Source organism: Hypanus sabinus, chromosome 9 (genome assembly GCF_030144855.1).
Source record: "Hypanus sabinus isolate sHypSab1 chromosome 9, sHypSab1.hap1, whole genome shotgun sequence".
In the NCBI taxonomy this organism is placed as follows: Eukaryota; Metazoa; Chordata; class Chondrichthyes; order Myliobatiformes; family Dasyatidae; genus Hypanus; species Hypanus sabinus.
Window position 1 is genome coordinate 42,007,145 of NC_082714.1, and position 288,358 is coordinate 42,295,502.

Sequence of the window (288,358 nt, forward strand, 5' to 3'; positions counted from 1 at the left end):
AATACTCTGTTGGACATTGGTAGTGTGGAATTCTGCAAGTCCAATTCATTGGTTTATTGGCAAAAGGTGGGGGAGCTATGTGGCCTCGACTGTAGCAAGGAATAGACCTCAAGCCGCAGTTTTGCCTGTTTGCAGCTGCCCGGGGGAGGTGTCAGAATCGGACACTCCACCCAAGTGCCAGAGGCAGTATGGCATGGCGTCCATGCTGAGGTTGGTGCTCAGCAGAGGACAAGCTGTACTGTGTTCAGCTGCACACTGCAGCAACATTCATGAACTCAGGGACTTGGACAATTGATTTTTTTGCATACGACTGTATCTTACTGCGATCTTATATGTGCCTTGTGCTGTGAATGATTTTTGGTATTGTGTTTTGCACCCAGGCCCTGGCATCTGGCTGTATTCATAGATATTCATGTATGGGATGAATGACAATTAAGCTTGAACTTAAATCAGCAATTGAAATATTCTGATTTAATGTAAAAAAGCCTTCACATAATGAATAACACATTTTATTTACTCAATTATATTTCTCTTCACAACTTAACAAAATTAGTATTATAATTCTATTCAGATTATAATTCCAAAAATGCACGCAGAAGCAATCACAGATATACTGTCAATTGAGAAGATCTTACTATACATTCCACGCAATGATGCCACTCGGAAGAGAACAAAACAACCTTTCTCTCAAATCTGGTTCTGCTTAGATAGATCGATGGAATAATAATAAATTCATGCAGAGAAGTCAACATGTGCTGGTTTTATTAATGATTGCATGGTCTTGGCTGAAGGCATTAACCTAGATTAAGAAAAATAAGTTCTACAAGAGCAATACTTACACAGTTTTTACACAGAACCGTTTAGTCAAGCTGCAATTAATTTTGGATAATGTACTGCTTCATGCCACTTATTCTGTTTACACTTAGATTCTAGATCATACCATTGAAAGCACCTGCTAAATATCTATATTATGTCTACCACAAAGAGATCTTGCATTTTTAAAATCAGCCCCTCCCTATAGCCCTTGACTTAACGTAAGCAATTTCCCCAAATACATTCCGTCATACAATTAAAGATGTCAAGAAGGAAGTCAAGACTAAATGTGATCTGCATCATAAAATAAATTCTTATAGAAGATCTGTAGAACAGTTCTTTCTTTATTTTTGAATGAAAGGTAGGAAAGTGTTCGTGCGTCATTTTCAACTATATATTGTTTCTCTCTATAAATGCCATTTAATGGTTTTAGTTCTAATAGTAAGATTTGTAACTTGTAGTTTAGTAATTAATAAGAAAAGTCAACATTATATTATTTAATGTTTTACTTTTACTATTAACATTTTTCACATTCACATAACAGCAGGTCAAGAAAGTGCTCTTGTATTTAATGATTTCTGGCACCTTCAAAGATTGTAAAATAAATAGAAGGTTGATGAAATGCCTGCCTCAAAAAAGGAATGAAATTATATTCTCAAACAAAGTGACTCCATGCAGCTTAGCCAGAATCAGATTTAATTTTTAAAAATTTTTTAAAACTTGGTGATTTTTATAACTTTTATCTTTCTCCAGAAGAACCTGGAAGGCCACTTACAAATTTTTCATCCCTGGAAGTAGGATACCATTGGTACTTTTTACTTTTCATGCCTTGGTACAACTGAACAACTAGGTGATGTAACTCTGGGACGTTTGGTTGGGTATGAAATCAATTAAACTGCTTGGCTTCCAGAAAATGGCAGCAGATGAAGTAAACTTGCAAGCAGGCTAGAATGAGGAGAGAAACTGAGGAAACCAAATAACTGTACAACTAAAGTTAAAGAATGTGTTCATAATTTTCATTGACCTAAAACACAGGAGAATTAAATATATTATACATATTCTATCTGAAAAGCAATTTCAATTTATTTAGAAGATTAATTACTAAATACACTTTGCTCCTTATTGTAACTTCAGGTATAGGAGATAACCTATATTGAAGGAATGCTGTGGCATATTCAACAATTAATCTGCTGGTACTTTAAAATGATCTTTTTCTTTTCTGATGGCGTCCATTGTAGAAATTGCATCTTTTTGTCCAGCGTGGTCCTGAACACTCTTCTCCCTTTAAGGAAAATGTCACGGTTTACTGCATGTCCCTTAGCTTAATTGTCAATACTAACAATTTACCTAAATTTCAGCAAGAAGTCAGCCATGGAAAATGTGGCTTTTTGCAGAAGAGGAATTGTTTGTTGGGATGGTGATAGCCTGCAATAATGAAAAACTAAAGACAAGTGACGAATACATGTACAATTAGATTGCAAACTGTCAACTCTGTCTTCCGCACCCAGAATACTGATCAGTTGTTAACAAAAGCCTGCTACAATTCTCTATGCAAAAACAGAAACTAGCCACATATTGCACAATTATGGTAAAACCGGTCAGCTTTGCCCTGGGAGAGAGAGAGAGTAGTTGGTGGGGAAGAAGATAGAGGAAAGAAAGGCAGAAGCGAAGTGCAGAAGCAGAAGGGAGAGCACAGAAACAGGAAGGAGGAATGCAGGGACTTAACGAAAGTGGGCTAAGAGAAACAAAGTAAGATTGAGGTGAAAATAGGAATGGGAAATGTGATGGTATTGGGCTCACCGTCACAAAGCCCTAAATTCAAATGAAAATTTTAAGCCTTTTCCAATATCTATGTGTACCCTTACTAGATAGGGAAGTTATACTGAATAAACCTATTCTTCAGTAAGACTATCTTAATTCCCTGTCTAGTCTCTGCAACGGAGTATTTGAGTGGTGGGTTCCCCCTCCCCACCAAGGAGGAAATACTTCTAGCTAGCGAACTATTTCTTTGATGCTACATTTTTAAATTTAGACAATTTAAAATAATTTGTAAAACATATTCAAAACTCAGGGATTTTTGATTTATAAAAATTCCCAAATTACAAAAGATTTATAAAAAGTACAAAAGATTTCCAAACACAGCTAAAATTCTTATGAACTAAGGGAACATGTCAATGAGTTGTAGACAAATGAGTCACCCGATGCAGAACCTGAAGATAAGGAATGAATTCTAGTTCACCTTTCTGTTACCCCATCTTTCTGTCATTTTCCTTGTCATTTCTAACAATCCCCAAAGCTTTCTAACATTTATACTGTTTTGCTACTAGTTGACATTTACTTGCATGTAATGTTTTCAGATACTTTTGCTGGGGCAAAGTAATTCACACAGATGGTCTAAAAGTTTCTGAGGACAGAGATCCCAGGCACCCAAAATTAAGGTTGTGAGGGCTGACTCTGAGTACACAAATATCACAACTGTTGGTTAATTAAATATACCTGTGGCCTTGCTTGGTGTGCTAAATGACACCATCAATCTGTCTGTAAACTTCCTCGAACTAAATAAATTAGTCAGTGTTGTCAGGTTTGGTGCAGGCCAATTAACATAACCCCATTGACCTATGTTTGGCTGATGAAGAAGAGAAGATCTCCTGGTCACTTCACATTGCAAACCACCTCTGCTGAGGGCCTGAACTTTGCTGTGGGCCAGCAGTCTGAGCTCTGTAGACAGCGCTGTTTGTCTGCAAAGCTGTCCTTAGAACTTCTGACTGATTATTCTTGCAATTTACATTAAGAGCAGAAGACTGTTTTCTGTTTACAAGAAGAAGCAGAGCAAGGAATATTAGTTAGAAGTTTAACTTTGTCACAGACAACTCTGATCCTTTATAAAGGTCACGCTACTATGCCAGAAAGCTGAGGTTAGTAAAAACCTCTCGGACGCTGGAAAGTGAATGCTTATCACAGGAGGAGGCGAGAGGCAAGGAAGGGACAGGGTTAGGAGAAGCGTCAAGCGTCAAATGAAGAATGTACCTAGGCATGTGCATATTAAATTAACGTTGCAGAGCTTGATCTCCAATTGTCTTGGATCTCTTAACCTTTGGACCATGGACTTTGTCAATACTCAGTGATAGCTGATGTGCAAAGGACACCCCACATTAAAAATGTATCCCTTCGAGGAAACATGTCATCCTTGAAGCTGAGGGAGATCCTCTAACAATTCGTAGGCAAGCCAGGCAGCTTGCAATCTGTTGATTAAAATAATCCTGTAAGTCTTGGGGAGTTTGTTGCTTGGGGTTTGACTGAGTTTTTAAATAGTACATAGAGAGGGGAAAAAGTTAGCATTTCAGATTGAAGACTCATTTTCAGTCCTGACGACCAGAAATGCTAACTTTCTATAGGTACTCCCGAGTGCTTCTCGATTTCAAGCATCTGCCACTTGATTATTTTCCTGCAGCTTCTTATAACATCAATCCAAATACAACTGGTTTACTTGACCGTTCTTACTTGTTAGCTAATCCTCATCATCTCAATCTCATGAGTATGGCTACTCTCATACCATTTTATGAAATTTTTGTACCTACATTTAGTTACAATCACAAAAAACTTGCAGCACATTACAATTTTCTGACATATTGTTACCATATCCATAATAAGTGATTCTACTATTTTTCTTATCACTGATGTCAGGATAATTAGCTAGTTTCCCCTTTATCTATTCCCTTTCATTACATGAATAGTGAAATTAAATTTTGAATCTCTGTAGACAGTTCTAAAATTTGGGGAATTTTGCAAGTTCAAATTCAAAACTTTAACTACAGAGACAACTGAAATCTTCAAAGGTAGTCATGGGATCTAGACTTCCCTCGTGCTATTTCTTAATCAATATTAATTTCCCCAAGTTCTTAGAACTCATGAAACCATTGGTTTCCTGTTATTTTTACACTATTATTAAATAACGATCATTGGGGTGTTATTGAGATCTACTCATTTGAGGTGCATCTTCTACTTCAGCACTTCATACCTCTGTGATAATATTTAACAAAAAATTATTTATATTTATAGAACATCCATTCATTAAAACAAGCTTAATAATACATTATTAATAAAAAGACTGATTTTTCCTAACTTGGCAATAATTATATTCTGTGGAAAGGGATGCAAGGATATTTGAGATTCTTAAAGTGGATTTTGCCATACCTGACTCTCATGAATGGGTTATAACTAAATTCCTCTCCGACGGTGGAAGGGATGGTAGGATTTCCAAGGTTATAGTGTTCCTAAAATAGATTAAAGATCAAAGTTTAAAATGAAAATTTATGAAACACTGGGTACGAGTTTCCTTTGCATTATAGCTTAATACATAACATTTAACATATGACTACAGACCTAGGAGAAATCTGAAGTCTAGCCTCAGAGAATTGGTTCTGAAGATTCACAGAAGGCAAGGACAAAAGAAATAACCTTCAAACTACTTAATCCACACGTTTTCTTGACTTTTGTTTATTATCAGATGCAAATGGCACCAGGCCTGTCTTTAACTATTTTCCTCAAATTAGAAGAGTGCTAGAAGAGAAGGCTGTGGACTGACATGTTAGAACAGGAAAGGCCATCAACCATTTGAAATGGTTGTTAACTAGTGCTTTTTCTAGCAACAGATGGACAAGAAAAAAAAAATTAAGGTGTGTATGAAGTTATAACATTAACATTTTGTTTTTGAATGAAACTCACTTAATTAACCATATTGTAACAACATATCACTAACATGGCTGTTTTTTTTTTTAAATATTGTGATTTGATCCTCAATGATGCAGATTCAAGAAGTAGTGAGTCATGTAGATGTTTTGACTTGATCTGTTACTGTGAATCATTTGAACTTGCAGACATCACAGCCCCTGTTGTAATTAATGGACATCGCAGAAAGCCTATCCAAATATATATGTAGCATCGGGCTCAATACATGTCAGGTATTTGAACCTGTTAAGCCACCAGTGGACCAGCAAGTTCATAAGATGAAGCAAATTGCTCAACTATTGGAACTGGAATTGGAAGCAGCAATCCTACCAACACACACAAAATGCTGAAGGAACAGCAGGTCAGGCAGCATCAATGGCAATGAATAAACACCTGATGTTCTGGGCCAAGACCCTTCATCAGGCAATCCTACCTTAGCCCAAGCTAATTTTCGTTTGATCACTTCATTGTTTGGTTCAACATGTCGCGCAAATTTAAGATTGTTGATTGTATACTCGTGCCCACAGAATACCCTCTGAAAATAAAATAAAGTCACTTCAACACCTCAAGCAAAAACAACATTTCAAACACAGTCATCCAACTAATTAATGACAGCTACAGAAAGCCACGAGAAAGGAACTGGTATGTTATTGCACCCATTAATTGGAATTTTTTTTTAAACATTTGTGGCATCACCCCTTCCTTAGCAATATTCTTGACAATTATTGCAACTTTGAATTTGTTATGCTATGTTATGCGTGATAAGATACTTGAGGCCCACATCAGAGTCTCAGGCTGGTTCTTCACTTGTAGGATTGACGGGGCTTTGAGCATCAGACGAGATGTTAAAGGAAGGGCAGGCTGAATTTCTCAGTGAAACAAGGTCATATGGATAACCAGATGCCATCAAAGATCAACAGAAGGTGAGGTATCACACAGGCTAACATTTTCTTCCTCACTCCGCTTCTTCCTAAAATAAACATTAACTAGATCAGTTCCCATTTGTGAAACCCAACGAAATAGCATATAAAGCAATGATTCCACCTAAAGATTAAGAAGTGAATGATCTGAAACAACAAAAAAATGATGAGGTGCTAGATAAATACAGTTCTGTTTCTGAAAGTCCCACTTAAACATTTTCACTTTTGTGTAAAAGTAACAAAGTACCACATATTAAAGCAGTGCCACGTGAAGGCTAGCTCCAGATCCTCATGTGGCCTCCAGACTTGAATGTCCTGTTTTAAATGATGCTCAAGGTGCTGCATGTGGTGGAACAGAGCTTGAACACAAATATATGCACAAAGAATTGATGTCCACAGTCTTGCCATTGAAGAAAAATCGAGAAAGTAAGAGTCCAGTTTGGGGATGGGAGACGTGTGTTATTGTTGACAGATGATTAGGATGGGATAACCAGGATGGTGATGAGGTGCATCCAACAACAGAAATGATCTGAAGGAGGTGAAAATAAGATGAACAAAATAATCTGTTTGGAGAGATAATCTGAAAAGTTGGAGAGGATGGGTGTTGATCAGTGATGGCGATCAACCAGGATCACAGATGGTGGAGATTTTGTTTTAGGGAAAGAGGAAAAAGGGGCAGGGTGACAGGCAGGCAGAACATCAGCAACAACATTAGAGGTTGGAACATGGGAGTGAAGTGCATTTGATACTAACAAAGAAAGGACTTGCCTGGAAGCTTGAAGTTGCCGCCAATCCCTGGGCAACTACTCACCTAAAATCCAGTCATTGAGGCATCTTTCAGTTGAGACCCATTTCAAATGGCAAGGCCTTTGACACTCAAGAACTTAAGACCACACCATAACTTTCTGTAAGCCAACTCAGTTATTGTTTGCATTTGGCCATTTTGTTTTAGTACATTTGAAGAGAAATCCTTGCATAGTGCCTAACACAATCTGCAGCTGAATATTTGGGTCACAATTTCTTAAATTACAAGAAATGGTAATTTAGAAAGGGTCAAAATAAACTGTCTTGTTGCTTCTAATAGATGATTACAAGTGAAAAAGACAAGTTTTATTCCAACATTTGGATGTAAAAAAAATAAATTCTTTTTAACTCTCTATTTTAGAAACTGAATATTTTAAATATGCATCTTGCAACTGTAATGGCAAATAGTTTTATAAACTCACTTTCAATACTGAAACTTCTTGAAAGTTAGGGAATACACAACCTAACTTTGTTGCATTTTTCTGAAAACAGATCTTCAAACCAAAACTATAGAAATCTGAATGCAATATTTCATTCTCACAAAATTTAAAAGAAAATGAAGAAAACCTCATTTAGTGGAACTCAGAATTAGTGGCTAATTGAATAATACACCACTCACCGTCCGCACTTTGACAAGCCAAACTGTACAGTGTTTCTTACCTGGGGAGAAATATCTCCACTTCAGAAATGTCTCAATATTAACACTAACAAGGACACAAAGAGGGAATATGTGGAGAACATCTTAAGAAAAATATTTTGTAATTGACTTGTGGAGAATTGTCTAGATATCCAGTTTAGTTTCTCAAAGTTTAATTACTGATACTACATAAAGAATGAAAGTAAAACCGTATTAGAGAATATTGCGGAAGCAGTTCACTCAAGCAGAGAAGGCAAGACTGCAAAGGGTTAAAGAAAGGGAACAATGTACTAGAGGGAACAATGTAACGGAAGATGCGCAGGTCCAGATACCCGGAGTGCTCATGTACTGAGATGGAAATGAGGAGCTGGGCTGGAGGTTACAGGGGATGATCTGAAAGAGGTTATTTAAATCCGTCCTAGTTGTGATGAATGCAAGGTGAGAGTTTCATGCCCTCATCACAACTGAAGGGAGAACTGACAACTTTTTCCAGCTGGGAAATAACAGCCGTGGAAACTGCCTATGGGAACTAACAGTGATGCTGCATTTACGGAATATCTAATCCAGGCGGAATGCACAGCTGGGGTTACTTATGGAGGGGGTGCCAAAGCTTCGCAGGCTTGACACTGTCAATACTGAGCTGGAGAAGATCAAATCACAGGTGTCAGATACCTAGAAGTAGGAGTTCCACTGGGTAGGGGGAATAGTAAGTTATGTTGACCAAAGAACAGTCTTGCAGAACTCAGCATCTATCGAAACCCTCAAAAAGAGGCCTCATGGTGTGTGGCTGACATAAAGGAACTGAACTCCAGAGAGCAGCTCAGGTTCCCCACAGTAGATGGGGCAATGGTCAGAACATATGGGCACCAAGAGATAGAGAGTTTTAAAAAATTACGTGTTAATGGAAGTACTTTTTGCACAAATATAACAACAGAAAAAACAGATGGCACAAAACTATGAAAGATAAGTCTGAAATTAACTGTTAGTTTTAACTGACGGTTTCTCTGATGACTACACTTGAGGGAAGTGCACCCAGCTTCAGCGCCTGACCAACCGGGTCAAGGAGTTGGAGCTGAAATTGGATGTACTCGGATCATTCAGGAGGCTGAAGGTATAATAGATGAGACTTCTGAAGAGGTGGTCAAACCCAGAGTATGGACTGTTGGGTAGATGGGTGACCACTAGAAGTGGCAAGGGGATTAAGTAGTCAGTGCAGGGATCTGCTGTGGCCGTTCCCCTCGGCAGCAAGAATACCCCTTTGGATACTGTTGGGGGATATTACCCATCAGATCATGGGAACAGTGGCCTGGCTGGTGGAACTGTAGCCAGCTCTGGGGCTCAACAGGGAAGGATAAAGTCAGGACTCAATATTTAGAGGGACAGAAAGGAGATTCTGTGGCTGCAAAAGAGACACCAGGATGGAATGCTGCTTCCCAGGGCAGCTGCAGAATATTCTTAAGTGGGAGGGTGAATAGTCAGAGGTCATGGTGCATACTGGCACCACGACATAGACAGAAAAGAGGAAGGTGTCCAATGGAATGAGTATATAGTGTTAGGAAAGAGGCTGAAGAGAAAGACCTCAAGGTAGTAATCTCTGCATTACTCCCTGTGCCACATGCTAGTGCAGGTAGGAACAGGGTGATAGCACAGATGAATGAGTGGCTGAGGAGATGGTGCAGGGGACAGGGTTTCAAATTCTTGGATGACTGGAAGCGTTTCTGGGGAAGGGGTGACCTGTACAAGAGGGATGGGTTGCAGCTGAACTGGAGGGGAGCCAACATCCTGGCCAGGAGGTTTGCTGATGCTACGCGGGAGAGTTTAAACTAGTTTTGCAGGAGGCTGGGAACTGGAGCCCCAGGTCAGTAAGGGAAGGATCGGACCAGAAGGTAGAAGTCAGAGCAAGTATTGAAAGGCAAAATCAAAATAACAGGTACAGTATAAGAAATGGGTCGGATGGTTGGAAATGTGTATATTTTAATGCTATGAGAATTATGGGTATGGGTGATGAACTTACACCCTGGACCAGCACGTGAAACTACGATGTTGTGGCCATTACTGAAGCTTGGTTGACAGACAGACAGGAATGGGTGATTAATGTACCAGGTTTTGGAAGTTTTTGAAAAGATAGAGGAAGTGGTAAAGGGGTTGGGGGGGGGGGGGGGGGGAAGTTGCACTACTAATCAGGGACAACATCACAGCTGCACTCAGGGGAGACATAATGGAGGGTCAGACACCGAGTCCATTTGAATGTAACTCAGGAATAGGACGGGTGCAATCACACTGATGGGATTGTACGACAGACCTTCTAATAGCCACCGGGACACTGAGAAACAGAAATGTAATCAGATTAAGGAAATGTGTAAAAATAACAGGGTTGTTGTCATGGGGTATTTCAACTTGCCCATTTTAAACTGATACTTTCTTAGTGTAAGGGGTTTAAAATGGGGCAGAATTTGTTAAGCTTATTTAGGAAGTTTTCTTAAATCAATATGTGGATGGTCCAACGAGAGGAAGGGTTGTGCTGTTGAGTAATGAGCCTGGCCAGTTGACTGACATTTCAATAGGTGAACAGTGACCACAACTCCTTAGCTTCCAGGATAGCTATAGATGAGAATAGGTATGGTCCATGTGGCAGAGTTTTAAATTGGAGTCGGGCAAATTATGTGAGCATTAGGCAGGAACCAAGAAGAGTTAATTGGGAACACCTTTCCTCTGGCAAGTCCACACCAGATGTGTGGAGGGTGTTTACAGGTGCAGAGTACAGGAAAGGTATGTTGCTGTTAGAAGGACAGACAGGGATGGAAAGATAAGAGAACCTTGAATATCCAGAGAGGTGATGAATTTAGTCAAGTAGTGAAAGGAAAAGTATGTAAAGCTTCAGAAGTTACAATCGCACAAAGCACACAAGTATAAAGAATCCAGAAAAGAATTAAAGGAGGGAATTGGGGCCATGAACAGTCCTTGGCAGGCAGGATTAAGGTGAATCGCAAGGATTTCTACACATACGTCAAGGCTAAGAGGAAAGTGGGGATTATTATTTGAATACTTTGCTTCAGTACTTACCATGGAAAAGGATAAAAAGGATATGGAGGACCAGGAGATCAGTCCTGAGCGTATAAATACGCTAGGGCATTTAGAGGTCAAAGAGGAGGAAGCGCTAGGCCGCCTTAACACAATTAAGGTAGATAAGTCCCTAGGGCCTGATGCGATCTACCCCCCCCCCCCCCCGGTTATTAAATGAGGCAAGAGATGAGATTGCTGGGCCCTAGATTAGTATTTTTGTGCACTCTCTAGCCACTGGCTATGTCTCAAGAGGACTGTCGAGTGCCTAATGTACTATCTCTATTTAAGAAGGGATCAAGGGAAAATCCTGGAGACTATAGACTGATGAGTCTCATGTCAGTTGTCAGGAAATTGCTGAAAAGAATTCTTAGGGATAGGATGTATGAGCATTTGGAAACCCATGGTCTAATTAGGTAGAGCCAGCATGGCAGGTTGTGCCTTATCAACTCGGTTTTTCTTTTGACAAGGTGATGAGAAGGATTGATGAGGATGATGTCTACATGGATCTTGGTAAGATGTTTGACAAAGTCCCTCCTGAGGTCCACAACAAATTGGCTGTTTGGATTCAGAACTGTCTTGCACATAGAAAACAGAGTAGCGGTCAAAGGTATTTGCTGTTTGTGATGTATATAAATGACCTGGATGAAAATGTAGATGTGTGGGTTAATAAATTTGCGTATGGTACCAAGATAGTGTAGAAGACGGGCAAAGAATACAGCACGATACAAACCAGTTACAGATATAGGCAGAGAATTGGCAGATAGAGTTTAACACAGATAAATGCGAGGTGTTACACCTTGGTAGGACAGATACAAGGAGACAGTCCACTGTAAAGGACAAGATCCTTAACAGTGTTGCTGAGCAGAGAGATCTTCGGATCCAAGTTCATAGCTCCTTGAAAGTGGCTCCACAGGTCAATAAGGTAGTTAGGGTGGCTTATGGAATGCTTGCTCTTATTAGTTGAGGCATTCAGTTTAAAAGTCTGGAGGTTACATTGTACCTTTATAAAACTCTGGTTAGGCCACATCTGGAGTATTGTGTACAGTTCTGGTTGCCCCCACTATAGGAAGGATGTTGAGGCTTTGAAGAGGATGCATAAGAGGTTTATCAGGAAGCTGCCTGGCTTAGGAGGCACGTGCTATCATAAGAGGCTGGATAAACTTGGCTTGTTTTCTCTGGAGTGGCAGACTAAGGGGAGATCTGATAGAAAATCACAAGATTATGAGAGGTGGCGATAGAGTGGACAGCGAGTTCCTGTTTCTCAGGGTTGAAATGTCTAATACTGGAGGGCAGGCACTGAAGGCGAGAGCTGGTAGGTTCAAGGGGGATGTGAGTCGTGAATGACTGGTATGTTGGTAGAGGCAAATACATTAGAAGTTTTTAAAGAGATATTTGGTTAGGAACACAGATGTAAGGAAGATGGAGGGATATGTATAAGGTGTAGGCAGGAGGGATTAGTGCTTGGGTGGTTTTGATTTGCTTTTTAGCTTGTTCTGCACAACATTGTGGGCTGAATGGCCTGCCCTGTGCTGCACTGTCCTATGCTGAGGTAAACAAAGTGTCCAATATTAACATCTTAGTACTTCAGTTTTTGAAAATTGAACCACTCACAGTTTCGGGTGGCAAGTTTCCCAGAATGTCAATTAGAGCTCGATACATCTCCTCACCAGATCCTTCAAAGAATTTGCCACAGCCACCAACAAAGAGTGTGTCACCTGTGTGTAAAACCATAACAAACCTATGAATCTGCAGACTGAACAGTGGTCTTTAAGACAGACCTGCGAAAATCATCCTTGAAATGATGCAAAAGGACACACGAGAAACCAAGATAATCAATTAAGAAAATTCAACAGGGGACACAAAAAGTTAAAAGATTTAAATAGTGGGCAATAAAGTTTGCATCACAGTTCAACTTGCATTAAGATTCCTGTATTACTAAGGTTTAAATTAGTCAAGAATGATTTCAATACTGTGTTTGAACTCGTGTTTAAATTAGTGAATGTTGATAAAGGGAATAATTATTGCAATCATAGCTTAAATCTCCTTGCCCGTGTGTGATTTGACTTTGGAGCACATTTTCACTCTCTGTGAACGCCACAATGATGCTCAGTGGATGTCCATTGCAGTTTATAGCTACTCCACTGACAAATTAAATGCTCCAGTCATGGGTGTGCAGGAGACAGAAGTATAACTGAAGCAGTCTCTTCTGTAGAGTGAAGGACAAGCCTGGATAAGCAGTGAGGAAGCCAATAAACTGAAGCCAAATATCCTGTAATTCTTCAGAATGATTTTTGTTATTTAAAACTAGAGTTCCTGGGTGCAGTAAAATCAAAATAAAAGTCACTAAATAAAGGTCCTTTTAAGATACTCTAACCTGGAAACTTTTGTGTTACCCAACAGAATTTTATTTCAAATCAGATTACCAAATACAATCTGAAATTGTGTACACATGTAAAATACTTCCAACAATAATAGCTTCCTCCTCTATAGTACTCTGCAAAAGCCTTAGATTTTTTTTTAAATATAAGTTTTGTTTTGGATGTTTATTTTTTGCCTTCTGCGTTAGTGTGTCAGTAGAAAAGAGCAAACTTTAGATATACAAACACTCATTTTTCAAAAAATTAAACGTTTTCAAAGTTTTTTACTTTGTTGAAGAAAGTAACGTATTAAGCAATAGACCACTTTTCAAATAAAAACTTGATGACTTTGTAGGGATCTAGCCCAGTGCATGATTAAACTAAGAAACAAGACGCTAATGATCAACGCCATAATGAGTTGAATGAACTAAAGTGATTAACTAAAGCACAAATGCAGAAGGACAATCAAACTAAAAGGTGAGGGTGTGGTGGATATGACAGTTTAACCTTCAAATCATCAATTCTTACACCATGGCAAGGGTGATCATAGCAACAGGACACAACGTGGTCATCCTCCATCAGTAAGGCCTCTCCCAGAAGTAGTATCACGGTAGACAGCAATTTCAAGATGTGCTCTCTGAGCTCTTCTGCAGAAGCACAAAGAAATGGGCACGGTCGAGGACCACAAGCGCAGTGGTCATCCACAGAAACTGAGTGCAGCAGACGAGAGATACATCAAACTGATATCCCTCCTAACCCTGACCAAGTCCAGCACTGCTATCAGCTCTGAACTCAGAGACCAAGTACACCCCTCTACAGTCTGGAGAGGTCTTGTCAGAAATGGTCTTCATGGAAGAGTTGTTGCCAAAAAGCCATTCCTCTCAAGTGGAAACAAAGCCAAGGGACTCACCAACACACAAAAACACAAGGACTACAATGTTGAAGAATGGCAGCAAGTGCTCTGGACAGACAAGTCGAAATCTGAAATTTTTGTCTGCAGAAGAACTGGAGAGTGCTACATGGATGCGAGTCTGCAGCCAACAGTGAGGTTCCCTGCAGAGTTGGGGCTGCATTTCTGCAACTGGAGTTGCGATCTGGTCAGAATTAACGGAATCCTCAATGCTGAGAAGTACAAGCAGATTCTCATTCATCATGCAACGTTATCAGGGCGGTGGCTGATCGGTCCCAACTTCATCCTGCAGCAGGACAATAACCCCAAACGCACGGCAAGGTCATAAAGAATTACCTTCAGCGAAAAGAAGAACAAGGAGTTCTGCAACAGATGGCATAGCCTGCACAGTGTGCTGATCTCAACATCAAGGTGGTCTGAGATTACTTGGAGAGACAGAAGCAAGCCAGACAGCCAAAGCCTGATGAAGAAGTGTGGCAAATTCTCCAAGATGCTTAAAACAGCCTACCAGATGATTTGCCTATAAAACTGCACAACAGTGTAGCTAAGAGGATTGATGCAGAAACAGGCAAAGGGTGGTCACACCAAAAATCAAGTTGATTTAGTTTTTTTTTACTGTTTACTGCTTTTTGTAGTAATTCTTAATGTTTAGAAACTTTTCCTTTCATTATATTTGAAAGCATCTTTGATTTACAGAATTTCTTATATATGCGCCTAGACTTTCGCATAGCACTACTTAACAGAATTTTATTTCAACTCAGATCACTAAATACAATCTGGAACTGTGTACTTATGTAAAATAAACTCTCCCTGGGCTTCCAGCCAGGTGCGGGTATCAATTGTAACCAATATTTCGATGACAAACTCTGCCATCTTCATCAAGGATGATGCCGGGGCAAGTCTAGTCTTTACTGTAAGTGGCAACCCTCCTTCTACCACAAGTATCTTCTGCCTGTAAACATAATGTTGCTAATGCTGGAACATATCATTCACAGTTGATGCATCGTTACTGGAGGAGGTGGTGCTGAAGAGTACTACTGATTGAACACATTGAACTCTTAATTTTATACAAGTGATTCGGACTAGTAATAAATATCTCCAAAATCCTTGATACTCTGCAACTCATGTATTAAGTCTGCTTATAAATTTCAGAAAATACATTAGTAAGTCATGGAAATTCTGTCATACTGTGCTCAGAATGGGATGCTGAATAACATCTGGAGTCTCTTCAAGTTCAAGTTTACTGTCATTCAATAGTATACATATATACCGCCGAACGAAACCCCATTTCACCTTGTCATAGCCCTTGCACTTTACTACATGCTATTCAAGAAGGCATCACCTACCAACGTCCCCACTGACTATTCAAGCAGCAACTGTCCAGCAGGAGATACAGAAGTCTTAAGTCTCACACCACCAGGTTCAAGAACGATAAACTTGACTTTGATTTGTCTGATTGCAATTTCTCTGCAACTGTGTCACAATATTCTGCATTGTTTTATTTCTCATACCTCAAGGTGCATATGGCACAGTCTTCCTCTGAATGGCACCCAAAACAAAAAGTTTTTCACTGCATCACATGTGATAATAATAAACCAGTGCCAAGTGGGCTGCCCCCAGGAGAATGTGATCTACATATGGCCAAGCCAGTACTCAAATTACAACCAGGATAAGCAGCCAGTTTACAAGCATTGTGCTCAGTCTCCTCAGCCGTCACCGGCACTGCCCACCTCCACCCGCAGAACAATTACTGACACTCTTCCAAATCACTGCTGCTACCTGTGATTGCTACTTCTGACGACACCTCACTGCTGAAAGGCAACACAAATTAACCACCCTGATTGCTGTTTCTAATCCTCTTCTGGTAATCAATATAACCAGTACCTCAACAGTTCCAATCCTAGCCATGAACTTGCCAACCATCTCCAATCTCAAATTCAGATTCCCATTTCTAGCTGGCTCTCTTTCAGATTTACCCAAACTGATACTGAGGTCTTCCTGATTGCAATCTCACCACCTTATTATATATTGCTTCCATTTGGTCCATATAAATGTTGTCCCGGACACCACAGACAAGGTGTCCTTGAATTTACTAACCAGGGATTGAATTTACTCTTGGTGCTACAGCTCCCATCATCAGAACAATTCCAAGTCTGTGTGCCTCCTTTTGAAAAATTAAATGCTCCATTAATTTGGATTAGCAGTTTCGAATTTCACTACACCTTTTTTTTTTAAAAAAGACACAGTGGTAAACAATCAAACTGAAAAATGTTTTCACTCAGATTTAATCTAGCAGATACAAAAATCTTAATGTTATCAGGTCTGATGGAAAAACACTGATTTGAACATCAGATGTTGCTGGATTGGTAGTTATCAAAGACCCAAGGTCACAATCAGAATCAAGTTTATTATTACTGGCACGTGTCGAGACATTTGTTAACTTAACAGCAGCAGTTCAACGCAATACGTAATATAGAAGAAAATAAGTAAATCAATTACAGCATACATCTATCGAACAGACTAAAAATCATGCAAAAACAGAATATATTAAAGTGAAGCAGTGCTCATGGGTTCAATGTACATTTAGGAATCAGACAACAGGAGAAGAAGCTGTTCTACTGAATTGTTGAGTGTGAGCCTTCAGGCTTCTGTACTTCCTACCTGACGGTAACAGTGAAAAAAGGGCATGCACTGGGTACTGGAGGTCCTTAATAATGGATGCTGCCTTTCTGAGACACCACTCCATGAAGATGTCCTGGGTACTTTGTAGGCTAGTACCCAAGATGGAGCCGACTAAATTTATGACCCTCTGCAGCTTCTTTCGGTCCTGTGCAGTAGGTCCTGCATACCAGACAGTGATGCAACCTGTCAGAAGTGATCTACTGTCCAGTGTAGGTCAGAGTGAGTGGGTAGGATACTAAATCTCAGGTAGGTTTAAAGGATTCAATGGCACTATTCTGAGGAGGAGCATGGGAGTTATTTCCTACAGTAAGATGAGTAATGATGTGAATGGTGGCAGAGAGTTAGCAGTTGACTCAAGGAGACTCAATGTCTAAGGACATTCCCTTCCCCAGTGACGGTGGGGCTCCAGCATTTGTATGTCAAAGACTAGGTGTCCTTGTACATTAGTCATTGAAAGTAAATATGCAGGTACACCAGGCAGTGAAGAAAGCTAATGGCATGTTGGCCTTCGTAACAAGAGGGGGTTGAGTATAGGAGCAGAGAGGTCCTTTTGCAGTTGTACAGGGCCCTGGTGAGACCACACCTGGAGTACTGTGTTCAGTTTTGGTCTCCAAATTTGAGGAAGGACATTCTTGCTATTGAGGGAGTGCACAAGGTTAATTCCTGGAATGGCAGGACTGTCATATGTTGAAAGACTGGAGGGATGGGCTTGTATACACTGGAATTTAGAAGGATGAGAGGGGATCTAATTGAAAAATATAGGATTATTAAGGGATTGGACACACTAGAGGCAGGAAACTTGTTCCTGATGTTGGGGGGAGTCCAGGACCAGAGGCCACAGTTTAAGAATAAGGGGTAGGTAATTTAGAACTGAGTTGAGGAAAAACTTTTTCACCTAGAGAGTTGTGGATCTATGGAATGCTCTGCCCCAGAAGGCAATGGAGGCCAGTTCTCTGGATGCTTTCAAGAAAGAGCTAGATAGAGCTTTTAAAGATAGCGAAGTCAAGGGATATGGAGAGAAGGCAGGAACGGGGTACTGATTGTGTATGATTAGCCATGATCACATTGAATGGTGGTGCTAGCTCGAATGGCCTACTCCTGCACCTATTGTCTATTGCCTCTAAGACAGAGCAGAAGCAACTGCAATCTTTCAGCAAAGAGTGCCAAGCCGATGATCCATCTTGCTTCTTTCTGGGGAATCACTAGTCTTCAGTTCACTTCCCTCCATTACGAATGTGCTACAACTCTGAGGGGTCGAAGGGTACAGAGTCGCCCCCTCCTTTTTGAGAATCGCAAGATCGCTATTAATTCGGGTCTGGAACCCAGGAAATGAGAGAGAATCCACAAGGTTTGGAATGTGTCCTGGCCTCAGCGAAACAAAGCCACTGATAATGGCCATTGTCTCTTGGAGACGGAATTGTGTATTGAGTACTGTACTATTCATTGAAGCCCTCAGGGAATGACCAGAGTGGGCTGGTTGAGGGATTGTATCATCCCAACCTGATTGACATCTGAAACCCCGTAAGGATAAAAGAGGGTCTGGGGAACAACCCCTTTAGATGCACCAGGAGAAACGCTAGAAATCCCGTGACAAGCGTTTAATAGTGACAGCCGATGGGGGGCTCGTGTGCGTCCTTCCCTTGCCTGGGATTGGCGGCTCATCACGGAAGAACGGCTTAGCTAAAGGAGAGGCCACAAGTGAACGGCCACACCAACGAGACTCCGATGGATTGAAATCATAAAAGGAAAGCCAGCAAGTTTCTCAATATCTCTCTCTCTCCACAATCATTGCAAACCCAGCAGTCCCCAAAGGCTGCAGCCTGCATGAACTGAGTGATTTTTATATTTCCATCGGACAATACATTATCCCCTAGACAACGATAGAGTTTATTTCTTATTATTATTATACCCACACTTTTAGATTTAGCATTGACAACGTATATTATCAGTATATTTGCATTGATATTATTTTTGTGTATTTTTACCAATACTGTTAAAAATAGTACCATCAGACTTCAACGGACCTCTTTATCTTTGCTGGTAAGTGACCCAGTTACGGGGTTCGTAACACCTCAAAGAAAAAGCTGAAAGCACTGGATCCAATAAAGGTAATATAACTAGACATCAGATGTAGTATTGCAAAGATGCATCTGGATCTAGCTGTAATTTTAGATAAACTGGTATTTTACCTGAAGATCTAGAAAAGTAATAACGCATCTAGTCCACAAAAAGAATAGTTCCAATCCAGCTACCTCCCTGTCTGCTCTCAATTAACAATAAATTCATCAGTGATTTATTGGGTACTTTCTCTCCAACAACCTGCACACAATACTCAGACTGGATTCCACCAGGTCTGCTTGGCTCCAGATCTCAATACAGTTTTTGTTCAAAGAGCTGCTGATGAGAGAGTGACTTGTCTGTCCTTGATATCAAAGCAGCATTTGACACTGTTATGTCAAGGTATGCTGGTAAAATTGCAACCAAAGAATATCAAGATGCAAAGAAAATCACTCCAGTACCATGTGCAAAGGAAGCTGGTGGTGATAGATTACAACTCAGCATTCAACACCATCATCCCCTACTAATTAACAACCTGGTCTCTGTACTTCCCTCTGCAACTGGATCCTTGACTTCCTCAATGCAAGACCACTATCAGTGCAAGTCAATAATAACATTTCCTCATCACTGACAATCAACACGGGCAAACCTTAAGGATATGTGCTTAGTGCACAGCACTACTCCCTCTACAGTCATGACACCAACACAATCTACTAATCTGCCAAGGACAACACCATTGTTGGCAGAATTTCAGATGGTGAAGAGGTGGCATACAGGAGTGAGATAGATCAGCTAGTTGAATAGCAACAACACCCTTGCATTCAACATCAGCAAGAACAGGAATTGATTGTGGACTTCAGGAAGGGATGTGGAGAGAACACACACCAGGCCTCATTGAAGGGTCATCAGTGGAAAGGGCGAGTAGCTTCTAGTTCCTGGGCGTCAACATCTCCAACAAACTTCTTCAGTTGCACAGTGAAGAGTATCCCGGCTGCATGCATCACAGCCTGGTATGGAATCACCAATGCTCAAGAATGGAAAAGCCTACAAGAGGTAGATACAACACAGTCCATCACAGGAAAAGACATCCTCATCGTTGAGCAGATCTACAAGCAGCACTGCCACAAGAATGTAGCATCCATCATAAATATCCAGGTATGCTCTCTTGCTGCTGCCATTGGGAAGGTGGTACAGGAGTCCGAAGCCACACACCACTAGGTTCAGGAACAGTTACTACCTTTCACACATTAGGCTTCTGAACCAGCATGGTTCAGTTCACTCCCCTCAGCAATGAACTGATTCCACAACCTATGGACTCAACAACTACTGTTCTCGGTATTTTTTTGCATGTATAGCTTGTCTTGTGCACATTGGTTGTTTTGTCACTCTTTGTGTGCACCTTTTTGCTTGCATTTCTTTGTTTTACTGTGAATGCCTACAAGAAATCTCAGGGTAGTATATAGTGAGATCAACATACCTTGATAAAAAAAGTTACTTCGAACTTCAAGGTTCTAACCTGAGCTCAACACATTAAAGTAATGAAGAAAGCATACCAGCAGCTCTACTTCATTAGAAATTTGAGGAAATTTGGTATGTAACCAAATATTCACTAATATACCATGGAGCACATTCTGAGTAGTTGCATGGAGGCTGGGTTTTGAGATGCACACCATTGGGAGCATTTAACCAGTAGTAGGAGCTTATCCTCACTAATTTCCCTTCCCCCCCCCCCCCCCCCCACCCATGCTAAGGAACCACATAAATGAAACCTAGCAATACTTCTTAGTGTCACTAAAAGCAATTACTTGATTATTATCACATCGCACCTCTAATGGAAGTTTAATGTGAGCTAATTGGTTGTGTTTCCTATATTATGGCAGAACTATTTCTGTCAGTTGTAAAATGAGTTTTGATTTTGTGAAGATTTTATACAAATTAAAGTCTTTCTTTTTTTTTTAAATAAAAACTCAGCATGTACTACTCACTTCCAAATGTAAATCATTTTACATAAAAATCAAAGTAGTTCCATTAAGCATTCAGCTCAGACCAGAACTGTCTGTAGGTTGAAGGATAACGTAGTTACACTGGCAAGGGAGGTTCCAACTACACTCACCAGTGAATACAGCTGGTGCTTCAGTACTATTTTCTTTTGTCACATAGTAGCAGATATGTCCTGATGTATGACAGGGTGTAAAGAGGCATTCCACGTTCAAAGAGCCAACCTGAATGGTTAAGCACATTAAAAATCTTGCAGTTAGTTCAAATTTTAAACATGAATCACTGCATTGATTATTAAAAGAAGTGCTTGCATTCTCTTCAAAACAATATTGTTTTAATCACTCAATAATCAAACTATAGATGAACTTTTTAGAAAACAGGTTTAGCGCAGAGAAAATAAACTAAGGAAAGTAGAACTAGGGGAGATAGGATGCAAAATATGGCACGTAGGACAGTATATTTTTAAGCCCATGGGTACCGGTCACTTATTCACCATATCTGAAGAGCTTTTGGAAAGGCTGCTAGATGTGCCAACACCTGAACAGAGGAGGGTTGGGAGGGGGAAAACAAATAGAATTTACTGCAATCACATCTCCTGCTAATCAGATTGTCACCAAGCACTCTACAGGCCTGACCAGGTAAAGCTTGGAATTGTGCCCATTTATTAGCAGTCCCTCCAGCAAAATGAAGGATAATGGAAAAATTATTTTTTTTTTTTGAGAATGCGATTTAAAGATCATTTGAGTCCTCTTCATAACTACTACTGAATGTAATTCACAGAAGCAAATAAATTCCGTTATTACATTGTGATCCTGGCTGTGTAAAAAAAAAGCAACAGGATTAATCATTAGAGGTGCACGTGAATTTTCCTGCACCCCTTCATAGGTGTCAGTGTCTACCTGGAACTTTTTCTTATGCGATACTTTGCATGTGAGAGCTCCAATGCGGGCATCACCACCGTAGACGTGGAGGCCAGGTACTTTCTTTACCAGATCCACATTCCCTCCAGCATGGTCCCTGAAAACAAGATTATCATGAAAACCAGATGTCAATGGTAAAGGAAAATAATTTTGCCAACAGTGTAGAGTATAGTGGAAATGAGTTGAGACTGTTATAAAGGTGAGACAGCACTGGGCAAAGAGAAAGCTGACAGCTCATGAGGTTATCTCAACAATGCACCATCCTGGTGTTGGTTTACATTTACCTTCTACTGCTATCAAAAAATTCACATCCTTAGGTGGGAGACCATTGTGGATTCAGATACACAATTCTCTCTCTATTTCTTAGCAATTTAGTATCGTGTTGTGTGGCAATGCAACTGTGTGAAATCGCATTGATTCAGAACAGATCTTTTAGCTCTCCATGCACGGTGATGAGCTTCCGCTTAGCTTATCTACAAGTCCTTTGATTTTCTGTGTTTTATTGTCTGAATGTTTCTGTCCCGAATTACAACTTTGTTTTTTTCTTGCTTCTTACTAATCCAGCCTCCTTCCTATCTAGATCCAGAAGAGGAGTTGAAACAGGAAAAAGCAACGTTAGTCCAGATGATCAAATACAGGAACACCAAGACTCGTTAACAAACCAGTCCGAAGTTCACCACCGAAAGGACAAATGCTGCTTGACCCACTGAGCTCCTCTAGCAATTTGTTTTATGTTCCTGCATCTGCAGTCTCCCGTAGTCAATTTCAGTATCTTGTTCAACCCAGCTGAGCTTCAAGCTATACTATGACCAAATCATGTTACTACCACCCGAGCAACATTACTTTCTATCACTCTGTCCTCATTTCCATTGTTTATGGTACTTTAATCTCTCATGTTAGTATGGGGGATGTGGGAGAATACAAGAGCACAATGAGTATCAACATCAGGTATATTCTTCACTCCTGTGCAAAAATTTGCTTTAAAGAACTAGCTTACCAGTGGTGGTGCGTGGTGAGGACAGAGGTCAGTTTTACTCCATGTTTTTTAACTGCTTCAACTACCTAAACGAGGGAAGCAAAAACAAGATAAATCATGAGACCAAACCTTATTTGCAATGTTTGCAGCATTTGTTCCCAAAAATAAACTTCAGCGAGGTCTTCTCTAACGGGCAAAGCAAACTGAAACATTGCCCGTTAGACAAGACAGGCAGAAAGTAAGAGTATTAGTGGTTTTTACACATGGCTTTTTAAATTTACTTGAATATTTATCTTTCTTCAAATTGTTTTATTAGTTTTCTAGTACTTGTAAATATGTTTTGGTCAGCATGTTGTGTGAACGGTCTATATAGGGTGTACAGTACGCAGCTCACCATTTCCTGAAATGAATACACTTTATTTTACTCAGCATGGCCCTTCCAGATCTTCGAGCCATACCCCACCCCCCATTTAATTCTAGCTTAGTCACAGGCCAACTTGCAATAACAAATTAACCTACCAACTGGAATGCCTTTGGACTGTGGGAGGAAACCAGAGCACCCGGAGGAAACCCACAGACATGGGAAGAACGTACAACCTCTTTACAGGCAGTGGTGGGAATTGAACCTGGGTTGCTGGTACTGTAAAGTGTTATGCTAACCACTGCGCTTGATGGCTGCGTCTATCAAAGTATAATTGTATTTTCTGTACATGGACAATGAAAGAGTTTAAGTAGTTTGAAACTGATAGTTAGTCAGTCTTCAATAGTGTCCTGCAGGAACTCTCACCTTTCGCTACTTCTCACATCTTAATGCTTTTTATAGTTGAAACAATTCTGAACTGCAACTGCTGTGATAATGAAGGAATTACAACAGCCAATTTGTGCAAAGCAAAATCCCATAAACAATATGAAAAATGAGATGAATTAATGATCTGAAATCAATAGTTATATATCTAATAGGAACACTCCCTGAAACCAGGGTAGCCAAACATTTGATTATCATTTACAATGTTAACTATTGGCAAATCAGGTCAGAAGTGGGCCAGATCTGCAGCCAGTACATCAGTCCACATAACACACTAAACATACAGGCTAATTACTGTTTGTGTATAGAGACATCAGAGCACAGACACTTAACAGCAAGTCTTATATACATAAAATTAACTTAACCTAGAGAACAGAATGCATTGATCTCCATCTCCTGAATGTTCCGCAAGAAATTCAATTCCTGACATTTGTTCTACACCAGTGGTTCCCAACCTTTTCTATGCCCTACACCCCTAGGAAATGTTTGATTAATGTTCGCACCCCCTATAAAAATAATATCACATTTGAAGATGAAGTTGTCTAATTTCTAATTTTTGAACCACAAATTGAACCACATACAATACTACGGGCGAACAAGCTGAACTTAAAAAAATAAGCTTTTAACTCAGTGCATAAAATGCAAATATAAATTGAGAAATTAGATCCTAATTTATTCAGAAAAAATTGTAAACAGTAAAATCAGTCCCAATTGTGAACATAAAATTCAATGACTTCTTTGCTGCTGCTTCTCATTCATGATTTGGTCAAAACGTGGAACTTACTTGCTGACTGCGATCCGCAGGTCTGCCTGTGGATTCAGTCGATTCCTAGATTTTGTCTTGATTGACAAAAGAGGACTGAATCCAGATTCACACAAGTATGTTGTTGCAAATGGAATGAGGACACAGAGTGCTTTTCCACCAAGTCTTGGGAACATATCCAGTGCTGCACACCAAAACTCCTCCAAAGTCTTGCTTTCAAATTGCATTTCAAGAGCTCGATTTGTCTGCAAATCAATAAGATCTTCCTTCAGCTCTTCATCATCCGACATTTTCTCCAAATTGTGCGAATATGGATTCATGATCCATTCTTCTGAAATCTTCAGGTCTCCAGCAGTAAAATATCCATCAAACGATTCTGACAGCATTTCCAAATGAGCCACAATTTCTTCACACACAGTAGGAGTTACAGATCCAGCATCATCAACCATCTCTTCTAGTGAAGGAAAATTTGAAAGACTGCCTCTTTCCATCCTTCAACGCCAAAGACGCAACTTTTCTTTGAATGCATTCAACCTTTCACAAGCCTTCAATATTTTTATCCCTTTTCCTTGAAGAGAAACACTCAGGTCATTCATACGTGTGAAAAAATCAGCTAAGTAAACCAGCTTTTGGGCGAATTCCTGTGATTCCATTGCCCCAACCAGATCACATTCATGCTCCTCCAGAAAAACTTTGATTTCTTCCCGCAGCTCAAAGAAGCCGGTTAAAGCTTGTCCTTGTGACAACCAATGGACTTCCGTGTGGAAAAGCAAAACTGAATGCTCACTTCCCTTACAAAAGCACGTCTCCGATCCAGTTGATGATCTTCACACAAGTATCATGGACTTCCTTCAAATTTGGAGGCAATGCTTTTAATGCCAAAGCATGCCGATGAAGAAAACAATGGGCAACTTGCAAGTCTGGAATCTCCTTTTTCATCAATGCAGAAAAGCCAGATTTATTTCCAAACATTGCAGGTGCCCCGTCAGTGCACACAGAACCAATGACTTTGATATCTAAATCATGCTTGGAAAAGAAGTCTTTCACTAGCTGCATCACATCCTTTGCAATTGTGTTTGTTTTCAGGTCTTTACAAAACAGGAAATCTTCCTTCACAGCATCATCATTGATATACTTCACTAATGTGATGAGTTGGAGTGTGCTTGGGACAAAGGTTACTACCACTTCTCAAAGTACACTGGCAGCTAACTGAGTGATGATTCGTGACTCGTCACTCAAGGACACAAGCCACTCTTTGTCGCACCCCCTGAAATTCCATCTCGCAATTCCCTGGGGGTGCGGCCACCCCAGGTTGGGAATCCCTGCTCTACACAGAATCCAGGATCAGGATCAAATCCCTGGGGTTATGCAGCAACAGCATTGATAGATCACCCATTAATTTCCTTTAAATTTGGATCAATGATAGTGCAGTATCCAATTTTTGTAAGGGTAAGAATAGGATGATTTTGCAGTGTGGCTGAAGAATTTGTGCAGGGGTCAGGGTTCAAATTTGTGGATTATTGGGTTCTCTTCTGGGGAAGGTATGATGTACATATGGGATGGGTTACACCGGAATTTAGAGGTGGGAGAACAAATATCATTGTGGGCAGATCTGCTTGAGCTGCTTTAATGTGAGAAATATCAGGAACACGGGTGATGAACTTGCGAGCATGGATCTACTCATGGAACTACGATGTTGTGGCCATTGCAGAGACTTGGCTGTCACAACGGCAGGAATGGCTGCGGGATGTTCCAGAGCTTTGGTGTTTCAAAAGAAATAGGGAGGGAGTTAAGAGGTGAGGGGCGTGGAATTGCTGATCAGTGATAGTATCAGCTGCAGAAAGGGAGGACATCCTGGAGGGATTGTCCACTGAGTCAGTATGTGTGGAAGTCAGAAATAGGAAGGGAGCAATCACTCTATTGGGAGTATTTATAGACCCCTCTATAGCAACAGACACCAAGGAACAAATCGGGGGCAGATTTTGAAAAAAAAAACATGGTTGCTTGCAATAGTGACTTCAACTTCCCTAATAATGATTAGCACATCCTTAGTGCAAAACCTTTAAGTGGGTCCAAGAATGCCAGCGGGAGTTCAATCTGTAAAAGTGTGAACTGATACACTTTGGAAAGCAAAATAAATGCAGATACAGGGCTAATGGCAGGTTCCTTGGCAGTGTGGGGGGACAGAGGGATCTTAGGGTTCAAGTCCATAGATCTGTCAAAGCTGCCACACAAGTTAATTGGGTAGTTAAAAAGCCTATGGTGTATTGGTGTTCATTAGTCAGAAGAATGAGTTCAACTGCCATGAGATAATGTTGCAGCTCTATTTGTTTGACAACACTTTAAATATTGTGCTCAGTTCTGGTTACCTCATTATAGGAAGGATGTGGAAGCTTTAGAAAGGGTGCACAGGAGATTTACCAGGATATTTCCTGGATTAGGAAGTTGCCATTGCAACTGACCTTTATAACATCTCATTGACAGCTAACTGCTGCTTTACGGAGGTCATCTAAGTTTTACGCTGAGACCTACACTCATAGGGCAGAGAATTTAATCAACTTCTCATCCCGCCCATAGGATCAGCCAGAGGACTTGCTACTGAAATTCATAATTATGCCTTTACAATATTCCGCTCTCACTAGTAGCCCCTGAATGATCCCGGGAGGGGAGTAGAAGAGAAAAGAAAGAGAAGGGCTAAGGCTGACATCCTACCAACAGGCTTCCAGCATTTCACAGAGACGGTGTTTTGAAGTGTTTGGTATAGCGTACTAGGTAGAGAGTAGTAAATATCATAGATTAATACTGGGTTTGATCTTTGAATGTGCTTTTTCCTGAGCTGGCCAAAGGCTTTTGGTGCAGCTTGATGCCAATGGTCTCTTAGTGTAACTTAATGTCAATTCACCATTGCTTCTAGGGCTAATCAGAGTCTCTCTGTGGACCTTTATCATCAGGGGATGGTGATGTGGTACAGGAGCAAGTTTGTAAGACTTTTTTTTTTTAAAAGAGGTAGGTTTTATATATAGTTCACCTTCTTATACATTTCAGTGTAAGTGTTAATGCTTACTTGAGCTCAGCCTACGATCGTGCACTTAAAAAAAAATGTGATGTATATACCGCAGTCCGATGACAGAGACTGGAAAGATCTTGGTTCTGGATGGGTGGTGACACTGGGTGAACACTTCCCCACTTCACATGTAGATTTACTTTACTACAGGGGAAATCTTGCTGGAGTGAAGGTTAAATACCTCAACAGCATCATTACCAAATATGGAAATGATAATAAAACCAAACTGGTGGTTTTTAACCCATTTGCCTTCTGTGCCTTGACAGCAGACCCCAGACAACTTACTTTCTGGAGTAGCCATTCAAGTTTTCTATCAATTGACAGAAATACAATGCAAATTCACTGCACTTCTCATTTCTATACTTAACACAGATGTCATCTTAGCACATTTTAAATAATCATGCTATATGAACTGTTAAAATAAATTTGGGTTCAAACTCACAGCAGTGGGTACCTGGAAATCCCGTCTTTTCACAGTGGCCCAGCTCTACAGATAACAAACTGCAAGCATCAACCTTCAGTCTTTTTTTTCAACTGTATGTCCCACAGACAACTGATTGAGCTCATGGTTGAGAATCACTGACCTAACTGGTTAAAATATATATATATTTTTCCCACTTGCCTTATTTGGCTCCACTGGATCCACTATTGCTGCTTCCCTGGTTTCATTATCAATGACAAGATACATGTAGTTATCCGTCAGCGCTGGTAACAGCTCAATCTTCATCTTGGCCTTGAAGAGAAAGTCAGATTTTCTAACAGCCTCTCCAGAGTAAAAATAATATGAACCTGCAAATAAGTAAATAAACAAAGATTACACTGTACAAATTACTTCTGATTACAGGTGTTGCCCACTTTCCGAACGTTCGTTTTATCAAAGTCTTACATTAGTACCCGTTTTCGCTAACCGAAAGAGGATTTTCGCTTTTGCGAAAAAAGACGCCCGCTTTAAACTTGTGTTTACCCTGAGAAAGACTACCATGACCGTGAAGCCTTGTGCGGGCAGTTGTGTGTGCATGCGTGTATGTGCCGATTTTTTTTCTACAAATCGGTTTTGGCTCAATTTTCTGGATTCTGGTAAGTGAAACTACACTGTACATACATTATTTCTACTTTGCATAGCTGCGTATTTATCATATCATTCCTCCTTTTACCATACGTTAGTGTTATTTTAGATTTTGTGCGCTATTTAGTAGGTTAATTTTTGGGTCTGGGAACACTCAAAAATTTTTCCCATATAAATTAATGGTAATTGCTTCTTTGCTTTACGCCATTTCGGCTTACGAACTGTTTCATAGGAACGCTCTACCTTCGGATAGCGGGGGGAAACCTGCTTTATTTATTTATTGAGTTACAGTGTGGAACAGGCACTTTCGGTCCTTTGAGCCGTACCGCCCAGAAACCCCCAATCTAACCCTCGCCTGATCATGGCACAATGTACTATGACCAATTAACCTACCTACCAGCACACCTTTAGACTGTGGGGGGAATCCCATGCAGTCACAGGGAGAACGCTACACTGGCTTCTGCGGGAATTGAACCAGGACTGCTGGTACTGTAAAACACTGTGTTAATCATGTTGCCCACGCAGTAACCTTGGTCAATTAACAGCTAAAAGTTGTCAATGTATTATATTTTGTATGGGGGCCTCTATATGTGGAAAATAAATTGAATTAATCAGAATTAATATTTTCTCATGTGCTAATTCCCGGGCAAAATTTTCCATTCTCCCTGTCTGAAAGCTTAATTTTACCAGGGCAATTTTCCAAAAATACACACCTTTTAAAGTAGACCGAGTTTTAATGAAGGAAAGGTTCTTTCATTTCCTCACTTCAAACTTCAAGGAAGATTTCTCCCCTCTCCAGAATACTTTCAGAATCATTTTTAAACAAAAGGGTGAAAAATTATAGAATCTGGATAAGAATAAGTAATTCCTGTGAAAAGTCTAATACTAGGTTAGATAGGCAGCTTCCTTTTTTGGACATAATCTCTATGAATACAATAAAGCGGTAAGATAATAGGAGCAGAATTAGGCCATTTGGCCCATTGAGTTTGCTCTGCCAAATCATCATGGCTGATCCAATTTTCCTCTCAACCCCAATCTACTGCTTTCTCCCCGTATCCCTTCATTCCCTGACTAATCAATAATCTATCAAGCTCTGCCTTAAATATACATAAAGACTTGGCCTCCACAGCTGTCTGTGGCAAAGTATTCCCCAGATTTACCATTCTGGCTAAAGAAATTCATCCTCATCTCCGTTCTAAAAGCACGCCCCTCTATTCTGAAACTACGCCCTCTGGTCTTAAGACTCTCCCACCATAGGAAACATCCCCTCCACATCCACTCTGTCAAGGCCTTTCACCATTCGATAGGTTTCAATTAGGTCACCAGTCATTCTTCTAAATTCTAGTGAATACACACCCAGAGCCATCGAAAACTCTTTGTATGACAAGCCATTCAAGGCTGGAATATTTCCATAAACCTCCTTTGAACCATTTCCATTTTCAGGACTTCTTTTTTTAAAATAAGGGGCCAAACCTGCTCACAATAATCTAAGTGAGGCCTTACTAGTGCTTTATAATGTCTCAACATTAAATCCTTACTTTCATATTCTAGTCTTCTTGAAATTAATGCTAAAATTGCATTTGCCTTCCTCACCACAGACTCAACCTACAAATTAAGCTTTAGGGAATCCTGCACAATGACTCCCAAGTTCTTTTTTTTGTATTTTCTCTCCATTTAGAAAATACAGTTGTCCCTCCTTATCTGCGGGGGATTGGTTCCGCCCCCCCCCCCCGCGCGAATGCTCGAGTCTCTTATTTAACATGTCTCAGTGCGGTGGACGTTAGGACCCGGCGGCAGAGCTCTGAATCCGCAGTGTTTCTGTTCATGAAAATAATCACAATCTCGATTGAAAATAAAGTGGAAGTAATAAATTGATTGGAAAGAGATGAAACGCCAACGGGCACTGGAAAAGCATTAGGCTAGTCGGTCAACGATCGGAACAATTTTAGTGGAGCATGTGAAAGACCCTGCATGGATGAAAGCTACAATTATTACTAAGCAACACAGTGGTTTAATTATTGAAATACATACATTTCTTAAGTGTTTTATATGCATAGAAAGGTAAAATGTATACTATATACTAACACAAACGTTTGACTGACGCCAGATGTACCTGTTCGGACTTCAAATCCAACTTAAAGACGGACTCAAGAACGGAACTCGTTCATAACCCGGGGACTGCCTGTACTTCCAAGTCATTTCTAGATTACTTATAATACCTGATACAATGTAAATGCTATGTAAATAGTTGTTATACAGTATTGTTTAGGGAATAATGACAAGAAAAAAGTCTGTACATGCTCAAATAATGAGTGCTGGAGAGAGAACTTACGGGTTTTCCCGATCCGCGGTTGGTTGAATCTGCGCATACGGAACCCGCGGATAAGGAGGGCCAACAGCAGTCATCCCTTTCATTTCTTCTATACATGACCGTACACTTCCTGGCACTGTATTCCATCTGCTACTTTTTTGCTGATTCTCCTAATCTGCCTAGGTCCTTCTGGAGCCTATTTCCTCAAAACTATCTGCCCCTCCACCTATCTGCATATCATCTGCGAACTTTGCAACAAAGCCATCAATTCCATCACCAAGATCAGTGGCATATAATGTAAAAAGAGGTCCCAACACAGATCCTGTGGAACACCACTATTCACCTGCAGCCAACCAGAAAAGGCTCCCTTTATTTCCATTCTTTACCTTTTGCCAATCAGCCACTGCTTTATCTATGCTAGAATCTTTCCTGTAGTACCATGAGCAGCCTTACGTAAAGCATCTTTCTTCTGAAAATCCAAGTACACAACCTCAACCGATTCCCCTTTATTGACCCTGTTTGTTATTGCTTCAAAGAATTCTAACTAATTTCTCAGGCATGATTTTTCCTTGAGGACACCATGCTGATTACAGCCTATTTTATTGTGTGCCTCCAAGGACCCTGAGACCTCATCCTTATTAATCGACTCCAATGTCTTTCCAACCCGAGGTCAGACTAACTGGCTTATAATTTCCTTTCTTCTGCTTCTCTCCCTTCTTTGCAATTTTCCAATCTACCAGAACCATTCCAGAATCTAATGACTCTCAAAAGCTTCTCTCTAGTTTCCTGAAGGTGAAATCTCATGTGGATAGGGTGGTGAAGAAAGCTTTTGGTATGTTGGCCTTTATAAATCAGAGCATTGAGTATAGGAGTTGGGATGTAATGTTAAAATTGTACAAGACATTGATGAGGCCAAATTTGGAATACTGTATACAGTTCTGGTCATTGAATTATAGAAAAGATGTCAACAAAATAGAGAGAAAGTACAGAGGAGATTTACTAAAATGTTACCCGAGTTTCAGCACCTATGTTACAGAGAAAGGGTGAACAAGTTAGGTTTTTATTCTTTGGAGTATAGAAGGTTGAGGGGGGGACTTGATAGAGGTATTTAAAATTATGAGGGGGGATAGATAGAGTTGACGTTGATAGGCGTTTTCCATTGAGAGTAGGGGAGATTCAAACAAGAGGACACGAGTTGAGAGTTAAAGGGCAAAAGTTTAGGGGTAACACGAGGGGGAATTTCTTTACTCAGAGTGGTAGCTGTGTGGAACAAGCTTCCAGTAGAAGTGGTAGAGTTTGATATTGTCATATAAGTAAAAGTAAAATTATAAGTAAAATTGGATAGGTATATGAACAGGAAAGGAATGGAGGGTTATGGGCTGAGAGCAGGTCAGTGGGACTAAAAAAAGTGAGAGTAAGCGTTCGGCATGGACTAGAAGGGCCGAGATGACCTGTTTCTATGCTGTAATTGTTATATTGTTATAGTAATGATAACTTCATACAAAATGACCACTGACACCTGGAACTTCCACCATACTGTTAGTGTCTTCCACAGTGAAGCCTGACACAAAATACTTATTCAGCTTGTCCGGCATCTACTTGTCCCCTACTACAACCTCTCCAGCATTGTTTCCAGGGGCCCAATATCCACTCTTGCCTATCTTTTACACTTTATGTATCTGAAGAAACAGCTCTGTCCACCAAAGGAAGCAGGCTCTCCCAATGGCCATACATTTTAATATCACGTCCCATTCCCATTCTGATATGTCTATCCATGGCCTCCTCTACTGTCGAGATGAAGCCACATTCAGGTTGGAGGAACAACACCTTATATTCCGTCTGGGTAGCCTCCAACCTGATGGCATGAACATTGATTTATCTAACTTCCGTTAATGCCCCTCCTCCCCTTCTTATCCCATCCCTAATTTTTAATTTTAATTTTCTTTCTCTCTTTTCCTCTCACAATAACTCCATGCCTGTTTTCCATCTTCCTCTGGTGATCTCTTCCCCCTTTCTTTCTTCCATCCTATGATACTCCCCTTCTCCAACCTTATATCCCTTTTGCCAATTAACTTCCCAGCTCTAGGCTTCATCCCTCCCCCTCCTATCATTTTGGGTCTTCCCCTCCCACTTTCAATTCTCTTACTATCCCTTTTTCTTGTTAGTCCTGACGAAGGGTCTCGACCTGAAACGTCAACTGTACTTCCTATAGATGCTGCCTGGCCTGCTGCGTTCCACCAGCATTTTGTGTGTGTTACGCTGACTATGGTCTATTTTATCATGTGCCTCCAAGTCCCCTGAAACCACATCCTTAACAATCGACTCCAGCATCTTCCCAACCATTGAGATCAGACTAACTGGCCTATAATTTCCTTTCTTCTGTCTTCTTCCCCTTCCTGCAGAATGGAGAGATCATGGTCTTCTGGAATCATTCTAGAATCTAGTGATTCTTGAAAGATGATTACTAATGCCTCCATAATCTCTTTAGCCACTTCTTTCAGGACTCTGGGGTGTATGCCATCTGGTCCAGGTGACTTATCTTCCTTCAGACCTTTCAGTTTCTCAAGAACATTCTCGCTAGTAATGGTAACTTCACACACTTCATGACCCGACACCTGGAACTTCCACCATGCTGCTAGTGTCTTCCACCATTTCCTTGTCCCCCATTACACCCTCTCCAACATAGTTTTCCAGGGGCCCAATATCCACTCTTGCCTCTTTTACACTTTATGTATCTGAAGAAACTTTTGATATCCTCTTTAATATTGGATAGCGTACTTTTGTATTCCATCTTTACCTTCTTAATGATTTTTTTTTAGCTGCCTTCTGTTGGTATTTAAAAGCTTCCCAATCCTCTTACTTCTCACTGATTTTGCTTTATTATATGTTTTCTCTTTGGCTTTTACGCTGTCTTTGACTTCCCTTGTTAGCCATGGTTGTGTCCGCCTGCCTTTAGAATACTTCTTTCTCTATGGAATATATTTATCCTTCAGAAATTCCAGCCATTGCTTTTCTGCGGTCAGGCCTGCCAGTGTTCTTTTCCAATCAATCCCAGGCAACTCTTCTCTCATGCCTCTTTAATTTCCTTTCCATCACAGTCGTACTGATACATCTGACTTTAGCTTCTCCTTCTCTAATTTCAGTGTGAATTTGATAACATGATCACTTACTCCCAAGGGTTCTTGGGCCCTCTAATCAATTCCACTTTATTGCACAACACACAATCCAGAATAGCAGGCTCAACCATGAGCTGCTCTAAAGCTATCCCATAGGCATTCTAGATATTTCTCCTCTTGGAACCCCACACCAACCTGCTTTTCCCACTATCTGCATATTGAAATCCCCCATGATTACTGTAATATTGCCTTTTGGCATGCATTTTCTGTCTCCCTTTGTAACTTGTGGACTACATCTTTACTATATAATTCCCATCAGGGTCTTTTTACCATTGCATTTCCTTACCTCTAGCTACAAAGATTCAACACCTTCCAACCCGATGTCACCTCTTTCTAATAATTTCATTTTTTTTAAACCAAAAGAGCCACTCTGCATTCCTGCTTGTCCTTTTGATACAATGTGTATTCTTGGACATTCAGCTCCCAGCTATAATCTTCTTTCAACCTTGATTCAGTGATGCCGCCAACATCATAATTGCCAATCTGTAACTGCTACAATTTCATCAACCTTATTCTGTATAATGCAAGCATTCAAATATTTAGTCCTGTATTACAAAAGTCAATGAAAAAAGTAATAGATTGGGGATCTAGTAGACTACTGTACATTGCAACACAAAACCTGATTTATTTAGAAACAACATTTTAATGTTTAATAGTGCAGTTTTGTAATGGTATTGTTCACATAAAAAACATTGTGTTCTTTTATGATGTGGAGAGTCTGGTGATTTAAGCAGGTTTCCAGAAACTGGAAATTGACAAGCACTAGAACATTGGTTTATACCATTGGTTTGTTAAACCAGAAATATTGTTATGAACATTTTCAATGCTCCAGTTTCCCAAAACAACTTCTCTTCGTTTACACATTATTAGTTCATAACAAGTATTAAGTAAACACGAGAAATCTGCAGATGCTGGAAATCCAAAGCAACACAAACAAAATGCTGGTGATTAAGGATCCTCAGCCCGAAACGTCGACTCTTTTCCATAGACACTGCCTGGCCTACTGAGTTCCTTCAGAATTTTACGTGTGTTGCCTAGGTAATAAACCTCCCAATGCTACCCTACATTCAACCACCAGGACTTTTCAAAGAGTTGTTCAGATTCCGCCCCTCCCCCCGTTTATCCCCGTCTCCAATTCTAAAACACACATTGTTTCTCATGGGCATTTGAGTTAACAATGCTTTAATTGAGACAATTTCAGAAAATATTGTTGATTTAAGAAATTCCAGCATTTGAATGCGTCCTAGTGCACGTCTCACAGGCCTGAAAGACTGCACTCGTTACTTGTAAACATTCAATGCAGATAACGTCTACCCACCAACTCCGACGTCGCTGCCAATTGACAGACACAACAAACACTGAAGAGGTGACAACTATCAAAGTATGCCGCAGTCTTTTATCAAATTAAACAGCCAAAACGGCTTAATTAGAAAAAGTTTAAAAGTATTTCGCAGAGTACATAAAGATATCAATGTTTTAAACTAGTCTACGGATTAAAAATGCAAGGATTTTGGTGACAAAGCTTGAGGTAATAGAAATAGAAAATGCTTGCATAGTAACACCTGCGGTTGCAACTCTTAAGAGCTAAATCGCTTGGAATCCACATTAGCTGCAATGACAAATGCAGGTTGAAACGCAGTTTGGTTCATGTGGGAAGAAGCTGTGTCATACCCACAACGTGGGTATGGCGAATCCTACCGAGTCTCCAGGCAGCAGCTCCCAGCACAGAGGCAGTACTAATTCGGCGCAGTAAAACGACCATAATTGGGTTACATTACTGGAGAACTGAGAGAGCAGAGCGCCCACAAACAACTGAGTGGGCAGCCTTTAACCTCCAACCTTGAGCTGCTCGCCGATTGGGTGTTCGTAACCAATTGCAATCTTACCCCCGCAACTCGAGGGAGTGTAGTCGCTACAAATGTTACGATGCAAATTAAAAATATACGTATAGATATTTTTTAAAAATTAAAAAGGTGCAACGTGTTTACACACATTTGGGATTTTGGGGGAAATGCATACGATTGCAAAAGCGCTCAGGGTGCCGGCAGGAAATTAACCCCTCCGTGATCGGGGCCCCAGGCTCCGTGAGTCACTGCTGGCTTCCGCCATTCTCGAGCGACGGTAGGATGGCTTCTATGCACCTGAACCGCTTCTGGGAGTGGGGGAGGAAGATCGTCTGTGTGGGGAGGAATTACGCTGATCACGCCAGAGAGCTGAAGAATCCGGTGCCCTCTGGTGAGCCGCTGCTGTTTCTCAAACCGCCCAGCGCCTATGTGAGGGAGGGCTCGCCACTTCGTCTTCCCTACTATTGTCATAATCTTCACCACGAAGTTGAACTAGGGGTGGTGCTGGCCAAGAGGGGCAGAGACATCCCGCAAGCAGATGCCATGGACTACGTGGGGGGCTATGCTCTGTGCCTGGACATGACGGCCAGGGATGTCCAGGACGAGTGCAAGAGGAAGGGCCACCCCTGGACACGAGCCAAAGCCTTCGACTGTTCCTGTCCTGTCAGCGATTTCATTCCCAAGGAAAAAGTCCCGGATCCGCATCACCTGACACTCTGGCTAAAGGTTAATGGCCAACTGAGGCAGCAAGGGCACACGTCGCAGATGATATTCCCCATTCCCTTTCTCATTCATTACATCAGCGGGATTATTACGATGGAAGAGGGCGATCTGATTCTCACCGGCACACCTGCAGGAGTCTCTGCCGTGAAGGAACACGATGAATTGCAAGCTGGGATTGACGACCTCATTACCATGAAGTTCAACGTGGAAAGGCGTTAATTTTACATCGTACATTTACGTGAACGTGTCGTGACACTGCATTTTTTTGGTACAATATTACAGCGTGCAAAAGCGTCTGCTGCATACTGAATAAAATACAGTAGCAGCCCCATTGGCTGAACTCAAATTTTATGATCAACTGAATCAGCAATTGATCCAAATAATTGTAGTATTTGAAACTGTCCAAAACTAAAATAAATGGTCCAGTATCAGTATCTTAATGAATACTAATCTGGCATAACTCCACGTCTACCAGATTCGTTATTTACTAAATTTTGGCCTAGAAATTCTGTGCAGTGGGCGTTGTCATGTCGATCTTGGACGTTGCAGCAACAATTGCATGAATGTCCTGTCCAGTCTGAGTGCGGGCTTGTAGGGGTGAAAGAGCAGGCAGTTATGATTGAGGAGTGGAGTCAGTTTTAGAGCAAGGTCTTATTTTATAGGAGGCAATGGATTTGCTGATCTTGACTATCAGGTAAACTGCCAAGGTGCTGGTGTGTGCAAGATCAGAATCTCTAATAATGATTTTGTCTGATTAGAGAGTAGAAATGGATCAGAGATATTGGAATGGGAAGTGTGATCTGTAAGATTAAAGATGTGACAGTTGATTTATTTGGGTCTTAATCCAGAACAACATTGTAAAGCCCAATTGCCCTGGTAATTTTCAACTGTTGCTACTTCTGGGATAATGTTCTCACAATCTCTGAGGAACACCATATTTGACTCAATTATAGACAATAGGTGCATAAGTAGACCATTTGGCCCTTCAAGCCTGCCCTGCCATTTTGAGATCATGGCTGATCATCTACTATCAATACCCGGTTCCTGCCTTGTCCCCATATCCCTTGATTCCCCTATCCATAAGATACCTATCTAGCTCCTTCTTGAAAGCATCCAGAGAATTGGCCTCCACTACCTTCTGAGGCAGTGCATTCCAGACCCCCACAACTCTCTGGGAGACGAAGTTTTTCCTTAACTCTGTCCTAAATGACCTTCCCCTTATTCTCAAACCATGCCCATGGTACTGGACTCTCCCAGCAACTGGAACATATTTCCTGCCTCTATCTTGTCCAATCCCTTAATAATCTTATATGTTTCAATCAGATCCCCTCTCAATCTCCTTAATTCCAGCATGTACAAGCCCAGTATCTCTAACCTCTCTGCGTAAGACAGTCCAGACATCCCAGGAATTAACCTCGTGAATCTACGCTGCACTTCCTCTACAGCCAGGATGTCCTTCCTTAACCCTGGAGACCAAAACTGTACACAGTACTCCAGCTGTGGTCACACCAGGGCTCTGTACAAATGCAAGAGGATTTCCTTGCTCTTGTACTCAATTCCCTTTGTAATAAAGCACTATTGTAATAAGCAATTGATAGCACTATCTCCCACAATGCTTTAAAAGCACAAGGACTGACAGCAAAACATCACACAAATGACACAGATGTGTGTTAAGTGTGTAAGGGAAGTGCTTGGTGAAATTTCTAGATATCTGCCAGAAAAAAGAATCAAAAACATCATGATGGGGGGAATGATCAGTAATTTGTGTCCACACCTTCAGCCCACTAAAGGTGGAGGAAATAATAAAATACTTTATTTGCTGTAGGAAAAAAACTAGGTTTGTTAAAGGAGTTATATCAAACTTCTAAAATTCATTTTTATATTATGTGGTTTTGCAGGCAAGGCCCATGTTTACTGTCCCTACTTAATAGCCCTTGAGAATTCCGCCTCGGTTCTTCTAGTGAAGGTACTGTCACACTGTTGGAAAGGGAGTTCAGGATTTTGATCTAGTGATTAATAGAGAAATTCTGATTAATATTTTCAAGTGAAGATGACGAAGGGAAACATGCAGATGATGATGTTTCTATGCACCTGCTGTATCCATCCTTTTTGCTGGTAGAGCTTTCAGGTTTTCGAAAGTGCTGTCAGATTAACCCAGGCATTGTCTGAACAGTACACATTTCAAAGAAAGTGCAATAGTGGTGAAGGGAGTAAATGTTTGTCAATCAAGGTGCAGGAGTAGGCCATCTGGCCTGTCAAGTCTGTTTTGTTATTCAATAAAACCATGGCTGATCTTGCTGTGGACTCAGCGCCATCTCTCTGCCATTTCCCCATAATTCCACTACCATGCAAAAAATCTATCCGTATCTTAAATATATTAAATGAGATTGCCTCCACTACTTTCCTGGGCAGAGAATTTCGCAGGTTCACTGCTCTCTGGGAAAAGTGGTTCCTCTGCATTTCCATCCTAAATTTGACCGTTTTAACTATCTGGTGTAGAATGAATTCCATTTTATTACTAATTTGAGCTTAAAGTAAAGGCTTGGCTAAATTTTACCTCTTCATTTAAGAAATGTAGAGATTACAGCTGAATCAAAATCAGGATTAATATCACTGGCATACGTCATGAAATTTGTTAACTTAGCAGCAGCAATACAATGCAAAACATGATAATATAGGGAAAATAAGTAAATCAATTACAGCAAGCATATATATGTATATAAAGTGTTAAATTGAAAATAGTTCAAAAACAGTTATAATTAAAGAAGAGGTAGTGCTCATGGGTTCAATGTCCAATGACAGAGTGGAAGAAGCTGCTTCTGTATCATCAGCACATTTACAGATGGCATTTGAGCTATGCCTAGCCACACAGTCATGGGTATAGAGAGAGTAGAGCAGTGGGCTAAGCAAATTCCTGAGGAGCGCCAGTGTTGATTGTTGGCAAGGAGGAGATATTATTACCAATCCAGACAGATTGTGGTCTTCCACTTAGGAAGTTAAGGATGCAATTGCAGGGGGGGGTACAGAGGCCTGGGTCCTGTAGCTTTTTGATCAGGACAGTAGGAAAGATGATGTTAAACATTGAGCTGAAATTTCTACATTTCTTTGATATAGAGATAAAAACAGTTAAATAACGCCTTCACTGCTAAAAGTCTTAATGTTATTCTCCATGATATTTATAGCTAGTTCCATAAATTGGCCTTTGCTGAAAATATGTGAAACGATATGAGACCTAAATTTCCTAATACTGAATCTAGTGGTAATGATTGGAAAGAAAAATCAACATTGTAACAAAATATAAATTAATACAAACCACAGCATTATTCATTAATGAAAGTATTTTTTATTCTTTTTTAAATAATTTTAATTCCATCCAAAAATTAGACTATAGGTAGAACACATAAATTTAATTGCCATGTTTCATTCTGTAATAATTATATTTCATTCTGTACAATTTTATAATGGAAATTCCTATGCACATATGTCATACTACATTCTAAGATCAATGGTGGTATTGAAAACTTTACCAATAGGTTTTAGGATGAACTAAAATGTGATACTGAAACTGATTCCATTATAAATACAGGAATTTAAAATTAAATATCTAGCAGGAAATATGTGTGGCAAAAGACCTTTAATATACTTCAGAGCAAAATGCAATCTGCTCTGAAAAATTTCAAAGCTATTTGCAAAATAAATGTCTACATTGGAAATAACATTTACCTTTGTCACCCTTGTTGAGAAACTGCCAAGGATAATGAAACTTTAAAATAAACCATTAAATTGGGACTTAATAGAAGCTATCAGATGCCATCTTCATGCCATGCCACTCAGATACATTGGACGTCTGCACTATTTCTTGGAGAGTGACATTTAATGGGAGAAGCTGAGAAAACAGGTTTGCATTGGGCTAGATACCAATTGCTTTACAAAACCCATTATAATAGTGCAGAAGACAACCTTTTAGAAACAATTTTATGCTTCTTACCTTTAGAGTTATGGTAATCAAATTTTCCAAGGCAATTTTAAAGTTAGATTTCTATTGTTCTTTTAAGATATTTGAGACTGGTTTACATGAGTGAAAATAACATGGTAACAAGTGCACTTTTGAGAAGAACAGAATATTCAAATATTTGAAGTAAGTAGCAATACTAAGATATGTCTCAAAGAGTGTTCATAGCCATATTCATAGCACAATTAAAACAGAATGATAAACAGGAAAATATTGTAACAGAATTTCACTTACTGACTACTTCAAGATAAACTGCCAAATTCCATGTTGTAAATGTAAATCTTTTAAGATGTTGTGATTATTGTGACATCACAAGAATTATCACAAACATTTAAAAATAACTGTCATCAATATCTATATAGTGACTTCTAAAAGATCGGTTCCAATTCTGCAATATCTAATGAGAAATTTTGGGTTAATAGTGATAAAGTACAATCAGATGTTATGATATACATGTTGTTATACTGAATGAGTGTGAAAAGTACAGAGAAATTGGATGATTCAAGGAGGACCAACTAAGCTCCAAGGATTAACAGTAAACTTAATTTAACTCTTTAAACTACATTTTCTGTGGAAATGTGAACTTGAGAAAGTGTGACCATAGGTTTTAGTATTACATGTCATTCCCTTGCCTGTGAACTATTACATTTTTGAAATATAAAGTTTGATAACTTTCATCTAAATCAAATAAATAGTAAGTACTATACCTATTAATATATATAAACTAGCATCAGAATTTTTATTTAAGGTTTTGGAGACTATTCTTGCCAGGAGGCAAATATTTGAACTTCAGTTCATCTCCATAATAAACAGCCATTTAGGGAATTGATATGTTGGACAAAGTCAGACTTGCCTCTTCAGGATCGGCTATATTGCAGGAGAGCAAACTTGTTCTTATCCCATTTCTTGCATTGCCTGATGGAATCAACTACATGTAGAATGAGAGAAATAAGTTTTGTATTTTTATATTGATATGGAAAACTACATGAGAAAAAACTTTGCTGAAATTTGTGTTTTAATACACAACAAAATAAAGATAGGTTGCCAATTCTCAACAACATATTTAAAGTCCAGTAGTTTTTCAGCTCATTGTGCCAGAAAGGATAAAATATCAAAACTAAAGTTAATTCTATAAGATGCAGCATACATTGTTTGACAGTATAAAACTTCCATTGTGGTTACTTCAAACAATTAGAATGTGATAAAAGAAAATCACAGAAGCTGCAGATTTTATAGTTGTTCTATCTAAAGCCAAGGTGTTGGTGGGGATTTTTGAGCAGCAAAAGGCAACTTCAATACAAGGCAAAAGGCTTTGGGAAGAAGAGGATCTAGCCTGGAATGCAGGGACATACTGCAGAGGACCAATTCTATTTATATTAAAGAAATAACTGACATGATATACTCATACACTAATTTCAAAGATACTCCAAATTGTGACTTTTAAAAATTAAGTTGTATATAAAATATTGCTGTGATCACCCTCACAGACTTAAAAATCTCAATCCTTTTCAGAATTGATTACATAATCTGGTCATGGGGTTCTCTTAAGTTTCATACATCATTTTGGAAAATGAACTGTCATATTTTAGAGTTTTTGATTTTCTTTGCCAAAAAAAACTAACTTCAAAAATAGAGGATGAACTTCCAAACTAATTACAATATGGTCACAGATTCTTGTCACTTGCCAAACTGCTGCTGTAGAGCAACCTTTCTAGCTCTGCTACTGTATTTTTTATTGGTTTATTGGATAATTCTTGCCTTCTCCCACTGCATTTTTAAAAAGTAATTGCAAGGGTTCAAATGGGCTCTTACTTTTGCTGTTAAATGAAATATCTGAAGTAACAGAAGGCACAGGCCAATAGGCCCCTTGCATCTACTCCACCATTAAATTAAATCCTAGCTGATCCCATCTTCATATTCCTTGATTCCCTTAATCCAAAAAAAAAACTGACCTTATCTTAAATATATTCAAATACTGAAACTCCACAGCCCTCCTATAGAAAATTTCAGAATACTTGCTATTCTTTGGTTGAAGGTATTTCTTCTCATCTTTGTTTTGAGCTGTTACCAATATTAAAATCCTTCATGGCATATTTATTAATATCTATCTGCATTTTATGACTCTTATCTACTCTGTTGACAGAACTATTAGAGTGATTGGTGAATTTGGATATGCAACATCCTATTTCAGTAACATCCCTTAAGCATTCAGCAATACTGTATATCACATCAATCAAACTAATAACACATGATTACTGCTTTGCAAATTCATGTTGCTTCTCAGGTCAGTTCAAATTGTTTAATAATTTTGTTTTCTTTTATTGGTAATTTACTTGGGGGCTGACCAATTTATTTCACAGTGTAAGACGTAACATTGGCTTGCCAACAGATTAACATAGTACCACAACTTGCCTCATATTTGGAACAACCCAGTTTGATCTTCCTATTGCATATGTGTGGAGTTTACATGCTCTCCCTGTAACTGTGAAAGTTTTCTTGAAGTATTCCGGCTTCCTCTCACATTGCAAGTATGTGTAGGTTGGTGCCTAATGTGGTGTTGAATGGTAGAATCTGTATTTAGGGAGTTGATGGGAACATACGGAGAATAAAATAGAATTAGAGTAGGATTACTCTAAATGGATGCCTGATGATACTTGAGGGTCTGGATGATACTTGAGGGTCTGGGCACTAATGGTCTTTTTTCCTTGTTGCATGACTCTATAAGAGCAGACATGATTAGTTCTCTCTCTGGTTGGTAAAAAGTAATGACAGTGATCAATGATGAATCCTTAACATTTTACAGCTGATACAAATGAAGGTCATCAAAGATATGTCTGCAAAATTTTCTGTTGATATTAAGATAGGAATTCAAAGAGGACATAAGAAAAAAGCTGCAAATGCTAAAAATCAAAGCAATACACAGAATATGCTGGAGGAAGTCAGCAGGCCAGGTAGCATCTATGGAAAGGAGTCCTGATGAAGGGTCGGTCCGAAACATCAACTGTTTACTCTTTTCCATAGCTGCTGCTTGACCTGCTAAGTTCTTCCATTATTTTTGCGTATTAAATTCAGGGGACATAAAAGGCTCTAAGGGAATATAGATAGATGTGTGAGTGAACAAATGAGTGCAATAAGGGGAAAATGTGAATTAGTCCATCTTGGATGAATTTTTTACTACCCCACTTGTTAAAAAATATACAGTATTTTACTTGTTTTAAAATCTATTCAATATATGCAATTGATTTACTTGTTTATTTATTATTATTACTATTATTGTTATTTTGATTATTATTTTTTCTCTGCTAGATTATGTATTGCATTGAACTGCTGCTGCTAAGTTAACAAATTTCACGTCACATGCCAGTGATAATAAACCTGATTCTGATTTTGGGAGGAAAAATCAAGAAAAAATGTATTATCTAAATCACTCTGATATGTAGAGGGAACTGAATAAAAAGGTTATGCTTCAATTAAATTGGGTATTGTTGAGACCAAGCCCTTAAGTGCAGAAGAGAGTTTTGTTCTCCTTATTTAAGGAATGACATTGATATATTGGAAGCAGTTCAGATAATTACTAAATTAATACAGACAGTCCCTGGCTTATCTAGAACTTTTGTTCCTAAGAACAGTTTGTAGGTTGATTTCTCCTTAAGTCAGAAATATCTGCTTTGTACAGAAACTCATATTGTATTGCTCTATGCACACTTGCTATAATTCTTTCATTTAATTGAATAATCACTCCAATGATTATTATGAAACTAATAGAATTTATACTGTATCCAATCATTAGTGAATGTAAAGAAATGTTTTAGTTACTCTTTTTACTAGCTTGAAAACTTATTTTTAAAATGTATGGGAGAATTTGTATATAGTTGGATTTCTGCAAGCCAGTTACTTCACTGATAATCTGGAGAACCCATGAAATGAGGGGGTTGTTTTATAAGCAAGGGAGTTGATTGAAACAAATCCCGACAGGGTGATTGTGAAGATGATGTTTCCATTTGTGTGAGAATCTAGAACTAGGGAATCACCATTTAAAAAAAACAAGTAATTTAAGCAAAGTGAAAGGACACGAATGCAGAGCTGATTTTATTAAATGACAGAGCAGGCTCGAGGGGCCAAATGTTCTCCTGCTCCTAATCCATAAATTCACACATTTGTTTGTATAATCCCCTTTGCATCTTTGTGAAATACTGAAGTGACATATATTTCCAACCTAAAAGAATGGATTCTGAACTGAGAGAATTTAAAAGATCATTAATATAGCTACAGCAGCTTCCATTGTTACCCTTTTTTTAAACATTGGAATTATCCAAGAAAAGGAATTTTTCACCTCTATTTTCTGCAATGTTGCTAATTAAATGCTAATTGAACAATGAGAGTTTTTTTTACATATTTGACAGCGAGTATGTGGAACATGTTGCCAATGAAGTGGTAGACATAATTACATTTTTTAAAAGACATTGGAACAGGTGTATGAATAGGAAATGCTCTAAGGAATATGGACAAGATGTAGGTAAGACAAGCTTAGTAAGACATCTTGGTCAGCATGGGCGAGTTGGGCTGAAGAGTGTATTTCCCTACTGTATAATGCCGTGACTCTATGGTTTTAAATTTTTAATTGTCTCTGATATTCAGGTGAATTTAAAAACTACCAAAGGTAAGTTTTGAAAGACTTAATGTCATATAAATATTTAGAAATAATTAAGAACATTAAACAAATTATAATAATTGAAGAAAAATCTCCATTGCTTCCTAAATTGAGGATTGAAATCTTTGGGAGAAGGGTCTCAGATCCACCACTGATTCTGACAGATGCAAAATTGGAGAGGCAATTTCCCCAATGTAATATTCTGGAATTCCAGCAAGATTGGCCGAGTATTATACTCTACTGATAGTTTAAGATATCTGCTGGATTGGTTGAACCCAGCATTTCCCTCTGGAATTTTTGGCCAAGCCCAACAACATTAAGCCCAAAAGGATAAGAAGTAGACCCAGTAAATTGTAAATAGTCTTGGAGGGTGTTCATTCAAAAGTATATAGTTAGGATATAGTTAGAAAATTCAAACCTTTAAATAGATTTTACACCTCTCCAAAAGGAAGTTCCATTTTAATGATGTTTTTTGATCTTCTGTTAAACTGCGAAACTCCTCTGTCTATGAATCATAGCATAAAATATAGAAGATAAATCTCATATTTCAAAATCTTCAGCGAAAGAATAAAGTAAGTTTTCTCATGTTGGTCTACTAAGGAAGATGATTTAAACAGAATATCTCCAGTCATCCATTTACTTATCAATCTTTGTTGCTGCTCAAAACTTAAAAAGATTTTTAATTCACACAAACCTCTGCTAATTAAACATAAAACTTAAGTAAAGTGCAAAGAAAATGCCTCAGCTGCAAATAACAGCTGAATTAAGTCCTTTATACTATTCCTTAACAGCTTGTTTCCAAACCTTTGGAATCCACCTAAAGTCATCATACTCATCTTAACTGTTTCTTCTACCGACACTTAATGTTTTAGAAATTCTGATGGTACTTCTGATGACATAGCAGAATGAAATTCAAGTGTAAAGACCTTATATTGCTTCTTTTCAAATCTAATTATGATGCTGCCAGAAAAGAGTTCCACTAGTATATGTAGTATGACAACACATATTTGGCACCTTGGGCACGTCTTATGCAGAGGGTGTCAATTTCCATGCAATGGGTCCTTAGCATCTGGATCAAATTACTAACCTGGGTTCAGAGAATTTTCTGTTCTTAAGGATAAAACAGTTCTACATTCTAATGCTATTAATAAATGGGGGGGGGGGGGGGGGTGACAATGTAATGGTGCTTGATGCCAAGGCTATCAAAACTAGTGTTAGGGAGGAACTAAAAATGAACCACTTAAAACTCATCTTTAGGCACCATGTGTACAGGGGTGAAAGTAAGGCCAGTACAGGGTGGTAGGGTAAGAAATTGTCCAAAGCAATTAACATCAATAAGTTAAATCAGTAATAATAGTACTGAAATTAGGAAATTTAAGTTACCTTAATTGTTGCTTGTAGACATATAAGAATCCAAATGTACCACTTACAGGAATTATTTCAGACACACATAAGAATGACCAACAACAACTAACACCAGGAACAATGACACTAAGAATGAAAAGCTGATTTGAGTCTAATGCAGCTATTAATTTACTTTTTCCAGCATTCTAACAAACAAGTTGTTAGTTGCACAGCTGAACAAGCTAAAAGAATTAAAAAGCTCTACCGTTCTCCTTCAGTTACATTATTTAAGAGGGATGATGCACTACTTATAACTTAATTACTATATTATTTTTTTCTGGTAGTTAGTCAAACTACTATTTTTGCAGCTCTTCAAAATTTGAGGAAAATTTCATGCTCAGTTACTTCATGATTATTTCACAACTGAACTATACCAATGGATGAGGTAAGAAAACTCAAGAAGGAAATGGACAATTTAGTCTATGACTAGTAAGATGACTCTGGTTCTTAATTGTGAGGAATGCTACTCCTTCAGAGAAAACTATTACAGATAAGGCAACTTCTTGCATAAAATATCTCCCAACCCTCCAAGTAATTTTATTTTCCCTTTTCAGAGACAAATAGGAATGAAATGATGAGAGATCTTTGGAAATTCAAGAGCTTGGAGGAACTCAGTTGCTATGTATATTCAAAAGAGAGAATACACATCAAGATATTAAGAGAATTATGACATATGAGATAAGCATAAAACACTGAAATTATTTTCTATGAACCCATTGAATACCAAGTGAAAATGGCTGAAAGGCGTGCCCGTTTCATTTTTTTTAATGTTCTTGTATTTCATATTCTCTCCCACCTGCTGGGTGAATTAGTTTCTCTTGAATTCCCCACTGGATTTCACATCAACTTGCCTGTAAGATATGTTACAGGAAGCAGTTCATTTTTCCTCTGGCTTCTTAGGAGGCCATTAAGTGGATTGACAGTCTGGACATTTGAGTCTGAAGCTTTTCATGTTATATGACAGGAGAAGAGTGATGTTACTGAAAGAGCAATTAATTACATGAAGTTTTATATTAGATTCAATGTTAGCTGAGACATGAAGAAGATTCTCTTTCACTGAGCAATATCAATGTTTTGGGTAGATACTTTTCCATGTAGGTACTTCAAACAAAGACATTTGGTCAATGTCTTTCTCTTTTAAATTAATGCTTCAAACTAATAAACAATTTTCTGTTTAATTATACTAATTAAAGAAAATGGCAAAACATATCACAGGTATTGCTTTTATTTTCCTTGGCATGAATGATTAAAATTGAATAAAATGTCTCTCACATATGTAAAATAAAATACATTAACACAAAACGTAAAGGAAAATGATGGAAATTGACATTGGAACAAATAGGTTCAAATGTTATGATAAACAGGAAGGATTATTCAAAGACAGTAATGAAACTGACGACACTTAAACCAGTATGAGCTATAATTTCTACATAAAAAGCAAGCCTATAAGTCTACAAATCTAATGCACACAACAGCAAAGACTATAAACAGTATTTTAAATAGAACTTTACTATATTCTTTCCTTAATCTTCTGGAATTTTTAAAAATTAATTTTGTGTAACTAGATTTTTGTATGTTCTGCTACATTTTTCATAAAAGGGTGGTATAATCTCTTCATATTGTGCAACTGGATAGTCAAACAATCAGGAGGCTGATTAATTGGTACATTTTTCTTTACTTCTATAAACAAATTTACTGATAAATAAAACTTACATCTATGAAGTTCACTACCCAGATTCTGTAATCAGCTGATCAGCTTGAATCTCATGTTTCCCAGTTACATCTAAACAGTGCCACACTGATTATTTTGAGGATTTATTTTTAATAATTTTTCAAAGCATATTGTCGCAAAACACTACTGCACAGCAACAGGCCCTTTGACCCTTCTAGTTAGTGCCGAACTGTTAATCCGCCTATCGACCTGCACTCAGACCACAGCCCTGTTTACCCATCCCATCCATGCACCTATCCAAATTTCTCTGAGATGTTGAAATCAAATCCGCATCCACCACTTCTACTAGCAGTTCATTTCACACTCTCACCATTTTCTGAGTGAAGAAGCTCCCCCCCCCCCCATGTTCCCCTTAAACATCTCACCTTTCATCCTTAACTCGGACTTCTAGTCTCACTCAACCTAGGTGTAAAAAGCCTGCTGCATTTACCCTTTCAGGTAGGTAGGTGACCAAACCTGCACACAATACTCCAATTAGACTTTACACGTTTTATACAACATCAATATAACATCCCAATTCCTGTACTCAATACTTTGATTTATGAAACCCAATGTGCCAAAAGCTCTTCACAACTCTATCCACCTGTGATACCTATTTCAAGGAATTATGTACAAACTTCAAAGTAAATTTACTATCGAAATACATACATATCACCATATATAACCCTGAGATTCACTTTTTTGCAGGCATACTAAATAAATCCATAATAGAATTGTTGAAAGACCATACCAACTTGGGCATTCAACCAGTGTGCAAAAGGCAACAAACTGCAAATAGGAAAATAAAGAAATAAGAAATAAACATTGAAAACATGAGATGGAGAGTTATTGAAAGTGAGACAGTGGGCTGTGGGAACAGTTCAGTTATGGGGCAGGTGAAGGTGAGTGAAGTTACCCCTCTGGTTCAAGAGCCTGATGGTTGAGGGGTAATAACTGTTCCTGAACCTGGTGGTGTGAGTACTGAGGCTCCTGTACCTTCTTCCTGATGGCAGCAGCAAGAAGAGAGCATGACCTGGGTGGTAGGGGACCCTGATGTTAGATGCTACTTTCCTATGACAACAATCCGTATAGATCTGCTCAATGGTAGGGAGTACTTTACCTTTGATGGACTGGGCAGTATTCACTACTTTTTGTAGGATTTTCCATTCAAGTGCATTGGTGTTTCCATACTGGGCTTTAATGCAGCCAGTCAATATACTCTACCACACATCTATAAAATTTTGTCTAAAGTTCTAGATATCATAATGAATCTTTGCAAATTCCTAAGGAAGTAGAGGTGCTGCCGTACTTTCTTCTAATTGTACTTACGTGCTGGGCCCAGGACAGGTACTCCAAAAAGATAATACTGAGGAATTTAAAGTTGCTGATCCTCTCCACCTCTGACTATCTGATGAGGATTGGCTCATGGACTTTTGGTTTCCTCCTCCTGATGTCAATAATCAGCTCCATGGTCTTGCTGACAATGAGTATGAAACCTCACAGGCAGATTTTCAACCATTGATTTGGCCTACGATAGTGGTGTCATCAGCTAACTTGTATATGGCATTGGCGTTGTGTTTAGCCACACAGACAGAAGGGTAAAGTGAGTAGAGCAGGGACCTCAGCACACAGCCCTGTGGTGCACCTGTGCTGATGGAGATTGTGGAAGAGATGTTGCCAATCCAAATTGACTGGGGTCTACAGGTTAGGAAATTGAGGATCCAATTGCACAAGGAGGTATTGAGGCCAAGGTCTTGAAGCTTATTGATTAGCTTTGAAGAGATGATGGTATTGAATTTTGAGCTGTAGTCGATAAAGAGTATTCTGATATACGTATCTTTGCTGTCCAATGTTCCAGGCAGGTGTTGTCTCTCTACAACTACATCTCAAATAAATAAAGGCACGCACTTCGAGAAGTCAACTGGTATATTCGCTTTGCAGAGGGAGCAATAAATCTATGTGCACATGTAAGTTATCAGTCAATAATTGTGCTAAAAGAAATAGATCCATACATTCCTCCCCCTTTAGATTAATGTAACATAAAACTATATGTAACAAAACATTCAACTTCCCATTCATAGATCCATATTTCAAATAAACATACTGTACTTTCATGATAACAGTCCATAACTAACTTCACAATACTAAATGATTCAGTCTTTTGGGTGGTGCTCTGTTTCTTTCAAGATAGTACCTTTGGACCTAAGGAGTGGCATCAGGTTTGGCTGGTGTCTTGTCAAAGACACAAGGGGGTTGGTGGTCTGTCACTAGAGTCTGTAAAGGTAATGGTGGTACTTCCTTTATTCCCCATACTAGTCTAAGGTCTCTCGGTTGAATTGCATAATTGCATTCTGTGCTCGTTAATGATCTTGAAACAAATGCAACCAGGTATTCACATCCATATTTCATACAGTGTGACAAAATGGCACCAATGCCATAAGGGCCACAATGCCACAAGAGTGTTGATTGTAACAAACTTCCTGCTTGACTTCTCAATTTCCATAGGCAGATAGACTTGTGACAAGTAAATCTTTGAAAACCTCTCCATCTGCCAAATATGCAAAAATGTCTTCTACTCATGGCAGAGGATATTGCACAGTACACAGCACAGAGCTGATGCTCACTTTGAAGTCCCTGCATATGCAAACAGTTCCGGCCTTCCCCTTCTTGATCATGGGTCAATGGGTATGGTCAAATTGCTCCACTCAACTTTGGAGAGAATGCTAGATGCCCCCAAGCTCTTACGTTCCACTTTAGGACATAGTGCAGTCTCTTTTTCTGTGGTTCTGAAGTGTCCTTTGCTGCAGTCTCTAATGATATTGCAATGGTTAATGCCTGTTCTAAGATTTGGTCTCTTTCTGACAGTAGCCTCCTTTGAATGCTTTGGCTATGCATGCCACATACAAGCCTGTCCCTTAATGCATCAGGAAGTCCATCTCTAAAGTCATAGTATCAGGACAGTTTGTGCAGTTCTGCAATGTATTCAGAAATGCTTTCATCCTTTGACTGGTTCTGTTTGTGAAATCTAAATCTCTCAGCTATTACTCATGGTTTTGGGCACAAGTAATTTCGCAAAGTTGCAATAATTTTGTCGAACATCTTGTTTGCTGGCTTTTCAGGAGTTACTAAGATGCGTAGGAGTTACTAAGTTGTTCTAGCACCCATTAAGCTAAGAAATGCGGAGACTTTCTTTACCTCATCCACATCGCTAGCATTACAATACAGCTCAACCCTCTTGATATACAATTCCCAGTCCTCATTAGCACTATCAAATTCATCAACTTTCCAGACTAAGGCCATCGTCATGTTATTTTTACTTTAGCTTTGCTAGTTGTGCATCTCTCACTCTGTACTGCGCACTGTACACTATACTCATGCACCCTTTTCTAGCCTCCGCAACTGCCTTCTCCATATTGGCTCACTCTTCCCTCTCACTGTCTCTCTCCCTTCCTCCGAATTCTGTTGTCTTGTATCTGTCAGTGCAGTTGATGATATTCACTGACATTCAGGTCCGTACTCATCACCAATTTGTTGTGTCTGTACAACTAAATATCAAATAAATAAAGGCATGCATTTAGAGAAGTCAGCTGGTATATTCACTTTGCAGAGAGAGCAACAAATCAATGCACAGGCATAAGTTATTAGTCAATTATTAGTGCAAAGGGGTGTTATTGAACTAAAAATAAATAGATCCATACATTATACCAGGGTTGGGTGAAAAGCCAATGAGATGACATCTGCTATGGACCTGATACACAGGAGTTTCATCACCAACCTCTCAAAACACTTAATCACTTGATTTAAGTACTATTAGATGATTGTCCTTGAAGCAGGTGCCCTTTCTTCTTTGGCACCAGTATAAGTGAAGCCTGTTTGAAGGAGGCGAATATCCCACACTGCCGAATCAAGAGTTAAAGATCTCAGTGAAAACTGCAGCAAGTTCATCAGCACAGGTCTTTAGTACTTGGTCAGGTCTGGGCTGGATGCTTTTCAGGGGTTTACCCTCCTGAAGGCTGCTCGCATATCATCCTCGGAGATTGAAATAACAGGATCACTGGGGGTTGTGGGAGTTTGTGATGATTCCTCCAAGGTTTGACAGTCAAAGTGAGCATTTAAAGCATTGAAGTGAAGCCCTGTGCCACCTATGTCATATTATTTTAATAAGAGGTGATGGCATTCAAGTCTTGCCACAACTCTTGAGCATCCTTCATTGATTCAAATTTAGTTCAGAATTTAGAACATAAGACGAAGGAGCAGAATTAGGCCATTCAGTCCATCGAGTCTGCTCCGCCATTCCATCATGGCTGATCACTCAACCCCATAAAACTGCCTGATCATCTGGCTGATCAGGAAACTATCAACTTCCGCATTAAATATACACACAGTTGTGGCTTCCACTGCAGTCTGTGGCAGAGCATTCTACAGAGTCACCACTCTCTGGTTTAAAAAATTCTTCCTTACTTCTGTTCTAAAGGGTCACCCCTCAATTTTGAGGCTCTGCCCTCTAGTTCTGGATACCACCACCATAGGAAACATCCTCTCCACATCAATCCTATCTAGTCCTTTCAACATTCAGTAGGTTTCAATGAGATCCCCTTGCATTCTTCTAAATTCCAGTGAATACAGGTCCAAAGCTGCCAATTGCTCTTCATATGTTAACCCCATTTATTCCCAGAATCATCCTTGTGAACCTCCTCTGGACTCTCCCCAATGACAACATATTCCTTCTGAGATATGGGGCCTGAAATTGTTGATAATACTCCAAGTGCAGCCTGATTAGTGTCTTATAAAAGCTCAGCATTATCTCGCTTTTATATTCTATTCTTGAAATAAATGCCAATGTTGCATTTGTCTTTTTCACCACAGACTCAACCTGTGAATTAACCTTCCGGGAGTCTTGCACGAGGACTCCTAAGTCCTTTTTAAACACCTCTGTTGTTTGAACCTTCTCTCCATTTAGACAATAGTCCGCACTATTGTTCCTTTTACCAAAATGCATTACCATATATTTCCCAACACTGTATTTCAATGCCACTTTTTTGCCTATTCTTCCAATCTTGCTGCAATCGCATTGCTTCCTCAAGACTACCTACCTCCCCACCTATCTTCATATCATCCACAAACTTTGATCAAAGCCATCAATTCCATTATCTAAATCATTGACAAACAATATGAAGAGCAATGGTCCCAATACTGACCCCTGAGGAACAGCACTAGTCACCAATCAGAAAAGGCCCCTTTTATTTGCACTCACTGCCTCAGCCAATCTGCTATCCATGCCAGTATCTTTCTTGTAACACCATAGGACTTTATCTTGTTAAGTAGCCTCATGTGTGGCAGCTTATCAAACACCTTCTGAAAATCCAAGTAAATGACATCCACTGCCTCTCCTTTGTCCACCCTGTTCCACTTAGCCCATGAGATGGCTTTCCAGAGATTGTATTGGACCTCTTGTAACTTCCTTGGTCACCAGACTGGAATGCCGCTGATCCGGCCCTCGGGAGATTGCGGATCTTATCGTTCATCCAGAGCTTCTGGTTGGGGAAGATTCTGAATGACTTTGAGGGGACACACTTGTCTGCAACTGTTTTTATAAAGTCTGTGATGTATTCATTCAGATCTACAGATGATTCTTTGACCACGGCCCAGTCCACTGACTCAAAGCAATCCAGTAGCCACTCCTTTGCCTGCTGTGACCACCTCTTCATTGTCCTAATCTCTGGAGCTTTTCTCTTTAGCCTCTGCCTGTATGCAGGTAGAAGGACAGCCATGATCAGATTTCCCAGAATGTGATTTGGGCATGAAACAGTAGGCATTCCTCATCTTAGTATAGGTGGTTTAGTATGTTGGGATCTCTGATGCTGACGGTAACTGGGCAAAAATGCCTTCAAACAAACTTGGCTGAAATCCCCGACTATGATTTGAAATGTGTCGGGATGTATTGTTTCTTGTTTGGAGACGATATCATGCAGTATCTTAAGTACTTGATTAGAGTCAGCCACTGGTGATATGTAAAGACCGGTAAGGATCACAGATGATAACTCGCTAGGTAAACAGGATAGATGCCATTTGATCATTACATATTCAAAGTTGGGGGAATCTTGTTCAACAAAACTGCCACATTAAAACACCACCAAGAGTTTATCATGAAACACACACCTCCATCTATGCCTTTTTTGAATCAGCAGCTCTGTTGATCCTGTGAATCAAGAAGCTTTCCAGTCTGATAGCCATATCTGGCATGGTGGGAGAAAGCCATGTCTCAGTCAAACATAAAACACAACAGTCTCTCATTTCCTTCTGATACAGCAATCTTGCCCTCAGATCCTTAATTTTGTTCTCCAGAGACTGCTCATTTGCCAGCAAGTTGCTGGGTAGAGGGGTGGGTCTCATTTCTCTGTGTTTCAGCCTGCCTCGGAGACCTAACCCTCCTGCTTCTGGACATGCTGATGAACTTTGTCCGCTTCAAGGTGCCATACCTGTTTGAGAGTTAAGTCTGGCTAGTCCATCTGAAGATCATGAAATCTGCAGTTCATTAAGTCAATTCCAGAGATCCAATCAGCGTTGGGAGCAGAGCACTTCGAAGAGGATACTTGTTGGTCAGTGAAGCTTGTATGAAAGGATAACTTCGTGGGCATGAAAATTATGGGTATGGGTGATGAACTTAGACCACGGATCAATATGTCGAACTATGAAGTTATGGCCATTACAGAGTATTGGATGCCTCAGGGGCAGGAATGGCTGCTGAGTGTGCTGGGCTTTAGATGTTTCAAAAAGGACAGGGAGGGAGGCAAAAATGGTGGGGGAGTGGCACTGCTAATCAGGGATAGTATCATGGCTGCAGAAAAGGAGGAAGTCATGGAGGGAATGTGTACTGAGTCATTGTGGGTGGAAGTCAGAAACAGGACGGGGGCAATAACTCTGTCGAGTGTTCTTTATAAACTCCCACCCCAATAGTAACAGAGACATTGAGGAGCAGATAAGGAGGCAGATTCTGGAATGGTGTAATAATAATAGGATTGTTGTGATGGGTGATTCTAGTATCTCCTTAGAGCAAGGGTTTAGATGGGGTGGAGTTTGTTAGATGTGTTCAGGAAGGTTTCTTGATGCAATATGTAGATAAATCAACTAGAGGAGAGGCTGTACTTGATCTGGTATTGGGAAATGAACCTGGTCAAGTGTCAGATCTCTTGGTGGGAGAGCATTTTAGAGTAGTGATCACAGCTCTATCTCCTTTACCATGATGCTGGAGAGGGATAGGAACTGACAATTTGGGAAAACATTTAATTGGGATAGGGGGAAGTATGATGCGATTAGGCAGGTTGGGAACATAAATTGGAAGCAGATGTTCTCAGGGAAGTACACAACAGAAATGTGGCAAATGTTCAGGGAATATTTGCATGGTGTTCTGCATAGGTATGTTCCATTGAGGCATGGAAAGAATGGAAGGATAAAAAAAAATCCATGGTGTACAAATGATGTAGAAAATCTAGTTAAGAAAAAATTTTAAAAAGGTTCAAGAAACTAGGTACTGTTAAGAGCTCTAGAAAATTTCAAGGGCACCAGGAAAGAGCTCAAGAATGAAATTAAGAGAGCTGGAAGGGGCTGTGAGAAGGCCTTGGCGAGCAGGATTAAGGAAAACCCCAAGGCATTCTACAAATAGGTGAAAAGCAAGAGGATAGACAGTGTGAGAATAGGAGCAATCAGGAGCAAGAGTGAAAACATGTACATGGAGCCAGAGCAGGTAGTGGAAGTACTTCATGAATACTTTGCTTCAGTATTCACCAGTGCAAAGGACCTTTGCAATTATGGGGATGACTTATAGCGGACTGAAACGCTTCAGTGTATAGACGTTAAGAAAGAGGATATGCTGGAGGTTTTGAAAGATATCAAGTTAGATAAGTCACTGGGACTGGATAAGGTATACTGCAGGCTACTGTGGGAAGTGAGGGAGGAAATTGCTGAGCCTCTGGCGCTGATCTCTGATTCATCAATAGGGACAGAAGTACCAGAGGACTGAAACGTTGCAAACGTAGTTACCTTGTTCAAGAAAGGGAGTAGAGATTAATCTAAGAAATTATAAACAAGTGAGTCTTACTTCAGCCATGGGCAAGTTGTTGGAGAAGGTCCTGAGAAGTAGGGTTCATGAGCATTTGGAGAGACATAATCTGATTAGGGATAGTCAGCATGGCTTTGTAAAGGGCAGGTTGTGCCTTACGAACCTAATTGAATTCTTTGAGGATGTAACAAAACACATTGATGAAGTTAGAGCAGTAGATGCAGAGGAAGTAGAGGGGTGAGTTAGTAAGTTTGCTGATGACACAAAAGTTCGGGGTGTTGTCTGGTGGGTTGTCAGAGCTGGACTTGAATTGGATGCACAACCAGGCTGAAAAGTGACAGATGGGAGTCCAACCCAGATAAATGGTACTTTTGGTAAATTTGGTAAATTTTTGGTAAATTTTGGTAATTTAGATAAATTTTGGTAGGTCAAGTTTGAAGGCAGAATGTAATATTAATGGCAAGACCCTTGGCAGTGTGAAGGATCAGCGAGATCTTGGGGTCCGTGTCATTCAAAGCTGTTGCGTAGGTTGACAGTGTTGTTAAAAAGGTGTATGGTGTGTTGGCCTTCATCAAATGTCGGAGTGAATTCAAGCGACATGAGGTAATGTTGTAGCTATTTAAGACCTTAGTTAGACCCCACTTGGAATACTGTGTTCAATTCTGGTCACTTCACTACAGGAAGGATGCAGATACTATGAAGAGAGTGCAGAAGAGATTTACAAGGACGATGTCTGGATTGTAAAGTATGCCTTATGAAAATAGGTTGAGTGAACTTGGCCTTTTCTCCTTGGAGCGACAGAGGATGAGAGGTAACTTGATAGAGGTCTATAAGATGATGAGAGGCATTGATCGTGTGGATAGCCAGAGGCTTTTTCCCAGGGCTGAAATGGCTAACACAAGGGGGCACAGTTTCAAGGTGCTCGGAAGTAGTTACAAGGGGGATATCAGAGGTAAGTTTATCACACAGAGAGTGGTGGGTGCGTGGAATGCCCTGCGAGCGACAATGGTAGAGGCAGATACAATAGGGTCTTTTAAGAGATTCAGGTAGGTACATGGAGCTTAAAAAATAGAGGGCTATGTGATAGAGAAATTCTAGGCAGTTTCTAGAGTAGGTTACATGGTTGGCATATCATTGTGGGCTGAAGGGCCTGTAATGTGCTGTAGGTTTCTATGTTTCAATATAAAAGTACATTGCTTAAAGGGAAATTACATGCTGCAATTGCAGTGGTAGTACAGTCAGCTCTCCTTATCCACAGGTTCCGCATGCACGGATTCAACCAACCGCAGATCAGGAAAACCCGGAAGTTCTCTCTCCAGCACTTGTTGTTTGAGCATTGCTCGCCTCGTGTCTCGTTTGGTCGCTACTTTGTTTTTGTGAAAAAAAATGGCTCCTAAAAAGCAATTAAGTGGTCAAAATAATTCCTCAAAGGCTAAGAGAGAGCATAAAGTGCTATCTCTCGCTGAGAAAGATATCTTACATCTTTTGAAAAGTGGCATGCCGCTTGCCGATGTGGTTCTCAGCCCTCAACCTCCATAGATCCTGACTTTAGTATTAATGAGCCTCCTCCAAAGTGTCCTTATCCCCTAAACAATACAGTGTAATAACTACTTACATAGCATTTCCATTGCATTAGGTATTATAAGTACTGTAATCTAGAGATGATTAAAAGTGTCACTCGTTGTTGGAGCACTGTTTTCCTCACGTCTTGTTCGTTCGCTACTTGTGTTGTGAGCGAGAGGAAGGAGTTTAAGGCTAGTAAGGGATGGCTGGTTAGCTATGTAAAGTGCTACAGCCTCAAGAACTTAAAGATCATGGGAGAATTGGGATCGGCTGATGCTGAGGTGGCATCAGAGTTCCCAGAAGAGCTATGATGGTTGCGTCTGTACTGAACATGTACAGATTATTTTTTCTTGTCATTATTCCCTAAATACAGTATAATAACTACTTACATACTTAAATACAGTATAATAACTACTTACATAGCATTTACATTGTATCAGGCATTATAAGTAATCTAGAGATGATTTAAAGTATACGGGAGGATGTATGTAGGTTATATGCAAATACGCCATTTTATATAAGGGACTTGAGTATCCGCATTCTTTGGTATCCACGGGGGGGGGGATGCGGAACCAATCCCATGCGGATAAGGAAGGCCGACTGTAACTCAAAAGAGGTATATTTAGAAGTATTGTACATAGTCCATAAAATGTTGCCGTGGTTCACCGGTGGTATCTTACAAAGATGATGGATTATAGATCTGTTTTCCCAGATCTCACTGTTCTACCGCATTCCATAATTCCCTACTGCTTACTGTGCAAGTCCTACCTGATTGGTCCTCTCAAAGTGCAACACCTCACACATGTCTGCAATAAATTCCATATAACATTTTTCAGCCCATTTTTCCAGCTGGTCTAGATCCCACTGCAACCTTTGATAGTCTTCCTCACTATCCACTACATCCCCCAATCCTGGTATCAACTGTAAATTTGCTGATCCAGTTTACCATATTATCATCCAGATTGCTGACATATAGCAAAAGTCTAAGGAACATATACTGTATATAGCTAGTGTGCTTAAGACTTTTGCACAGAACTTTAGCAATTTTATGTATTGCAATTGTAAAGAGGGTTTCTTCTTTTTTGTTAACTAGCAGGAATGCTAATTTACTGATAACGAGAATGGTGTTCCTTTGTAAACCAAATGGGGATTAATGTTCTTTCTTCTGAGTCTGTAAGCTTTTGTTGACGGGCTTTTGGGCAGATCGGCACGAGGGGGTCGAGAGAGAGGACGCAATGCTCTAAGCTGGGCGAGGATCGGACCCCAAAGCGGGGTCCAAGGCCGGGAGATTCTCCGGGGGGGGGGGGGGGATGAAGCTAGATGTGCTTGGTTGACCACTCGGAGGGTCCTGAGCTGTTTGGAGAGTCCGAGGAGTTCGGAGGGTCCTGAGCTGCGAGTCGAGGAGTTCGGAGGGGATCGAATGGTGGCCAGAAGACTTCAGAAATTGAGCTCCAACGGATGTGCACGAAGTGGTTTGGACTTTGATAAGTTTGGCGCCTTTTCTTTAATTTTCTCTTCATATATACTGTATCGTTATTAATCACTTAGTTATAGTAACCTTTATAAATTGTACTCATTTAATCGCATATGGTGTACTGTCTGTTTTTGGGTGAGGCGGGGACCTCACACAGCATCCACACCAGCTGATTACCCAGTTTGGCGGGGCCGAAGGCTGCTCCCCCTAGACAAGAACGAGCTGAGCGAGCCTGAGGCGACCCAGGGGGTTACACAATGTATTGCTGCCACAAAAAAAAACAAATTTCATTACATATGTGAGTGATGATAAACCTGATTCTGATATGGGTCTCTATTGTGGATTGAGAGCGGGAAAGGGGCAGGGACAGGGGTGGGAGTGGGAAGCACCAAAGAGACATTCTGTAATGATCAATAAACCAATTGTTTGGAGTCAAATGACCTTGCCTAGTGTCTCAGGGCTGGGTGTGCCTGTACTTATGCCATCCCCTACCCCTGGCACTCCTTCTCTGCTACCTATCCCACACCCCTCCCATAGCGATCCACTGGTGCCACTCCTAACATCCTTTGCTTCTGCCAGATTTACAAACTCTCTCTCTGCTCCACTTTGACAAATACAGTACTATGCAAAAGTCTTAGGTACCCTATGTGTGCCTAAGACTTTTGCACAGTACAGTAGATAACAAACAACAATGGACACAGCAGTGATCACTGCAGTACACTACAAGTCACAGGCCTCCAGTCAGAGAAGCAACCATCTACTACCACTCCTTGCCTTCTCCCCAGCTTGTCTTCATCAACTTCTGTGATAACTTCCTCAAAAAACTCTTTAAGATTGGTTATACACGACCTACTATGCACAAAAACATGTTGACTATCCTTAATCAGTCCTTGTCTATCCAAATACTTATATATCCAATCCCTTTGAATAACTTCCAATAACTTACCCACTACTGATGTCAAACTCAACAACCTAAAATTTCCTAGCTTATTCCTAGAGCCTTTCTTAAACAACGGAACAATATTCGCTATCCTCCAATCCTCTGGCATCTCACCTGCGTCTAAAGACATTTTTAATATCTCTGCTAGGTCCCCTGCAATTTCTTCACTAGCTTCTCACAGGGTCCAAGGGAACACCCTGTCAAGCCCTGGTGATTTATTCACCCTAATTTACCTCAAGACAGCAAATATTTCCTCCTCTGTAATTTGTATATGTTCCATTAACTCACTGGTACTTTGCCTCACTTCTATAGAATCTGTGTCCATCTTCTGAGTAAATACAGATGCAAAAAATAATTTAAGGTCTTCCCCATCTCTTTCAGTTCCATGCATAAATGATCATTCTGATCTTTTGGAGGACCAATTTTGTCCCTTGCTCTGCCTACCCATTTGCTTTTAATATATCTGTGGACGCCCCTGGGAGTCTCCTTCATCTTGCCAGGTACAGCAATCTAGTGCATACTTTTAGCCCTTCTGATTTCCTTTTAAGTGTTCCTTTGTATTACTTATACTCCTCAAGTACCTCATTTACTTCTTCCTGCTTATACCTGCTATGCACTTCCTTTTTTTTTTCTGAAACAGGGCCTCAATATCTCTCAAAAACCAAGATTCCCTTAACTTGTTAACCTGCCTTTTATTCTGACATGAATATAAAAACTCACTTATGAATATAAAATTTCACTTTTGAAGGCTCCCATTTACCAAGTTTACTTTTGCCAGAAAGCAACCTGGCCTAATCCACTACTGTCAGATCCTTTCTGATACCATCAAAACTGGCCTTTCTCCAATTTAGAATCTCAGGTCCCTATCCTTCTCCATAATTATTTTGAAACTTATAGAATTTTGATCACTAGGTGCAAAGTATGCCCCTACATAAATTTCTGTTACCTGTCCTGTTTCATTCCCTAATAGATCTATTATTACACTCTATTTGGTTGGGACCTATATGTACTAAATAAGGAAACTTCCCTGAACACATTTGACAAACTACCTCATCCAATTCAAGTTTAATTGTCATTCAACCATACATGAATACATATGAATACAGCTAAATGAAACAGTGTTACTCCAGGGTCAAGGTGAAAATACAGTACCAACAGTTACACACAGCACAAAGCACACACAAGACAGCAAGCACAAATTGTATCAACCATTCAGTCCATTGAAATCTTCAGTTGACCACAACAGAGCTCGACTTCAGCTGAGCGAACATTGGGGTGGGGGCCAGCGCTGACTCCAACTCGGATGCTGTGCCACGCTACTCCTGGTGGAGTGCACAGCTTGGGCGCCTCTATCCCGGTGGCTGTAAAATTAGTGGCCCTGCAGCTTGAGGCAGAGTCGATTCAGTGCTCCCAAAATCTACAGTTGACCAGAACACAGCTCTTCTTCTGCCAAGCAAAACACTGGAAGGGCAGCACCGACTCAGTCCTGGATGCCACACCACTCCATCCCTGGTAGAGCACAATGGCTTCAAAACCCCTCTCCTGGCAGCTGCAAAAAAGCAACACTGTGGCTTGAGGCTGAATCCTCGTTACCACTGAGGCCATGAAGCTGCCCTGCTCTTAGCCAATAAATCAGCAAATCAAAATTGTGGCATACCAGATCAACAATGTCCAAAAGGGTCTTGCGATCACAAGAAAAGTGACCATGATGGCCACTCACTATTAGATTATAAGCCTCCATTGTCTCAGACAGAAGCACATTGCACATCTCCTTCATTTTCTCCTCCTGTGAGTAACTCACTGATGGTGTAGACCTACAGTACTTTAAGTTCTTGATATATAACAGGATCTTGCAATCATTAGAAATATGTTTAAATAGGGCAGTAGCACCTTTTATTGACCCAGTAGAAGCCACTGAGACTGAAAGCATTATCACCTTACTGGAAGTTGAATTGAATTGGTGTTGCCGTTTACTCAATTTTTTCCCATGGGGGGTGGGGGAGGTTGATGTTTATGTTGCCATTTGCGTGAATTTGTTTCACGTGGGGTGGGTTGATGTTTTTCTTTGAATTACTCCATGTTTTATTTTTGTTTTATGGCTATCTGGAGAAGACAAAACTCAAGAGTTGTATACCTCATACATACTTTGATAATAGATGAACCTAGTACAGCACAAGAACAGGCACTGTGGCCCACAATGTTGTGCTGAACCAGTTAAATTAGTAATCAAATGGCCAACTGTACTAATCTCTTTTGGCTACACAATGTCCACATCCATCTATTTTCTTCACATTCATGGGCTATATAATGAGTCTTAAGAGTCCCCAGTATATGTGCATCTACCACCCCCACAAGCAGTGCATTTAAGGCACCCACCACTCTCTATATAAAGAATATGCCCCTTATATATCCTTTAAAATGAGCCCTTCTGTCTTTAAAAGCAATTCCGTTGGTATTAGACATGTCAACCCTGGGAAAAGGATGCTGCTGCCTACTCTATCTATCCCTCTCATAATCTTATAAACCTTTGTCAGATCTACCCTCAGCCTCTGCCACTCTAGAGAAAACAATTTAAGTTTATCCAACCTTTCATTATAGTATATGCCCTCTAATCCAGGCAGCATCCAGGTGAATCTCTTCTGAACCCTCTCCAAAGCTTCATTATCCTTCCTATTTTGGGGTGACCAGAACTGTATGCAAAATTCCAGATGTGGCATAACTAGAGTTTTATGAAGCTGCAACATAACTTCCTGACCTTTGAACTCAATGCCTCGATGATAAAGGCAAGCATGCCATATACCTTCTTAACCTGTGCAACCATACTTTTGATGTTATATGAAAGATCCTTAAATGTTACAAGTTCATGCAATATTTTGGAACAAATGATAAACATTAAATTTAACTTTTAAATGAACCATGCATAAATATATAGCACTTAGAGTGATGAGAAAGCAAAGTAATCATTTAATTTAATATCAATGTACAATGAAAGAAAGCCGGTACGCTTTCTTAGCACTTACATTATATTTTCCACAGCATAGAAGTCAAATATAATAAAAGCTTATCATGTGTGTTGTGGAATAGAGCACGCCTGAATATACAGTAGCTATTACATTTATAGTTCTTATACTGCAACTTTAACCTAAAAATACAAAGTACTAAATACTTACAGTGTAGCCAAGAGTTTTTTCAGCTGTACTTCCCATTAAGTTACATGACGGAAGAGTGCCTGTGTGGTCGGACACATCCACCCAGAATTCAAAATTGGTAATGATACTTGAAGAGTTCATTGCGCCAAATGAACAAGAGGGATTTGTACATACGTTTGAACCAATATCGATCAAAACTCTGCACCTACCACTACAATAAACATAAAATTGATGTATTTAAAATTCTCATTGAATGTTTTTGGAACTTTGTACATCTTCAGATACTTACACTTTTTTAAAATCACTATTATCCTTGGCCACTTCTCGTTTCCCTTTCTTACCATAAATGAATTTTAATAGTATTTAAGAAAATGCAACAATGCATTATTAAGAGTTTACTCTTCTTCATACAGTTAGAGGTTAACTTATAAAGCATTGAATCACCAACATAAAAACAACTGAACATAGTAGCATACAAAGGAATAAAGGAATATACACTCAATGACTTTCATAGGTACACATGTACACCTGCTTATTAATGCAAATGTCTATCAGTCAATCATGTGGCAGCAATCATGTTTGCAGAAATGGTCCAGAGGATCAGCTGTTGTTAAGACTAAACATCAAAATGGGAAAAAATTGTGATCTAAGTGATTTTGACCATGGAATAATTGTTGGTGCCAAATGGGGTGTTTTAAGCATCTCAGAAACTGCTGATCTGAAATTTTCACATACAACAATCTCTAGAGTTTAGAAAATAGTGTGAGGAACAAAAAAAACCCAGTGAGCAGCAGTTCTGTTTGAGAACTTGTTAATGAGAGAGATCAGAGGAGAATGGTCATATTGATTCAAGCTGATAGGAGGGAAACAGTAATTCAAATAACCACAAGGTACAACACGGTGTGATGAAGAGACATTGAAGTAGATGGGCTACAGCAGCAGAAGACCATGAACATACATTCAGTGGCCACTTTATTAGGTACAGGAAGTATCCTTCTACCAAATTGGTTTGCATTGTTAAGCAACAGAAAGTACCTAATACAGTGGCTACTGAGTGTTTATTTAAATTGGAGAGTAAAGGAAACAGGGAAAAGAGTAAGGAGATAGCACTGAAATCACTGCCCTTTAGGTAGCTGTATGAACTAGGTGGGTCCCTTTGTAATTCACGTCAAATCTAATTTAAAAAAAAATTGTTGACAGGGTATAAATGTTATTATAAAATTCTGGCATCTATAGTTCACCTCTACCTGCCTTTGAGTCAATTGTGTGCTAATGCTTTGGTGAGTACATAATCACATATAAGGATAACTTATTCCCTAACCTGAAAGACAATAGTGAACCATAAGGTAACCTCAGTTAAATTTAATTTCTGAAGCATCCAAGTTCGTATACAAACTCTGGATTGATGCTCAAAAACTCTGATAATCCAATATTATACAACCTTACCTGAAATTCTATGATTTAAAAATGATTCTGTACAAGGATACATCCTGTAACATGAAAACGTGAACTGTGCCTGAAGCAAGCAAAGACTCAGAATCAAAGAGCTATAGCAAGATCTTCCAGAATGTTTTCTCTAGAAATCTACTGACAGAAACTATTACTCCCCACTATGTACAAAGCATATTATATACTTAGATTATTACAAAACCCAGAAAAATGTACCTCTAACTCTGATGAATAAATTTATAATTGAATAAAATTATCATACTTACCATCTGGATTTTATTATCTTTGAATTGTCAGAATCAACATTAAACATTGTAATGTAAGCATACATAATTCCGTAAACAGGTTCTGATTTTCCACCATGGTCTATAGCTTTATTTTTGAACTGCTGCACTGTGAACACATCCACAATAGAATTTACTGGAAAGATACAATGAAAATATGTAAAGTGTGTGTTGAGTAGTTTCAAAATGTAATAAATTATTCCCTGCTACATAAATGAAATATGTAAAAAGGAAAAATGTCAGCTGTCCACTTAATTTACTTCAAAGGTGAAATAAAAAGTTGTGATTTTTTCTGTTATGTACAACAAGAAATCTTTTGATAAAATAGGGAATTAATGATTTTGCTTTGATAAATGGATTTTGATAATCTGGTACAACCTCTAAATGGAATTAGGTCTGTCTCAAAAAGATTGGTGTTACTTATTGACAAAAAACTTCTAATATCTTAATAAGGAGTACATGTTAGAAGCTTTCACCTTGGTTGGCATCACCATCATAATAATTCACGTTCAAGTTTAATTGTCATTCAACCAACATGAATACCCAAGAATACACCCAAATGAAACAGTGTTACTCCAGGGTTAAGGTACAAAACATAGTATCAACAGTCACAAGGCACATACAAGATAGCAAGCACATATTAGATATCAGTAAAACACAGTCACATAAACAAACATAATCCAAGACCCTGAGTCCAGGAATGTTGCAGCAATCACCAGTCAAACACAAATTAGCTTGTTTTCTGCTGACCAAACCCTGGGGGACAGCACTGACTCCTGCTTGGATGCTGTGCCACACCGCCTCCAGTGGAGTGCACCAACTGTGACGTCACTTTCCTAGGAGGCTGTAAACAGGTAACACTGCGGTTCAAAAACTACTCCTCGCTATGAATGAGACCTCAGCTCCCTCACCATCTGATAATAAATCAGTGAATCGAACTTGCAGCATTCCACATTAACAATGTTCAGAAGGGTCTTGCAATCACAGGAACAGCGACTTAGATGATCTCTTGCTTTAGACTGCACTCAACCTTTGAGACTGCTGAACCACTAGCAATGATCTTTGCATCATCAATGGAGACAGGAGAGGTTCCGGAGGGTTAGAAGGTTGCAGATGTTGTTCCCTTATTCAAGAAAGGGAGTAGAGAATGCCCAAGAAATTATAGACCAGTGAGTCTTATTTCATTGGTTGGTAAGTTGATGGAAAAGATCCTGAGGTTCAGGATTTATGAACATTTGGAGAGGTATAATATGACAAGGAATAGCCAGCATGCTTTGTCAAAGGCAGGTTGTGCCTTATGAACTTGATTGAATTTTCTGAGGATGAGACAAACACTTTGATGAAGATAGAGCAGTAGATGTAGTGTATATGAATTTCAGCAAGGCATTTGATAAGGTACCCCATGCAAGGCTTATTAAGAAAGTAAGGAGGCATGGGATCCAAGGGGACCTTGCTTTGTGGATCTCGAATTGGCTTGGCCATAGAAGGCAAAGAGTGGTTGTAGATGGGTCATATTCTGCATGGAGGTCAGTGACCAGTGGAGTGCCTCAGGGATCTGTTCTGGGAACCCTACTCTTCGTGATTTTTATAAATGACCTGGATGAAGAAGTGGAGGGATGGGTTAGTAAATTTGCTGATGACGCAAAGGTTGGGGGTGTTGTGGATGATGTGGAGGGCTTTCAGAGGTTATAGCGGGACATCAAAAGAAATGGCAGATGGAGTTTAACCCAGATAAGCGTGAGGTGGTTCATTTTGGTAGGTCAAACATGATGGCAAAATATATTATTAATGGTAAGACTCTTGGTATTGTGGAGGATCAGTGGGATCTTGGGGTCTGAGTCCATAGGATACTCAAAGCTGCAGCGCAGGTTGACTCTGTAGTTAAGAAGGCATACGGTGCATTGGCCTTCATCAACCATGGGATTGAGTTTAAGAGCAGAGTGGTAATGTTACAGCTATATAGGACCCCGGTCAGACACCACTTGGTCTGGTCACCTCACTATAGGAAGGGTGTAGAAACTACAGAAAGGGTGCAGAGGAGATTTACAAGGATGTTGCCTGGATTGGGGAGCATGGGTTATGAGAAAAGGTTGAGTGAACTCAGCCTTTTCTCCTTGGATTGGCGGAGGATGACAGGTGACCTGATAGAAGTGTATGATGACAGGCATTGATCGTGTGGATAGTCAGAGGCTTGTTCCCAGGGTTGAAATGGCTAACATGAGAGGACACAGTTTTCAGGTGCTAGGAAGTAGGTACAGAGGAGATGTCGGGGTAAGTTTTTTACGCAGAGGGCGGTGAGTGCGTGGAATGGGCTGCCAGTGACGGTGATGGAGACGGATTCGATAGGGTCTTTTAACAGACTCCTGGATAGGTACATGGACCTTAGAAAAATAGAGAGCTATGGGTAACCCTAGGTAATTTCTAAAGTTCGGCACAGCATTGTGATGTAGGTTTTCTATGTTTCTATGTTTACCCAATCAGGTTGTAGCCTAGAGTTAAGTTTTCCAGTGGAATTGTGTCCTTCTTCAGAGGAACACTGCATAACTAATCTATGAGCTTACCAAAGTTTTATTAAGTCGTACCATAACCTCTTTACTATAGAAGTCAAGTATCCTGTTTAGCTTCTTTAACACCTTATTCATTTATGCCATTACATTCAAGCATCCTCAGATTTATAAACAAATTTCCGCTGTTCTTTAACAGTCTGATGTCTTACCATTCATTAAGTATGTCCTACCCTTTGCTTAGAGTTTGCCACCTACTGAAGCACCTCACATTTATCAGGATTAGGTTTTTTTCTGTCTTTGATCTGTCGATTTTATCATCGGGACAATATCATTCTTTTCCCGTAATATTACCCTCTTCACTATCACCAACACCAAAACTTTGTATCATCTGCAAACTTTCAAATTATACCTCTGTATTTTGTTATTATTTCTCATATTTCCTGACTACATAGGACATCAAATCTGTTCAACTGTTCAAATCAACCTCATTCCCCCCCCCACTTGTTTCCATGTAGACTATTCTCCTTTATCTGTCAATCAACTCCACCCTGATTCTTCCTTACCTACACTACCTACACTCAGTAATTTACGGAAACCAATTCAACTATCAACTAGCAATTCTTTAGGATATGAGAGGAAACTGGGCACTGAAGAGAAGCTCATGTAACCTCAGTAAGAACATGTAAACTCCACAGACAAACAGCATCAGAGTCCAAAATTGAAGCCAAGTTAATAGAGTTGTGAGATGGCTGTGCCACAGTGCTTCTCATTAAGAAGTCCCAAACATTTTATCAGATAAACTTTGAATCATCATTTACGTGTTTTCCATAATCATTTCTACTTGACTGTACAATATTAGAGGGCATATCATATTTTGTTTGATATACTATGACTTCAATGCTCTTCAAAGAAATAAATGCCGCATATAATAACAAATACTCTGGTGGCAAAGTTAAAATTTAGTTAAGATTGTTTAAAATTGTGAAGTTGATAAAAAAAATGCTCCTTAGAATATAAAAAATTTCTAATCTTGAAGTCTTAGTTAATACTTTAAATGAAGATTTTACTTTATATGTGGAAGAATTGATAAGCTATGTTTATTAGTTTGGTAAAACAAGTTATGTAACTTGTTTAATACATTTTTTTAGCCCACAAATAATGTAGTAGCTAAATTAAATTATACTTAAAATATAATACTCAGAGACTTACAGTTCATTAACTCATTAGTTTGTTCAGGATCTTCATTATCATTTCCTGCATAATCTTTGGCAAAATTGAACAAGAGATTGGCCTCCTTTGTGTCTTTACATTTCCAAAGCATAAAGACAAAATTCTGCATTAATACATATAATTATCTAATTATTCTTGATAAAGACTTTGATTATACAATAGTTGATAATTTAATCCAACCACAACACACATAGGCATAAACATAATCTTCTAATTTCTTGATGAAACAATGCAGAATGATGGTAGCTGATTGAATAAAAATTAAATTATTTTTAGATTAACTGGGAAAATGTACTTAAACAATTAAAATAACTGAAAGAAACTTAAAACAAACCAGCTAGAATTTCATTATCAGCCTCATTCAACTAGTATGGTCATGAAAAGTTCAGGATTCACATGCTGAGCTTCAGGAAGTACACCCTACAATTACATCCACACGTTCACTTCTCCAGCTACGTTCCACTAAAGGCAAACCAGATTACCACCCAGCTCCTTGAACAGACTTCTTCTGTTGTCACAAAAGTAGTGGTGTGCACTTAGTTGGCAAATATCTGCTTCCACTTCCTGATATAATTCAAAGGTACTACAGAAGCACTGTGACCCTCACCTATTTAGTTAATATGTTAAGGTGATCTGATTTAGTAGGTTCAACAACTTCTGAAAAGACCACCTGCCTGTGCTGCATTTTCTGATTTGTGAAGAAATCTGAAACATTATGCTGCAGATTCTCAGCTGGTCATTTTAGGCTGATGATCTTAAGAAAGGTCTTTGGCATAAAGCATTAACTCTTTTCTCTTTCCAGACATGTTTCAACTGCCAAGAATTTCTATTCTTATCTTTCAGTCTCAATAAATTCTGAATCCAAATGAATCCCTTTAAATGGCCTAATTCCTCCTGTGTATGATAAATTGTGTATGCTAGGGACATTGACACAGGGTAAAGCAGGTAGGAAATGAAGGTCTATGAGGACAGTTTCAACTGTGCAATGCAGATTTCAGATACTCAATTTTTTGGTTTTGACACTAAAGCTTTTAAAAAGATACTTACCAGGATTTGTTGTAATGATAGTTTTAGCAATCACTGTGGCAGTCATGCTGTTGCGAAAATTATCATAGTTGACTCGTACATCAGCTATGAAGAGTACTGTACAAGATAAAGAACATTTAACTTATGAAAAGTGTTAAGGCATTCTGCAGGATAAGGTAGATATACTTCAATCAAATTAGCATATATTGTACCTGTTTCCCAGGGCATCCATGTCTGTGCAAGCTGTATAGATTCATTATCCCAGCTGAGAGAATCGCAAATATAGTCATTTAGATATTGAACATGTAACTGAATGTTTATATTTGTGAAAGCTATGTTTTCTTTCATGTTCCAGAACTATTAAGCTTGATATTTTAAATATTGTGATTTGAAATATTATCCTAAATTCTCACAGTATTCTTAAGTTCAATAGGAATTGTACAAACATTCTCAATGTTGTATGGCAACAAAGTATCAAAAGTACAGAAATCTTGAAATAAAACTAAAAATACTGCAAAACAATCAGACATAAATACTCCACAGTAATAGTAAAATTGGACAGGGTGCTAATCAGGTATCAAATAGATACCATGTTCAGTTCTGCTTGGAGTAACGTGATTAATCATAGAGATTTTCAGTTGTAAGACATGCAGAGAGTAACTATGAGGTTCACTGCTAGTAGCAGAGAATACAAAGGATTAAATTTATAGGGAAGGATTTTTCAACCTCAAAGGGATGTTAAGAGAGGGTATTCACAGAACAAGGTACAGAACAAATAAGGTATTATATAACACTATGTAGTAGGACAGAAGTACAAAAGCACACATGAAAATTAAGAATTTTTAAGTACTTTCAGTAGTTGATAAATACTGAATGATTGTCAGCAGTAATAGTAGAGTATTCACCTCTGTGAGATTAATAGCCTGAAATGAAATAGATTTTATAACCCATTCTAATTATTGTTATGATTCAAGATTAGAAGCTTTCAAACTTATAAATTTACTGAAACATTTACATATATACTGACCAGTTCATTAAGAATGAAGGTACAGTTTCATCAAATAGTTTTACTTCACAACGTTGTCCTTTTCTTTTGTCAGCTGTGGTAAAAAGCTTCTGCTCCCCTACCTTAAACAAAAGAATTTTGCTAAATGTTAAACTGATATAATGTCATACACTCCAATATAAACATCAAGAAATTAATATCAAAATGATATTCTTTGAAGGTTCAATCTTACTTAAATTGAAGATCTCAACTTTAAATTGGATTTTATTTTAGCATATTTCCTGAGGCTTTGCTTAAAACCAAGATTAATCTATTATATCACAGTAATAAATACATTAATTATTGATATATAAATATGCTTTGACAAGCTCCTTAGTTCAGAGACAGTTGACAGGATGAGTTCTCGCTTTGCTACTTCTTCTGATTTATGAAGTGCAGCTACAGTATACATGGATACATAGAAAGAGTTACAATTGAAAAAGGAATATAACTAGACACTACAAAACACAGCTTAGTTAGAACTGGGAGAAACATTCAGATAACTGTGTAGCTTAAAATAATATCTGGATAAAAATGGAAGTTAATTGTAAACATAATTTGTCCTTGGTTGTCTGCACTAACTGTCCTACTTATAGGGTAATAATCTGCTGGAGAATCTTACGAGGTCGAGTATCTTCCTAATGGAAGAGGCAAGCAAGCTCCTTGAATACATGATGCCAATCATGAGAAATTTCTTGCTATAGTTGTGCACTTATTGTCCAACGTTAGGTTCTCATGGGGATCATGAAACACCACGCAAATACACCATATTATTACTGTAAATTTAGGGAATTATTATTTTCTTTGCTGATCATCGTTCAGTCAAACTCTTTTACTTGAGTAAGAGCATCAGTAGCCTTCCTAATGCTACAATGTGCAGCAAAATGAGATATATACGATCATCAATCACCACCATTTGAAATGATGTGGTGGCTGGCATGAGCAGAGATGGCATGAGAGTGACATTGATTTTTTACAGGTGGATTAGTTTGGTCATTGGAGCATGGCATAAATGGAAAACCTCCCTTGCAGATACATTGCTCTTCAGTGAATTGATAGTAAGAACACAGAATCCAGACCATTTTTCGTTTCTTCTATAACAGGGATTCCTAACCTGGGGTACATGGATTCCTTGGTTAATGATAGAGGTCAATGACATAAAAACTAAAATTGGACAGGGTGCTAATCAGGTATCAAATAGATACCATGTTCAATTCTGCTTGGAATGATGTGATTAATTATAGAAGTTTTCAGGTGTAAGACATGCAGAGAGTAACTATGAGGGTCACTGCTAGTATCAGAGGATACAAGCAGTGAAAACCCCTGTTATATATGATTTATGGCAATGTCGACTCTGTTCCAATGCTTCTCCAACAGGACCATCAAAGAATCACTCAAAGTAAAGAGATAATTATATGAAAATCAAAAACACAAGAGATTTTTCAGATGCCAGAAATCCTGAGCAACATACAAAGTGCTAAAGAACCTGAAAAAGTCAGTCAGCAACTATCGAGGGGAATAAACAGTCAATGTTTCAAGCCAAGATCCTTCATCAGGACTAATGAAAGGTCTTGGTCTGAAAATGACTGCTTTGTCCTCTCCAAGATGCTGCCTGTCTTTCTGAGTTTCTCTAACAGCTTATGGGTGCTGTTTTAGTTTGAAGATAGCATGTGCACTACAGTCAGGCACAATCTGCAGCAACTTCCTGTGTCCACAGGTGGCTCACAAACTATAGATATTGATGCACCATCAATAACTCACTCTGAGACGTAAGGCGAGATATCGGCTTTTATTGACTGGAAGAAGGAACAAACAGTGAGTGATCACCATACTACATCCTGGAGACTGAGAGGCCGGGTTCAGGCCTTGATCGCCTTTATACAGGGGTCTGTGGGAGGAGCCACAGGAGCAGTCAGCAGGGGGCGTGTCCAGACAGGTATATGTAGTTCACCACAGATACACACTGCAGTAGCTACTGTAATTATAGTTGAACACCATTTTAAACAGAACTGCTTCAGAAAATAGAGGACTACAAAAATCTGATTCTCATCGTGCTTTTAAAACCAGAAAAATAGGTTTTCAGCTTTAAATTCTCCAATAGTTTCCTATACGCATTTGTGTGTATAGTGCATGGAAGTGACAGATTGAACTTATGTATTTGTGTCATTAATGCATAAAACATGTAAATGTTGTTGCATAGTGGTCAAAAACAAGGTGCTATATGATTGAATTTTTAATCTAGGGTGCTACTAATGTAAACAGCATAAATTTTGTTAAGTTTCAAACCTATAAAAAAATCACCTAGAAGTTCATCCCTGGCTTGTGGCTAAATTCTCTGTCTATACCCATCAGCAAATAGTGTTCTTTCTATGAAATTTATACCACTGACATCAATGAAAGGGGAAGTACAACATTGCTATGAGTATAACCACATGATTTGTACTGTCAACTGGAGTGATGAATTCCAATGCAAAGTTTTCTTATAATAAATTTGTATGGAATGACACATTAGTGAACTTATTCTGCTGTACATCATAAGAAAAATATAGGCGTTTTGATTCAGTTACAAGAAACCCACCGATCTGACTGAAGCTAGAATATTGATAAGGCATCCATTTAGGCTTTGCCCATTATGGATGATATCTCCAAGAGAATAGTAATCCTGGTGGTTTTTCACAGGCAAATGCAACAAGGCAAGAAGCCTAGTTTCAATCTCTAGATCATGACATATCTTGACTGTTGAAAAGTTCTCACTGACCAGAAGTTTATAGCAACTAAATATGAAACACAAACAATGTTAATGTCATATATTTATCTATAGAGAAAAAAGAACTTCTAAGCATAAATTTCAAAATTATTCTGTAATAATACTGCATTGGGAAAAGTCAATTCTGTTTATTCTGATTAACTTACACAGGTTATAAATCGGTAAAACCCCATTGTTGAAAAATGATTAACTTTACATTCCAGCACTACTTTAATGGCCATTAAATGAACGTGAGACTATTGTATATTCAAAAGCACATGAAGTAAACTGTAGTCATGTATGTCGGAATGATGTTAATGTAATGCACAAAGACTTCAGATCCACTTATTTAACACACGTGCATAGAAGCATACAGTGAAATGACTTGTTAAGTTATTGCCTCACCAAATCATAATTCACTTCTGGCTAAGGCCCAAGACCTTGGTTAGTCGACTTGGGAATATACTTACAAGACTATTAAAGCTTAACTTATACATTGGCAGACTGGTCTTGTGAAGTAGAGCACTTGAGTGGGGGAAACTGGCAAATTAAGGATGACATGAAGTTGGGCAACAGCCAGGGGGCAAAGATAGCAGTAGTTCAGGAGCGGGGTGAATTAGTATGATAGCCAACATGAAGAACTAAGTGCGGAGTATAGGAAGCACCATGGAGAGATGGCAAAGTGAAATTAGGTCAATATTTTATATGGGAATGAAGTTCGAAGTTCAAAGTAAATTTATTATCAAAGTACATACATATCACCGTTTGCTACCCTGAGATTTCTTTTTCTTGCAGGCATTCACAGTAAGTACAAAGAAACACAACAGAATCAATGAAAAACTGCACACCAAGACGGACAAGCAACCAATATGCAAAAAACAACAAATTGTGCAAATTCAAAAAAAAAGCAAAATAGTAACAATAAATAAATAATAAATATTGAAAACATGAATTGTAGAGTCCTTGAAAGTGAGTCCATAGGTTGTGAAATCAGTTCAGTGTTGGGGTGAGTGAAATTATCTACTCTGGTTCAGGAGCCCAATGACCGATGGGTAATAACTGTTCCTGAGCCTTGTGGTGTGGGACCTAAGACTCCTGTACTTCCTTCCTGTTTGCAGCAGTGAGAAGAGAGCATGGACTGAATGGTGAGGGTCTGTGATGATGCATGTTGCTTTCCTATGACAGCATTCCTTGTAGAAGTGCTCAGTGGTAGGGAGGGATTTACTTCCCCACATATGATAGAATGCAGTATTTGTTGAGGGAAGGAATGAGGAAACTACCTGTAAGTCATGAAAGGGGAATGATAGATTTGGGGTTGGAGTGAGGACTCAGGGGTTGGTACAGAGCAGATGGATGGGGCAAAAGGTTTAGGTCAAGATTTTATTTACCACCAGAGCTCATGGATTTATACTATGAGCTTATGACCACATTGTTTTAGGAGCATCCAATATCATTCCTAATGATAGATTCCCCTATACTATATACGAATCATTGCTTGGATATTTTGGAAATGTGCCTGTGACTCAAGACACATGGCCCTGCCAAATTTCATGATTTGACCTGAAAGACTGTCACACATGCAACTTACTCAAGGTTAAGTCAATATTCAGTTGCATACAGCTGATAAGAAAGTGATATCAGTTGTAGTTTCTAGGGCCTTATCAGACTTGTTATTTCTTCTCACTTCACTTTCAGTCAGTATCTCACAATGTGTATTTCTTTAATTTCTGTAAGCTTCACATACACATCTATATCACAACTGATGGCACCTGCTCTCAGCATTATTTCAAATTTGAGTTACACCAAATTTGATGATCAACCCAAGTATAATTTGAACATAAATGGCTGTTGTGTGTTCTTCATCCTGAATGTTGGAGTCCTGGGAGACCCAGAGTGTCCCAGGGAACTATATCTGCGTGAAGTTCATCCAGCTCCTTGAAGACTATGTTAAGGATCTGGAGCAGCAGCTGGATGACCATCGGCTTGTACGGGAGAGTGAGGTGGCAATCGATGAGAATTACAGGGAAGTAGTTACCCCGAAGTTGCAGGAGGCAAGTAGCTGGGTGACTGCCTGGAAATGGAAATGTGAATAGGCAGTTAGCACAAAGCACCCCTGTGTCCATTCCCCTCAATAATAAGTGTACTGCTTTGGCTACTGTAGTGGGAGATGACCTTCCAGGGAAATGCCACAGAGCACTGAGCAGGGGTCCGTTCTGCAGAAGGGGAAGTGAGAGAAGAAGGAAGTGGTAATGTATTAGGGAAACAGACTGCAGCTTCTGTGGATGTGAATGAGACACACGGATGGTATGTTCCTTCCGAGTGCCAGGGTCAGGGACATCTCAGATTGTGTCCAGAACATTTGGAGAGGGAGGGAGAGCAGCCAGATGTCTTGGTACTTATTGGTACCAATGAAATAGTAAAGAAGAGGTCCTGAAAAGAGAATTTAGAGAGCTAGGTAGAAAGCTGAGAAGCAGGATCTCCGGGGTAGTAATTTCTGGATTGCTGCCTATGCCATGCGCCAGTGAGAGTAGAACAGGATGATCTGGCAAATCAATGTGTGGCTGAGAAGCTGGTTCAGGGGGCAGGGCTTCAGGTTCTTAGATCATTGAAATCTCTTCTGGGGAAGATATGACCTGTTCAAAAGTGACGGGTTGCACCTGAACCCAAGGGGAACTAATATTCTCATGGGCAGGCCTCTCAGAGCTGTTGGAGAGGATTTAAATTAACCTGGTGGACGGTGGGAACTAGAGTGAAGGGACTCATGATAGGATTGATGGTAGAAAAAAAGCAAAGATAGCTTGCAGTCAGACTGTAAGCAAAGGCAGGTAGATGATAGGACATAATTGCAGCCAGCAGGGTGAGTGAGTATCAGTGCATTAGGAAGGTAGTAGCAAAAAGGGTCGCAAAGACAGCACACAAAGTGTTATATCTCAATGTATGGAGTATAAGAAATAAGGTAGATGGTCTTGTTGACTGAATCGTGGTTGAAAGATGGCTGTAGTTGGGAGCTGAATGTCCAAGCTTACATGTTGTATCGGAGGGATAGGAAGGTAGGCGGGGTGGGGGGGGGGGGTGGGAGGAGGGGTGGTGTTGCTCTGCTGGTGAAGAATGACATCAAATCAGTAGAAAGATGTGACATAGGATTGGAATATGTTGAATCCTTGTTTAAGAAACTGCAAGAGTAAAAGGACCCTGATGGCAGTTATATACAGGTCTCCCAACAGTTGCTGGGATGTGGACCACAGATTTCAACAAGAAATAGAAAAGGAGTGCCAAAAGAGTAATGTTATGATAGTCATGGGAGGTTTCAATATACAGGTCGATTGGGAAAATCAGGTTGGAAATGGACCTCAGGAGAGTGAGTTGGTCGAATGCCTATGAGGTGGCTTTTTAGAGCAGTTTTTCATTGAGCCTGCTAGGAGATCCACTATACTGAATTGTGTGTTATGTAATGAACCAGAGGTGATTAGGGAGCTTAAGGTAAAAAGAACTCTTAGAGGGCAGTGATCACAATATGATTGAGTTCAAGTTGAAATTTGATAGGGAGAAAGTAACTTCTGACAGAGCAGTATTTCAGTACAGTAAAGGAAATTATAATGGTATGAGAAAGGAGTTGGCCAAAGTAGATTGGAAGGAGATGCCAGCAGGGATAACAGCAGAGCAGCAATGGTGTGATTTTCTGGGGAAAATGAGGAAGATGCAGGATAGATGTATTCCAAAAACAAAGAAATACTGAAATGGCAAAATAGTATAGCTGTGACTGACAAAGGAAGTCAAAGCTAATGTAAAAGCAAAAGAGAGGGCATACAACAAAGCAAAAATTAGTGGGAAGACAGAGGAGTGGGAAGCTTTTAAAACCCTATAGAGAACAACTAAAAGAATCGTTAGGAGGGAAAGATGAAATATGAAAGCAAGCTAGCAAACAATATGAAAAGTTTTTCAAGTATGTAAAAAATAAAAGAGATGAGAGTGGATATAGGAACACCAGAAAATGAGGCCAGAGAAATAATAATGGGGGACAAAGAGATGGCAGATGAACTTCACTGTGGAAGACACTAGCAGTGTGTCAGTTGTTGCAGGGTGTGAGGAAAGAGAAGTGCAGTTACTATTACAAGGGAGAAGGTGCTCAAAAAGCAGAAAAAAATGTAAGGTTACACAAGTCACCCAGACCAGATGAACTGCCCTAGGGTTCTGAAAGAGGTGGCAGTAGAGATTGTGAAGGTATTAGTAATGATCTTTCAAAAATCATTGGACTCTGGCATGGTGTCAGAGAACTGGAAAACTGCAAATGTCACACCACTCTTTAAAAAAGGAAGGCAGCAGAAAGGAAATTATAGACCAATTAGCCTGACCTCTGTGGTTGGGAAGATGTTGGAGTCAATTGTTAAGGATGAGGTTATGGAGTACTTGGAGGCACAGGACAAGATAGGCCAAGGTCAACATGCTTTCGTTAAGGGAAAATCCTGCCTGACAAATCTGTTATAATTCTTTGAGGAGATTATGTGTAGGATAGATAAAGGGGATGCAGTGGATGTTGAATATTTGGACTTTCAGAAGGCCTTTGGCAAAGTGCCACATATGAGGCTGCTTACAAATTTAAGAACCAATTTATTACAGGAGTTATGTGTCAACTTTTATTTTACTGCATCATTTTAAGCACCTGGATGGGTGGATGATGTCAATATAACAAGATGGGGACAGGTTTCTGGGACATTCAGCGGAGAAGGAACAGCGGACTGCGAGGTACCAGCGGGAGAGCGAGCTGGGTGGAGATAGTTGAAGAGTTCGCTGCAGTAGTGGATGAATCTAATCATTCTCCATGTCCAGAGGATTGTGATAATTAGCGGCACACAGTGCATATTGGATATGTGACTGTCACTTTACATGATCCATACTTGGATTTCTGGAGTATTCCTGTGGAGACCACTTTTTGTTAACCCATACATGGATTCAGGCGTGTTAGGTGGCTACCACTTGTGTTAAAGAATATTCATTCTATGACTGTCACCTTGTAATATCCCTAGGTGGATTTTAGAACATTACTCAATGTCTGGAATCTGCTGTGACTGCTATCTTGTTTTCCAAGCATGGATAGTCTGGAATTTTCTGTGATTACCGCCTCGTGTCATCTTAGTGTGGGTTTACAAGTTTCTTTCCCTCACCTGTTTCCGTGGATTTCTGTAATCATCTGGATTACCATTTCTAGGACTGTGTTTGAGTAAGGTTTGAGAAGGACTGTTCCCAAACCTGACACCGTTTGTGAGCTACAAAATGCAGAGCACTTTTAATTTTTGTTTAGGGGAGTAATTTGTTTAATTGTCTGTATTTTGGGTAGATACTGAATATAGTTGTTTAACATTAAAACTGAGTCCGTAGCCTATTGCTGCTGGCACATTAACACAGGAAGTTTACTGGCATGGTTAGAGCATTAACTGATTGGTAGGAGGCAGTGAATGGGAATAAAAGGATCCTTCTCTGGTTGGCTGCCAGTGAGTAGTGGTGGTCTGCAGGGGTCGGTGTTGAGACTGCTTCTTTTTATGCTGTATATCAATGATTTTGATGATGGAATAGATGGCTTTGTTGCCAAGTTTGCAGTTGATACAAAGATTGGTGGAGGGGTAGGTAGTGTTGAGGAATCAGACAGTTTGTAGAAGGACTTAGACAGATTAGGAGAATGGGCAAGAGAGTTGTAAATGAAATACAACATTGGAAAATGCATACAGTAGTCATGCACTTGGTAGAAGAAATAAATGTGCAGACTATTTTCTAAACAGGGAGAAAAATCCAAAAATCTGAGATGCAAAGGGACTTGTGAGTCTTTGTGCAGAACAACCTAAAAGTTAACTTGCAGGTAGAGTCGGTAATGAGGAAGGCAAATGTAATGTTAGCATTCATTTCAATAGGTTGAGAATACAAGAGCAGGGATGTGATGCTGAGGCTTTATAAGGTACTGGTGAGGCCTCACCTTGAGTATTGTGAACAGTTTTGGGCTCCTCATCTAAGAAAAGCATTAGAGAGTGTTCAGAGAAGGTTCACAAGGATGATTCCTGGAATGAAAGGGTTATCATATGAGGAATATTTGGTAGCTCTGGGTCTGTACTCACTGGAATTCAGAAGGATACGGGGGGGATTTCATTGAAACCTTCCAAATGTTGAAAGGCTTACATAGAGTAGATGTGGAAAGGATGTTTCCCAAGGTGGGAGAGTCTAGGACAAGAGGACACAGTCTCAAGGCAGGGGGGCATCCATTTAAATCAGAGAGTTGAGTGTACTTAAGGCAGAGCTTGATAGGTTCTTGATTGGACATTGTAACAAAGATTACAGGGAGAGGTTGAGAGTAGGGCTAAGGTGGAGAAAAAAGGATTAGCCATGATTGAATGGCAGAGTGGATTCGATGGGCCAAATGGCCTAATTCTGCATCTATGTCTTATGGTCTTGTAGTATTATGGAATGTACGTTGCTGGTCCAGTCAAACAGATTTTGCATCCCCTTCGGAAAATAATGATTGGCAATGCACTATACTGATTTCCGCTCATTTATTGTGGATATCAAAGTGGATCATCGTCCCAGCTTAAGCTTCAAGAAAAATATTTTTCTTAACCAAGCAAACATACTATTGAGGAAAATGGAAGCCTAGATTGAGAAAGCTGGAACAGACACAGTTGAATAAGAAACCATTTTTTCTCATGACAATATCAAAGAGAGCCATTCATCCAGCCCACAGAAGAGCAATCCTTCCTTTTTTCCCTTCAACTTACTTTCTTTCACAAGGTCATCAATTCTTTTCTGATATTTTTGTTACACTATACTAACAGGTAATTTCTGGTAATTAATTAACATAGTGGTAAACCTTTGGGGTGTGGGAGGAGACCACAGCATGCCACCTCAAAGAGAATATGCAGAGAACGTCACATGGACAAAACTCAAGGTCAGGATCAAATTCTAATTCAGGATCAAACTCATGTTGCAGGAGCCCTAAGACACCAGTAATGACAGCCGCATAAACCTGCCACTCTACAGTATTATTACTCCCTACTTAGATAACTAGTTCTGCAGGATAAGGATCACTGAATCATTTAAGTATTTCACTTTGTTCATGAAACGCGGACATCACAAATAAGCCCTTATTTAGTGCCTCTGCCTTTTTACCTGAGGTGCTGCGAGGTGGCAGTGGCCAAAGAATTGCAACAGCCTGACCCAATGGTACAGGAGGAATGAGGTATTATTTACTGGTTAGAATGGTCCACAGCTGTGAAAGGAATTTTAAAAGAGATGTTGCTTTTATGACACAGCCAATTCAGTCCTTTTGGGGAAGAAAATAGGAGGTGCTGAACTGTATTTGAATTTTTGCAATGCATTCTTTAGATTCTATACCACAGCATAAGCATTTCTGATCAAAATAGGTTGCTCTGTTTGGGAGAGGTTGGGTTAAATGCAGTTGTATACACCCAGGTAAGTGCATGGTGTCAGGGCAAATACACATGGAATATGTAAATTAATGTGAAAATATATGAAGCTATCCACCTGGCCTAACAACATATATAAAAGGAGTCTTAAATGATGAGAATGAAAAATGATGGTGTTCAGACTCACGGAAAATAAACATGTAGGTGGAACAAGTGAATAGGAAGGAAAATGATATGCTGGCCTTTACTGCAAAGCCACTGTAGTGTAAAATAAAGACATCTTATTGAAATGATATAGAACCCTGTAAGTGGAATATTGTGTATCGATCTGGTCTCCCAATCCAGGCTTACACTTCTGACAAAAATTCATTGAAAATTCATCAACTGATTCCCAGGATGGTAATTATTCTCTCAGAGAATTGAGAGGAATGGACTTATATTTTCTATAAATATAGAAAATGCTGGAAATACTCAGTGATGTTTCATCAAAAATAGTAATTTCAACAGAAATAATTTCTGATGCAGGTTCATTAATCTGAAGCCCCACATCTCTCCTCAGATGGAGTCTGGCTGTTTTAAATTCTTGCATTTTCTGTTATTATTTCAGTTTTTCAGCATCTCCTATTGTTTTTCTTTAGAATCTAGACTAAAATTCTTAAAGGATTTAACAGATGCTAGAAAAATATTTCCCAAGGCTGTGATGTATGGAACTCACAATTATGGTCTCAAAATAAGGAACAATTCTTTCAGAACTGAGATGAGAAGAAATTAATAAATTTTTGGAACTTTCAATCACAGACACAGTGGAGACTTACGACAAATTCAATCACAAACAAGAGAAAATCTACAGATGCTGGAAATCAAAGTAACACACATAAAATGTTGGAGGAACTCAGCAGGCCAGGCAGCATCTATGGAAAAGTGTACAGTCAACGTCTCAGGCCGAATTGTTTTTTGGATATTAAAAGAAGCAAAGGAAATTGTGTGAGTAGGGGAAAGCTGTTCCAAGGTTAGGAATCTATTATATTTACTAAAATTCAGAGTAGGTGAGGGTGAAGGAAATAATCTACTCCCATTTCTTGTGATCTTATACCAAAGCAGCAGCATCTCAGTGTGTGATCAAAATTATGGTGGTTGTAATTTTTTGGAGACACCTTGCAACCCACCATAGTCTATAGTGAAGATAAAGCATTGTAGGCATTTTAGTTAGATATGACCAACAACTAAATATATTAAGTCATTAATAATTTACCAATTCAAATTACAAACATTATATTTATACATTAAGATGCACCTTTAATATACCTTGAAGTAGATGGGCTGAATCTTTCTTCCTTTTCAGGATCTTTAGTCTGTACTAGTGGATTTTCAATTACAACTACAAGAAAATATCACCATTTAAAAAAAAGCCTGTAGACACTGAATCTAAAATAAAAACATGAAATCCAAAAAACACTCAGCAGATTAGGTAACACCTTTGGAATGAAAAAGAGACCGTGTTTCAGGCCCTGTGCTGTCTTTACGACAGTTATTTAGTTTATAATATTTTCGCTTAGTAATTCATTCAATAGTATTTTCTAGTTAGAATTAGAAGTGTTTAAAGTATATTCATTGCATGTAAAATATATCGGCATGCGATGACGTCACATCCGGTTTCGCCGCGTCTTGTGGGAAAATACCGGTTTGAAATTAGCGCGAGGGTGGGGGCTTACCACGAGGCTCACCTGAGCAGAAGTTGTTTTGCAGGCATGAGAAATCACAGTGAGAGCAACGCTGTAAGTTAATAGATAATCGATATATTGAACTAAGATGTTAATGCCGATCCTGTTAGAAGTAACGACGGTAGATAATGTTTATGCTTTCGTTAGTTAAAGAGTCGCGGATAGTTTGCATGGAAGTGTATTTAAAGTAGTCAATGGAGCAGGTAAACTCTCCCTGTATACTGCACCTTAGTGTAATGTAGTTATAGTCACCTTTGCAAGTATTTACACTTGAAATGTGATATTAAGGAAGGAACAAATACTGTATCAATCTTGTATTGTTTTATCAACAGTTTTCACCATATGTTAATGTGAAGAGTGAACAGTAAATGGTTAATCTTACTGCGATCTGGTTCTTATTAACTGGTTTATCTCGACGTTAAATTCGGCGTTCGTGACACGCGAAGGAGAACGTTACAGTGAAAAAGCGGCATTATCAGGTGTTTCAAGTGCTGCAATGTCAGCTCGATCCAGCATCAAGTCGACGCCGCCCAGTGACAAGGGCAGTAAACCGACATCAAGTAAGTCCACCCAGGCAAGAGCCAAGGCAGAAGCCGCCAAGGTGCGACTGCGTTACGCCAGACAAGAAGCAGTTTTGAAAATGAAACTGGCCACCAGAGAAGCCGAAATCCAGAAAGAAAAGGCTGCCAGAGAAGCCGAAATCCAGAAAGAACAGGCCATCAGAGAAGCCGAAATCCAGAAAGAAAAGGCTGCCAGAGAAGCCGAAAGGGCCGCCAGAGAAGCCGAAACCCAGTTGGAAATGGCAAAAATATCGACAGAGTTGCAAGTGCTGCAGCTAGAAAGAGAAGAAGAAGCTGCCATGGCGGAAGCAAAGTACATAGAAGAAGCTGAAGGGTCGCGTGATCTGACCGAAGTAAGATCTACTTTAGAAAGGACCAGACTGGAACGCACAAGCGACTATGTACAATATCAAATAGACAGGCAGGCTCGTCTCCCCTCTCCATACGTATTCGATAACTTCCCCAGCTACGAGGAACCTCAGAGAGTCACGATTGCATCACATCCATACGAGGAAGGAAATTTACCCTCGCGGCTCCGTGATGAAGTCAAGAATGGAAGAACCGACAACGCTCCTTTACCCCCACAACAGGACGGCGGGGAGGGAGAGGTTCACTCCAGGACAACAATCGTCAGCTCGAACTGTACAGAAGTTTGCGGTCAAACTCAGTCAAGCCGTTCTTGTTCCGAGATCTGCCTCACTGAGGTGTACCCTAAAGAAGCACAACAAGACATTACCAAGCGTAAAGTAACCGACGAGACGCTAGGTCAGTCAGTTTTCGTTCAAACCGAGCACGGAAACAAACTTGCACAATCAGCTCAAGATACCATTTCTTTAAAAACCAAAGACACCAAGGTCTTCAGAGATGAAGCAAATAATGGGGTTGCCCCATTGCCTTTCAGAGAACCACGCCAGCGCTCACCAGATAACAAAGAGCAGGCAGTCAAACGGTTCACGTCCTTACGGAAAACCCGGAAAAGGAAACCTGAGATGCAGCAACGCACCCGATTGGCCCACGAGGTACTGTGCATCCTAATGGCAGAGGTCACAGCCATTATAAACGCACAATCATTCCTACCTGTGTCTTCTGACCCAGAAAACCCCTTTATACTTTCGCCATCAACGCTCCTTACGCAGAAGGCAGGAGCACCTCCTCCACCAGGAGACTTTTCAGACAAGGATTTGTACACAAAGCAATGGAGACAAGTCCAGGCTCTGGCAAATCAGTTCTGGCCTCGCTGGAGACAAAAATATCTACCTTTGTTGCAACAGAGACAAAAGTGGACAGAACCCCACAGGAATCTTCAAGTTGGAGACTTAGTCCTGCTCAGGGACAAGCAAATCGCCCGCAACAGCTGGCCAACGGCCAGAATCACTGCTACATTCCCTAGCGAGGATGGACATGTCAGGAAGATTGAATTGAAGACTACCGACCAAGGCTATGTGAAAATTTACCAAAGGCCAGTTACAGAAGTTATTCTACTTCTACCCAATGACTGATTAAGAGACTAAGTTTGTACTCTGCTCATTGTGACCTTACGAAGGTCAAGCGGGGAGTGTGCTGTCTTTACGACAGTTATTTAGTTTATAATATTTTCGCTTAGTAATTCATTCAATAGTATTTTCTAGTTAGAATTAGAAGTGTTTAAAGTATATTCATTGCATGTAAAATATATCGGCATGCGATGACGTCACATCTGGTTTCGCCGCGTCTTGTGGGAAAATACCGGTTTGAAATTAGCGCGAGGGTGGGGGCTTACCACGAGGCTCACCTGAGCAGAAGTTGTTTTGCAGGCATGAGAAATCACAGTGAGAGCAACGCTGTAAGTTAATAGATAATCGATATATTGAACTAAGATGTTAATGCCGATCCTGTTAGAAGTAACGACGGTAGATAATGTTTATGCTTTCGTTAGTTAAAGAGTCGCGGATAGTTTGCATGGAAGTGTATTTAAAGTAGTCAATGGAGCAGGTAAACTCTCCCTGTATACTGCACCTTAGTGTAATGTAGTTATAGTCACCTTTGCAAGTATTTACACTTGAAATGTGATATTAAGGAAGGAACAAATACTGTATCAATCTTGTATTGTTTTATCAACAGTTTTCACCATATGTTAATGTGAAGAGGGAACAGTAAATGGTTAATCTTACTGCGATCTGGTTCTTATTAACTGGTTTATCTCGACGTTAAATTCGGCGTTCGTGACACGCGAAGGAGAACGTTACAGGCCCTCTACTCTTCATCAGGATTGTCTTCTTATCTCAGTCCTACAATGTTTACTACCTACGCTACTGAATATTTACAGGATTTTCTATTTTTATTATATAGAAATAAAACATGGATTTTATTAGTAAATACATAGTTACAATATCTTTTAAGACTAATGCCCTTCCCTTGGACAACATCAGTGGTGTGGAGAGGGGAGACTTGCAGCTTGGGCAACTGCCGGTCTTCAATAAAAAAAATCCTTGCCCAGGCTTGCACTCTGGAAACTTTCCAAGGTGCAAATCCATGGTCTATCGAGACTAACGGAGGCCTACACACATCTTTTAAGAATCAGTGACATTTTAAAGTCACATATTTAAGAAGGAGGTCCCAAAGAACATTAAAAAGAATTACTGCTAGTCATCCTGGGATGTTTGAATATATCCATATGGAGATTTGTGCTTCCTAATATGCTGTGGATTTTTTAACCTTTGCATTCATGTGTCTTTTATACCTGATAGATTCTGTGGCCGGAAGTTAGCCTGAATGATAGACACAGTGAAGGATTCCACAGCAGCTTCTAGTCAGATAACCTTATATACAACTCTGGGACTCTGTCACCGGGGTGGTGGTGGGAGGGGGTGGGAATCAACTGAGGGGTGGATAGGTCTAAGAAATACAAACCTAGCAGGGAGAAAAGAGAACCAATCAGAAAAATATTTCTTAATCTACAAGTAGTACTATAAAACTATTTCACCTGGGAAAATTGTCTAGCCACTATTCACCAGTGACCAAATTCTCCCACTACATGGTTGATTCTGCACACAATCCTCTCTCTAATTGATTCCATTTATCACTTACTAGCCTCTATCTCTCCCTTGGTATTACTAAAACAAGGGAAACGTTCCTGTTCACTTCCAGTCCTAATGGAGAGTTTTGATCTGAAACATTGCCATGTACGTTTTGCCTTCACAGATGCTGCTTGATCTGCAGAGCTCTTTCAGCACTGTTCTTTTTTGCTTAGACTCCAGCACATTCTGTCTCTTTTGCCTTCATGTTAAATTACAGGTTGCTTATTAAGATACTTTATTTATCAAATTGCTTACTAAATTGTTTGCCCATGTCTTATCTTGCATTCTTTAAACCCAGAGTGGGTGGATTGGATCATAGTCCAAATTTTTTGAATGGTGACTTCAAACTTACTACATCTTACCCATTTGAGGGCTAATATTCAGCCCAAGGAGTATGTTGTGTTAAGACATTTGAAATGTCAAAAGAGGGATAAAATAACTGAACAAATAAAATGTTTCTCTCATTCTCTCCTCTCTCTTTTCTCCAGTCTTCACCTGTCCCCTCTACCGTTACTTCTTCAGTCTCCCCTCTTTTTCTTGTCCTTTCTATTCTGGCATCCATCTGCCTCTCCTCTTCGTTAACACACTTTACCCTTTCCCCTCTCTAGACAAGCTCCTCTTTCTTTCTGCCCCACTTCTTCCTGCATTCCCTGCGCCTTCGCCCTCTCTATCCATCCTACTCCTTATGTCCAACTTCCCATTATTCTGCATATTTCAAAAATATTGTTTCTGTATCAAATCTGCAATTCAGAATTCTTCTATAATCATGCAAGTAATCACAATTAATTTTATTGGTCTCTCAATAAATTATGTAATATTCTCCGTATCTTCATATTATAAGACCTAGCTATAATATGAAGAAGATGTAGATATCACAGCATTCTATGTTGTAGCATTATAATAGTCATTATGAACATAGCAACTGATAAAATATATACTTTCCGATTGGTGTGAGTTCTGTGTTTTCCATCAAATATTTTATCTCATGATTTTTTCAATATTGTTATATTTGTCTTTGATGTTGAATTTACTTAAACTTAAAATATCCTTTGAGTATGTTGGTTTCAGGAAGAGTTTACAGATTAAGTTGGCAAAAGTTACAATATTTGATTATGAGAGTACCTTAAAGAAATAATTTATGGAAGAGCCAACAGGCACATGGATTATCGATAAGTAGCAAGTACATTAGATACAAAATGTTTTAAATGTTTCTATTTATCAATAATTAAGCAAATTAAACATACCACAATCCCCAATTCTGAAACTGTTTGATAGACTTCTCACATATTCTTCTCTCCCCCAAGAAACTACATTGATGAAATTATTTGGAGCATCTCGTATTGTGAAAGTGAAAGTGTATCTTTCTGTTCCAATGTCTAAAAAAAAAACCAAAAAAAAGTCAAATTGTATTTCTTTGTGGTTTAAGATAAATATTTGTAATATAGGTAGTCCCTGAGTTAAAACGTCCTACTTACGGACAACTCATACTTACGAACTGAGGCAGAACGCCCTCTGCCATTTTAAGTCAGATCACGACGCCGTCTGCCATTTTAAGTCAGATCGTTACGCTGTCCGCCATTTTAAGTCGTTGCCGTTGACATTGTGCTGAGTGTTTAACTTTGTATTTGGCTTAAATTTTTCTTAGTAAGATTCACGCTGACCCAGCCCTCCCCCCCCAACCCCGTTCCGGTCGGCTGGTGGCGTAGTGAGATCAGCGCTGGGCTCCAGAACAGAGGTATCTGAGTTCGATCCAGTGACAGACCGCTCCTGTGCTGGGTTGATGTTGATCCAGTGACTCCCGTACCATCCATGCTGGGTTGATGTCGAGCTTGTAACTCGACCTCGTAAAAAGAAACAGTGGCACCTCCAGTTTAAATTCCCACGTGGAATATTGTGGATGATTCCCACTTGTCCCATTTAGCCTGTCTCAGTGCAGTGGTCCTAAGGACTGTTACGCCTGTGCCCCCCCCCCCCCCCACTCCTTTTTGAGAATCGCAAGATCGCTACTAAGTCAGGGCAGGAGACCCAGGAAATGAGAGAGAGACATTTGGAATGTCCTGGCCTTCAGTGATACAAAGCCACGGAAAAGGTCATTGTCTCTTGGAGACGGAATTGTGTATTGAGTACTGTGCTTCGTGGAAGCCCTCAGGCAACGTGGGCTGGTTGGGGGATGGCATCATTCCACCCTGATTGACATCTGAGACCCCGTGAGTGGGGATAAAAGAGGGTCTGGGGAACCGCCCTTTTAGACGCACCTGAAGAAACTCTAGAACTCCTACAACAGCGTAACAGCGAAAGCCGGTAGAAAAGCCCATGTGCGTCCTTTTCCATTTGCCTCGGAATTGGTGGGTCTTGCCATGGAAGAATGGCTTTAGCTAACACAAAGGGGAAATCAGCCCCCACCGACTCTCGAAGGATTGACATCACAAAAGGAATGGGCAAGTTTAAACTCTCTCTCTTGACTCCAACCAAAGGCTGCAGCCTGCAGTTTGAATGAACTTGAGTGACTTTTATACTTCCATTGGACAATACATTATCCCCTAGACAACGATAGAGCTATTCCTTATTGATTATTATTATACCCGCGCTTTTAGATTTAGTATTGACGATGTATATTATCTGTATGTTTGCATTGATATTATTTTTGTGTATTTCATCAATAAATACTGTTAAAAATAGTACCATCAGACTTCAACTGACCTCTCTATCTTTGCTGGTAAGTGACGCAGTTACGGGGTTCGTAACAGGACCCAACAGACCTTGGGAGCCGGCGGAGCTTGGGACCCGTTGCCCGCAGTATTTCTGTTCCTTTGACGGCAAGCAATCGCGATTGAAAATAAAGTGGAAATAATAAAGCGTTTGGAAAGAGGTGAAATGCCATCGGTCATTGGAAAAGCAATAGGCTACAGTCGGTCAACGATCAGAAGAATTTTAAAGGATAACGGATAAAGTGAGAATAACGGAGCATGTGAAAGGCCCTGCCCCAATGAAAGCTACAATTATTACTAAGCAACGCAGTGGTTTAATTATTAAAATACATATGTTTCTTAAGTGTTTTATATGCATAGAAAGGTAAACTATATACCACATACTGAGCCAAATGTTTGACTAACTGACGCAAAATAATACGGGATGTACCTGTTCCGATTTACGTACAAATCCGACTTAAAGACGGACTCAGGAACGGAACTTGCATGTAACCCAGGGACTGCCTGTACTACAAGTTATCAATAAAAAACAATGTATTTCTAAGGCATAAAACTTCAAAAGTTCAATGTCATGTCAGGCTTGGAATTCAGTGAAATGAGGACTGAGTGGAATGAAGCTGAGATCCTGGTTGAGAGCCCATCATTCAGTTCAGAGAGGGATCATTCAAAATGTAAATTATGCTTGAATTCAGTTGTTGAAGTTTGACATCTGAGAAGATGAAATAAAGTCTTTTGTTAAAACACCAAATGTGGTAAAACATACGTGTGTGTGTGTGTGTGTGTGTGTGTGTGTGTGTGTGTGTGTGTGTGAGTGAGAGAGAGGGGGAGGGGGGAAGAGAGGGGGAGGGGGAGAGGGAGAGGGAGAGAGAATGTGTGTACGGATTCATGGCATTACATATATCTCAGAAAACACCAACAATGACCATTTGAGAAACATTAAATATCCTGACGGTACTTATAAACATGCATAAGATGATAGCAGTGCTCTTTCAACACACACAAAATGCTGAAGGAACTCAGCAAATCTAGTAGCATCTATTGTGTACCTTACTCAAGATGTCCAGTATCTGCAGAATCTCTTGTGTTTTTGCAGTGCTCCTTTCATAAATTATTACAATGTCATTCTGGATCGGGGGTCCTGATCTAAATGGTCCTGCATGCCTAGCTTTGCTGGCATGTTATACACATGGAGAATTCCAGAATACCCAAATATAATTGCTTTATGGAGAGCTATCACAAGGAAGAAGAGAACCTTGTAAGAGGTTAAAGGGGTGTGTAAAAGCCAGCTTGAGCATGCTGACATTGCACCTAAGCAGCTCGAGCGAGTGCTCTGATGGCGTGCCCTGGTCAATGAGCCTCCAACAACTTGAAGAATAATCGCTGTGCAGATCTGGTTGCTGCTCAAAAAAGGAGAAAAATGGCCATATCAGTTGCTGCAACAGTGGCTGGACAGTTTATCTGCCCTCACTGTCAAAGCTCATGCCTTTCCGGAATCAGACTGTACAGCCACGTCAGAAAGCACAACTGATGAGATGCACAGGCAAACATTGTTGGAAACAACAGACAATCAACACTGAATTATCTTAATATCCAGTGTTTGAATGGAAATACCATGAAATTGTTTTTAACAAAATAAGATACAATACAAACTATTTCATAAGAACACAACTAGTAATATAAATACTCAACTCTTTCGGTCAGGAAATCCTTTTGCATCAATTTTTCCAATCACTACTCCAGCTACACTCTGAAATACACAAAACAAACCAGAATGAACCAAGAATCTGATACCAACAAAATAACTAGTAGCAGGAATATTAGGTTTACTGGCACAAATGTACAATTTGCCATCTGCATATATTTGGCCATTTCAATGCCATACCATAAATGGATGACTGATCATACCATTTGATTCAAATTTTACTCTAATTCCTGAATGGATGGAAGCTAAACAACATCAAGGCCATTCTCTAATTTCCTCTGTTTTTCTTTGCTAGCCATCCCACTATGCATTTTTCTCCCTACCTCTTTCAATCATCCCCACTGCCTAACTTCCTCTCCAATTTTCATGTAATTTTATATTGGTTAACTTTAATAGTTGGTACATCTAAACCCCTGGTCAATGCAGTTGTCTAAATTTAGTATTGATTCTCTTCAAAGAAAGAAAATACAGCATTCTCTGTATTCCCATTTAGAAATAACCTTTAACAAATGAAAGTTGATGCCAGCAGACTTAATGAAGAGACACAGTACATTTTCCCCTGACTAACCATGTGAAGTAACAACATCCCATAATCTAACTTTAATCAGTTAAGATGAAAGGCCTTGATCCAAAATGGCAACTATTCATTTCCCTCCATAGGCGCTGAATTCTTCCAGCATCTTGTTTGTTGCTCTAGGTTCCAGCTTCTGCAGTCTCTTGTGTCTCATCTTTATAATCTTTTTGGTCATGTATCATACTCCACAAATAACTGTCTCAGACTTCATGGTGTAAAAGTGCACCATGAAAATGCTTTCATTGTTGCAAAATTAGTGTCATAATCTCAAAAACATTGTGGATAAATTTCACTTTGGGAACTTGTAAATTATGTGGATCCAACAACCATCCTGTCTAATTTTCTGTTTCAGTTAAATCAATGTGCCTTTTTGTCCACTAGAAATTCCTGCATCTGTTTAGGATAGTATTTTGTTAATCTGCTCTGGTGTAATTATGCTGCCTTCCAGTAGAAATAAGTAGGAAAGCCAGATTCAAAATAGTGTAAACAGAGGACTGCAACATTCAAAAATCTCCATACCTAATTTCCCTAAAAAAAACAGAGATGATAGATTCCTTTTTGCAGTACGCCAAGACTGTAGCTCATGTTTCTCTTCATGTTGACACTAAAGTACAAATGCTTATCGAGACATTCTATATGGATAACGGAAGGTTAGGGAAACCAGGTGACATTACAGACTGAAAATGTTGCAATTTGGAGCAAAACCCAACTGCTGGATGAACTGAGTCAGGCATCATCCTTGAGGGCAATTGGATGGTGGACATTCAGGTCAAGACCCTATACTGGATATCTGTCTGTCCCTACAGATGCTGCATAACACACTGAAATCCTCCAGTAGTTTGTGTTTTCCTAAGGAAAGACAGTCAGACAATATAAAATCATGGAGAAAGTTATATTTCATTTCTTCCATTATTAAATGATCAGCCCTAGACGTCTAAGCCATAAGTGAAAGCAATTTAAAGCAATGAAGTTCTATAACTCACTCAGTACTGGAAGAAGATTTAAACAAAAATAAATTTTGATTATTTTATAAAGGGGATAACAAAATATTAATATTTGCATAAGAAACAAATCATTTCAAGCAAGTGTTTAATATTTGGCTTCTAAATAATTTTCTGAATAAAATAGACTTTTGAAATTGGACAATACTGTTGTATAATTATCACCTACAGGGCGTGCTGAATTTGGATGAAGATCAGAGATGGGCACCAAGCTCTGGCCAAAGGATCCAAAAGCCATTGTCTTCTTTGTCTGAAATTTAAAAATAAAGGAACTCAGATTTTATGTAATTTTAGAATACTCATAAGTCATGCAAAATTGCTTGTGGGATCACAAAGGTTAAAAGGATGCTGCAGATTCCTTTCACCCATTGCACAAATAAAAATTTGCGCACCCTAACCCAAAGAAACACATCTGTTTTCCAGCTAATGTATCTAATTGGAAACAGAAAATACTCTGCACATTTGAAGGATGTTGAGTGTCACTACTAAAGCAGCAGTTGGCATTGGGCTTGCCTGACAATACCTCACCTAAAGGTTGTAAATGCCATACACATTATATCAACATGCCCAGAGAGTGACCTAGCTGTCACTATACAGTAACTGATATCACTCTATTAAATACAATTGCTCACAGCAGCACAGTGCAATTGTTAAATAATCTGACTGATGCCATAGCTGTCAAGCTATTTTTCAATGATTGATTATTGCCTTTGCTGTGAAGTTGATCTTTATCTCGTGATCCTACTCCCCTGTTTAGTCTGCTCTTCGACTACTTCTCATTGCAACTTGTGAGAGGCAGACTCTAAAGAGATGCCAAGAAAAATTAGCAAAGTTGGAGGGTGAAATGAAACATCTGCTCTGCTTTGATCATTGTCTGGATACTTTTATGGGTAGAATTGAAAACAACAAAAATAGGTCAAAAACCATTAGTCAGAAGTGATTGATCACACCAAGTTATTGTAAACTGTCTGAAAAGCTGTGCTATACTGCTGTGATTTCATTAGTTATTCCCCAGTAAGCATCTTGAAATAATGGTGGCTTAAAATGAATCACATTTAATGTTGCATGAAGGATGTCTCATTACTAAATGAGTTTGGACTTAACTGTCTTGTAACATTAGTTGTGCACTCTCTTGATCTACTGTATGTCAACTTGAACAATACACTTTGATGTCCAGTATTTTCAGCTGCACTAAGTACAACCACTGTTGAAGCTAAATGGTGGGCTAACTGCTCAAGATCTCAACTACTGGTTACATCTACAGAGGAAAACAAACAAGGGAAAGCAAGTTTCTGCAAAATCAACTGTTAGTCATGGGTACTTCAGTAAGCAACATCATTTTAAGACATTTAACATACCTACAGTATAGATACACAAAATCGACAGACCCCAGATGGCAGACTTAGGATGTGAGTGCAGTACACCTTTAAGAAAAGTCCTTAGATCCCTCACTCCCGACTACTCTGCTGGCAAATATACAACCTCTGGAAAAGAAAAATTAAAGGCCTCAGAGCAAGATTGCAGTACCAAATGGACATCAGGGACTGCTGTGTACTTTGCTTCATGGAAAGATGGCTCACCCGTCATTTTGGACACAGTGCTACAGCCTGAGGGTTTCAACATCCACCGCAAAAACAGAACCCAAGTCATTTAAAGGTAGAAGAGGCAGAGTATGCTTTATGATTAATTCATGGTGGTAGTTCTGTCTCAATCCTGCTCACATGACCTGGAGCATATAGTGCTCAAACATCATTAATTTTATCTACCAACAGTTTTCTACTATTCGTGATAGTAGGGGATTCCATAGTGAGAGGTACAGAAAGCGGTTTCTGTAGCAACAGGTGGGATTTATGGACAGTGTCAGGATCCAGGATCCAGGATGTCATGGACCGACTGCAGGGCATCCTCAAGGGTGAGGGTGAACAGCCAGAAGTGGTAGTGCATGTCAGCACAAATGATGTCGGGAAGAGGAAAGAAATTCTGTAGCGTGACTTCAGAGAACACAGAAGAAGGCTGAAAAGCAGGGTCTCCAGGCTGGTTACCTCCAGTTTGCTTCCAGTTCCTCGTGCTAGTGAGGGCAGAAACAGGGAGATGTGGGATCTCAATGTATGGCTGAGGAGCTGGTGCAGTAAGCAGGGTTTTAGATTCTTAGACCACTGGGATCTGTTTTGGGATAAGGATGAATTGTACAAAGGAGATGGGTTGCACCTTAACAGGTGAGGGACCAGCATTCTGGCAGGCAGGTTTGCCACTGCTACATGGGTGTGTTTAAACTAGTAAGTGGGGGGGGGGGGGCGGGGGAAGGAGATGAACTGGAAATATAGGGATGGCGTTAAAGGGAAAGAGAGAATAAGTTAAGAAAGACAACAGAATTAAAGGGACAGAAAGTTCAGGAAGGGATCGAAGAGTATGGCCAAGTGCAATAGGGATCAATGTGAGAAGCGAGGGGAGTAATGGATTAAAAGTATTATTTATGAATGCACGAAGTATAAGAAATAAAGTGGATGAGCTTGAGGTTCAGTTGGAAATTGGCAAGTATGATGTTGTAGGAATAACAGACATGGCTGCAAGAGGAACAGGGCTGGGAAATGAATATTCAAGATTACATCCTATCGAAAGGACAGACAGGTGGGCAGAGGGGGTGGGGTGGCTCTGCTGGTGAGGAATGAAATTCAGTCCCTTGCAAGGGGTGACATAGAATCAGGAGATGTAAAGTCAGTGTGGATAGAACTGTGAAATATAAAGGGCAAAAAGACCCTAATGGGAGTTATCTACAGGCCCCCAAATAGTAGCCTGGATATAGGGTGCAAGCTGAATCAAGAACTAAAATTAGCATGGGGGATTTCAACAGGCAGGTAGACTGGTAGAATCAGGTTGGTACTGGACCCCAAGAACGGGAGTTTGTGGAGTGCCTTCGAGATGGATTCTTAGAGCAGCTTGTACTGGAGCCTACCAGGAAGAAGGCAATTCTGGATCTAGTGCTGTGTAATGAACCGGATTTGATAAGGGAACTCGAGGTAAAGGAGCCATTAGGAGGTAGTGACCATAATATGATAAGTTTTAATCTACAATTTGAGAGGGAGAAGGGAAAATCGGAAGTGTCAGTATTACAGTTCAACAAGGGGGTCTATGGAGCCATGAGGGAGGAACTAGCCAAAGTTGACTGGAAGGATACCCTGGCAGGGATGACAGTAGAACAACAATGGCAGGTATTTCTGGGAATAATACAGAAGGTGCAGGATCAGTTCATTCCAAAGTGGAAGAAAGATTCTAAGGGGAGTAGGGGGTGACCGTGGCTGATAAGGGAAGTCAAGGACAGTATAAAAATAAAAGAGAAGTATAACATAGCAAAGATGAGCAGGAAGCCAGAGGATTGGGAAACTTTTAAAGAGCAACAGAAGATAACTAAAAAGGCAAAACGGGGAGAAAAGATGAGGTATGAAGGTAAGCTAGACAAGAATATAAAGGAAGATAGTAAAAGCTTCTTTAGGTATGTGAAGAGGAAAAAATTAGTTAAGACCAAAGCTGGGCCCTTGAAGGCAGAAACAGGTGAATTTATTATAGGGAAGAAGGAAATGGCAAACGAGTTGAACAGGTACTTTGGATCTGTCTTCACTAGGGAAGACACAGACAATCTCCCAGATGTAATAGTGTCCAGAGGACCTAGGGTAACGGAGGAACTGAAGGAAATTCACATTAGGCAGAAAATGGTGTTGGGTAGACTGATGGGACGGAAGGCTGATAAATCTCCGGGGCCTGATGGTCTGCATCCCAGGGAACTTAAGGAGGTGGCTCTAGAAATCGTGGACACATTGGTAATCATTTTCCAATGTTCCATAGATTCAGGATCAGTTCCTGAGGATTGGAGGCTAGCTAATGTTATCCCACTTTTAAGAAAGGAGGGAGAAATAAAACAGGGAATTATAGATCGGTTAGTCTGACTTCAGTGGTGAGGAAGATGCTGGAGTCAATTATAAAAGATGAAATAGCAGCTCATTTGGATAGCAGTAACAGGATCAGTCCAAGTCAGCATGGATTTACGAAGGGGAAATCATGCTTGACTAATCTTCTGGAATTTTTTGAGGATGTAACTATGAAAATGGACAAGGGAGAGCCAGTTGATGTAGTGTACCTGGACTTTCAGAAAGCCTTTGATAAGGTCCCACATAGGAGATTAGTTGGCAAAATTAGAGCACATGATATTGAGGGGAGGGTACTAACATGGGTAGAAAATTGGTTGGCAGACAGGAAACAAAGAGTAGGGATTAACGGGTCCTTTTCAGAATGGCAGGCAGCTGACTAGTGGGGTACCGCAAGGCTCAGTGCTGGGACCGCAGCTATTTACAATATACATTAATGATTTAAATGATGGGATTAAAAGTAACATTAGCAAATTTGCAGATGACACAAAGCTGGATGGCAGTGTGAAATATAAGGAGGATGTTAGGAGAATACAGGGTGACTTGGACAGGTTGGGTGAGTGGGCAGATGCATGGCAGATGCAGTTTAATGTGGATAAATGTGAGGTTATTCACTTTGGTGGCAAGAACAGGAAGGCAAATTACTATCTGAATGGTGTCAAGTTAGGAAAACGGGAAGTACAACAATATCTAGGTGTCCTTGTTCATCAGTCACTGTAAGCATGCAGGTACAGCAGACAGTGAAGAAAGCTAATGGCATGTTGGCCTTCATAACAAGAGGACAATAGACAATAGGTGCAGAAGTAGACCATTCGGCCCTTCGAGCCATCTTGAGATCATGGCTGATCAACTACTATCAATACCCGGTTCCTGTCTTGACCCCATATTCCTTGATTCCCCTATCTAGCTCCTTCTTAAATTGAGTATAGGAGCAGAGGTCCTTCTGCAGTTGTATAGGGCCCTGGTGAGTCCACACCTGGAGAACTGTGTTCAGCTTTGGTCTCCAAATTTGAGGAAGGACATTCTTGCTATAGAGGGAGTACAGCATAGGTTCACGAGGTTGATTCTTGGGATGACGGGACTGTCACAAGATTGGAGCAACTGGGCTTGTATACACTGGAATTTAAAAGGATGAGAGAGGATCTGATTGAAACATATAAGATTATTAAGGGATTGGACACGCTAGAGGCAGGAAACATGTTCCCGATGTTGGGAGAGTCCAGAACCAGAGGCCACAGTTAAAGAATAAGGGGTAGGCCATTTAGAACAGAGTTCAGGGAAAACTTTTTCATCCAGAGAGTTATGGATCTATGGAATGTTCTGCCTTAGAAGGCCGTGGAGGCCAATTCTCTGGAATGTTTTCAAGAAAGAGTTAGATAGAGCTATTAAAGATAGCAGAGTCAAGGGATACAGGGAGAAGGCAGGAACTGGATACTGATTGTGGATGATCAGCCATGATACATTGAATGGCGGTGCTGGCTTGAAGGGCCGAATGGCCTACTCCTGCACCTATTGTCTACTGTCATCCTGGCATCAGTGTACATTCCACCTCAAACCAACAAGAGGCAGCCACTGGACGAGCAGAGCACCATGATCAGCAGTCATGAAACAGCACACCCTGATGCCTTCCCAATCAATGCAGAGAATTTCAACCAGGCCAGCTTGAAGAAGTCTTTGAACATCTACTACCAACGTATCACCTGTGAAACCTGAGGAGCCAACACACTTGACAACTGTTATCCTACCAACAAAAACACTTACTGTGCCATCCCACAACAACATTGGAAAGTCCAATCAACTGACTGTACTTCTACTCCCGGCATACAGGCAGAGACTAAAGACTGCAGGACCAAGATGGTCACGAGAGATGGAGGAGCGCTTAGAGGACTGCTTTCAGTCGGTGGACTGGCCAATATTCAGGGATTTACCTTCGGACCTGAATGAATATGCCTCAGTTGTTACTAACTTCATCTAGACCCGTGTGGATGAGTGTGTCTTTGAGAACATACTGGACATATCTAAACCAAAAGCCGTGGATGAACCAGAAGATTTGTAGCTGCTGAGGGCTAGATCTGTGGCATTCTAGACTGGTGATCCAGAATTATGCAAATAGTAGGAGTACGACCCATGGATGGCTATTTTAAGAGTACAAAAACAATTTGAATTGAAGTTAGAGAAGGAATTGGATGGATGTCAGCTCTGGCAAGGTTTGCAGGCTGTTACCTCCTACAACATGAAATCTAACATCATGAATGGCTGCGATGCTTTACTCCCAGATGAGCTAAACACCTTTTCTGCACGCTTTGAAAGGGAGAATAAAACTACACCTGTGCAAATCCCTGCAGCAATTGGTGACTCTCTTGGAGACCAACATCAGAAGATTTTCAAGAGGGTGTACCCTTGCAATGCGTCAGAGCCTGATGGTGTACTAGTAGAAATCTAAAAGTCTGTGCCAACCAATTGGGGCTGGAGTCTTCAAGGACATATTCAAACCTTCACTGTTGTAGTTGGAAATCTCCATCTGCTTCAAAAGGGTAGCCCAAGGAGAGCAGGGTGAGATGCATCAACACCCATCACCTCAGTAAAGCAGCCAATGTAATCAATGACCCCAGCAACCCGGATATCCTCTCTTCTCTCCCTCCCGTCAGACAGAAGATACAGAAGCCTGAAAGCACCTATCATCATGTTCAAGGACAGCTTCCGTTCCACTATTTTGAGACCATTGAATCATCTTGTACCATAAGATGGACCCTTGACCTCACAATCAAACTCATTATGGCTTTGCACCTTATTGCCTGCACTGCACTTTCTCTGTAACTGTAACACTTAATTCTTCAATCCGTTATTTTTTCCCCTTGTACTATCTCAATGCAATGCAGGGTCCGAATCCAAGTCAGGCTACCCCCAAGCACGCTTTCCATCCGTGCCGGGTTGAGTGTCGAGCTAGCCACTCGGCCTCGTTAAAAAAAAACAAGGGTCGAGTCAGGAACGTTCATATTGTGACCTGGTTAATCTGAAAAGGAGACCAATCAATCCTGATACCACGCGCCAGACAAGAATGGCTAACTGTCTGGTGCAATACGCTAAAAAAAAAGCAAAACAAAGTTACACACTGTACCTGGGTACATGTGGCAATAATACACTAATTCATTTCCAGATTGTGCACTTAAGAAGAGAGCAAGTAAACATCCTCCCAGTTCCACAATATTCACTGTGTGGAGTTCTGCACTCCTATTTATGTCAGTAAAGACAAAAATGTGATATGAGATAATTAAGAAATTGTCTGTCCAAGTAAAGTAACATGCACCAGATAATGAGTTTGGCGTTTTAGAGTTTGAATTGCACCCAATCCATGAACAGTGGTGTAAGAAGAGGCAACTTACCACAAGTCTACAATTTAAGATTGAAAAATCAGCACTTCAAGGCAGTTTTTGGAGTTTGAACTATACCCAATCACTGAATGGGAGTGCGAATAGAAGAGGTGACTTCTCCCGGATCCATGGTTGAAGATTAAAAAAGCAGTGCTTCATAGCAGTTTTCTGAGTTTGAACTGCACCCAATCAGTGAAAGTCGCATGAGAAGAAGAGATGACTTTACAACAGGTACGCAATTAAAAATTCAAAAAGCAGAGCTTCACAGTAGCCTTTGGAGTTTGAACTATGTCCAATCCGTGAATGGGATTCATTAGCAAAGGCGAATAAAAACAAGGCAGAGCAAGCAGAATGGCCATTGTTGGAGTGGGCCAGTGTTAGAGTGGGGAGGCTTTGGCTCTTCAGGCTTGGATGAGGTAAGTATCTGGTAAGTTTCTTCTTCTTCTTTATTCCACGTCTGTTAAAGCAGTTAGTGTGGTGAAGATAAGTACAGAGGCTGTGTTATGTTGTGTGAGAGGTAGGAATTCTGGGAGACTTCCAACCTCCAGGATAACCACATCTGCACCAAATGCATCGGCTGCAGTTCCTCAGAGAATGTGTTACAGAACTGGAGCTGCAGCTCGATGACCTTCTGTTCACACGGGAGACTGTATAGATAGGAGTTACATGGAGGCAGTCACCCCAAGGTTGCAGGAGGCAGGTAACTGGGTGGCTGTCAGAGAAGAAAGGGAAAGGGACAGCCAGTACAGAGAATCCCTTTGGCCATTCCCCTCAATTATAAGATGTGGGTTGAGATACAAAACTGCAAGGGTAAAAAGACCCTGATGGAAATTTTATATATATACTTCCATACAGTAGCTGTTTCTTTTTATAAGGCTGAGTTGCCAGATTGATGCTTAACCCAGCACGGATGGAAAGCATGCAAAGGGCTGGCAGGATTTGATCCCAGGACCACTTGCTTTGAAGTCCAATGCGGATGCCACTGGCCCACAAAGTAGCAAAGATGTGGCTACAAAATCAAACAAGAAATAGAAAATGCATGACAAAAGAGCAATGTTATAATGGTCATGGGGGTTTCAATATGCAGGTAGATTGGGAAAATCAGGATGACGCTGGATCAAAGAGCTTAAGGTAAAGGGACACTCAAGGGCCAATGATCATAATAGGATAAAATTCACCCTACTATTTGAGATGGAGAAGCTGAAGTCAGATGTATCAGTATTACAGTAGAGTAAAGGGAATTACAGAGCATGAGAGAGGAGCTGGCCAAAGTTGATTGGAAGGGGACACAAGTAAGGATAATGGCAGAGCAGCAATGGCTGGAGTTTCTGGGAGCAAATCAGAAGGTGCAGAATAGATAGATTCCAAAGAAGTATTCTAAAGACAGGATGATGCAACCATGGCTGATAAGGCAAGTCAAAGGCAATGTAAAAGCCAAATAGAAGGCATATAATAGAGCAAAAATTAGTGGGCAGTTAGAAGATTAAAAAGATTTTAAAAACTGATAATATTTAAGACACTTAAAGTTTCTTCAGATATAAAGAGCAAAAGAGAAGTGAAAGTAGATATTGGACCACTGGAAAATGATGTTGGAGAGGAAATAATGAAGATACAAACAGCATGCCGGAAGTTTGTGAGTGTCAGGGAGCAGACACGAGTAAAATTGACATTACCAAATAGTTGGTGCTTGAGAAACTGAAAGGTTTGAAGGTAGATAAATCACGTGTACCAGGTGGTCTACACCCCAGGGTTCTAAAAGAGGTGGCTGAAGAGATTGTGGAGGCATTAGTAATAATCCTTCAAGATCAATAGATTCTGACATGGTTCTGGAGGACTGGAAAATTGCAAATGTCATTCCACTCTTCAAGAAAGGAGAGGTAAAAGAAAGGAAATAGGCCATTTAATCTTCTTATTCTGAATTCTCTCCTTCCTTTCCAGTCCTGATGAAGAGCCTGTTTATTTTTTCCACAAATGCTGTCTGGACCACTGAGTTCCTCCAGCATTTTGTGTAAATTGCTTTGGATTTCTAGCATCTGCAGATTTTCTAGTGTTTGTTATAGGCCATTTACTCTAACCTGAGTGGTTGGTAAGATGTTGGAATCCATTGTTAAGGATGTGGTTTCAGAGTACTTGGAGGCACATGATAAAATAGGCCATAAGGAAAATCTTGGCTGACAAATCTGTTGCAACTCTTTGACAAATTAGCAAGCAGAATAGACAACACAGAATCAGTAGATGTTGTGTACTTGGGTTTTCAGAAGGCTTTTGACAAGATGCCACACATGAGGCTGCTTAACAAGAGCTCATGGTATTACAGGAAAGATACTAGCATGGATAGAGCATTAGCTGATAGGCAGAAAACAAAGAGTTGGACTAAAGGGAGACTTTTCTAGTTGGCTTTCAGTAATTCATGGTGTTCCACAGGGTTATTTTTGGGACAGCTTCATTTTACGTTATATGTTAACGATTTGGATGACATATAATTTATAACTTGGCTGTGGCCTAGTTTGATGACGATACAAAGACAGGTGGAGGGGGAGGTAATGTTGAGGAAGCAGAGCGGCTGCAGAAGGACTGACAGATTAGGAGTGGGCAAAGAAGTAGCAGATTGAATACAGTATCAGTAAGTGTATGGCCATGCAGCTTAGTAGACGAAATAAAAGCATAGATTATTTTATAAACAAGTAGAAAATTCAAAAATCTGAGATGTAAAGGGCCTTGGGGTCCTCATGCAGGATTCTGTAAAAGTTAATTTGCAGGTTGAGTCATCAGTGGTGAGGATGTTAAATACAATGTTAGCATTCATTTTGATAGGACTAGAATATAAAAAGCAAAGACAGTCCTTCCAGGTGAGGCGATACTTCACCTGCGAGTCGGCTGGTGTGGTATACTGCGTCCGGTGCTCCCGGTATGGCCTTTCATATATTGGTGAGACCCAACGCAGACTGGGAGACCGTTTCGCTGAACACCTACGCTTGGTTTGCCAGAAAAAGCAGCATCTCCTAGTGGCCACACATTTTAATTCCACGTCCCATTCCCATTCTGATATGTCTATCCATGGCCTCCTCTACTGTCAAAATGAATCCAAACTCAGGTTGGAGGAACAACACCTTATATACTGGCTGGGTAGCCTCCAACCTGATAGCATGAACATTGACTTCTCTAACTTCCGTTAATGCCCCTCCTCCCCTTCTTACCCCATCCCTGACATACTTAGTTGTTTGCCTGTTCTCCATCTCCCTCTGCTGCTTCACCCCCCCCCCACCTTTCTTTCTCCCGAGGCCTCCCATTCCATGATCCTTTCCCTTCCCCAGCTCTGTATCATTTCGCCAATCACCTTTCCAGCTCTTAGCTTCATCCCACCCCCTCCGGTCTTCTCCTATCATTTTGCATTTCCCCCACCCCCCACTACTTTCAAATCTCTTACTATCTTTCCTTTCGGTTAGTCCTGACGAAGGGTCTCGGCCCGAAATGTCGACAGTGCTTCTCCTTATAGATGCTGCCTGCCCTACTGTGTTCCACCAGCATTTTGTGTGTGTTGTTGAGTTCACTCAACCTATTCTTATTAGGAATGCTCCCCAAACCAGGCAAAATCCTTGTAAATCTCCTCTGCATCCTTTCTATGGCTTCCACATCCTTCCTGCAGTAAGGCGACCAGAACTGAGCACAGTACTCCAAGTAGGGTCTGACCAGGGACCTATACAGTTGCAATATTACCTCTCAGCTCCTAAATTCAAATCCAGGATTGATGAAGGCCAATACACCATACGCCTTCTTAACCACAGGGTCAACCTGTGCAGCTGCTTTGAGTGTCCTATGGACTCAGACCCCAAGATCCCTCTGATCCTCCACACTGCCAAGAGTCTTACCATTAATACTACAGGTAGTCCGAGTTATGAACGTCCAACTTACAGACAACTCGTACTTACGAACCGAGGAATGAGAACGTCATCTGCCATTTTAAGTCAGATCGCAATGCCTTCCGACATTTTAAGTTGGACCGCAACACCGTCCGCCATTTTAAGTCATTGCCATTGACACTGGGTTGAGTGTGTAACTTTGTATTTAGCTTAAATTTTTCTTAGTAAGATTCACCCTTCCGGTCAGTTGGTGGCGCAGTGAGATCAGCGGCAGGCTCGAGAACGGAGGTTCCCGAGCTCAATCCAGTGAAGTCCGCTCCTGTGCCGGGTTGATGTCGAGCTTGCAACTCGACCTCGTAAAAAAAACTGCCACCTCCAGTTTAAATTCCCAGGCGGAATATTGTGCAGGATCAAATACCCAAACCCAGCACAGTCCCCACTTGTCCCATTTAACCTGTCTCAGTGCGGTGGATTTTAGGACCCAGGAATGCAGTGTGGTGGTCCTTAGGACCCAGAGGACGTCAGGAGCCGGCAGAGATCCGGACCCGCAGCCCACAGTATTTCTGTTCAATTGACAGGAAGCAATCGCGATTGAAAATAAAGTGGAAATAATAAAGCATTTGGAAAGAGGTGAAACACCATCAGTCATTGGAAAAATGTTAGACTACAGTTGGTCAACGATCGGAACAATTTTAAAGGTTAAAGGATAAAGTGAGAACAATGGAGCATGTGAAAGGCCCTGCCCCAATAAATGCTACAATTATTACTAAGTAATGCAGTGGTTTAATTATTGGAATACATACGTTTCTTAAGTCTTTTATATTCATGGAAAGGTAAAACATATACTATATACTAAGACAAACGTTTGACTAACTGACGTTAAATAATACCAGATGTACTTGTTCTGATTTGTGTACAAATCCGACTTAAAGACGGACTCAGGAACGGAACTCATTCGTAACCCGGGGACTGCCTGTATATTCTGCCATCATACTTGACCTACCAAAATGAACTACTTCACACTTATCTAGATTGAACTCCATCTGCCACTTCTCAGCCCAATTTTGCATCCTACCAATGTCCCACTGTAACCTCTGACATCCCTCCACACTATCCACAACACCTCCAACCTTTGTGTCATCAGCAAACTTACTAACCCAACCCTCCACTTCCTCATCCAGGTCATTTATAAAAATCACCAAGAGTAAGGTTCCCAGAACAGATCCCTGAGGCACTCCACTGGTGACAGACCTCCATGCAAAATATGACACTCTTTGCCTTCTGTGGGCAAGCCAATTCTGGATCCACAAAGCAATGTCCCCCTGGATCCCATCCCTCCTTACTTTCTCAATAAGCCTTGCATGGGGTACCTTGTCAAATGCCTTGCTGAAATCCATATACACTACATCTACTCCTCTTCCTTCATCAATGTGTTTAGTCACATACTCAAAAAATTCAATCAGGCTCGTAAGGCACAAAATGCCCTTTACAAAGCAATGCTGACCACTCCTAATCATATTATACTCTCCAAATGTTCATAAATCCTGCCTCTCAGGATCTTCTCCATCAACTTACCAACCACTGAGGTAAGACTCATTGGTCTATAGTTTCCTGGGCTATCTCTACTCCCTTTCTTGATTAAAGGAACAACATCTGCAACCCTCCAATTCTCGGGAATCTCTCCCGTCCCCATTGATGATGCCAAGCTCATTGCCAGAGGCTCAGCAATCTCCTCCCTTGCCTCCCACAGTAGCCTGGGGTACATCTCATCCGGTGCCGGCGACTTATCTAAATTGATGCTTTCCAAAAGCTCGAGCACATCCTCTTTCTTAATATCTACATGCTCAAGCTTTTCACTACAATCACTAAGATCCTTTTCCATAGTGAATACTGAAGTAAAGTATTCATTAAATATCTCTGCTATTTCTTCCGGTTCCATTTACACTTCCCACTGCACAGTCACATTTGATAGGTCCTGTTCTCTCACGTCTTATCCCCTTGCTCTTCACGTACATAGAATGCATTGGGGTTTTCCTTAATTTGACCTGCCAAGGCCTTCTCATGGCCCCTCCTGGCTCTCCTAATTTCCTTCTTAAGTTCCTTTCTATTAGCCTTATGATCTTCTAGATCTCTAATATCACCTAGCTCTCTGATCCTTTTGTAAGCTTTTCTTTTCTTCTTGACTAGATTTATTACAGCCTTTGTACACCACGGTTCCTGTACCCTACCATAACTTCCGTCTCATATGCAGAACCCGACACAAATATCCCCCAAACACTTCCCACATTTCTTCTGTACTTTTCCAAAAACATGTTTCCAATTTAAGCCTCCAATTTCCTACCTGATAGCCTCATAATTCCCCTTACTCCAATTAAATGCTTTTCTAACTTGTCTGTTCCTATCTCTCTCCAATGCTATTATAAAGGAGATAGAATTATGATCAGTCTCCAAAATGCTCTCCCACTGAGATCTGACCCTGACCAGGTTCATTTCCCAATACCAAATCAAGTACAGCCTCTTGTCGGCTTATCTACATACTGTGTCAAGAAACCTTCCCGAACACACCTAACAAACTCTACCCCATCTAAACCCCTCACTCTAGGGAGATGCCAATCGATACTTAGGAAATTAAAATCTCCCATCACGACAACTCTGTTATTATTACACCTTTCCAGGATGTTTCCCTATCTGCTCCTCGATATCCCTGTTACTATTGGACAGCCTATAAAAAACACTCAGTAAAGTTATTGATCTCCTCCTGTTCCTAACCTCTACCCACAGATGTTCCGTAGACAATCCCTCCATGGTGTCCACCTTTTCCATAGCTATGACACTATCTCTGATCGACAGAGCCACACCCCCACCTCTTTTGCCTCCCTCCCTGTCCTTTCTGAAACATCTAAAACCTGGCACTTGAAGTAACCAATCCTGTCCCTGAGCCATCCAATCTGTAATGGCCACCACATCATATCTCCAAGTACTGATCCATGCTCTAAGCTCATCTGCTTTGTTCACAACACTCCTTGCATTAAAATAGATACATCGCAAACCGTCCATCTGAGCGCGTCCCTTCCCTATCACCTGCCTATCCTCCCTCTCACACTGTCAACAAGCTTTCTCTATTTGTGAGCTAACCTCCTCTTCCCCAGTCTCTTCAGTTCGGTTCCCAGCCCCCAACAATTCTAGCTTAAACTCTCCCCAATAGCCTTAGCAAACCTCCCCACCAGGATATTGGTCCCCCTGGAATTCAAGTGCAACCTGTCCTTTTTGTACAGGTCACACCTGCCCCAAAAGAGGTCCCAATGATCCAGAAATATGAATCCCTGCCCCCTGCTCCAATTCCTCAGCCACCATTTATCCTCCACCTCATCCTATTGTCACTGTTGCATGGCACAGGCAGTAATCCCAGGATTACTACCTTTGCGGTTGTTTCTCAAATTCCTTCCTAACTTCCTGTAGTCTTTTTTCAGGACCTCTTCCCTTTTCCCACCTATATCATTGGTACCAATATGTAGCATGATATAGTGGTGCAGGATATTTTGTCAACAGTGTGAAGATATTATAAAACAAAAAGAATTTCTATATTCTTAACCGGCAATAACATTGATTAAATCTAGAGTTGTTATTATTATTATTATTATATTTCCATAAACACATCTGCCCTGCTTTGTCATAATTAGAATCAGAACTATTATTAAGTATTTTGCAGAGGGAATTAAAGTGTTCGATGACTAATAAGATTCACATTTCGATGGGGGGAAGCAGCATAGCATATTACAAGAGTATTTTTTTATTTCGTTGCCTTGTTTTAGTTGTTTCTCAGATATAAACAGGTGATGGGCAACATCATTCTCCAAGTCTCGGGGTTCTTTCGATTACAGGGTACATTTTGCACCCGCCATTCGGCGATGTACGACGAGCGTCGGGGCGAAGGGCGCGGGGGAGCCGGCGCGTCGGGGCGAGGGGCGCGGGGGAGCCGGCGCGTCGGGGCGAGGGGCGAAGGGCGCGGGGGAGCCGGCGCGTCGGGGCGAGGGGCGAAGGGCGCGGGGGAGCCGGCGCGTCGGGGCGAGGGGCGAAGGGCGCGGGGGAGCCGGCGCGTCGGGGCGAGGGGCGAAGGGCGCGGGGGAGCCGGCGCGTCGGGGCGAGGGGCGAGGGGCGCGGGGGAGCCGGCGCGTCGGGGCGAGGGGCGAGGGGCGCGGGGGAGCCGGCGCGTCGGGGCGAGGGGCGCGGGGGAGCCGGCGCGTCGGGGCGAGGGGCGCGGGGGAGCCGGCGCGTCGGGGCGAGGGGCGCGGGGGAGCCGGCGCGTCGGGGCGAGGGGCGCGGGGGAGCCGGCGCGTCGGGGCGCGGGACGCGGGGGAGCCGGCGCGTCGGGGCGCGGGGCGAAGGGCGCGGGGGAGCCGGCGCGTCGGGGCGCGGGGCGAAGGGCGCGGGGGAGCCGGCGCGTCGGGGCGCGGGGCGAGGGGGAGCCGGCGCGTCGGGGCGCGGGGCGAGGGGGAGCCGGCGCGTCGGGGCGCGGGGCGAGGGGGAGCCGGCGCGTCGGGGCGCGGGGCGAGGGGGAGCCGGCGCGTCGGGGCGCGGGGCGAGGGGGAGCCGGCGCGTCGGGGCGCGGGGCGAGGGGGAGCCGGCGCGTCGGGGCGCGGGGCGAGGGGGAGCCGGCGCGTCGGGGCGCGGGGCGAGGGGGAGCCGGCGCGTCGGGGCGCGGGGCGAGGGGGAGCCGGCGCGTCGGGGCGCGGGACGCGGGGGAGCCGGCGCGTCGGGGCGCGGGGCGAGGGGGAGCCGGCGCGTCGGGGCGCGGGACGCGGGGGAGCCGGCGCGTCGGGGCGCGGGGCGAAGGGCGCGGGGGAGCCGGCGCGTCGGGGCGCGGGGCGAGGGGGAGCCGGCGCGTCGGGGCGAGGGGCGCGGGGGAGCCGGCGCGTCGGGGCGCGGGGCGAGGGGGAGCCGGCGCGTCGGGGCGCGGGGCGAGGGGGAGCCGGCGCGTCGGGGCGCGGGGCGAGGGGGAGCCGGCGCGTCGGGGCGCGGGGCGAGGGGGAGCCGGCGCGTCGGGGCGCGGGGCGAGGGGGAGCCGGCGCGTCGGGGCGCGGGGCGAGGGGGAGCCGGCGCGTCGGGGCGCGGGGCGAGGGGGAGCCGGCGCGTCGGGGCGCGGGGCGAGGGGGAGCCGGCGCGTCGGGGCGCGGGGCGAGGGGGAGCCGGCGCGTCGGGGCGCGGGGCGAGGGGGAGCCGGCGCGTCGGGGCGCGGGGCGAGGGGGAGCCGGCGCGTCGGGGCGCGGGGCGAGGGGGAGCCGGCGCGTCGGGGCGCGGGACGCGGGGGAGCCGGCGCGTCGGGGCGCGGGGCGAGGGGGAGCCGGCGCGTCGGGGCGCGGGACGCGGGGGAGCCGGCGCGTCGGGGCGCGGGGCGAGGGGGAGCCGGCGCGTCGGGGCGAGGGGCGCGGGGGAGCCGGCGCGTCGGGGCGCGGGACGCGGGGGAGCCGGCGCGTCGGGGCGCGGGGCGAGGGGGAGCCGGCGCGTCGGGGCGCGGGACGCGGGGGAGCCGGCGCGTCGGGGCGAGGGGCGAGGGGGAGCCGGCGCGAGGGGGAGCCGGCGCGTCGGGGCGCGGGGCGAGGGGGAGCCGGCGCGAGGGGGAGCCGGCGCGAGGGGGAGCCGGCGCGTCGGGGCGCGGGGCGAGGGGGAGCCGGCGCGTCGGGGCGCGGGGCGAGGGGGAGCCGGCGCGTCGGGGCGTCCCGCGCGGCAGGAGCTTCGCCTTCGGCGGTGAGCGCGCCGTACTCGCCAATTCGAACCGTTGGAGAGACTCGCTCTTCGCCTGACACCCCAGGAGTCTAAGTAACCGCCGGACACGGGGCACCTATTACACCACTCATCTTTCATCGTACAAGTTTCAGGAACGATAAACTTCACCTGAGCACCACAGGATACACCTGATGTGCGAGAATTGGCCGGTTGCCGGTCGATGACGTCACGCGAGTCGGGAGCACGTGACTCTGCTTGCGCAGGTGGGTTTTGTAATGTCCGCTCGAGGGATGCAGTGGGTCAGGAGAACACGGTCGTATATAAACTCATACAGGGACAAGTCATTCTATTCATCCTGGTGTTAGGAAGACATTTGCTTGTTTTCTTACTGTTTCCCTGTAGTCACATAAGTCTTCTGTATTATGCGCCCAACATTTTACAAAATCTAAATACAGTGGTACAGTCAAAATCCTTAAGAGTATGGTCTACGTGCAGTCGTATTTGCCATGGTTCAGAAGTTAGTATAAGGAATTTTGTTCCCAAGTTGGTACAGACTGCGTTCTGGACGTTTGGCTCTGTGGTACTGTGAGTTAAAGTAATAATCTTCTTCCTATCTCTATTCTATTCCGAACTTAATTTTATCCCATCCCCAATGCTAAATTCTGAGTTCACAGAATTAAATCAATGACTGGGAACATTGCAACAGTGCATATAGCAGTGGAGTTATTGGGTATATTACCAACAAAACTTGTATTCAAGTAACTTCTCTTGGTTGTTTGATATGCTCAAATAAAAAGACGCTAGATAAAAGAGAAATATGTAACTAAATGGTTATACTTGCACTAGGCAAACATTAACATTCTTAAGAATATTAGATACTTTAAAATTTTACAATTATCCTTCACATTTAACTGACAATATGTAATAATTGAGAATAATGTCCACAAAGTGAATGAGGAAGTTGGAAGTCAGGCAACTTCTGTGGAAATGAATAAGCAGTTAATGTTGCAGGCTGAGACCTTTCATTTCAGTCTGAAACATCGACTGTTTGTGTTTCCACAGATGCTGGACGATCTGAGTTCCTCCAGCATTTTGCTGTGATTTTCCAGCATCAACAAAATCTCTTGTGTTTATAATATGAAAAATTGCCAGAAAAACTTAATAAAATCAGTGTAGCTAATTATTGCCTGTTGAGTCTACTTTAATTATTAGCAAAGTTATTGAAGCAGTTGATAGTGCCTTCAATAATAGGCATCCATTAGTCTCATGAGGGTGCAGACCTGGGCAGGTTTATATGGGTTGCAGTTGCCCAAGCTGCAAGCCTTCCCCTCTCCACGCCACAGATGTTGGCCAAGGGAAGGGCACCAGGACCTAAGCAGCTTGGCAGTGGTGTCATTGCAGAGCAATGTGTTGTTAAGTGCCTCAGCTGAGGCTCGAACCAGTGACCTTCAGATCACTAAACCGATGCCTTATCCACTTGGCCACACGCCAACTGCTTTCAATAACTAAGTTAACAATGACCAGTTTGTGTTACTCCAGGACAACTCAGCAACAGGTATATCGCAGCCTTGGAACAAATAATACAATGCCAATAAAAAGTATTCACCCACCCCTTCCCCTGCCCCGGAAGTTTTTAATGTTTTATAACATTGAATCACAGTAGATTTAATTTTGTTTTTTTGACAGAATACTTACATATCAGAGTGAAAATAGATCTCTACAAAGATGATCAAAATTAAATATATATATATAAAACACAATAATTGATTGCATAAGTATTTACCTCCTCCCTTTTAATATGACACACCAAATCATCATTGGTACAGCCAATTGGCTTTAGAAGTCACATAAATAGTTAAATGGAGATCACCTGTGTGCAATCAAGGTGTTTCAACTGATTGTGGTAAAAATACACCTGTACCTGTACCTGGACAGCTCAACTGCTGGTGAGGCTCCTGGCCAAAACTACAACATGAAAGCACAAACACTCCAAGCAACTCTGTGAAAAGGTTATTGAAAAGCATGAGTCAGGAGATGGATACAGGAAAAGGTCCAAGTCACTGAATATCCCTTGGAGTACAGTTAAGTCAATCAAGAAATAGAATATGGCACAGCTGTAAATCTGTGTAAAGCAGGCTGTCCTCAAAAACTGAATGACTGCAAGAAGGGGACTAGTGAGGAAGACCTATGACAACTCTGGAGAAGTTACAAGCTTCAGTGGCTGAGATGGGAGAGACTGTGCACACAACAACTGTTTCCTGGATGCTTCACAAGTCATGGCTTTATGGAAAAGTGGCAAAGAGAAAGCCATTGTTGAAAAAACTCACCTGAAACATCAACTAGAATTTGCCAGAAGGCGTGTGGGAGACGCAAGTCAGCTGGAAGAAGGTTCTATAGTCTGATGAAACCAAAATTGGGCTTTTCAGCCACCAGACTAAATGCTATGTTTGGAGTAAGCCAACACTGCACATCATCAAAAACTCACCATCCCCACCTTGAAGCACAGTGGTGGCTGCATCATGCTGGGGGGATGCTTCACTCCAGCAGGCCTTGGGAGGCTTGTGAAGGTAGAGGGTAAAATGAATGCAGCAAAGTACAGGAAACTCCTGGAAGAAAACCTGATGCAGAGAACTGCAACTTGGGAAAAGATTTGTTTTCCAGCAAGACAATGACCCCAAGTATAAAGCCAAAGCTGCACAGTAATGGCTTAAAAACAACAAAGTTAATGGCCTGGAGTGGTCAAGTCAGAGTCCAGACCTCAATCCAATTGAGAATTTCTGGTTGGACTTGAAAAGGGCTGTTCACTCACGATCTACATGCAATCTGACAGGGCATGAGATGTTTTGTAAAGGATGAGGGAAAATTGCAGTGTCCAGATGTGCAAAGCTGGTAGAGACCTATCCACACAGACCCAAAGCTGTAATTGCTGCCAAAGGTGCATCTACTAAATACTAACCAGAAGGGGTGGATACTTTGAAATCAATTATTTTGTGTTTCATATCTGTAATTAATTTAGATTACTTTGTAGAGATTTGATTTTACTTTGACACAAGCCTTTTTTCTGTTGACAAGTGTTAAAAAAGCCAAATTAAATCCATTGTGATTCAATGTCGTAAAACAAGACATGAAAACTTTTGGGGAGCTGAATATTTTTAAAGGCACTGCATGTATCCAATTGTCCCAGGAAATAAGAGTTCTGTGACATGGGGATGATTTTGAGGTTCATTGCTATTGCCATACATCCAATTAACTGAGTATCTGTGGAAAGGAGTACAGGTGTTCATTCCCCACCCCCCCCCCCCCCACAAAGGTAGAGCGTTCCTATAAAACCTTTCTTAAGCCGAAATGGTGTAAAGCAAAGAACCATTAATTTATATGGGAAAAATTTTCGTAAAAGCAAAAATCCTTTTTGTAATGTGAGAACAGATTACTAATGTAGGTCTTTTGTAAAAGTGAAGTAGCGTAAAGTGAACATTTGTAAAGCGGGGTCATCTGTACTGTTGATGTTTTGAGCCAAGTGGGACTGAAGAAAGAAGAGTAGAGTTAAGATAAGGGAAGGGGAGGGAGAAACATAAGGTGATCTAACACCTTGCGTTTCTTCCTCCCCCCCCCCCCCCTCCAGCTTTTAACTCTCATTTTTTTTCAGTCCTGCTGAAGGGTCTCGGCCCAAAACATTGATTGTGCTCTCTTCCATAGATACTGCCTGGCCTGCTGAGTTTATCCAGCATTTTGTGTATGTTGCTTGGATTTCCAGCATCTGCATTTTTTCTCTTGTTTGGAACCGAGTATGGAAGCAAAGGTCAGATCTACAACCACTGGACATATACTGAATGTAAGCTCACTTTTTAAAAAATATTTTGAGACCAAGATAGAAAAGCAAATTCCACTGCTTTGCCACCCAAGGTCAGTAAGTGAAGAATAATTTCTTACCCACTGTACCTGGGCACAGCCAAGTAATCTAGCAGACAGGATTTTTCAAGGTTGAATTGAAATTTCTAAAGGAAGTTTCTGTTTTCTGCTATCTTCCTCAACTCTGCTGGCATCTTCCCATAAATGTAGATATAAATATAAATGTAAATATAAATGTAAATATCTCCACCCTAGTGATCATCTCCCCTATATTCTTCCATGAATCTCTCTATGGTATTCTTGATTTATTTTACCCTCTGAACTAATCATTGATGCCCTCCTTTGTCCCTACTTACTAATCACCTCCTGACCCTTCTCCTAATCTTCTCAATTCTCATACACTAATTCATCATAGCACTCGCCAATCCTGCTTTCTGTTCTTTACTGCCCAAATGCTAATTTCTACAATTTTATTCATCAGTCATCCCCCTAAACCATGCCCTCTGACCTGCCCTTGCCCACATATTACCCATCCCTAGTTATGTATATTATATATGTCCAGCAAATTCCAAATGTCACTATTACTCTCCTGATTATTTCTCCCCAGCTCCAAAAAGGTAGGTCATAGAGCAGGGATACTTCCATGATTTGACAGCACATAAACAAGAGGACCAACTAATTATTAAAATTACTTGCTAGGGAAATCTGAATACAATATTAGGGAAAGTATGCTTCATTAACAAAGAAATTTGGTAACCACAGCTGGGCTATCGGGCACCGTATTATCTTGTTATTTAAGTAACATTGATGACATCTAGGTAACACTGAGTGCCTGGACAGCCTTGTAGAATTTAGTCCATAGCTTTCTGCCAGAGTGCAGTTACAGATGCTACTCCAGAAATAAGTATTATAGTGATAAAGCCCTTTGTGTGTTTTTATGGAGAGACACTTCAAACTTCAAAGTAAGTTTATTATTGAAGTATGTATATGTCGCTATATTCTACCGTGAGGTTCATGTTCTTGCAAGCATTCAGAGTTTAACAAAAAAGAAGCTGCAGAGGATTGTAAATCTCGTCAGCTACATCTTGGGCACTAGCCTACAAAGTACCCAGGACACCTTTAGGGAGTGGTGTCTCAGAAAGACAGCGTCCATTATTAAGAATCTCCAGCACCCAGGGCATGCCCTTTTCTCACTGTTACCATCAGTTAGGAGGTACAGAAGCCTGAAGGCACACGCTCAGCGATTCAGGAATAGCTTCTTCCCCTCTGCCATCCGATTCCTAAATGGACATTGAAGCTTTGGACACTACTCATTTTTTAATATACATTATTTCTGTTTTTGCACATTTTTAAAAAATCTGTTCAGTATATGTAATTGATTTACTTGTTTATTATTATGTTTTATTTTTTTCTTATTTTTCTCTCTTTGCTAGATTATGTATTGCATTAAACTGCTGCTGCTAAGTTAACAAATTTCATGTCACATGCCGGTGATAATAAACCTGATTCTGAATCAATGACAAACTACACACAAAGACTGACAAACAGCCAATGTGCAAAAGAAGGCAAACTGTGCAAATAGTAAATAAAATAAGTAAGTAAACAACACTGAGACCATGAGCTGAAGTTTCCTTGAGAGCAAATTCATTAGTTGTTATTGCTTACAGTGTGAATCAAAGCACAGTCTTCCTACAGAAAGCCAGATCCCAGCTGACTATAAGTGGCTGGCTATTATCCCAAAATTGTCTTGACAGCTGGTGAGGTTCTGCATCCAGGTTCATTGACCGTCAAAACTTTTGTTTAAATTGAATGCGTATAAATGTCATGGAAATTCACAGACATTCAAAAACTCTCATACTATTAAGATACAGAGATACTATTAGAGAAATTACAATTATTAAAATATGATCAAAATAAAATGTTAAAAACACAAACCTTTAAAACTATAAAATACATTTTATCTAACAATTTAATCAGTTTATTTCTCCGTTTACCTTTCTTCCTTTTTTTTCCCTTTCTTCCACTGTCTGACTTCTTGCACTTAACAGCTGGCAGATATAAGAGAAAGATTTGCTTCAGTAATTTCAGAGTTTAGAAGAATGAGGGCCAGCTTGATCAAAACATAAAAGATTCTGAGGGGTCTTTACAGGGTGAATGTGAAATAGATGTTTCATCCTACGGGAAAATCTAGAATTAAGAGGCATAGTTTAACAATGAAAGGTCACCCGTTTCAGACAGGGATGAGACGTTTTCTTTCTCTGAGGTTTATAAGTCTTTCAAACTCTAGGGTAGTGGAAGCCGAATAATTTGAGTATTTTTAAGGCAAAAGAATGTAGAAAGATCTTTGATAGACAAGGTTAGCACTCGTGCCAAAAGTTGTGGTTACAATCTGATCTTGTTAAATGGCATTGTAGGCATGAAGGACTATGTGACTTCCTGACTTGTACTTTGATATTTTACTGGTAATCCAGATGCTTGGACATAATTCAGAAATACAAGTTCAAATTCCAGCTCACATTTAGTTAAATTTTGAATTAAAAGCTACAATCAGAATCATGACTTGAATCTATGGAATGGTTGTAAAATCCCATCTGGTTCGACTATGTCTTTTCATGGAAGAACATTTGGACTAGATTTCTTCTGGTGTTATCTATAGAAATGCAGCTGACAGTTAACTGCTCAGGAAATGGACAGGCAGGACATTCAGTTGCATCAATCATTAACAGAAACAAAATGAATACAAAAACAAAAGCAACTAAGGATAGCAAATGCATGCCTTGTCTGCATTATTCAAATCCCATGAAAGAGTTTAGAAAGTAAATGAATTCTAGTTGGATGTTTTGAGACTTTAATGAAATGCAATCATGAAGTGATATAAATAACTTTGCAGTATTGTTAGCAAGTACTCAGCAATTATCAGCATTTAGTTCAGTAGCTTTCAATGTGTTGTACAGACAGGAATATCAAAACTTCGAGTTGAGCATTCTCTGCACAGAGCCTTCTGGAATTCATTACAAGAACTGGCTTAAAAACATCTGAGGATTGTCAAAATCATTTTATTGTATTCAAAGTAATAGACAGTGTTTCATTTTTAAAATTTAACTGCCCACTGAATAGATGTGAGTTCCTTTTGCAAAATGTTTGGAAATTACTTTTGAGACAATCACCCATTCTTTGTTTTTTTTAAAAAAAATTGATGTATATTATGGGAGGGAAAATTTTGAGCAGTAAAGTTTTTGTGCATTATATACTTGTATATTATTTGCTTTGAATAATATGTTGTTCATGAAACTTACACATTTTGGCCATTATTTTAAAATTTCTCCTCTCATTAAACTAGTTTACACCTTCTCAGTGCATATCAAATGCAAGTTTTGGCATTAATATCATAATTATCAATGAAAAATTAGTAAGTTTACTTTGAATAGGAATTGTGTTCAACAACAGGAGAGTCTTACTGAAGCCACATTTTGAACTTGGGAAAACATTTGAAGTGTGTCAATAGGAAAATTCTAAGTCAATGAAATTCAACTTGCTGCATGGTGAGGAACAAAAGAGTCCATGCTAATTTTGTGAGAAATTTCCACAATGAACAGGTGAACGAACTCGCTCATCAGCCTTTGGTTTGCCATCTGACATCATTTCAGATAGTGGGGATTAAGGAAGAAGTGAGTGGGAACACTTTGTTGGCAGTAGGAGTTAAGTTGATCATAGAAGAAGAGATTATCAACAGTGGGCTGGTGTATGTGTTTTTAACAGTCATAGAGTTAATTCACATGGAGGGCTAGAAGATTGTGCAGAGCTGGTTTTTGTCAGGTAGAGATCCAGTGCTTTTGTTAGAGATAGAATTAAGGTTGGGGAAGGGAAAGAGGCTTGAGCACATTATTATTGAGATGGTGGGTATGATTGCTCAGTGCTACAATTTAAAGAGGAGCTTATTTTTAAGAAAATGCATGCTCCAACATTTGACAGCAGCCAAATTATGAAAAATTTCATTAAATAGTACCAAAGAGACCTTGGCCTTCCAATTATGAGTTTAGCAGAGTAGTATTGGAGCTGTGACCTCAAAATGGGCATGCGATATGACAAAACTATGTAGGTTTAGTGCACTCCCTCATGCACATGACTAATATCTAATAAACAGAAATATCTAATCACAGTTTTTGGGAAAATTCTATCACTAACATGCAATGTTATAATTTCTAGTACCTCTCATAAATCGTAGTGGCAGCTTGGCTTTACTGAGAAGGAATATCAAAGGAGGCTAAACTTCTTGAGAACCTCATGAAAACTCATGCAGTATCGTGCAACTGCTCTAAGAGTACTAAATGAAATGATAATATTACTCAGTTGGCAAGAACTTGATCCAGAAAGTGATTTGGCAAAATTTGTTTCTCAAAACAATATTATTCAGATCATGGTAATAACATTTTTTCAAGTAATGTTCAAATCTGATCCAGGATTAAAAGTATTCTAAACAATTTTCTCTTTCTGTGCACAGAATCATTAACCATATCTTACTGGCTATATATGGAGCAGTGTGACACCCTCTAGTGATTATAAAAAGGAAAAAAGCACAACTGTAATTGAGAGATTTAAAATATTGTGCTGGTCAAGACTTTCTGTTCAGTTTTGAGTAGCGGGAGCTGTTACCTGTCATGAGAAGCAGGAGATATAAAAAAAAAAGTGGCTGATGGGGCTTTCTGATCAGTTGTAAATTGATTGGGCAATTAGGCAACTGGCAAGGGCCAATATAAAGAAGTTGGGTTTGTGGTGAACTATGTGCCTGTCGGGACACGCCCCTGCTGACTGCTCCTGTGGCTCCTCCCACAGGCCCCTGTATAAAGGAGACCTGCGGCCTGAAGCTCGGCCTCAGTCTCCAAGACATTGTATGATAGACACTCACTCCTGGTTCCTTCTTCCAGTCAATAAAAGCCGATATCTCGCCTACGTCTCAGTGTGAGTTATTGATGGTGCATCAATTTTATTGACTGGAAGTTTTAAAACATGGAACCCGTTTTGCGTCCGGACCGGTTGGATTTGGACCCTCAAGACCCTGACGCAGCTCTCGCTTTTGAACACTGGCTTGCATGCTTCCAATCGTACTTGGCGGAGCTTCGTACGACTGAACCCGCCGTTATGCACAGAATCCTACTCTCGAGGGTCTCCTCCAAAGTTTACTCCTTTATCCGGGACCTGCCGACCTACGAAGGGGCACTGGACGCCCTCAAACGACAGTACCTGCGGCAGGCTCTATCACTTCCTGCGCGTCCCTTTCGGTGTCACGAATGGTGTCTCTGTCTTCCAGAGGGAAATGGACCGGATGGTCGACCAGTACCAACTGCAGGCCACATTTCCCTATCTGGATAACATCACCATCTGTGGTCACGACAGGCCAGATCACAACGCCAACCTCCAACGGTTTCTCCAAGTGGCCGCAGCTCTGAACCTTACTTATAACAGGGACAAGTGTGTTTTTGGTACCACCCGCCTTGCTATACTTGGGTATGTCGTGGAAAACGGGGTTATTGGGCCTGATCCCGAACGTATGCGCCCCCTGTTAGAGCTCCCTCTTCCCACCACTCTCAAGGCCCTCAGACGGTGCCTGGGTTTTTTTTCCTATTACGCCCAATGGGTCCCCCATTACGCAGACAAGGCTCGCCCCCTGGTCAAGTCTACCTCGTTTCCCCTCTCTGCTGAGGCCTGCGCGGCCTTCAACTGCATTAAAGCGGACATTGCCAAAGCTACGATGCATGCAGTGGACGAGACCGCTCCCTTCCAAGTGGAGTGTGATGCCTCCGATTTCGCTCTGGCTGCTACCCTTAATCAGGAAGGCAGACCAGTAGCATTCTTTTCTCGCACCCTCCAAGGCTCTGAAATTCGGCACTCCGCGGTGGAGAAAGAAGCCCAGGCCATAGTGGAGGCTGTTAGGCACTGGAGGCACTATCTTGCTGGCAAAAGATTCACCGTGCTGACCGACCAGCGCTCGGTTGCGTTCCTGTTCAGCAACCAACAGCGGGGCAAGATCAAAAATGATAAGATTTTGCGGTGGAGGATAGAACTCTCCACCTACACCTATAGGCCACCCGCCCTTTTGAACGCCTGAGTGTTGACTTTAAGGGCCCCCTTCCCTCCACTGACCGCAATGTCTATTTTCTCAGTGTTATTGACGAGTTCTCACGGTTCCCCTTTGCCATCCCCTGCCCCGACACCACTGCCACGTCCGTCATAAAAGCCCTGCGCCAGCTCTTCACTCTGTTCGGGTATCCCTGCTATATCCACAGTGATAGAGGGTCCTCCTTTATGAGTGAGGAGCTGCGCCAGTACTTGCTAGCTAGGTGCATTGCTACCAGTCGGACCATGAGTTATAATCCCCGGGGTAATGGCCAGGTGGAGCGGGAGAATGCCACAGTGTGGAAGGCCACACTTTTAGCCCTTAAGTCAAAAGGGTTGCCGGTCTCTCGATGGCAGGAGGTCCTCCCTGAGGCACTGCACTCTATCCGCTCTCTGTTATGTACGTCCACCAATGCCACCCCTCACAAACGCCTATTCTCTTTTCCCAGGAAGTCTGTCACTGGGACCACCCTACCAGTTTGGCTGACGTCCCCGGGGCCAGTGCTGCTCCGGAAACATGTGAGGAGCAATAAATACTCCCCGCTGGTGGAGAGGGTTCACCTTCTACATGCGAACCCCCAGTATGCTTCCGTGGTCTTACCTGATGGGCGGGAGGACACGGTCTCCATCCGCGACCTGGCACCCGCAGGTGCAGCAGACCACTACCCTGAAGGCTCTCCGGTGACTGTGAACCCTGCACCAGAGTTGACACCGTGCTCACCAGGCCCTACACAGACTCCTCACGACACTTGTATACCGGGCGTTTCGTACGCATTTATACCAGGCGCCTCGCACATGCATGAGGGATCACCGGCGCCTAGTGGGCAAGAACACGCCTAGTGGGCAAGAACACGCCTAGTGGCAACCCCCGTCCCCTGTGCAATCGCCAATGTTGCCGGCACCTATGCGGTCACAGCCGGTGCTACGTAGATCGCAGCGACAGATTCGACCACCTGATCGGCTTGACTTGTAAGAACCTTCGCTACATGAGGACTTTTTCAAACGAAGGGGGGGTGAATGTGGTGAACTATGTGCCTGTCGGGACACGCCCCTGCTGACTGCTCCTGTGGCTCCTCCCACAGGCCCCTGTATAAAGGAGACCTGCGGCCTGAAGCTCGGCCTCAGTCTCCAAGACCTTGTATGATAGACACTCACTCCTGGTTCCTTCTTCCAGTCAATAAAAGCCGATATCTCGCCTACGTCTCAGTGTGAGTTATTGATGGTGCATCAGGGTTTAAACAGAGCAGCCATTGTGGGAGTGGAGAGGGTTAGAGTGGGGAACTGATGCTTTAGTGAGAGAGGCAGAGGTTGGAGTGAGTTTTTGGTCAAGTTTTTCTTACTTCCTTTTATTATTGCATTGTAGAGCAGTAAGAATGGATCCCAGGGCAGTGGTGTGCTCCTCTTGCATAATGTAGGGAGTCAGGAAGATCAATGTGTACACTTGTGAGAAGTGCATCTGACTACAGCTCCTTACAGATCACATTAGGGAACTAGAGCAGCTGGTAGACCTGCAGATCATTTGGGGAATGAAAGGTTGATAGACAAGGGTTGGGAGAAGGAGTTGGGGAGTGCCATAGCTAATTAGTGATGGTATCACAGCTGCAGGAAGGGAGGATGCCTGGGAGAGATTATCTACTGAGTGTAGATGAAAGTCAGAAACAAAGGAAGCAATCTATTGGGAATATTCTTTAGACCCGCCCCCCGACTCCACCATTGATAAAGAGACACTGAGGAACAGATCTGGAGGCATTTTGAAAAGGTGCAAAAATAAGAATAGTTGTCATGGGTGACTTCTATAATATTGTTTGGCATTGCCATCATACAAAATGTTTAGACGGGGTGGAATTTGTTAGATGTGTCCAAAAAGTGGCAGATGGAATTAATCAGAAAAGTAAAGTGATGCACTTTGGATGGTCAAACTTGAAGGCAGAGTATAAGGTGAATGGTAGGATTCTTAACAATGTGGAGGAACAGAAGAATATCAGGATCCACATACTTAGATCCCTCAAGTTTAGGTCCATAGGGTGGTTAAGAAGGCAAATGGTGTGTTGGCCTTCATTAGGTAGGAGTTGAGTTCAAGAGCCACAAGGTAACATTACAGCTCTATAAAACTCTGGTTAGATCACATTTGGAAGTATTATGTTCAGTTCTGGTCACCTCATTATAGGAAGGATATAGAAGCTCTAGAAAGGGTGTTGAGATATTGCTGCCTGATTTAGAGAGCGTGTCTTATAAGGATAGGGCATACTTTTCCCAGGGCAGAAATGGCTGATACCAGGTTGCATCTTTTTAAGATGATTGGATGAAAGTATAGCAGGGATATAGAGATAGGTATATACACAGAAAGTGGTAAGTGCATGCTAGTAGCAGATATGTTAGGGATATTTAAGGGGCTATTAGATAGGCACATGGATTAAAGAAGAATGGAGGTGTATGTGTAAGTTGATCTTGGAATAGGATAAAGAGTCTACACAACATCATGGGCCATAGGGCCTGTAGTATGCCGTGCTGGTCCATGTTGTATTTTTTTTCTGCCTAGCCATAGACAATATATTCATACATTTAAGAACACCATATTAAGAATGTAACTGTGATATTCATCACTAAGGCAATCAAAATACAATAAATGATAGCTGTGTGTGTTCTGATTCATTATGGCAAAGTTCAAGGCATATGTCAGTGATTATAACCCTGATTTGGATCCTGAAGTATGTTAAGAGAACTTGCATTTAATTATCTTTGAAATCCAGATTCCATCATTCGGCAGGAAAATAATACAACCATACATGACTAGCTGAAGCCCACAAGCAAAAATTAGGTTAATGACTGATTAATCTTTGATGTTAATTGGCAAAGTCACCCTTAAAAACTTGTTGAATTTTTAAACTCGGCATAAATGGCTTGTATTTACTTTGAATTCATAGCTTAAAAAACACATTTTCATCTCCATCATTTATTATATTGTCATTTGTCCTCTACTGTGCCTATTGTTTATTAATTATTGTACTACCCTGAACTGTTTTGTGCACTTTATGTAGTCCTGTGCAGGTCTGTAGTCTAGTGCAGTTTTGTAGCCTTGTGCTGTCTCACATAGTCTAGTGTAGTTTTGTGTTGTTTCATGTAGCATCAGGGTCCTGGAGGAACTTTGTTTTGTTCTTACTGTGTACTGTACCAGCAGTCTATGGTCAAAATGACAATAAACTTGACATTTGACAGAAATTGAGTAGCAGGTTAGCATATTTTTGTATTAGGAGTTTATTTCTATCTAATTCTAATGTGCACAGTGAACAGTGTACTGTTTAGGATTTGCTTGCTTATTCAGTCAAATTTGGGGTATTAGGGTATGTGTTAATGCAAGGAAGAAAAGCCTAGGGATGTGAGAGTGACAAGGGCCAGTAATGTGACAAGTAAAACTAACCTTAAGATTTGGATGGGAGGATACATTGCTTATATTACTTAGAACTCCATCAGGCTACGGCAGATGGAGTAGATTGGCTGCTGTATGTAGGTGCCATAATTGTAGTTGACCACCAGTGCAGAGGAAGAGAGTTGTGGTGGGTGAGAATGCTGTGTGCTACTAACATAGGTGGGGGTTGTGCTTGGGTTAGGGGCAACTATTAAATCAGTTTCCTGCACATGCTGGCTTCTTAGGAAAATTCCATTTCACCTATTGAGAAACAGGGCTGTTTCTGCAAGCTTGATTCCCATTTTCTGTGGGCCATGCCAAAGGAAATGAAAAATCATGAAGTAGGGTCTTGCATTGTATTGCACTTGATGCTTAAGCAATGTATAGCACATTTACAAAAGACTGAATTATGCAGATTAGATCAAAATTTTAAACATGCAAACCTGAAACATTCTTCCCTCTCATCTTTCACTCCTCCCAGCCTGTGACATCCACTTCTGCCACTTAGATGGGGAGCATCGGGTTTGACTTGCTAAATTCCTCTATCTATCTGCAGTGTACAGCAGCTAAGTTAAATTAACAATCAGGAAAATTAAAATATCCATTGAGTAATTCAATTTGAGGTTCATTATAATACATAATAATCTGCAAAGTATCTTGTTTGATGATCAGTTGAGTCCATTGTATAGACATTAGAAGCTGCTCTTGAAAGTACAGGTTGAGTACCCGCTATCCAAAATTCTTGAGGCTAAAGGTGTTTCGGATTTTGGGATAAATAATGAGATGACTAGGGATCGCCATCATTTCTGACTCAGAATTTATGTGCTACTGTAAGCAGACTTGTCTTGCATTTGTTCATCACACACATATATAGTTAAGTTAAAAAAATTACATAACATGAATATAATGTGTGCAGGGTAACAAAAGCAGCACAGCAACATTGGGAGAATACTTAAATCAGCTGTTGAACAACAACAGACAACTCCAGGCTTTCAGTCTCTACCTGTGATGCCATGTAATGTTAAAAAGTTACAGTACCTGTACAATGTATTTGTATTTTAAGTTTTTTTGAGGTTTTATGTAAGATATAAAAACAGCATTGCAGACTTGTTCTGGTGTTAGCTCTTTATCAGCAATGATCTCCACAAATTTATCAGTAAGTTTCTCTGCTGAATCCCGATCAGCAGACGCATTCTCTTTAAAATTTTTACAATCTTTAAAAATTTTATACCATGGCTTTTCTTACATTTCTGCAACCAGCCTGCTGAATTACTTTTAATTACAATTACAATTACTTTCAATTTTCAGTTTGTCATGATAGATCTTTGCTTGTATCAACATCAGCATGTGTTCACTCTGACAACAAACAATGCTGATAAATCCATTCTTTAAACTCATGATCTTCATTTTTCACTTTCTGCAGTGTTTTTCTATTTTTCATTAACTTCTGTTATTACGTATGTGAAGTCACTTTTCAACTGTCTGTGAAGCACAGAGACCTGCACATTGCCTTGGAATATTCCCAGCACTTTGAGCAATTTTCCATTTGTGACGTCATGTCAGCATTTTTTTAAAAAATTGGATTTTGGAGGTTTTCGAATTTTGGAACTTTGTATGAGGGGTACAACCAGTAACTGCATTGAGCTTGTTTTCCCTTCCCCCTCAACTGTCACTTCCTATATCTCTTTTGTACTGGTTCTCAAACATCTCCATTATATCTCAAAGCATGTAAATACAGTGATTATAAAATTATTTTGGATTAAAGGGAGTAGGACATACGAGAAAATTGTAATTTACTACTTAACTTTAACGTAGTGAAAAACAGATGTAGGGCCAAAGAGAGCACCGAAACATCTAATCACCTGATGCATGAGGCCTAGGAATAGATAAATGTACTAACTTAGATTTTCCTCCAAGACCATTATTTCAGGTGTTGGGGAATCCTTAGTCACGAGTCCAGCAAATTATGAGAAAACTGGGATTACAGCATGCCTGTCAATATCTAAGTATGAAAAAGAGCAAACTCTGCCTATTGTGTAATGGAAGAAGTTCTACTGCTGCTCCAGAATAGAAGGAAGTTTTGGCTGCACATTTGAAATTGTGCACAGTGTGGCCATGCACAGTGCCATCTATCATTACCCTGGCACAGTGGTGTCAAGAAAATAACCTTTCTCTAAATGTCACAAAAACAAAGGAGCTGGTTGTGAACTACAGGAGGAATGGAGACAGGCTGACCCCTATTGACATCAATGGATCTGGGGTTCAGAGGGTGAACAGCTTTAAGTTCCTCAGCATAAACATCACCGAGGATCTCACGTGGTCTGTACATTTTGACTGCGTGGTGAAAAATGCACAACAGCTGGGATTGATATAGCAACAAACTGTTGTTTAAACTATCGGTCTTCAGAGGGTATTGAAGATTAAGCGAGTGATAACAAGTAATGGAATGTATAAAAGCTGTGAAATGTAGATCAGAACTTTAAGAAATGCATAGCAGAACAGATCATGTCAGTGGAGAAAGAAACAATAAGTTGATAGAACAGATAGAATACATTGGCTTAATAGTTGAATAAATTAAAGTTAGAGCAGGTTCTTAGGAACCCCTCAAATACTGCAGGTAGCAGCAAGTTGCCAGACATGATATTGACAAGTTGCAATTGGCTTGAAGGATCTAGGGACTACAAAATTAAGTGTGGCAGTGACCTTGATCCCAACAAACAAAGTAGTCTACACATCGTTGTAAGCCTGGAAACCTGATGAAAATAGTCATATCCCCATACCAACTTATTTGGTAAATATTAGCCTTCAGAGACATTGATTGTTTCCTGATGAAGGGTCTCGGCCCAAAACGTTGGCTACTCTTTTCTCACAGATGCTGCCGGACCTGCTGAGTTCTTCCAGCGTTGTGTACGTATTCTTTGATCCACAGCATCTACTGTTGTATTTTTGTACATTGATTAAGATAGGAGCATCTACCCCTGAGCAGTTAATGAGAATATGCCTGTGAGCACAATCACTTCTAAAACTTTAGGGGTTCTCATTCATACATTTAGCACCTCTGGGTCCTGCCTTGGCATATCATCTATCGAAATCAGGGAGAATGTTTCAGATTGCTCAGTACAAGCTATATCTGGATTACGAGTGCTGAACATATAAACACCCATACGTACATGCAGGTTCCTGTAATATTATTAAATTGAAAAGTTTGTATGCAGATACATCCATTTCTAGGAGCAGCCAAATAATTTTCCATTCTACCTCCGCTTTTAGTAATTTATGAATAATATTCCAGAAACAACAGTGATGTATTGCTGATACAAAGAGTGCTATACATTAAGGGGAGAGGGTAGTGGTTCTTAATGGTGATTTTGTTGAATGTACAGCAGTCAATGCAGGGACGAAGACTCGCGTCTTTTTTTTTTGACAAAGAAAATGCCCTGCAATGGCTGGGAACTGGGATGGTCAAATTAAGCCATGCTGTAACACTTTGCCAAATCATTGCTTGTGTCTCAGGAAGGGAAAGAAAGAACAGACAACCTTGGAAAGGGTGGTGCACAGGAGGAAGTCAATTACTTAATGGTGCAATTTGTGAGGTGGCAGTGTGCTGGTTTCCTTTTTACTGAAGGCAATGGATAACTTATGGTATTCCTTTGGGAGTTTGAGGTTGGGTGTTTCCTCTATCTCCACAGCTTTATGGGGTGAAGTCAACTGAAGTTCTAGGCAGGTGGGATTCCAACTCAACAGTGAACTGGATGACCAGGCAAAGTGGGGGTTGTGAGTGGTGAGCCAGGGGTAACCCAAGATGAGAAGAAAGTTGGTTGAGTCAATCAAGAGGAATTGGATGCACTTGTGGTGTTCTCCAATACTCATCTGCACAGGCCATGTGCGTGTGTTTTGGCCATCCCAGACTCCAGGGGATGACTGTGATATAGAAGGGGTGAGAGATAGGCTTGGTATGGAGTCTAAGCTGCACACACAAGGTCTGGTCCAATAAGTTGTCTGCTGCACTGGAATCAACCAGAGCCTTCTGTGCGCTTAGAGCAATTAGAGTGTAGAGCAGGACACATAGAGTGAACCGAGCTGTGCTGCTGGAACAAGATGCTGGGGGAGCTTACCGGATAGAAAGCCCCTCGTCTCAACCTGGTGATGCTGTTTTCCGGAATGCAGTGGGTATTTGAGTGTTTGTTGATTGGCTGTTTCGCACAAGTCGTTCCTCTACTGATGCTCTGGCTTGGGGGTTAAAGAAGCTCTCCCTAACTGCATGGGTTCTGGAGGTATTAATGATGAGGGCTCTACAGCCTGAAATGATTCTGGGAACAGAACAGGAGTTCAGACTAATGACCTGGAAGGTCTTTTCACAAGAAGCTTGTCAGTACTGAGGGTCAGAAAGATAAGGCTTGAGGTCTATTGGCATCTTCTGGGTAGACATTTCATCATTCAAGTGCTCTGAGAGGCCACGATAAAAATGGACCAGCAACACTTCTGCATTCCACCCACTTTCCACTGCCAGGGTCTTGAATTCCTTGGTGTAATCCAGCACCATGCATGAGCCTTGACACTGGTGACGTATCTGATCCGCTGCCTCCCTTCCACTTCCCAGGCAGTCAAAAACCCGTCGCATCTCAGCGGTGAAATCTTCATCCATTGCAAATGGTTGTCTTATTGTCTGAATTAGCAATGGTCTAGGTTGGAATTCACCCAGTCATAAGAGAGATAAGGAAGGCAAACTTGGCTCAGTCCCTGAACTACAGATATGACTGGAGCTTGAAATGTAAGATGCACTAGGACAGGAAGTTGCGGTTTCCTGTATTGAGACTGAGAGTTGGAAGGGAGTGTGAGCAAATGGTCAGTGGTTTCCTCAGAGGCACATGATAAAGTAGGCTACATGTTTTCCTTAAGGGGAAAAGTTGACTGACAAATCTGTTGAGATTCTTTGAGGATAAAAGGCAGGATAGACAACGAGAATCAGTCGATGTTGTTTACTTGTATTTTCAGGAGGCCTTGGACAAGGTGCTGCATGTGAAGTGGCTAATCAAGGTAAGAGCCCATGGTATTAAAGGAAAGGTCCTAGCATGGATAGATTAGCTGACTAGGAGGAGGTCAAGTGTAGGAATAAAGGGGACTTTTTATGGTTGGCTGCTGATGATTAGTGGTGTCTACAAGGATTGGTGTTAAGACCACTTCTTTTCACATTATACTGTATGTTAATGATTTGGATAATGGAACTGAAGGCTGTGGTCAAGTTTGTGTAGGTGGATATGCGGGTGGTGTTGGTGAAGCAAGGAGTCTGCTGAAGGACTAGACCAATGGTTCCCCAAATGGGTAATATTGCCCCCCTGAGTGTGGTGGTTTCTAAGGGGGTCATAAAGATAAAGGGGGTGGTGGGGGGGGGGTAGATGAGAGATTATATGTTTAATTTAAGATATTATTTCCTTATTATTAGCATTTGATTCTAAGTGCCTTAAAATTGATTACAATGATCATGTAATTACCTCATATCTTGCTAACATAACACAATTTTAGATTTTGCTCAACATGTATTATAGTTGATGAAAAGCATTGTGACACTTCTTTATTTGGCATATCATGAAATATGGATTGAAGATACTGTTATTTTGGGGCTCGGCCCACACATTATTGCCATTGACTACTATAATACAGTGTTAGCTAGCACAGTTCCCATACAATGTTCATGCAGTGACATGATCCTTGTGAATTAGGGTATGGTATTCAATGGGGTATATTACTCTAATCCACTGCGCAATTGAGATATTGCTGCCCCACTTTATGTACCTTCAGGTCAAGAGTCAGGTTTTGCCTGAGCTATTAGTAATTCATATCTTTCCTTTTTATTGATCGTAATATGATTAACTGTGGTCGTTATTCCATAATGAAAATGGCAAAAGCAGACCAAACAAAAAAGCGTAGACAGTAGAGGTGGAGTAGAGGTTAAAGAGGTGGAGGTACTGGCGCTTTTAAGAAATTTAAAAGTGGATAAATCTCCGGGTCCTGACAGGATATTCCCCAGGACCTTGAGGGAAGTTTGTGTAGAAATAGCAGGAGCTCTGACGGAGATCTTTAATATGTCATTAGAAACGGGGATTGTGCCGGAGGATTGGCGTATTGCTCATGTGGTTCCATTGTTTAAAAAGGGTTCTAGAAGGAAGCCTAGCAATTATAGACCTGTCAGTTTGACATCAGTGGTGGGTAAATTAATGGAAAGTATTCTTAGAGATAGTATTTATAATTATCTGGATAGACGGGATCTGATTAGAAGTAGCCAGCATGGATTTGTGCGTGGAAGGTCATGTTTGACAAACCTTATTGAATTTTTTGAAGAAGTTACGAGGAATGTTGACGAGGGTAAGGCAGTGGATGTAGTCTATATGGACTTCAGCAAAGCCTTTGACAAAGTTCCACATGGAAGGTTAGTTAAGAAGGTTCAGTCGTTAGGTATTAATGCTGGAGTAATAAAATGGATTCAACAGTGGCTAGATGGGAGATGCCAGAGAGTAGTGGTGGATAATTGTTTATCGGGATGGAGGCCGGTGACTAGCGGGGTGCCTCAGGGATCTGTTTTGGGCCCAATGTTGTTTGTAATGTACATAAATGATCTGGATGATGGGGTGGTAAATTGGATTAGTAAGTATGCCGATGATACTAAGGTAGGAGGTGTTGTGGATAATGAGGTGGATTTTCAAAGCTTGCAGGGAGATTTATGCCAGTTAGAAGAATGGGCTGAACGTTGGCAGATGGAGTTTAATGCTGAGAAGTGTGAGGTTCTACATTTTGGCAGGAATAATCCAAATAGAACATACAGAGTAAATGGTAGGGCATTGAGGAATGCAGAGGAACAGAGAGATCTAGGAATAACTGTGCATAGTTCCCTGAAAGTGGAGTCTCATGTAGATAGGGTGGTGAAGAGGGCTTTTGGAACGCTGGCCTTTATAAATCAAAGCATTGAGTACAGAAGTTGGGATGTAATGCTAAAGTTGTACAAGGCATTGGTAAGGCCAAATTTGGAATATTGTGTGCAGTTCTGGTCACCGAATTATAGGAAAGATATCAATAAATTAGAGAGAGTGCAGAGACGATTTACTAGGATTTACTGGGTTTCAGCAATTAAGTTACAGAGAAAGGTTGAACAAGTTAGGTCTCTATTCATTGGAGCGTAGAAGGTTGAGGGGGGATTTGATCGAGGTATTTAAAATTTTGAGAGGGATAGATAGAGTTGACGTGAATAGGCTGTTTCCATTGAGAGTAGGGGAGATTCAAACTAGAGGACATGATTTGAGAGTTAGGGGGCAGAAGTTTAAGGGAAACACGAGGGGGTATTTCTTTACTCAAAGAGTGATAGCTGTGTGGAATGAGCTTCCTGTAGAAGTAGTAGAGGCCAGTTCAGTTGTGTCATTTAAGGTAAAATTGGATAGGTATATGGACAGGAAAGGAGTGGAGGGTTATGGGCTGAGTGCGGGTAGGTGGGACTAGGTGAGATTAAGGGTTCGGCACGGACTAGGAGGGCCAAGATGGCCTGTTTCCGTGCTGTGATTGTTATATGGTTATATGGTTATAGTATGGTGTGGAGTATCTGAAATATGGATTATATCAGTACCAAGCAATCAATAACTGCCTATATCTCTGTCATGTGAACAAGCTTTTCCTCAAGAGAAGCAATGAAACCTTGAACATCCAAAGAGAATACACTCTGATATAGCAAGCAAGAACCTGGCTTAATTTTAGTTACTTCATGAAAACTTTCAATTAGGGAAAGGACTTCACAACAAAACAATGATGGTTTGCGTGCTTCATGCAACATTTCATTGCTAAATCTGGAGAATTAGGTGGTGAAGAACTGATTCTGCCAGCTCTAAGGTAGATTCTGAGTATGGTTTTACATAAGTCACCAGATCAAATAATTAAACTGATTCCACTCAGCTACAACTGTTCAAAGGCAATTAGATTAAATATTTGAGTAAGTGGAAGTCACATTGTGTAACACACTTAAGACAACAGAATTTGCTCTGCAGTTGGATGAATCAACTTTGCCAGGTAATGAAACTTTGCTTCTTAGTTAGGTTCACTTCAAAGCAGATGAAAGCATGGTATCAGAATCCAGTTTAATATCACTAGCTTATGCCATAAAATTTGTTGTTTTCCGGCAGCAATATATTGCATTGTGTAATTAAATTATGGTAAGAGCTATGTTTTAAAAATAAATTAAGTAAATAATGCAAGAAGAGGAAACTTACTGTCTATGGGCTCATTGCCTGTTCAGAAATCTGATGGTGGAAGGGAAAAAGCTGTTCCTGAAACACTGAGTGTGTGTGTGTGTTTCAGATTCCTGTACCATCTCCTTAATGGTGGCAATGATAAGAGGGCATATCCTGGGAGAGAGGGGTCCTTAATGATAGGCACCAACTTTTTGAGGCATTTTGAGTGTGGTCAGTAATGAGGAAAATTAAGTTTAAGATAATTGGTAGCAGTATCAGAGAGAAATTGTGAGAAAGATATTTTAGTCAATGTGTAGCAGAGTCTGGAACCCATTGCCTAGCAGTGTTTTTTGAGGTGGATATTAATACCACATTTGAGAAGTACTTATAAACAGAGATATAACCCTGTAGGCTATAGATCAAGACATAAAATTCACTTGCAGTAAGTTTTCACATGCTGGAATTATGAATTATGCTCTTCTATGCCATAATGTTTAACGACTGTGGGATTCCTGCAAGAGAAACTATACTGGCAACTCTCATGGATTTATTGGGAGAAAATGCATGACTAATCTGCCTTTCCGAGGCATTGTCTTTTGAAAGTGCTCTGGATGCTGGGGAGGCTAATGCACATGATGAAGCTGGCTGAGTTTACAACTTTCTCCTGTGTGTTGGCCCCTCCATACATGACAGTGATGCAACCAGTTAGAATGCTCTCCACAGAAATTTGCGAGTGTCTTTGGTAACATACCAAGACTCCTCACACTCCTAATGAAAAATAGCCACTTTCCTACCTTCTTTGTAATTCCATTAATATGCTGGGCCCAGGATAGATCCTTAGAGACGTTGACACCTAGGAGTCTGAAACTGCTCACCCTTTGCACTTCTGATCTTTCAATGATCAATTCCTTTGTCTTACTTACAGTGAGTGCAAGGTTGTTCCACAATCAATTCCTTCATCTTAATAACACTGAATGCAAGGTTGTTGCTGTGACACCACTCAACCAGCTAATCTATCTCATTCCTGTACGCCTCCTCATCACGATCTGAAATTCTACCAACAACAGTTGTGTTGTTGGCAAATTTATAGACTGGGTTTGAGCTCTGGCTAGCCACACAATCATGGGTGTAGAGAGGGTAGAGCTGTGAGCTAAGCATGTATTCTTGAGGTGCGCCACTGTTGATTGTTAGCAAGAAGATGCTAATTCCAATCCGTTGATAGAGCTTGGACATTGGAAGATTGAGAAGAGGGGATTTCACTCAAGTTCACTATCAAGTAGAAGAAGATAGCAGCAACGTATGGCAGTGTAATAGAGCTTCGACTAGCGACCAACCCATTTTAGATTGATTAGCAAGAGCAAATTAAAGGAAGGCAGGGGCAAGCGCAGTGGCCATTGTCTGCGTGGACAGAGCCAATGTGGTGATCTTGAGGCTTTAGCTCTTTGAGACTTCAGCTCAGTCAGAGAAAGCAAACAAAAGAAAAGCTCTAAGTTAAGTTTTTTTCCCCTTCCCCCTTTATATCTGCTCAGCTCGGACAGTAGAGATGCCAGGCAGAATAGTTGAATGCATCTCTTGAGGGATGTGGGAAGGCAGGAAGAGGTCCTCCAGTGTCCCTGACGACTACAACTGCGAGAAGTGCACCCTGCTGCAGCTTCTAACAATCTGCATTAAGGAGTTGGAGCTGGAATTGGATGAACTCTGGATCATTCAGGAGGCTGAAGGGGTGATAGACAGGACATATAGAGAGGTAGTTACACACAAGGCGTAGGACACAGGAAACTGGGTGACAGTCAGGAAGATGAAAGGGGTTAAGAAGTCAGTGCAGAATACCCCCGAGGCTATACCCCTCAACACTTTAGATTCTGTTTGTTGGGGGGTGGGGAGTTGACCTAACAGGTTGGTGGTTGTGTCTTTAGCACTGAGTCTGGCTCTGTGACTCAGAAGGTAGGGAAGGGGGAGAAGGGCATGCTATGGTGATAGGGGATTTGTTAGTTAGGAGACAGGAGGATTTGTGGGTGAGAATGAAATTCCTAGATGCCAGGGCCCGGGACATCTCTGATTAAGTACTCAGTATTCTTAAGTCCGAGGATGAACAGCCAGAGGTTGTGGTCCATGTGGGTACCAATGACGTGTGTAGGATGAGTGATGAGGTTCTGCACAGGGAGTTAGGCCCTGAGTTAAAGGGCAGGATGTCCAGGGTTGTGATCTCAGGATTGTTATCTATGACAGGAGCTAGTGAGACCAGAACTGGGAATATTATACAGTTTAGTACATGCGTAAGGAGATGGTGTAGGAGGGAGGGCATTAGATTTTTGGATCATTGGACTGTCTTCTAGGAAAGGTAGGACATACAGAAGGGATAGTTTGTACCTGAACTGGAGGAAGATTCACATCCTAGGGGGAAGGTTTGTTAATGCTGCATGGTGGGGTTTAAAGTAGAGTTGCCGGGGGATGGGAACCAGAGTCCCAGGACAGTTAGTGGTGAGGTTGTGGAGACAGATATTGGTAAGGCTTCAGACAGTCAGCAATCAGGAGGTTGAGCATGGTGGGACTAGTATCCTGAGCTCGTACATTTCAATGCAAGATGTATTGTAGGAAAGGAGAATGAGCTTGGCTTGGATCAACACCTGGAATTATGATGTTGTAGTCATTAGTGAGACTTGATTGCATGAGGGGCAGTACTGGCACCTCAATATTCTGGGGTTCCGTTGTTTTAGACGTGATTGAGCGGGAGGGATTAAAGGAGGAGTGGTGGCATTACTAGTCAGGGAAATGTCATGTCAGTGCTCCATCAAGATAGACTGGGAAACTCGACTAGTTAGGCATTATGGGTGGAGCAGAGAAATAAGAAAAGTATGACCATGTTAATGAGGCTATATTACAGACTAATCAACAGTTCTTAGAGAAACAAATTTGTAAAGAGATCGCAAGAAACAGAATGGTTATAGTAGGAGAATTTAACTTTCCACATATTGACTGGGAACCCACACTGTAAAAGGACTAGATGGGATAGAGTTTGTCAAGTGTGTTCAGGAATGTTTCATTCAATACATAGAAGTCCCAACAAGAGAGATGTGATACAGGAGCTGCTATTAGGGAATGAGGCAGGGCAAGTAACAGAGTTTGTGTAGAGGAACACTTTGCATCCAGTGACCACAATGCCATTAGTTTCAAAGTAAGTATACAAAGAGATAGGTCTAGTCTGCAGGTTGAGATTCTATATTAGAGAAAGGCCAATTTTGATGGTATCAGAAATTATCTGGCAAGTGTGGATTGGGCAGGTTGTTTTCTGGCGAAGCTATGCTTAGAAAGTGGGAAGCATTCAAAAATGAGAATTTTAGAGTACAAAGCTTATATGTGACTGTCAGAATAAAAGGTAAAGATAAGAAGTGTAGGGAACCTTGGATTTCAAGATATATTGAGGTCCCAGTTAAGGGGAAAAAGGAGGTGCATAGCAATTATAGACAAGTAGGAACAAATGAACTGCTTCTGGAGTGCAAGAAAAAAATCAGGAAGGCTAAAAGGAGGCGTGAAGTTGCTCTAGCAGACAAGGTGAAGGGGAATCCTAAGGATTTTACAGGTACCTTAAGAGCAAAAGGATTGCTAGAGACGAATTGGTCCTCTGGAAAACCACTCCATGTGTGGAGCCAAAACAGATGGGGGAGAGCTTCTATACATTCTTTGCACCTGTCTTTACTCGGGAGATAGATACAGATCCTATAGAAGTGAAACAAAGCAGTATCAACTTCATGGACCCTATATAAATTACAGAGGAGGAGGTGTTTGCTACCCTGAGGCAAATCAGGGTGGATAAATCTTCAGAGCCTGACAAGGTGCTTTCTTGGACCCTATGGGAGGCAAGTACAGAAATTGTGGGGATCCTAGTAGAGATATTTAAAGCATCCTTACTGACAGGAGAGGTACCAGAGGATTGGAGGATAGCTAATGTTGTTCTGCTGTTTCAGAAAAGGGCTCTAAACAGAAACCAGGAAATTATAAGGTGGTGAGTATGATATCATGTGTAGGAAAGTTATTGGAAGGCATTCTAAGCGACTGGGTGTATAAGAATTTGGATAGACATAGACTGATTAAGGATAGTCAGCTTGGCTTCATGCATGGTAGGTTATGTCAAATCAATCTTATAGACTTTTTCAAGGAAGTTACCAGGAAAGTGGATGAAGGCAAGGCAGTGGATGTTGTCTACATGGACTTTGGTAAGGCATTCAACAAGGTCCACATAGGAGGTCAGTCAAGAAGGTTCAGTTGCTTAGCATTCAGGATGAGCTAGTGACTTGGATTAGACTTTGGCTTTGTGGGAGAACCCATTGGGTGGTAGTAGAGGTTTGCCTCTGACTGGAGTTCTGTGACTAGTGGTGTGCCTCAGGGATCGGTGCTGGGTCCTTGGTTGTTTGTCATCTATATCTGGATGATGATGTGGTTAACTGGGCCAGCAAATTTGTGGATGGCACCAAGATTGGAGTGTTGTGGACAGTGAAGAAGGCTGTCATGCAGAGGGATCTGCATCAGCTGGAAAAAAGGCAAATGGAATTTAATGTAGACAATTGCAAGGTTTTGCACTTTGGTAGGACCAGCTAGGGTAGGTCTTACATGGTAAATGGTAGGACACTGAGGAGCGTAGTAGAACAAAGGGATCTGGAAATACAGGTATATAATTCATTGAAAGTTGTGTCATGGGTAGATAGGGTTGCAAAGAAAGCTTTTGGTACATTGGCCTTCATAAATCAATGTATTGAGTACAGAAGATGTGATGTTATATTGAAGTTGTATAGGTTTTTGGTGAGACCTAATTTGGAGTGTTGTGTGAAGTGTTGATTACCTATTTATAGGAAAGATGTAAAATGTATGGATGGAAATTACAATGGACATCTACAAAATGGAGAAGATAACAGCATCTGTTAATCATAAATTGGAACAATTTGATTGATACTGGGAAAAATGGTTTAACGACTTAACACCTCATAGACCTGACTTTATTCTCACAAATCAATGAATATGTTGTATAAAATTATCACTCCCTACTTGTACATAGTTTTCTCCTTTTGTTTGTTCTTTCTTTCCTCTCTTTTCTATCAGTGTATACCTCAGATAAATATTATGTGGAGATTTATGGCAAATATGAATATATGATATATATGTACAGTATCTGAAATACATCTTATGGAAATGTTTGATGATGAACTTCAGTAAAAAATAAATTACAAAAAAAAGGAAGAGTGCAGAGAAGATTTACAAAGATGTTGCTGTATCTGTATGACCTGAGTTATAAGGAAAGATTGAATAGGTTAGGACTATATTTTTTTTTTTGGAAAGAAGATTGAGAAGAGATTTAATTGTAGTAAACAAAATTATGAGGAGTATAGATGGGGTAAATGCTAGCAGGTTTTTTCCACTGAAGTTGGGTGGGAGTACAACTAGAGATCATAGCTCAAGATGAAAGGTGAGAAGTTTAAGGGGGACATGAGGGGAAAATTCTTCACTCAGAAGGTCATGACAGTGTGTGATGAGCTGCCAGCACAAGTGGTCCATGCAAGCTTGGTTTCAACACTTAAAAGAAGTTCTGATAGTTACATGGATTGTAGAGATATGAAGTGCTATGGTCCCAGTGTAGATTTTTGGGAGTAGGTAGTTTAAATGGTTTCAGCATTGACCAGATGGGCTGAAGGGCCTGTTTATGGAATCATACTTCTCTGTGACTCCATGACTCTTATCTGCACAGGCTGTGATTTCCCGATCAGGAAGTCAAGGATCCATTTGCAAAGGGAGGTACAGAAGCCCAGGTTTTGGAGCTTGTTGTTTAGAGGGTATGATTGTGTTGAACACTGTGTTGATCAATAAACAGCAGCCTGATATCAGTGTTGCTTTTGTCCAGGTGATCCAAGGCCAAGTGGAGAGTCAGTGAGATTGTATCTGCAGTAGACCTACTATGGCGATAGGCAAACTGTAGCCAGTCCAAATCCTTGCTTAGCCAGGAGTTGATTCTAGCAATGACCAACCTCTCAAAATGCTTCATAGCAGTAGATACTGAGTACCACTGGTACTCAGCTATATAATAGCTGATAGCTAATAGCTCAATAGCTATTGAGGCAGTCCACACTGCTTTTCTTGAGCACTGGTATAATTATTGTCTGTTTGATGCAGGTGAGAATCTCTGACTGCAGCAGTGAGAGATTGAAGGAGTCCTTGAATGCTCCTCCAGTTGGTTGGCACAGGCTCTTAGAGCCCTGCCAGGTACACCATCAGAGTTTGATGCCTTGCAAGGGTTCATTCTCTTGAAAGATGTTCTGACATTGGCCTCCAAGACAGAGATCACAGGGTCACAAGATGCTACAGGGATTCTCACAGGCATAGTTTTATTCTCCCTTTCAAAACGTCATAAAAGACATTGAGACTTACTCTTGTTAGCATTTTGTGTGTTGCTCGGATTTCCGGCATCTGCAGATTTTCTCTTGCTTGTGATTGGATTATTATACTGCAAAGTCTCTTCTAGGGATGTCTACCCTGTAAAAGTTTATGTCTTCCTTTCGATGGGAATTCAGTAAAACCCTCTCTCACTGTTCCCTCTCTGTGATTTATGCTGCCCTCTGATTCTTTGACCATGTGCTCATGCAGGCCCACTACCGCAGCCACATATAATCAACTTCCCAGCTCTTTACTTCAGCTTTCACCCCCTCCCCCATTTCACCTATCACCTTGTGTTTCTTTCTCCCTGCCCCTACCTTCTATCTGACTCCTCATCTTTTTTTCTCCCGTCCTGCTGAAGAATCTCAGCCCAAAACTGACTGTACTCTTTTCCATAGATGCTGCCTGGCCTGCTGAGTTCCTCCAGCATTTTGTGTGTGTTGCTTGGATTTCCAGCATCTGCAGATTTTCTCCTGTTTGAGCTCATCTGGAAGTGAAGCATTATAGCCATTTGTGATGTTATGTTTCGCTTTGTTGGAAGTAATGACCTGCAAACCCTTCCAGAGCTGGTGTGCACCCAATTCCATCTCTAACTTCATTCAGAATTATTTATTCACCCTTACAGTATCCTTCTGTACCTGGACTTCTTGTGTAGTTCTGGATCACTGGTCTTGAACGCCACATTTCAAGTCCTCAGCTGACTACAGATCTCCTGGTTCATCTATGGCTTTTTGTTTGGGTATGTCTAGTATGTTCTTGAAGGCACACACTCATCCACACAAGTCTTGATGAAGTCAGTGACAACAGTGGAGTATTCATTCAGACTCGTAGATGATTCCCTGAAAATTATGTAGTCCAGCAATTCATAGCAGTCCTGTAAATGCTCTTCTGCCTCCCTTGAGAATACCTCCTTGGTACCTATCACAGGAAAGTCCAATCATTTGGTTATACTTATACTCCCAGCAGAGACCAAAGACCACAGCACCAAAGTGTGGGTGTGAGACGTCATGTTAAGCATTCTCAATGATGGTATAACTGGTCAAGAATGTTGGCTCCTCTGGTTTCCTAGGTAACATGTTGGGTGTTCAGAGACTTCTTCAAGCTGGCCTGGTTGAAGTCTCCCACAATAATAGGGTACGCAGTTTTGTGCCTGCTAATTATGTTGCTCAGCTCCTCCACTGCCTGTCTGATGTTGGTCTGAGGTGGGTTGTACACCTCATTCGAGAGTTTTTATTTTCAAGGGGACTAGGAACAGATATGAAGGAGTGTCAATATTTCTGCTTGTTGAACAATTTTTGAGTAGGAATGTCTGCTCATCAATATTCTTATTTGTGCAATAGATGGGGTACCATCAATGACACAATGCCACTGTGGGATTATTATTTTCTTTAAAAATGTTGTACCTATATATATACCATTCACTATGAAATTCACAGACAACATCTTGTTGCAAAATCTTAAGTGATTAGCTGTATAAATCATTAAATGCTGGTATCACAGTGGTGAATAAAATTGTCCCATGATCTCAATTCTTGACTATTTTGAGAGCTTGGTATTGAGAATGATGAACAGTTTGAATGCTTGCTGTTGCACACAGAAGTCAGATGGCTTTCAAATGAAAATTGCCTGAGACACTTTTATGCACTTTTTGAAACTGAGGCAAAATTCATTGAAGACTCAAATGTTTCAGTTTGTAATCAACTCAAGAATATGTGGCATGTCATTACTTATCAGAATTATTTGCAAAGTTTAATGAAATCATTCTTCAAGTGCAAGAAAATTATGTAAATAGTATCTAAGTCAAATAAGTCAACTCCACTTTTCAGTCCAAGTTAACTCTATTTAAATGCAACATTGCCTGTCACTATTTCCAATTTCTGAGCTTCTCAGAGTTGGAAGAGTGAAAAGGGCGAGTGAGTGGAGGTTTGTTTAGGGGTAAGATATAAAAGCAAAATGGAGGAAAATGTAATGCATTACGTATTCTGTATTGCGTCATTCCTTCAATAAAAATATATTTTAAAAAAATACCAGATGATCTTCAAGAATACTGTGCCCACCTGCATGAGCTGCAGAGTGACATGTCAGAGAGAATTCAGGATCTTCTCTCGACACAATTCCAGATTGAGTAATAAATCCATTTATGATCTCTTATAATAAGGACTTAACAGGAAAGATGGAGGAAGAACTGATCTCACTACAAAATGATTTTGAGCTGAAGCTCAGGTTAAAAAATCATATCAAAACTTTTGGTTGATGAAAGAAATCTCTGCTATCTTGCGCTGTGGAAAAAGATCAAGATGTTCTTTATTGCCTTTCCAACATCATATTTAGTGGATCACATTTTCAATGCAGTTGTCCCAATGTTCAAAGCAATAAAGCATACTGTAAATTACTGAACGTGGGAATCTGAGACTCCTGAGTGACATTCAGCGTGACTTTGAGAAGCTGATGTCATTGCACCAAACCCATCCATCCTGTTGCAGGGTGATGAAACAATGAAATAGTGAACAGTTGGATTACTAATGTATGTTTCAAAATTGTTGATGAAACTGTATTTACTGTAAATAAATAAATAATTTTATTTGTATCTTTAATAGATTTGAATCATTTTTGCAGTTATTTGTCAATGCTTTGAATTTGCAGTTGCTATTTTTGTTCACTGTGCATCACAAATCAAAATTCTTTATAGTTTTTATGTAATGGCTGGAAAAGGAGAGAGAGGCACAGGGGATGTAGTTTGGGAGCCAAAGAAGGAGGTGACCTAAAAACCACTGAAGAGTATGATCGTGCACTTTGGTAGAAGGAATAAAGGCATAGATTATTTTCCAAATGGAAAAAAATTCTGAAATCAGAGGTGCAAAGGAATTTGGGAGCCCTCGTGCAGGATCCCTAAAGGTTAACTCGCAGGTTGAATTCATGTTAAAGAAGGCAAATGCAATGTTAACATTCATTTCTAGGGGACTAGAGTATAAAAGTAAGGATGTAATGCTGAGGCTTGATAAGGCATTGGTCTGCACATGGAGTATTATGAGCAGTTTTGGGCCCTTTATTGTGCTGACTTTAGAAATGGTCCATAGGATGTTAACCATATATGGTTAACAGAGGATGTTCACAAGAATGATTCTGGGAACAAAAGGGTTAATATATGAGGATGTTCCCTTTAGTGGGGGAGTCTAGGATCAGATGGCACATTCTCAGAATAGAAGGATGCCCCTTTAGAATAGAGATGCAAAGGGATTTCTTTTGCTATAGGGTGGTGAATCAGTGCCGCAGAGGGCTGTGTGCCAAATCATTGGTTATATTTAAAGAGGAGGTTAATAGTTCTTGATTAGTAAAGGCATCAAACGTCATGAGGAGAGAGCAAGAGAATTGTATTGAGAAGGATAATAAGTCAGTCATGATAAAATGGCAGAGGAGATTCAATGGGCTAAATTGCCCATATATCTGCTCCTATATCTTACTGTCTTATGGTCTTACTGACTTCCTCTACTTCCTGAAGGGGCTAAAGTGATGTGGCATGGTCCCCATCGACTATCAGTTTGACTGTCTTCTTGGGCCCTTAGCTCCCTGTTGAGCATAGGCCACTGTTTCACTATAGAAAGCATCCTATCTGGATTCATAACAGCTTGGTATGACAACTACTCTGCACATGACTGCAAGAAACTGCAGAGGGGTGTGGACATACTGTAGCTCAGAACATCATAGAACCTAGCCTCCCCTCTTTGGGCTTTATCCACTTTGCTTGCTGCCTCAGTAAAGTAACAGGCTTACCACCCACCCCATACATTCTCTCTTTTCCATCTTCCATTGGGTAGAAGCTGCAAAAGCCCAAAAGCACATATCACAAGACTCAATAAAGCTTCTACCTCACTGTTAAGATTATTAAATGCTTCTCTCGTATGTTAAAATGGACTCATGGCCACGCAATCTACCGCATTATGATCTTGCACCTTTATTTGTTTACCAGCGCTGCACTTTCTATGTTGTTACACTGTATTCTGCATTGTTCTTGTTTTATCATGTTCTTCCTCAATGCACTATGTAATTTTTTGGTCTGTATGAACAGTAAGCAAGTCAAGCTTTTCACTGATGTAACAATGTAACAAAAAAACAATTGCAATTCAAGTTATAAATATATAATTTATTTTACGGTTATATCTCAGGAGGCATCTAATATTTATATCCTAATATTTATATTAGGCTCAGGTTGACAGAATTGTATATTATTCTGACAATGGCAACCATTATAAAGTGGAATTTGAAAATAGCTTCTATGTTTGTTAATTTGGATGCTTGAATATTTCAGGTGATAGTCATCATTGCCTTAAGGCATGCTAACATTTTTAAGAAGTAATAAAACAAAGAAAATCTAAATACCTGTCTGTAAATCCTTCTTAAACCGACGAGTCAAATTCAAAATTGCCTTCTAAGTGATGGCCTGTATAGAAAAAGAATAGATATCTATAGATGCTGGAATAAAGGAAAGGGAATTTTATACTTTCTTATTAAATGGGATTGCCGATTGAAGCCACAAGGGAATGAAAGTTCTCAAATACACATGTTACTGTACTTAGCTTCATCCATTTATACATGATTTGTTCTGAAGATTTGGTAATAGTTGGGGCATAAAATGTATTATTTTACTGAACTGTTTTATGACTAGAACAAAAAGTGACTCTGGTTATTTCATTTGGCCAAAATTCTCATTGCATTCGCAACATTATGAAATTTCTAATCAAATATTAAATGCAGCTTCTTGGGCCCTAAGCTCCCAGTTGAGATCAGGCCAATGATGACATCTCATCTCCACCGCCCAAAGTTGATGGTTGGAGTTGATCAATGTTTCTGTAATCCATTGTACAGGAAATTGACTTCTGCAGCTTCACCAGAGCCCTGCTGGCCGGCCTTACCTGTTTTACTTTTCACGATGGGGACATAGGATTGGACTTTGAGGGGCAAATATAGAATACCCATTAGAGGTAAAGTTACTGGAAGCTTAATCATCTTTTCTCACTTTTGGTTAATTCTTAACAGTAATTTGATCTCATTAATTCAAATTAAGGAAAAGAATAAATCAATGATCATGCTTCTCAGAGCGTTGTTACCATAAATTATGTTAGAAGTTATTTAGTCTGAAATTTACTGCTCTCTTTTAAAACATAGTTACATTAAAACCATTGATTTACATCAAAATAATTTCAGGTCTGAATGGTATAATATCAGATTACCATTGCAGAAGCTCCGACATGCCTCTTTTGTAACCATGCACAACTTCAGGGATAAGGTAGATATATTGCTTACTGTCAAAAGATCAAGGGATATTAGGAGAAAATGAAATAAGGGGACTGAAGTCGATGATCATGTAGAATGATGAACCAGGTCTGAAGGAAGAAATTGTCTGCTCCTGGTCCTATTTTTTATTTTTCCATGTTTCTAGTCATTAAGAGCAGATTGTTGGTTTGTGGATTGTACTGAGTATAATCACAGCAATAATGCAACTTCAAAATTTGTGATTTATTTTCTGCATCCTGTAAACAGACATTGTCTGTACTTTTGGTTATTTAAAAAGAAAGCTAATGTGCATTGAACATGTACCTCTTTTCATGTTGAAAATTACATTTATGTAAAAGGCTAATTCAAATTGCAAGCTGCTTCAAATTTAAATATTTTAAGGATTCTTAGTGCTAAGCCTAGCGTGCATTTTGCAGACAGATGCTTTAATCAACATTACTTTGCATGTTGCAGTAATGATCTGTGCAATCTAGTAGTTTTTTTTCAGCTGCTTCCAATGCTATAAAAACATTCAAGCTGCAGTTAAAGTTTCGAGATTGCAAGGGATAACTTACTTCAATCCACTTACTATGGTGTAGCATAATAATGTAATTTGCTGTACTCACAAACAAACTGGTTTTCTGAAAAATCAATCTTTCTGAAACAAGGTAGTTGAAGATTATGCCAAGTAATGTAATAAATGAATAACATGTGCCTATAGATTCTTTATTCATGCAAGTAAGGAATATTAATAACTTATAAGAATACAAAATAAGCTTGTAACATAGAACTAATTGAATAGTCTTTTATGTTTTAAAATTCAGATGACAGAGTAAATCTATATGCAGCGGGGTGAATAAATTAATCCTGCTATTTAGAATATTGGCTTTAATCCACGGCCTGTATTGAGTTTAGTGATCTCAACTAGACTGGTGTTAGAAAGCTGAAGTTGAATTCAGCAGCTTGAAATTTAATCAAGTACCACACTATTTATAAAAATAAACTTTGATGAGAATTTTAACTCCAAGTGCCATGTTTTACCAAGTTCACCAAATTGCTTCTGGATACTCCCCCAGGTGGTGTGTGTGTGTAAATAAATGTTCTTTCAGGATACAATGAGCGCAGTGGATAGAGGGGAACAAATGGACATTATTTACTTGGATTTCCGGAAGGTGTTCAATAAGGTGCCACATAAAAGACTTATCCATAAAATAAGGATGCAAAGAGTTGGGGCGATGTATTAACATGGACAGAGAATTAGTTAACTAATAGAAAGCAGAGAGTTAGGATACATGAGTGTTACTTTGGTTGGCAATCAATGGTGTGCCACAGGGGTTGGTGTTGGGCTCGCAACTGTTCACTATATATTAACGATCTGGAAGAGGGGTCTGAGTATAGAGTATCTAAGTTTGCTGATTATGCTAAATTGAATGGAAATGCAAATTGTGCAGAAGATATGGAGAGTCTGCAGAAAGATATAAGTGGGTTAAGTGAGTGGGTAATTGTCCGGCAGATGGAGTACAATGTTGGTAAATGCGAGGTCATCCACTTCGGAAGGAAAAATGAAAGAGCTGATTATTATTTAAGTGGTAAGACTGCAGCATGCTGCTGTGCAGAGGGACTTGGGAGTGCTTGTGTGTGAATTACAAAAGGCTGGTTTGCAGGTGCAGCAGGCTGTCAAGAAGGCATATGGAATGCTAGTCTTCATTGCTAGAGGAATTGCATTTAAGGGCAAGGAGGCTCTGCTGTAACTGTACAGGGAACTGTTGAGGCCGCACCTGGAGTACTGTGTGCAGTTCTGGTCTCCATACTTGAGGAAGGATATTCTGGCTTTGGAGGCGGCACAGAGGAAATTCACCAGGTTGATTCCAGAGATGAGGGGTTTAGACTATGAGGACTGATTGAGTCGCTTGGGACTGTACTCGCTGGAATTCAGAAGGCTGAGAGGAGATCTTATAGAAACATGTAAAATTATGAAAGGAATATATAAGATAGAGGCAGGAAAGTTGTTTCCACTGGTAGGTGACACTGGAACTAGGGGACATAGCCTCAAGATTTGGGGGAGTTGATTTAGGACAGGGATGAGGAGGAGCTGCTTTACCCAGAGGGTGGTGAATCTGTGGAATTCTCTGCCCAATAAAGTAGTGGAGGCAACCTCAGTAAGTACTTTTAAGACAACATTGGATAGATTTTTGCACAGTAGGGGAATTAAGGGTTATGGGGAAGAGGCAGGTAGGTGGAGATGTCCATGGTCAGATCAGCCATGATCTTATTGAATGGTGGAGCAGGCTCGAAGGACCAAATGACCTAATTCTGCTCCTATCTCTTTTGGTCTTCTGGTCTAACTCTAGAATGTTGTGCTGAAAATTCTAGAAGATAAGTTGCTGAGTTACTTAAACCACTCTGTCTGGCACCAACAATCATTCCACGGTCAAAGTCACTTGGATCATGTTTGTTCTGGAAAACAATTGAATCTCTTGACCATACCTGAATGCTTTTATGCATTGAGTTGCTACCATGTAATTAGACGATTATTAGGTATTAGCTCATTATTGCATATAACTAATGTGGCCACCAAGTGTATATCACTATTATGAATGACTTCTTCCTTTCACTATTTATTATATCTATGCAAATAACTAACGCATTCTCAATTCCTAAATTGTGCCTAGATCATTAGAGTCAATCATTTACCTTTTCTTGCTTCCTGTTTTTCCTAAATGTCATGTACCCTTAAATACTTTGGGCTTTATTGATGCCACTGTGCAGCCATGTCTCAGGCTAATTAATAATAATTGCTATCAAATCAAACTCACATATTTATTTGCTTTCTCAGTTCATTTATTTTGTCAGCAATTGAAATTATTCACAGGAAGATTCCCTTTTAAGTTTCATATTTTGTAGCCTGGTGAACATTAAACATGCAGGACAACAAATACTTTTTCAGGTCTTCAATTCCTTTATCTGTTTTAGATGTTTTAATGCAGAAAGACAGTATTGAAATAAAAACGACAAAATGAATTTTAAAAAACACAGTTCCTTCTATAACAACCTCAGCTTAATTTTGAACCACACCCTTGTTACGTATGCAGTATGAAAATAACTAAAACAAAATATACAAAACCAATGTGGTAATGGTAATTCTTAAAACAATACAAACATTAGAATCCCACCAACCCTGTACCTTATACACAATATCAAAAATATGAATAAATACATCTCATCTTAACTAAGAGATTAATTCACATTGGCACACAAGTGCTTACACTCCAAATGCATATATGCTAGACCCTGACAGGAGTTCTCTTTGCTCACGCTATGTGAACAGAGATCAACACATTCACATTACTCTATTACATTCACATTCGGTCGTGAAACAATAAAGAAAGACAAAAATAAACTTTTAGAAGAACTTTATATATTACCTTGTTAATATATTATAGTTACAAGGCAACAATATATTGCCTTGTAGCTGAATTACTAAAAAGATTAACCCAGTCGGCTGATAAGGGATGTCATCCAAAAACACAATCCAGGGCTGATAAATTTTACTTGCAAAAATCTAAAGTATCCACATGTCAAACATGTCAAATTACCAATATTCTAGATTTACAAACAAGTATAAACAAATTTGCATGGATATTATCAAATATTATTCACCCTTCCTCACCAAACCTGGGAAAAGCATTCAAATGTCATTCTCTGTAGAACATGGCAACTCTTCATTCTACTCCACATATGCAAAATAATGTAACCGTTTTCTTCTAAAACAACACATAGCTATTTTAGCATTACTAAGGTGAATACATAAGTGCACTTTAACAATAAAAAAAGATATTAAACAGTCACCTGGTTACATTCTCCCCTGCATACAGATAAATGTCCTCAATTACTTGCTCACTGCAAAGGTACTTTTAACCTCTTTAACTGCTTCTCTGAATAGAACTGAACTTAGCCAGCATCTGTGACATTGCTGCAGAACTTACAGAGGCCACATCGAGGACTGACCTTGGTTTGTCATGTGGGTTAGAGTGCTGTCCAGCATTTACTCTTTTACTCCTGCGGGGTGCTACAACTGGAATAGTACCAACATCTGACCCTGTATCAGCTGTCACAGGTGCTTTAGTCTCTGTTCCAGAAATTTTGCTGTCAAGGCTAGGGTTGAGATTAGAATACACCCTGTTCTGACACACCTTCTCCCAATATCACACCATTCTCTGAATCCTCAGAATCTGATTCATGTCCCAGGGAAGGGCTATCCTGAATTAAGGAGTTTGCAAACTCCTTTGAGGAACTGAGGTAGGAATGTTCTCACAGGGCCTGATGTTTACCCTGTTTCCCTCTTGATAGGCCCTCCCTCCAAAGGTTCCACAGCGTATGTGCTGTCTAGCGCTTCTACCATCCAGTTGATTTCCAAGCGCCCTGGATCTTAATATGATCTAATGGTCTGTTCCTGACGTAAACCAGTGCATTTATGTCACTCTTAGGACAATGCATTTTATCCTCCTGTGAGGCAATGTGTTCTGCAGCCTTCTGTTCAGAGTATTCTTTTGCTCTGGCATGAGCATCACTCAGTCGTTTCTGCTGTTTGGCTAACCTGTCATATTTCCTGTCCACAGACTGTTCTCACCCCAGCAAAGCATCAACTAGCAAGTGGGAATCAACACTGAACAGTCGGTTATAAGGTAAATATCCAGTGGTTGCATGAGGTGTCACATTATACACATACACTAACTTGGGTAGATGCTCTGGCCACCTGCGTTCCTTTTCCGGAGGTGATGTATGTAACTAATCACACATTGTCCTGTTGAAACGCTCACATTGAGTGTTGCCAGCTGGATGATGGTGTGTAGTATGACTTTTCTTTACCCCGTGCAGTTTGCGAAGTTCAGCTTTCGAAGTTACAGCCCTGGTCAGAATGCAACCTCTCAGAAACACTGTACTTCACAAACCATTCCCTCAAGAGCACCTTTGCTGTGGTATCCACCTTTTGATCCTGAGTTGGGAATGTTTGGGTGAATTTTGTAAAAACTTCTGTGACTACTGAGACATTCTCACGCCCATCAGCTGCCAGCTCAAGCACAGTGAAAACTACAGCAACAACTTCGAGCGGTCAGGAAGCAAGAAATAGTCTTGGGGGGACGGATCTTAGGGTGTGGTATTTTAGTTAACATACAATGTGGACAACTTTTGATCCACTGTGCCACATCGTCGTACATGTCCACCCAAAAACATTTGCTGCTCCACAAGTGTACACTCTATTTGCCTTGATGGCCCATAGAACCATGTACATACTCTAACATTTTACTCCTCACTCTGGTAGGTAACAGAAGCTGATAAAACTCCCTGTGCTTCTCATCCTCAACTACACAATACAGTAACCCCGATACTGTCCCAATGCTTTAACAGAGACAAAACCAGTTTAAGCAGGGCTCTACATTCCTTGCCATTTGGCTTTCTTTTTCTGTCTCAAGTTTCTGAAGACACTCAACACAGGATCTTGCTACTGAAAAATGTGCAACTTCCCAGCAGAATAACCCGGGAAGGCTGGGGTGTTTCCTTGCATCAGATCACTTACATCACTAGTACCAGCTTCAAGAGCTTCAATTTGCTTAACCTTATAGCTTTTAAGACCACCTGTAACCAGTGCTGGGTCAAGTGCTGTGATTGATCAGACTATAGATTGCCACAGACCCGTCAAACTGAGCATTCTCTGAGATAGTCTCAGGCTCCCCTGCAAATGGCTGCCTAGAGAGAACATCAGCCATGGTATTGCTCTGACCTGGACAATACTGAACATCAAGATCAAACACTGACAGCCATGAGATCCATCTCTGTTCAATTGGTCCCAACTTGGCAGCTTTCAAGTGGGGTAATGGATTATTGTCAGTAATTATGGTGAATTTAGAGCTCAATAAGTAACCATGAAACTTCTCTACTATAGCCCAGTTAAGTGCAAGCAGCTCTAATTTCATGCTGCTATAATTCCTATCAATCTTTTCAGCATTTCTCAATCATCGGCTTCCATATGCAATAACCCTTTTTACCTCTCCCTGTTGCTGGTATAAAACAGCTCCTAGTCCATGAATGCTTGCATCAGTCTCCACTATGATAAGCTGTTTGAAATTAGCAAAGCCAAGGATAGGTGAAGTGGTCAGTTTCTCTTTGAGAAAGTCAAAGGCAGTTTGATATTCTTCCGTCTGAGACCGTTTTAACAGCTAGTTTGTTTTACTAGGACTCCCTGCACTAAGATACAAATTCACTGCATCATGCAGCAGACCTGCAATCTTTGAGAATCCCTGAATGAACTGTCTATAATAACTACAAAAGCCAAGAAATGATCTTAAGTCTTTGACTATAGATCTACTGACCATTGCTGAACAGCCGAGACTTTCTCAGGATCTATGCCTATCCCCTTTGCTGATATCTGGTGCCCTAAGAACTTAATCTCTGACTGCAGAAAGTGATGCTTTTCCAATTTCACCTTCAGATCAGTCTCCTTCAGGTGCTGAAACACAGAGTCAAGCCTCTCCAAGTGTTCCCGGAAAGTCTGTGAACATACCAGAATATCATCCAGATACACAAGCATAACTTGGAAGACTAAATCATTCATGGTTGCCTGCATGAGGTCTTAAGAAGTTGCCAGCCCATTGCAGACTCCAAACTGAATGTGAAGATATTCATATAGACCAAACGGGGTCAAAAAAGCAGTCTTATGCTTGTCACGTGCCTCTGCCCCACTTGTGAAGTCTATTGTTGAGAAAAACTGCTCTCCCTGCAGAGCATCAAAACTCTCATCAATACACAGGAGCGGGAACGCATCCTTTTTAATCTTACGATTCAGTCTTTGATAACCTACACCCAGTTTTATGCTATCATCAGCCTTCCGTACCAACACTACAGGTGAGGCATATGCACTATGCTCTCCTGAATCACACCCTTCTTCAACAACTTTGAGATGTGCTCTTCCACTTCACTGTACTGATTGGGTGGAATGCGACAGAATGGCTGTGAAACAGGCTCGTCATCAATTAAATGAATTTCATGCTTGACCTTGTCAGTGTACCCAAGGTCTTCATTTTCAACTGCAAAGATATCCAGGTACTTAGCCAGTAACACTCTTAGCTGAGCTTGTTGTTCTTCACTACCCCCAGTGTTGAGTTTACCTAGAATTGACTTTAACTTGGGGTTGCACCGTGTTTCAATGCCAGCTGAAATCCACTGAAATATTACAGTGCATTGTTGATCACTATCTATCTATGCATTCTCAACCAGATCCTCGGTGAGAGCCATATATCCTTTATTGAAAGGTTTAAAACCTGTACTGGTACTGTATGACTACGTGAGTCAACAAGCATGGGAATAGCTACAAGACCACCCAGTAGAGGGTGTTAAGTGGCTCAGGTAACATTTTATGGTCAGTCCCAGCATCTTCAGTGGCCTTCCAGACCACAATGGTGACTACAGATTCAGTAGGTATGTGCTCGGTATGTTTATCCTGATATTCAGACTACAGCTTTCCTTTTGGTAGTGTGCATCTGCATTTTCTGGAAAACATCTCTCCGATCAGAATCCAATTTTCCTTCTAGGGTCATGTCAAATTCAGCGTAGATAAGTTGTCTACATCATAAGCCAGTGTTCGTGCCTACAATGCACAGGATGGGTTGCTCAGTGCTAACAGGATCTCTAACCACTAGAAAGCCACAATTAGGTATCTCCATGCCCATCGCTTCAATCTCTAGCGCTAGATCCCAGATAAGGAATATCAAGACCGTTAGCAGCTGTTAACCTAAGCCAACCAACAATGGACAACATATCCTCATCCTCTCCATTCAAGTGTTCTCGAAAGAACTGCTCAGCCATGGTGCTCACTTGACTACCTGTGTCTAACAGACAACAGACAGCCGCTCCTGATATCTTAATCTCAATGACAGGACATGTCCCATGGCACATTGCAGCACCTGGTCACATGGTGGCTGTACATTATCTGAGTCTGTGGTTCCTCCGAATTGCCCAATTCACAACAACCTGGGGACTGAAGGATTCAGGCTCTACATCCCTTGCATTTTGCTTCTGTGGGCAATTCTTGGCCACACACCCTCCCACCTGACACATGAATCATATTGGTTGCCCATCCTCCTTGAACCTACGCTGTAATTTAGGTCCACTGCTAATAGCATGTGCAACACCTCTCTGTACAGCAAGGTCCTTCACTGCTTGAATCAACTTCCTACTGGCTTTGCCCTGCTCTGCGACTGCTTTAAGGACATTGTCTAGAGTAATAGACTGATTCCTGAGCTTTGAAGTTTGGGCACTGTGCCTGGCTACTGCTACATTTGGACTTTACAGGCTTTGCATTTCCTGAGGACTCATCTAAAAACCGCAGACAAGCCTCCTCTAGGACTTCTATCATTGAGGACTTGGGGTTGTTTAGCATGAATCTGGAATTTCCTTCTAAGGGAAGGATCTCTGATGACCTCTATAAATTGATCTCTGAGCATCACCCTCTTATTGGCCACAGATCAGGGGAATGCTTCAGTAGCAAGTTAAGAGCTTGGGCGAGAGCATATGAAAACTTTATGTCTCCATCCTCACTGTTTGCGACTATAGAAGCTGTACAACGGCTGTGGTGTGCTATGGTTATCACTGAAAAGCTTCCCTGAGATTGGTGAACAAGTCATCAGCCTGGTCTTCCACAGCATTACTGTGCATAGGTGCTTCTTCTAGAGTCACACCCCTGAGTAGAGACATAACAAAATCATACTGATCCTGCTCAGATTAATTTCTAGCATGAAGCACCCTTTTGACATCTTCAATAAAGTCATCATCAGACCTCCCATTTTTCAACATCCTCTGTACATGAAGCAATGTGTCTTTCCCTTGGAATGTATACATAGGAACTTTTGCTTAACTTATCTAGAATTACCATGGCTTCCTCATGCCTACTACACAACTCTCTAATTTGTTCATTCAAATCAGGTTCACTTTGCTCATTCTCTGAGTGTAACATTTTGAAAACTCAAGTCTTTAAACCCCATGCAAGTCTTATTGAGAAAGAAAGGAGGCATGGGATCCAAGGGAACATTGTTTTGTGGGTTCAGAACTGGCTTGCCCACAGAAGGCAAAGAGTGGTTGTAGACTGGTCATATTCTTCATGGAGGTCAGTGACCAGTGGTGTGCCTCAGGGATCTGTTCTAGGACCCTTTCTCTTCATGATTTTTATAAATGACCTGGATGAGGAAGTGGAGAGATGGGTTAGTAAATTTGCTGATGACACAAAGGTTGGAGGTGTTGTGGATAGTGTGAATTGCTGTCAGGGGTTATAGTGGGATATTGATAGGATGCAAAACTGGGCTGAGAAGTGGCAGATGGAGTTCAACCCAGATAAGTGTGAGTGGTTCATTTTGGTAGGTCAAGTATGATGGCAGAATATAGTATTAATGGTAAGATTCTTAGCAGTGTGGAGGATCAGAGGGATCTTGGGGTCCAAGTCCATAGGACACTCAAAGCTGCTGCGCAGCTTGACTCTGTGATTAAGAAGGCATACAGTGCATTGGCCTTCATGAACCGTGGGACTGAGTTCAAGAGCTGAGAGGTAATGTTGCAGCTATATAGGACCCTGGTCAGGCCCCACTTGGAGTATTGTGCTCAGTTCTGGTCACCTCACTACAGGAAGTATGTGGAAACCATAGAAAGGATGCAAAGGAGATTTACAAGGATGTTGCCTGGATTGGGGAGCATGCCTTATGAGAATAGGTTGAGTGAACTTGGCCTTTACTCCTTGGAGCGACAGAGGATGAGAGGTGACCTGATAGAGGTGTACAAGATGATAAGAGGTTTTGATTGTGTGGATAGTCAGAGGCTTTTTACCAGGGCTGAAATAGCTAGCGTGAGAGGGCACAGTTTTAAGGTGCTTGGAAGCAGGTACAGAGGAGATGTTGGGGGTTAAGTTTTTTTACACAGAGAGTGGTGAGTGTGTGGAATGGGCTGCCAGTGATGGTGGTGGAGGCGGATACGATAGGGTCTTTTAAGAGACCCCTGGATAGCTACATGGATCTTAGCAAAATAGAGGGCTATGGGTAACCCTAGGTAATTTCTAAGATAAGGACATGTTTGGCACAGCATTGTGGGGCCAAAGGGCCTGCGTTGTGCTGTAGGTTTTCTATGTTTCTCTGCAACAAACCTGGGAAAAGGGTCATTGAAGTCTCTTGCAGAAAACATGATAATTTCACAGCTGTAGTTGCTCTGGATCACCATCGCAGTTCTACGTCTTGGCGTCAGTCCCGATGTCCCAGCCAGTTTCAGGGCCCTACAGCAGTCTCCGTGTGATAACAGGCTCTTTTTTCTGTCTCATGGGATTGGCTGTCCTGTTCTTCACCACTAGTGTACTTCATATAAAAATCAAAAACCCTCTAAACTGGCTTGGAATTACCCCACTCCTGGTACCAAATTTTGTAACCTGGGGAAAATTACATACGTAGGACAACAAATTTTGTTTGAGTCTTTAATTCCTCTGTCTGTTTTAGATGCTTTAATACAGAAAGAGGGTATCAAAATAAAAATGATGAATTAAAAAAAAACGGTCCCTGCTGTTACAATTTCAGTATAATTTCAGACCACACCCTTGTTACGTGTGCAGTATGACAATAAAACAAAATATACAAAACCAATACGGTAGTGGCAATTCTTTTAAAAGAAACAATACAAACATTAGAATCCCAGCAACACGCACGCCTTTCCCTCCCCCCACCCCACTTTCTGCTTTCAGCAGGGATCGCTCCCTATGCTCCTTGTCCACTCATCCCTCCCCACTGATCTCCCTCCTGCCACTTATCCTTGCAAGTGGAACGCGTGCTACACCTGCCTCTACACCTCCTCCCTCTCTGCCATTCAGGGCCCCAAACAGTCCTTCCAGGTGAGGTGACATTTCACCTGTCCGTCTGTTGGAGTCATATACTGTTGTCCGGTACTGCTGGTGTGGTCTCTTGTATATCGGCGACACCTGACTTCGATTGGGAGACTGCTTCGTCGAGCATCTATGCTCCATCTGCCAGAACAAGTGGGATCTCCCAGTGGCTACCCATTTTAATTCCACTTCCCATTCCAATATGTTCATCCATGGCTTCCTCCACTGTGAGGATGAGGCCACACTTGGATGGAGGAACAAAACCTTATATTCCATTTGGGTAGTCTCCAACCTGAAGACATGAACATCAATTTCTCAAACTTCCAGTAACTTATCACCCCCACTCCCCCTCTTCACCATTTCCCATCCCCTTGCCCCTCTCTCATGTTATCTCCTTGCCCATGCATCGCCTCCCTCTGGTGCTCCTCACCCCTTTTTTTTCTTCTATACCCTTCTGTCTCTTTCACCAATCAACTTCCTAGTTCTTTCTTCATCCCTCCCCCTCCAAGTTTTACCTGTAACCTGTTTCTCTCTCTCTGTCTCTCTCCATTCCCCCACCTTTCAAATCTACTCAGCTTTTTTACTCCAGTCCTTACGTCGAATGTACTTTGTTCCATAGATGTGCCTGCTGAGTTCCTCCAGCATTTTGTGTGTGTTGCCCAACAGAATGTGTTTGACCTTTGGAATAGAGGCAGATGTGATTTGACTGTAGTATAACAGCATATCTGATTAACCCATCGATATTTATCTCATGATACTTGAACATGAGCAATGATCACTTTGATTAAACATTACATTGTATTCCAACAAGCCTTCAACTAACATATTGAGCACATGATAAAAAAAATAATTTTTTGAAAAATAAAGGTGTTTGTTAATTCCAGTTTGATGTTTAATTTCTTGAATTTGTGCAAAAAAGTACAGTCCCTTTGCCTATTTCTATAGCTTTAAATACATTCACTTTTCATAAAGATATCATAAAAATATTATTACAGCAGTGGCAATATATTCAGGAAGCTTGTATTTCAAAGGTTTAGCATCTGACCCCAGTCAGATCATATTATGTTTTATAAATTATTGAAGACTTACTGATAGACATTAGACAATGGCTATCGTTGTCTCTAATTGAACATAGTGTCTGAAAATTACAGTGATGATTGAAGATATCCGGTGTTTGTTAGGTGTAATCTATTTGTGAGATGAATGGAATTGACTGATGTCCACAACATCTGATAGCAAATATTTAGGGGCTGATTTCATGAAACAGATGTAATATGCATGGGACAAATCTTGATGTCACAAACTCCTCTTAAAACCCAGATTAACTGTGGTTGATTCAATATTAATAAAATGCCATTATTTAAAATCCATTCATATAGGGAACAAAATCACTTTTTAAAAGCACAAATGAAAACTTTTGGCCTTGGGTGCCTTCCACTTTGCTCTAAAAATAATAAAAAGATAAAAACAAATGAAGTAGCAAATGACACTAAATATGCTTTAAAGGGCATGTAAATACTGGATTTTCTGCTCTCAATGTGAGTTAAATTCAAAAGGATAAGCACTGATTCTACTTTTGCTTATTTGGCCATGTGCTAATGATTCACTCTCACATGCATCTTTACTTCCATATCAGCTGTAGACAGATAGTAAGAACAAAGTCTTTGAAGTAAAAAGGAAGAGATAGAAACAAGAGACAACAAGCAAGAGAAAATCTGCCGATGCTGGAAGAATCAGTTTTAAAACTTCTGAAATGTGTTCTGTGGTTCATTGAATGAATTTGTGCTTTTAAATACAAATTTTGAGAGTACAGAGTTTGTATGTTCACATCAGAATAAAAGACGAGGCTAGTAGGTTTATGGAACTTTGTTTTCTGAGAGATATTAGGGCTCTGGTTAAGAAAAGGAAGGAGGTGCGTAGCAGGTATAGGTAGCAAGGAAGAAATGATGTACTTGAGTACAAGAAATGCAGGGGAACATTTAAGATGGAAATCAGGAGGACTAAAACATTGCACATTTAGATGGAAAAGTAACATAAAGATTTTTACTCTTGTATGTGAAGGATGTAAGTCAATTCAATAGAAGAAGCCATGAGGATAGGCAAGTAATTGGATAGATAGGGTCTGATTAAGGATAGTTGAACATGGCTTTCTTTGCTTTATCTAACAGCTTTCTGCATGGTAGGTTGAGTCTAACCAGACTTTTGGAGAGGTAACCAGGAAAGTTGATGGTAGAAAGGCAGTTTAGCAAGGCCTTTGATAGGGTTCCACATGGGAGATTGGTTAAGAAGGTTCAATTACTTGGCAATCAGGATGAGGTAGTAAATTGAATTCAATGTTGGCTTCATGAGAGAAGCCAGAGAGTGGTAGTAGATGATTGCCTCTAACTAGTGGTGTGCCACAGGTACCAGTACTGGGTTCGTTGTAATTTTTCATCTATGTCAATGATATGGATGATAATGTGTAAATTGGATCAGCAAATTTGCGGATGACGTCAAGATTGGAAGTGTGTAGGGCAGTGAGGAAGGCCATCAAAGTTTGCAGAGGGTCTGCACCAGCTGGAGGTGTGGGCTGAAAAATGACAGAGTTTAATTCAGACAAGTGTGAAGTGTTGCAGTTTGGAAGGGCAGACCAAGGTAGGACTTGCACAGAATGCCAGGCACTGAAGAATGCAATAAAACAGAGGGATCTGCAAATATAGATCCATAACTTTTTTGAAAGTGGCGTCATGGGTAGATATGATTGTAAAGAGAGCTTTTGGTACATTGGCCTTCATAAATCAAAGTACTGAATTCAGGAATTGGGATGTTACGTTGAATTTGTATAAGACTTTGGCAAAGCCTAATTTGGAGTATTTGTGCAGTTCTTACCTACCTACAGAAAAGATAAAAGATTGAAAGAGTATAGAGAAAGTTTACAATGATGTTGCTGCGACTTGAGGACCTGAGTTATATGGAATGGTTGATAGGTTAGGATTTTATTCCCTGGAGCATAGAAGGAGGGGAGATTTGAAAGAGGTATACAAAATGATGAGTAGTATGGATTGGGTAAATGCAATCAGGCATTCTCCAATAAGGTTGGGTAAGACTAGAACAGAAGTCATGGGTATAGATGAAATGTTTAAAGGGAACATGAAGGGAACTTCTTCACTCAATGGGCAGTGAGAGTGTGGAACAAATTGCCAGTGGAAGTGATGAATGTGTATTCAATTTCAACATTTAAGAAGAGTTATCCATCATCAACTTTCCTGATGGATGGAGGCTGTGGTCCAGGTGTCAGTCGATGGGACTAGCAAAATAATAGTTTGGCATGGACTAGATGGGCTGAAGGGCTTGTTTCTGTGCTGTACTGCTCTGTGACTCTCAAATCACCAATAAGCACCAATAAGTAGACTTTGAATCCACATTATCTTCACTCATTGGCTGATGTATAGTCATGAAATGCATTCTCTCTGTTCACCTCAAAGCTCCTTAAATAATAAACCCCACTTTTACCTGAAGGGTGGACGTTAAGAGTACCTTACATAAGAACATGTTTAATCTTGATTTCTCTCTCCATAAGCACCGATTCACTCCATTTCTAAGCTGCCCTGTCCTGCTGTTCCATTTCATCCTTTACTGTTCAACAACAGCTTGTTTTCTTGTTTTCAGGTATCAAATATTGCAAGTTTCAACAATTGTTTAATTCGAGTACTCCTTTAACTTCTGACCCTTTACTTTTCTATTTACACATTTCCACCCAGGTATTAACCCTTGCCATGCAGACTACATCTCAAGTTTGCTGCACAGGTTGACTCTGTGGTTAAGAAGGCCTTCATCAATTGTACGATTGAGTTTAAGAGCCTCAAGGTAATGTTGCAGCTATATAGGACAGACCCCACTTGGAGTACTGTGCTAAATTCTGTCACCTCACTACAGAAGGATGTGGAAACCAAAGAAAGGGTGCAGAGGAGACTTACAAGGATGTTGCCTGGATTGGGGAGCATGACTTATGAGAATAGGTTGAGTGAGCTCGGCCTTTTCTCCTTGAAGCGATGGAAGATGAGAGGTGACCTGATAGAGGTGTATAAGATAATGAGAGGAATTGATCATGTGGATAGTCAGAGGCTTTTCCCCAGGGCTGAAATGGCTAGCATAAGAGGGCATAGTTTTAAGGTGCTTGGAAGTAGGTACAGCGGAGATGTCAGGGGTAAGATTTTTATGCAGAGAGTGGTGAGTGCATGGAATGGACTGCTGGCAACGGTGATGGAGGTGGATACGATAGGGTCTTTTAAGAGACTCCTGGACAGGTACATGGAGCTTAGAAAAATAGAGGGTTATGGGTAACCCAAGGTAATTTCTAAGGTAAGGACATGTTCGGCACAGCTTTGTAGGCCAAAGGGCCAGTATTGTGCTGTAGGTTTTCTATGTTTCTATCTCCATGCACCCTAGTCTGGTAAAAGACAACACTCCTTCTCTCAGTTTTTCTGACTCTGTAATATCTGTTATAATACTCTGCACCAATAATTCCAAGATCTTCTCTTTCTTTTAACCATGGTTTTCCTTCATGATAGTTGCCAGGGCTGTCAACTGCATGCATGACATCTCCTGCATTTCTGTACTCATACTTCTCTCACTGAGAGCAAAAGTCTGGTTCCCTATAGTCTACACATTCAGACCTCGCCCCCCATCTCAGCATTTAAGGTATCATTGACCTCCAATGAGGTGCTAATTTATGTCACTTTCATTGACTCAATCCAGACACACATTTCCCTAGCCTTTGCTTTCAGCATTCCAAATGTGCAGTTCCCTCCATTGCCTCTCTGGTTTAATCTCCCACATCCAACAACCACTCCCTAAAAGCACCTTTTCTGTCCCACCTCAAGAAATGCAGCCCTTGCTATTTTTTTTTTCTTCTCACCCTGCCACCGAGAGTACCAAACCCCTCTTCAAAATAAGAGTGATTCAGTTGTACTTCTTCCAAGTTAGTGTTTGCCATTGGGTCTCCTCTATATTTGATAATTTAAATATAATAATTCAGATAACCAAACATTGCAGTTGTGTGAGAACTGCATGGTTATTCTTTTTCTCTTCTCTCCACAGATGTTACCTGATTTAGCATTCTCTTTAATATCCAGAAACTGCAGCATCAGCCTTGTTTTTACTCCTCTCTCTTTTGTTCTTAATCATCTTCCATTTGCATCTCCTTCGAACAGGTCAGCTATGATTAATATGAGGATAAAGCTGTTTGATCTGGTACAGATGAAAATGCCTGTGACTCTCAGGGTTTGTTTTGTTCTGATATCCTCACACAATTTCATCACTAGAACTGACTTACTAGTTGCTCACCTTTTGTTCCTAGTATCTTTCTGTAACATTTCCTGAGCGGAGCACAGGAAATATGACATTATTTTGTTAACATTAGCTCCAATTTATGATGCTACTAATTTTGTCTTGATTGGCAGTGCATCTCAAAGTAAAAAAATTAAATGATATTTTCAGAAATAAAAAGGACAATATTTCTAACTTCATGTCTTTATCCAATAAAAGTGAGATTTCTTTTGGTTTTGGATTTCTGACAGTGTGAGATAAGAACAAAGAATAAAACATGAAGAGAGTCTGAATGAAATTGCATAACAGTTCTGAAATGGTTGTTACGGATAATTACCACTTTGAAGTCCTGCTTTGCTGATTAATTGCATTAAGATTGAAATAATTTTGATTGCTTCAATAATATTTTAGAAAATGCTAAGTTCGGACATTATGATTCCGTTTTACTGAATTTATGATTGGAATTGTATTTGTGTTTGTTTATTAAACAAAGTAATATAACTACAAGCAAATTGAAGCTGTCTTTGAAAATTGAATGGTTATTTTCCAAGTGTAAACTTATATTACTCCTATGTAATGTTGTAGAATTTCTTAGAGTGTATCATCAACTCTTCTTTAACTCTGCTTGTGTTTCCTTTACGTACTTCACCCAGAATGATCAAGAATCCTGCAGGTAAACAGTTGTTGATGTCTTCCATTTAACCCATATTTCCTGACGTATCAGACTTCAGAACTTGCATGGTACTTGCTTCGTTCAGGTCTGCTGAACAATGACCTCAGCAAAAAGGATTTTATAAAATGCCATTTTAAATATCAACTTCTAAAAATAATGATAAAACACTTAGGCTGTAGATTCTAGGTAACCTCAACATGGAGAAATCCAAGCTTCATATTTCTTAAAGCTATTTTGCTTGCCTAATAGGAACCAGAAGGGCTCTTTGGCAGGGCACCATGGTTTTTTTTTGCCACAGTTTTTGTATATTGCCATAGTCTGTTACTTTTTCTTGTTATTTTTCTGATGCTTATATAAATGTTTTAAATAATATTCAAGGAAATTCATCTGTTGAATGAATACAATTTAAGAAAACTCAGATACTAAATATTACAGTTCGCACAAAGAAAATTTTATGCACAAATAGAAATATGGGTCAGTGATCTTATCTTTTTGATGTTATTAGAGTAGAAGATATGCTATTAAAATTAGAGTAAGCAATATACATTCAAATATGTTCTGCAGAACATTTGGAAGGATCCTTCTGATCTCCCACTCAAATTTCAATGGAAGATCAGCGGAAGCCTGTTCTCAAATCCCCACAAAAGCAGCTCAACATTTTCTGTTTATATAGAGCTAGCTTTTGCTGTTAAGCTGCACATCTGTTGCGCTTGACAATAGGAACTGTTATTTTAGTGCTGCTAAACCTTCTTCAAAAACATGGAGCACGTTTTTAAAAAGAACTTAAGACCTCTATTAACAAGTCAAATACCCTTGTATTTATCAATCGCATTGAAGAATTGTTAATAAGCAACTTAGCCTAAACAAATACATTTGAAAATATAGTTCAAGTCAAATCAAGCACAAAAATGAAATTAAGAAGCTGAAAAGCTCAATCTTGAAAGGGAGTGAATGAACAGAACAAAATATATATAAAAAGATTTATTCAAGAGTTCATCTCTAAAGAATTGGGATTCCACAGCTGTTAAAGCTAAGTTTCACTTTTAGAAAGTCTTTTTGGTAAGAAGCAATGCTTATTGCTCCACAAAAAAGTACTCTTTGTGGACTGGACTAGTCACAATAATACCAGTGTGGATTGGAATAGTCACAATAATACCATATGAACAAGAATATTCCCTGAAGCTTGTTCTGTTCCTAAGAATATGACTGAATTGTAACTTAACTCCTTGTATCTACATTTTTTATAGAATTCCATAAATCAATCTTTCCTAAAAATGTTTTCCCTCCATCTAACTTTACCTTTACCTTAATACTGTGAAACTTCTGTTCAAATCATCCTTTAACTGTAACTTTCTAAATTTTCAGTGTGTGTGTGTGTAATATTTTGAGTCATTTTGATAGCTCTAGATTGCACTCTCTCCAAGACTATTATATTATTCCTAAGAAATAGCGTCTCAAACTACCTAAGTTCTCCCCATTTTTCGAATTCTCAAGGTAGAAAGGAAGCATTTCATGTAGTTTGTGAACACTAGATGTCACTGTAACTTGTAGTTAAACTGAACTATGAAGAACATCTGGAAAACACTTTACAAGAACAAAGATTTTCATAACTTATGTACAATTTAGTCAAATAGCCAACCTTTTATGTAACATACAAACTGATTTCCAATGATTTATTTTATTTTTGGGTGTTATGTTTTCAATTCTGGAACCTATTGGCAGCGTCCATTAGTCTTGTGAGACTATGGATCTGCGCCTGGGAAGTCTACTGGAGTGTCCTCTCCAGGGCGCAGGCCTGGGAAAGGTTGTATGAAAGACCCAAAGTTGCCCATGCTGCAAGTCTCCCCTCTCCACGACACCGACGTTGTCCAAGGGAAGGTCAAGGGCCGATACAGCTTGGCACCAGTGTCATCACAGGTGTTGTCAGAACAAGGTTGAAGGCAATGTTAGACTGCCTTAGGGACTCCAGCTCCAGATCTGTCCTCAGGGTTTACTTCCCATGGGCCTTTTCCATGGCCGCAAGGCAGCGGAGGTTTGATATCAGAGTTTTTTCTCTCTTAGATGGACTGCCTTCCCAGGCTGACGAGCTCCATCTACCCAATGGAACATATTGAGTGCATTGAAAAGGCCTGACAATCATGTTAACACATTTGTTTTGTATTTATATTGTTTGGAAACATTTGATGTGATGACCATGCCAATATTTGTGAAAGAACAGAATAGGTACTCAATTCTTATTAAAGCGAATATTAAATTGAATTTGAAAGAAACCTAAGTTCAAATTAATTTGTAAATTAATTTAGTTAAACTTCAGAAAAGTTCTAAATTATACTTTTTACATTGAAGTAATTTATTTTAAATATTCATTTCCTTTAGGAACTTGTGAAAATTTTTATGTTCAGAATTAGTTCTAGCTTACATATTTCTGAAAACAGTTTTTGTGAATAAGCATTACTGAATCAGCAAGGGAAAGGTTTCCTAACTTCCATCACGAGGTTTCTTCATGATTTTGGATATTTCACTCAAATAGCTTGATAACTTATTTTTCCCTTAATAAAAAGAAACCATCAATAAAACAGACATCTCTGATTAAATATTTTGCACAAATACGTGGATATGGTATTCTAACTGCAATGTTACAATACTGTAAGTTCAGCATTCTGTCCTCACTGTCATGTTCTGTTATTCTGTTTTTTTTTTCAAATCTAGGTACTCCTATCTATCACACTATATATTAATATGGTTATAATAAGCATGATCATCAATCTCTTATTTAATATTTTTAAAATATGATTTTGAACTGCCCTGTTTCTTCACTCTTGCACACCATTTAACTTTGGCATTTAATTCTGTTATTCTTTCCTCTAAAATATGTTATTTCTCATTCTTGTATATTTAACCTTAATTTAACTTGCCCAAATTGCCAACTTTTTGCTGTCCATCTGTCACATTCAGTCCTCTTAAAACTTAATTATTATGTTTTTATCATTTACATTTTTTGATCAGGTGCTCTCTATATCTAGAACATGGTGAATCTGAGGTACTTACAAAAAAGAGCCTCTTTGATATTACAAGTATCTTCAGGACATTGGAATTAACTAAAGAGGTTTTCTTCATCTCCAGTAGGTTTGGAATCTAACAAGCCTATTTAAGTAAATTGAACATGGTACTATCTAGAAAGCAAGGCTGAGTGAGATATTGAGCTAACTACTGATATTAATTTTCAAAATGTTTAATATATTTCCTCACAGGGATCACCATCAATGTCAGAATCTGTGCTGATCAGTTTCCTGCTGCATTTGCAGCAACTTCTGTACAGAAAAGATGACTGCAAATGCATCTTTCTTCATTCTAAAACCAACTTTTGCAGATTTCTTTCCTTCTAACCCTGTACTTATGCCATTGACAAGAAAGAAGTATGGTGACAGCTGTGATCCAGCATAATTGCCAAGATGCCAATGTTGATGATTTTATCAGCTTGGAACTTTTTATTTATTACTTAAATTTTACAAGGCACTAAAAAAATCATTGTTTTTGTTGTAGTACGTGACCTGTTTGATAGCAACAGATTAATCTCTTAAAGAAAAAAGGACAACAAGTAGGAGTCAAGGATGTGTGCTCCAAGTTTTCCAAGGAACAACCCTTCACATTGTTTATTGTAAGATAGTAGTTGAGTTACTGGTCTGGATTACAGATCTGGAAACACAAGACTAAACTGAAACCCTAACTCTTAAAATAGTTGAAAGATAATTTCTTGTGTGTTTGTCAAAACTCCGTGGCAAATTATTTCTATAGATATAGGGTGATTACTTCTGTAACGTAGCAGTCTTTCACGTAACTCAAAACTCTAGGACACAAACAAGGCTGTATGCTTGCATAATTAATTTTTTGATACCAGCTCCTACATAAAACATGTTTAGAAAGTGTACTTAATTTATTTGTGTTTCAGATGTTATGAATATTATTGATTGTTCATAAACTAGATGGAGCAGAAATCCAAGATGCAGATTAGGAATACTTTAATAAAAATATATTGAGCAATGTGATCGAATAAGGTTATGGATTTTGAATTATTGTTTTCTGTATAAACTTTTTACATTCATGCATATTAAGAAACATTTGTTTCCTTACTTGAGCCATTTAGATAAAAAAAACTTTTTTAGAGATTGTAAGTGCTGACTTCCTGTGATAGACCTTGTGAATGGTATAGAATTATAAAGATAAGCACTTAGGATAATAAGATTGACTAGAGGACTCCTGCTGATTAAAACTATAGGGTACCTGATGGGTTCCGATGTATATTCCTATCAGTTAGCCAGGAGGTTGTGCATTCATAAACTATTCCAAAATGTTAAAGCATATTCTCAAATCAGCAAGGAGGTGCTATCTCATTTCAAGTGGAGCATTCAACTGAAGCCTGCCTTCCCTCTAATATATATCTGTAGAGCATTCTTTTGTGATCTGACTCTATAACATTTGTGGAAGAGTTCTTTCAAACTCTTTCCAAACTGCTGGTTAGGAAATTGAAAACCCAATAATATTGATCAGTTATCAAAGGAACAAACAATTTGAATAGGCATTCATATTAAAAATAGACAAAAGAATTTGATTTCAATATATAAAAAAGATCATATTTCTAGTGCTACCTAGGGAGCATGCAAGTCAGTAGAAGCCTGCTGCCCAATTGGGTACTGTTGTGCCCAGTTTGCTGTGTTAGACTATTAGCAATTATTAACATGAGGAAGTCAGCAGATGTTGGATATTCAAAGCAACACACAAAATGCTGGAGGATCTCAGCAGGTCATGGAGCATCTATGGAAAAGAATAAACTGTCAATATTTTGGGCCAAGACCCTACTTCAGGCCTGAGAAAGAAGGGGGAAGATGCTAGAATAAAAAGGTGGGGGAGAGGAAAGAGGCTAGGTGAAAGGTCGTCAAGTCTCTTTTAATTGTCATTTCGACCATAACTGCTGGTACAGTACACAGTAAAAAAGAGACTTTTTTTTCAGGACCATGGTGCTACATGAAACAGTACAAAAACTACACTGCGCTGCATAAAAACAACACAGAAAAAAATCTACACTAGACTACAGACCTACCCAGGACTGCATAAAGTGCACAAAAACAGTGCAGGCATTACAATAAATAATAAACAAGACAATAGGCACAGTAGAGGGCAGTAAGTGGGTGTTAGTCCAGGGTCTGGGTATTGAGGAGTCTGATAGCCTGAGGGAAGAAACTATTACATAGTCTGGTCGTGAGAGCCCAAATGCTTCGGTGATAGGTGAAGCCAGGTGGGTGGGAAAGGTCAAGGGCTAGAGAAGGAAGAATCTCATAGGAGAGGAGAGTGGACCATAGGAGAAAGGAAAGGAGGAGGGGACCCAGGATCAGTAGTAGGGAGGCGAGAAGAATGAAGAGATATTAGACAGGCGTCAGCCATAGACCAACATTTCTGGACAGGATTGGGAATCACCAGGAAGTCTGGCCTGTGCTGGATGTTGTGGAGGTGCTTGATGAAGCAGTCCCCCAATTTACAATGGGTCTCACAAATGTGGAGGGGGCCATATCAGGAGCCCTGGAAATAATAGATGACCTCAGCAGATGTGCAGGTGAAGTTTTGACTCACCTGGAAGGGCTGTTTGGAGCCCTGAATGGAGGTGAGGGAGAAGGTATATGGGCAGGTGTAGCACTTAGGCCGCTTGCAGGGTTAAGTGCCTGGAGGAAGATTAGTGGGGAGGGGCGAATGGACAAAGGGATCACAGAGGGAGCAATCCCAGTGGAAAGTTGTGGGGTGGTGGGAGAAAAGATAAAAATTTGTTTAATGGTAGGATCCCTTTGGAGATGGCAGAAGCTGCAGAGGATAATGGGTTGGATGTGGAGGCTGATGGAGTGGTAGGTAAAGACAATAGGGACTATTGCTATTAAGATGGTGGGAATATTGAGTAAGCATGGATGTATGGGAAATGGAGGAGATGCGGGTGAGGGCTGCATCAATAGTAGAGGGTGGGAAATTCTGTTCTTTAAAGAAGAAGGACATCTCTGACGTCCTGGAATGGGAAACTGCCTCCTGGGTACAGATATGGTGGAGGCAAAGGAACCATGAAAAGAGAATAGCATTTTTACAGGAAATAAGGTGGGAAGAGGTATAACCAAGAAAACCATGGGAATGAATACGTTTATAAAAGATGTTGGTTGACAGTTTGTCTCCAGTGATGGAGGCAGAGAAATAGAAAAAGGGGAAGGAGATGTCAGAAATGGACCAAGTGAATTTAAGGACAGGGTGGATGTTAGATGAAAAGCTGATAAAATTGATGAACTCAGCAACAGTGCATGAAGCAGCACCAATGCAGTCATCAATGTAGTGGTGGAAGAGTTGGGGAGTATAACCAGGGAAAGCATAATTAACAATTATGCTTTCTAATTATCAGTAGAACTAATTGTTTTCAAAATTTCAAGTACTGTTAAAAAATTGTTAACAACAATATGAAGTCTCTGTCTCCCCCTTTCTTTTAATCATAGAATCATTCCAGTTTTAGAGGTTATGGACCTACAGTCAGTGTATAATTAAATCAGTTTCCCTTACTTAGTTCTTCTCCTTATACAACTTTTACGTCCTTAACAAACTCGACTTATAATTTTGTTATAGCTTTTACTGCTTGTAACTTTGCTTTTGAAAATAATTTGAAGAAAGTCTGCTCTGTGGAACGCTAAAAGTGTTCTAATAATAAATAACTGCATAATATGGGTGCAAATTGTATGGTGAGGTGTAGTACACATAATAAAACTGCACAGCTCAAATTCATTTCTGTGAGTCACTGCATAAAGAGTCAAAGCCCAGGGTTTTTCTTTTGAAAAACTGAGATCTTTAACTTAAAACATGATTGTAAATGCTAGAAAACAAATAGCAATTCAATAGATACATTTTAGTAGAAAGCATTTTCTGCTCCTGTGAAATGTTTTGGGTATTTATTTTAGAAGTTTGATCAAACACAATTAACCCTATGAAAAGGCTCATTTAGTGAATAAACTATTGATAAAGAGTGTTTTCAGTTATTTGTGGAATCTGATGGTCATATTCTAATCATTTTAAAAATGAAAGTTACTGTATTTGAGTCAAATGAACAAGGCATACATTTAATTTGATCATTGCTGAGTTCTCAATGAAATACGCACACTGCATTCTAAATATAGATGAATCTGTCTATTGAGTACAGCATTCCTCATAATGGCAAAGTATTCTGTGCCATAGCTATACAGAAAATCAGACTTGTGCAAAGTGGAATTCGTCAATTTCTTGCACGGTGGTTTAAGCATCATAAAAATGCTTATCATTTTTCAAAGAAATGCCTTCTAATCCAATAGTCATGGAATTGGAAGCAAAACATTGCAGATGCTAGAAATCTGAAACAAAGACATAAAATGTTGGAAATGATAAGTCAGGCAGCATTTCTGGAGACAAATATGTTTTAGGCCAATAACCTTTCATTAGGTATGATCAAATCTGTTTTAAGTTGCAGAGTAGAGGAAGGGCTAGAGGGATCAAGGAGAACCTCTGTGATGCTAGGAAGACCCTGTGAAACTGAATAAATAATTGTGTTAGTCACACATGGTTCCCTCAGAGAAGACGTGAATAGAAAGTGATGAATGAGAACAGAGAAGGAAAGAGGGGAAAAAAAAGAAAAATGTTCTGGAACTGTATGCTATACACCAGAGAAGTAAAGTATTGCAATTCCTGGAAATCTGTTAAAATAAAAAAAAGAGAATGTTTTTAATACTCTGTAGTTCAGGCAGCATCCAAGAGAAACAGAGCTGCACTCCATTTCATGAGTTATGGTTACTTTTAAGACTTTATTTACTGGTAGCCAAAACAAGAAAATTATTTGCATTATTAGAAGGGTGCTAAACGTTTGTTGTGCCACACACTATTTTATTCGTTTTATTTTAGTTGCCAAAGAATTCAGTAATACTCAAGCCTCTTGGGCCCTGTATTGCCTGTTGTGCTATGCTCTTTTAATTACTGTTTCAGAATGTGGGTGTTACTGACAAGACCTGACGTTATTGCTTATTCATAATTGCCTTTTGGAAAGTAGTGGTTGGCCATCCTTTGATTTGCTGCAGATTCCCACATTTCCCAAAAATTCCAAGTATTAGACTCAATGATAATGAGATCTGGGACATTTTTTTCCAAATCAAGATGGTGTGGAGCTCAGAAGGGAACATGTGGTGTTCCAATGTGTCTTAGCCAGTTGACTTTACTGATTTTAATGGCAGAAGTTGAAGGTGCTGTCAGATTAACAAACTGAATTTTGTATATGGTTCACATTTCCGCCACCAAGCTCTGATGTTGGAAGAAATTAATATTGAGTATGGTTAAGAGGTTCTAGTCCTCAGTATTATGAAGTTTAACTTACTAGAACACAAAACAAGCCAAGTCAGTTCCTTGGATTTATGTCTGTTCCCAGCAGAGCAATCCTATTTCCTGTCATTTCCTTGTATCTTTGCCTTTGCCTTAGCTTGAGAGGTAATACTGGTGCAATTTAGGGATGTGGGTTAAACTAAGGCTTTTAGCAGAGCCATTGAATTCAAGGTGAGAAAAAGCACACTCCGCACAGACAGCGTTTGAAGACAGAGTTGAAAGTAGATCCCTAGATCTATGAGTTGGTTGTGCTAATAGCTGTTCTGTTATACTGTCTTGATGGGTTTTGTTGGATCTGCACAAACACAGACAAGAAACAAATATTCCATTGCATTCTTCATGTTTCCTGTAGGTGGTGTATATGCTTGAGGTGTCATGAGGTGAACCTCTTGGTGTTCTGCCTATATCTGTAACCACAATATTTATGTTTCTGGTGCAACTATATTTCTTGTCAACAGTGGCCAATAGTCTTATTATTGAGAAGTTCAGCATAACATTGAATATCCAGAGTATGGGATGATCAGTGGAGATGATCAGTGCCTGGCAGTTTATTAAATGATATTCAGTTGCCTCTTGTCATTCTTAAAAACTAACAGTATCTTGTTCTATGTTGGAATGGGCTGCTTCATTTGCTGAGTTTGATAATGTGAAATGAACAGTAAACATTTCCACTTCTGACCCTGTGACATCAGAAGGCCATTGATGATACAGTTGGAGATGGCTGAGCCTAACTCCTGCAAAGATGTCATGGAGCTGCGATGATTGACATCTAAAAACTACAATTGTCTTCCTTTTTGTGAGTTTTAACTCTATCCACTGGAGTGTTTCTCCCTTAATTCAAAGTTAAAAGTAAACTTATTATCAAAGTACATATATGGCATCATATACAGTGAGATTCACTTTCTTGTGGGCATACTCAATAAATTCATAATAGGATAATAACCATAATAGAATCAATGAAAGACCACACCAACTTGGGTGTTCAACCACTGTGCAAAAGACAGCAAACTCTGCAAATACCAAAAGAAAGAAATAATAATAAAAAGTAAATAAGCAATATATATCAAGAACATGAGATAAAGAGTCCTTGAAAGTGAATCCATAGGTTGTGGGTACATTTCAATGATGGGGCAAATAAAGTTGAGTGAAGTTATGCCCTTTGATGGTTGAGGGTAATTGCTGTTCCTGAAACTGGTGGTGTGAGTTTTGAGGCTTCTGATGGTAGCAACGAGGAGAAAGCATTTTCTGGGTCCTGTGGGTCGAATTCCAGAGGAGAGGTCAGATTTACTGCACTTGATATCAAGGCAACAATGTATTTTTTTATTAAACAAAATATACTTTATTCAAAAAATAAATTATATTCAATAAACCATTCAATGACTTTCAATCCTTTACAACTGTTTCCATTGCTGTCTTTACATTTTCACACTTTTCACCATCCACATGGCACCAGTGGTGCATCAGGAAGCCCTGGTAAAATTGAAATCAGTGGAAAACAGGTGCACAACAAGGCTGTGTGGTTAGCTCCCTGCTCTACTTCCTTTACACTATATGCTAAGCACAACTCCAATGCCATTTTCAAATTTGCCTACAACACACACTGTCATAGGCTGTATCAAAGGTGGTGATAGATCAGCATATAGGAGGGATATTGAACATATGGCTGAGTGGTGCTATAAAAACAACATATGACTTTGCAGATAACTTCGCATTACTATCACATACACCCCAGCATATGAAAGAGTAAACTCAGTACCTTTCTACCTTTAGTGAGCAGGTCGGACTCAGAGTCAGCCAGAGAAGGACTGAGACCATGATCCTCATTGAGGCATACAGCATCAACAGATTCACCTAGCATCATTCTGCAGGATGGTGGGATGAAGGACGGCATCTTGTGCAGACGCAGAAACATCTTCAGAACAATAAGCAACATATAGTGATCAACCAAGCACAGAGTCCACACCAAGGTGAAGCTACACCAGATTTGTGTTCTGTCCATACTCTTGTATGGGTCAGAATTCTAGCACATGACAGAGAGTGACCTTGTCAAGCTGTGGTCATTTTCAAACAAGCCTCCAGAAGATCCTTCTTATCTTCTGGCCAAGAAAAATCTCCAACAACACCCTACTTCTTCAGTGACATCAAGAGGACATCGATAGAATCATCATGAGGAGGCTTTGGAGATGGATTGAGCATGTGATGAGAAGAGAAGATAACTCCATCATCAAGATCGCACTTCACTGGATCCTTGAAGTTCAGAGGAAATACAGGAGATCAAGGTCAACTTGGTGCCATACCATAGAGGCAGAAATAAAGACCCCAAACTACACCTGGGGTACAGTAGAGAAGATGGTCAAAGATAGACAAAAATACAGGACCTTCATTGCTGCTCTAAATGCAAGCAGATATAAAGAGCAGTAAGTAAGTAATAAGGCTAGAACTAATGAATAGAAAGGACTTAGGAAGTATTGAAGAACAGAAGGACCTTGGAGTACAAGTCCATGGATCCCAGAAAGTGGCAACACAAATAGATAATGTGGTTATGAAATGCATTGAAGTAGAGAGGATTTTCTACCACATTATAAAGCCATAGTCAGACATCTGCTAGACTATTTAATACAGTTCTGGTCGTAGACTGTATGAAGGATGTGATGGCACTAGAAAGGGTGCATGGGAGATTCACCAGGATGTTTTTTTTTACTAGGACAGAGCAGTTCAGTTAATAGAAAAGACTTGAGAAGCTAGGTCTCCCAGAAGTGGAGGAGGATATTGTTGCATGAATGAAGTCACTGGAGAAAAGTACTGGTAGGTACGAAGCAGCCTCTTTATTGGGCAAAACAATGTACAGCAGGCATCATAGGAAGATGCTTTTGGTTGAAAGGTCTCACAGGCTAAACGCGGGGCTCAATATTTTATGTGCCAAACATCAAAGGACAATTCCATATTTACAATGCTTTCTTTACAACTATGCACAAACTGCACACCTCCTGTACACATCAAACACCACAAACATCCAAATGAATTTTAATCAGCATTGTCAGGTCTGTGATACACAGCTTTTAGGAACCTATGGTTCTTTTAAATTAAATCTACAATTTACGTTCAGATTTGAAGATTGGTGGGCGAGGAGTAATTTGCTAAACGTAAATGTGCTAAACCCAAAAATTGCTCTAACAGTTGGCCCTCCTGGAGAAAAATAAATTTGAGCCAGGAAAGGCCAACCTTAAGGCTGCTGCCATTAAGTAGAAAGCACAGGTGCCTCAGACTCTCACCATCAGGTTCAAGAACAGTTACTACTCCTCAACCATCAGCCTCTTGAACAAAAGTGGATAGCTACACTCATTTAAGGACTATTGTTATTTCATGCTCGTTATCTATTGCTATTTATTTATATCTGCATTTGCACCAGTTAGTTTACAGTTTTTGATGTTTAAAGTTTACAGTTACCGTTGTATAGATTTGCTAAGTATGCCCACATAAGAAGAATCTCAGGGTTGTATGTGATGACGTGTATATACTCTGATAATAAATTTTTACTTTGTACTTTGGACGTTGAAAAAGAGGGGTTAAGTAGGGCAGCTAAAAAGCCCTGCCTCAGAATGCATTGCCTGTGAGGGGTTGAATCTGGGATGCTGAAATGTCTGGATGAGTACCTGAGTCACCCAGATATAACAGACTATTGTCCAAGTACTGTGGAATGTAATTGATATGAAAGGGTGCCAACTGGTCATTGTGGATGAGTTGGACCAACTGTTTCCATGGTGTAAGATTAGAGTTTAGTAGTGCAGCAGTTTTAAATTGTATGGTAGATTACGTTCTGCCTTGTGGTTGGTTCATAGAATTTCACAGATACGTAATTTTGGCCCTGTCTTTTTTTAATCATGATTGGAATCCTACATAATAAAATAGATGGTGTTCTTTATAGCAGATTATCTTTTCCACCTATGAAGAGTCAATGGGATTTGAGATGATTCCTGTCTCTTGAGAAGGAGAGAGGATACATATCGGGGGCCTGGTGGGGACCTTCAAGGTGTGGTTGGGTATAGCGGAAGAAGGTGGTTGGGGTTTAGTCAGCTATCTTGTGGTAAATGGGATGTGTGAGGGAGGATTTGCAGGTGGAGTGTCTTTGGCAATCATTCTCTGGGTAGGTGGATCTGTAGTGAATAAACAAATTCAAACAGTTTAAGAGGACCTGCTTCAGTTCCTAGCATTGGACTGGAATGGGACCTAATCCAGGAAGGTAATTCTAAATGACACTAGCACTGAAGAAGTAACAACATGCAAGATTGGATATTCTAGGTGTGACCAATGAAAGTTTTCTTTGGAATGATGTAAACTAACATCCTAAGTAATGTTATTCTCCATACTATCACCATGGAAATAATGTAATCTAATTTTTTAGGCCATTGTGCCTTTAGCATACATAGCAGACCAGCCAACAATGTAATCTGATGATTTGGCACTGGGTATCTTAGAAGAATTCACACAGGTGACTGAATCCTTGGATAGAGAGATGGCTTTAGGTATGTGACTTATGAAAGGGAATTGTAGCAGCAAAGAAATTTAGGGAGGGAATTCTATTCTTAAGGTCTGGAAAGCTGAACAAGCATTTTCAAAGCTTTCTTTTAATGGAGTCAAATTTAATTTATAATATAACATAATTTCATATTAATGCAGTGAGAATTGAAGCTCTAAATTTTAAGATCAGTTTTTTTTAAATTTTGATATTAAGAAGAAAGTATAATGATAAGAAGCAATCTGAATATAATAAAATAGCTCTCATCATTATGTAATGCAAACTCTGGCATATTGCATTACTAGTAAAACTTTAAATGTCACTAGGGAGAGAATGTCCAATGGTGTACTGTTATAATAACGTGTTTGACTGTCACACTTGAGTGAATGCATTGCAAGGTACTTTAAATTCTAAGTATATACTGTATTTAGCAAAGCTCATGCTGTGGATACTGTCTTTGAACAAGGAAATTGCTAGAGCCTCAAAAGATGAGATACCCTTCAATTAGGAGAAATAGCACATGTGCCATAAACTAAAGAATGACCAGACCCATTCACTTAATGTTTCATGCACAGTTGATTGTACCCTTTGGGACTGAACTTATAGTTCAGAAACTGGTTCACTACTGCTTGAATTAAAAATAATGTTTTGTAAAAATAATGTTGAATATCTGCTTTATTGGCAATGTTCACTTGAATTTGTAATTACCAGCATGTGCAAGAGTCCTGTGCTGTGCAAATTTTTTCCCAATGACAACAACATGTGCACACTGAATAATTTCTTCAATAAAAAAAGCAGTATAAATAAGCCAGTTCTAAAATATGCAGACACATCATCGCAAACTCGATGTTGTCAACACCATCCACATCAGAAACTGGAAAAGGAAATGTGATTACGTACAATCATGAAATATACTTAACATGCGAATGAAATAGAAGGTGACAACCTTTTGTGTGCAGTTTAAATTCCTCTGTGCAAAAGGAGTGTGCACACACACATATGCACACTTTAGAGGGAACGTTGTTTATTGGTGATGATAGTCAAAAGATATCTCCCGTGCCAAATGTTAACTGATATATATTTATGTATATACTCACCATCTATAGATTATTTCATTCCAAGGTTAATCTTCTTGCTTATCCATGGAATGGAATATATTATCTAAAGGTATGGAAAATGACTGAAGTCCCAGAATTGAAAGCAAAGCAGATTACATTAAAACATACACGTATTTACATAAAATGATACCTATGAATTCATTCTCAAAGTATGGATCTCACGTGGTCTGTACATACCGGTTGTGTGTGAAAAAGGCACAACAGAGCCTCTTTCACCTCAGACAGTTGAAGAAGTTTGGTTGGACTCCCAAATCCTAATAATTTTCTATAGGGGCACGATTGAGAGCATGCTGAAAGGCTGCATCACTGCCTGGTATGGGAACTGTACTTCCCTCAATGGCAGGACTCTGCAGAGAGTGGTGTGGACAGCCCAGCGCATCTGTAGATGTGAACTTCCCACTATCCAGGGACATCTACAAAGACAGGTGTGTAAAAAAGGCCCAAATGATCATTAGGAACCCAAGTCACCCCAACCACAAACTGTTCCAGCTGCTACCATCCGGGAAACAAGGACCAAGAAGCTCCAAGACAGCTTCTTCCACCAGGCCATCAGACTGATTAATTGATGCTGACACAACTGTATTTGTATGTTATATTGTCCTGTTGTACATAATATTTATTATAAGTTACCATAATTGCACATTTGAGTGGATATGTAACATAAAGATTTTTACTCCTCATGTATGTGAAGGATGTAAGTAATAGTCAATTCAGTTCAGTTAGTAATGCTAAATCAGCTGATCTTATCAAGTCAACAGTTTCTTTAATGAGGAATCTATTATGCATTCAAGAAATATGGTTTTATGTTATCTTTCTACTTATCGTATAAGAAATCGACTTAGCGTAATAAAGCTTATAATTTATGGAAGCTGATTGCTAACCTTGTGTCAAAACATGTATGCACACGCATTGTACTTGAAGGTATTTAGATCCAACCACACTAAGGGAATGCACTTCTAGAGATGCTGATCTTGAATTTCTTGATCTTGAATTTAGTAATGTATGGTATTTTTGAGTGCACTGTAAATTAATTTCAATCTTTTTGTGAATTGTGGAAGCATGGTCAATCTTGTCAAAATGTTTAAACAGTGCAGTTAGCATGTAGGATGTGTAAAGAATAGTAATACTAATTATGGAATGAATTATCATTTTTGTGATTGTGAATGAAACTGTATCATATTCTTCTGTTTTGGAAACACTGACACTTGCAGTGCCAATAAAAAGTTCCCTTGGAAGCTTTTATGTTTTATTGTTTTACACCATTGATTCACGGTGGGCTTAATTTTGCTTTTTTTGACTCTGATCGACAGAAACATACAGTTTTGTATCAAAGTGAAAACAAATCTCTACAAAATTATCTATATTAATTATGAATATAAAACACAGAATAAGTAATTGCATAAGTATTCACCACCTTCAAATCAGTATTTAGTAGATGCACCTTTGGCTGTCTTGAGTCTGTGTGGATAGGTCTCTATCAGCTTTGCACATCTGGACACTGCAATTTTTCCTCATTCTTCTTTAATTAAACTGCTTAAGCTCTGTCAGATTGCATGGGGATCATGAGTGAACAGCCCCTTTCAAGTCCAGCCACAAGTTCTGAATTGGATTGAGGTCTGGAGTCTGACTTGGCCACACAGGATATTAACTTTTGTTAACACAAGGTGCACTGCAGATGCTGTGGTCACATCAAGACGTACAAAAAAGCTGGGTGAACTCAGCAGGTCAGGCAGCATCCATTGAAAGAAGCAGTCAACATTTCGGGTCGAAACCCTTCATCAGGACTTCATAGTCATTGTACATCATATTAACTTTGTTGTTTTAAAGCCATTCCTCTGTAGCTTTGGTTTTATGCTTGGGGTCATTGTTGTGCTGGAAGACAAATCTTCCCCCGAGTCGCAGTTCTCTTGCAGACTGCATCAGGTTTTCCTCCAGGGTTTCCCTTTATTTTTCTGCATTCATTTAATTCTCTACCTTCACAAGCCTTCCAGGGCCTGCTGCAGTGTAGCATCCACCCAGCTTGATGTAGTCACCACCACACTTCTTGGTAGGGATGGTGAGTTTTTGATGATGTGCAGTGTTTAATCTGATGGCCAAAAAACTCAAATTTGGTTTCATCAGACCATAGAACATTCTTCCAGATGACTTCAGAGTCTCCCACTTGCCTTCTGGCTAGCTCTAGCTGAAGTGTCATATGAGTTTTTTTTCAACAGGGGCTTTCTCTTTGTCACTCTTCTATAAAGCTGCGACTGGTGAAGCACCCAGGCAATAGCCTTTGTATGCAGAGTCTGTCCCATCTCGGCAACTGAAGCTTGTAACTCCTTCCGAGTTGTCATAGGTCTCTTGGTGTTTTCCCTCACTAGTCCTCTTCTTGCACGATTGCCTAGTTTTTTTAGGACAGCCTGTTTTAGGCAGATTTACAGCTGTGCCATATTCTTTCCACTTCTTGATGATTAACTTAACTGCACTCCAAGGGATATTCAGTAACTTGGAATAACCTTTCGGTGGAGTTGCTTGGAGTGTTCTTTTGTCTTCATGGTGTAGTTTTTGCCAGGATACTGACTCACCAGCAGTTGGACCTTCCAGATACTGGTATATTTTTATTACAATTAATTGAAACAACTTGACTGTACACAGATCTCCATTTAACTAGTCATGCGACTTCTAAAATTAACTGGCTGTACTAGTGATGATTTATTGTGTCATATTAAAGATGTGTGGGGGGGTAAATACTTATGCAATCATTTACTTTGTGTTTTATATTTGAAATTAATTTAGATCACTTTGTGGAGACTTGTTTTCACTTTGACACAAAAGAGTCTTTTCTGTTGACCAGTGTCAAAAAAGCCAAATTAAATCCTTTGGGATTCAGTGTTGTAAAACAATAAAAGATTATTTTCAAAGCACTCAATTCAGAAATGTCTGTGCTACTTAAAAATCTCCTCAGACTTTTTCTCTTACATTCTGCGATTTTGAACTTCGGAGACGACATTGGCTTTTAGGAGCTGCTTTGAGCTGTCACTGACATAACTGCAAATCTTTCATTCATTCTTGGAGGTGGACGCAGCTTCTGTGGTCAGTATTTGTTGGCCTCCCCAATTACCTTTGCAACCAGGCTACTTGTTGAAGCATTTCAGAAGGAAGCTGCGAGACCACATCAATGAATCAGAAGTCATGTATAGACCAGAATGGGTTAAGATGATAGACCACTGATGAACTATATGAATTTCTTTAGCATTAGTTTCGTGGTTACCATTATAGGTATTAGGTTTTATAGCCAATCTCATTTAGTTAGCAGAATTAAAACTCCTTTGCTTCTGAGTGCAGTTCATAATTATATTCCAGATCTGCCATAAGACCAGTATCTCAACCACTATGCTTCAGCAAGTCATGTGAAGAATTGTTTATTGGGAATTTTAGAACACACTTCCTTGGCTCCAGCCTGTTGTCCAGGCTTTAGCTAATATAGCAGAATCCTCCTGACCTTCTTTGCATTGATATTTTCTATCAGTTGGCAGTTGTGACCATCCTCTCAATGTAGTACTTGTGGATCCCTAGGCTGTGAGCAGGCCATAGGTGCCAGCAAAAGTTTCCAGAAGTTCTCAATGAAATAGTTATGTTTGTGGACTGAAAAGTTGTAGATTAATGGAGTATTGAAGCTTGCAGCCATATTAGTAAACTAGTATGATTGCCCTCTAAAAGAAATTCACTCTTTCAGTTTATTGTGTACCAGCATTACTGAACGCTGTTCTCAGAAATGTTAAAGAAATAGCTACAGTAGTTAGTTAAAAATTAAGTTCACGAATAGGAACTAAAAATAAATCCAGACTATTTAGTTTATTGCTGGAACACCTTTAGCTGCATAATACATTCTCAGTTGTCTATCAAAAGAACAAAAACTGAGCAATCTCATCTTACATCATTCTTCCTGTTAGTTGTTTATGAAGAAAATTATTGACAATAACAAATCATTCCTTTAGGGCTGATAGTAAAAAAAAGAGTTAAAAATTATACAAAATAATCTATGTATATTCAGCTATTTTTCTTTAAGGTTGAAAGTAAGTAGTAAAGAATAAATATAATGTTAGTTTGCTTTCTTCTATGTCATTTGAAAACTGCAAGTATTTACACATATCGGAAACTTCTGTCCGGAGGTGGCGGGGGTGGGGTGCTGCTGCTGAGGAGATTACAGGGAGTCGGTAACAGAAAGCTACAGTATGTGGAACAGAAAGCATTGAACCATTTGATCCCTTTTCCTTTCTATTCATATCATCTGCTCAATATTTTTAATGTGAATTGATCAGGTTGAAATGTGGTGAAGCATTTTTTTCTAGTTCCTACAGTTCAGATTTAGTCCTAAATAATGAAATCATTGTGTTCATTCTCTTCCATCCCACAACAAACTCAACAAAATATTTGGTATAATTTAACCTACTATTAAGTTTGTTTATGCAGTAAACTTCTTTTAAAAGCTGCAATTAGGGTATTAGAATCTAATATTAGTTAACATTAGTGTTTTTGTTCCTGACCAAATACATAGCAATTATATGAAGAATTTCTTCCTACGTTTGCATTTTTTGAAAACTAACATGTTATTTTACTTATGTAACTACGTGGTGCCAAATATTTGTACACTGAGTGACAAACCTTGCATTTCCTGTCCAGCATGAATATACAAAACAGACAGTAGGAAAATATTAAGCCTCTCCCATTCAATGGTAAGCAAAGCAACATAACTTTCACACTTCTTCCTCAATCCCACCTCCATAGCAAAGAGGGCAAGTAAGAAGATCCAGTAGATAAATAAGGAAATAATTACACTGAAAAATTCCACCTTACATTGCCCCTGCCCGCCCCCCCCACCATTTCCCCAGCCTACTTAAAAGCAATCCAGATGATTCAATTGACCAGGGGACCAAGTGTTGTCTTCAAAGACAAATATTTTCTTTTTAATGTAATCATTTCCTCAAAGAAAAAGCAATCCCAGTCTTGTCAACACATCCAGAAAGTTAACACAAACCCATATCAATCAGTAATGAATTTCAGGAGGCTTATTGCTCTATGAGAAGAAAAACTAATTAATGCCATCTCTTACGAAGTACTGTCAGTTCCCTTGATACTCACCAAACTGAGTAATCTGTAAGAATACTATTCTTCTCATTATTAATTTCTGCTTCTCTACAGGCTTCAGAGTAAGTCCACCCTGATCTTAAGTAAACAAATCTGTTGTTTGAACCTTTCAGAGTAATTGGATTTAAATATTCTCAGTTATGCATCAAACTTGTATCTGTTCAGGACCTTTTCCAAAGCCTCCACTACTCAGAATGAAATTGGGTTAATAAGTGGAGTCTAAAACTCAGCGTGGTATTCCAAAAGAGATCTGTTCTGTCTCATGTCAAAAGGTCTAGCAATGCAGTCAATGACCGTCCCGTTTGAGCTGCTATTTTACATTGTTCTTAACCTCCAGTGATCTGTGTGCGGTAATATCTGGGTTGGTCTTACTGCAGCCCTTCCAAAATACTGTGGCGACCCACTTCCTAGCGCACTCGAACCGGCTCACAAATAGCCAGCGCGCCGGCACAAAGGCCAGTCCCAAAAGGGCGCCAGTTCTGCTTCACCAACAAAGGGAAAAAGCCTGGGGGGGTTTGTGAGTACGTGTCCCTTACAGCATCCGCACCCGGGGAGGGCGGGATGAGGGAGGCTTTAAAGCAAGGCTGTAAAGTTCGAATAAAATCATCGTGGATTGTAGTTTACCGACTCCGTGTCGTTATTTTAGCACTGCATGTAGCACACCGCTACAATACCATATTTATTTAAACAAAACAATATTGGTCACACCACTCTATGAGTACGTGTAAGTCTCTTTGGATTTCATTAATTTTTCTCCATGTTGGTTATTGTGTAGATTTTGTTTTTATCTACAAACATACTTCCCCAATTCCTCTAGAACATCCTTTGCTCATCCTTGACTTTAGTGTTTTTCTCTAGGATCACAACAGCCTGCTGTTTCAAATCCTCTTTCCTGCCTTCCAGCATCTTTTTCTCCAGGGGAGTCTAAGCTGCCACATGGTAGCAGGCCTGGCTCACTTACATCACATTCTGAATTCATATTTTGCAGTTAAAAAAGGAGCAAAAATAACCTGGTTTAAGATAGTGCTACCAAATGCGGCAACAGCTTACTGGCAGTTTGAAAGCAAAGAAACTCAATTAAAAGCATGACTAGTACACTTTCTTTTAAGAAAATTGTGGTGAACTATTATCGTAAACTATGAGTGAAGGCGAAGCAAATTTGAGAGGTGTGCTGTAAAATCGACGCACTTGGAGTTGGAGACATGCTGGTTGGAGTGAATGATTCAGATAGGAGAAGTCGTGGCAGAGGAGTTCCAATGCCCGTCGTAGTAACCCAGGTGTGAGGGAGGATTGCTGGAAGCACTGAGCCGATTTGGAGAGGTTGAGTGCAGCTTCTTTGTCAGTGAAATCTAGGCCCGAAGCGAATCATTGTGAGGCGTTTTGTAGGCCCAGAGCAACTGCTGTAGCAGAGCTTGGGCCCTAATGCAAGATATGATGCTCTGTTCGGACAATTTAAATGCTGACCCAGATAGACTGGGAGCTCCTCTCTCTGCAATGCGGAGGCTGTAAGACTAACCCCCGGCTGCTGTGCTTCATGTCCGCTAATATGATGAGTGGACACCAAAGCTTTGGGCCTTCCATGAATTCAGATCTGGGGACTCACTTTGCTTCAGAATGTTGTTGTTGTTGCTCGCTTAATTGTATTCATGATTTGTGTTTTTTTTCTCTTTCTCTGCACATTGGGGGCTGGTCTTTACTTTTTTAATTGGGTTCTTTGGGGTTTCTTGCTTTGCGGCTGCCTGTGAGAAAACATATCTCAAGGTTGTATAATTTATACATTCTTTGGTAATAAATGTACTTTGAATCTTTGGTGTACAACAAGGCTACCTAAGACAAGAACACTTGGCAATGCAAAATATGGCAAACCTAAAAAGCTTCATAGGTTTATAGATTTCAGCTGTTTATTCTCTGTTAAGATAATGTTACTTTGCAGTCATACTCCAGCTGTAATTTTGTGTTTGTTTACTGCCTTCAATCTACAGCTAGTTTTTCATTGTTCTGAATTTCATTGAAATTCGTAAGACCATAAGATATAGGAGCAGAGTAGGCCATTCGGCCCACCGAGTCTGCTCCACCATTCAATCATGGGCTGATCCAATTCTTCCACTCATCCTCACTCCCCTACCTTCTCCCCATATCCTTTGACGCCCTGGCTATTTAAGAACCTATCTATCTCTGTCTTAAATACACTCAATGACTGGCCTCCACAGCTGCTCGTTGCAAATTCTATAGATTTACCACCCTCTGACTAAAGTAATTTCTCTGCATCTCAGTTCTAAAAGGACTGAAGTAGTGCTTATTTCTGGATGGTCATTGTTGATGGTCATTACTGTCAAGGTTAGCATTAATTGGCCATCCTAAATGGTCCTTAAACTGAATATTTTATTCAGTTAAGACTTAACCTCCAGTATGGCTCCAGTCACATACTCTATAGGACAGACAACAGATATTCATTCCCAAAGGATATCAGTAAACAATGGAAGGTCCATGTTGCTCTGTGATAATGAGTCCAAACAATCTGCCGTTAGCATATAAATCTACAATCTTGAAACCAGCTTTCTATTCAGAATTATTTAACTAATTGAATATAAATTTCTCATAAGCCATGGTGGGATTCGACTGATGGCTGCAGATTATTTCTGGTCACTTTTCTGGATAAGCAGTTCAGTGACAAAACCACATTACCATTGTTCTCAACTATATTGTGTCAAACCAATTTGTTTGAGAGAATTGTAACTAAATTAATTCTGCTGTCATTTAACAGATTAAAATGGGCTGGCACACTGATGGCAACGCCAGCAACCTGGGTTCAATTCTCGCCGCTGTCTGCAAGGATTTTGTATGTTCTACCCATTACTGCATGTGCTTCCTCCAGGTGCCCTGGCTTTCCCCACATTCCAAAGGGTTAGTAGGTTAGTAGGCTAATTGGTCACATTGGTATAATTGGGTGGCATAGGCTCAATGGGTCGGAAGGGCTTGCTACCATGCTGTATTTCTAAGCAAAATCAATAAATTGTTAAAGGAACTCAGCAAGTCAGGCAGCATGAGAGAGAAGCTGGCCAAAGTTGATTGAAAGGGGACACTAGCAGGGATGATGTCAGAACAGCAATGACTGGAGTTTCTGGGGCCAATATGTAAAACATAGGAGAGATACATCCCAAAGATGAAGAAGTATTCTAAAGGGAGGATGAGGCAACTGTGCCTGACAAAGTCAGCATAAGAGCAAAAGAGAGGAGCTATAATATAAAAAAAAGTGAAAATTTAGAGGATTGGGAAGCTTTTGAAAACCCACAGAAGGCAACTACAAAGCTATAAGGAGAGAAAAGATGAAATATGAAGATAAGCTAGCTAATAATATAAAAGAGGATACTATAAGATTTATCAGATATACAGTATAATGAGTAATAGAGAGGCAAGAGTGGATATCGGACTGCTAGGAAATAACCCTGGAGAACTAGTAATAGGGGACAAAGAAGAAATAGCATTTGAACTTAACAAGTACTTTGCATCTGTGAAGACACTTAACAGTATGCCAGAAATTCATGATTGTCAGGGGATAGAAGTGAGTGTAGTTGCTATTACTAAGAAGAAGGTGCTTGGGAAGCTGAATGGATTGAAAGTTGTTACGTCACCTGGGACAGATGGAATACACCCTGAAAGAGATACCTGAAGAGAATGTGAATGCCTTATTAGTGATCTTAATGAATCATTAGATTCTGGAATGGTTCCAGAGCACTGGAAAATTGCAAATGTCACTCCACTTTTCAAGAAGGGAGGGAGGCAGAAGAAAGGAAATTAGATGCCAGTTAGCCTGACCTCAGTGGTTGAGAAGGTGTGGGAATCCATCATTAAGGATGAAGTATTGGGGTACTTGGGGGCACATGATAAAGTAGGTTAAAGTCAGCATAGTTTCCTTAAAGAGAAATCTTGCCTGACTAATCTGTTGGAATTCTTTAAGGAGTTAACAAGAAGGATGGACAAAGGAGAATCAATGGATGTTTTTTATTTGGATATTCAGAAGGCTTTTGACAAGGTGCCACACACAAGGCTGCTTAACAAGATAAGAGCACATGGTATTACAGGAAATACAGGAAAGATATTAGGATGGATTGAAGATTGACTGACTGGAAGAAGGCAAAGAGTCAGAATAACAGGGGCCTATTTGGTTGGTTGCCTGTAACTAGTGGTATTTGGCAGGGGTCAGTATTGGGACTGCTTCTTTTCACTATATATGTCAACAATTTGGATGATGGAATTGATGGCTTTGTGGCCAGGTTGGTGGATGATATGAAGATAGGTGGAGAGGTAGGTAGTTTTGAGGAAGCAGAGAGTCTGCAGAAGGACTGACAGGATGGCAAAGAAGTGGCAGATGGACTGTAATGTTGCAAAATGTATAGTCATGTTCTTTGGTAGAAGGAATAAAGGCATAGACTATTTTCTAAGTGGGTGAAAATTCAAATATCAGAGGTGCAAAGAGACTTGGGGGTCCTTGTGCAGGATTCCTTAAGGCCTAACATCCAGTTTGAGTCAATGTTGAGGAAAGCAAATGCATTAACATTCATTTCAAGAAGACTAGGATATAAGAGCAAAGATGTAATGTTCAGGCTTTATAAGGCATTACTCAGACTGCACTTGGAGTATTGTGAGCAGTTTTAGGCCCTTTATCTAAGAAAAGATATGCTGGAATTGGAGAGAGTCCAGAGGAGGTTCACAGGAATGATTTGGAGAATGAAAGGTTTAAAGTATGATGAGCTTTTGAAGGCTCTAGGCCTGTATTTACTGGAGTTTAGAAGATTGGGTGGGGGTTTCTCATTGAAAATCATCAAATATTGAAAGACCTAAATAAAGAGGACGTGGAGAGGATGTTTCTTATAATGAGTGAGTCTAGGACCAGAGGCCGCAACCTCAGAACAGAGGACCGTCCATTTTGAACAGAGAGGAGGAGGAATTTCTTTAGCCAGAGGGGAGTGTATCTGTGGAATTCATTGCCACAGATATCTATGGAGTGCAAGACATTGAGCATATTTAAACCAGAAGTTGATAGGTTCTTGATTAGTCAGGCAGTCAAAGGTTATGGGAAGAAGGCAGGAGAATAGGGTTGAGAGAGATAATAAATCAGACATGGTTGAATGGAAGAGCAGATTCAAATGACCTAATTCTGCTTATATGTTTTCTGGCCTTATGGCCTTATCTATAGAAGGAAATAAATAGTCAACATTTAGGGCCAAGATTCCTCAACAGGACTAGAAAGGAAAGGGTCAGAAGGCAGAATGAGGTGGGAACAAGGGGAGGGAGCCAAAATATTGACTGATTATTCTCCTCCATTCGTGCTGCTCATTTGCTGTGTTCCTCTAGCATTGTGTATGTGTTGTTCAAGACTTCCAGTATTGTACAGTATGTGTCACTATTAAATATCCTTAATGAGTACAAATACTGAAACATGAGAGTCAATACACAAAAGCTCAGAACGCTTTGTTTATTAATGTATTCTAAATATGTCCAAACTGTTTATTCACTTTATTTCAAAAATGTTCTGCAACTCCAAGGACTAATGGAGTCATTTTAAGCCATGTACTTGCTGATGAACACATATTTCCAGCAGTATATGCACAGCTGGATCATTTTTCTTCAATTATATTTTTGATCTCATTAAAATGATGGATGACAGAGGTAAAAAGCAGAATCATTTTATTTTTTCTGTGTGTCCACTATCAGCATTAAACATTCAGGAGGAATGAATGGTGCAAATTAGTGATAATACAGTATGCTGATTTATATTTTTTTCCAAAATATATCTTAATTGTTGCTTCTAAAGTATATATAATCTTTATATATGGATTTAAATTCATGTACTTTAGTTTTACTGAACTTTTTTGTGTGGGTAAACACTTGTAGAAAATCCTTAAAGCAACATGCATTGAAATCGGTAAAGAAAAACTTGCTAAAGGACGTGTACATAAAATATACATAATTTTCCAGTAGTGTGAGAGTGTAGGCACAGAAACAAACATACTCTAAGAGAATACTGGATAGGCTTCTTTTCCTCATTAACAACTGTCTCTTTAAAGTGCTCTTCCTGTCACTTTCACTTTAATCATGATCAGTAAATGTGAACTCACTTATCACCTCCACTGTTCATCCATTTAGATTTCCCTAGACCATTCCAAGCAAGCCAAACCTCTCTTCATGCTGTTGGTGCCTCACTGAGAAGTACGTAGTTTTTGGTGCTGATCTCACCTCATGCATTCTCTCAGCTCATTTCAATCATGACTTCCTTTATCTTCTCTCTTGCACCTTTTCTCACATTAGAGAAAAAGATACAGAAAAGAAGGGCTAACCATATCCTCTCCATTTCAAAGACCATTCGGTTTTACTTTTGCAAAACTGCTAGCTTTCCCTTTGTTGGTTCATTTGATGCTTGTTCTTCCAACCACCTCTTTGACATCTTAAGCTTCAAATGTTTCAATTCTTTTCTACTGCATTCTCAATCTTCATGTTTTGTAAGCTTCAATTAATTCAGAACGCTCAGGTCTCACTTGGTCATCACTTGGAATCTCATTGAATTACTCCATATCTCATCACACAGCTTGTTCCCACAATAATTTTAATTCAAATTGTTTAAATCCTTTGTTAACATGCTTTTCATAACTCACTTCCTCTGGAACTGTAAGCATTACCATATTCTGAACTATAAATGCTTCTGACAGATCTGTTCTTCACACCTCAACCATATCCCACAGCCATTCCAACCTAAAGTAGCTTGTTTTCAGTCATTGGCCCCAGCCTCACTTTGGAAACATCCCTAAATCCTATCTTGTCTGTGTATCCTATTGCAACATTCTTCAGCTTAATTACAACTTTTATTTGATTACTCAATAGACAATAGACAGTAGGTGCAGGAGTAGGTACCTCACATGTGAAGTACCTTGGCATCTCTTTTCTCCATCAAAGTATATAAGCATAAGTAGTTGAAAGATACATTTGTACTATTGCCCCTTTTTTGTACATAAGTGCTATATTTATCCTTGCAAAGTGTTTTCAATTATCAGTATAACAAACAAGTAAAGACAAAATTTCATGTAAACCTTACTTTGTTGCTGGTAAATATTTAGATATCTCAGTAACTGCCAAAAAAAAAGAAGTGGAGATCTGGTATAGTAATCTGTTATCGTTCAATGTTTAAAATCTATTTTCACACAGTCAACACAGAATTCTGCTTGCTTATTTTTCTTCATTTAATTAATTAGTTGTTATAAAACAAAGAAATCTCATTATAATTCAAATCTGAAAATGTAGCTGTGGTGAAGAAGATTGTGTTTTTAAATAAGCTAAAGCAAATTAATAGCAAGAGAGTGAAATTTTATGAAAGAGAAGGTCTTGACCTTTATTTGGAGAACTTATCATGCATTTGAAATACCTCACAATGTTTTAGGCAATTAGTCATTTTTAATGAAAATGAATAAATTGTAGGTACTGGAGAATTGAAAATATAAACAGAAAATGCAAAGGTTTGGGCACCCCAAGAGATTTGAGCTCTCAGATAACTTTTACCAAGGTCTCAGACCTTAATTAGCTTGTTAGGGCTATGGCTTGTTCACAGTCATCGTTAGGAAAGACCAGGGGATGCAAATCTCAAAGCTTTATAAATACCCTGACTCCTCAAACCTTGTCCCAACCATCAGCAGCCATGGGCTCCTCTAAGCAGCTGCTTAGCACTCTGAGAATTAAAATAAATGATGCCCATAGAGCAGGAGAAGGCTATAAGAAACAGGTGAATTGATCATAGGGAACAAAGACATGGCGGACCAATTGAATAACTACTTTGGTTCTGTCTTCACTAAGGAGGACATAAATAATCTTCTGGAAATAGTAAGGGACTGAGGGTCTAGTGAGATGGAGGAACTGAGGGAAATACATGTTAGTAGGGAAGTGGTGTTAGGTAAATTGAAGGGATTAAAGGCAGATAAATCCCCAGGGCCAGATGGTCTGCATCCCAGAGTGCTTAAGGAAGTAGCCCAAGAATAGTGGATGCATTAATGATAATTTTTCAAAACTCCTTAGATTCTAGATTAGTTCCTGAGGATTGGAGGGTGGCTAATGTAACCCCACTTTTTAAAAAAGGAGGGAGGGAGAAACCGGGGAATTATAGACCGGTTAGGCTGACATCGGTGGTGGGGAAAATGCTAGAGTCGGTTATCAAAGATGTGATAACAGCACATTTGGAAAGAGGTGAAGTCATCAGACAAAGTCAGCATGGATTTGTGAAAGGAAAATCATGTCTGATGAATCTTATAGAATTTTTTGAAGATGTAACTAGTAGAGTGGATAGGGGAGAGCCAGTGGATGTGGTATATTTAGATTTTCAAAAGGCTTTTGACAAGGTCCCACACAGATTAGTGTGCAAACTTAAAGCACATGGTATTGGGGGTATGGTATTGATGTGGATAAAGAATTGTTTGGCAGACAGGAAGCAAAGAGTGGGAGTAAATGGGACCTTTTCAAAATGGCAGGCACTGACTAGTGGGGTACCGCAAGGCTCAGTGCTGGGACCCCAGTTGTTTACAATATATATTAATGATTTAGACGAGGCAATTAAATGCAGCATCTCCAAGTTTGTGGATGACATGAAGCTGGGCAGCGGTGTTAGCTGTGAGGAGGATGCTAAGAGGATGCAGGGTGACTTGGATAGGTTAGGTGAGTAGGCAAATTCATGGCAGATGCAATTTAATGAGGATAAATGTGAGGTTATCCACTTTGGTTGCAAGAACAGGAAAACAGATTATTATCTGAATGGTGGCCGATTAGGAAAAGGGGAGATGCAACGAGACCTGAGTGTCATTGTACACCAGTCATTGAAGGTGGGCATGCAGGTACAGCTGGTGGTGAAAAAGGCAAATGGTATGTTGGTATTCATAGCAAAAGGATTTGAGTACAGGAGCAGGGAGGTTCTACTGCAGTTGTACAAGGCCTTGGTGAGACCGCACCTAGAATATTGTGCGCAGTTTTGGTCCCCTAATCTGAGGAAAGACAATCTTGCCATAGAGGGAGTACAGAGAAGGTTCACCAGATTGATTTCTGGGATGGCAGGACTTTCATATGAAGAAAGACTGGATCGACTAGGCTTATACTCACTGGAATTTAGAAGATTGAGGGGGGATCTTATTGAAACGTATAAAATTCTAAAGGGATTGGACAGGCTAGATGCAGGAAGATTGTTTCTGATGTTGGGGAAGTTCGGAACGAGGGGTCACAATTTAACGATAAAGTGGAAGCCTCTTGGGACTGAGATGAGGAAAAACTTCTTCACAAAGAAAGTGGTGAATCTGTGGAATTCTCTGCCGCAGGAAACAGTTGAGGCCGGTTCATTGGCTATATTTAAGTGGAAGTTAGATATGGCCCTTGTGGCTAAAGGGATCGGGGGTATGGAGAGAAAGCAGGTACAGGGTTCTGAGTTGGATGATTAGCCATGATCATACAGAATGGTGGTGCATTTTCAGGTATCCATTTCCTCAGTTCGTAATGTAATAAAGAAATGACAGTTAACAGGAATGGTGGAGGTTAAGTTGAGGTCTGGAAGACCAAGAAAACTTTCCGAGAGAACTGCTTGTAGGATTGCTAGAAAGGCAAATCAAAACCCCTGTTTGACCGCAAAAGACCTTCAGGAAAATTTAGCAGACTGTGCTGGAGTGGTGGTGCACTGTTCTGCTGTGCAGCGAAGACCTTCATGGAAGAGTCATCTGAAGAAAGCCTTTCCTGCATCTTCACCACGAAATTCAGCATCAGAAGTTTGCAAAGGAACACCTAAACAAACCTGATGCATTTTGGAAACAAGTCCTATGGACCGATGAAGTTAAAATAGAACTTTTTGGCCGCAATGAGCAAAGGTATGTTTGGAGAGAAAAAAAGGTGCAGAATTTCATGAAAAGAACACCTCTCTAACTGTTACTTTACTTTACTTTATTTTCACCAAACAATTGATACTAGAGCATACAATCATCACAGTGATATTTGATTCTGTTCTTCACACTCCCTGAAGTGCAAATCAAAGTAAATATAATAAAATTTTAAATTATAAATCATAATTAGAAAACAGAAAAGGTAAAGTAAGGGAGTGCAAGTCAGGTCCGGATATTTGGAAAGTACGGCCCAGATCCGGGTCAGGATCCATTCAGCGGTCTTATCACAGTTGGAAAGAAGCTGTTCCCAAATCTGGCCGTATGAATCTTCAAGCTCCTGAACCTTCTCCCAGAGGGAAGAGGGACAAAAAGTGTGTTGGCTGGGTGGGTTGTGTCCTTGATTATTCTGGCAGCACTGCTCCAACAGCGTGCAGTGTAAAGTGAGTCCAAGGATGGAAGATTGATTTGTGTGATGTTCTGTGTGATCTTCTGTTAAGCAAGGGGTTGGATCGATCATGGTTTGGGATTGTGTTGCAGCCAGTGGCATGGGGAACATTTCACTGGTAGAGGGAAGAATGAATTCGATTAAATACCAGCAAATTCTGGAAGCAAACATCACACCATCTGTTTAAAAAAAAAGCTGAAGATGAAAAGATAGCTTCTACAACAAGATAATGATCCTAAACACACCTCAAAATCCACAATGGACTACTTCAAGAGGCACAAGCTGAAGGTTTTGCCATGGCCCTCACGGTCCCCCGACCTAAACATCATCGAAAATCTGTGGATAGACCTCAAAAGAGCAGTGCATGCAAGACGGCCCAAGAATCTCACAGAACTAGAAGCTTTTGGCAAGGAAGAATGGGTGAAAATCCCCCAAACAAGAATTGAAAGACTCTTAGCTGGTTACAGAAAGCATTTATAAGCTGTGATAATCACCAAAGGGAGTGTTGCTAAGTACTGATCATGTAGAGTGCACGAACTTTTGCTTCGGGCCCTTTTCCTTTTTTGTTATTTTGAAACTGTAAAAGATGGAAATAAAAAAGTAATCTTGCTTAAAATATTAAAGAAATTTGTCATCTTTAACTTTATGACTTTTGGAAATCAAGTCATCTTTTATTCGTTTAGCTATTCACAGTAGAAGAAATTTTGACTGGAGGGGCTCAAACTTTTGCATGCCACTGTAATACAGTGATTGGAAGATCAAGGCTGTAACCAAAAGACTTTAAGTACTTACTTGACCAGTCAGATATTTTATTGCTGCGAACAAATATAGGCAGTATTGGAAAAAGGAAAGCAAACCTTTTTAATTGGAGTAGGTCTTCTGACTTATAATGTTCTGAAGAATTTACTTATATCACCAAAGGTGAAGCTGTGTTACTGAAAGACATAGAGACAAGTGGAATAGCAATGCAATCCTGAATTATTGTGAATCGCTGAAAGTTAGTATTTTGGGACAAGAAGTGAAATCCAAGAAAAAAGTCATTAGTAAGTTTGTTCTAATAATCACAACATTGTCAATGCAATTCCATTTTGAAAATATCCAGGGAAGGGGTTTGTGCAACCATTTTCTCCAAGATCTAAGAAGCGAACGCATTTGTAGTAAACATATGATTTGGCTAGTCAACAACATTATGCATAAAGTTGGCTGATGGGATTTCTCTTGAATATCACACAAAACTATTCAACAGACATCTGCACAAGTGAATAAGCTTCAGGCAAGAATGGAGCCAGCTCCCAGGCTGTATCGAATGTAAAGATTTCAAAAAATTTGAGAAGATAATGGTGGACATATTGGTAATACTGCAAATGGAAGATCCAAGTGAAAGTACTATTATTAGTGCTTAGTCAATAATTGGCATAGAATACTGCATTCTTGAGAGCAGAATAGTACAGTTGCAAGAACATAGCTCAACTTGCTGAGACAAGATGTAAGAGCCGTAGAACAAGTAGGAGAAGGAATTTCTGGTTGCTAATCATGATGAAAGAATAATAGCATTTAGAGGATTTATTTGAGATCCATATCATTAGGAACACTCTGATGTCAATTAGCAATTCACAAAAGAATTACCTACATTTCTTTAGCAATAATTTCAAAACCATGAAATTGAGAGCTTTGTATTGGTTAATGTCATCTCACAACTGCTTTACTTTGAATCTCCAGTTGGAGCGGTTGTGGGTAGTGGAGAGAACATTTCTGCAGTTGGACAAATCAAGATGACTAAGAAAGCACTGGTTTGACATTTTGAAGCTCCATGAAATATTTCATTTTGAAGTAAAATGCACAGGATGAGACAATATGGTAAAGGAATATCAAAGGAATTCAATGGAATGAGTACTCCAATTTAAAGTAATAAATCTAGTTTGAACTTTAATTGGAATGTAAGAACTGTTTATAGAGTCCAGTACACTATGCTCAAATGGGAAAATGAGCAACAATTGAAAAGACTTGAATCTGAGAACTGTAGTTCCAAAGTGAATAAAGTAGCCCCTTGAGTGCAGTTGAAAAATCAGTGCTTGTGTGGTGACAGTGTCATGATCTGAAATGTAATTGTTCATTAGATCTTTGGAGGTAATCTACCTGATACTTTGCTGAACGTGGAAGATTTATTTACAACGTTGACAGACTATGTAACAGTTCCTTCCCCCAAGCTATCAGACTCCTCAATACCCAGAGCTTGGACTGACATCTTATTGCCCCATTGTCCTGTTTATTATTTATTGTAATGCCTGCATTGTTTTGTGCACCTTATGCAGTCCTGGGTAGGTCTGTAGTCTAGTGTATTTGGTGTTTTTTTTTCTCTGTGTTGTTTTTTACGTAGTTCAGTCTAGTTTTTGTACTGTGTCATGTAACATCATGGTCCTGAAAAACGTTGTCTCATTTTTACTATGTACTGTACCAGCAGTTATGACAATAAAAGTGACTTGACTTGAGGAGGCCTGATCTTTTCAAAGTTCAATTTGATTAATGCCTATCTTATCTTGAGTTACATGAAGAGTCTATTTTATATTTAACTATCGATATACACCCAGGCATGTTTCAATTTGATAGAATGCCAGTGGTGTTTGTTTCACCTCAGAAATCTTCCAGGTCATAATGAAGTGATTTTTCTAAGGAATCCATTGGACATTATGTTATTTGAGTGATGTCTCATTCTCAGCTCCACACAGGAAGATCCACAGTTGCAGTCTGACAAAGAGTCCTTCAATATTTGGGAAAGTTTGGAGTATGTTTTGAAATTTAAGACCTGGAAGCAGAGTGGTGTACTGATGGCGCTAAAGATGATGAGAGGCATTGATCGTGTGGATAGTCAGAGGCTTTTTCTCAGGCCTGGAATGGCTAACATGAGAGGGCACAGTTTTAAGGTGCTTGGAAGTAGGCACAGAGGAGATGTTAGGGGTAAGATTTCATGCAGAGAGTGGTGCGTACGTGGAATTGGCTCCTGGCGACAGTGGTGAAAGCGAATATGATAGGGTCTTTTAAGAGACTCCTGGACAGGTACATGGAGCTCAGAAAAATAGAGGGCTATGGGTAACCCTAGGTAATTTCGAAGGTAAGGACACATTCGACACAGTTTTGTGGGTTGAAAGGCCTATATCATGGTATAGGTTTTCTATGTTCTATGCTTCTATTTTAAACAGCAACTCCTTTGCTTATATCTTCAGAAACAGCTCTACTTCCATCTTTAATATCTTTATTTTTCCCTTTCAGGGTTCTTTTGAAGACCCTGACCTGGAGTTACACGCAGGCTACGGTTCTTTGCGGGAATGGGACCCGCTCTTGCAGTTTCATAGACAGCTGTTATCGTTCGGCACGCCAAGGGCTCAGCCTAACAGTCCAGCTCGGATCTGGAAGCCTAGGATCTCGGGCTCTGCAGACGGGCGGATTGAGGTTTGGTGTCACGGCAGGAGACCCGTGTGTCGTCGGGGGAGTCAAAATATCTATGGCCGCAGACCCGAGATCTTTGGGCACAGAGCTTGAAAAAAGTGACATAATGGGCTTTTAACATCATAAACCAGTGAGATGTTTGTTATGTCTCCCCACTCACTGGGAAAATGGAGACACCTCCTTCTCTCTTTTTGGGGGGGAGAGAGAGAAAAAGAACCTGTGGTATATTGTATATTGGATGAAATGCAAAGTCTTTGGGGTAACTGCAAGTCTGTGTCTTTGCTGTTGTTTTGCTCATGCTTGAGTGCATGGTGGCAGGTGTGGATGCTTTTTTGTGCCAGCGGGGTGAGGGGGGATCGTTGCTTGCTGCCGGTTATGCGCAGGATGGAGGGGAGCTGGGGGGGTACTTTGGGGTTTTAACATTTAACTGTCGTTCATTCTTTGGGGCACTCCTCTGTTTTTGTGGATGGTTGCGAAGAAAAAGCATTTCAGGGTGTATATTGTATACATTTCTCTGACGTTAAATTTGACCTTTGAACCTTTGAGGACACAGTTTCAAAGTGGATGGTCAACATTTGACTAAGGTAAAGGCTAATTCAATCAAAGAAGCATATACTGTCAAGTAAATTGCAGGGAACAGGTCCTCTTTAGACAATTATAGTAGTAAGTTCAATGGTAGTATAGTTTAGAAAATTATAGTAGTAAATTTATACCAAATTTTGCAGTGTTGTTTCATCCATTGAATAAATTACTGAAGAAATTGGTTGAATGATTGTGACAAATCATTAAAATTTTGTAGAAGTATTATGCTTGTGCTCAAAAATGTGTCAAAAGAGATAAAACTAGAATACAATTCATTATCATATTTTAATGGATAGTGATCTTTGATAGGTTGGATAATGGGGAAGAGAGAATAATTTCATCTGCATGTCTTATCCTTGGTGCCACTGAATAAAACTAAGCCAAATTATAACAAGAAGTGTTGGCCTTGGTATTTTCAGGTAAGAAGTTTGATAAGTTCCTATACAGCTAAAGGTTTACTGTTATATCTGCTCAGTAGCCTCTGACAGCTTTTCTGAATCTAACGTTAGCAGCTTCATGTTAGATGTAGAAGTCAAGCATCAATCTTAGCTATAATTTTCAATACAGAAAATCAACAGATGCTGTTTTGAGGTCTCTAACCTAGTACAAGTTTTTCTAATTAGGGAAGAGGTATTTTAATTTTCGTATTTGTTACTACAGATGATATTGCCAGGACAACAAAAAGAATTGTGTTATTGTGAATGTATATGATAACACTATCTATGGTTGACTGGTTGACATTCCAGATTTAGATAGAGATTTTGACTCATTATGTTTGCTTAGTGAGTTGTCAGTTGACAGAGAAAAGCTCATAAGAAAAGTCAGAGCATGATTTCTTAAGAGATATATTTCATAAGAAATCTTTCTTGTACAGGATGAACAGCACAAAGGATGTTATTAGAAGAGTCATGAATGGAATAATCTGTGAACACCCATGTGATAAAAGGACATGAGGGCAGTAGTGTATATGGTTACAACATACCAATTTGTAAGCAGAATCTCAATATCAGTTTTATATTTTCATTCATCAATTCTGTGCTGGTTCTTAGAATAACCCCCAAAATTTTATTGCTTATTTCCCTGTAAGATATTCTCTTACACATGCCCATCAACTGCTTTCAATTCTCCTATTACCCATCTACACTAGGAGTAATTTATAGTAGCTAATTAACTTAACAATCAATGCATCTTTAAGACATGGGTGACTCAGAGGAAACACATTTGATCGTAGATCTATTGTGCAAGTTGGAAGAGATCACAGGAGCTGTGGGGTATTAGTACCACTTTCTGCCTCACTCCAGCTCTGTCTTAGCTGCACCAGTGCAAATAGCCACTAAATTATAACATTAGCTACAAATAAATTTTGCAAATTTAGAAGGAAAAGAATTGTTCATCATGATAAACATCATCTTCAAAGTGTTTCTGATGAATCAAGCACCATCATTCAAAACATTGGGCATTTTGAAATATTTGTCTGCCCCACATGGGCTTCCAGAAAAATAAAGTGTCATATAATAGACCTTGATTTTGTTCAAAAGAATTTACATAATTCATGGGTAAAGAGAGATTAAAGCATACCAGAGTTTCATTGTGCCACTTTTCTTCTAATGGAACAGCTGGCTAAACAGTGCAAATTATCAGATGTATGCCATTAATCAAGAAAGTACTGGATTCAAGTGAAATGAAAGGACATTCATCATTGGATCACAACATTCTGGCAAACATTCTAAAAACTTATCGGAATAAGATATGTTGTTTTTCAAATCATAGTCATGAACAAAGTTCTCCTCATTGAAGCCAAATTAAATATGGTTGGTAGGAAATAAACAAATAATCAGAAAGAGAATCATAGGAGTGGAGGTGGAGTTCTGAAATTGACACTAAACTTTATGGTGGAAATTGCAAAAATGATGTTTAGTGATATTATTATATTTCTGAATTTAGCTAAAAAGGTACCTGTAAAAATCAAAGGAGATGGAAGTTGGAATGGATCAAATTAATTGGATAATCAACCAAAATGGATGCATTGGAATGTATGAGTTAAAACAATTTGTATCCAAAACAAAGCCAAAAATGTCCAAATCTATAAGTAATTATGTGGAATCTCAAACAGAGGGATCAAGTGCTAAAATGGGCTATATAGTTGCAAAAGCACTTTCTACTTTACATTCAAGCTACATTTTCATTGAAGATAGTGGTCTTTAGATTGAGTAAAGAACTTTTCTATCAGTACAAAGTCTGTAGTCAGTATCTTAACCTAGTGCAAAGAACTGGCGGAGTATCTCATCATGTGAGGATTAGTGGGTATGAATCCAAGAAGTTATACCAATTGCAATCCTTTGATATCACTTAAAATATAAGTATGTTTGTTCTTGCATAAGGTTGTGCAAGAAAGCTTTTCTGAGAAGTGTTTCTGTTCAACTCTTGATAGATTCTTACAAGTACATCGAATCCTGTCTGTCACTAACCACATAGTACTATTTGCCAGTTGTGTCATGGTAGGAAGGCAATTAGAAAATGGCTTAATATTGAGTGTAGAAAGACTTTTGTCCATTCAGTGGTTGTTTTGTATAATCACCCAGGGTAATTCTTTTGAATTGATTGCTTCCTTAGCCAGCTATAGAAAAGATATAGCATGAGAATGTCAGAAAGTAAGATGAAGTATTATTATACAATCTCATTAATTTTCTGTCTTGCAGTACCTTTTCTTAAGAATATGTAGGAGTCTTCATATCCATCTGAAAGGTAATGGATGATTCCAATTTACAAAAGAAAATCAAATTTAATTTGTACACAATGCCAAAACAAGATAGTGAAGATCTATAACTTGGGAAATGATTGAAACTCATCTTCTTCTACTTATGTATGTTCTGACTAATTTAACAGTTCAATTCCCACATCCTAAAAATAAGCCATTGTACATCAGTATAAAGCAGAAAACTTCTTAATTTGTTGAGGAATAATTCAGACTCAACATGTAGAATCACCAGGATGTCCTACAGACTGACACAAAATTGTTAGAGAGATCCCAATGGAAGAGGCCTTCCAGAACTGGGGATAAGGGACAATTTTGTTCAGGGTAAGATGTTTTATCTAATCTAACAGTGCTAGATGCTAACATGGAATGATCAAAGTGCAAATGAAGCAATTCATCTGTACTAATATCTCTCCCTATGAATACCATATAGAACATTTTTCTTTGTACTTAATAGAAACAGAAGCTTTTGTGAAAATGTTAACCTTGGTTGCAGTGTTTATAGCATGGCTATATGCTATATTGTAGTGATATTTGGTTTAAATTATAAGACCATAAGACATAGGAGCAGTTCTGCCATTCCATCATGGCCGATTTATTATCCCTCTCATTGGAACAAAATGAAAATTTTAATAGCGTATTGCCTCGAGGTGAAATCCAACAATGTAATAAGTATTATATTTGAAACCAAGGAAACTAAAGAGATGTATCTCTTTTTTGTACTTAACTGAAGTTTACAATATTCATTTTTTGAGAAAATATCTTTCTTTAGTTTCACAAGGGTTTAAAATGAGGGGGGCAGAAATGTCTATTTGTAGAACCTGATCATATTTTCAGACTGTCCATAAGCCTTCCAAATTTTTTTAAATGCGAGAGAACTCAAAAAAAAACTAGCTGGCGAATTAAGGAAAGTAAAAAAAGAACAATTGCTCAATAGTAGAGTATTTGTAAATTGCTTGATTTCATCTTTCTTTTATGTAAATTTATAAAATGTCTTGTTACCCAGTAGGGTATTGACTTGTGTGCTAAAATACGTGAGAATCCACAATGAAACAAAAATGGAGGTCTTTTCATGATGGAAACATGCCTTGATATTTTTAATCTTACAGATGGGAGCTATTTGCTGAGTGATTGAAATGTGGTTTGATGCTGCAAAATAAGCCCTGAATTATAGAGAGAAGTGAATCCAAGATCTATCCTTACAGTCTGATCTCAGTATGGATTCCTTGAGTGATACAACCGGTGGCTGGCAGAGCGGTTCCGCAATTAATGCTGCTGCCTCACAGTTCTAGTGACATGAGTTCAATCCTGACTTCCATCCCTGTCAATGTGAAGTTTGCCCATTCTTCCTGCGATCAAATGTGTTTCCCCAGGTGGCCTGATTTTTCCCGTATTCCCCAAAGACATTTAGCTTGGTATGTCAGTTGGCTACAATAAATTGACCCAGCCAAATGTGTGGGTGAGTCGTAGATTATATTCCTTCAGGGACTGGGGGTGGCAGGTGGGGTGTAAGGGAAAGTGGCTAGGTTGAAAATAGGATTGGTGTTGATGATGGTTGTTGCAGTCTCTGTGGGCTGAAGAGTTTGGATCTGTTTATACTGACTCAATTAATTCACAAATTACCAACCCTTGATGTGTGAACATTCAATTTTCTTTATTTTGTATTTAAACATGTTTATGTTTTGAATGATTAAAATATAGTTTGAAGTTGCTAAGTAGGACCCAAATTATAGAGAGAGCTCTCCATATGGCTGGAGTACTCAAGGACATTCTCAACCCGTCTCTGCTTCAGTCTGAGATTCCCACCTGCTTCAAAATTCCAGTGCTAAAGAAGTGTAGGGTCAGCTGCCTCAATGACTATTCCCCAGTAGCACTCACATCTACAATAATGAGGTGCTTTGAGAGGCTGGTTATGACTAGAATTAATTCCTGCCTGAATAAGAGCCTGGATTCACTGCAATTTGACTCCTGCCACAACAGGCCCAGAGCAGATGCAATCTCAATTGTTTTCCACTCTTCTTTGGAGCACCTGAATCAGAATCAGATTTAATATCGCTGGCATATGTCATGAAACTTGTTGTAATGCAGTAGCAGTACATTGCAATACATAATAAAAACTGTAAATTACAGTAAGAAGTATATAAATATTAAAAAGTTAAATAAGTAGTGAAAAAGAGAGAAAAAAGTAGTGTTCATGATTCAATGTCTATTCAGAAAACTGATGGCAAAGGAGAAGAAGCTTATTTTGGCCCTTCTATACCAGACGGTGATTCAGCCATTTAGAATACTTCCCATGGTACATCTGTCAAAATTTGCAAGTGTCTTTGGTGACATACCAAATCTCCTCAAACTCCTAATGAAGTATAGCTGCTGCTGTGACTACTTTGTAACCTCATCAATATGTTGGGCCCAAGATAGATCTTCAAAAATTTTAACACCCAAAAACTTGAAATTGCCCACCCTTTCCACTTCTGATCCTACTGTTTATCGATTACAGCTCATCGTTCAACACCATCATTCCCTCAGTACTAATAACTAAGCATCAGAACCTGAACAGCCTATCTGTCCTTACAAGTAGATCTCAACTTCCTTATTGGGAGACCACAGCCAATGCATATTGATAATATAATCAATTCCTTGCTGACTATCAACAGGGTGCACATTAATGATGTGTTCTTAGCCCTCTATTCTACCCTGTCCATGCTCATGACTGTTTGGCTAAGCACAGCTCAAACACCATCCGTAGATTCAATGATTGCACCACTATTGTTAATAGAATCTCATATGGCAATGGTGAGGCTTACAGGACTGAGATAGATCTGCTGGTTGAGTGGTGTTACAACAATGATCTTCTACTCTACATCAGCAAGACCAGGAAAATGACAGTGGACGTCAGAAGGGGAAGCCGAGAAAACAGACAAGCCTGTACTGAGAGGTGAGTGGTGAAAAGGGTGAGCAGCTTCAAGTTCCCAGTCGTCAACATTTCAGAGGACCTATCCTGGGCCCAAAACATTGATGCAATCATGAAAAAGCACGTGAAGACCTCTGTTTCATTAGGAATTTGAGGAGATTTGGTTTGCCACCAAGGACTTTTACAAATTTCTATAGATTTATTATGGAGAACATCATGACTGGTTGCATCCGTGCCTGGTATGTTGCCTCCAATGGACAAGTCTGCAAGAGATTAGAGGGATGGAAACTCAGCCAGCTCCATCATGGGCATAACCCTCCCCACCAGCAAGAACACTTTTAAGAGATGGTGGCCCGAAAAAGGCGACATTCATCATTAAGGACTTTCATAATCTGGGATGTGCCCACTTCTCTTTTCTACCGTTAGGTAGAAGGTACTGGAGCCTAAAAATCCACACTCAGTGTTTTAGGAACAGCTTCTTCCCCTCTGCCATCGAAAGATGAACAATGAATACTGCCTCATTTTTTCCCTCTGCTGCACTGCACTGCCATCGCAAAGCAAAATATTTCACAAAATTTGTCAGTGATAATAAACCTGATTCTGTTTCTGGTTCTCTGCCATTAGTTCAAAGTTGCTCATATGCACACAAAATACTTAATGCCCTGAAACATTCCAAACTTTAATATGATTACTGTCAATACTAATGTCAACCGTCCCTTTCCAGCAAGGAAGATCGCGTCGTTACACCTAGCAACTGTGCAGGATCTGGCAAAGCAGGTTATTAGAATTGACATGTTAATGGAAGGAACCTGAAGAATTTACTTCCTTCCAATATTATTTGGCCCAAGGAAGGAAGAGGGAAAACCTATAGTTTCTAACACTATCTGCTGCATCTTGTCATGTGTTATAACAAAACACAATACATAAGGTATTAATTACAGAGCAGAGGGGATGCATCCAATACTTTATTTTTAAAGTTGTATGGATCTTCCATCTACTTTGCCAATTTTTAGAAGTTATTCCCTGAGGAAGTGCAAAGGTGCTTACGTGAAGTGATGTGTAAATCTAGCAAAAGTAATTTCATGTAATTCTCTTTGTTGCTGTAAAATTTGTTTTAATGGATTTAGTTGATTTATTTTGTAATTCCTCCCCTTATCTGTAGCTAGTGCAGTTTACTCCATTTGAATAACTATATACAAAATAATCCTCACAAAACTGAATCCTCATAAAGGGAATTCTTGGTAACTGCCACAAAGATGCATTTTATTATCATTGCAATTCATTCTGAGGGTGGGAGTGCAGTCAAGCACTTATTACTCATCCCTGTGTTCCAAAGAAGATGAGCGGCTCAAAAGCCTGCATCAGTGGGTGTTTAAAAGCCAGACATTAAACCATAGGACATAGGAGCAGAATTAGGTTGTTCGGCCTATCAAGCCTGTTCCGCCATTGGATCATGGCTGATTTATTTCCCCTCTCAACCCCATTCTCTTTCCTTCTCCCTATAGCTTTTGATGCTCTTATTAATTAAGTACCAATTGACCTATACTTTCAATATATACAGTGACTTGGCCCCACAGCTGTTTGTAGCAATGAATTCCACAAATTTACCGCTGTCTGGCTAAAGAAATTCCTCAATTGTTCTAAAGAAATGCACTTCCATTTTGAGGCTGTGCTCCCTGGTCCTAAACCCACCCACTGGTGGAAATATCCTTTGCATGTCCACTCTACCTAGGCATTTTAATGTTCGGTAGATTTCAGTGAAATTCCCCCTCATTCTTCAAAGCTCCAGTGGCTATAGGCCTGGAATTCCTCATATGTTAACCCTTTCATGCTTGGGACCGATATTGTAAACTTCCTCTGGACCCTCACCAACACTAACACATCCATTCTTAGATATGGGCCCAAAACTGCTCCAATACACCAAATTTTGTCTGACCAACGATTTGTAAAGCCTCAGCATTACATCCTTGCTTTTATATTCTCGCCCTTCTGGAAAGAATGCTAACATTGCATTTGCCTTCCTCACTACTGACTCAATCTGCAAGTTAACCTTTAAGGAATATGCTGCACTAGGACTCCTAAATCCCTTTGCACTTCCAATTTCTGACTTCAGTGTTAAGCAGGAAGTACATGTGAATCAGACTGCATAAGGATAGGAAGTTTTTTGCCCGAAGGTCATTATTGAATCATGTACTCCCTTTTTCTAAGGCTTTCAAACTCTCTTCAGTTGCAAATATTCAGTTCGTCAGCTGAATTATATTAAATTTGGAGCAAATAATAAACAAAGTGCTTTGAAAAGTAGATTGGAATGTGGGATGGTCCAATAAATAAATAAAGAGAAGGTAAGAAAGTGGCCATCACTGAGAATATGACAGAAAGCCTGGAAGAATATAAAAAGTCAGACTAAAATTACAAGGGAAAGTAACCAGAAAGCATGTAAAAATACTACTAAGAAAAAACAAACAAAATCCAAAAAGTAGAAAAAGAAAACTGTGAATGGGGAATATTTTGGCTGCTGCCTTCTGATGTTAGTACTCTGATGGAGTTGTTCCTGACCTAAAGTATTAATTATGTTTTTCTTTCCTAAGTGCTGCCCGACTTGCTGGGTGCATCCAGCATTTCCTGTTTTTGTTTCAGATTTCCAGCATCTGCAGTTTTTTTTAACATTCTAATTTACAATCAGAATTAAGTGTCTGATTAATTGAATGTTTTCATTTCAGGAGGCAACAGAGAGGTTCATTCAGTAACAGCGATGAAGTTGATGTGGGCTTTAGCAAGGCTTTTGACAAGCCTGGTCAAAAGGTAAAAACCCATGGGATCCAAAAGAGAGTGGCAAATTGGATCTAAAATTGACTCAGTGACAGGAAGGAAAGGATAATAGTTGTCAGGTGCTTTTGTAACTGGAAGGCTGTTACCACTGGGTTCCACAGATCTCAATACCCAGATTTTTGCTGCTTATAATATTACTGGATTAAATCTTAATGCAAAGGGCATGGTAAAGAAGATTGCAGATGGTAAAAACATCAGTCCTGAGATTGACATTGAGGAAGGTTGTTATAGTTTGCATGATGGCATAGATAGTCTGGTCAGGTGGAAAGAAAATGGAATTAGTTGCTAGATAATGGACTTGAGGAGAAGCAGTAAAACAAGGAAATGAACAAAAGATGGGAAGATATTTGGTGGTGTGGGGAATGACGGGATGCCAGGATCTACAGTATGTCCACAAAATTCTGAAAGGTAATCAGGTAGATCAATAAGTCCATTAGAAAGGCATCTTTCTCCTTATCAAATGAAGCATAGGAAACACGAAGAGTACAAAAAAGAAATTACAAAGAACCTAGTGTAGTCAAAATCTAGGGTGCATAGATTTAATATAACTGGTAAAAGGACTGGAAGGAAATTGGAGAAAAATGACTTCACCTAGAGGATAAAAAAGTGTCCAGAATTCACTTCCCAAATGAGTGATAGAGGTAGAAACCCTCATCATACTTAAAACGTTCCCAAAGTTATGCATGTTATCCATTATGGAAAATCAGGCACATCCTCGCCATGACCTACTGAATAACAAGCAGAGCACTTTCAAAAAGGCCCATTCAACTCTACTGTCACAAGGATCATTATAGGAAATCTTTCCTACTAAATGCAATAAGCAAATACAACAGTTCATCTCCATACGACAGAACACACATCATAATAAAGTAGTCTGTGTTTTATTATTTCATACACTATTATTGCACATTGGTAAATTATTATTGTGTATTATTACTTTGTACTTTATTATTGGTTAATATTATTATATTTATTATTATTGCTAAGTGTGTTTTTAACTGTTGCTGCTGTAATGAATTAATTTCCTACTCAGTATCAATAAAGTCCTTAATATTATTATTATTATTATTATTATTATTATTATTATTATTATTATTATTATTATTATAAAGATCTGTGGCCTGCTGGGCTACAGAGAAAATGCTGGAATGTGTGATTAAATTGGATAGCTCTTTATCATGTGGCACAAGCATAATGGAATAAATTGGCTCTTTCTGCAACATATAATTTTCAATGATTTATGATTCTATCATCACTGCTCTTCTGTTCTTGCTACACTGACTACTAGGTTGTAGTAAACATAACTGCTAAAAGGAAGACACAAGGGTAAATTTGTGAAGCTGTAGTGAGGGTATAGAAAGGGTTGGGAAGGAATATAAGAGGTGCATGTTTTCACCATCTGAATCTAGTCTGTCAAAACAAAATGACTTAGAAATTCTTTGATGTTAATAGGATCTCACTAATTCATTGCTATGACGGTTATCAATGCCTAAATATTTTTTGCTTAAAAATTCAGGGCTACCTGAGGTTCAAAGCATCAGGTGCTACTGAACTAGACCTATACAAGTTCAAGGCCTTCCTTTTGTGCATTGGCTTAGTGCAAATCATGTGAAAGAAAACAAGCATGTTTGAGGCCAAGGACAGATCCAAGAAATTAAAAGATTGTAATTCTGCTCCAATCACCAGTTGGTAGCTAAGGAGAGTTAGGGGTGTGGGCGTGAGTCTGGCTCTGCAACAGTCATGTGAAGATGGTGGGTGTGCTTGAATAGACAACAGACAATAGACAATAGGTGCAGAAGTAGACCATTCGGCCCCTCGAGTCTGCACCGCCATTCTGAGATCATGGCTGATCATTCACTATCAATACCTAGTCCCTGCCTTGTCCCCATATCCCTTGATTCCCCTATCCATCAGATATCTATCCAGCTCCTTCTTGAAAGCATCCAGAGAATTGGCCTCCACCGTCTTCCGAGGCAGTGCATTCCACACCTCCACAACTCTCTGGGAGAAGAAGCTCTTCCTCAACTCTGTTTTAAATAACTGACCTCTTATTCTCAATCCATGCCCTCTGGTACTGGACTCTCCCAACATCTGGAATATATTTCCTGCCTCAATCCTATCAAATCCTTTAATTATCTTAAATGTTTCAATCAGATCCCCTCTCAATCTCCTCAATTCCAGCGTGTACAAGCCCAATCTCTCCAATCTCTCTGCATAAGACAGCCCTGCCATCCCAGGAATCAACCTAGTGAATCTACGCTGCACTTCCTCAATTGCCAGAATGTCCTTCCTTAAACCTGGAGACCAAAACTGTACACAATATTCCAGGTCTGGTCTCACCAGGGCCCTGTACAAATGCAAAAGAACATCCTTGCTCTTGTATTCAATTCCCCTTGTAACAAAGGCCAACATTCCATTTGCCCTCTTCACTGCCTGTTGCACTTGCTCATTCACCTTCATTGACTGGTGAACTAGGACTCCTAGGTCTCTTTGCATTTCTCCCTTACCTAACTCGACACCGTTCAGACAATACTCTGCCCTCTTGTTCCAGCTTCCAAAGTGGATAACTTCACATTTATTCACATTGAATGACATCTGCCAAGTATCTGCCCACTCACTCAGCCTATCCAAGTCTCCCTGTATTCTCCTAACGTCCTCTTCGCATGTCACACTGCCACCCAGTTTAGTATCGTCAGCAAACTTGCTGATATAGTTTTCAATGCCCTCATCTAAATCATTGACATAAATCGTAAAGAGCTGTGGTCCCAATACAGAGCCCTGTGGTACCCCACTAGTCACCTCCAGCCAGTCTGAGAAACACCCATTCACTGCTACCCTTTGCTTTCTATCTGCCAACCAGTTTTCTATCCATGTTGAAACCCTGCCCCCAATGCCATGAGCTCTGATTTTACTCACCAATCTCCTATGTGGCACCTTATCGAATGCCTTCTGAAAATCTAGGTACACAACATCTACTGGCTTACCCTCATCTAACATCCTTGTTACACCCTCAAAAAACTCCAACAGATTAGTCAAGCATGATTTGCCCTTGGTAAATCCATGCTGGCTCGGCCTAATCCTATTTCTGCCATCTAGATGTGCCACTATTTCGTCCTTAATAATGGACTCAAGCATCTTCCCCACGACTGACATTAAGCTAACAGGGCGATAGTTCTCCGTTTTCTCCTTCCCTCCCTTCTTGAAAAGTGGGACAACATTAGCCACTCTCCAATCTTCAGGAACTGATCCTGAATCGAAGGAACATTGGAAAATGATTACCAATGCATCCGCAATTTCCTGAGCCACCTCTTTTAGAACCCTCGGATGCAGACCATCTGGACCCGGGGATTTAATAGCCTTCAGTCCTACCAGTCTACTCATCACAGTTTCTTTCCTAATGTCAATCTGTCTCAATTCCTCTGATATCTTATGACCCTGGCCCATCCATACATCTGGGAGATTGCTTGTGTCCTCCCTGGTGAAGACAGATCTAAAGTATGCATTAAATTCTGTTGCCATTTCCCTGTTTCCCATAACAATTTCTCCCAATTCATTCTTCAAGGGGCCAACATTGTTCATAACTATCTTCTTTCTCTTCACATAGCTAAAAAAGCTTTTGCTATCCCCTTTTATATTCCTGGCTAGACTGAGCTCATACCTGATTTTTTCTCTCCGTATTGCTTTTTTAGTTAAGATCTGCTGTTCCTTAAAACTTTCCCAATCATCTGTATTCCCACTCATCTTAGCCCTGTCATACTTCTTTTTCTTTAATGCTATACAATCTCTGACTTCCTTTGTCAACCACTGTGGCCTCTTCCTCCTCTTTGAATCCTTCCTTCTCATTGGAATGAACTGCATTTGCATCTTTTGTATTATGCCCAAGAATATCTGCCACTGCTGATCCACTGTCTTTCCTGCCAGGGCATCTGCCCATTTAACTTTGGCCAGCTCATCCCTCATGGCTCCGTAGTCTCCTTTATTTAATTGCAACACTGACACCTCTGATCTGCCCCTAACCCTCTAGGCCCATTTCTGTTGAGTTTACGAGTAGATTGGCTCTGATTTCTGTGGTATGGGTGATGGTTCTGTGACCAGTGTATTTATCTGTAAGACATTGTGGCTGGGGACATTAGACAGCTGGGTAGTGAAGGAGAGGAGGTAAAAAGGAGAACCTATTGCAACTGGCTTACTAGCAGCAGGCTGGCACTCACTAATGGGATAAAACCTGGTTGGGATGAAAATGATCAATACCGATAAGCTTGTGAGTCTGGATGACAAGTTCTCCTGACAGCACCTTAATCAAACATGGCAGAGGGAAGGAGATTATAGTGTGAAAGTACATCATCTTTATCAGTGTGATTCGTGTGCGTAAAGACTTTTGTCAAATTTCCAGACTGGCGTAGTTTGACTTGGGGAAAAAATTGAATTCGTTTTCCACTCTGTGGGGAAAAAAATGTTCCATTCACATACTGTACTGCCTTACAAGACAGAACTGCACAACTTAATATCTTTCTGACTCAGTGTCAGTTTTTAAATAGCAACAATGAGCAGTACAGCATCATCTGTGGGGGTTTTGGTATACAGGTATACCTCTCCACTTAGCTTGGTCATACCATTTTGACTTACAAAAGTGAGTGAAGACTGGCCAATAAGTAGTGGTGAATTCCTTTGTATAATAAGGCAGTAATAGTTAAATAACAACTTGGGAGATGTGGAGGCAATTTTGAGATGTGAATATGAGCTATATCACCATGATGAGTGTCTAAAGTATGATGATTGGGTAAAGTATATGATGTTTGATTCTTATTGATCTGTACACTAAATGTGGTGAACTGAACCGTGTCTGTGACTGGTTGTATAGTTTGTTAGCATATTGCATTTTACTTTGGTTTCTCATGTGATATCATTGACCCTCTTACGGCACTGTATCTAAGTGGCAATAATCTCCATGGTTACCTGCACCCACTATAAGCTGAAGGTGTATCTTATGGGCTTCTTAACATCTGTCTCATATTCCATATCCTCTACCAGGGCTTCTGGTGTCATATGAAAAAAACTTTCTTCATTTTGTGCTGCTTTTCAACACTCCTCAGATCAGAAGCACTTGAAAAATGTCTACCAGATTTGTTGTATCTACAAAATATTTCTGTTTTAAGAAATGCAGACCAGATTGATCAACAGAGTCTTATGTTGACCAGAGGATGTCCCTCATGATTATGACCATCTCACTTTCTATCCATCAACAAACATCTCAGTTTGATGCTGAAATATTTAAATAAGCAGTCACCATGATGCAGCATGCAATGGCTATCGAATTTAGTTATCCACTGAATCCCTGATCCCTAGCTTTCAATCATATCTGTCTGTTGAAATATTTTAGTCATATGGTAGTATTTCATCATAAACAAATAAAAAGGTAAGTTTTTGCTACAAAAAAAACCAACCAAACAAATATTTATTGATATCTTCATGTGTACTCCTGCCGGATCATTACACTTGCTCCCTGTACTATTCCAGTAGTCACACTATACCTTCAGGGCTCCACAGTTTAAATCTAGTTTTAAGTCTTTTCAGTGAGAAGTAATGGTCTGCAGGCACAACTAGTTTCTGGTTGCAGATCCCAAGGTTCACTGCTGTCAAAGGCTATTGACCTGCTTTTAATTGTCTCTGATGGTCAAAGACATTTAAATGCAGTTTGAAAGAATTAAAAATAATACAAATTTACATGAAAACACATTTAACACGTAAAATAGCTAGTTTAAAGCTGAGGAGACATGACCAAAATACACGCAGCCCCTCAGCTCAAGATGATGGAGTTGTATCTCAGAACTCAGTGCTGTGTCTGTTCTGAAGCTGGAAGTCAGATACATTATTATCTAACTTTCAGTATATACCTGACTTCCTCATCTTAACGTGTAAGCACAGAGGTCAAGAACGTACTCATGTAAGGCTATGTGCTGAAAGATGTCCCCGGAACCACTGTCTGCAGTTCAGGGCATCTTGGGCCATTATTGTAAGCTGGATCATATTGACTTCAGCTTAATAATAACGTAATTATTATGCTGTTTCAGGATTCCATTACATGTAGCCATTCTCATGGCAATTGTTTGGAATTCTTGGAAGCTTTTGAAGCAAAATGATGGGATCTATGAATAAAGTTCCCAGGACAAAGTAATAACTTTTGGGTGAAGTAATGAAAGTTTCTAATAAAGCTTTTGTACTACACATGATTCAACATCCCTCATCTAAGTATTGGTTTCCATATCACACAATGAAATCTATTGCTGCTCTGCTGGAAAAGTGAGATATTGAAAGAAGGCTCAATGATTAACAACTAGACACAAACTGGAGATCAGTCCAGTTGTTAATGGAGTCATGCAGACTCAGCTGAAATCTTATATCCTGCTATTATATCCAGTATATCATCACCAACCACGTCAAAAGGAATCTGGAGGCCTGGGGTATTACCTTCACTGGTAGCAAACTCCTTATGCTGAGATTGTTTACCAGTGAGTTCAGTTACAAAATCTGCTGTACAGTGCCTATAAAAAGTATTCACCCTCTTTGAAAGTTTTCATGTTTTACTGTTTTACAACATTGAATCACAGTGGATTTAATTTGGCTTTTCTTGACACTGAAAAAAACTTTTTCATATCAAAGTGAAAACAGATTTCTACAAAGTGATCTAAATTGACTACAAGTGTTAAACACGAAATAATTGATTGCATAAGTATTCACCCCTTCAAGTAAGTATTTAGTAGATGCACTTTTGGCAGCAATTACAGCCTGGAATCTATGTGGATAGGTCTCTATCAGCTTTGCACATCTGGACACTGCAATTTTTCCCCATTCTTCGTAACAAAATTGCTTAAGCTCTGTCAGATTGCATGGGGATCATGAGTGAACAGCTTTTTTCAAGTAAAGTCACAAATTCTCAATTGGTTTGAGGTCTGGATTCTGACTTGGTCAGTGCAGGACATTAACTTTGTTGTTTTTAAGTCATTCCTGTGTTGCTTTATGCTTGGCATCATTGTCTTACTGCTTCACGGTAGGGAAGGTTTGTTCTTGATGATGTGCAGTGTTTGGCTTACATCAAACATAACGTTAAGTCTGATTTTGGATTCATCAGACCATAGAACCTTCTACCAGCTGACTTCAGAGTCTTCCACATACCTTCTGGCAAACTCTAAATGAGATTTCATGTGAGTTTTTTTCAACAGTGACTTTCTCTTTGCCACTCTCCCATGAAGCTGTGACTGGTGAAGCACCCGGGCAACAGTTGTTTTATGCGAGGCTCACCCATCTCAGCCATTGAAGCTTGTAGCTCCTCCAGAGTTGTCATAGGTCTCCTGGTGGCCTCCCTCACTAGTCCCCTTCTTGTACAGTCTTGCAGTTTTTGAGGACAGCCAGCTTTAAACAGATTTACAGCTGTGCTATATTCTTACCATTTCTTAATGAAGACTTAACTGTACCCCACTGGATATTCAGTAACTTGGAAATGTTCTTGTATACAACTCCTGACTTGTGCTTTTCAATACTTTTTGTGCAATTGCTCGGAGTGTTCTTTATTCTTCATGTTGTAGTTTTTGTCAGGATACTGACTCACCAGCAGTTGAACCTTCCAGATACAGGTGTATTTTTACTACAGTCAATTGAAGCAACTTGACTGCCCACAGATCTCCATTTAACTAATTATTTGACTTCTAAAACCAACTGGCTGCACCAGTGATGATTTGGTGTGTATTAAAGGGAGGTAAATACTTACATTATCAATTATTTTGTGTTTCATATTTGTAAGTAATTGAGATTATTTTGTAGAGATCTGTTTTCACTTTGACACAAAAGAGTCTTTTTCTGTTGATCATTGTCAAAAAAGCTAAATTAAATACACTGTGATGCAATGTTGTAAAACAATAAAACATGAAAACTTCCAAGAGGGAAGGGGCTGAATATTTTTTATAGGCACTTTAGGTTCAAAAAATTGAAATTCAGAAGACTGAAATTTATAAATTTAATTAATAAAATAAGGTCTTATCAAGTTACATTTAACATGGAAGAGTATAAGAGTAGCTTGTATAGTGAATATTGATACATGAAGTATACTGTGCATAGTATAGCTGGGAAATCGTGAGATAAGCTAAATAAAACATGTTTTGGTGCAAATTTTATCTGCTATATTTTCTATCCAAAATTAGAGCAATATTTTTAATTCTAAAAAGTCTTTGATTGTTACGAGAATGCTTCTATCACACTAGACTTCAACCATGAAACTTAACTAATCATTTTCAAATATACTGTATCCTTGTTCTTTATCATATTGTACTCTTTGCTGATGAATTCTTTTTGTTGCAGCCTCCAAATAAATAAATCAATAAGCCTTCAAATTATGTAGACGACATTTTTAGAAAATGTCAGCAAGACATAGAGTTAAATCTTTAAAATAGTTGAAATGGAATCCAATTCAGTGCAACAGGTAATCTTCAGAGAAGTCAGAATTAGAAAACAGAAACTGATGAAGCATCTTCCACATGTCATTCATTTGTTAATAGCAATGCAAAGCCAATTTTAATTGGAATTCAGAGAAAATGCAAAAAAAATATTGCTTTCATAGTTTCTTATAGATGAAGCCGGAGAAGGGAAAAGGTGAACCTCATTTTTATTAAGAAGTGGGCAGCTGGGAAATAAAACTCCAGTAAGGTCAATCTTACAAAGGCTCTTAATTTATGGTTTTCTACCTTTTTGTCAATGGAAAGAAAAGAGACATCACTGAAGACCCGTGATGTTGTATTTTATCTGTTGCAATTGTATTGTGTTTGTTTTCATTTGTGACTTTGCAGTATAATTGTTAAATCAAAGATTAAACAAAATGTACTGTGGCCTCTTTTGACCATGCTGCAGCTTCCTGACAGGATTTTCCGGGTTTTTTGCAAGATATTGTCATGCCTAAAGTAAATTCTGTAATTAATAGATTATCTGGTCATGTTCATGTGGCTGTTTATATTGCCTGCCATGTGCAATTTCTCTCTGTATTTCTTGTATTGCAGTCACAACTACAGTTCAGTAAATTACCTAATTGGCTGTAACATTTAAGTTTTAAGGTCAAGGAAGATGTGATATGAATTAAACTCTTTTGACGCCTGAAGGAGAAAAAATAAGTCAAGTCTAATTTCCTGCTCTGTTACCTTGTTAACTTCTGAGTCTTTCAACTACCAATTAAATTAGTAAAGAGGAGTGTTGTGGCTCCAGAACATTTTGGAAATTAGAAGCAAAGCCATAATCATATTTTCTTGTTTTTTAAGAGTCTTTAAACTTCATCTACACCAGTTCATTTATGTAAAAGGTACAAGCAGACAAAATATCTTATATGTAGTGATAGATAGTCTTCTGCAATGGGGAAAACAATATAGATCTGTCACTGGCAGTCGTGAATTGCAAACTGCGCTAACATTAGTCAAAGGGACTCTGGCAACAAGGAAGTCATGACTCACACAATTTTCCAGTCCTTAGAGCAACATGATACATATTAACTTGAAATTTTGCTTCAGGCATAATTTTTCAATCAAAAACAACTATATACTTTGAAGAAAAGAGAAAGAGGGAGAGAGATAATATCTGACCTATACAAAATCATCAGGTGCATTCTGCAGGCTGACCTTGTCAAAACTTGCCCCTAAAAATATAAACTAATGGCTGTATTTCTTTCAAGGGAAGTCTGATATTAATCATCCGACAGTGATATGAAAAATCCTTTAGCTAGTCTAAGTATTAAAAGCTTTACAAAACTAACCCTGAGATGTATGATTACATCAGGAGTCAACCAGATGGAGACTGTTACTTTAATCAGAGCCCCTAATCAGTTGTAAACATAAGCAATCTCTTATAGAGAAGTGCTTTGGGTGTGCCTTTCCTCTCCTACAAAGCCAGTGGCCCATGAGTCAAAAAGGAAGAGCTGTGAGTAAGAAGAGCAGAAAGGCAGTTGTGTCAGTCCTTCTTTCTTCTAGTTTTGATCCCTGAAATCCCATAATTGAGCCGACATATCTGCACTATTTTGTCTGGATCCTTAGGCACAATTCAGTGAAGGAAATTAACTCTTTGTTCATGGAGTTAAAGGATTATTGTGGACTTAAACCCTTTACAACACAGCATAACCTCCAACATTTTGTTTCTAATCTCTGACAATTTCTATGTAACTATATGGCCTTTACATCACCTATTCTGTTGTCAAACATGACTGTTGCATCATTTTGGCTCTCATACTGTGGGTGACACAATAACATAACAGTTAGCATGATACTATTCCAGCTCAAGGCATTCTGGAGTTCAGAGGTCGGAGTTCAATTCCGGCACTGTTCTGTAAAGATTCTCTGTACATTCTCCCCATGGAAAGTGTGGATTTTCCCCAGGTCCTCCTGTTTCTTCCCACAGTCTAAAGGCATACCAGGTAGATTAATTGGTCATTGTACATTGTCCTGTGATTAGGTTAGGGTTAATCATGTGTGTTGGGGGTTGCTGGGTGACATGGCTTGAAGGGCTGGTAGAGCCTACTCCATGTTGTATCACTAAATAAATTAAGTAAAATAAAAAAGTAAATGGAATTCAATTTAAAAAAAAACAAAATATATGCCCGATAGAAGTTGTATATTGCTCTCTTTTAATTTTAACCATCTCACTTCTGGGACGAATGGCACAACAATAGCTCTATTACACAACCTCCCTAAAGAGGAGCAATAACTGAAGAATAGCTTCAATGCCCATTATCGAAATACACCATACATACAAAGTTATATGAAAAACGCTTCAAATACTTTCAAAGTTAAAATGGTTCAGATGTATATCGAGGAAGATAGAAGGGGGAGTGCAGAGTTCAAGCGCAGCTATGAGTCTTCCCCAGGTTACAGTAGTTTCTGTTCCAGAGAACTGTTTGTAACCCAAGAAGTTCTCAAGTTGAAAATGCGTCCATTTGGCAATATATTTAATTAAAAACATCGGCCAAGCAAGGGCAAAATGTATTTAAACCAGGGCATTTCACACAACTATTCTGATACTGCTGCAAACTGATTTCCTGCATAGCAAAAGAGATCTGAAGATTTTAATTTGAAATAATAGTTAATGAAAGAACATATTGTTGATGTAAGTTAAAATTATATATTAGGTATAATATATAAAGTGAGGCTTGCTTTGTTCTTCATGGTTACACAGCAGGCTGCAAAAGAGGGAAAAGAACTACTTCTTTGCAGGCAGTAAAAGAGATGTATTATTGCTGAGTTTCAGATGGGAGCTTATTAGCTAAGCTTTAGAAACCCTTGCCTACGATTGCTTGAAACACTTTGGATATAATGACAACATCGTTGAGGGTAACTTTCCTGTTCCTCACATCATAAGAACTCGTAGATGTGGAACGAAACTGTAGTAACATAGAAACAAAATTATTATCACACTAAAAGTAATACACAAAATGCTGGAGGAACTCAGCAGGTCAGGCAGCATTTATGCAAATGAATAGATAGTTGACGTTTCCGGCTGAGACCCTTCTTCAGGACTGAGAGGAAGGGGGAAGATGCCAGAATATAAAAGTGAGGAAAGGGGAAGTGGGCTAGCTGGAAGGTGATAGGTGAAGCCAAGTGAGTGGGAAAGGACAAGGGCTGGAGAAGGAATCTAATAGGAGAAGAGTGGTATATAAAAGAAAGAGAAGGAGGAGGGGACCCAGGGGGAAGTAATGGACAGGTGAGAAGAGATTAAAGTGGGAAATAAAGGAAGGGTGGGGGGGGTGGAATTTGTTTATCGGAAGGAGAAGTCACTATTCATACCATCAAGTTGGAGGCTACCAGACAGAATACAAGGTGTTGCTCCAGCACACTGAGGGTGGCCACATCTTGGCGCACAAGGAGGCCATAGACCAACATATGGGAATGGGATTAAAATGTTTGGCACCGATAAGTCCCGCTCGTGGTGTATGGAGCAGAGGTGCACAACATAGTGGTCCCCCAGTTTATGATGGAGGCCACAATGGGAGCACCAGACACAATAGACAACTCCAGCAGATTCGCAGGTGAAGTTTTGCCTCACCTGGAAGGATGCCTGGGGCTCTGAGTGGAGGTGAGGGAGGAGATGTATGCACAGGTGTGGTACTTAGGCCACTTGCAGGGTTAAGTGGCAGGGAAGGAGTTTAGTGGGGAGGGATGAATGGACAAGGGAATTGTGGAGGGAGTGATCCCTGTGGAAATCGGTGGTGGGGGTAGGTAAAGGTATGTTTAGTGGAGTTGGTGGAAGTTGTGAAGGATAATGTGTTGGATGTGGAGGCTCATGGGGTGGTAAGTAAGGACATGAAGAACTCTATCACTGTTAAGATGGCAGGGAGATGGGGGAAATGCAGTGTGAATAGTAGAGGGAGAGAAGTAGTAGGAGGAATGGAAAACCTGTTCTTTAAAAATGGGACGGAAAGCCACTTTCTGGGAACAGGTGTGGCAGAGGTGAAGAAACTGAGAAAAAGGAATAGTATCTTTACAGTAGATAAGATGGGAACAGGAATAATGAAGATAACCATGGGAATCAGAAAGTTTACAAAAGTTGTCAGTTGATAGTTTGTCTCCAGAAATGGAGACAGAGGGATCAAGAAAGAGGAGAGAGTTGTCAGAAATGAACCAAGTGAATTTAAGGGCAGGGTGGACATTAGAGACAAAAATAATAAAATGATGAGCTCAGCATGGGTGCATGAAGCAGTGCCAATTCACTCATCAGCATAGCAGAGGAGGAGTTGGAGTGCACTACAGGAGAAGGCTGCCTCCATGGACTGTTCTACAAAGAGGCAGGTATAGTTGGGGCCCATGCTAGAGCCCATGGCTACCCCTCGAGTATCACACCAAAACTACTTGTCAGCAGTTTAAACAGATTGATTCAAGGGAATGGTGGAACTTAATGAAAAACAAATAACTACTTAGATCTGTGCAACAGTGGCAAAATGTAACCACACACACAGAGCAGCGAAATCAGCCTGACACTTGGGCATCCAGACTATTTGTGCCAGTGTTTAAATTGTCCAAGCACTGCGTAGTGCTTCGCTGTAGGACCCAGACAATATGCTTGGGCCACCAAATCAGCTCGGTGCTTGGATTGATCCAACCTTGCCCCCGGGTTAGGCGGACGGGCATGGAAACCCTTCCGCATTGACTCCTCTCTAAATTGCTCACTCCATCTCTGGCAGATTCATCTGCAAACCCAGCTCGAACACATTGCGCCTCACAATGCGCCAGCATAGCTCATCCCCAAACCAGCTTCACCTCTGCCTGTCTCTTCGCTCTCTGTGGCGCTAGTTCACCACAATTTGCTTCAGAAAAGATGTTATAAGTAATGTTATTAGTTGGATCTCTTACCTTTCGATCTACCAGTAAGCTGTCGCACGCCTTCGGTAGCAGCATCTTAAACCATAGATCCGTTAAAATAATTTTATTGAACGTTGTCTGTCCTTTGTAAAATTTGTCTTTGCAAATGTCATTTAGTTTCTTAATCTGTTCAAATGTTCATTATGTCCAACTTCAATTGTATTCTTTTATCGTTATCATTTGAGCGCATAGATAACTTTACATATTACATATTGCTTCCCTATGCAGAGCAGTGTACATTGTCTCATTTCCTGGCTCTTGTTACTAACCATTAATAGCAGTGCCTACTACAACTCTGATCCAGTCATATGTTAAAAACCAAAGTCATTCACATTTTAAAATTCACTTGTTAAAAATAACTAGAAGCAGGTTAAGTAAAAATCAGACTTGTATATTTATACAGAAACAGGTTCAAAGTAAATTATTTAAGGCTTTTAGAGATTAAGTGATGCAGATATCAATATATCAGTGCATTCAAAGCAGTTCTTCCCAGGTATCACTGAAAATTAAAGCTGAGAATTATACTTTTGGTGTCCCTTGATAAATATTACTCTATCAGCGAGATGACTTATCTGCTGTTCTGTATGGACAAGGGATTCAATATTAATTGTGTAAAACCAACAACCGTGTGAAATGCCAAATATTCAACTCCTTTCTAATCTCTTCCAAGATGTACGATTTGCTGAGATCTACCCCCAGAGTTTTGTCTCAAATTTTCACCTGTTCAGAAGTTGAAAGTCAAAATCCTGCAGATGCTAGAAATCTGAAATAAAAACAGAAAATGGTGAAAGCACAGTAATTCACAGTGCAAAGAGGTGTGGCACCTATGCAGTAGATTGGTCCATTGGGCTCCTTACCTTGGGCTGTAATGCGAATCATGGGTAATCCAGTGAACACAGGCCCAGAGGCATCAAATGTTCCTCATACATTAACTCTTTAATTCCCAGAATCATTCTTGTGAACCTCCTCTGGACCCTCTCCAATGCCAGCACATCCTTTCTTAGATAAGGGGCCCAAAAATGCTCACAATACTCCAACTGAGGTCTGGCCAATGCTTTAAAAAATCACAGCATTACATTCTTGCTTTTATATTCTAGTCCTCTTGAAATGAATGCTGATATTGCAATTGGCTTCCTTACTACTGGCTCAACCTGCAAGTTAACCTTTAGGGAAACCTGCACAAGAACTCACAAGATTCTTTGCACCTCTGATTTCTGAATTTTTTTCTCAGTTAGAAAACAGTCTTCATCTATATTCCTTCTACCAAAGTGCATGACTATATTCTGCCCTCCATTGTATTCCTTCTGCCACTTCTTTGCCCATTATCCTAATCTGTCTAAGTCCTTCTGCCATCTCCCTGCTTCTTCAACACTATCTGCTCCTCTACCTACTTCTGTGTCATTTGCAAACTTGGTCACAAAACCATCAATTTCATCATCCAAATCATTGATGTGCAGTGGGAAAAGAAGTGGTCGCAACACCGCCCCCTGTGGAACACCGTGTGTCACCAGCAGCCAACAAGAAATGGCCCCCTATATTTCCACTGTTTGCCTCCTATCAGTCAGCTAATCTTCTAATCATGTAATGTAATAGCACGTGCTCTTATCTTGTTTAGCAGCCTCATGCACTGACTCTTGCCAATCTCTGAAGTCAGGCTAAGTTATCTATAATTCCCTTTTTTTCTGTCTCTCTCAAGAGTAGACGGACATTTACAATTCTTTGCACATTTGCAATCACAGGTACAAACCCTGTGAGATGTGACACTATTGAGATCACAGATCAAGGCACCCATGACATGAACTTATCAATGTACCGATGCTTTGATCGGCATTCAGTCCTGGCAGCCACACTGGGGGACCTTTCACAATAGCCAGGTAATCTATCGGCATACCTTTGGGATATGAAAGGAAACTGGTGACACTTGGGAAACACATGCAGACTCCACACAGACAACAGCAGAGATCAAGTTAAAACTGGGTGATTGGACAGATGAGGTAGGTTCTACAACTGTTAGAACACTGAACATGATGATATGCCAAGCTAATTAAGTGAATGATACCTAATTTCCTTCTGCCTGTATATGGTCAATATTCCTCCATTCTCTATATTCATGTACCTACCTCTCTTAATTGTCTCTGTCTCCACCATCCCTGCCAGCACATTCCAAGCATTCATCTCTCTCCGTGTAAATCTCCTTTGAACATTTCCCTCTCATCTTAATTGAATGCCCTCTAGTTCTAGGCATGTCGACCCTGGGAGAAAGATACTGACTGTACAGTCTCTCCTTGCAGCACGTGTCCTCCAAGCCAGGTAGCATCCCTAGCAAACCTCTTCTGAACCCTCTCCCTGCCTCCACATTCTCCAATAATGCGGTGAGCAGAATTGAATGCAACACTGCAGATGTGGCCCAACCAGAGTTCTGTAAAGCTACTGCACTATTGTGCCACCAAATAAGCAATTGGTCAGTAACTTATGTAAGGCTGTGAATGTAGATATAGTCTTTTTTTTTGCATGATTATTATTTCCTATTGTAAATAATGGCAAATCCATTAGACTAACAATCTGGAAATGCAGATACTGATATTAAGCTCATGTATGACACACAAGCTTGATCAGCTGTGTGTGCTGAATGGAAGAAGAGCCAAGTGTTATTTAAGAACAGTGTAAGCTATGTTACTGAGTAAACAGCTGGAATTCATCTATTAGCATGTCAAAAAGCAGCTCAGATACATAAATAATATATACCTCCAATGCAGCTGGGGTATTACTCCTGTACAAATGGCTTACAGCATGCACAGATTCATAGTGCGCACAGTAACCCACAGTGCTGTACGAGCTCTCTCAGATCTGCAGTCAAATGCAAAAGAACAGCTGATCCTAATTAGATGGGCAAGAGTGGGTCTCCAGGCACACTCACTGCTTTCCAGATCAGATTGAGGGGACTCCTCTGGGTCTCACAATTCTACGGGTTAACACACAGTACAACAAAGGTCCTAGAAGCCCTGAAGGCATCTGTAGGTTTCTTACCCAATCTTCCAGCTATAGGATCATCTATGCTTCATGGCGATGCATATGGAGAAGGAAAATCGAATGAAAATATTGAGTGTGAGGTAGTTGTTAAAAAGTACTTTGTTTCACTGTTCACAAGAGTGCTCGACAATGTTAATTAATTAAAGACATGGCAGAACTGACCAATTATAAATTAATTATGTGACTGATACAAGTTAAAATAGCATACTTCCTTAAACATCTTGACATGTCCTACCAGTCAGAATACCTTAAGGGTCCCAGTAAGACATTTTACTTTATCACACTTCCCTGTCTTTGTAGGTCCTTGCTGAATTGATGACCAAATGTTATGTTGCAAACTCTTATCTATTAGACACTGGATTTAGATTTCAGACTGTCAAAATACATTTCGTTCAGATCCTGCTAATAAGCATGAAGCCTTCATACCATCTGTCTATCAATATGATCCCATATTTTATGGTGAAGGGGTACTGTCCTAACACACAATGGGAGTTTAACATTTCTTGTTTCATTACATTTTATAATTATATGCAGAGGAAAGTGATTAATCAACTCAGAACTTTTTTATGTGTTTCTTTATTCATGTATGTCAAACCTGAAACAAAATACATTAAAAGTGGATTTGCCTTTTATACAATTAAACTGTTGCCACTTCAACTTCATTGACAATTGTAAGTTTAAGATGTAAAGTTTAAACAGTAATCTCAATATGCATCACAATTTTACTCATCAAGAGAGGTAAGATACATTTGTTCTGAAATTAAGGTGCAGGATTCTTTCATGTTTTTCTAAGAAAACAAAATCACAGATACCAATCCTCAATGAAGTAAATGTAACATTGTATTCATAAACTATTCATGCGTAATAGTGTATAAGTACAACATTACACAAACTATTTTAATTAAAATACTTAATGAACTAATAATTTTGGTCACAATTTTATTATTCCACTTCTCTCTGTTTCCTCATTTTCTCTTTTATTTTCACTTTTTCCTAAAAAATTAAATTTCCTAATATTCCTATGTTTTCTTAACTTAAAAATATATATATTTGTGAATGACTTTTCTACATTTCACTCTTACTGCAGGTAGGATCCATGTCTCTATTGGACTCTGATTGTGTAAAAGCTGTCCTCAAATATCAAAAGAAAAATAATAATTCATCCCATTGCTGTATGTGGAATCTTGCTGTGTGAAATATGGCTACTATGTTTGCCTATATACTTATATTACTTCTAAGTAATCTATTCTATTTGGAACATTTTAGGTTGTTTCTTTTATCCTTGCTTTTTTATTGTTTTGAAACACATAACAAGACTGTTAAGAGTCTAAGTATTCTCCAATGCCAGCTTAAATGATATGCATTCCAATGATGAGAACTATTCCGTAGTCTTATCAACTGTGATTACAATAATATCAACAAGTGATGCTTTTTGTTTACCTTAGATAGGTAGTCTTCAATACTTGGGATCTTGACAGGTTTTTTTTCATTCATTCAGGGCAAAAAGACCCTGATGGCAGTTGTATATAGACCCCCAATCAGTAACTGAATGTGCTGTACAAATTAAAAAAGGGGACAGAAAATGAATGCCAAAAGGGCAATGTTACAGTAATCGTGGGGAATTTCAACATGTAGGTAGATTTGGGAAAAGCAGGTTGGAGCTCGATTCCAGGAGGGGAAATTTTGAGAATGCCTATGAGATGGCTTTTTAGAGCAGCTTATGGCTGAGCTCACAAGGGGATCAGCTACTCTAGATCAGAACCATCAAATTCACCCTGAAATTTGAGAAGGAGAAGCTAAAGTTAGATGTTTCAGTATTACAGTGGAGCAAAGGGAATTAGAAAGGCATGAGAGAGGAGCTGGCCAGAATTGATTGGAAAACAGCACTGGCAAGGATGATGACAGAGTAGAATTGGCTGGAATTTCTGTATGCAGTTCGAAAGGCACAGGATATATACATCCCAGAGAGGAAAAAGTATTCAAAAGGCAAGATGACACAACCATGGCTAACAAGAGAGGCCAAAGCCAACATAAAAACCAAAGAGAGGGCATATAACAGAGAAAAAATTAGTGGGAAATCACAGGATAGGGAAGCTTTTTAAAAACTAACAGAAAGCAAATTTGAAAAGTCATAAAGAAGGTAAAGATGAAATACAAAAGTAAGCTAGCCAATAATATTAAAGAGGATACCAAAAGTTTCTTCAGATACATAAAGCATAAAAGAGAGCTAAGAGTGGCTATCAGACCACAGGAAAACGGTGCTGGAGAAGGACTAATGGGGAACAAGGAAATGGCAAATGAACTGAATAAGTATTTTGTATCAGTCTTTATCTATTACCCAACCAAAATTGAGCCATTAATTCTCATGTGGTACAAGTAATCATACAGTTAAGTAGTTCCAGGATTTCTCCCTTATGATGATAGAGGAGCACATGATCATGTTGGTGGCCAAAATATGGGGAGCTCATTACGTAAGTTATTTATCCTGGCCATTATTAAGTTCTTTGAGCGTGGTTGGAGCTCAGCACAATCAATGTTTGGATATCTCATATCATTCCTGATGTGAGCCTTATGGATATAGGAAAGGCTCTGGGATCAGAGTGTGATTCATTTTTGGGAGGCTGGTTGTGAGAAAAATGTTGGCTGTCTTGCTACAAACAGGCAACAACTATTACATCATCTGGTGACATAATATGAATGGAATAGAACATGTAACTATCAACAGTCATCTCCTCTTCTACACTTATGTTGAATAAGGATGTTTGATTCCATCAATCTCTGCAACAATGTCCTGGATCTAAGACCTATGGTCTTCAACAAACTCAATCATCTTTCTTAATACAAGATGTAATTTCACCCAACGGTGTTTTCTCACTGATACCCAATTACCTCAGTTCTACAATTATCCTTATTGCCATACACATCCATATTTTGTCCTAAGAATTCAACATTTTTGACCATATTTTGCTTTATATAAAAGTCAAAGTATTTATTATCTATGTATATACTATACAACATTGAGATTCATCTCCTTACAGACAGCCAGTAAACAAAGAAACCCAGAAGAACCCATTAAAAATAAAACTGTCAAACACCCATTGTGCAGTGAAACACAATTTGTGCAAACAATAAAAATTAGCAAATAAAAGTCAGCACTGATGTTCATGAAAGTGAATCCACAGCCAAGAAGCCAGTCCCATTGTTGCTGGCCACAGCCTCAGATCAGTGAAGAGATGAGTAAACCTCACTGAGCAGCGAGCTGAACACTGGCCTATCACTCGTCTTGGATCTGATTCCCTGACGATTTCAATCAGGCCAGCTGCTTGAACCGGTCAGACAGTGAGTTGTTCCTTGCTCCTTGAGCCCAGGCCCTTTTCTTTCACCTCAATACTGCCTCTGACGGTGGTGTCTGAAAAGAGGATGCTGTCCAAGTTGCATGCCATCTTGGACAATGCCTCCCATCCACTCCATAACGTACTGGTTAGGCACAGGAGTACATTCAGCCAGAGACTCATTCCACCGAGATGCAACACTGAGCGTCTTGGGAAGTCATTCCTGCCTGTGGCCATCAAACTTTACAACTCCTCCCTTGGGGTGTCAAACACCCTGAGCCAATAGGCTGGTCCTGGACTTATTTCCACTTGGCATAATTTACTTATTATCATTTAATTATTTCTGGTTTTATTTTGCTATATCTCTACTCTATTCTTGGTTGGTGCAACTGTAACGAAACCCAGTTTCCCTCAGGATCAATAAAGTATGTCTGTCTGTCTGTCTTTGCATTGGCTCCAAGTCTGCTCCAACAATGATTAATCATTGGCTCATTCCCCACCTTTTGGCCCAGGCCCTGCCACCTCAATTCCGCCCATACACGCCATGCCACGTCTGTCCTGTGCCTTTGAGATTTCAGTTCACACCACAAAAATGCCAGGTCACACAGGTGGTTCAAAAGCTGAGATCTGAAAGGGAATTTACAGGCTATTGATTCCAGTGATTGTTTCTGGGAAAAAGTTTGATTAATAAATTAGTTAATATTTGCTTTTGCTGTTAGCAAGTCATCACAGTACTTCACCAGAGCCATCTTAAACTGGAAGATGGCACTGGTGATGGCTTTTTTTGTGGCTGTCTATAAGGAGTCAAATCTCGATGTTTTGTATAGTATAGATACTTTGATAATAAATGTACTTTGAAATTTTATTAAGGCAAAATATGGTCAAAATATTGAATTCTTTGGCACATTTGGTTGTGCATGGCAAGAAGGATCATTGTTAATTTAGAATAGGCAGATAAATTTACGTTCCGCTTGATGATGATATCAACAACCCTTACATGACTTTCTGACTCTGAATAGGGTGGTGTGTTAAAAATTAATTGAATTGAAATTGCATATTGTTAGATGGATGCTCATGTTACTGGGAGCTACAAATTTCAGCATTTCAGCTGGATTTCATAATGCCCATAGCCCTTATTATATTCTGTGTGCTCAACTGTTTCCTGCTAGCACAAGGAATGAATGTATTTGCTGATTTGTTTGCTCCTCCAAGGCATCTCCTTCACAATCGCCATCAGTACAGGTACACCACAAGGCTGTGTGCTTAGACCCCTGCCCTACTCACTTTATACTGATTATGTAGCTAACACAGCTCAAATACCATATTTAAGTTCCTGAAATCATCACTGTCGTTGGCCAAGTCAAAGGTGGTGACAAATTGGCGTAGAGGAGGGAGATTGAAAATCTGGCTGAATGGTGCCAGAGCAACAGCCTCCCACTCAACGTCAGCAAAACCAAAGAGATGATTATTAATGAAAAGAGGAAGAACCAGAGGTCCATGAATCACTCTTCATTCAGGGATCAGAGATGGGGAGGATCAGGAACTTTAAATTTCTTGGTATTTTCATTTTAAAGGATCTGTCCTGGGACCAGCACGTAAGTGCCATTACAAAGAAAACATGGCAGCACCTCTACTTCCTTAGAAGCTTGTGCAAATTTGCAATGCCATCTAATACCTTGAGAAACGTTTATAGAAGCCCAGTGAAAAGTATCCTGAATGGTTGTATTGTGGCTGGTACTGAAACACCAATGCCCAAGAACAGAAAAGTCTACAAAAGCTAGTGTACACAGCCCAATCCAACACAGGAAGCACCATCCCAGTGAGCACATCTACAAGGAGCACTACCACCAGAAAAAGGCATCCGTCATCACAGACCCCCACCATCCAGGCCATGCTTTCTTCTCGCTGCTGCCATTGGAAAGAAAGTACAGGAGCTTTAGGTCCTACACCAGCAGGTTCAGGAACAGTTATTACCCTTCAACCATCAGACTCTTGAACCTGCATTGGATAAATTCACTCACCTCAACACTGAACTGATCCACTGAACACAGCCTATGGACTCAGTTTCAAAGACTCTTCAACTCATGTTCTAGGGTTTTTTTGCATTTACACAGTTTGTCTTTTGCACATTGATTGTTTGTTAGTGTTTGTTTTTCATTAATTCTGTTGTAATTCTCCTGCAAGAAAATAAATCCCAGGGTACTATATGGTGACATATGCGTACTTGGATAATAAATTTATTTTGAACTTTGAGGTTGAGACGGATAATACTTCTGGTTAAAGATGTTGCAAATGCTGCAGTCTTGTCTTTGGCATTCAGGCTGTGTCACAGTCAAGGATGGGATGTAAATGGAGGCTTCTTGTTCCATGAATGGTTTAGATGTCCACTATTATTGACAATTGGATGTTGCAGTTTTGTCTGATCAGCTGGTTGTGGGATTGTTTAGCTCTGGCTGCAGCATGTCAGAATCAGAATCAGAGTCAGGTTTAATATCACTGGCCTATGTTGTTAAATTTGTCATTTTGCAGCAGGACATTGCAATACATAATAATGAGAGCTATAAACTGCAACAAGTATACATTAAAAATAAAATTATATTTGCAAAAAGAGAGGGAAATTATACCGAGGTAGTGTTTATGGGTTCATTGTCCATTCAGAAATCTGATAATGGAAGAGAAGAAGCTGTTCCTGAAATGTTGAGAGTGTGTCTCCAGGCTCCTGTACCACCTGTTTGATGGGAGCAATGAGAAGAGGGCATGTCCTGGGTGATGGGCATCCTTAATGATGGATGTCACCTTCCTAGGGTGTCGCCTTTTGAAGGTGTCCTAGATGATAGGGATGCAAGTGCCCTGCTACAGCTGGCAGAGTTTACAACTTTTTACAGCTCCTGTGCACTGGCCCCTCCGTACCAGACGATGATGCAACCAATTAGAATGCTCTCCATGGTACATCTGTAGAAATTTATGAGTGTCTTTGTTGACACACCAATTCTCCTCAAGCTCCTAATGAAATATAACCGCTGTTGTGCCTTCACTGTAATTTCATCAATATGTTGGGCTAGGATGGATCCCCAGAGATGTTGGCACCCAGGAACTTAAAACAGTTCACCCTTTCCATTTCTAATCCTGGGATGAGGACTGGTGTGTGTTCTATACGTGTCCTATATGTCATCCTCTTCATTAGATTAATGAAAAAAATTATACTAAATGCCATTTCAGTTCTCACAACTACTTAGGGAGGTTAGTTTATGCCAAGAACATCCCTGCCCCACAACCATCTAAAATTCTATCCAACCTAAATAAAGATGCTGCAGGGTGATATCTCTATCACTCTGACTCTGATCAGGGACTGAGCAGAAAGCAGCTTATACCATTGCTAATCCATTTGTAGGTCTAAGCTTTCCTGATCTGATGCTCAGAGCCACCACATTGCCCCCAGAGACTATTTTATTGACCCTCTTTAAATCGTCCTACAACAATCACTGTCCTCCAGCTGAATTGCCAGTAGTGCTTTACAAGAGACCATTAGCAAATGCAATAGAACAGTTGAAGGGACAGGAAAAGTAATTCATTTCAATCTCTTTGTGGATGTATCTGAGCTTCTCAGAGCCTATCTGAAATTGGAAAATGAAACAATTTTTTTTTGAAATTGCATTATAGAATATATGGATTTTGAAAACAGCAGAGATCCTAGACTTCTCTGTTAAATATAAAACTGCAAATCAATACTTGAACTGATGAGTTTACATAGGCAAATTATACTTTTGTTCTATTTTTATATTGGCAACTGTACAAAATGGTTTCACTTAAGTTAAAAATCAATTGCAAAATGATTTCTATTCTTCTTTCTATCCCTTGAGATCATTCAATATTATTCTTAGGCCTCTAAAGACTTTCTATTTATTCCGCCATTCAATTAATCTGAAATGTAATCTACCCTTAGTTTCACGGTCACTACAGGAAAGAACCTTGTGAATCTTTCCATTGTGTTCTGTAGTCTGACTGGTGAAGTCTGGTTCAAGTTTTAATACACATGCCTATTTATGAAAACAAAGATGGGCAACACTGTCTCCCTGACAACAGAACGAGAGGTGATTCACAACTCATTGTGTTCTGCTGTTATACACCCATTGCAAATTAAACATAAAACATTGAGAGAGTGGCACTTTGAAAAAAATGACAATAGCTCAATCAGATAGAAGTATGTTTCTGTTTAATATATTTTGAAAAGCATAATTATGAAATTAATATTTTCATGCTTTATGCTGGCAGAACAATATACTTGTAACAAGTGGGAATTCAGGATCAGAATCTGGTTTAATACTAAATGAAATTTGTTGATTTACTGCAGCAGTACAGTGCAATGCATAAAGAAAATTACTAGGTATTAAAAAAATAAATAAGTAGTACAACAAGAGAGTAAAAAATTATGCAAGTACAGAAATCCAATGGCAGATGGAAAGAAGCATTGGCTAAAACATTGTGTGTGTGTCTTCAGGCTCCTATACCTCCTCCCTGAAGGTAGATGATGAGGGTCCTTAATGATGGATGCCTTCTTTTGAGGATATCCTTGACAATGGGGAGACTGGTGCCCAAGGTGGAGTTGGCAGAGTTTACAATCCTCTGCAACTTGTAATCTCTGTGGACACAACTGTGTTCACATTTACCAACTGATCATTATAGAAGACTTAAGTTGATGCAAACTAAATGAGTTGAAGTTGATGTGGAAAAAATTGCCTTTTTCAAGCATTTACAGGCAATAGTGGTAGATGTTTCATAAAATGGAACTTCCCTGATTCAGTTAATTTAAAATTGAGTTATTATGTAAGCCACATTCAAATTATCCCTACTTCAAGTTAAGATAAGTAGATTTCAGCAAAGTAAAAAGTTATTGTGAAAAGTTAAATCATTATACAATTCAAATTAAATAATTTTGATGTTGGAGGATTTGTTTGTACAGTAACATATTCTGAGATTGTGAGTGTTATCATACATTTAACCTGATTACAGCTGCTTCATCCTTTGCTGGGCATAAAACACTGGGCAACGTCAGGAGAAGCAGTCACTTTTGGAACAGGATCTGTAAGTGGCAGGGAATATCTTTACAAGTCTTTGTGCAAGCATCACTGAAATGGTTCTGAAAGGCCAATAGAATTTTGCTGCATACAGTGATTTCATGCTTCTTTGAATAAATGAAGATATAAGTTTCTACATCTTATTTGATCTTTTCTTATAAAGCTGATGCCTGGACCATCATCCGAAACCTTGTATTTTCTGATCATGTTGTGAACGTAGTAGTGATGTGTCTCTTTGGTTAAGGAAAGGAGCATGAACAGTTGAGCTAATCGAAAGTATTGCATCAGGTTGTTTTGTATTTTGGTGGTTTGTAGGATTAAAGTGGGGAATTGCCCTTGTAGATTAACTAGCTTAGCTCTGTGTATAAAACATTATTAGTCAGAAATAAACTTTTTAGTGTGAGAACTAAATGGAAGAGGTTCAAAGGTTCAAAGATTCAAAGGTTAATTTATTATTTGCCATTCATTCTTAAAGTGATAATGTAAGTTAGGGCAGGCCTGTTTCCCTTGTTTGGTGGTGCGACAGAGGGCAGGCAGCTGTGTGGCCTTGGTTGTAGCGAGGGTAAGGCCTCAAGCCGCAGGCTTGCCTGCTGCTGCAGTCCAGAAGAGGTGGTACCAGAGGTGGTGTAGTGTGGCATCCATGCTTGGTTGGGGGCTGGCTGCTCCCATCAGTTCTGCCCTTCAGTGTTTGATCGGTAGAATGACAGGCCAGGGTGCAAGTGTCTGCACACTGCCGGGGACTATACCATCAATTTGCAGGACATATTGCTCAGGAACTTGGACTATGTCTATGTGTTTTTCTGTGACTATGTTTTTTTTTTTTGCTCTCTATTTTAAATGTGCTCTCTATGTTTTGCACCTTGGCCCCAGAGGAATGTTGTTTTATATGCTGTATTCATGTATGGCTGAATGATAATTAAACTTGAATTGGATACAGTAAGTATATGATTTCATTGCACATCTGTATTTTGCTCTACCACTTTTTAATGCACATTTTATATTTTTTCATACCTCAATGCTTACATTTTGTATTTTAAAGTATATATTTCTGTCTGAGCAACCTTGGAACAATAATTTCTTTTGGGATAAATAAAGATTTATCTTATCTTATTTGAATTGGATTGGATTGGAAGTGATCACTCATCCATCACTAAAACAATCAATATGCTTTCCACCACTCATCTATGGAAGTTTGTCCAAGTTTTAGATAACATGCCAAATCTTTGCAAACTTCTAAGAAAACATGGCACATAACACCAAGTAATTTAAAGTTGCTGACCCAATGAGAACAGGCTCATGGACCTTCGATCTCCTCCTCTTGAAGTCAGTAATCAGCTCCTTGGTCTTGCTGACATTCAGTGAGTGATTGTTGTTGCGGCTCAGCCAGATTTTCTGTCTCCTTCCTATATGCTGATTCTTCATCAGCACCTTTGATTTGGCCAATGGCAGTCAATAAATTTGAATATGGCATTGGAGCTGTGCTTAGCCTCACTATAAGTATGAAGCAGGTATAGCAGGGGCTGAGAGCCTCATGGTGAATCTGTACTGATAGAGATTGTGGGGGCAATGTTGCTAATCTGAACTGACTGAGACCTGTAAGTGAGAAAAATCAAGGATCTAGTTGCACAAGGAGGTATTGAGGCCTAGGACTTGAAATTTTTGAGGGGAGGATAGTATTGAATGCTGAGATATAGTCAATGAAGAGCATCCTGATGTATGCATCTTCACTGTTCCCAGATTGAGTGAAGAACCAACTTCTCAAAGGATTTCATCACAGTGGGCGATAGTCACTGAGGCAGGTTAGCATGTGCTTTTTAGGTACCCATATAATTGCAGTCTGCTTGAAGCAGGTGCGTACCTTAGACTGCCAAAGTGAGAGGTTAAAGATATCAGGTACACTCCAGATGATTGATCAGCACAGGTCTTAAGTACTCGGCCAGGTACTTCATCTGGGCTGAATGGTTTCCGCAGGTTTACCCTCATCAAGGATGCTCTCACACCAGCCTTAGAGACTGACATCATAGCTGTGGGAGTTTGTGAAGGTGCCTCCGTGTTTTGTTGGTCAATGTAAGCAAAAAAAGCATTGAACTCACCTGGGAGTGAAGCCTTGTTGTCAATTATGTCACTGGGTTTCACTTTGTAGGGGTGATAGCAATTGAGCTCTGCCACAGCTGTTGAACACCCTTCATTGATTCATATTTGATCTGGAAATGCTGCTTCACACATGAGGTGCCTTTATGGAGATCGTACCTGGCGCTCTTGTGTCTTACTTGGTCACCAGACTCTGCTCTGCCTTCAGCAGATTGCAGATTCATGGTTCATCCAGGGCTTCTGGTTGGGGAAGACATTGAATGATGCTGCGGGGATACACTTGTCTGCTACTGTTTTATAAATAAAAGCAGGATATACGGATATAAATTAAGTTACAAATACAAATTTTAACCAAATTACAGGGTTTTTTTGTCAATTTCATATTTGCTTCCAAACATACACTGTAATGATGTGTGATTTAAAGTTTCTCAGTTTGGTTGCATTCATGACTACAGGGTATCCCATTATTTTCAAGAAAAATCTTGAGTTTTATTATTGCAATAGTAATAGTCCATTTAAATAGCTTTGCTTTTCTGGTAATATCTCTGAATCTTCACATTATTCCTAGTAAAGAGGAAGTCCTCTTTGAAGTTAATATTTATAAAAACGAAGGAAACAATTTGGCCTGATTTATTTATGTTGAATAAAAAAAAGTAGGGAAAAAATCTAAAAAAGTAAAACAAATGCAAGTCTGAAACAAAAAAACATAAAAACAGAAAATGCTGGAAATACTCAGCAGGTCAGGCAGCATCTGCAGAAAGAAAACCATTTGTTAGAACAGACAAAATAAGTCTACAAGTTAGTTTTAAATTTCAGGAAGGGTCTGGAAGAGATAGATACGATAAAACAAAATATTTCTGGGAGCATGACACCAAGGTTGTTGTGGAGAGCGGCTGTCAGTAAAGTGCCTTTGTTAATGGCATAATAATTGCTACTCACACTATCTGATATATTCCCTTGCACTGTCAAACCAGCCCTTTTCAAAGAGAATTAGGGAAAGGCCATATACTTGTCCCTGACACTCTACTGGCTATATCTGACAAAATTAATGCATTTTAATACAAGATATTGGTCACAGAGAATTCAACAAAGACATCTCAGTGTTCACCATGGGATCGGAGCAGTCAGCACAATACCTTGCAGCTCCGGTATTCACTGATCCCTGCCACACTGTCTGCACTTGAAAGTGAGTCGGCAGGTTGTGGGAACATTTCAATGATGGAGCAAGTGAAGTTGCGTGTAGTTATCCCCTTTGGTTCAAGATCCTGATGGTTGACGGGTAATAACTGTTCCTGAACCTAGTGGTGTGAGTTCTGAGGCTCCTGTACCTGGCAGTAGTGTGAAGAGAACATGACTTGGGTGGTGGGGCGTCCCTGATGATGGATTCTGCTTTCCTGCAACAATGCTCCGTGTAAATGTGCTCAGTGGTGGGGAAGGCTTTACCCTTGATAGACTGGGCCATATCCACTCCTTTCTGTAGGGTTTTCTATTCAGGGGCATTGATTTTCCATGCCAGGCTGGGTGCAGCTAGACAATATACTATCCACCACACATCTATAGAAGTCTGTTGGAGTTTTAGATGTCATGCTGAATGTGCAATCTCACAAGGAAGCAGAGGCACTGCTGTACTTTGTAATTGCACTTATGTGCTGAGCCCAGGACTGGTGTTCTGAAATGATAAAACAAAGGAACTTAAAGTTGTTGATCATCTCCTCCAATAAGGATTGACTCATAGACCTCTGGCTTCCTCCTCTTGAATAAATTGATATAACTAAATTTGAAACCATTAATTAAAAAATAGGGAACATAGATCATTTATGCTTGCTACATTTGACTATGTCTCCTTATGCAAAAGAGACACTGATGGACAGCCTTTTCTGTGTGTTACATTGATACACCCATTTCTTTTAGAAAACTGAGGAGATAACTTGCAAGGTATTAAGCCTGAATTATGGAGATGTACAAAAAACTTAGTATCAATAAGGTTTGCTTTATCAAATAATAGGTCACTAATATTGAATTTCTTTATAGGATTGTCTTGCATGAACTAATTTTATAATCACTTTCTTTTCATAAATTAGGTAAGTAGTTAGGTGAGTAATTTTCACAATCTGTACTTATTATTAGAAATTAACTGTCAGCTGTGGGTCAGTCAGTAGTTCTTTTGCATCTTGAATCTGGTTCGTACTTACACAAATGTAGACTGACACTCCAGTGCAGCACTGAGGGATTGCTAGATCATTGGAAGTGCTACCATTCAGCTGAGGCTTGAGAGGTTTTACATTTGCAGGAGGAAGATCCTATATCAAACAAAAGGCAGAGAAATTATCTGAGTACCCTGGTGATGATGTGTCTCTTAGCATCTCAGCATCACAAAAAGCAACCTACTTGATCACTACCAAATATTCATGTGCAAGTTGTCTGCCAGTTCCTTCATTATAACAGAATGTAATTCAAAAATGATTCATTGCCTCTAAAGCATTTTGAATGAAATGTGCTAGGCGAATACCACTCTATATATTTTCTCTTTAACAGGACCCTAATGGAAAATATAAATGCAGAACTTCCTAACCCATATTACATGTGGTAATAACCTTGGCAAATACTGGAGTCACATTCCTAAGACTGCCTTGAGATACTTACAGTTCCCTATCCATTGTATGAGTTGCTTTTGTTTTTGTTTTAAATTTGCAAATTTTGGGAAATTCTGAGCAGTATCTATGGTACCTCAACATACACGTGATTGAAGGAAGTTTTTTTTCTACACTTGGATTTTAGCATATGAGAGAAGCTCAGAGGGACACTTGTGGCAAGGAGCCTAGGCTTTTTGATGAGCTGCACTGATATCTTGGCTCAGCAAAAGGAACAACGTATGTTGGAATGTAACTACTGTGTCTTCCGTAGCAATATCCTTGCCAAGTAAAGGGAAGACTGAGTTCACCAAACCACAGGGTGTTTGGTAATCTTTAATTAGTTGGAGACCTCTTTTACAAAATAGAAGTGGATGAAGCTTGCAAGGTTCACATGGAAGGATATTACATATAGAATGTTAATCGCCACCGCTGTTGGAATGATATTCTTAGATTGTGCAGGTTAGATTCTCACGGTCAGGCTGAAATAGTTGCCAAATTCAAACGGAGACCAATTAAACTTGGGACATGATTTTACAATGATATAATTCTAAGAGGGAATGCACCACAATTTTAGATTTCATCCACCTTAGTACATTAAGTGGATGTTGCAAATTTCTGTAGTGTCAAATTGGTTTCTGTTTATCAATTACAGCTCAGAATTTAAAGCCATCATCCCCTCAAAACTAATCAATAAACTCTAAGACCTGGGCCTCAATACCCCTTTGTGCATTTGAATTCTGCATTTCCTCATTTGCAGACCCTAGTCACTTTGGATTAGCAAAATCATCTCCTCCACAATCTCCATCAGCACAGGTGCACCATCGGGATATAAGCTTAGCCCCCTGCTCTACTCACTTTACACTTATGTCTGTGTGGCTAAGTACAGCTCCAACACCATATTCACTTTTGCTGATGACACTGCTGTTGTGGGCCTTATCAAAGGTGGTGATGAATCAGCATACAGGAGGGAGAATAAAAACTGAGTGGTGTCATAACAACAACCTCTTACTCAGTGTCAGCAAGACCAAGGAACTGATTGTGGACATTGTAAACTTTAGAAGAGGGAAACCAGAGGGCCATATGCCAGTACTAATTGGAGGATCAGAGGTGGAGAGGGTCAGTAACTTTAAATTCCTGGGTGTCACTATCTCAGAGGACCTGTCCTGGACATGTCAAATAAATATAATTGCAAAGAAAGCGTGACAGGGCCTTTACTTCCTTCGGAGTCTGTGGAGATGCGGTATAATATCAAACCCTTGACAAACTTCTCTCGATGTGTGTTGGAAATTGTATTGGCTAGCTGCATTATGGCTTGATATGGGAACACTAATGCCTTTGAGCAGAAAATCCTACAAAGGATAGTGGATTCAGGCCAGCGCATCATGGATAAAGCATTGAGCACATCAACATGAAACGTTGCTGTAGAAAGGCCACATCCATCATCAAAAGTCCTTACCAGCCAGGCCATGCTCTTCTCTCACTACTGCCATCAGCTAGAAGGTAAGTTACCCCAGGACTCACACCACTGGGTTCAAGTACAGTTACTACCCCTCAAACATCAGGCTCATGAACAAAAGAAGATAACTACACTCACCTTTTGAGACACTCCCACAAACAACGATCTCACTTTAAGGACTCTTTATCTTGTTACTTCATACTCTCATTATTTATTGCTCTTTATTTATATTTGTATTAAACATTTTGTTGTCTTCTATGCTCTTGCTCGTTCATTGATCCCATTTACAGTTACTCGTCTATAGATTTGCTGAGTATGTTCGCAGGAATCTCAGGGTTTAGTGGTAATATGTATGTACTCTGATAATAACTTTTACTTTTAACTTTGTACTTTTATTTTGGGGGGGGGGAGTTCAATAAAATTTACAAAGTTGGGACTTCCACTCTTTAAGTAATTAACTCTTAATAATTTTCCCATTTGCAAGTCACAAAGTCCAAGGAACAGCTTCACAAACAGCACCATTTACCCGAGCTCGCAGCTGTAACCTCGATTGGGCACCGGCTGCCAGGAAACAACTCAGCGTTATTAAAGTGAGCACACAATAGCAGCCGCAGAGTTGGGTTCGAACCGAACCGGTGAGGCAAGAACTGGGGGGAAAGGACATGCTTAAGGTTAAAAGATCCATTGGTATATGATGGGATCCCCACACTACGACATGGACCAATCTGGCCCAGAATCGTGATTAAGTTATGGCCACCAGGTTGCACCATCTTCACTGGGACCCTTATCAGTGCTGCCTGTCTGCAAAAGGACAGCATGTGAAAATCAATGTGGGGCTCAGTGGTGGTAAAATCAATATCCCAGCAGGGATCCTTTAAATCATGTATAATTCTCTACAGTACGAGGTTGGCCTTTTTCTCACTGTCAAGAAAAACAAAGATCATATCATGAACTTTTGATCTGATTTTTGTTTGTTAGTCAGAAAATCGTACTTCACATGTTCTTCATGTCAACACGTACTTGAAATCCAACAGAGAACCAACACCAGTAACTGTGAATGTAACAGAAAGGGTCCAGGTCAATTTCCTGATGGGCAAGACGGGGAAATAAGGACAAACCCTTCAGGATGTAAGCAAGCTGCTTTTTACGTGACTTTTTAAATCCAATCTTTAAGTTCAGATTCATGCCTTTAAACAAAAATTTATTCTGATACCACATATTTAACATGTGTTTGAACATGCTGGTGGTCTAGTTAAGAGCTGCACGTTGATTCTTTTTGAATTTAATTTGGAAACATGGGTTGCTCATTGCTTCTGAATACTTGTTACTTAACTTTAGTGCACGCCAGTTTTTGTTGGAAGCAATACAGTTCACTGTCTGCAAAGCCCTAAACTCTAAAGAAGATTTTAAACCCCATCCTCTATGGGGACCCTCACTATTGGGAGATTATACTGTATCAGCCTAATTTCTGCAGTAAGGTCCAGCTGCCAATACCCACTATTTTAGTGGTGAGTTCCCCCTCCCTATCAAAGAGATACTTAAACTAATGAAATAGTTTAAGCACAGTTTATTTTATTTTTAACAATACATGTTTAAATGTAGACAGATATTTCTTAACACACATTTAAAACTTGAAGGATTCCTGCTAGATAAGAAATTTCTGAATTACAGAAGATTTATAAATTATAAACAATTTCCAAACATAAGTACTATTGTTATGAACTAAAAGAACATACCAATGAGTTGCAGATGATCGAGTTGCCCATTGCATAAACGAAAAGATGAGGAATGAATTATAGTTTTTCTTTCTGACACTCTGACTTCCTGTCATTCTGCTTGTCTTTCCAAGCAATCCCCAATGCTTTCTAACATTTATACCGTTTCACTGCTTGGTGATATCATCTGCACGTGACACTATTCAGATTACTTTGCTGGGACAAAGTATTTCATAGCGATGGTCTAAAAGGTCCTGGGGACAGAGATCCCAGTCACCCAAAAATTAATGCTATGAGGGCTGATTCTCTGAGTACACAAATATCCCAACTATTGATTAATCAATTATACCTGTAACCATATGTGATATGCTAAGTGACAATATCAGTCTGGTCTGCAAGCTTCCTTGAACTCAGTTAGAGTGGGACAGATAACCTAGTCAGTGTTGTCTGTTTTGATGCAGGCTAATTGACATAACCCCATTGTTTTACATTGATTAAAAATCACCTAAAATAGCTACACACACAAAATGCTGGTGGAGCACAGCAGGACAGGCAGCATCTATAAGGAGAAGTACTGTCGAAGGGTCTTGGCCCGAAATGTCAACGGTACTTCTCCTTATAGATGCTGCCTAGCCTACTGTGTTCCACCAGCATTTTGTATGTGTTGTTTGAATTTCCAGCATCTGCTGATTTCCTTGTGTTTGCACCTGAAATAGCTCATTGTTTACTTGTTTACAAGAAACGGAGCAAGCAATATTGGTTAGAAGTTTAACTTCATCACAAAAAAACTTTGACCCTTTGAAATGTCATGCTCCTATGCTAGGAAGCTGAGGTTGGCAATAAGCCTCTCAGGCCCTGGAAAGTGAATATCAATCACAACAGAAAACCTAAAAGATATACAGTAAACACGAGGAAATCTGCAGATGCTGGAAATTCAAACAGCACACACAGAATGCTGGTGGAGCACAGCAGGCCAGGCAGCATCTACAGGAAGAAGTCCTGACTAAGGGTCTTGGCCCATAACATGACTGTACTTCTTCCTGCTGCATTCCACCAGTATTTAAGATATGTATGATAAGCATGTGCTGCAAAATTTCCATACTGTACGTGATCAAGTTTTCTGTTTTTAAGCAGATTTTCATTTTTATTCTTTAAATAATCTGTTTTGTGTTTCAAATATTTATCTTAAGTCCCTATTTTATGCATACATTGCCTTTGATTACTGGACTTTTATTTTCCATCATGAAAATGGTTGGCCTATTTTTAAAGGCAATACTCACCCATGTAGGGAGGGTTGGGAAGTAGGAGGTGATTAAGGTGACTGTGGTTCTGTTGTGTATTCAAGCAACAAGTTGCAAATATAAATAATATCTGAATTTGTTGTATTATCCTACTTGAATGCTGAGTGTTTACAGCATTTTCTGTTTAGACTCAGCACCAATAAAGGCCCTTTGGTCCATCTAGTCCATGGCAAACCATTTAAACTCCCTATTCCCATTAACCTGCACCCAGACCATATTCCTCTATACCGCTACCACCTATGTACCTATCTAAATTTCTCTTAAATATTGAAATCAAGCTCACATGCACTGGCAGCTCTTTCCACACTCTCACTGAAGAAGGTTCCCATCATGTTCCCCTTTAACACTTCACCTTTCACCCTTAACCCATGCCCTCTAGTTGTAGTCCCACCCAACCTCAATGGAAAAAGCCTGCTTGCATTTACCCTGTCTATCTCCATCATAATTTTGTGAATCTGTATCAAATCTCCCCTCAATCTTCTACATTCCAAGGAATAAAGTCCTAACCTGTTCAATCTTTCCTTATGACTCAGATCCTCCAGTCCCAGCAGCATCCTTGTAAATTTTCTCTGTACTCTTTCAACCTTATTTACATCTTTTGTATACTATTTTAATGTGATGGCTCTATGTAAATTTGAAACATACTCCAATGAATAATTTTAATTCAGTTTATCAATCTGCTTTTTATTTAATTTTATCCTAATTCCTGACTTGGGTAGAATATTGAAATAACAGTATTAATCTTGACATTAAACACCATTCCAGATCATATATTTTTCTATGCTTACTATTCACATCTTTCTTGTCTCCCCGTCTCTGCCAACTTTTTGCTCAAGTTATGTAGCAGTCTTCAGAAATCAAATCCATTTTGCACTAAATATTTATTTCATGTTAACTTTTTATTTGGATTGAATTATAGTACAATTACAATGCTGACTTTTGCAAATTGGCAATGTTTATCTGTGGTTTATAGAATCCATGATTTAAGGATAAGAATTCTTGGCATACTTTTATCACAGCTGAACTGCAGTTATGAGGGTGGTGATGTACATCAAGCCATTAAGCTTGAGAACATATATTGAGGACATAGCATGATTTTGTTTGATTAGGTTCCTGTGAAGCTCCTTGGGGATCTTATCTCATTAAAAATGCAATATAACTGTAATTTTTGTTGTTGATTTTTTTCCAAAGCTGATGCTAAAAGAAAATTTATTTAATCTAGATGGTTAGGTAAGATTCTTGCAGAGCATAAACACTGAAATAGATCATTTGAATCAAATTGGTCAAATTGGCTATTCCTGTCCTAAAATATTCAATGTAATTTTATACCATGTTTAAGGGTCCTGGGTTTCATTTAGAAGACGAGGGCTTTTAAAATTTAATTTCTGTCTGTAGTATCACTAAAATGCTATATTGTAACCCTTGTATACTCTCAAACTATATTCATTTATTTTGCCATTCTTATAATTTATTCTATGGAATTTCCTGTCCCTTCCCAGAACAGGCTGTGTTAGTACCACCCAGGAAAGTGTTGGTACCATGCCATGCCTATTTGGCACAAGTATTTCGTCAGTAGCAAAATAATCTATTGTCAGCTCTTCCTGTCTCTGTAATAAAGGGCTTGGCCTCTTGGGTGTTTCTTACATGGCTGCACAGCTAAGAATTGATAAAATTAGCTCCTACTGAGATTGTGCCTTATGAATTTTAGAGAAACTAGGGATTTAGATCATGTATTTTAGTTTACAGTCAGCTTAATTTTAACTCTACTTAATTTTCAGACCCTTTCTCACTGAAAGGAATTATACCACAATGAAACAGTTCATTACATTATATTTTGAAGTTATATTCCATTTAACAAAAAATATAAACATATTAAGCAATATCCAATTTATTTCTGCATTGTTTAGCATTTTCCTCATAACAGAACAATTTTAATGTGTCGGGTTAAAGTACCTCAGTAACCACAACTGAACAAAATTTAACAAAATCTAGGTGCTCCACATCTGGGCTGAATATGGAGCCTCATAGCCATATGTATTATTAGTCTGTGGATGATACTGACTACAGCTAACCCTTTACTCTCCTCTTGGACTTTCAAATGTTCACTTTATAAAACTCCTCATTTCATACCTGGTCAGCATAATGAAAACAATAACAAGTGCAGACTAATGGTCCCCTACCAAAACCATTCCCCCTCAGCCCAGATCAATGAAATTGGACTTAACATTTCTGCAAATCAAGGAAACTTGCAGCTTTAGAACTGGACATATTCCAAAAATAAAAACAGATTTGTATGATTTCAGGAATTAAAAGGTTAATTTTCCATTGCTGTATTCAGTCAAAAAATGGCTTTAAAACCTCACATCCAAAATTCTTTCAACCATGTTGGCATCCTTAGTGATCATTTGTTCTTCGCTCCATCTGGTAGCTCTTGCTTAAAAAAAGTGTTTTTCTCTCTCTTACTCTCTTTTGAAAAGTTACAGTATTAAAACTTCATTTTGGTCGCTCTTTTCGCTACCCAAAGAATAAAAGAACAGCATAGAGGAGCAATGATTACAGTGCTAACCATATCATTTAAGCTGACAGACCTTCAGGGATCATGCTGGGAAACCTGTTGTTCAAACAGGACTCTCCTCCTTTGCAGGCCCCATTTAGTCTGAGAAGGAGCTTTCTCATAGGCAGCAAGTAACTTTGATCAGGAGACCATTGAGGAAAGCAAATGGAATGTTTGAAATCAAAGAAGTGTGAAAGTACAACTGATAGTTTACCCTATTAAAATATAGTGGAAGTCATTTATTTTAGTTTGGTTAAACCATCTCATTGCAAAATTAATAGAGATAGCACCAGTTCCTTTACAACTTAAGCTTTAATTTATAAATTTGCCTGCAACATGCTTGGACTAAGTTCAACCTGTAATGCAATTTCTTTTCGATTCCCCTGTGAAATGCTTGCTTCCATGTACAGCAGTTGTTCTTTCAAGGTAGCTAGGAGGATATATATAGGATTCATCAAAAGTTGTCCAGTCACAAACAAGAGAGATGAAGGACTCTCCCTGAAATGTCGACTGCACTCTTTTCCATAGATGCGGCCTGGTCTGCTGAGCTCCTCCAGAATTTTGTTTGTGTTGCTCGTCAAAAGGTGTAACAGGATTTCAGCTATAAGCAAAGTGAGTGTTGTAAGACAGATGATATTAAGTTGGCCACTTATCGTGGCTGCTTTTCATTCCCATGAAAGCCAAAGAAATGGATTATTGGAAATTGAAGAGATAACTGCATCTGAAATAAGTACTGGAAACATTCAGCAGTGGAATCTATGTGAAGAGAATCAAATGATGCTTTATGTCCTAGTCCATTTGTCAGAACCTAGAAACATTGTTCTGCCCTGAAACATCAATGGAACCTGAATAGAATGCCAGACTTAGTATAACATGGATAGCTAACTTGATATCACTCAGGCATAGTTAATATTACGAGAAAATGTCTCTTCTTGCATTTGTAATGTAGAGCTGTTCCTTCAAAGACCGATAAGAACGGGCAATAGCTAAATTAAGAATGCTGCAGTCGAGGTGCATGCTGCATCTACACAGGATCCCATTGCACTGCCTTGTAATGAATTTGAATCCCACATACTTCATATCTGAAGTGACTGGACTACAAGCTGCAATGGAATTGTATGCATTAGATGCAGTCACTCAAAGGACCCTGTACACAAAATGGATGGATCTCCACAAAACAGTAATGCGGAACAAAACTGGAGTATTTGTTTTTTTGCTGTGTGATTTATATTAGATTTCTAGAAAAACCTATAATCTTTTTTAAATGACTTTGTTGAGCCTCATTCTTGTTGAGGGCCTGTTACACAGATGCTGTAGTCTCTCCTGAACCTAAACTTACAGCTGTCAATGCATTAAAAATAGAAAATGCTAGGAACTCTCAGGACACCAGTCAATGTCTCTGCAGAGATCAACAAAGTAGTTAACCATTTCAGGTCAATGGTATTTTGTAGAGTTAGAAAAGGATTAGATTTAACAGCTTGGAGTGGACATGGAAGCAGGTAAATCGAGGGGTTGTACTGTGCCTGTACTGTGAGAGTGATGGGTGAAGGTTGTTATTCAGATGAAAGGAAAGAACAAATGAGAAGGTCTGTGATAAATTGCAGGTTAATGGTGATTAAATGACCTATGGAATAATGTGAGCAGCGATAATGTGTGGCAAAGGAATGCAGTGTTCAAGTAAATAATGAAACAGATGGCTGAAAAGAACTACAAATGAAAATAACACAAGCCTTACCGACATCTGATCTTCAACAAAAAGCGCCAAGTGGTTATGATCTGAGATTTCTCGACGCTATTAGGAAATTAATTCCCTGACAAGCTTCTGTCATGCCATTCTCTTCCCTTCCTCTTTCCAACAAACTTCAGTGTACCGGGCACCATGGCAGCATAGTGACTGGAATGATGTCATTACAGCTCAGGACGTTGGAGTTCAAAGTTCGATTCCGACATCATCTGTAAGGAGTCTTTACGTCTTCCCCATGGAATGTGTGGGTTTCCTCTGGGTGCTCTGGTTTCCCCCCACAGTCCAAAGACATACCAGTTAGTAGGTTAGTTGGTCATTGTAAATTGTCTCGTAATTAAGATCAGGTTAAATCAGAGCTTGCTGGGAGGCACAGCTCAAAGAAGCAGAAGGGCCAATACCATGCTGTATCTCACCTAGGAAAGAACGTCACTTTAGTTGCCGTCATTAAATGGGTGAGAATACCCATCATGATGAGCTACATTCTGGGATGTGCTGAGACACATCATCAGTGATGTTACCTGGGATTGGATGTTTCGGGTCTTTCAACGTCAGTCACTCTCGCCCAGGTGACCCAGCCAAGGTTCATCAGGCCCAGGATTGTGTTCCAGCAGCACTGGGCCACGGGTTGCATCTCCTGATCCCAGACCAGCTGGAGGCTCGCTCAGCAGCCGCCGTCCTGACGCCAATTTTCTTTGCAGCCCCCAAGGAGAGAGTAGACTCTGCAGAGTGAGCAGACAGCAAAACCTCTGTACCCCATCTCTATAGGCTGGCATCATGCCCTCCACCCCTGTCTCTGGCATGCTCCACCAGCTCACTAGCTGTATCCACTCTGCACAGTTAATTTCCTTTCAATGAAGTTGAATTTGCAAGAGCCATCCATAACTAGTGGCTGGTGTTCAAGCACTGATAATTAAAGGTGTATTTTCTGGGCAACTTTACAGTCTTCGGATTCAACATACACTTCAGGAATGTGAAGTTTCTAACTATTACTTGAGAAGAAAATCAATGACTGAAGCATTAAACAGGTGCCTCAAATTACAAATGACTCTGGATATTTTCAGCTTTTTCTATACAGTATATTTTAAATTTCTAACTTCCTCAGTGTGTTGTTTCATCTTTTAGCAGATTTGTTCTATTCTAGGTATATCTCATTAATCTATCCATTCATATTAATGAACCAAATTTCCACAAGAGCGATGGATCTGTGCAGCCGCAGCCCATTTTAAGGAACTGGAAGTTTTTGGGTAACTCCGCTCAAAACCTCGAACATAGGATTTCAAAACCGAATCAATTTAATACAGCGTTATTGTGCATCTATCATCCCACTCAAAATGAAATAATTATGTTTGGGCTGGAACAAATCAGATTTAGTCAGTACTGGCTGACAAAAGTTAAAAAAAGATAATGACAAAATGGATTTAATTAAATATTATTGATCCAGTCCAACCACGTTAACAGTTTTTATTGAAGCTTTTCCTTTTCATTTTCCGGTTTCTGCTTCAACATTTGTAAACTATAGATTAAAAAGAAAGCAAAAAAATTGGTGTCACAGAAACGATTAATTTTATAACACTATTTAGGGTTTTTCAGAGCCTAATTGATTCTGCAGTTTTCGAACTGTTATCCTAAACAACTGCACTTATTTGATTTTTTAAATGCATATGCAGAGTATTAATGGTTCAAGCCAATGAGAGGACCTTCTATTGCTTATATTTGGCAAAAGAGTGTTGTTTGATTTAATCAAAACCTAGTAAATGGACATAGTAGTATCATTAGAGACTTCAAAGGGTTAAGCCCACACTGAGAATAAATTGATTTAGGATGTGATTTAATGGTTGTATTACACTGAGTGGCATGGTTGAAGTACACCTTGGGACTCATTCTTGAGTTCAACAACTAACTCATCAATATCCTATCACTTGCCCTATAGTTTTATATTGATTTTTTCAATTCTCATTCTGAATTGCTCACTCATGTACAAATTACAAACATGAGGCAAAACACACTGTTACATAGAATGTCAAAATGACAGTGTATAAGTATTGAGGGTAGTTACAAGATTAAAGCTCCGCTGATAACAGCGGTCATTGATTAGCCATTTGCAGTATGGGGAATTCACTTTTTCTTTTGGTTATCAGAAAGTGTGACAGTTCAGATGAGCTAAATGTATCATGAAATTGTTCAACTCATTAAACCAGGATTGGCATTGATTGTGAGTGATATTAACAGTCTCACCTCTTAGCGGCTGTAAAAGGCTGTGTAACACAAGTTCAGAGAATAAGGTTAAAATTAAAATTGTTTTTAAATCATTAACTAGAAAAAGTATTTGTATTCTTGTCATATATCATTGGATTGAAAAGTGACTGAACAGTGACATCTTGATGGAGCTGCTCAGGGGTAAGGAATTCAGTACAGTGGACTACGACTGTATGGCCTTATTTTACGGTCGATAATGGAAAGGGTTGGGATATCAAGTGGGATATGTTCATTCAGTAATAGTCCTAGCTACTTAGGTCAGGAATATTTTCTTCCAAAATGGCAAAAAAAAATTACCATTTCACATGACCTAAATGCTCATTTGACAGAAAACCAGTTAACACTGGCGTATCATACCCATTGATCTGTAAAAAAATATATAATTTCGTTTTGGTCCAAAGGAAATTCAATATCTGGAAAACTCGGAAGGTGCCTGCAGTGCTTTTGGCTGAGAGTTAGAAGCGATTTTGTTTCATATTTTCTCTCAACCAAAACAAATAAAAAGATTTGTCCTTTTTATTTTCATTTGTGAGTGTTTATAGTTCTCAAATTAGGTGTGTGACTTAAACTTTATAACTTTTTTTCTAATATCCTTGTAAAATACATGCATATTGTTTTGGGATGGTGTTATATTATAAAAGGCCTCTGTCTGCTTTCTTTTTTGCAGCACTGATGACACGCTAATGAAACCGGAAGGTTCCAAACATGAAGCTCATCCACTTAAGAAATATATTTACTTTATTTAATAATTTTATATTTAATTTATTGTTTGAGCTTGCTTTATTTATCATGCAAAGTACACAGGATAGAATTTCACAATTCAGGGATAGACTTACTCCTTTGCAGGAAATTGGCATTCCTGGCATCAATGGGTCTATTTCAATAAGTATATATTTTCTCTCAGGTTTCTGCTGAGATGGATTTACAGATTACCAAGTGTAAATTCTGTCTTATATCAGATGAATTGGGCAGCATTTTCAAATATATAGTGCCAATAAAATGTATTCACCACCCCTTGGAAGTTTTGATGTTTTCTAGATTTAATTGAATCACAGTGGATTTATTTTGGCTTTTTTTGACACTGATCAACAGAAAAAGACTCCTTCATGTCAAAGTGAAAACAAATTTCTACTAAGTGATCTAAATTAATTTTAAATATGAAACACAAAATAATTGATTGCATAAGTATTCATCACCACCCCCCATATGACACACCAAATCATCATTGGGTTAGCCAATTGGTTTTAGAAGTCATATAATTAGTTAAATGAAAATCACCTGTGTACGGTCAAGGTGTTTCAAGTGATTGTAGGAAAATACGCCTGTATCTGGAAGGTCCAACTGCTGGTGAGTCAGTATCCTGGCAAAAACTACACCAGGAAGACAAAGGAACACTCAAAGCAACAGCACAAAAAGCTTATCAAAAAGCACAAGTCAGGAGGTGGATACAAGAAAATTTCCAAGTCACTGAATATTCCTTAGAATACAGTTTGTCAGTCATCAAGAAATGGAAAGAGTATGGCCCAGCTGTAAATCTACCTGAAGCAGGCCATTCTCAACAACTGAATGACAGTGCAAGAAAGGGACTCGCAATGGAGGTCACTAAGAGACCTGTGACAACTCGAGAGGAGTTACAAGCTTCAGTGGCTGAGATGGGAGAGACCGCACGTACAGCAATTGTTGCCTTGGTGCTTCACCAGTCACAGCTTTATCGGAGAGTGGCAAAGAGAAAGCTTCTGTTGAATAAAACTCACATGAAATCTCATCTAGAGTTTGCCAGAAGGCACGTGGGAGACTCTGAAGTCAGCTGGAAGGAAGTTATATTGTCTGACAAAAGCAAAATTGATCTTTTATGCCATCAGACTAAGCACTATGTTTGGAGTAAGCCAAACACCGCACATCATCAAAAACGCACCATCTTTACCGTGAAGCGTGGTGGTGGCTGCATCATGCTGTGGGGATGCTTCACTGCAGCAGGCCCTGGAAGGCTTGTGAAGGTAGAGGGCAAAATGAATGCAGCAGAATACAGGGAAATCCTGGAGAAAAACCTCAAGCAGTCTGCCAGAGAACTGTGACTTGGGGGACGATTTCAATCAAACGCCAGAGAAAATCTGCAGATGCTGGAAATCTAAGCAACACATCAGACTGGGAAAAATGGTTTAAACACCTCATAGCCCTGATTTTCTTCTCACAAACCAATGAATATGTTGTAAAACAAAATGATCACTCCCTACTTGTACACAGTTTTCTCCTTTTGCTTGTTCTTTCTTTCCTCTCTTTTCTATCAGTGTATACCTCAGATAAATATTATGTGGAGATTTGTGGCAAATATGTATATATGATACATATTTACAGTATCTGAAATACATCTTATGGAAATATTTGTTTGATGATGAACTTCAATAAAAAATAAATTCCAAAAAAAAACAAATTGCTGAAGGAACTCAGCTGGCCCTGCAGCATATATGGAAAAGAGTACAGTGACATTTTGGGCCGAGACCCTTCGGCAGGACTGGAGAAAAAAAGATGAGGAGTCAGAGTTAAAAGATGAGGGGCCTCTTGCATTTTGTGTGTGTTGCTTGGGAGAAAATTTCTCTTCCAGCAAAACAGTGACCCCAAGCATAAAGCCAAAGCTATGCAGGAATGACTTAAAAACAACAAAGTTAATGTCCTATAGAGCCCAGACCTCAATCCAATCAAGAATTTTGGCTGGACATGACAAGGGCTGTTCACTCATGATCCCCATGCAATCTGACAGAGGTTGAGCAGTTTTGTAAAGAAGAATGAAGAAAAATTACAGTGTCCAAATGTGCAAAGCTGATAGAGACTTATCCACACAGACTCAAGGCTATAATTGCTGCCAAAGGTGCATCCACTAAATACTGACTTGAAGGGGGCATATAATTATGCAATCAATTATTTTGTGTTTAATAATTTTATTAAATTTAGACCAACTCATAAATATTTGATTTTACCTTTACACAAAAGAGTATTTTTTTTGTTGATCAGTATCAAAATAGCCAAGTTATATCTACTGTGATTCAATGTTGTAAAACAATAAAACGTGAAAATTTAAAGTGGGGGTTGAGTACTTTTTATAGGCATTATACATTTGAAAAATGATCCTTAATTGAATAAAGCTTATGAGTTTTAATGGTGCATTTTGAATAGTGCAGCAAATAATTGGTAAGTGTAAAAAAAATAGGCACAATGTTATTATGTTTTTAACTCAAAACATAAAACTAATTGGTAAAAAACAATGGAAGCTGAGCTGCTTACGCTTTGTTTCTTAACTTTAAGTTAGGCGTGCACTTGTCACGTGGTGGTGTAATGACGTATGCTATTCACGTACTTTTACATCTAACCTGTAATGAATTGGCATGGTTAGAGCATTATCTGATTGTTAGGAGGCAGTGAGTGGGAATAAAAGGATCCTTTTCTGGTTGGCCGCTGGTGACGAAGTGTTCCGCAGGGGTTACTAATAGGACAGTTTCTTTTTATGCTGTATATCAATGATTTCAATGATAGAATAGATGACTTTATTGCCAAGTTTGCATATGATATGAAGATTGGTGAAGGAGCAGGATGTATTGGAAACAGACCGCAGAAGGGCTTAGACAGATTAGGAGAATTGGCAAAAGAATGGCAAATGAAATACAATGTTGGAAAATGCATGGTCATGCACTTGGGTGGTAGATGTAAATTTGCAGATTATTTTCTAAATGGGAAGAAAATCAAAAAGATCAAGGATGCAAAGAGACTTGGGCAGGGTTGTGATGCTGATTCTTTATAAAGCACTGGTGAGGTTTCTCCCTAAGTACGAGGGGATGATTGATAAGTTCGTGGCCTAAAGTAGAAGGAGTCAGTTTTAGAAAACTTAGCACATTTATTTTTCAACATAGTCCCCTCCTACATTGACACACATAGTCCAGCGGTCATAGAGCATACGGATCCCTTCTTTGTAGAAGTCGGCATCTTGAACCTTCAGAAAGTCGTCCACAGCAGGAGTGATTGATAAGTCTGTGGCCTAAGGTAGAAGGAGATGAGTTATACAGCTCTCGTTATATGCACATGCAGTTCGACTCTTTGAGTGATTATGCAGAAAGTTTAATGTTAATAACTATTGTGGTATTTCTGTTTCAGATAATTGAAAATTGCAAGGAAGCACTGTCTGAGAAAATGGACTTCGTGCAGTCATCTGCTACCTCGGTCTCAAGGACTTATCGCCCAAGGAGGTCCATGAGGACATGGTGGCAACACTAGAGGAGGGTGAAAAATAAATGTGCTAGGTTTTCTAAAGTTGACTCCTTCTACCTTAGGCCATGAACTTATCAATTACCCCTCATATTGTAAACAGTTTTGGGCTTGTCATCGAAGAAAAGATGTGCTGGCATTGGAGAGGGTTCAGAGGAGGTTCACAAGGATGATTCCAGGAATGAAAGGGTTATCGTATGAGGAACGTTTGATGCCTCTGGGCCTGTACTTGCTGGAATTTAGGATGAAGCTGGATCTCATTGAAAGCTTTTGAATGTTGAAAGGCCTAGACAGAATAGACGTAGAAAGGATGTTTTCTATAGTGGGGGAATCTAGGACAAGAGGGCACAACCTCAGGATAAAGGGGCATCTATTGAAGACAAAGATGCAGAGAAATTTCTTTAGCCAGAGGGTGGTGAACTGGTGAAATTTATTACCACAGGCAGCTGTGGGGGCCAGGAGATTGGGTAAACTTCAGGCAGAGCTTGATAGGTTCTTGTTTGGACATGGCATCAAAGGTTATGGGGAGAAGGCTGGGGAATGGGGCTGAGGAGGGGAGAAAAGGATCAGCTGTGATTGAATGGCGGAGCAGACTTGATGGGCCAAGTGGCCTAATTCTGCTCCTGTGTCTTATGGTCTCATGGAATTATTTAAACAACAAATAATGCTTAATCAAACAATATATTCACAATATTACACAAATATTACTGAAATATTAAATACACAGCACTTCTCCCTGCTTGGCTATAAATTCCAGCTCAATATAGAATGCATTTAAATATATCCACAGCATAGTGAATTTTAAATTGTCCCTTTCAGGCCTAAAGATTTAACCATTGTGGAGGATTTCTTACTCTTGTGGGATAGCTTGTATCCTGACAACGGGGGTCACTCTGCTTGACAGGTGAGACTTGTAGCTGTAAGACAATCTCAGGTTCTGGGCTTCCTCCGTGGTGGTCGTAGGAGTTGAATCTGAGGCTGCAGGAAGTGGTTCTGACAGCTCCTGCCACCTTTCTTCTCTAAAAATTGACTCTGCTCTCCGCAACTGATCGATGTGTCACCTCCAGGTGACATCAGACACAATCTCCACCATGTAGGAGAGTGGTCCAGTTCTGTCCTAAATCCAAGTATCCATTTTCGATCAGCTCTGTAGTCACTCCCCAGGGCTGCTTGTTCAGAAGTGAAACATAGAACCTCTTTGTTTGAGGAGCCATCAACCTGTAGCAACTGTTGGACCTGCACATTCCTTCTGAGACTGAGCTTGAGGAGATCCAAGCCTGAACGTAAGAGGCAATGCAGGAACAGCATGGCTGGTGTGTTACTGGTTGTGGCGTGTTCTGCGTTGCGACATGCAAGGAGGAAATTGGCGAGCTTCTGATTTGGTGTCAGTATGGTGTTCTGCTAACATTGCACTCCAGACAAACCTTTCTGCCAAGCCATTTGTAGCTTGGTGGAATGGTGCAGATCTAATGTGTCTTATTCCATTCCATTTTCATGAATGACTAAAACTGTTGCACAAAAAATCTGTGGTCCATTGTCACTGACTAAGTGTTCTGGAGCACCAGTCCTTAAGAAGAGACTTCTCAACATGTCAGCAGTTTGTGAGGCTGTAGTGGAGGCCATTGGGAATACTTATGGCCACTTAGCAGCTGCATCCACTACTACTAAGAAATTTGTACCCACGAACGGTCCAGCAAAATCCACATGAATCCTCTGTTAGGGCATTGCAGTCCATTTCCAGGGATGGTGAGGCACTGCTCTTGGCATTTCCTGTATGTTGTTGGCATCCTGAACAGAGCATAGCAGCCTGCTGATCTATCCTGGGCCACCAGACAATGCTTTGAGCCAATGCTTTCATTTTAACCATGCCTAATGACTGGCATGAAGCTCCTCCAACACTTTAGCTCTCAGCTTGGATGGTACAACAAATCTCAATTCCCTCACAAGGCAACCGCTGTCAAGGGCAAGTTCACCCTTGCACTAGTAAAAATGGGGGAACTGGGATTTCTGTGCACTTACCAGACATTTTGGTCACGTAGACCTGGGAGAGTGTGAGTTCTTTTCTGGTTTCGCTTTGTGTCATCTCTGCCATAATAGAGAGGCTTTTGATTTCCATTGGGGGAAAAAAGGAATGTCATCTTTTTTTTCATTTTTTTCAGGTATTTCCTTTTCCAAGGCTAAACTGAGCAGTCCATCAGCATTTCCAAGATTAGTTGTGCTCTTGAATTTAATCTTGTAATTGTGTCCTCCAAGAGTAGAGCCCACCTCTGCATTTGTGTTGCTACCATTAGTGGAATACCCTTCTGTGGCTTGAAAATGGGCACTAGTAGTTGATGATCAATAACAAGGGTAAACTCTCCCATACAAGTACTGGTTGAAGTGTTTTACACCCCAAACTGGACTTGAGATTTCTATCAACCTGTGCATAATCTTGTCTGCAGCAGTAAGAGAATGTAATGCACAGACTAATGGGCATTCACTTCCATCAGTCATAACATGTGACATGATTACACCTACACCATCGGGTGAGGCGTCACAGGCAATCTTCACTGGTTGGTGTGATCATAACATGTGAGTACAATGTCTGTTTCACCATTTCCTTTACCTTTTTGAAAGCAATCTTACACTTTGTTCATTGACACTTCTTCCCAATCTGTAGTAACGAGTTCAAGGGGTGGAGCACAGTAGCCAGGTTTGACAGGAACCTGTCATAGTAATTGGCAAATCCTAAAAAGTGCCGTAACTGTGATACATCCTTTGCCTTGGGGTGTCCACTGCTTGAAATTTCCCAGCACACTTGTGTAAATGTTGAACTTCGATGGTGTGACCAAACTAAGTGATGATTGGTGTAAAAGATTCACACTGGTTGCATTGCGCTGTGAGCCCATAATCTTCTAATCTTTCTAACACTGTTTTGAGATGTTGTAAAGGTCTTTGTTATCCTTACCGGTAACAATGATGTCATCCAGGTAACAGTGAGTGCCTGGGCAGCCTTGTAGTACCTGGTCCATAGCATTCTGCCAGAGTGCAGATGCAGATAATTCTCCTAAAATAGCCTGTTATAGTGATGAAGCCCTTTGTGAGTGTTTATGGTGAGAAACTCTTTGGACTCTTCTTACATTTCCATCTGTAGGTAGGCCTCCGCTAAGAGCTCTTTGCTTATGTGTTTCCTTCCAGAAAATTTGCAAAAAATATTCTGGGCAGAGGGTATGGATCTACTTTCAGTAAAGGATTGATGGTGACTTTAAAATCACCACAGATCTTGACAGACCCATTCCTTTTGGCTATTGGGACTCACATGGACTCTGCTCAACCATGGAAAGAATTCCTTCAAACTCCATGTGATTTAGCTCACTGGCTACTTTATCATGGATGGTTTAAGGAACCGGACAGGAGTCTAAATCTTGGGTCTGGCATTTTTCATTTTACACTATTTTACCCTTGATATATGTGAGTTTTCCAATGCCTTCCTTGAACACTGTAGTAGCATCATCCAGTCCCTTTCTTAATTTCCTTTCAACTGACTCAATTGTAGAGGATGTGGCATGCAAATGGTGGATGGATCTCCAACTAATTTGTAGTTGTCTCAGCTAACTATGATGCCACAATGTTGGCTCTGCTGTTTTCACCACATACAAGCCCAATGTGGCTAGCTGGTTGTTTTATTTCACTGTTCTGAATGTCACTCCCACAGGAGTTTTTTTTTTCTCCAGTAGAAGTTCTTAGTTGGATACCTGCAGGCTTCAGTTTAGTGTCTTTTGAAATGTTTTTCAAACCAATTTTGCGAAATGACTGAAACAGCCAAGCCAATGTCCAATTCCATTATATTTAATTTGCCTTTCACTTCTAGTGTAAGTCATTTTGCTTGTCTATTGTTAGTTTTCACATGGTAAATTTCAAAGCTACACAGTTCTGTATCACTCACATCATTATTAGATTTTACATAAACTACAGGCATACTAGTGTTCTTTTCAAACCTGACTTTTTATCTTTTTCTCTTTCCTGTGCAGTCCATTTATTTTTGTCTGCCCAACAAATGCTTTGTATGTGTCCTACATTGTTGAATTTCCACAAGTGTTGCCTTTAAATCCGCATTGGTCTGATGTATGTGAGCTCCTGCCACAATGGTAACAAGATTTGTTTGGCCGGGCAGATTTCTGTTGAAACATTGTAATTTTGTTCATACTCTCTTTCATTCCTGACTGCAACTCAGTTGTGTCTCTGTCTGCTATTTCCATTCATACAGCAATTTTGCCTAGACTTTTAAATGTGAGGTGTGCTTCAGTTAGGAGCCATTTTGAGTGCTTTCTTGTACAATTCCACAAACTAAATAATCTCTCAGTGTATCATTCAGCCCATTGCCGAACTGACAATGCTCAGAGAATTTATTCAATTCAGCTACATATGCTGAAAGGTTTGATTCTGCTAAAGTGTTCTGCAACCAATAATGGTTTTGGTTCTAAATGTTCTTGCGTTGCTTTCATCATATCATCAAAGTTTGTTTGGGCTGGTTTGGTTGGAGCAATCGAACTCCTAGCAGATTATATATTCTTCCACCCAATGCACTCAGCAAAACTGGCACTCACTTTTAATTTGGCTATTTTATTTGCTGTTAAGTACTGCTCCATTCATTCAGTATATAATATCCAGTTATCTTGTGTTCAATTAAACATGTTTATCTTTCTTCACCAGTGTTGCGGTTTGTATTTCCAAAAATGTGAAACTAATTGAAAGAAACACAAGGGAGACCAGGAGAATGGGTATTTTATTTAAGTATGACATGGTGGTTTAATGATCTATGTATGCCATTCATGCATTTTTACATATAAGCCATAATGAATTATTTAAACAACAGAGAATACTTAATCAAATAATATATTAACAATATTACTGAAATATTAAATGCACAACAAATGTCTGAATAACCACCTTTGAATAACTCAATTATGTATTGCAAATGTTACTTCTAACAATTATTGTATATATAATTGATAGCTGGCTTTTAATTATGAGTTTAGTTTGTTTAGATCAACATTTTGGGATCGAAGGCCTGTTCCTGTGCTGTATCATTCCATATTCTGCTCATTAGGCATGGGATTAGAATCTATTATTTCACAAACTGGTAAGCAATGCATTTATTTGCTATTAACACATATGTTTTCGTGTCCTTGTGCCAAAAAAAATTAAATTTTAGAGACTTAGTAGACTGGTATAAATTTTCAGTGGTCAATACATTTGTAAGACCTAGCCAGTTATGTTGGCTCTTGTGATGGTTGAAGAGGGTAGATCAGGCAAACGAGACTGAGTAGAACCTTAGCCCCTATATTTGTTATTATTTTTTTTGTTTCCCAAGCAAAGGCTATTTGATTTCCTTCAGCATAAAGGAAAGCAGTGGTTATTACAAATGCTACACGATGCCGTCATTAAACAAGAAGAAGTCCACCCTGATGAATTTCATTTCATAGTCGGGGACTTCAATCAGGCTTGTTTGAAGAAATCCCTGCCCGATTACTATCAACATATAACCTGTAGCACCAAAGGTCCCAACTCAATATACCGCTCCTATACTTAGATAAGGAATATCCACCGTTCCATGCCCAGACTGCATTTCGGGAAAACTGATCACTTGGCTGCCCTCCTCCCACCTGCATACAGGCAGAGGCTAGAGAACAAGGCTCCACAGATTAGCAGAACAAAGAGGTGGTCGCAGGATGGCTTCGAGACAGTGGACTGGGCCATGTTCAAGGACTCATCCGTGGATCTGAGGAATACTATACAGTTGTCATGGACTGAGATTTCTAGCCTCTCTCTTTGGCAGTCTGAGGTACCCACCTACTTCAAGCAGGTTTCAAATATACTGGTGCCAGAGAAGAATGTGGTAATCTTCCTCAACGACTATCATCCAGTGGCATTCACATCCACAGTGACAAAGTGTTTTGAAAGCATATCAACCCCTGCCTGAGGACACCATGGTAGCATAGTGGTTAGTGAGGTACAGCTTGGGACATTTCGGAATTCAATTCTGGTGCCATCTGTAAGGAGTCTGCATGTCCTTGCCACAGTCCAAAAACATACTGAGTCACCCTAAATTGCCCTGTGATTAGGTTAGGGTCAAATTTTCACAGCCTGTCTTTCGCACACTAGTTACCCGTTCTGGAGGTGCGATCTTCCATTGAGTCTATTATGGTTATTCAATTTATTGAGTATGCCTGCGACAAAGTGCAAGTGCATACGTAGACCAAACTATAACAAAAAAAATCACGCATGGGAACATCGTCTTGCACAGTCGGCACATTTCTGGATGTTTATCTTTCAAATGGGTGGATGACTCCTTTTTGATGGATTCCTTAAGGTAGTTTTAATGATTTTGTGGTGGCTGAAGTCAATATTCTAGCATGAAATAAATCTTACCTGTCCAGAGTTGTAGTGCACTTGCCTTGTGTATTTAGTAAAAAGCAGTGCAGAGCACCATCACTTTCACCTTGATGAGGCAAATTTCAATGATAAGGCAGGTATAGTCAGGGGTGACCCTTCTTCCCTGATATAATTGTTCCCAACTAATTGACAATTCCCATTTTAACTCTTTTAAGGATTTCAGACTTTATTCACAGGAGCAACAGCCAATACAGTAGATGTGAATATAGCTACCTAACCCAAAGTGCTAGATTGTGCTTGGAGGATTAAGGCGTAGAGGGCATACAGTGGTAACTTTGTATGTTGTTTTCTGCCCTTGTAGCACAGAGTATATTGTTAATTATTACATTTACTCAGTTGCACAAAACCTGTGACTCAGTATTTTTTGTTCATAACAAGCACTTCATGGTTTCTATACTTTAAGTGTAAACCAGTACTTCTGTAGTGATGTTAAAGCTGCTAACATCTTGTATTTTTTTTGTTTTCAGATGGCACTTCTTTGGGTCACTTGAGACCAATATCCTGTCAAAATAAAGATTCTGAGTCTTGCACTTCATTTCAATGTTATAGTTGCTTTTAAGATTTCAATTTAACATTGAATAGCAACAACTCACTTGAACTTGTATTGTAATGGATTTGATGCATAAATTTATGTATTTAATTGTAAATTAAGTTAGTTGTTTCTGCTATTTGGGTAATCCATAAAAGTCAGAGGAATGGATCTACAATCAATAGTTTATAGCCATTCCCAAATATCCTAGCGAATTGGTTATAGTGAATAAACGGCATATTGATTGATGAGGCCTGCCATGTAATGTACAGTGCTATTTGTTTTTTTTTTGCTTTAATTCGCGTGTGGTCCAACTTGAAATTTCTCACCTTGTCAATTTTTATCCCTCAGTCCTTTATTCCAGAGGACCAGAAAATTGCAAATGTCATCCCCATTCTTTAAAAAGGGAAGAGGCAGATGAAAGAAAATTATAGGCCAGTTAGCCTGAACTCAATTGTTGCAAAGATGTTGGAGTCTATTAGTAAGGATGAGGTTTCAGGGTACTTGGAGGCTAAATTCAGCTTGGTTTCCTTAAGGGAAAATCTTGCCTGACAAGTCTGTTTGAATTCTTCGAGGAAATAACAGGTAGTGGATGCTGTTCACTTGGATTTCCAGAAGGCCTTTGACAAAATGTTGCATATGAGACCACTTAACAAGATATGACCCCATGGTATTACAGGAAAGATACTGGCATAGAAGACTGGCTGACTGGCAGGAGGTACGGAGTAGGAGTGAAGGGGGCATTTTCTGGTTGGCTGCTGGTGATTACTGCTATTCCGCAGGTACCGGTATTCAGACCACTTCTATTCACATTATACGTCAGTGATCTAGTAATATTGCAGTCAATTTGCAGCAGGAGTCTGGAGCTTACTACCTAGCTGTGTCTTGGAAGCAATATTATCGCATTTGAAAAGTACTTGGAAGCTGAGCTATAAACCTGTACACTATGGATCATGACATACAGTTCACTTTTAGTAAGTTTTTATATGCTGGGCCAAATGGCTTTTCTGTACCATAATTTTTAATGACTATGTAATTCCTGCAAAAGAGACTGCACAGACATCTCTCATTGATTTATTGGGAGAATTTGTGTGCTTAATCTTACACCTGAGTTGTGCCTGTCTTACTTGCTGGCTGGCACAATACCATCTATTGCTCTCCAAAATATTGCTTCATAAAGTTTTGTGTTTTTTTTCCCTCAACCAACGCTAAAGAAAAGTTACATCTCACCGAGGACTTAATATTACACACAATCCATTGTAAATATCAAGGGAGGAAGTAATTAGCAGAAGCAGGGCATGCAGATCTGTATGAGTGAGAACATACATAACTCCAGGAACAGAGGAGACAGTGCTTTAAGACCAGGGATGGAAATTACACTGTGGTTCAGAGGGATTAACGAAAGCTCTTCTAGTGCTGTGGCATCAGAAGGTTGAAACTTGAACGTATAGGAGAGATTATCACACATTTGGTGAGAGTTACACATCAAGGATTTTGGCGAGAAGAGGGAAATTGAAAATGTCTTGGGAAATTTTTCAGGGGAGAGGCATTTGATTTTAACATTTTATTAATCTAATGTAAACTATCTGTGGCTCCAAGGGCAGTCATAGTCGAAGGGTGGCAGTGGGGATGAGTTCCCATTGCTAAACAAATACTCTTCATGGCGTGCGTCTCAATCAGCCTCTGACAACCAAGTCCAACTCCAGGCCTTCACGTGTGGCGTAGTTCTCACGCCTGGCGGAGCTGTTCTCACTGACAGGAGAAGGGGCAAAGGTGGGCCACTGGCACCTTAAAACCAGTTACTCTGGGCAGATGGGGCTCGTTAACCACGGATGGTAGCTCATCTAGGAGAGGGAAAACTCCGATTTCAAACCTCTGCTGCCTTGTGGCTATACCCACTCATGGGAGAGGCTTTGGGAGTAAACCCTGAGGAAAAATCTGGAGTCGGAGTCCCGAAGTCGGCTGACTGCTGTACCCAGCACCGGCACGGCAACTCCTGCGATGCTGCTGGCGCCAAACTGTACCGACTTTCATCGTTCCTTTGGACCTGTCATCAGCATGGGGGGGGGGGGAGCGGGGGGCGAGACTGCATGGGCAACAGACGGATCTCCATATCAACTTCGCCCTGGCTTGCACCCTGGAGAAGCCACTCTCAGTAACCACCAGAAGCACAATATCTATGGTCAACCACGACCAGTGGAGGCCACAAACTATCTGTTCTGTTTTCCAGGTAATATTCCTGATTCACCTTGCATGTTTCATTTCCCAAATGTATTTTTTCAATTAATCAAACTGTTTCAGACTGTTTCTGTTTCCTTTTTTAATTATTTGACTATAATTTACATATACTTTGTGGTGACCAGTATTGTGCAGAAAGGGTTAAATTAACACAGTACTGATATTAGCTTCTGACTAATGTTCTTTTCTTTTGCCTCATATCTTTGTACCCTGATTCCCTTTTTCACCATTGCAGAAAGATAGAATTCAATTTACAGTCAGTTCCATTCGACAAAACATAACTGTAGTATCATTATTATTTCCAACAAAACACAGAATATTATTCCAATCAATACTAAAATTAAACTGAAATATGACGGCCATCTTTCATGGTACTCACATCTTCTGCTCTTTGATTTATTTCACATTTTATGGCAGCTGTGGACACTGACATTTGGCCAATGACAAGGAAATGATGATAAAAAGCACCAAGGAAAATTAATTGTAAATATGTGAAATGAAGGATGAAACTGACAATAACTTTGGCAGACATAAATAGAGATAATGTGGATTTATTGAAAAGAATTAACTTAAGTTGTAATAGGTGCCAAATGGCCATAGCTAAGCAATGAATGGATCCGTCTCTACCTGCGAACCCGACTGAAGTATACTTGCTGCTTCAAAAGCGCAGCAATCATTCTGGCACCCAAGAGGAGCAGGTTGAGCTGCCTCAATGAATTAATTGCTGTTGAAGCAAGTTCCTGGAGCTGCTACAATTTGCTCACCATTACATCACGTGTTCAGTGGACACAATCTCGCTGACTGTCTACTCTACTTTGGAGCACCTAGGTAACAAAAAAACATGTGTCAAACGACTGCTTATCAATAATGGCTCAACATTCAACACCATATCTCCCCCCAACGTTAATCACTGAGTTTCTAACCTGGGTCTCTGAATCTCCCTTTGCAAATGTTTGCTTGACTTCCTCATCCGGAGATCACAGTTAGTGAAGAGCGGTGGTAACACCTCCTCACAGACAATCCACTCAAGAATGTGCATTTAGCCCATTACTGTACTCTCTGTACCCACATGACCATGTGGTTAAGTGCAGCTCAAAGGCCACTTATAAAATTACAGATGACAGCATTGCTCTTGGTAAAATCTCAGATGGCAACAAGGAGTTAATTGGTGTTGCAACAACAACCTCACGTTCAACATCAAGACCAAGGAATTGATTGTGGACTTCAGGAAGGGGAATTCAGGAGGACTCATTGAGGGGTCAGTGGTGGAAAAGGTGATCAGCTTTGGGTGTCAACATCTCAGAGGATCTGTCCAGAGCCCAACACATTGATACAATCTCAAAGAAGGCATGCCAAAAGCTCTACTGCATTAAGGGTTTGAAAAGATTACGTATCTCACCAAAAACTCTTTGCAAGTTTCTACTGATGTATAATGGAAAACCTTCTGGCTGGTTTCTGCTCAGTCTGGTATGGAGAATTCGGTGCATTAACTTGCAGAAGATTGTAGACTCAACCAGCTCCATCATGGGCAGGTCCCTCCCTACTATTGAGGAGAATCTTTAAGAGGCAATACTTCAAGAAGGAAAATCCATAGAGTGTGGAACATGTAACAGTATGGCACAGGAATAACCCCTTTGGCCCACAATGTTGTGACAGCCTAATTAAATTAATAATCAAATGGCCAACTAAACTAATCCCTTCTGGATACACAATGTCTAAATCCTTCTATTCTCCTCATATTCCTAAGAATTCTCTCCAGTAACTTCCCTACCACCGATGTGAGACATACCGGTCTATAGTTTCCAAAGTAATCACTGGTCCCTCATTAAGGACCCTCACCATCTGGGGCATGCCCTCTTCTTGTTACTACCATCACTGCGAACATCCAGGAGTCTGAAGACCCACATTTATGAACTCATGAGCACAACCTCATTATTTCTTTTGTTTTTGTACTATTCATTTATTTTGTAATTTATAGTAATTTTATATTTTTGCATTATACTGCTGCTGCAAAATAACACACTTTCCATCAAGGAAGATAGTGATAATAAATCTGATTCTGATACTTAAAACCAGTATTCTTGGAAAACATACAATTAACAAGCTTGATAGAAAACTATTCATCAAGAAGCGGAAAATCTTTCATTTGTTGACAAGTCAGTCATTCTCTATTGTAAGTGGATGTAATAAGATGCAAAACAATTATGAGTGTACTGTATTATAACTTTAGTTTACAAATAGTATTCAAGGCTAAATCAGATTTTATGTGAATTGTTTTTTTTAAATGTTAACCACATTTCAGACTAATCAAGACCATTTAGTTGTAAGTTCATTTATCTAGTTTTTAACATCTCATATCTAACATGTATTTAATTCTAGTAGTTAAAGCTACATTCACAAATGTATACAACCCTGAGATGCATTTTTATTGTGGGCATCCAGATTAACTACAAGAAGCACAACAGAGTCAATTAAAAAATGCATCCACAGGACGGACAACAACCAATGTGCAAAAAAACTGTACAAGTACAAAAAAGAAGAAAATAAATAGGTGTGGCGACCCACTCCCAGTGCACTCGAACCGGCTCACAAATAGGCATGCACCGGCATAGAGGCCAGTCCCAAAAAGGGCGCCAAGTCTGCTTCACCAGCAAGGGGAAAAGCCCGCGCGCGGGACGGGACTGTGAATACATGCCCCCTACAGCATTCCCGCCCGGGGAGGGCGGGATCAGGAAGGCTTTAACGCGAGTCCGCGAAGTTCGAATAAATGTCTTTTGCAACTGCAGCTCATCAACTATGTGTCGCTATTTCAGCGCTGCGTGTAGCACACCACTACAATTGGTGACCCTGACGGCCCAAACGATATTTGAGCCGAAGGTGAATGACGCCGCATCTGTTCATGGAGTTTTGTTAAAACTGCCAAGCTTCTGGATGCTGCGACCTCACCTATGGTTCCAGCAAGCAGAAGCCCAATTCCACATTCGGCAGATAACCTCGGAGGGCACTCGTTACTACTAAGTGGTGAGCTCCCTCGACCAGGAAACAGCCGCCCAGGTTGAGGAGTTCTTACAGTCTCCCCCAGCGGACGGCAAATACACGGAATTCAAAGCCCTGCTCATAAGGACTTTTGGACTCTCACGGCGCGAGCGAGCTGCCTGCTTACTGCACCTGGATGGTTTGGGAGACAGACCACCATCGGCTTTGATGAATGAGATGCTGTCCCTGGCCGGAGGACACACACCCTGCCTCATGTTTGAGCAGGCATTCCTGGATGCGGATTTCAGTGATCCCCAGAAGGTGGCAGCCCGGGCGGACTTGCTGTGGAAAGCCAAGAAGGAGAGTGGGGCGTCCGTCACACAGATCACCAGGCCACGCTCCCAGCAGCAGACCAGACCAAGCCTGGCAGCAGAGCCCGCTAACCCCAGAGGCAGGGGTGAGGAGACCAATGAACAATGGTGCTTCTACCACCAGCGGTGGGGCGCAGAAGCCCGCCACTGTAGCCCACCCTGCAAGTTCCCGGGAAACACCAAGGCCAGCCGCCGCTGATGGCCATGGCAGCTGGCCATCGGTATAGCCTCCTGTATGTGTGGGTCGGGATGCCACTTTTTGGTCGACACCGGAGCTGAGATCAGCGTCTTACCTCCGACAGGGCACCGGGTCCCACCCTGAGGGCCGCGAACAGCAGCACAGTAAGGACCTACGGCACCCGTACGGTGCAGCTACAGTTCGGCTCCAGCCGGTTCATGTGGGACTTCACACTGGCCGCCGTAGCCCAACCGCTCCTGGGTGCGGATATTTTGTGAGCTCACAGCCTACTGGTCGACCTGCCCAGGAAGAGACTGGTCCACGCTGACACCTTTTGAACGTTTTCCCTGGGTGCAGCCCAGTTGCCGGCCCCACACCTAGACTCCATCACCCTGTCCGACAATGACTTCACCAGAGTCCTGGCAGATTTCCCATCAGTTCTGGCACCGCAGTTCACAGCAGCCATGCCCCGACACGGCGTACAGCACCACATCCCGACCCAGGGACCACCCCTCCACGCCCGTGCTCGGCGGCTTCCCCCGGTCAAGCTCCGATTGGCGAAGGAGGAGTTTAAGAGGATGGGGGAATTGGGGATCATACGGTGGTCCGACAGCCCATGGGCCTCCTCCCTGCACATGGTGCCCAAAGCGACGGGAGGCTGGAGGCCGTGCGGCGACTACCGCAGGCTGAACGAGGCTACCACACCGGACCGCTACCCTGTGCCGCACATTCAGGACTTTGCAGCAAACCTGCACGGCGCATAGATCTTCTCCAAGGTAGACCTCGTCTGTGGATACCATCAAATCCCGATGCATCTGGACAATGTCCCCAAGACGGCTCTCATCACCCCGTTTGGCCTTTTCGAGTTCCTCCGCATGCCGTTCGGCCTAAAGAATGCCGCACAGACGTTCCAGCGGTTAATGGACGCGGTGGGACGGGACCTGGACTTCGCGTTCATCTATTTGGACGACATCCTCATAGCCAGCAGCAGTCGTCAGGAGCATCTGTCCCACCTCTGTCAACTCTAAGCCCAACTGAATGAATACGGCCTGAATCAACCCGGCCAAATGCCAGTTCAGGCTCGATACCATTGACTTCCTGGGCCACAGGATTACTAAAGACAGGGGAACCCCTCTGCCCGCCAAGGTAGACGCAGTCTGCCATTTCCCCCAACCCAACACAATCAAAGGCCTTCATGAATTCGTGGGTATGGTAAATTTCTACTTCTGCTTCCTCCCTTCAGCTGCCCGGATCATGCGCCCCCTGTTCGCCCTGATGTCGGGTCCGACGCCCCTTTCATGAGTGGCGACCCCCGGTCATCCCGCCAGCAGCGCCATCTGTCCTACATCTCTGAATACACGACGGATGTCCGGCAAAGAAAGGACAATGTCGTGGCGGACGCCCTCTCTCGCCCTACCATTCAAGCCCTGTCCCAGGGGATAGACTATGAAGCAATGGCGGAGGCGCAGCAGACAGATGAGGAGATCCCTAGTTACAGAACTGCAGTCTCCGGTTGGCAGCTCCAGAACCTCCCCGTAGGCCCAGGTGAGAGGACCCTACTCTGTGACGTCACCACCGGCCAGCCCCGCCCCGTCGTCCCGGCACCTTGGCGGCGGTGCGTTTTCGACTCCATTCATAACTTGGCGCACCCCTCCATCCGCACTACTTGCTGTCCGGATGGTTTCCAGCAGGTTCGTTTGGCACGGACTCCGCAAGCAGGTCAGTGAATGGGCCAAAACGTGCATGCACTGCCAGACGGCCAAGGAGCAGCGGCACACCAAAGCTCTGCCGCAGCAGTTCCATCCCACCCACCGGCGTTTCGACCACATTCATGTAGATATCGTGGGCCCCCTGGGCACCTCCTGACTATCGTGGACCGGTTCACAAGATGGCCAGAGGCGGTCCCGCTCACCGACACCACCTCCGAATCTTGCGCCCGAGCCCTGATCACCACCTGGATATCTCGCTTTGGTGTACCGGCCCACATTACCTCCGACAGAGGCGCCCAGTTCACCTCCAGCCTGTGATCAGCTGTGGCCAGCCTTTTGGGGACACAGCTGCACCACACAACTGCCTACCACCCACAGTCGAATGGCTTGGTGGAGCGTTTCCACCGTCACCTGAAGTCGGCTCTCATGGCCCGCCTGAGAGGACCTAACTGGGTGGACGAGCTTCCCTGGGCCCTGCTTGGAATCCGCACGGCGCCCAAAGAAGATCTGCACACCTCATCGGCGGAGTTGGTGTATGGCGCACTGCTGGTCGTCCCAGGGGAGTTCATACCAGCTCCAAGGGGGCAAGAGAAAGAACCCGCAGCAGTCCTGGGCAGACTACGCGAGAGGCTCGGGAACCTGGCCCTCATACCCACTTCGCAGCATGGGCAGAACCCGACCTGCGCACCCAAAGACCTGCTAAACTGTAAGTTTGTTTTTGTACGACGGGGCGGATGTCGGGCACCGTTACAGCGGCCCTACGAGGGGCCGTCTATGGTGATCAGAAACAACGGGTCCACACTCGTGCTGGACATTGGGGGGAGAGAGGAGGTTTTCATGGTGGACTGACTCAAACCGACCCATGTGGACTTGGCGCAGCCAGTTGTGATTCAGGCGCCGCGGCGCAGAGGCAGACCTCCCAAACAGAGTCCGGCCCAGACTGTAGACATTGGGGGGTGTATTGCCAGTTCTGGGGGGGGGGGTTATGAGGCGACCCACTTCCTAGCGCACTCGAACCGGCTCACAAATCGACGTGTGCCGACATTGAGGCCAGTCCCAAAAAGGGCGCCAAGTCTGCTTCACCAGCAAGGGGAAAAGCCCGCGCGCGGGACGGGACTGTGAATACATGCCCCCTATAGCAGATCCCGGGAGGGCGGGATCAGGCAGGCTTTAAAGCGAGGCCGCGAAGTTCGAATAAATGTCTTTTGCAACTGCAGCTCATCGACTACGTGTCATTATTGCAGTGCTGCGTGTAGCACACCGCTACATAGGAACAATAATAAACAAACAAATAAATAAATTATAAATATTGAGAACATGAGCTGAAGAGTTCTTGAAAGTGCGTTCATAGATTGTGGGAACAGTTCAGTGATGGGGAGGGTGAAGTTGCTATAAGGTATCTGTTTATATGCAGATTTGGACTCAGCATGGTGGATGAGAAGGCTGGTTTTAGCTTCAGTACATTTAAGCTGCATTTATGAGATGAATTGTAGGGAAAAGTATACTGTAAATGGCAGAACCCTCAGGAACATTTAGATACAGGGGAATCTTGGGGTGCAGGATAGCTCACTGGAAGTGGCAATACTAGTAGATAGGATCCTAAATAAGTCACATGGCATGTTTGCCTTTATTTGGTTAGGTCATTTTGCATAAGAGTCAGGAAGTCATGTTGTGGCTCTGTAAACCTTTGGTTTGGCTGCATTTGGAGCCCTGCTCACTCCATTGCAAGTGTAACGTGTAGGTTTTAGAGAGGCTGCAGAAGGATATTGCTTAGATTAGTGGCTATTAGCTGTAGAGAGGTATTGGACAGTCTCCGATTGTTTTCTCTGGAGAGTTGGAGATGGGGTGGGGTTGCAGGATCCAGACCGAGGTTTGTAAAATTGTGATTGGATAGAATAGATAGTCAAGAGTCTTTATCCCAGGGTGGAAATATCAAATACTTGAGGGGAAAACTTCAAGGTGAAAGAAGGACTGTTTAATGTGTGGGGATTTTTTTTAACACAGAGAATGGTAGGTGCCTGGAACTTACTGCCAGATGGTGGTGGAAGCAGTCATGATGGTGGCATTTAGGAATCAGTTAGACAAGCACATGAACATGCAGGATCGCTTACTTTAATTTGGCTCAGAAATCTGGAGCCCAAGGGCCTGTTCCTGTGTCGTATTGCTCTTTGATCTTTGTACTGATTTGATACGGGGCACAAAAATTTCAAGAAAAATCAACAGGTAAGTATTAGAATTCTGGTGTCTAGACAACATAGAGTGCAAGAAAAGTTGGAAAATATGGGCAGAATTTACTGAGAGCCTAGGGACAATTTTTAACTTCAGTCAGTGATGTGTTCAAGCTCAGCAGTGAATCTGCCCAAAGGCACTGGTGGAAGGGATAAACCGATTTCATGTTTGGACATCAGTATGAGTGTTGAAGAACCGGTGAGTTGGTTGAAGAACGTAATGTCTTCACAAATACATTATGGCAAAGTATATATGCAACAAAGAATGCAGTGGTTAAAACACTAACTCACAAAGAATTTATTTGATTACTACTATATATTTGTTGCATCTTTAAGCTCCTGCTACAGACTGTGTGTTCAGCTACAAAGCAGGCATACCAGACAATTCTCCTTTTCAACAACCTCACAGTATTTCAACATAGTACTGTAGGTGCACACTTTTTAATACACAACATTGCTGTTCCTTTTTTTAAAGAAAGAAATATTCAACAGTGAGGTACAAGTAACTTATCAATGTACCCAAGCCACCTAATATTAATTATTATTCTCCTTTAATCGAGCAAGAGTTATAAATCTAGTCAAGGGATTGGTTTACTGAAAGATCTGATTTCCTTATGCATTTGGGTAATGCATCATTTCAAATGATTGTTTCTGAATGAAGGCCAAGTTACTTTGTCAAACAAGTTAATTTTTGGTGTTTTACTTCTGCACATCAAATTTGAGCTCAGCTTCATGATAACTTGTTTCATCTCCAGCAGTGATCAGCTAATTCCCACGGAAACTTGGAATGAGTGTATCTTGTCTCACTGGCAGACAGACCCCTGATTGTCATTGACTATCTTCCCTCATCTGATGAACCAGAACTCCTTCATGCCGAACAGCAATTGGAAAAAAAAGCTCTAGAAGTATCCATGGCACAAACTGTACTCTGGGTGAAAGACTTTAATGTCAACCACCAAGAATATCTTGGTAGAACTGGCTGAGTTCTGAAGCATGTAGCTGCTAGACTGGTGTCAGTATGAACCAACATGACAGATAAGCCTATCTTCATGCAATATCACCTGTCTTCTTGAGGCAAATGCATCTTTCCATGAAAAAAATAATAGAATTCATCACAGTGTAGTCACATCTTCAAACTGATGATCATGTTTTGTAAAACTAGAAAAATGTAAAATGGAATATTGCTAGTGCAGGTCTGGTAGCTCAAAACTGGGCATCTATGAGGTGATATGGACCATCAGCAGAAGAGTGACTAACACATGTCGTAGCCCATCATGGTTCAATGGGGAGTGCAGAAAAGAATGTCAGGTGTAAAAGCCAGCCAAGTGTTTTTTTCTGCCTGATGGAACAAGGGAGAGGACAGAATATCTAGGCAGAGTAGGGTTTTTGATTATGCTGGCTGCTTATCAATTTCTGCCCATCTCTTCAATGTCTGCTCTTAGATAATTTTCAACAGTATGTCTTTTTGGATCTTGCATGTGATTTTTACTTACTGGAAATATACCCACAGACCTGGCCTCCTCAGCTGCCTGTGATAACAAATTCCACAAATTCACCACCCTGTAGCTAAAGAAATTTCTCCACATCTGTTTTAAATGGATGCCCTTCTATCCTGAGACTGTGCCCTCTTGTCCTAGACTCCCTCACCATGGAAAGCATCCTTTTCACATTTACTCTGTCTAGGCCTTTCAACATTTGAAAGATTTCAATGAGATCCCCCACCCATCCTTCTAAATTCCAGCGAGTTCAGACCCAGAGCCATCAAACGGTTCTCTTATGATATCCCTTTAATTCCCAGAATCATTCTTGTGAAGCTTTTCTGAAACCTCTCCAATGCCAATACACCTGTTCTTAGCTAGGGAACCTGGTGTTACCCATTGTCACCTGTAGTCCAGATTCTAGCTACTGTTGGGAGTCCTGTATATTGTCATCAGGGTCCTTTTACCCTTGCAGTTTCTGAACTCAACCAACAAGGATTCAACAGTTTCCAATCTGATGTCACACATCTTTCTACTGAATTGATGACTACTTTCCTATCCCTCTGCCTATCTTCCTGTCTCTCTGATACTATGTGTAACCTTGGACATTCAGCTCCCAACTACAACCATCCTTCAGCTACGATTCAGTGATGGCCACATCATACCTGACAATCTGTAATAGTGCAACAAGATCATCCACCTTATTTCTTGTACTCCATGGATTGAGATATAACACTTTGTGTACTGTATTTGCGACCCTTTTTGATTCTGCATCCCTAATGCCCTGATACTCACTCTGCTGGCTAACTGTTCTGTCATTTGCCTGCTCTTCCTGACAGTTTTTCTGCAGGATATCTTTGCCTATTCTGAGTCCCTTCACTCCAGTTCCCACCCACCTGCCAAATTAGTTTAAACCCTCCTCAACAGCTCTTACAAACCAGCCCACGAGAATATTGGACCCCCTCGGGATCAGGTGCAACCCATCACTTTTTTTACAGTTCATACCGCCCCTGTGAGAGATCCCAGGACCTGAAACCCTGCCCCCTGCACCAGCTTCTCAGCCACACACTTCTCTGCCAAATCATCCTGTTTCTACCCTCTCTAGCAATTCAGAAGTTACTACCCTGGAGGTCCTGCTTCCTAGCTCTCTAAATTCTTTTTTCAGGACCTCTTTGCTTTTCCTTCCTATGTCATTGGTACCAATATGTACCAAGATCTCTGGCTGATCACCCCCCTCCAAAATGCTGTGGACGCGATCCAAGATGAACCAGATCCTGGCACCTGGGAGGAATATACTGTACCATCCGCGTGTCCCGTTCACATCCACAGAATTTCCTGTTTGTTCCTCTGTCTATTGAGTCTCCTATCACTACCATTCTCCTCTTCTCCCTCTTTCCCTTCTGTACCTCCCAACCTTAGTTGAAAAAGCCTGTTTGCATCTACTCTATCTATACCCATCATAATTTTATATACCTCTATCAAATCCCCTCTCAATCTTTTTTGTTCAAAAGAATAAAATGCAAACCTTTTCAATCTTTCCTTGTAACTTGGGTCCTCCAGATCCGGCAACATCCTTGTAAGTTTTCTCTGTGCTCTTTCAATCTTATTTACATCTTTCTTGTAAACTGCACACAATACTCCAAATTTGGCCTCATCAACATATCATACAACTTCAACATAAAATCCCATCTCCTGTACTCAATATATTGATTTATGAAGGCCAATATGCCAAAAGTTTTCTTTATGACCCTATCTACTCACGATGCCACTTTCAATTAATTATGGACCTGTATTCCCAGATCCCTTTGTTCTACCACACTCTTCAGTGCCTACCATTAACTGTGTAAGACCTACCCTGACTGGACCCACCAATGTGAAAAACCTCACACTTGGCTGCATTAAATTCCACTCATTTTTCCAGCCGATGCAGATCCCTCTGCAAAGGCATGAGAACCTTCCTCACTGTCCACTACATCCCCAGTCTTGGTGTCATCCACAAATTTGTTGATCTAGTTAACGGCATTTTCATCCAGATCATTGATATACAGTAGATGATGAACAACGTAGGACCTAGCATCGATCCTTGAGGCACACTGCTAGTCACAGGCCTCCCACCTGAGAGGCAACCCTCTACTACCACTCTCTGGCTTCTCCCATGAAGCCAATGTCTAATCCAAGTTACTACAATGTCCAGCAACTGAACCTTCTTGACCAACTTCACATGTGGGACCTTGTTGAATGCCTTACTAAAGTCTATGTAGACAACATCCTCTACCTTGCCTTCATCCACTTTCCTGGTAACTTCCCTGAAAAGCTCTATAAGATTGGTTATACATGACCTACCACGCACAAAGCCATGTTGATTCTCCTTAATCAGTCCCTGTCTATCTAAATACTTGTATATCTGGTCCCTTAGAATACCTCCAAATAACCTTCCCACAACTGATGTCAGACTCACTGGTCTATAATTTCTTGATTTATGTTTAGTGCCTTTCTTAAACAGTGGAACCACATTGGCTATCCTCCGATCCTGCAGTGCTGTTTTCTTACAGCACTTTTATTTCTGAAACCTCAGTGCTTAATTCCACACCAAATTACTGTCCTGCTTTTTAAGGAACCCAGTATGACTTCAGAATGTACTCTGGCAATGCATCTAGATACACTGTATTGACTCCATACTAGTTCTACTGTGAGAACATCTTACCATGGGGAAATGAGCTTAAGGCACCGATTTACCACCAGCACTTCTTAGCTGCTTAGAGATCCAGCCAAAGTATTTCAAAAAATAGAAATGCATAACAGGGAAAATACATCACAAGGTCACCAAATAATGTTAGATGAAGAAAGCCATTTTTGTTCTTCCTAGATTATCTATGCAAAATACCTGAGTAACATTTAATTGATTTTTAAACGATACTAGACTTCAGTCTTTCACTGTTCTGCCTGTGGGTCCAATTCAACAGCTGGTTGTTAAAAAACTTGTTAAAGGCTGTCCTACATTTGTTTTTAATGGTTTGAATTTTTAGGTATTTATCTATATTAGATCTTACTATTCAGAAGTAATTACCCTGAAATTAGTTTTCTATATTGTTTCTGATTTTGTGTTGCTCTATTAGACTCTCCAAATTACTTACAAATCTGAAAGGAATTACCTGATAAGTCCTTCTACTCAAAAAATATCTGCCTCGTGTCTCTTCTCTGACTTGCCTCCGGTGCACTAAGTTGTGGATGTGTAAACTCCCTGTGCCTTTCCATTGTTGTGCCTACATTTGCATATCTGCAGATCCAATCGAACTTGAAGCCTGACTGCACCAGCCATTTGGAGCGAGGCTGTCCTCAGGCATTGGATCCTGACATCCAATTGCAGAATGCCTGGATGGTCATTTGGCAGCTGTTACAGGCCTTTAAACCGGTCTCCAGTGCCTCTAATCCCTTCCATCCATACACTCCCTCCTTGCAATACCCTACATTAAGACCTGAAGCGGATGTACGGAGGCCAGTCAAGTTTCCCATGTTAATATGTTTAATTTTCCCCTCTTGCTTTGATTAATCCCTTAACAGAACTATCATCCTGGAGTTTAAAGTAATCCTATTTATCCCTTTTGAGGTTTCTATTTTTGTTATTCCATTTAAGGTTAAGCCTATTTTGATACTAATGTAGATAAGTTAGAACTGATTAAAGTTGCAGGAAGCCCATTACAAGTAAATGATTGCTCTATGCTAATCATTCATTTTCTTGTTAAGTAAATACTTTGCTTTAGGATAGTGGTACATTTGTTTTGAAGTGGAGGCTGCTGAGAATAACAGCTAAAATGAATGTAAATCTGTTGCTGATGGAAATTGGACGGCCAACATTGTGAGAAACATACAACTGGCAAAGATTCAATTCATGTGGCATGAATCAAACCTGAGGGCTTTCATTCCAAGTTATTAAATTAAATCTGTATGTGCATATCTTTAAAGCTGTATTCCTTCCAATTTGGCTTCAAGGTACATAAAGCTTAATGCTGATAAAAGGATAGCTAATTTCTCAAGAAGTGTTGAGCTCTCTGTTGACCAAATGGCATGTGATTCTGGGAAAATTTGAATTTTCATCCCAGATGACTAATTTACTTTTTTTTTACAATCCATAAGAGCATGCATGAAAAGTACTAACTTCCAATGCCATGAGCAAGTAACAAGGCAATAATATATTTTAGTCTTTAAAGTTATTTTATCAAATTACTCAATAATTCAATTTTTAGTGCAATGATTACTTTCTATTATCAGTAGACCATACAACAGATTTTTCAATTTTCTCCTTTCTCTCCTGAAGGCATTGACTCAAGCTGAAGTTAGTTTCAGTACTCCAGCATAAAGGGAATAATCAGCCAATTGGCTGCTGTTTTATGTATGAGCTTTGACATTGTATGTTGGAAGGCTATTTTGTCATAGGAATATCACACAAAACTCATTGTGTTTTCACCCAGCGTTCACATCTGTTTCCTCTCTGCGAAATGTTACTCAACAGAATGATGTACAACACGCTGGAGGAACTCAGCAGGTTGGGCAGCATCCGTGGAAACGAGCAGTCAGTGTTTCCACGGATGCTGCCCAACCTGCTGAGTTCCTCCAGTGTGTAGTACCTGTTGCTTTGACCACAGCATCTGCAGTGTACTTTGTGTTCAATAGAAATGATGAACTGAAATATTAGGATCCATACACCAACTAATGGCAGAGATTGAAAGCAATATGATTCACTTCACCTTTTTCTACCCTGCACAATACAGTAGTTTTGTATCTATACAGTTTTGTTTAATCTGCTTATTCACAGGATGTGAATGTCATTGGTAATATTGGCCTTGGCTTAATGTCCCTAATCATCTATGAACTGAGGAATGTAGTTACGAGTCAATCACCTTGGTAAGTCTGGAGTCACTTACAAAGCAAACCAAGTGAGAGCAACAGATTTACTTCCCCAAAAGACATTAGTAAACCAGATAAGTTTTTATCACAATTGTGTTTTTTTAAACCATAAATGGATTTGACTGTAGGTAGATCATTAACAAAGGAGGGGCCAGGGTGTTATCTGATTGGTGAAACAATGGGAATAATGAAGGTTTAGAAAAGTTCTTAAGATGCATATACACATTTGGCACCCCCCACGGATACCAAATTCCGTGGATGCTCAAGTCCCTTATATAAAATGGCGTAGTATTTGCATATAACCTACGCACATCCTCCCGTATACTTTAAATCATCTCTATATTACTTATAATACCTAATACAATGTAAGTGCTATGTAAATAGTATTGTTTAGGGAATAATGATGAGAAAAAAGTCTGTACATGTTCGGTACAGACGCAACCATCATAGCTCTTCTGGGAACGCTGATGCTGCCTTGGTATCAGCCGATGCCGATTCTCCCGTGATCTTTAAGTTCTTGAGGCTGTAATGCTTTACATAGCTAGCCAGCCATCCCTTACTAGCCTTAAACTCCTTCTTGTCGCTCACAACACAAGTAACGAACGAGCGAGGCGAGAGGCGAACAATGCTCAAACAATGAGTAATACTTTTAATCATCTCTGGATTACAGTACCTATAATACCTAATACAATGGAAATGCTATGTAAGTAGTTATTACACTGTATTGTTTAGGGGATAAGGACGCATTGGAGGAGGCTCAAATATACTAAAGTCAGGATCTATGCTCAAACAACGAGTGCTGGGGAGAGAACTTCCGGGTCTTTTTCTCAATCCCGATCCGCGGTTGGTTGAATCTGCAGATGCAGAACCTGCGGATACGGAGGGCCGACTGTAGTTACTGGAGTGTTTCAGGCAGGTTTTGAAGATAACCGTAAAGGTAAATGCAATGCTGGCCTCCATTCACTTGGCCACTAGGTTGTCCTGCAGATCAGCTGACAGAGCATTCTTTAGCCATGGGAAATATTACCCATGCATCAACCCTGTTAAATCCTGTAAGATTAAAAAAAGGAAATTCCTAATCATTTCCCTGAACATGAGGAAAATACAGATCTTTTTTTCTCAGTCTCTCCTCGGGCAGCACACACACCCTTCCAAGAGCTATTCTAGTGAATGTTTACTACCTTCTTGTATGATATGTATTTTAATGCTGGATTGTAGTTTTGTGTTATTTCAGGTAGTCTAGTGTAGTTTTATGTTGTTTCATGTAGCACCATGGTCCTGGAGGAACGTTGTTTCATTTTTACTGTGTACTGTACCAGCAGTTATGGTTGAATTGACAATAAAAGTGACTTGACTTGATTGTTCTTCTTCCCTTTGATTACACACTCCCTAGACCTGCAAGGTAGATTGAAGTGTTTTAAATGTTTCTGGATGATGCACCTGTTATGATGAAATGTTGCCAAAATATCTAGGCACACCTGAAGTGTGATTTGCACACATGTGAGGGAGTAGCGGAACACATATCCAAAAACGCCAACAGTTTATTCCTCTCCATAGATCCAGCTGGCCTGCTGAGTTCCTTCAGCATTTTGTGTATGTGGCTCTGGATTTCCAGCAACTGCTGAATCTCTTGTGTGTACATGAATGCTAGATGCAAAATATACTTGATACAGATCTGTGCTTGAATAAAGAGGATGCATTGAATAGTGTTTAAGGTGATCAATGTACTTGGTGGGAAATGGCATTTGAAACTATCATAAAATTGATTTTTGACCACACTTGCTAAATTTTAGCTTTTTTTTGCTCTATAGCCTCCAGACCAGTTTGCTCCTACTGCCTCAGTAGTGTTTGTCTAGAGCAAGGGTTCACAATCTTCGTTATGCCAAGGACCTCTCCCAAAAACTGAAGGATCCATGGACCCCAGGTCAAGAAGGACCTCTACTTCTGCAGAGAGTGTGCATTTCTCTTCATTCACGAGCATCTCCCACCAAGCTCCCCAAAGCAGCATTGGAAACTTGAGGATTTTGTTCTCTCTTGTGACGTGCCACTCTCGAATGCCTTATTCAGGTAGGATTTGGAAAGCCTGCTGGTAATCGACCCCAGCGCTCCACCAACATCCCCTTTGAAAAATGTGCGTGCTAGTTTTAAGTAATGGAAGCCATCTTTAATTAGCCCGGTTAGTAATGCTGTTAAAATAAGAAGGCAGCACAATTTTGACATGCGAGTGTGCTAAAAGGAATGATAGTGGACAATTGATCGTCAAGATGATTGTGCCTGTTTTTGTAAACAATCCAATATAGCCCAACAAATTTTGGGCATCTACCTAATCTAATTCACCTCACAGTGCAGCTCCAATACCATATCTATTAATTCCTGTACTAATTTTTTATGTTACTAAATTAAAAGCTGCAGTAAAGTCCATATATATCAATGCATATATGTCTTTTATATACAACTCCCAGGTTGCTCACTTTCCCTTATTTTCTACCCTCACTATTAACAGTTTTATCAGTTCCGGAGTTGTTGGGAATTTTAAATTGCCCTTCACTTCATACCTGTACTAGCATTATTTCATTTTATTTAAGTTATACCTGCTTTTCCTCTGTGGTATGAATATTTGGGAAACTTGGTGATCTATTTGTTCTCCTTGAAAGAAGGAGATCAAAATACAACTGAGCAAATCAAAGATGGTTCCCCAGAACACAAATTCAGTGGATAGCTACAAGAAAGTTGACATTGTAATAGATATTCACTGCAAATTTTGGGCTTTTTTGCATTTAATAGTATCAGAATGCTAATATGTTTAAATATAACTTTGACATATAAACAGTGAACAAAAGTTTGGCTGTGTTTGGGGAAATTAACGGAAAATGGCTTGACAGACAATCTGCTTAATCTTATTGGTTCTTTAAGTAACTGTTCAGTCTGAATATTTCTTACAATTTCCATTTCTAAACTACCTTCAATGTAAAAGAAAGTCTCCTTGACTCTTTATAGGGATATAATGTGATTAAAAAATTGCCTTAAAAAAGGCAAGGCATTTTGGAATATTTTAAGAAAATCAAAACTAGTCAGTACTTACAGAGGAAAAAAATTTTCTGTTGGCATCCGCAGGGAGAACTGGATATTGAGATAAGTGTTTCAGTATTTCTGAAACTTTCCATGGTAGCTTAAGGGCTTGTCTTTTTGGAAAATGGTTTAATTCTATGACATTAATCATATTAAAAAATGTTCACTGTAATAATAGCTAGTACCCAAACAATTTTGCAGAATTTGTCTCCAAAGGATAAGTAAGCCACAAAAAAGAGGCAGAATACATTTTTAGCTCAAAGCACTGAAAAGTCATCGAGAGAGTAGCTTTTAAGTTGGTATAAATTTTATTGTAGTAAAATTAGGTTAGGTTGTTTCTAATATTATGCATTTTATCACATTACACAGAAATTACTTTTGCTTTCAGAATCTAGAGAATAAAGGAAATTTGTTGAATATCTAGGCCTCTGCTATAGAAAGTGAAGCAATTCAACATTAATTTTCAATGCTGTAATTAATTTTGATTTGTGTTGGAATAGGATTTTGGGTTCCATAAGATGACCAATATTCGCTGTTTCCTCAATGCACAGAAAATTAAACAATTGTCAGCTTTTTACAATTGACATCTGTGTCAAACATTTCTAGCTCACACTAAGTCCTCCGACTAGAAATTAATTGGCCCTGCAATAATGAGAATCCCACTTGATGGTATTCTAGTATGATATCACTGAGGAAACCTTTGGATACCTGGACAGTTTATCCAGAGACATGATTTTGAACTCCACCATGGCAGCTGCAGAATTTAAATTCCGGCGGCTAATTTCTGAAATGGGCAGCAATCCATTCAATTCAGGAAGCATTTAAGGATGAACAATAAGTGCTGGCTTTGTCGGCATGCCTCATTGTTCCCATGAATAACGTATACTCTCTGTATTTGATTGTAAATCTGGCATGTGATCAGAGTGTTTTTAGTTGACCAAAAGAACATTTTAATTTAGGGATTTACACTTTTCTTTGACTTTTTGCAATGTTGGCTTGCACAGATGCATCCTGGTGGAGAAAAAACAAATTAGTGATGAGGTTCAGGCTGGGATGGTAGTGATTGTCAGGACAATTGTCAAAGGATAGATGTTGGGGATGAGTGATGTCTAGGCCTGCCTTGGAGACTTCAGGGGATTAGACAATCAGTGTCTGAAGACATCGGGGCCACTTGTGCATCAAAGGATTGCAGTTAGATGGTCAGGGAATTCTAGCAGCAAGGTCCCATGGCAAAGGAATGTCTTGGGATTAGGACCTCAACTGTTAGTAGTTCATGTGGTGAGAAGTGTGGGGATGAGTAGATATTTGTCACCTTGATGTTTGGAGGAACAGAGAGCCACCCAAAGGATAGAAGTTGGGAATGAAAGTTATTTTATTGAGGTTCCAGCCTGGAACTGAACCATGTAGATTTTGGAAGTGGGCAATAAGGACAATGAGGGATCATTTCCTTAGTTATTACTTGATAACACTTCTGACACATATTTCAACACAAGTGTCAGACTGAATTTCCAGGGTGGAGCAAAATGATTTGGGTGTGGCTGGAGTTAAATCTTTAATCAGGTGGCAGGAAAATTAAAAAGTGTCAACTAATTGTGCTTCTTGGGAAATTTTCTTTAGAAGGGAAGTCTTAAAAAGATTGCCCGAATTAGGTCTTTCAAGACTTTAGTCACCTTTCCCCTGTAGATAGTGTTAAAAATCAGGAAATTTGTCCAGTCTTCACCACCCTGAGTAAAAAGAAAACTCCTGGATACTTGTTCAGTTGCAAAATTTAAGACACAAAAGTATCAACTGTAAGAGTTCAAAGTATATTTATTATTAAAGCGCATTTATGCTACCATATACTATCTTAAGATTCATTTTCTTGCAGGCATTTACAGGAAAAAAAGGAAATGCAATAGAATTTTACAAAAAAATATTAGTTTATCCTTTTATATTTACAATTAACATGGCAAAGAAAGGCTTCTTTGTACAGTTCTATCTACAGTATTACTAAGACTGTTTCAAGAATGTAGGAAACCACTGGTATTGCAGAGTAAGCTGCTTTTTAGGAAGTTCTGAGGATGCAGAAATTTCCCCTTCTGCTTCTTAAACTAAATGGATTCAGGAGCAAGGGCCACTTGGTGTGTTACCTTCTCAATATTCCATTTGAGTGCTGTCAGGAGAGGATTATAGCAAATAGTCGATAATTTAATACCCGTGTAGTGCCTGTGATCAAAGATTATTTTTGATGCGTCCATTTCCCATAGTGAGTGAGCTTTATCCTAACAGAGTGGCCTAACAATTGTTGGGACTACCACTACAGGAACACAGACGGGAGCTAATACAGTGTTACATCTTCAGATTTAGGCCCTAATCCTTTTTCCTGTCAATGAGAAGAATGACCATTTATTGCGATATTTACTTGACTTTAACTAGAATTCTTGAAAGTATGTGGTTTTTTTGATATTATAAAAATGAAAGTAAGATAGTCTCTTTTATTGCTATCATTTTTTTGAGGCCAACCAAACTGAAAATTCAATTTCTATGAATTTCAGTTTGAAATATCTACCTTAAGCTGTAAACCTGATCTTTTGTGGTATGTGTGCCCCATGATCTACTCATATGAGGAACATTATCTGCACTTGCTTTGCAGGTTCAGGAACGGGTTATTTGAATTTTCCACAGAGTACAACTGGCATCGCTGAAGATTTACAATCTCAAACAGTCCAAACTTCACTTAAGTTGCTTTGTAAAACAGAACAATATGATTTTGTTAAAAATGCAGGGATTTCTGTATGTCCACTTGTTATAGATGCTGAAAGAGTTAACACTTTATCTTAAGCAGCAAAGCTCTACATTCTTGCCCTTTTTGTACATTAATCTCCATTGACAATGTCTTCTGCCCTCTGTCTATAAAGTTGACAGGGTCACATGATGAGAAAGTAATAGCAGGGCCCTCTGTCTGTATGACTGACAAGGCCACATGATCACAGGATGACCCTGCTATACATTGTGCACATCCTGACTGACAGCATGGAGTGGCCCGGTCCAAATCCAATAGAATCCCAAAGGAAAAGGCCTCCACTAAAGTGACCTAAACTAAGACTATTTCTTTTGTTTCCATGGCACAAGGAGATTAAACAAAACAAAACTGAAGAAAAAGCATCAATATTCAAATTTCATTGGCTTTCCTTGAAGATAATCCACTTCGTATTCTCAAACACATTAGATCAAGAAAGATACCATGCATGCAACATTTACCCTCAAATTACTGATTTGGCTTGGAGTTCTAATGAGAAAAATATGTTTTTTTGCTAATGATTAGCCAAGTACTTAGTAATTGTGGCGTGCCTCTGTCCTTTTATTGTTTCCTGGATATTCATCAATTTTTTGTGCATCCACTTAACTAAGAGTAAATTTCATCTGATGTAATGAAAGGTGTTTCCAATTAGTGGACAGTCGCAAGGCTGCGCGACTGGACGGTTTCCAGGGGCGGGTACTCAGGATGTGTGGTGCACAACTGGTGGGTGTGGTTACAGATATTTTTAATCTCTCCCTCTCCCAGTGTAGAGTGCCCTCCTGCTTCAAAACATCTACCATTGCACTGGTACCTAAGATGACCAAGGTAACATGTCTGAATGACTGGTGTCCTGTCGCACTCATCTCAATAATAAGCAAATGCTTTGAGAGGCTGGTCAAGGACTATATCTGCAGCTTGCTGCCATCCATACTGGGCCCCCTACAATTTGCCTACCGACACAACCGTTCAACGGATGACGCAATAGCCACAGCTCTACACACTGTCCTTACACATCTGGAGAAGAAAAGTGCTCATGTGAGAATGCTGTTCTTGGACTACAGTTCAGCATTCAATACCATAATTCCCTCCAGGCTTGACAAGAAGCTTAAAGACCTCGGCCTTCACTCTGCCTTGTGCAGCTGGATCCTGGACTTCCTGTCAGATCACCAGCAGGTGGTAAGAGTGGGCTCCCTCACCTCTGCCCCTCTGACCCTCAACACGGGTGCCCCTCAGGGCTGTGTACTAAGCCCCCTCTTTTACTCTCCATATACCCATGACTGTGTTACCACCCACAGCTCCAATCTGCTAATTCAATTTGCTGATGACACAACACTGATTGGCCTAATCTCAAATAATAGTGAGGCAGCCTACAGGGAAGAAGTCATCACCCTGACACAGTGGTGTCAAGAAAACAACCTCTCCCTCAACGTCGGAAAAACAAAGGAGCTGGTTGTGGATTACGGAGGAATGGAGACAGGCTGGCTCCTGTTGACATCAATGGATCTGGGATTGAGAGGGTGAACAGCTTTGAGTTCCTCAGCATACACATCACCGAGGACCTCACGTGGTCTGTACATACTGACTGTGGGTACAACAGTGCCTTTCACCTCAGATGGTTGAAGAAGTTTGGCATGAGTCCCCAAATCCCAAGGACTTTCTACAGAGGCACAATTGAGAGCAGCCTGACTGGCTGCATCACTGCCTGTTATGGGAACTGTACTTCCCTCAATTGCAGGACTCTGCAGAAAGTGGTGTGGACAGCCCAGCGCATCTGTAGATGTGAACTTCCCACTATTAAGGACATTTACAAAGACAGTTGTGTTAAAAAAGGCCTGCATGGTCACTGGGGACCTGAGTCACCCCAACCAGAAACTTTTAGCTGCTACTATCTGGGATACAGTACCACAGCATAAAAGCCAGGACCAACAAGCTCCAGGACAGCTTTTTCCACCAGGGCTTCAGTCTGCTTAATTCATGCTGACACAACTATATTTTTATGTTATATTGACTATCCTGTTGTTCATACTATTTATTATAAATTACTATAAATCGCACATTGCACATTTAGACGGAGATGTAATGAAAACATTTTTACTCTTCCTGTATATGAAGGATGTAAGTAATAAAGTCAATTCAGTTCAGTATTACCTTTCTTTATCTGATTTTTCAAGTTAAAAGCCTGGATATCAAATTGAAATCCTCTCAACCAAATCCCTCTACTCTCAACCACACTGAACCCACTTCCATTTCCTATTGTTTTTCTGTGCTACAAAGTGCCACTTAAGCTTCACTGATAATTAATTGAATTCTTCCATCTCACCACTTCTCTTTGCATCTTCCTGCAATCTTCCAGGGGATGAACTGTATCTTCTATTTTGGTATGATCTGCACATAGGAGTGGCCAAAACCTTTACATAGATTTGGTTTCCAAGACACAATTATTAAAACTATACAGACACTATATGATAATCCTACTGCTGGGATTAAAATCAATGGATATTTCTCAAATAGTCTTACCCTAGAAAGGGGCATGAGACAGGGTTGGGCATGGTCACCACTACTCTTCGCATTATATCTGGAACCATTAGCTCAATACATCAGACAAAGTGAAGATATCAAGGGAATTACCATTAAAGGGACAGAGCATAAGTTGGCTTGTTATGTGGATGACATTTTGATCTATCTAGGGCAACCAACATACTCTTTGCCTAAATTGAATCAATTCTTTGAACAATATGGTCAATTATCAGGATACAAGATCAACATAGATAAAACCCAATTACTTTCATATTACTATAGCCCACCAAGAGAATTTGAAAGTCGATACCCCTGGGCATGGCACACAGAGTCTTTCAAATATTTGGGCATCATTATGCCAAAAGATTTGGCAAAATTATCAGAATGTAATTAACAGCCTTTATATAAAAAAAATCAAGGAAGATATGGTAAGATGGAACCTGATTCCTTTTTTCAGTCTCAGTTCAAGGATTGAGTCTATTAAAATGAATATACTGCCCAGACTGTTATATCTCTTACAGACCCTATCAATAGAGATTAATCAAAATCAATTCAATGAATGGAACAAGATGCTATCAAGGTATATTTGGCAGGGTAAAAGGCCTAGAGTTCATCTCAAAACTTTGCAATTAGCAAAGGAAAAGGGGGGATGGGGCTTGCCTTCTCTTAGAGATAATTATTTTGCAGCACAGTTGAGAGCTGTGACATGTTGGTGCAACCCATCATATGACGCTCATTGGAAAAACATTGAGGAGCAGGTACTTCCCATCCCCATACAAGCAATTTTGGCTGATAACAACCTGCAAAGGTACATAAATACTATTGATAACCCATGGGTGAAATTGACTCTTAAAATATGGAAAACTACTGTAAAAGAATATAATCTAGAGGGAAAAATTGCAATTCTTAAATGGTGTGCATATGACTCGGATTTTACGCCAAATAAATTGGATGCTAGATTTAAGGACTGGACAGCTAAAGGAATAAGTTCTTTGCAACATAATGAAAGAAGGAACACTTCAGTTTTGAAATGCTTAAAGTGAAACACTTATTAGAAAAACAAGATTTTTATCTATTTACAGATGCGACAATATGTTAATAAGACGCTTAAAATTGTAACCAAGGCAAATACATGCTTGACAGAGATCTTTAGAAAAGCATATAATTCAGATAATGGTAGTAGAATCACTTCAAGCATGTATAAGGGGTTGTCAAATCTTAAAACACATTCAACTTCATACATTAAAACAAAATGGGAGAAGGAAGGAGGGATAATTATATCTGAGGAAGAATGGACAACAATATGGAGATATCAATGGAAGTGTACCAATTCACAGAAATGGAGGGAGTTTGGGTCAAAAAACTTGATAAGATATTTTATTACACCTTCTCAGAAATCCCATTATGATAGTAAGCTCCCAGTTTGCTGGAGAAGTTGGGGATATCAAAATGCAAATCATTATCATATTTTTTGGGACTGCCCTGTTATCAAAAAGTATTGGCGGGGGATACACAATACCCTACAAGACATCTTTAAATGTGAAATACCCTTAGAGAGAAAGACCATATATTTTGGATAGATACCTTAAGAATGGTTGAAAAGAGATAAATATTTAATGAATATACTGTTGGTGGCTGGTAAAAAGACTCTTACTAGGAAATGGTTATCACAGGAGAGCCCAACTTTAAATACCTGGATGGAAATTACAATGGACATTTACAAAATGGAGAAGATAACAGCATCTGTTAATCATAAGCTGGAACAATTTGATTCATACTGGGAAAAATGGTTTAACTACATAATGGTTCATAGGCCTGATTTTATTCTGACAAATCAATGAATCTGTTGTAAAAAAAGATCACTCCCTACTTGTACATAGTTCTTTCCTTTTGCTTGTGTTTTCTTACCACTCTTTTCTATAAGTGTATACCCCAGATAAATACTTAGTGGAGATTTGTGATATATATGATTATATGATATATATGTACAATGTCTGAACTACATCTTATGGAAATGTTTGTTTGATGATGAACTTCAATAAAAAAAATAAATTACAAAAAAAAAGGAGAGGCCAGAACCAAATTTGCATAGCACCATTTCTACTTCAGATGCACTGGTAAATTGTCTATCCAGACCAGGAGTAGAAAAGCATTTTACGTGACATAGTAAAACTAGCTGGATGCTCCCTGAACCTCCTCCTGCCAATATATTTGGCTCTGTTGAAATTAATGGAGCCAAATATCAGGGGTCGAGTACAATAGGCTATCAATACCTTCTCGCACCTTCAGTGCCATCAAACAAAGACAGGCTTCTCAACCTGAAGTTTTTTCTGCTGACAATATTTGTTTAATTAGCCTATAATTAATTTTGTTACTTCTGCATCTTTTTTGGAAAGTCATAATTACACCATCTTTGGCAAGCTTCCACACTCAGGAATGGCCAGATATATACGTAATTTTTAGGACTGAAATATTTTCCTCCCTCCTCAGCATCTTAGAGTATGTCCACTGCATTTTTTTCCTTCAGCCTAATCATGCTCTAAAGATTTTCCACCATAATATTACTCCTTTTGCTCTCGTGGGACTTGATGCACCATCAATGACTCTCGGAGATGAGAGGCGAGATATAGGCTTTTATTCGCTGGAAGAGAGCAGTCAGCAGCAAGAGATCCCCACACAACATCCTGGAGACTGAGAGAGGAGCCGTGCCTCCAATCACCTTTATACAGGAGCAGTCAGCGGGGGGTGGGGGGCGTGTCCAGACAGGTATATGTAGTTCACCACATTCACTCCCCCTTTTTGTTTTAAAAGAGAGTCCACATGGGGCGAAGTTTCTTACAAGTATATTTACAGGTTAAGTCTATCAGGTTAAATCTGTCGCTGCGATCTACGTAGCACCGGCAGTGATTGCACCGGAGACGGTGGTTGTGCTGGTTCCGGCCTGACTTGAGGTGTCAGCCCATTAGGAATCAGTGATCCCTCATGCATGTTCGAGGCGCCCAGTATGGGAGTGTTGTGAGGAGTCTGTGTAGGGCTTGGTGTGCGCAGTGTCAGGTGGGTATACACCTCGGTGGGTACGGGGTTCATAGTCACTGTGAAGTGTTCAGGGTATTGGTCTGCTGCTTCTGCGGGCGCCAGGTCGCGGATGGAGACCGTGTCCTCCCACCCATCAGGTAAGACCACGTAGGCATACTGGGGGTTCGCATGTAGTCGGTGAACCCTCTTGACCAGCGGGGAGTATTTATTGCTCCGCGCATGTTTCTGGAGCAGCACTGGCCCTGGGGATGTCAGCCAAGCCGGTAGGGTGGTCCCAGTGGCAGACTTCCTGGGAAAAGAAAAGAGGTGCTCATGAGGGGTGGCATTGGTGGACGTGCATAACAGGGAGTGGATGGAGTGGAACGCCTCGGGAAGGACCTCCTGCCATCGAGAGACCGGCAACCCCTTTGACTTAAGGGCTAAAAGTGTGGCCTTCCACATTGTGGCATTCTCCCTCTCCACCTGTCCATTTCCCCGGGGATTATAGCTCGTAGTCCTACTAGTGGCAATGCCCCTAGCCAGCAGGTACTGGCGCAGCTCGTCACTCATAAAGGAGGACCCTCTATCACTGTGGATATAGCAGGGATATCCGAACAGAGTGAAGAGCTGGCGCAGGGCTTTTATGACGGACATGGCAGTGGTGTCAGGGCAGGGGATAATGTTGAGAAAGTAGACGTTGCAGTCAGTGGAGGGAAGGGGGCCCTTAAAGTCAACACTCAGTCGCTCAAAGGGGTGGGTGGCCTTGATAAGTTGCGCCTTGTCAGGACAGTAAAAGTGCGGTTTGCACTCAGCGCAGACTTGGCAGTCCCTGGTCATCGTCCTGTTGTCCTCAAGGGAGTAAGGCAGGTTCTGGGCTTTCACGAAATGGTAAAATCAGGTGACCCCCGGGTGGCAAAGATCTGCATGGAGGGCGTATAGCTGGTCGAGCTGCACGCTGGTACATGCTCCCCAGGATAGGGCATCAGGGGGCTAATTAAGCCTTCCAGGCCAGTACAGGATATCATAGTTGTAGGTGGAGAGTTCTATTCTCCACCGCAAAATTTTATCATTTTTGATTTTGCCCTGCTGTTGGTTGCTGAACATGAATGCAACTGAGTGCTGGTCGGTCAGCAAGGTGAACCTTTTGCCAGCGAGATAGTGTTTCCAGTACCCAATAACTTCCTCTATGGACTGGGCTTCTTTCTCCACCACGGAGTGCCGAATTTCAGGGCCTTGAAGGGTACGAGAGAAGAATGCTACTGGCCTGCCTGCCTGATTGAGGGTAGCAGCCAGCGCAAAGTCGGAGGCGTCACTCTCTACTTGGAAGGGAATGGTTTCGTCCACCGCATGCATTGTTGCTTTGGCAATGTCCCCTTTAGTGCGGCTGAAGGCCGCGCGGGCCTCAGCAGAGAGGGGAAATGTGGTGGACTTGATCAGGGGGCGGGCCTTGTCTGCGTAGTGAGGGACCCATCGGGCGTAATAGCCCAGGCACCGTCTGAGGGCTCGGGGGGTGGTGGGAAGAGGGAGTTCTAACAGGGGGCGCATACAGTCGGGTTCAGGGCCAATGACCCCATTCTCCACGTCATACCCAAGAAGAGCAATTCGGGTGGTTCCGAACACACACTTGTCCCTGTTATAAGTAAGGTTCAGGGCTTTGGCCACTTGGAAAAATTGTTGGAGGTTGGTGTTGTGATCAGGTCAGTCGTGACCACAGATGGTGATGTTGTCCAGATATGGAAATGTGGCCTTCAGTTGGCACTGGTCCACCATCTGGTCCATTTCCCTCTGGAAGACAGAGACACCATTTGTGACACTGAAGGGGACACACAGGAAGTGATAGAGCCTGCCGCCCGCCTCGAAGGCAGTGTAGGGGCGGTCCTCTGGATGGATGGGGAGCTGATGGTAAGCGGATTTCAGATCTATGGTCGAGTACCCCTTGCACTGAGCTATCTGGTTGACCATATCCGCTTTTGCGGGGTAGGTGGTACGCGTCAAGCTGCGTGAACCTATTGATGGTCTGGCTATAGTCCACAACCATCCTATTTTTCTGCCTGGTCTGAACCACAACCACCTGGGCCCTCCAAGGACTTGTGCTTGGCTCAATGATCCCTTCCCTGAGCAGCCGCTGCACCTCCGACTGAATGTAGGCCCTGTCCCCCGAGCTGTACCTCCTGTTTTTAGTTGCCACAGGACTGCTAAACTTATTTGCCAAGGAGAACAAGAAAAACAAAGTGACAAGAATCAGGATCTTGCCTACTTGGTTCAGAGACTGACTAGTCTATTGAAAAGTCTGGTTATTCGGTCTTCCCTCATGATGTCAATACTTTACCTCTTGCCAGAGGCCTATGGAAGATGTCTTAATGTTTTCATCAATGTTCTACAGCCAGGTAATCCAAAATGGAGAAAGTCTTGTCTTCCTGGTCAAAAGCTCGTGAGTTCAGTACATTGGGAGCACTGAAACATTGAAAGAGGACAGCGATGTATTGATACGCCTTTACATTGGAGTTAATAAAAAGGCATTACAAATGATACTACATAAGATGATTATCATCCCGACAGCATAAGGGAAGATTGATCTTATTTTATGGGTGGGAAGATAGATTGAAATGACTGTCAGGCTGTATAAGAGAAGGTATATCAAAGCTAAATTGGATTTTTTTAAATCTGGCCTTTTAAAGTCTGAGCTTCTCTTTTGACCTTATGTGGTCAGAAACAAAGAACATTACCTTTGGACCCTGGTATGCACACACTCTTAGTGCAAGCAGTGATCCACCAGAGAGGAAAACTTTGGATAATCATCAAAGAACTGAAGAGATGCCAGATTGAGCTGACTGTTCTTTCTGAAACTCTTCTGGCAGATGAAGGGTAACTGAGGGAGGAGAAGTGTGGTTATACCTTCTTCTGGTAAGGGAAGACAAGCCCAGGATCTATAGATCTGCAATTAAGAGCCAGCTTGTCAGTCGACTCTCTGAACTTCCCATGGGGATCAGTGAACATTTCATGGCAATCATTTGGTGCTTGCCAGCAACCAGAAGGCAACTGTCTGGACTGCTTATGCACCAACTTTGGATTCGCAGGAGTATGAAAAGGAGGCCTTCTACACTTGCCTAGACGTGATACTGTTGAACATCCCCTAGGAGGGATAAGATAATTCTCTTAGTGGACTTCAATGCCAGAGCTGGTCGGAACTTCAACTTTTGGTAGAGTACCATAGTAAAGAAAGGCATTGACAACACCAACACAAATGGAGTACTACTTCTCACCATACAGTATGTGCTGAGCAGTATTATCATCACAAACACTCTCTTCCGCCAGAAAAGTGAATTCAAGTCATTTTGTCAGCTTTCCTGATAAACAGTGTCATTGCTCAAGCTAGGGACTACCCTGATGTCAATATCACAAGGACCATGACCAGCACAGATGACTGCTCGACAAAACATCACCTTCACCTTCTCCATCAGTCTCATGAAAAAGAGGAGCTTCATAAGAAGCAGATGAAGACAAGACTAAAACGTGAGAGCCTACTTGACGCTGCCACCCAAACAGCACCTTCAGGCCTTGTTTGTGGAAAACCTCCAACAGGAATATCCAGAGGATATTGAAGAACATTGGTGTCTGCTTTAAGCCACCATCCCCAATTCCTGCAAGAACATCTGTGGGTACAAGTTCAGAAAACATCAGGATTGGTTTGAAGATAATGACATGGAGATAAGACAACTTGCCTCCAAGAAAAGGAAAGCCTTTTGTGCCTGGCAGATTGATATTGACAGAACCACCGAAGGAGTAGCTCACTGTAAGTTAACATCTGCGTGGCCAGATTCTGCTCTAACTCCATCTACATATTTGCAGATGAATACACTGTAGTGGACTTTATCTCAAATAATGATGAGTTACCATACAGGAAGGTGGTAGAGGGCTTACTAACATGGTGTCATGACGGCAACCTTTCACTCAATGAGAGCAAAACAACAAAGCTGATGTAGAATAAAATTTTCAGGAAGGAGGGCGGTGGATATACTCAAGTCTACATTAGTAGTACTGGGGTTGAGACCTTCAAATGTCTAGAAGAGAACATCACCAATAGCCAGTCCTGACTAATCACTTAGTGACTGAGAATGCTCTCCAATGCCTCTATTTCCTCAGGAAGCCAAATAAATTAGGCATGTCCCTGTCAACCCTTATGATTTTTATCAATGCATAATAAGAAGCGTCCTATCTGGATGCATAAAAGCTTGGAATGGCAAATGTTCTTCCCATGACTGGAAGAAACTGCGGAGCGTTGTGGATACACGGCTCAGCGCATCCCAGCACTGTGTAATGAATTTATCTGTATTAACAGGGTGCAATCTTTTCACTGTACCTCGGCACATGTGACAATAATAATCCAATTCCAATTCCAATCATGTTCATGCACTTTGACTTCTTTCAGTTCTGCCATGCACCTAACATCAGTACTGTTTGTGCAGTGCCGATTTCTTTTCTTGCTGACACGTTGGACCCTATAGCCTCAGTTTAATGAGGAATCCTTTGTTCTAGTTAATTGCTATAATCACTTTTTAAAAGGAGCACCCTGCTGACACTGGGAGACCTAAATGGGAAACTTCATAACTTACTGAGGCTGCTCACAAAGTCCACAATGGTTGCTATGGTGCGCTGGCAGTTGCATCACCATCGAGGTGCCCATTGAATGATTCTGCAGCTGCTAAATGGTAAAGTGTTTTCTCCTGGGTTTAGCGGCAGAGATGCTAAATTGGTGCTTAATTGGCAGCATTGCTGGCAAAACTCCATGAACAACTTTTTAAAGTTGGGAATGCAGGATCTCTAAGCAGCCGTACACCAGTGTCCTTTACTTCTCAACAATGAAAGATGTGATTTTCTCTAAGTTAGAAAAATTCAGATAACACAAGTCAAAATCATAACATTTGAATCAGATTTTTAACATTATGTTTCCTTTCCTGTTAGACCACATTATATGTGAGTTTTGGTAGTATGCCACAGTGGCTGCTGGAAAATTTTCATTTTGAGACCAAACACGTGTCCTTGATGGGTCTCAAGATGCTTTTGCCCTCAATTGCCCTGCTTCAGACAGCTGCTCAGGACCAATTGAATTGACAGCCTATGATGGTGAGGCTGTTAGTTCAATGGTGGGTGGTCTCATTGATGTCTCAGATCCTCGCATGCGACAGATACCAAGTCGTATGACAGATAAAGGGGCATGGAAGAGGAAAGTCATCAAGTGGTCTCCATCTTTGCCTCCAACCTGATTCGGGGTGTGGGTGTATTGATAGTCTGCTGTGTGAAAGAATTGTTGCTGGTACGCAGCAAGGGGGTAAAGAAGGTGGGCAAAATGGAAGGTTTGATCTCCTAGCTCTTCCATAATCTTCCATGAAGCTTAGAGATAGACTCCTTCATGCTTCTTGTCTTCTCACATTTTATTCTGATCCAGCCTGGCAGTTTGCAGGTTCCTCTGGAAAAATATGAATTGATGGATTGTAAGCTACCTCCCACCCCCAGTGAGGCATAGCAGGTGCCAGACAACAGCCTGTTGGTGCTAGAAATATCTCTTTGTGATAGATATCTTTCGAATGTACTCTTCTCATTGAAGTAAGTTAAAAGTTCAAAAACTCAAAGTAAATTTACTATCAAGGAACATAGTGAGGAGGAGATGTTATCACCAATCTGTTCTGATTGCGGTCTTTTGATGAGGATCCAGTTACAGAGGGAGGTACAGAAGCTTGGTTATTAATAATGATGGGATAATGGTATTGAATGCTGGACTGTAATCAATAAACATGTAAGTCAGTGATAATATATCTGTTTTAAAGATTCAAAGATAAACATTTATTTGTCACATATACATTGAAAAATCAAAACATACCCTGGGGGGGGGGGGGCAATTCACGCAGTCACAGGGAGAACAGGTAGAGGCAGGAACCGAACCCCATCACGGGTAAAGCCCTCCCCACAACTGAGCACATCTACAGGAAAGCAGCATCCATCATCAGGAAGTCTCACCATCCAAGTCACACTCTCTTCTCACTGCTGCCATCAGGAAGAAGATATAGGACCCTCTGGACTCACTGCATGAACAGATCTTACCTCTCAACCATCCGGCTCTTGAACCAACGGTGACAAGTTCACTTGCCCCATCACTGATAAGTTCCCATAACCAATGGACTCACTTTCAAGGGCTCTTCATCTCATATTCTTTCATCAATTTTATTATGATTACTCTATTATGGATTTATTGAATAGGCTGCTAGAAAATGAATCTCAGGGTTGAATATGGTGACATATATGTACTTTGATAATAAATTTACTTTGAGCTTTGATTGCTGGTGGTGTAATAACATTACCCTAACCACTACGCTACCATGCAGCCCTGATCTGCAATTCAGAAACTGTAACCAACATGCATACGTTTATAGTAATTCAGGTGGTAAATTTCATTGATGATTAAAGGGACGTAGTTGACACATCAAAACATTGCTGTAGAGCTACCGAGCACATTACAGACTGCGTTTGCTGCTGAGGTCTTTTGATATTCGATGGCCCTCGTCTTGTGAAAATCTCTTTTACTGGAAAGTGAGGGCCCCCCTCCTGTGCACCAAACTTTCTTCTTGTAGCTCACAATTTTTGCCTGAGTGGGCCTAATGAAGGCCAAGTAACTTTCTCCATTGTTGTCCCTTCGAAGGCTAGAATTCAAGTGGAGGATGCACAAATTCAGTGATGGGTTGAGGATACAAGATGGTGCAAGAAAGGGTGGAGTATTTAGTGAATACTCGGAAGAGTATTTCTTTATGCAAATGTACATGTACGCTTGTGCGTGTCTATGTGTACGAGAGAGACGGGACGTGTGTGACTGTGTGGAAAAAAGATCAGCATAAAAGAGCAGTTTTTCTATTGGCCTAGTGCTCACCTTGTCATATCTAACAAAGCTATGAAATTTCTTGCCTCTGTGGTCCTCAAACTTGGCCAACGTTATCCCATCCACCTCCTAACAGGCACAAATAACAACAATACTGGTAGGTCTCTTTCCTGTGCCACATCTCTCAACCCAAACAGGACATGCCACTGTCCTCTGTCTCCTGCAGCAGTGAATCTGGGAACACTGTCCCTTTCCACTGCTGTCTCTCTCTCTCTCTCCTCTATGGTAGCCATAATGCTTGTTGCTGCTGACTGGCTAGAGTAGGGAGTTCTATGCACTTATTCATTTGTTTGTTTGTTTACTTGGTGATACTGTACAGAGTAGGTCCTTCTGGCCCTTCAGGCCACGCCAGAGGCCGCAACCCCCGCCAACCCTGATTTAATCCTAATTTATAATGACCGATTAACCTACCAATCCGTCTTTGGACTGTTTCCACCACAGCACCGAGGGAAAACCCACACATTCCACAGGGTCAAACACGAGGAAATCTGCAGATGCTGGAAATTCAAGTAACA

The 288,358-nt window shown here is 40.3% G+C and overlaps 4 protein-coding genes and 1 long non-coding RNA gene across 8 annotated transcripts; 3 read left to right on the forward strand and 2 right to left on the reverse strand.

The window, feature by feature from the left end:
* Positions 1–745: 745 nt before the first annotated feature.
* On the reverse strand, positions 746–35,970 carry hagh (hydroxyacylglutathione hydrolase). 4 transcript variants are annotated; one of them, XM_059979551.1, is made up of 9 exons: positions 35,723–35,970; positions 28,117–28,287; positions 22,888–22,948; positions 21,870–21,987; positions 21,086–21,194; positions 12,577–12,680; positions 5,975–6,076; positions 5,008–5,087; positions 746–2,095 (listed from the first exon to the last, which is right to left on the reverse strand). In XM_059979551.1, exons 1-9 carry the CDS (start codon positions 35,811–35,813, stop codon positions 1,996–1,998), a joined length of 936 nt encoding a protein of 311 aa, XP_059835534.1. In that variant the 5' UTR covers positions 35,814–35,970; the 3' UTR covers positions 746–1,995. The 4 variants fall into 4 exon arrangements, with proteins under 4 accessions (XP_059835534.1, XP_059835533.1, XP_059835535.1 ...); XM_059979550.1 differs by having other exon boundaries at positions 22,888–22,952; positions 28,121–28,287; positions 35,723–35,960; XM_059979552.1 differs by having other exon boundaries at positions 22,888–22,952; positions 28,121–28,287; positions 35,750–35,957.
* Positions 35,971–36,053: 83 nt separating this feature from the next.
* fahd1 (fumarylacetoacetate hydrolase domain containing 1) lies at positions 36,054–41,354 on the forward strand. Its single transcript, XM_059979554.1, has one exon. The coding sequence runs from the start codon at positions 36,178–36,180 to the stop codon at positions 36,835–36,837; it is 660 nt and encodes a 219-aa protein (XP_059835537.1). The 5' UTR covers positions 36,054–36,177; the 3' UTR covers positions 36,838–41,354.
* An 83-nt stretch (positions 41,355–41,437) lies between these two features.
* Positions 41,438–109,690, reverse strand: meiob (meiosis specific with OB-fold). The gene is made up of 14 exons (XM_059979549.1): positions 109,640–109,690; positions 92,766–92,846; positions 91,009–91,066; positions 87,856–87,987; positions 82,580–82,652; positions 73,701–73,896; positions 71,105–71,205; positions 70,290–70,342; positions 70,099–70,194; positions 69,031–69,123; positions 65,297–65,450; positions 63,603–63,792; positions 45,700–45,786; positions 41,438–41,558 (listed from the first exon to the last, which is right to left on the reverse strand). The coding sequence occupies exons 2-14, from the start codon at positions 92,832–92,834 to the stop codon at positions 41,448–41,450; spliced, it is 1,413 nt and encodes a 470-aa protein (XP_059835532.1). The 5' UTR covers positions 92,835–92,846; positions 109,640–109,690; the 3' UTR covers positions 41,438–41,447.
* Positions 100,091–109,496, forward strand: LOC132398986 (spidroin-1-like). The gene is made up of 2 exons (XM_059978823.1): positions 100,091–100,118; positions 107,581–109,496. Exons 1-2 carry the CDS (start codon positions 100,091–100,093, stop codon positions 109,494–109,496), a joined length of 1,944 nt encoding a protein of 647 aa, XP_059834806.1.
* Positions 109,533–181,697, forward strand: LOC132399307 (uncharacterized). Its single transcript, XR_009513950.1, has 4 exons — positions 109,533–109,734; positions 113,168–113,303; positions 147,361–147,426; positions 181,571–181,697. It is a non-coding gene; the product is annotated as an uncharacterized LOC132399307 (long non-coding RNA).
* The last annotated feature ends 106,661 nt before the right edge of the window (positions 181,698–288,358 follow it).

Coding starts and splice junctions, on each gene's coding strand:
- hagh (XM_059979551.1), bottom strand. CDS start 35,813: ATGGTCGTTTTACTGCGCCGAATTAGTACTGCCTCTGTGCTGGGAGCT. Junction 28,288..35,722: donor TCGCCATACCCACGTTGTGG/GTATGACACAGC, acceptor ACTTATTTGCAG/GTTCATATTATTTTTACTCT. Junction 5,088..5,974: donor GAAAATTAGCTTGGGCTAAG/GTAGGATTGCCT, acceptor AATCTATTTTAG/GAACACTATAACCTTGGAAA.
- fahd1 (XM_059979554.1), top strand. CDS start 36,178: ATGGCTTCTATGCACCTGAACCGCTTCTGGGAGTGGGGGAGGAAGATC.
- meiob (XM_059979549.1), bottom strand. CDS start 92,834: ATGGCTTTTGGATCCTTTGGCCAGAGCTTGGTGCCCATCTCTGATCTT. Junction 45,787..63,602: donor AAAAAACTCTTGGCTACACT/GTAAGTATTTAG, acceptor TATGATTCATAG/ACAGAGGAGTTTCGCAGTTT. Junction 41,559..45,699: donor GGTGTAAAATCTATTTAAAG/GTTTGAATTTTC, acceptor TTCTACATGTAG/TTGATTCCATCAGGCAATGC.
- LOC132398986 (XM_059978823.1), top strand. CDS start 100,091: ATGAGAAGAAGAGATGACTTTACAACAG. Junction 100,119..107,580: donor AAGAGATGACTTTACAACAG/GTACGCAATTAA, acceptor AGATATAAACAG/GTGATGGGCAACATCATTCT.